This window comes from Leucopleurus acutus (genome assembly GCF_964270905.1).
Source record: "Leucopleurus acutus genome assembly, chromosome: 3".
Classification (NCBI taxonomy): domain Eukaryota; kingdom Metazoa; phylum Chordata; class Mammalia; order Artiodactyla; family Delphinidae; genus Leucopleurus; species Leucopleurus acutus.
Genome location: NC_139145.1, coordinates 149475263 through 149719055, shown reverse-complemented (window position 1 = coordinate 149719055; position 243793 = coordinate 149475263). Strand labels below are relative to the sequence as shown.

Below are 243793 nucleotides of genomic sequence, written 5' to 3'. Positions count from 1 at the left end.
AGAAAAACAAATATTGTGTATTAATGCATATATTTGGAACCTAGAAAAATGGTACAGATGAACTGGTTTGCAAGGCAGAAATAGAAACACAGATGTAGAGAACATATGGACACCAAGGGGGGAAAGTGGTGGTGGTGGGGTGGGGGTGGTGGTGGGATGAATTGGGAGATTGGGATTGACATGTATACCCTAATATGTATAAAATGGATAACTAATAAGGACTTGCTGTATAAAAATGAATAAAATTCAAAAAAAAAAAGAATTGTGACATTCCTAATGTGACAAAATTTGAGAATTTGACAGAGAAAGATGACTGCAACACAATTAGTGAGCAGTTAGTAGCTGTCACAGTCTGTGCTGGGAAGGCAAGTGCCCAGCACACTCAGAGCTGGTAGGAGTGGCCCGAGTCCCACAGGAAGACCCTGCCCCACAGCTGGCTGGCCCAGACTCTCTGCCCAGGATGTGGAATACGACCAAGATTACAGTTCAATCTGACTGGCCTCTTGAAAACAGAGTTACTGTGGGAGTTTCATCCCACTTCATCGACTGGAAAGACGAGAAAGCTGGTGTGCAGAGCAGAAGCAGCAAAGAACACTCGGAAAAGACTACATGGGCTTCAGGAACCAAGACCCAACAGCATCTCTGACTTACACCTTCAAACACACACAATCCCTCTTTTTGGCTTAAGATATTGCAACCCAGAGTTCTAATGGATGCACCTATTACATGTTTTCAAGCCAAAAAAAAAAGAGAAAAAAATCACATGACTACTTTAGGAAGATTCCCGGGCAGCATGAGAGAAGGGACCAAAAGCAGAGAAAATGGAGTTTAGAATAACGATCCGGGCAACAGAGAATGATGGCGCAGAGACAATGGAAACAGAAGAAGGGGGCAGGTGCTGTGACAGCTACTAACTGCTCACTAATTGTGATGCAGTCATCTTTCTCTGTCAAAATCTCAGAGGAGGGAAGGGAGGGAGAACACGAACACTCTGGTCCCTTCTCTGAGTTCCATTATATCCTCCTGGTGGCCAGGTAGTTTGATAAGGATAGGGTTTCTCTTCTCCCATAAAAGACTGATATACTCCTACGTACTTTTTTTCCCATCTGTTTAGAATTAACTCTTGAAGGGTTTATTTAAAAATGTTTCCAATATTTTATTGTATAAACTTCCAAACATAGCAAACTTTAAGGAATTTTGTGGATACTCATACTCCCACACACCCAGCTCGAGATCACATCACTGACATTTTGCTAATACTTGCTTTATCACATATCCAGCCATGTCCGTCCCTCTACCCAACCATTAATCCCTCTTACTGTTGGTGCCATTCAAAGTAAAATGCAGACAAGAGAGCATTTCCCCCTAAATAATTTGGTGGCAGTATCATCAACTAGAGTTCAATATTTGCCTAGTTTTCTTTTAATGTACAATTTAAATACAGTGAAACACAGCTTAGATGTACTTTCACTCACCGAGTTTTGGCACACACCCGTACAAGCCAAACGCTGATCAAGATGTAGAATGCTACCATCATTCCAGAACAAGCCCTCGGGCCCCTTTCCCAGCCCAGCCCTGTCCCCATACCTCTACCCTCAGCCCAGAAAAACTACTGCTTTTCATCCTAGGTAGTTTGGCTTGGGCTGTGTCCAACTCTCCCTGAGGCACCGCAGTGCATTCCAGGCCGAGGTCCTCAGGTCAGTCTGAGGGATGAAATGCGGCCCCTCTGCATTCCTTCCCAGCCCAGGAATGGCACGTGCTGTGCCCTTTCAGCGCTGGCGATAAGCAAGCCCTGCATTCGCCTGGCCCCAGCATCTGTGAAGATGATCATTTGGAAAATGACTGGGACTAAAAACAAAAAAAGCCACACAGCCTTCCATAAAACTAATATGCAAATCTAAATTTAAAAGAAAAAAAACAAACAACTATTAACAAAAGCTGGACTGGCTAAGCAAAACTGGATTCTTCTAAAAGAAAGCCAAAAGCTTACTGTGTATATTTCCATATGGTTATACACTTCATATCCTTAAACTGCTAAAGGCAGACGGTGTAATAGGAGGATTAAAAACAAAAGAATTTAAAAGAACCTGGGCCTGAACCACAAAAGAGACCAAGATATCTGTGTTTTTAAAGATACAGAACCATCACTCTAACAAATTACTTTCCTGTTCAATATATAAATGACATTTCACCACTTATTTTATATTACCAGTGGCCAGCTTGGTTGTCAACATTCTCCTGTGTAAGCCCTTGGACGATCCCTGGTTTCACTGGAGCCCACGGCACAAACAGGGTCTTGCGTCTCCCATCCCCATTTAATATTTTTAAGGGCGAGAGAGTGTATGTGTGTTTGGGGGAGGTTGCTGGAAGGGTCAACGTGGAAGGCTGTGTCACTACAGGCCCTGTCCCTGCAGTGGTCCTGCCCCAGGGCGGGCTCCACCAATGCTCTAGAGCCCAGGGGGGCACAAGCACAGCCGAGGAGCCTCTCCTCCTGTTGAGCAACGTTGACCACAACCATTGGAGGGGCTGGGAAATCAGGCTGGAGTCCAGGCTCCCTCTGCCCCTCGACTCACCTTCCAGGACAGGAGGTGACACGAAGGCAGGCGAGCCAGGAGTCTGTTCTCAACCGGAACCACCTCTCCCCACAGTCTTGTTTCACACTGGATGGAAAATGCCCCACTCTTCCCCTCCCCTGCCCTCCGGTCCCTCCCCGACCCTCACCTGGAAACCAAGGAACAAGTAAAACCTGGAGAGAGAGACAGCCGAGTCATCCCAAGTCCAAGAGCTGGTTAACAAATGCGGAAAACAGGACTGGAGTCTGCGAGCCTGTAGAGCCAGAACTGCTAAATACTTGGGAGTTTAATACAAGTATCAAAGAACTGACACATCCGCAGGGAGTGGGGCAGCAGTGAGGGCTTATAAAGTTCCAGGGATGGCTCAGAGTCAGCTCTGCCGCACAGGAGGCTGGGCCTGGCCGACAGCAGGGGAAGGGCAAGCAGAGCAGGGCTATGGAGAGGGAGAGGGCCACGGGCAGGAAAGGGCAGAGGAGGGAGGAACTTCCCAACCACCACAAGTCACAGGTCTCAATCTAGTAAACGCTAAACTGGTGAATGAGGAACAAAATCCTACTCGTACACACCATCACAGCCAGGCCAGCGTGCTTATCCTCTCCGGGAGGAAAAGCGAAGGCTTCTCTCTTCCATGGTTTAACTGAACTCAGATCCCTTCCAGCCACAAAATAACAGAATCATCATTTTACACATCCCCACAAAAGCAAAGAGGCAGTGATATTTAATTCCAGGGATTAAAAAAACCTTTTCCCTTTACTTACCCTGTAGGGCTCCTACCCTGTTTGATTTTTCATCACAGGATTTTTATCTCCTCCTGAAATTCCAAATCTGTATTTGGTTATTGGTTTCCCACCCACCCACCAACCAATCGACCACCCACAGACACACACACACTGACTAAATGAAAGTAATTATTCCAACCACACCAAATACAGTATTGTAAATTGTGCTTTAATTTCTGCAATCGGATATGATGCAGTGAAATACAAGTATAAACTCTCATTGTACATCCAGAAAATAAAAAGCACATTTATACAGATTTAGCCCAACAGCTTATTCCCTTTTTTAAAAAACGTTTTGAATGTAATTAAAGCTAATTTATCTTCAGTGTAAAAACTTGGAGGTATAAACAAACTCAAGATATTACATACAGGAAGTTAATGTACATTTCCAAACGTGCACAGTGCAGCATTTCAGACAAAGTAAATGGTCTCATTTCAGCTTGTACTGTTAAGCATAATCCACATCTCAATCTTGAATAAAAATGTCACAATATATAAACCCACTGAGAATCCTGTACACAAATACGGCTTTATAGAAATCTGATTTCAAATATAAATACATAAACTGTCATGACCTTACATGTTACAACAGCTTATTTTTCTATCGTAATTTTATAAAAAAAAAAATCATAGAAAAATATTTCAATGCACATTCAACCACTATGACAGGGGCCGTGACCTTGTGCCTTTAAACCATACCTTATGGAGTGTAAAGCATCACACCAGGCATTTTTGGAATGAAAATTACTAAGATCTTAAGACTGAAGAGGCTACTGTATAAATATTCCCATTATAATATGGTAACAAAACTAGTTAGCTCCATAGTGTACCTGGGAGGCAGTGGGGCAGGGAAGGGAGGTTAGTGCTAGTTTAAGAAGGCCCACAGAACGTACAAGAAGGTAGCCAACGAACTAGGGTCATTTTAAAATCCCCACTGCAAGCCCAACACTGACCTTACTAGTGAGACTCTTAAGGCAACCAAGACTGGGCATGTGTTTGGCCCCAGATGCATGAATCCTCCCCTCCCCTCCATCTCCACTGTCATGGCGTGGGGAGGACTGCAAAGCAATTTCTTGTGTGTACGAAAGACGATTCAGTGCAAACCGAGAAACTCCTCTTTGTCAATAGTTTCAAAATTTCTTATTGCCCTTAAGCAACTGAAAGTTTTTCTAAACAGGCAATATTCAAATTGGGATCTACACTGGAGAACGAATGGATATAAAAGGCAAACTTTCGATAGGAAACATTCTAATGCGAGATAATTTCTTTCCCCTTCCTTTTGTGGAATTGAACGGGGTTCCATGGAGAATGAAAAAACTGGTCCTTACAAAGTGTACTTTCCTGCATTTAAAAAATATATATCATTTAGACAGCAGATCCAGGAAGGTTACCAGGCATAGTCAAGTTTCTTCTATGGCTTTTTAAATCGCTGAGGTACTATGTGATCACCATCACTTCTGATATTTCTGCTTGACCGCTTCCCTATGAAAGCTACGCTCAACAGCGATCCTACTCATCAGTCTATAAGGTAACAGAATCTGGGGAAACCGTCCTGAGGACGGCGGGCACAGACGCTTGACGCCCCGGCGTGCTATTAGGAAAAGGCAAAGCAACTGCTTTCAAACACTGCGCGCCTCCAGAAAAATGGAAGCTCTTCTGGGCAAACCAAAGGGAGTCCCCCAGTTTGCCCAACAGGTTTAGCAGCAAGATCCCGGGACCATGTGCACCAAGGTGGGCAGCGTGCAGGGGCAGTGGCGAGTGGTACAGAGCAGGCGGGGGACCCGGGGCTGCCGGCCCCCGAGCCAGTCCCCCGTCCCACATAAAGTGACACAGCCTGAGGATGCTCGGAAACGTCAGGACGGTGACACGCGTGGCAAGAGGACGCAGAAAGGAAAGATGCTAAGGTTTGGAAGTGAAGGCCATACATCTAAACGCCTCTGTTTGAATCTCTCAACTCGCCACACACACACACCAGGTAAAGCTGGACTTGTTCCGAGCCGAGATGGGCTAGAGAGACACTTACTACTCCCGACGACTGGATAAATCACGCTGGCACAGCAAAGATCTGAAGACAGTATGGAGTCCAAGTACATCTTACCAAGGCCCTTTCTAAGTAGTAAACCAGCTACCGCAGGGTCTGTATGATACTAATGCAGAAGACACTGGCCACAGTTGTATTATGGGTCAAGCAGTAACTCCTTTCCACTAATAATACTAGAGCTATGGTTTTAATTGCATAGTCTTTCAGAATCATGGGGGGTGGGGTGGGAAATGAGGACCAGCTCTTTTCCTGAAGGCCCAGGCTTCCTCCCAGCAGTCAGCTTCAGCGTGACGGCCCGATGCAGACAGCAGACGTGTCTGGCTCCTGCCTCAGCCTGTGACACTCCTCTCTTACCTCCACTGAGCAGACCAGTCACACATCCCCTAGATCCACAAACTCATCTTCTCGCTTGGCCAAGTCTTCTTCATCTCCCAGAGCTTTCCACCCGCTGGTGGGCAGGACTGGCTTGGAGGAATGGCGCTGCAGCAGCGCAAAAGGGAACAAGGAGGACAGGCGGGCCGAGGTCCTCAGCAGCGAGGCGGCCTCTGCCTGGAGGGCCTCCTGGCTGTGGTGTCTCTCCTCAATTTTCTCCTGTAGGCGCTGGACTTCCTCCATCGTCTCCAAGAGTTTGCTCAGGGTGGCCACTCTGCCACCACCCAGGATTTGGGCCTCTGGAATCCACCGCAAGTAGCGCTGGGCCCACACTTTGATCTCTGGCCCCTCGATGTGAGGCAGCAGTAGCCCGTGGTAGTTGGGGGGCTTGCTGCGCCAGCTGTCGTAGAACTCTCGGAAGTTGTCCTGCAGCTCCTCAGAGGAATTAATCAGTTTGCTAATTCTCTTGCCCAGAAGGTTTTTAATTAAATGATCTGTTTCTTCCCTGAAAAATCCTCTTTTGGGAGATGATTTAGATTGGGTGAGTGGCAAAGAAAGTTGTCGTTGATGCTTTGAGAGAAAACACAAATAAAAATCTCTGGTTAGCTGGACAGCACGGTGACAGCTGCTCCCATCAAGGCAGAATCCTGCTTTAACAGAAGTCATGAGATATCAGAACTGCCCTGTGAACGTAAGTTCATTGCAACGCTATCACACGCAGAGAGAAAGCAGCGGCGGGCGGGGGATTCTTGTTTATGCCACAATGCACGCGTCAGATGCACACTGGGTGTATAAACAAATGGGTGAAACCAGGTGCAGGGCGTTAAGTACTTGTGAAGGACAAGCTTAAGTTAAGATAGGCTGATGATGATTTAGGGGAGTTTGGGGATGAGGCCTATTCATTTTTGAAAGGAGCAATACGTTTCTTCTTTGAGAAATTTACAGTGTTCGCTTTCACAACAGTCTGAACACCACCTGTGAGGAAGTGCTGCCGACCACCTGAAGAGCCTGTCGCTCCACTGAAATAATCTGTAGGCTTAACTTGTAGGCTACTGGGCATCCAGTGGGACGTCAAGCCTAAGTCAAAAAGATTCTGGACTGAGACAGACGGGAGCAAAAGAAACCTGAGGACTGGCTAAGCAGGCTGGATGCGCCTCTCTGATGGGCTGCACGGAGTAGAAAACGTGGGAGCATTTACACTTTTGCCCTCCTCGGTAACTCCACCTGCAGCCAAAGCAAGGTGTTGCGTTTGGGGATGCGCTGCGAAAGGGTTGTGAAGATGGTAAAGACGGTTACGAGGGACCCCTGGTGCCCCAAGGAGAAGGTAAAAATCTGAGGAGAAGCTGTTTCTCTCCAACTCTTCTGCCCCTGAGGTATCCATTTGAAATCAGAATAGATAGAAGTTTCATTCTGGGGCTAGCCTCCTAACTCTCTAACATGCTCCTGCCAGTGGTTCTTCCTTATAAAAAGTATTTCCTTATTATGGAATGTAGAACAACAATAAAAATACAAAGTGGAAAGCAAAACCATTCACAATACCCCAAGTCAGAGATGACCAGGATTTTTGACTTTCCATCTGGGGGCAGGAGAGCCGAAGGCCAGGAGTCGGGGGCCGGCCTCTTCTCTCCAGTGATCCAGGTGAGTCAGGGATCAGGGGAAGCAGGTGGAACCTAACAGCCACAGAGTGTTCATTGCCTGCCGGGTTCTGTGCTCAGCGCTTAACGTGCAACCACTTACCCAGTTCTCAAAGTCACTATTACTGCCCCCATTTTACAGATGAGAAAACTAAGGCACAGAGGTTAAGTAACTGCAAAGGCCCCAGCTACCAAGTGCCAGACGTGGTTTCACGACCACAGTCTGGCTCCAGAGCCTGGACTCTTAACAGAGCTCTCCTTGTCTTGCAAGCCCCTCTCTGAAGCCCTAAGTGAACGGAGCGTTCCAGACAGGCCAGGTGTGAACAGCACTGTGCCCCCAGAGCCTGGTCAAGGCCTAGGGCTGAGGCTGGGACCCCACACCTGAGTGGACCCCGTGGTCACGAGTGGCAATTCCCAGGGCAGTGCATCGTGCTGGCCGGCCACGGCTCTTTGGTCTCTACAGAACTACTCCAAGGTCACCTGTCCACTCAACAAGAGGCCCCGCGCCTGACGCCCAGATGCCTCACCAAACGGCTTCACAGGTCCTCGTTGGCCCAGCGCCAGCTCTGCATTAGCTAGTACGAGCTGAGATGCCCCAACCCTGCAGCTTAAGTCTCTCCCACTGGCCAGCTCCTGGAACCTAGGTCCTCTGCTCCCATCTACAAGAAGGGACACTTAGAACAACGGGGCCTGGGCAGAGAAATGGACTCTAGTCTTACCGAGTGGAGCTTTTATTTCCTCCCTTCCGTCTCTGAGTCTCTGAGGGCCTGGGGCAGCTCTGCAATCCTGACCAGGCGGGAAGTGTGTGTGCAGCCACCAGGGGGCACAGCACGCTGACAAAAACTGACCTCCGGCCAAACCGTTCTGGAGCGCAGGGCAGTTCTGGCCCAACAGACAGGAAAGAGGTTGAGCCAGGAGGGCAAACACCCAGCCTGGGCCTGAGGACCCTTGAAGGGCGAAGCATCAGCTCTAAGTTATCCAGCAGCTGTGCCTTCTGCGAGTGCTGGCTTTGGCTCACCTGGGTCCCCAAGCCCCTTTAGAACGGAGCCAGCTCCCACAGCAGGACGGGCTGGGCTCCCAGGAGCCCCGTGGGATGGCGGGATCAGAAGGATGGCGGTGGAGAAGGCAGTGACGCGCACCGACTTGTGACTGGCCACCACTGGCCACCCCGCTCTCCCTTTCATGGGGTCGGGGGGCTGGCAGGGGGTCCAGGTCAGGAGACTGAACGGGAAATGCCATGTAAATCACGCCTCACCCAGGGAGCGTCGGGGTTAATAACTAGTAGGGTCAGGAACAAACATCTAAAGGGAGGCCCAAATAATTTGATGCCTGTCGTTTTCAGCCCAGGTCTACAAACAACAGCCCGCGGGCCCAATCTGGCCTGGTGCCTGCTTTTGTAAATACTGGAACACAGCCAGGCCTGTCTGCTTACGGGGCGTCTGTGGCTGTTTTCGAGCTCCAACAGCATGCGGGAAGTTGTGCCAGAGACTTTGTGGCCCCTGACAGAACACGTTAGTCGCAAACACCATTGTTAGCGTGAAGAGAGGCCTGGCTATTAAAGATGTGAACCGGTACAGACGGCACAGTAGAGCCCACACCGTGATCGCCGTCCCCTCTACTCTACCAACCGCACGCGGGCAGGGGCGAGATGCTCGATTCCACGCAGCAGCCCCGGCGACACTCAGCTCATGGCTACGTCTCATCAGGACAGACGCCGGCCTGCTGAAGGCAAAGGATTCTCAGGGGCCCTGACAGTCTGCCCGTCACGATCTCGACTGCAGACTGTGTCCGTGTAACTCTCATCCTTACAGACATGGGGATCTCTGCGCAGACGAAGGGGGTTAGACATGTGCACATCTTACTTTGAAATGCGTTCCTTTCCGCTGGCCTTTGTCCAGTTTTGGCTTTTCCACGTAAAGAGGGTTTTTGAGCAACGTCTGGGCTTTGGGTTCGAACTGCACAGACCAATCCCACACGGTGAGGAGATTCAAAGGCTTGCTTTGTGCACCCTGGCCTTCCCGGCCCTGCCAAAACAAGCACAGGTCACGGCGCTTCCAGCGGGGCTGAGGAAAGCAAACACGGCGCTGGAGACGGGCCCCAGGAGGGCGCGCCCCGCCTGCCCTGAGAGCCAGCCTTCCAGGGGCTGCCCACTGCACTAACGGCTCTGTGGGGAGGGGCAGGACACGCTGCTCCCAGCGGGCCGCGTGCCAGCCGCGGTCTCCCAGGACAGCACCCTTGTGAGGTCACTCCTAGTTTTCCAATTCACCTTTGGGGAAACTGAGGCTCAGAAAATGGAAGTGACCGCCTGAGGCCGCGAAGCTGGTGAGCAGCGAGGCTGTGCGAGTGGAGCCTGGTAAAATCCCACTGGAGGGCCAGCTCCAGCAAACCCCGAGGCCCCCAGAGGGCCGGCCAGAGCAGCGACGGCGCAGACCTGAGGCCCTGGGAGCGCGGCCTCAAGGGAGACTGAAGACGCTGAAGACGGAAAGTGAGAGCCTAGCTTCCCTGCTCCGCCACAGCTCTCTTCAGAGTCACTCCAGGCATCGGGCGAGTGGAAGAGAAGGCATCTGACCTGTTCACAAAGACAACTTTTAATCTGCTTCATTCCTGGCTCTGACACTTGCTCCCGGCTCCAATATGTACCATGTGACCCGGGGCGAGTAACTCACTGTCTCAGTGCCTCAGCTCCTCAGGGATAATAATAATTCAGACCCACAGGGTGCTTGAGGACTAAATATCAGTACCCGGAAAGCACTCAGAACAGGGCCCAGCATATAATCACTGTTACAAAATTATCATTTTTATCATCAATCTTCTTGCACCCTACCTGTGAGACATGGCTTCTTCAATACACAGGTTCCTAAGAGGGACTCTTACCATGTTTGTATCTTTTTGATGAGGCGAATTGAAGAAGAAGGTGCTAAAGATAGGTATGTACAGGCTATCCGACAAAACGGTCAGGTACGTCTCCGTGAACTCAAACGCTGGGGGATGCTGGTGCACCAGCTGCCAGACACAGTCTAAGAAGAGCAGGAACACGGGAACCTACGTGAAAACGAGATACACGTGACTGAGGGGCACCGGCGGTCCTGGGTTCAGGGCAGCCACCTCGACAGCTGGGGAATAACCTCTCCCGGGCACTATATTCTCTGGGAAACGCATTCCAGGCGATTCACATTCTCAACTCCATCCCATTCCCAGCGATAAATATGGTCAACTGAAACCACACACCCGTGGATTAACATCAGGACTTGGCAGGACCTCTCTGCGTGAAAGACATTCCTGAGATGATGTAAAAATCTCCTTGTCAATCAGCACTGACAGAGGAGCACTTGCAACTTATCCCGGTAACAGGGAACACTAGCTCTGAATCTCAACAAATGAAATGCTGTTCCCCACAGAAGAATTCCACTCTTCTCATTAGTAGCACTGTGTTACAAAGAAATACTACTCAATTACTTCAAATACTGTGGATACTCCCTTCTCCACACCCCTGACAATGAGGGCGCAGAAGAGAAAGAGGACGGGAGAGAAGGCAGAAGCAGCAAAAATGAGTTTCTAACATTTTACACAAATGCACTTTTTTAAGCGATGGCCTCTTTTATTGGCTTCAGAGGCAAGCCCTATAATAGCAGAGATGAGAGTTTTCGAGAGTGCCTTGTCATCCCCATCTGCTCCTCGTCCAATCACCAGTGACCCTGTCAGGTGGACAGGACAGGCCACGTCACAGTCTCTCCCTTCCCGAGCTTGGCCAAGGTCTCACACACAGCTCCTGAGAGGCGGGAGCTGGGAAGCCAGCTCTTTTTTTTTTTTGCAGTACGCAGGCCTCTCACTGCTGCGGCCTCTCCCGTTGCAGAGCACAGGCTCCGGACGCGCAGGCTCAGCGGCCATGGCTCACGGGCCCAGCCGCTCCGCGGCATGCGGGATCTTCCCAGGCTGGGGCACGAACCCGTGTCCCCTGCATCAGGCAGGCAGACTCTCAACCACTGCACCACCAGGGAAGCCCGGAAGCCAGCTCTTGAATCAAAGTCCAGTGCCGTGTCAATTACATCACAAAGTAGACCACCCAGTTTTCTATCAAAACTCCAGTATGTCAGTGTTGAGATGAAAAGAAAGGTCTACATGGGCAACTTTATTTCACACCTCATTTTATGTTCAAGAGCATACTTAAATAGAGCGTAAAATGTTTGGACCTCATTGTACAGTCAGGGAAATGGGCTCACAAAGTACGGGTGACTCCTCCCAGCACTGGGTAAACAGACCTGATCTGCTCTCGGGCTCTTGCTCCACTAGACACGGTGCCTGTCAGTCCCCCTTTTCTCAAGATATACAAACTATACGAGATATACAAAAGCACACTCTTCCCCACACAGTATCAGCTCTTTCTGCCCGTCATGTTATTTGAGTCCCATTAACCTTTCAAATTAGTATCTCAGAAACGCAAGGTCCCTTTCAAGACTGAAAGATGGTGATGTCCATTCAGCCCAATGGGACACGGATGAGTACAGAACAGTCCTGAAAGAAACTGCAGGCCTAGTGAGAGGGGGCTGGGTCTCCCAGGACACACCAAGCCCTTATGGGCAAGAGCCACGTCTCTGTTTCCACAGCCGCTGTGTCAAGCTGTCCAGCACCGCAGACAGACGTGCTTATTACCTGGGGTAAGAAAAACCACCAGTCGCCCTGCTAGCATACATTACCTCTGCAGGTGATCTAATTAAAGTTCACCTGTTTTCATTTTTCTTTCCACAGTCGTTAATAATGCAGCCAAAGGAGTTTGCACCGCTGTAACCTAGACAAGTACACCCCAACCTGGGGGGCTCATTTTCACTAACTGAACTGTAACACTAACTCTCCAGTGCTTGAATTCGGAGGCCCAGACCTGCAGCTACCATGGCGAAGGCCCTGGTACTGGATAGCATTCACATAACCCTGTGCTTTACTTTGAAAGGGTTTACTGCAAGGAAAATTTACTTTGCGTTACTATGTATTTTCTGTAGGAAACTTGTACCCTAAATGTTCATTTTTTTTTTTTTGCAAAGACTAAATTAACAGAAACTGTGGGAGTCTCTCTCACTGAGTTCATTTTTATTTAAGTTTTACAAATCAGTATTACTTCCACCATGAAATGTAATAGCCCCCTGGGGTACACAATTTAGAAGAGAAGACTCTGAACACACCTGTTAATAAACACCCCTCTCCCCTGGGAAGAGTTTCAATAGTGTTTCAAGCATTGAAAGGCATCTAGCAGTGCACTGACCTCAGCCTTCCTGACAAGCCCCTAAAAGGCGAGCACTTTGCAGGCAGGAGCCCTCGGTCGGAAGACAGATGAATGAAGAGACGGGGCTCTGCTTCCCCATGGCTGCCGGGTCTGTGATGGGGACACTCACCTCCTCCTTGTCACTCTGACGTAGATGGTTGCAGCGGTCCAGGAAGCAGTGTCCGCCCACGATCCACTCCTTCTGGACAAGGCTCTGGAAACCGAACCTGGTTCGACAGTGGGGGTCCATCATCACTTGCACCAGAGAGGAAACGAGGCAGCAGAGGTCGGAAGCGTTCTCCTCTGGGGTGGAGGGAGGCCCAGCAGCAGCGCGGAGAGGAAGGAGGGTACCAAGTGTTAAAGAGCTGCAGAGGGCTCGCACAGGCACAGGTAACAGCAGGGGCCTCAACACCAGCGCCTCCCACTGAGGGTCAAGCTCTAATTCTCCAAAGGCCAGGGCCAGTGGGGAAAAAACAGTAATGTTTTCAGATCGAGAGACAAATAGCTTCTAGCCTGGCTGGCACTGGTTCCAGCACACACTGGCACTAAAGATGGACTGGTTACTGATGAATAAATGCAGCATGGCAAACCCACTGTCAGAATGCGGGGTCCAAATGTGCTACACGATGAGGGCACAATCAGATACATCATGGCACTCGCTGGGCTCCACAGACCAAGTTCAAAACCCTTCCAGCTGGTGTGTCAGGGTCTCCATCACTGAACTCATTGTTCCAAGGCAAAACTGCTTCTCAGCCACCTTTCCTCCACTACCTTTGCTTCGGAGAAAGGGTAGCATTCCTGGATTGCACCAAAATGCTCTGATTCTCACCTCTACGGCTCTTTCCATTTCTGTCTGGGAGCACAGAGGGGCCCGCTTCTTTCTGCCTAGCCTAGAGGAGAAACTCTCCACAGTAAGTATAAGCCATGTGCCCACCCCTGGAGTGCACGGAACAAAACCCACACGATGAAAATTCTGCTCATATCCCGGTTCACCATAAATGACTCATAGCAAATAAAAACATACATCGTGCATTTGTCTTAGAGTTTTAAGGTCCTAAAAGTCAAGGTCTACATCCCTGTGGTTTCTACTTTACACAAGAAGTGCAACTCAAGGTGCTATTTTAAAATGTCCACGAGGACAATGGTGCTGGTAGCAGTGGGTTTAGAGAAAATTCAGAACGAATTCTACGTAGGGAGGTGTTTGCACTGTTAAACTCTCCTCCTGACCCCGGGGTCACGAAGCACTACAGAGCCACGCTTACACTGTGCTCCTACTTCTCCTCCAGGAAACAAGCCTAAACAATGGGAACACATGGGTTCAGAAGAAGCAGATTTTTATATTTGTCTTTCTTGTGCTATCACCTTCCAAAACAAGTTTCATTTTTTAAGAGAATCTTCCTTCTTGCGTATGAAGGGTGTTAACAGTACACCTGCGAGTCCTAGGAAGAGCAGCTAGAGAATGAGACTTCAGAGGTACAACTCAGCAGTCCTTCGGGGAGTGAGAAGAGCTCAGCCTCACCCGCTAAAGATCCCCATTTCATTTTATGCAACTCTGGGATTGGTGCGGTCTGGCCCTGGGTGCTTGCACCTCTCAGCCCCCCAATCTTTATCCCTCCTTTTCACCAGTTACTCAGTACTCTGTTCTGCCATTGTTAATTAGATCTTTTTCAATAACACCCTTAGGCCTGCTCTCTCAAACTTCTAGAAGGCAGAGGCATACAGCTCTGTACATGGGAGGTGCTCAGTGCATGTATTAAAATTTAAGTCAGAAGGTACAGAAATCACAGGTGGACACATTTCCAGTCTGCTCACAGAAGCTAAATTCTAGCAGTCATGGAGAGTGTCAGAAAAATGATAAAAGCCCGAGGGGATGAAAGCATGAGACAGTCTACTTAATGTAAAGCATGGGGCTATAAGAAACTTTAAATATTCAAAACAGCAGATAATATTTGAGCTCAGATCTAACCAATTCCACCAACAATCTTTGTTGCATGAGGTTTACACTTCTTTTACACATGCTGGGTGTGTATATCCTGTCCACACGTACAGGAAGTTAAGTCCACGGAACAAAAGGGAATCGTGGTCCACACCAATCGTGGTGGCAACTGCACGAAGTTGTCAGACACAAAGATGTAAAAATAACAATTAAACCATCCATGGGTCTCTTCATACAAAAACGATCATCCAAAGATTTTAACTTTGAGTTAATATAAAACAAAACCTCGAAATATGAGGAAATGTGAGCTTTGGTAAAGATACCAAACAATTCCTTCTTGGGCTGCGAATAGGTCTGCCGAGTTCCAAGTGAAAGAATTTATTTTTAAACTATAACAATGAACTCCAAAGCAGAGCACTCCAAGGTCAGGGTAAAAAGAATGGGAAGGATTTCTACACCAGCTCGCTCCTTCTACAAGACAATTCCACTTACATAAATCTCTATATACAGAAACAGAATCCCAAGTAAAGGAAAAAGGAAACCACCCTTTGTGCTTTAAATATATTACCTAAAAGAAGAACGTTCATGTTTTGCGCTTCTAGACATTCTATAATCTCTATTGCTTTTTTCAGGCAGCGTCTACATAGGAGAGAGGCAAGAAAAACAGATATTAGTTCCTGAGCTTAGTATCATGAACAATAAGAAATTTAGAGGCATCTGACATGATCTTCAGTTTTCTATCTCATTTACTGTTTCATGCTGAAGATCTCCAAAAAGAAACAAATTATCATTCATGCTATTCAGATACTGCAAGACACTCATCTGCTTATTAGAAACTTAAAATTTTCAGAAGGGATTTCCAAAATGGATGTAAAAATGTTGCTACGTGATTCCTAAACTAGAAATACTTATTGCAAATTCGTATGAGTGTGTTGGTGAGTCCCAGTAAGACCCAGAAACGCCCACATCTGGAGGCTGTGCTGCAGGTCCATTTTGTTAACTCAAGGTCATGGGCTAAATGTGTTGGTGTGGCTGGAAAGGCCCAGTGTGCCCTGAAACCCCTTTGTCTCTCTCGACGCAGCTCCGTTTGAGACTGTTGCCGCTGCCAGCAGCTCTGCCTTCTGCACTGGTAACCCTGCAGCAGTGGCGCCTCCCTGGGCTCTTCACCGGCGTAGGGACACTCACCTCTACCCAGCCCATGGAAGGAAAGGTCCTTTTATTTTATAACATTCATCACAATACTTGCAATTATATATTCAAATTAAGGACATGCAGCAGGCTCCTCAAAACCTATTTGTTAAAAAGTTTTTGGAGGCCTGAGGCTCCTTTGCACAAACTCCCAGGCAGATGTGAGAGAAGATGCCGAGCTAGGTGGAAGGAGGAGTTTTCTATTCGGAGCTGTTCTCTCCCCTGCTCTCACCCTGTCATCATTTCTGTTTTGCGCCTCCCTTTGCCCTCTCCTCTACTTAAGGGCAAAAGACAGAAGCTATTCAAAATGGGAAGTAGGAAAGGGAATAAAATTCTGTTTTCTCGGAATCTCTACTTAACTCCGAAATGAAAAATAACTAATTGGCATTAATGACAGTAAAAAAAATTTTAATAGGTAAGAGACATATAAGATACAGAATTCTTCTAAAAAGGTATTCAGTAAAAACTCAGCATCGGGGGAATTCCCTGGAGGTCTAGTGGTTAGGACTCCGCACTTTCACTGCAAGGGTGTGGGTTCCATCCCTGGTCTCGGCCAAAAACAAAAACAAACCCAGAAACTCAGCATCCCTCCCCTTCTCAATCCCCAGATTCCTCCCTGGGGGTGAGTGCTGCTGCTCAATTAGAACGCTGGGTTGCCACGTCCCCTTTTTTGTAGGCTTCCCATCCCTAGTCTATAGTCTAGGGAGCAGATCTCTGTATGGGCAGGTAGCATGTCTGTAAATTCTTATCAGATGTGCACAGAAATAATAAATAATGAATGTAAAATCCAGCTGAGCCCTGAACAGAATATGTGATCTAAGAATATTTAACCGTGAAATAGAAAACAGTTAAATTATTTGTCAGGTTGCTTTACTACTTTTTTTAAATTTCTGGCTGCCTTGGGTCTTCGTTGCTGAGCGTGGGCTTTCTCCAATTGCGGTGAGCGGGGGCTACTCTTTGTTGCGGTGCGCGGGCTTCTCACTGCGGTGGCTTCTCTTGTTGCAGAGCACGGGCTCTAGGCGCGCGGGCTTCAGTAGTTGTGGCTCATGGGCTCTAGAGTGCAGGCTCAGTAGTTGTGGCGCATGGGCTTAGTTGCTCCGCGGCATGTGGGATCTTCTCGAACCCGTGTCCCCTGCATTTGGCAGGTGGATTCTTAACCACTGTGCCACCAGGGAAGTCCTGCTCTACTACTTTGGCTTAGAGAACTGTGTAATTCATGAGCAAAACAACGCCTTGAAATACCTGATTATGTCAAGCCAGCTGCTACTTTCCAGCAGGGAAAACCATTTTATATCTGTGTCCCAAAATTCGGTACTATTATCTGAAAAAAGGAAAAAGAGTAAAGAAGTCAGGCACTGTTTGCTGCTGTGCCTCTGCTGTAAAACCTGTGCTGTTCAGAGGCGCGGCCCCAGACTAGGCTGAGAATCCAGCATTTCAAACCTTCAGCTGAAATTGTTTTTGAATTGTAAACCCCTGGAATGGTGTGGTAGTCAAAAATAGACTTTCATTGCTCAAGTAAAAAGTGCCCTACAATCTGTATACTAAGCCACAGTCCACCCTGTAACTCAACAAGGAGAGTAACATGCTTTAGGCAGACAGAGTTGACATCCAGGCTGCTGCTCTTAGAAGAGGAAGATGCAACAGGCCACGTCCTAATGCCAAGGAGGCCTGAGGGAAGAGCTGGCTTCTGCTGGAATCCTAAACACACACGTTTACCTTGCACGCCAGACACAATCCCCCCGACCCACCTTGATACAGAAGCCCTGCATTTTACAGAAGTCTACTGCATGTCCGAGTTGCAAACTCAAATCACTGAGAAGGCAGATACCCCTGCAAAGTACTGGATGGCGAAAACAGAAGCGGAGAATCACAGTCCTGGATCAACTAGTGCAATTTCTTACTTCTCCGCCAGGTGCCTGCTTTTTATAAACCTATTTTATAACACATAGCACAGTGTGTTCTAATCAGAGGTACACACTTGTTTCCCTTGGTGTCATATTCATCTTTATCTCCAATGCCTAGCATAGTTAGTGTGTATAATGGAAATTCAACAAATGTTGACTGACTGAATGAATAAATCCTAAATCAGACCACTAGGCTAAAAAGTCAAAGTTAGGAAAAGCTACCTGTAAGTGTGACAAATCTCAGAGGGTAAACACTCATTCAAGAGTGAAGCGAATCAACAGGTGACTGACTTTGATTAAATCTGATTCAAGTTCTGAACTGTTCACACTGGGTAGCCTGGGCAGGGAAGTGGTGGTGGCTAGGATGGGCATATTTCATTTTCTACTTTGCACATTTCAGATTAACTGAATGTTTTTTACACTGTAAAAAAAATATATATATATATATGCTCAATCGGAAAATAAATAAATAAAATATTTCCACTTGGTGAGGGAGGAGTCCATTTAATAAGCCACTAAGGAAAACAAACAGAGGATTCACTTTACAAAATAGCCGGTGAATACAGGTATTGCACAGTTCTACAACTTTTACGGGAGAAGCTCAACGCTCACCACTGGGGAAGGAAGAGAGGAGGACGGTGGCTCTGTGTTCACCGCCCCGAGAAGTGGCAGTGGGGCAAGAGCCTGGAGCAAAATGGTGGCAGCAAGTGTACCGAGGGCAGCTGGCCCCATGGTGACTGGCCCCTCCGCTCCGTGACACCAGCCCTCACGGCCGGGAACCTCTGTGTACAGCCATGAGGAACCCAGGGGAATGGCACCGACTTTCACCTGATCCACGCGGCATGTCTTTCCCCATCTGACAGAAAGTTTTTGCTAGGCATTCTTCTCACCTATCAGAAACAGCTGTTTAAATTTAGAGTAGGCCGTCTGGATTTCCTGCAGGGATAGGAAGTTGCTTGAGAGGTCTTCAGTTTTAACAATTTCATAGGGTGGCCTGTGGATGGTCTTATAAATCCTAGGTAACAAAAAGTAACAAGAGATTAGAAGAGCAGGCATGAGTTAGAAAGAGTTCGTTTTTCCTGAGCACTTCCTGGGCGCCCAGGTCTGTGTGAAGAGCTCCCACTGAATCCTCCCCAACGAGGCAACTACTGCCCGCTGCCGCTCCCAGCCAGCAGAGGTGGGGATGCAGGAACAATGGGCAGAGCCACCCGGCCCAAGATTACAAAGTTTATCACCTGAAAGAGCCAGGATTTGAACCAAGGCAATTTAACTCCAAAGTCTACTCCTTTTCTGTTTTTAAATTCATCCAGTTTCGTTTTTTTTTTAACTTTTAATTTTGAAAATTTTCAAACATGCAGAAAAGCAGAAAAGAGTAACACAGTGACATATACCTTGACCTAGATTTGACAGCTGTCAACATTACAGAAATCATGCCACTTCCCCCAAATGCTTCAGCGTGCATCTCTAAAAACAATGCAGCTGAAGTGCTTCATGATTATGTTACGCTCACTCCTTTCAAATTAAAGACGACCACTCTAAACTGTATCCCCAGCACTAAGTGCTTTATCAGCAGGTAAACTGAAATGGACCAACTACCAAGAACTGTTCCCTGCTTCTCGGAAGACAAAAGCTGAGCTAACTAAACGATAACAAAATGTACAACAGTACCAACCCATCCAAGAAGTTCTTTTGGATTTGTAAAACGCCATCATCCTGTTCTTTGGGCAGTGCTGACATTTTCAAAAGGGCACATCCGCTGTGGCAGGACCAACACCATATCTGCAAAGGGGAATAAAGGTTTTCCAGATGTAACGTAAACCACCTAACAGAGGACAGGTAAGCTTAGCATTTGAATTCATACAGGGAAATGTACACCTTCAATATGAAATAGCTGAATATATTCAACTTTGTTATGCCAAGGAATAAATGTGTTATACTCATAATGAAAAAGGCTGATTTAGTCTTAAAGACAACAACAGAAACTCAGGTCTAGGTGGTCACACTCAGACTCGCTTATAGCCTAACATTACCTTTTGACTTGGCTTTAGTGCTGGGAACCTGGATGATGATGATAAAAACAACATCATCATCATCATCATTATTATTAGGATTATTAGGATAGAAACTATCACTGGAGTGCAGCTCATTATCTCAGGATTTTACATGAATTAAGTCATTTAATTCTCACAGTCACACTCTGAGACAGGTATAAGTATTATCCCCACTAACGACAAGAAACTGAGGCTTGGAGAGACCGAATAACTTCCCCAAGGTGCACAGACAGTGCAGCAGTGACTTCTCAAGGCCGTGCTCCACTTGGATGGCCAAAAGGGGGCAGCTCCCACCATTAGAGAAAGTCCACGCAAGAAAGCATGGGAAGTTGGTTATTCAACATACATTGTTAAGAGACTTGTACATGCAAGGCACTGAATTAGGTTGTGAGAGGATGGAAAGAGGGCTAAGGTACTTCGTCTATCTTCAAGGTGCTTATATCCTAAAAGGGGAAATAAATTTGCAAATATAATAGGAAGTAGAATGTGGCAAACCACAGGAGAAGGGAATTTCAATGAACAACAAAGGGACGGCAACAGAGAAAGAAATCATATGAATGCCCGTAAGTGACTGATTCAAGTGTTTAGGCATTTTTCTGGATACAGTGGGAGTTTCATTTGTTTGCTCTGCTGTATAGGAACACAAGGAGATTAGAACTGACTTGGGGGCAAAGTAACCTGCCAGGAGAGCCTGTAATGGAGAAGAGGGGAAGATTGGTTGGGGCCGGGGAGTACGGCTGTGGATTTTGTGCCCCGTATAAAGGTCTGGTTAAGGGTTCAACGGTGGCGAAAGCCCAGCACTGCTCTGCTGACCAAGCCTTCAGGCCCTGGCTCAAAGGCAGACCAGGAGGATTTCAGCTGCCCAGAGAGGCCCCCTCTTGCCAGTCATCTGCACCATAGAGACCACACACTGGTGTGCCAGCAGCATCCTGGGCTGGAGATCAGAGATCAGCAAACCCAGGCGATATTCTGCACTACGCTTAGAAAGTCAGAAAGAGGAACCGGTTTGGGGTTTCAGGGGAAGATGATGAATCAGTATTGGGTATGCTGGGTGCCTAGTGCCCACAGGACATCTGTGTGAAGATACTGAGGAGACTCCCAAGATGAGGATTATGACTTAGGAGAAGAAGGCAGGACTGCAGCTCTGGACACAGGAGCTGCCTGCCAGCTTCAGTGGAAGAGACGTGAGCCCACCCCGGAGCGAGGCCACAGGGACGCAGAACTGCTTCAGGAGCTGCCCAAAGAGCACCGACTCTGTAAGCTCCTAACGAGACGGAAGTGTTGGAACAGTGAGACAAATCAGCGGGCCCCTTGCTTCCCTCTTACCCCCTTTTCCAACGTCACGCCCAGGCACTCCTGCCCCCCCCGGTGGGTGCAGCTCACTCTGAGATGGGGGGGACACTCTTAGCCATGACTCGTGACACGTTCTAGGAAGTTAAGTGTTCTTAAGCCTTTTTATCTCCTCTCCTGGGGCAGAAAGAATCTGCTCTTGGTGACATTCAACCACAGCTCATTTCCTATTTGGGGCTCAACTGTCACCTCCCAGCTGAGGCACAAAGGGACAATTCCCTTACATTCGCTGTTTGAAACAGTAAATAGAAAACAAGCAAAATTCTTGGTCAGAGAGAGACTTCTCACAGGAATTTCGCAAAAGACATATGTCTTCTCCTATTGTAATATGTACAATTTCTGCCTGAGAAAGAGCCACAGCGTTCTTAGTAAGAATGACTTGACAACACACAAGAATCAGTGTGATAATCCTGTTTATTTGGTAGATCATTTTTTTTTCATTATTTGGTAGATCTTTTTTTTTTTGGTCTTTTTAAATTGAAGTATAGCTGATGTACCATATAAGTTACAGGTGTACGATATAGTGAGTCACAATTTTTAAAGCTTATACTCCATTTATAGTTACTATAAAACGTTGGCTATATTACCCATGGTGTTCAATATACCCTTGCAGCTTATTTTATACCTAATAGCTTGTACATTATTTGGTACATCTTAAGGTGTCTCTCTTAATAGAGCCAAAGAGCTTTAGGGGAGCCTCTACAATTGGAGGCTAGAAAGCAGCGTAAGAAAGAAGGAAAGGAACCACTAAGGAGGTAAGAGGACCAAGACAGCATCGTGTTTCCAAAGCCAAGATAGGAATTTAAAAGGCAAAAAAGGTGGGGGGGTTCACCCAGAACTACAGTGACTGACGGTGTGGAGAACGGGGGCCACCCAGGCTCAGTGACTCTGAGCGTCAACAGCAGAGTGGGGGCGGGCAGAAGCCCTGCTGCAAGAGGAAAGGGGGTAGAGGCAAGCAGAGAGAATCAGTACAGTCCTGAAGTACAGGCAGTGCAGGCAAGGAGAACAAGCCCGCGCTCAACTGTTAAGGAAGGGCTTCTTCAGGTGAGGGAGACTTGAGAATGCCTTCAAGAGAGCAGAATCTCTGGAGATACACGCGGAAGGGGCAGAGCGACGGAAGACAAATCCAGGGCAGAGGAGATCAAGAGCCCGGGCAGAGGTCTGGGTCGGAGATGAAGGAGCACAGAGAGACCACAGGAGGAGGAGGAGGGAGGTCTTGTCGCTCGCTCTCCAAGACCCCTCGGGACTAAGGGAAAGGTGGTCGATGACAGTAAGAGAGTTAAGGGTGGGATCGCCAACTTAAAGAGAATGAAAAAATGGCTACCCTGGCCCCAGGGAAGAACGACACAGGAACCAGAGGGAGTCACTGACAGGCTGCTGAGCAGAACAGGGGCCCAAGTGAAGCAAGGTAACAGTTTTCACGTATCCCATTAAAACGCTCTGCTGTTTGGTCTGAACAATCTGTAGCAATGTTCACTAGCCCCGCAGCAAAAGCATAAATACTCAGGACTGGAGTACAGCAGAGGGTCCAGGAGGCCACAGTCTCTAGAATGGCAGCAAGGGCATGACTGAAATCACAAATGATGCAGGTCTTCCCCGAACACGAGTTAAGTGGAGGCAGGAAAGACCAGACTAGATGAAAAGTCAGGGTGAAAAAGCAGAGATACGGAAATGTTCTCAGACTAGCGATAATGGCTGTACAACATTGTGAACATATTCACTGTCACCAGTGGTAAATTTTACGTGATGTGTATTGAGAGCTGTGCTCCCTGAGTGAATGTGTAAACTCCATTTTGTGTAATATTTTTCCACTGTCCATGCATCACAAGCTCCACTATGACTTTCAGGACACATAATTAAGGCTGATCTAATAAAATGAGAACGCCTTCCTACAGTTTCTATCAAAGTTCTGTTGCCGACTCCTCAGGACAGGTCTTCTCAGGACAGTTTCTACTTCTCAGCCCCAAGGCCTGGCTAGAACAGAGAGTAGTGAAATTTCATATAATGCTGGATGGAGAAGCAGCCTATTCCCAAGTGTGTAGACAATTCATCTTGGTTTCTTCCCACAGAGCATACCCCTTCTCCTAGAGTCATCTATGAAAGGTTGACGGATGAAGACCCTCATGTTTATTCTTCTAAAACATTCTCAAAATGTTGTCTACAGATCCCAAGACCCTCCCTTACAGGTGGTCTGAGAATATTACTAAGATATAATTTGTCTTTTTCACTGTGTTGACATTGGCACTGATAGTGTTACAACTGCTGGTGCCTTGGTACCAACCAAGGTATTGCTACCAACAGCACTGGTCGCCACTGTATTCTTCACTGCCACAAACTTGAAGAAAAATAATTGTTTCACTTCAGAATGTCCATAATGAAGAACTAAACATTATGAATTATATTAATCTTGATCATTACATTTAATATTTAATACTAATATTTTTTATATTCTGTGTGATGGAGTGGAAACAAAGCATGGAAGTGTCTGTCTCAGGGAAAAGCACCTATGAGACTGACTCGAGAGCTGAGCTACCTGCTGTATTCTTGTAACTGAAAGAGTGAATGAGAGACAAACTACGGGTGTTCAGACTTTGGTATCTGGCAGACACTCATTTTTTAGGAAAAAAAAAAACAAGAATGACGTGAGCCTATCCCCTTAAGGAAAACAACTGACAATTTGTTGCCAATGATAAAAGTTGAACTTTCAAGCAAAAATTAGAATTTTGTAAAACTAGTCTCTGCCTTTTTAGCTGGACAAATTCCCAATATTTAAAGACTTTCCTGATGAGACAGGGATGATATTAACAAACGTGATTTTTATCTAAGAAAGCATGTCAATATTTGGATGACCTGGGACTTCCCTGGTGGCGCAGTGGTTAAGAATCTGCCTGCCAATGCAGGGGACACAGGTTCGAGCCCTGGTCCGGGAAGATCCCACACGCCGCGGAGCAACTAAGCCCGTGTGCCACAACTACTGAGCCTGTGCTCTAGAGCCCGTGAGCCACAACAACTGAGCCCACGTACCACAACTACTGAAGCCCGCGCGCCTAGAGCCCGTGCTCAGCAACAAGAGAAGCCACTGCAATGAGAAGCCTGCGCACTGTAACAAAGAGTAGCCCCCGCTCACCGCAACTAGAGAAAGCCCGTGCGCAGCAACGAAGACCCAACGCAGCCAAAAATAAAAATAAATAAATAAATTTATTTTTTTTAAAAAATTTGTATGACCTGTATAACCTAGTGAGCTAATACTTTCTAAACGACCAATGTATTATGTTTTTAAATCATGCATGTTTTAAGACCCATTCAAAGTACAAGACAGACCAATGGATTTTAATTTGGCAGTGAATGAAAAGTTCATTGACTATGTTTTCAGATTCCTTATTGCAATTAATCTTTATGAAACCACCACTTAGCAATTTTTCTGTATACTGTCAAAGAATAATATTTTCATATTCTCTGAAAAGGCTATTAAATACTCCTCCCTTTCCCAAATACACATCTGTGTGAGGCTGGATTTTCTTCATGTACTTCAACCACACCCTAATATACCACAACAGACTGAAGGAAGTGAGAAGATGTGAGAATGTAGCTGTCTTCTATTTTCAAAAATGTAAAACAGTACTATTCTATTTTTTTGTTTTGGACAATATAGTTATTTTTCACAGAAATTTTTATGTTAACATGTGATGAGTTTTTTACTAAAATAAACATTAAGCAGTTTTTCAGTTTTAATTTCTAATATGGCAAATATCAACAGATACAACCACATAAACAAAAACTCTTTGAGACCCTCAATGCTTTTTAAGAGTGTAAAGAGTCCTGAGACCAGAAAGTTTGAGAACCACTGCTGTAAGTCAAAGGTGGCACACTGGTGGCACGTGAACCAACTCTGGCCCAAAGACATGTTTTTTAAACATCTGAATCAGTTGTGAACAGCTGCACACATTTAGAGATCGGGAAAACTCACATAAAAATCCATGTCTCTGATTTCTCCTGCGAAGTCTGGACATCTGGCAAGACCAGGCCCGTATTCCCACATGGCACAAACGGGCCGGCAGAGAAGAGCAGCCAGCCCTTCATCCAGGCAGAGGGTCTCTGCTTCATTGCAAGGACCACACTCATTACCCACCTGGCCTGCATACACTTCTGGGCATGTGACCCCTGCTTAGACATCTCACCTCCCATTACAGGAGTGACCTTTTTGGTGAACCAGCCATGTGCATAGCACAGCATTTGTCTGTAACTCTCATTCTGTACTCAATTCCCTGCAGGCTTGGCAACTCCCAACTGCCAATCAGAAACTGGAATAACTGCCAGGGTCTTGCTTTCTCTGATCAGTGACACACTAAATATGGCTCCCATCCCAGTCTATTCTGTGAAAACTAAGCAAGCTCTGCATGTTGTCTCTGGGAGGAAACTCGGCCACGCCCATTCAAGACTAATGGTGTGGGCCAAAAGGAACCTTAAGCTCTACTACCCTTACGGGGTCGGCTCAGCCTCAAAACAATGTAGGTGTTAAATTAGGCTGGCTTTCAACACCAGACTGGCCTGTAATCCCCCAAAAGCTCTTTAAAGATGTCTCTGCTAAGAACTCCAGTGCATCTGTGAAAACTTTAGAACTCTGACCCCAGGAACCTCATTATCAAAGAGGCTCCTCTAGGGAGTCCCTAAGATATTTTTAGATTGCTCTTGGACTGAGGACAAACTCTTTAATACCAAAGCCAAGGGCTTTAAGTAGGATAATCTGCCAGGATGGGCCAATGAGCAAGCCATGCATTTAGGGTTTCCAGATGCACTTACTGGTATGCCATGACCATGGAAGCGTGGCACGTCCTCCTCAGGAAGAGGGGTGGGGACAACAAAGTATGCTGGCAACCTAGAAGAAAGAGATGTCATCGGTTTTAGTGCTGGAGTTAATTCATTAAATATGAAAGCTCAACGTCAATGAACACAGGAAGTTAAGCAGAGTGTCATGACATGGACCACATTTCCCTCTTAAGAAGAACCAGTGCAGATGAACCGTCTCTGTCGAAATCAATCAGGAATCTAAATCCTAGCTCTGCCTCTGATTCTGTGTAACCCTAGGTAAGTTGCCCCACCTCTCTGGATCTGTTTCCTCATGAATAAAATCACCATGGCAATGTACTCATCAAAATCCAGATTGCAGGAAACTATCAGTCAAGTGGCCTGGTTTCTTCAAATAAACTGCAAGAAAAAGCTAATAGTGTGAGACTCTATAGATTAAGAAGTTTAAGAAACCTATCAGTTTTCAAGATATCAATCTCATCGAATCTTTTTTTTTTGGCTGCGTTGGGTCTTCGTTGCTGCACGTGGGCTTTCTCTACTTGTGGCGAGCAAGGGGTACTCTTCGTTGCAGTGGGCAGGCTTCTTATTGTGGTGGCTTCTCTTGTTGTGGAGCACAGGTTCTAGGCACGCAGGCTTCAGTAGCTGCGGCACATGGGCCCTAGAGCACGCGGGCTTCAGTAGTTACAGCGCATGGGCTCAGTAGTTGTGGCTCGCGGGCTCTAGAGCACAGGCTCAGCAGTTGTGGCACACGGGCTTAGTTGCTCCACGACATGTGGGACCTTTCCAGACCAGGATTGAACTTGTGTCCCCTGCATTGGCAGGTGGATTCTTAACCACTGAGCCATCAGGGAAGTCCCTCACTGAATCTTGATTAATGATAAAACAGATAAAACGATGAAAAATAAATTGTTTTGAGAATTTATAAAACAATGGGAAAAATCTCAACACTTGACTGGGTACTGAATGATATTAAGGAATCAAATGTTAAATGTGAAAGGTGTGATAATGCTTTTATGTTTATAAAAAGAGTCCTTCATTCTTAGAGATGTAAAACTTAAATATTTACGAATGAAATGTGATGAGCTCTAGGATTTATTTCAAAATAGTTGGGCAGGACGGGGGAGGGGGAGGGTTGGAGGAGGTAGAGGCACAGAGACTAGCCATGAGTTAGTAACTGTTGAAGCTGGGTGACAGGTTAACGGAATTCATCAAATTCTCTTTTCTTTTATACTGCTTGAAATTTTCCACTTAAAAAAAAAAATCTTACAGGTAATTAAAAGGAACAAAGCTCCCATAATATTGTGATGTAAAACCAGGTTTGGGAACAACTGGTCAAGGCTAAGATACCTCAGACCATTAAAACGTAGAAGAATTATTTGGCTTTAGAGGTTCCGAAGTGCTTGGAATATTTTCTTTCACGTCCGCTTGAGTGGGTGGGCTTACTATCCCTTCTTCAGGTGCTGTCACTGAAGCAAAAACCTCTTCACAGATCAATGACTCTCAAACTCAGGCTGCCTGTTAAAATCACACAGGAAGATTTAAAAATTCCCAGTGTCCAGGCTCCACCGCAGAACTATGAAATATCAGAGGTGTCAAAGCTCTCCAGGTGTGTAATCAGGATGACAGCTGTTGTTCTAGAAGGTCCTGCTAGTCAAAGTGTACAGCAGCATTACCGGGACACTTAGAAAGAGAGCAGCCCCGGCCTACAGGATCAGAATCTGCACTTTCACAAGCTCCCCAGGGGACTGGGCTGCACAGTCAACCATGAGAAGCAGCGCCTTAGATGGCAACTTACAAACAGACAAGTGTTTCCCAGCCCTCACAGGAGAGTCGCCCGTGGGCTTTGTGTAAACCAGATTCTCAGCTCCTTCCCCAGAGGCTCATTCGACAAAGTTGGGATGGGGCCACACTGCTTTAAAAAATTTCCATGACTTCCTCTACTAGTGTGGTTGAACATTTCACAAGTTAATTGTGCCTCATAAACAGTGTTTCACCAACGGGGAAAAAAATGTCAGAACCCAGTGTACTAGCTTGTGTACCATGCAGTCACTGAAGAAAGGAGGCTGCAAAGAGAGGGACAGCTCTGCACCAGTGGGGAGGTTTGTGATGTCCCCTCCTGTCCCAGTGAACTCAAGGTGGTTCTACGGAGGCTCTGCTGGGAGACTCCCGATGTCTACAAGCAACTGACCCTCCCACCTGGGACAGCACTCATTTTAGTCACCAGGAGGAGTTTTGAATACAAAGTAAACAGCCTCTCCAAATATAAGCTGACCTTATTCAAGGAAGGTTGTACGATCCCCTTAGGCGCCACCTCAGTTAGGGTGAGGGAACCCCCAGAGCGACACCACCAGAGCAGCAGTGTCTTCCTGTGGCTGCATCAATTCCTAGGTTCCCCTGTGTTACACAGTCCCGACAGGGCTGAGGACCTTCTTATACCTTCACAGGGAGGTGGCATGAAGAAAGCCTTTTCAGGAGAAGGCAAAGTAGACACTCAGTTTCTTATTCTTATCCAAACTGGCCGAGGTCTTCTCTTACCACTGGGGCTTTCATTAATTTATTCACTGTTCCCAATTTATTGAGTGGGTCTTATAAGTCAGGCACTACACTTGGTACTGAGGATATAAAGATGAACCAAAACAGTGTCCTTGATTCCCCAGGACTGATGGGCTGCAGAAACAAACATTAACCAAATGGTGATACAGATAAGAATAAACTCACGATTGGAAGAGGTGCTAAGGAGAGAGGCACACAGTGCAATGAAAGCTCTCACGGGAGACCTCATCTAGTCTTGGGAAGACTCCCTAAAAGAGACACCTGGGCAGAGATCTGACCGATGAAGTGGAGGTAACTCACTAGTAAAGCTGGACGCAAAAGGAGCATCCTAGACAGACTGCACAGGCAAGGCCCACAGGAGGGACTCAGGGTGGCTGGAGGGGTACACGCAAAGCTGGCGAGTTAGGCATGAGGCAAGCCATGAAGGGCCTGTTCGAAGTTTTATCCTCTCTACCATGAACAGCAAGGAGCCAATGAAGCAGGGGAAGAATGGATGCCGCGGGCCAGAGTGGGTGGGGGAGACCATGCAGGCAGCTACCACAGTGCCAGGTGAGAAACAAAGCACAGCTTTCCTGTATCATCCCTGTGGGGCAGAAGCGCAGGGGCGAGTGCATGGCTGGGGCAGTCCAGGGGGAGTGAGTCTGCACCGAGTGCTCTGAGCAGCAAAATCTCGCTGAGGCTCCATTCTCCCCCCTGACCACTAATTAGAACCCCCTGACACCCCACTCCACCCACCTTCTCTACCTGGTATATTTCTGATGTGCTGCCACCTATGCAAATACCAATGAATTTAATCAGTATGTGGCAGGATCCTGGGAATGGGCATGCCTTCTATCAGTGTCAACATCACATTACAAAATATCACCTCCTAGGAGCAGGGCTTTCTGACCTCCTCCTGACTGAGCGCTTGTTCTCCCTTTCCAAGCTTTGTGACTATAAAGAGGGGAGGAGGGGCAGCGTGGGCATGGGGGGTGTGATCCGACACCTGCCCTGCAGGCCCCTCCCCACTGTCACCCTAGTTTGTGCTGTAACGAGAGGGCTAACCTTATAAGTGTCTGAGACTGATCAAAATCAAAACTGATCTACTGGGGCTTCCCTGGTGGCGGAGTGGTTGAGAGTCCGCCTGCCGATGCAGGGCACACGGGTTCGTGCCCCGGTCCAGGAGGATCCCACATGCTGCGGAGCGGCTGGGCCCGTGAGCCATGGCCACTGGGCCTGCGCATCCAGAGCCTGTGCTCCGCAACGGGAGAGGCCGCAACAGTGAGAGGGCCGCGTACCGCAAAAAAACCAAAAAAACCCCAAAAAAACCCCAAAAAACTGATCTACTGAAAAGGCCCCTCGGAACCATAAGTACAAAATGCTCTAGGAAAATACTAATTTTCTGAAACTGTCAGCAGGGTGTTGAGGATTATGTTCCAAAACAGTAAGATTCAAGTTTCAAAAAAAGGATCACACAGAGTCATCCTTTAAAAATGTAGGTGAGATCACATCACGCCTCTGCTCAAACTCCTCCGCACTGCACTATAAATTCTGAAACCCTCCCTGCCCATCAGCACCCAGCCGGCCGTCTCCTCCCTGATCACACCTCCTACTGCTCTGTCCCCTGCTCACTCCTCTCCAACCCCTGGGCTCCTTGCTGTTCCTCACACAAGCCAAACAAGATTCCACCTCAGGGCCTTTGCACCTGCTGTTCCCTCTGCCTGACCAACCCTCCTGCCAACATCTCCAGCACGCCCCAGTCCCTGGCCTGATCTATTTTTCTCCATAGCACTTATTACCTCTTAATACACTATAATTACTCACTTATTCTATCATCATTTTCCTCCTCTAGAACGAAAGCTTCATGAGGGCAGGGATTTTTAGGCTCTATCTTCAGTAGCCAGGACACTGTCAGGCACATAGGAGACCCTCAGAAATGTTTATTGAGGGACTTCCCTGGTGGCGCAGTGGTTAGGAATCTGCCTGCCAAAGCAGGGGACACGGATTCGAGCCCTGGTCCAGGAAGATCCCACCTGCCGCAGAGCAACTAAGCCTGTGCACCACAACTGCTGAGCCTGTGTTCTGGAGCCCGTGAGCCACGACTACTGAGCCCACGTGCCACGACTACTGAGCCCACGTGCCACAACTACTGAGCCCGTGCGCCTAGAGCCCGTGCTCCACAACAAGAGAAGCCACTGCAATGAGAAGCCCGCGCACCGTGACAAAGCGTGGCCCCCGCTCACCGCAACTAGAGGGGGCCCGTGCGTAGCAACGAGGACCCAATGCGGCCAAAAATAAATAAATAAATAAATTTATATTAAAAAAATGTTTATTGAATGAATAAATAAAACGCTTGATAAAAGGAAAGCAAATATGATATAAATTCAGAAATGCCTCTAAAAGTTTTACATTTAGATTACAGATATAATAATGGGAAGGAAAAGACAAATTCACTTCTGAATGTTTTAAGGGATACTTTAAGGGTTTCTTAAAAAAGCACAGTATCAATGTGGAGAAAGTGGAACCCTCATAACGTTGCTGATGGGAGTGTAAAAATGGTTCAGTGGCTATGGAAAACAGTCTGACAGTTCCTCAAAAAGTTAAACGCAGAGTTACTATATGACCCACCAATTCCACCCCTAGGAATATACCCAAGAGAACTGAAAATACACGTCCATATGAAACCTTGTATACTAATGTTTGTAGCAGCATATTCATAGTAGCCAAAACGTGAAAAGAAGCCAGTGTCCATCAACTGATGAATGGATAAATAAAATATGGTATACCCATATCCTGGGATATTATTCAGCAGTAATAAAACAATGAAATCCTGATACATGCTAAACATGGATGAGCCTTGACAACATTATGTTAAGTGAACAAAGACAGGCACAAAGACCACGTATTATACGGTTCCATTTATGTGAAATGCCAAGAATAGGCAAATCTATAGAGACAGAAAGTAGTTAGTGGTTGTCTAGGGCTGGGGCAGTGGGGAGCGGGGGAATGGGGAGTGACTACTAAGGGGTAAGGGGTTATTTGGGGGATGACGAAGATATTCTAAAATTGACCGCAGTGATGGTTGCACAACCCTGTGTATGTGCTAAAAAACACTACACACTTCAAACAGGTGAATCGTATGGCATGTGAATTAAATCTCAACAAAGCTGTTCAAAAAGCAAAGCACAACACTGAGAGCTTACCTTTCACAGACTTTATAGCCTTCATTGACACTCACTGCTTTGTACTTCATGTTGCCTTTGGTCCGCTCCAGCTCCCAACACCAGTCCTGAAGTGTGTCAAACATTACGGCATGGTTCTTGGGGTCAGTAGCTAACAAAACAAATTGAGAAAGACAGTAAAATCTTGTCGGGAAGCCCTGGTATTTTAATGGTGTGAAAGTTGCTCCTCGGGCCCCAACTTCCTCCACTAAGCCCATTTTTATCCCCACAGAACGAACTCACTGCTTCATCCTAACCTTGTTCCTTTTTTCTGTCATTCATCCAAAATTATGAGTGAGGCTCTGTCTTTTGTGCTGGGCGAAAGCAGCTGTTCTTGTTCCATTCCGTGCAAAAGTAATTTATAGCTCCATTTTCAGTCATCTGACCATGAGATAATTTATATAACATAAAAAGATCCTGTGCAGCACTAAAAGACAGGCTTGGCACAAATGCTAAAATAATAAAATATTTTTAGCCCTACCAATGTGTGCATAAGATGGCAAACTCATTTGAACAGCATGCCAGATTGCTGAGTGTGAAGCCTCCTTCAGTGTGAAGATGCACTGCCCAAAGAGGCGTTTTCAGTGTGACACCTGGTTTCTGAGGGCTAGAAACAAATCAGACAGCTATGGTGAAGGTCAGGGCCTGCAAGCCAAGGGCCACATCACAGTGACGGGGACTTCTGTCCCTAACCTTGCTGCTACCTACTAGGAGGAAGTGCCCAGTAGCACTACTCTTGCAGCCCAGCAGGTGTGTCCTTGGTCCTCTCCCAAGCCACAGAACAGCTTGATGGGGGTGACAGGTGCCAAACACGCTTGGGTATTTCTTTTTTTTTTTTTTTGTGGTACGCGGGCCTCTCAGCGTTGTGGCCTCTCCGGTTGCGGAGCACAGGCTCCGGACGCGCAGGCTCAGCGGCCATGGCTCATGGGCCCAGCCGCTCCGCGGCATGTGGGATCCTCCCGGACCGGGGCACGAACCCGTGTCCCCTGCATCGGCAGACGGACTCTCAACCACTGCGCCACCAGGGAAGCCCAACCCCTGGGTATTTACACAAATCAGTTCATTCAAGCCTGTGCACATTTTAAATAAACAAGCCTTGGGACCTCCCTGGTGGTCCAGTGGTAAAGAATCCACTTTCCAATGCAGGGGACATGGGTTTGATCCCTGGTCGGGAAACTAAGATCCCACATGCCACAGGGCAACTAAGCCTGCGCGCCACAACTACTGAGCTCGCACGCCTCAACGAGAGAGGCCACGTGCCACAAACTACAGAGCCCACACGCTCTGGAGCCTGCATGCCACAACTAGAGAGAGAAAACCTGCGTGCCACAACTAGAGAGAAGCCCGTGTGCCGCAATGAAGACCCGACACAGCCAAAAAAATAAACAAATTTTTAAAATAAACAAAAATATCAAAAAAAAAAAATCAAGCCTTCCTGGAAAAACAAAGTGTTTAATAAAACTCCCACCTAATCCTTTTAATACAAACAGATGATAGTACAAAGGATGATAAGACAAATAATGATTAAAAAACAACAGTTAAGGGGCTTCCCTGGTGGCGCAGTGGTTGAGAGCCCGCCTGCCGATGCAGAAGACGCGGGTTCGTGCCCCAGTCCGGGAAGATCCCACGTGCTGCGGAGCGGCTGGGCCCGTGAGCCATGGCCACTGAGCCTGTGCTCCGCAACCAGAGAGGCCACAACAGTGAGAGGCCCGCGTACCACAAAAAAACAACAACAACAACAACAACAGTTAAGCTTACATAGCACTTAGTACACCAGGCACTATCCTGAGCATATTACATATAATAACTCAATCCTCACAACCCTACAGGGTAGGTAATATTATTTCCTCCATTTTACAGATATGGCACAGAAAGGCCAATTAACTTGCCCAAGGTCACAGAGCTAGGCAATGGCAGAAATGGAATTCAAACCCAGGCAGCAGTAAAGTAAATTTCCATAAAGTAATAAATGTAAATATTAATAAATTCCCCCATGGACATAAGTAGTAACAATACTCCTAGGACCTTTTAGCCAAAGTACATTTGTGAATTATTAAGCCTGAGTAAAATGAAAGATGTTCAGACTGCAAAGCACCCACCTCTAGAAACCCCTACTCAATCAAAAAGCAAATTGATCAACTCGCATCTATCAGTTATAACCTTTACTCATCAAAAAAAATGGAGGGTGGAAGGAGAAAAGAAGGCTAGAATTCAGATAGAATAGAAGATGCTACATATCCTGGGCTTTCTGGCACAAAAAGCCACCACAAGGTAATGAGCTCTGTAGTTGTGGCGCGCGGGCTTAGTTGCCCCGCAGCATGTGGGATCTTACTGCCAGGGTCAGTCAAGGTAAGGGTTTTGGCACACAGATCAACACATGCTGGGAAGCCGAGAAACCGTCCTGTGCTGGGTCCAGACCAAGCATCAGGATATAAGGAAGTGGCAGAATTCCTAAAAATACAGTATGATTTTCAAATGTAGACCCAATAAATGTTTATGTAAATTATAGCAATCAACAAAGAAGTCATATTTTGTGTATCTCATATTGTAACAAGCTGTTGTCAGCCAGCACCCAGCTAATCAGCACTTATACATATGGCTACAGTGAAAAGATCATTCACAAAGATGAACTCACTGAATTACGGAACAAATTTTGTGTTGGCCTGATAGTAGTGCTAAGTATATTTTACGTCAGTGGAGCTCTCTGAGCATAATCTGTCCTGAGTAAGCAGTTACACTCTCAATTAACCCTCATTTAATGACTGCGCCCTGTGTGCCATGCATTTAACAATTTGTAATTTTCACAACACTTCAAGGGAAGCATTAACAACACTATTTTTTGACATGAGAAAACAGAGGCCCAAGAGTTAAGTGCCATCCCCAGGATCACACAGCTACTAGGCAGCTAGACGAGGATTTGAACTCAGGTGGGACAGACCTGGAAATTCACACCTCTTCTACTAGACCACCATAGTCCCCCAAATGCAAGCTACTCTCTCAGATACCTGCATCTCTGCACACGCCAGTCCTGCTGCCTCAAATACTCCTGTCTGCCTACCGGCCACTCCACATCCTTCACCAGCAGTTCAGGACCAGCCTTCGCCCTCTGACAGCCCTCCCTGCCCCAGCGTGGTCGTTCCCTCCCACCACAGGACACATCACTCTGTTTGACTTAAAGCTCTTAGAGGGCAGGGATTTAGTCCTGTTCATATCCCCAGGGTGTGTGGCCCACAGCAAGCGTTCGACAAACATTTACCAAATAAGCAGCTAGTGACAAAGCTACTCTGCACTCCAGAAGGCATGATACACGCAGTTCAACTAACACGCCACCTCCCCGATGAAAGGCACATGGCACTCAGGACCAGTAAACATCAGCTTCACGTTAAGAGTGAGGGGCAGATAGGAAGGTAATGCACAACATGATAAATATAATTAACACTCTTGTACGTTATACACAAAAGCTGTTAGAGTAAATCCTAAGAGTTCTCATCACAAGGAAAAAAACTTTTTCTATTTCTTTAATATTATATTTATATGAGATGATGGATGTTCACTAAACTTACTGTGGCCATCATTTCAAGATGTATGTGAATAGAATTACTATGCTGTACACCTTACACTTATACAGGAATGTGTCAATTATATCGCAATAAAACGGGAAGAAAAAATAAAAATACTGTTAATAATTTGGAATTAAAAGAAAAGAGGAATGGACAGAGCAAGTGGACAGATGGAGGAGGAGAGATCCAGAGAAGGAAGAAGACAGACATCTGTGGAAACACTGTACAAAGCTAGGCATTATTAATAGCTAATTCAGATGACCACAGTTTCTTACTTGAAAGACTGCTCTCTTTTTCAGGGAATCGAATGGAAAACATTTGGAATTTTAAGTTTTCTAACCAAACTACTTTTCTGATGTGCTCTCTTAGGTACAACTGTTCCATTCCCCATCCCCCAAACATTTGCTATAAGGCATGTTCTGGTTGTTTAAAAACTTTCTAGAATGCAAGACATTTTTTAGGGTCTCATGAAATGAAACCAAGTGTATTAAAGTGAAAAACAGAATCCAGGGGCAGACAGAGTGATTTTAAACTTGTCTCAGTTTTGCTTCTCTATAGCCTCACATTCCCAATCATAATATATTGATTTTCTTTCATAAGCAACAAACAAATAATCCCTCACAAAAAGCAAACAAACCTAAAAGATAAGTTAAAGAAACAAAGGTCACAGGAAAGAAATAGAAACCTTTTTTTAAAAGAAATCTGAATGACTCACCCAAGCAAGAGGCGACCCACTGCTAGAGAAGAGGGGAACAAAACCCATGGATGGGTTTTCTCCCAGAAGTTGCAGGTAGGAACTGGAAGGGGCCTGCCTACCTGCGGATGAAAGCTTACCTGTGTGGTTTTGTGCTGCAGTCGCGTAGGAAAACAGAAACAATCGTTTCAGCAGTTTAGGGGCCTGGGTATGATGGATTATGCCACTGACAATCTGGAAAAGAACCAAGCGATGGATACAGTCATGCTTTTGGCAGATAAACACTGAGAGACAAGATCCAAGTTGTCTAGGTCTCCGTAATGCTAACGGGCTCCGATGAGCCGCATGCTAACTAACTCTCATTGAGGTCTGTATCTGTGATGTGATCTCTTGAAATAATGCCAAGTAAACAGAACACTAACCATTTTGTCAGGTTTTCAAGAGCTTTGAGTTTCTAGGGCAATTTTTAAAACACAGTCTAATTTCTCAAAAACAAAGCACTAAAAAAACTTAAGTCCCATTTTCAGATACTCCAAAAATCTGACATGTCAAAGATATATAGCTGACCAGATAATAACCAATCTGCTTAGCTATTCTGTTCTACTTGCTGTGGCCTTAAGGATCTTCTTCTAGAAGATAAGGCAATCAATCCCTCATGCTTTTTGTTTGAAGTTCCAAACAAAAGTATGTTCGGATAGATGACTAAAATCATCATTCAAAATAAAGTTTCTGGCTTCTCAGGGAATTTCCAAGTCTACACCACTCTTTTTCCTGTTCAGAACAGATACTGGAGTCATGTTTATTATTCTAACTGATCTACCGCACTACCTGAAAGAAAACTAAGAGTATACCTGAAAAGAAGGCTTAACTCATTGCAGCCAAAGACAACAGATAAACTGGTCTCTCCCTAGATTTCCCCCTGATGTATCTACCATGACAGTGGCAAGTCTGAGACCTTCAATACCTTAAGAGAAATCTTGGAAGCTACAATAACCATTGTGACCAGTTTGCCCAGTTACACGTCTCAATTTGCTGCAGCAACCTGATTAAAGTAAGGGACCAAAAGCACAGGCTCATTTGGTGACTCACTTTGCCCATGACCGTGTACCTCCCCCTCCTTCCACACGTAACCACGACCTCCCAGATGTCCACTCCTTCATGCTGGGAGCTGGGGGTCACTGCTGCTGCCTTCGGGAAAGGCTGTCAGAGGTGGGGAAAGGGGGTTGCTTCTAGCTGCTCCATCCTCCCCTTCCCCTGACGGCCTTCTGGTCCTGGTTTACCACCTCCCACCCTCTGCAGCCTCTGGGAATGAACACATTAGGAACTGAAGGATTAAACGCAGCCATGTGCCAAGATAATATAGTCCTGCTCTACCAAATTCTCTCTCAATTCTAATCAAAGCACATGCGAGTATAACCAATGTCAACTTTACAGAATGAAAGGCTCCCCTCAACCTTTGTGCAATGGAAGCAAGAACTGAAGTGGGGAAAACCTGATGGGAAATAAAACCTAAAAACACATGCGACTAGTTACCCTTTTGACTTCCTCTTCTTTTGTGTACCTCAGACAAAAGTGGAATACCCGGAGGTCTTTGCAGTGGATGATGAGTTTCTCAGGGTATTTCTTCAGCTGTCCAAAGAGAGTCTTTTTTTTCTCATCAAACACTACACATCAACAATGAAATCAAGAAGGGAAATCATGTTATAAGACAACAATTAAATGCTAAAGAAACAAGGTAGACTATTAACTTCCAAGGGCGCCTCTCAAAAGTGAGAGGAAAGGCACCAGCTTCTAAGTAACTGTCAGCAGGGGCCCTGTTCTCTGGAACAGCCAGGGTTCCTCACTCCTCCCCAGGAAGCACAGACCCAAATGGACTGGCCACTGTTGGCAGAACTGACTCCTGCAGAAAACCCAGCTCTGAAAGCTGAGATTACGAAAGATGGGAGATCACTAGGGAACTGCTTTTGGGACAGTCAACTCCCAGGTTTATAGCTAGGGCCCCTCCTGACACCCTCCTCCCTTTCCCAGAGTTTGCACCACGCAGCACCTCTTGGTGCTGGGAACACCATAAATGGCTACTGAATGATTTCTGACAAAGCCCTGACTACAAAAACAGAGAAGTGGAGCCCAGAGAGGCTTCGTTTAGTCAGAAGAAAAGACACCCGAGTGTGGTATGACAGACCTTTATCAGGTGAGCCTTTAAAGTGAGATCTGCACAGCTAACATTGACATATGATCAATATCTATCATGTAATAGCACGGTGGAGTATTAGAAACAACAGGTTCCATGTTCAAGTCCAAGCTCCTCCAGCTAAGCTACCCCAAATAAGCCACTTCGCATCTCAATTTTATCATCCATAAAACTGATTTAAATAAGATAAATATGTGAAGAAATTTCAGTAAACTATAAAGGACCAAAAAAAAAAACCTCATCATTATCAGCTATACTTTCAAAGGCTGGCAACACCCCAGGGGAAAACATACTCACCTCCATAAATCTGATCAACACAGTGGAGGGTAATGTCATTTTCTCCTATAACCTTATTCTTAAACTGCGTTTCCTAAAAAATTCAAAAGGAAACAACTGTGATTCCTTGCTATGCACTGTGACATTTACAGGTAAAGCAAACCACCATCCTCCACGTGCATATAAAGAAAAATGGGGAGTGGGTGGGGGAAATGGGTGAAGGTGGTCAAAAGGTACAAATTCAATTATAAAACAAGTCCTGGAGATGTAATGTACAGCATGGTGACTAGAGTTAATAATACTGCATTGTACATTTGAAAGTTGCTAAGAGGGTAGATCTTAAAAGTTCTCATCACAAGAAAAAAATTGTTTAACTATGTGATGTGATGGATGTTAACTAAACATATTGTGATGATCATTTCACAATATTTACATACACCAAATTCATCACGTTGTACATCTTAAACTAATACAACGTTAAATGTCAATTATATCTCAGTAAAGCTAGAAAAAATAAATGAAAAGGTATACATCCTACACAAACAAACAGGGAAATGTAGTCACATCCCTAGGAAAGGGACGATGGAGTGAAGTGTGTGAGAAATGCTGTGCAACACTTGTTTTCAAACCCAGGCAGGACATGCCATTGCCGGCTGCTCCCAGGCCAACCCACCAGGCCGCATGCACAACACCCTGAGAGATGCTGGCAGGTGGCGCATAGGTTCAGATTTCTCCACACAAACGTAGACAGGTGAGTGACAGAGCTACGAGAAGGCAGGAAGAAAACCCCAGGCGATTCAAGCTCTGTAAATGCTGCCTCTGTACAGGACTAGGAACCAGGCTGCTACAGCAACAGCTGCACAGAAGCCCACGCTGTCAGGTGGCAGGGTGCTGGCGTGGCCGGGCCAGCCGGTTCCCATTACCACCAGCGCACCCTGAGGGGTGCGGGTGTTCCCTCCTCACTCCACTGCTCACTCTTCCTAAGGAGGACAAGTCTTACAAGCACAGAGCAAACACGAAGTAAACCCAAACTCAGTGCTGCATTCAGCACCAGTGTCATAACTGAATTCAGTTCCTAAATTTGAGGAAGAGTTCAGTACAGAGAAAACATGGGGAACTAGTATATTTGGGGAGATGTGATTCCCATGAGTGATAGGTACTGTGCTGAAATACAGAAGAAAATTAAAAGCTGACGGCGTCAACCTACGAGGTCAAACGCAAGCCAGCGTGACGTGAGGCACTGGTGGGAAACTGCAGGGTGGTCCTCCCGCCGAAAGGAGATCCCAAAGGAGAGAGATCCCAAAGGAGATCCCAAAGGAGATCCCAAAGAGAGAGAGAAAGACTCTGGCCTTTGTGTTTACGTGCATTAGGGGCAAGTTATTGAGAAGCTGGGAGAAAAGACAATGGGGCCACCAATGCAGTGCTCCCACAAACTCAACCAAGTGCAGCTCACACATACATCATTATCCAATGCAGATTCGTCATCGCCCAAGAAAGCAATCTTGAAGTCTGTGCAGACAAGCCTCCCATAGATTCCACGCTGACAGGAGTCTTCCTGGACACACTTCAGTACTGTGCTGGCTTCACAGAGCAGCTGTTCACCTGATCAAAACCAAAACAAGTCCTCCTTAGAGTCCTCAGGCAACATGCAGAACGCAAACAGTACAAGCTTCCCGGCTCTATTCCTGTAAGACAAACACACACTACAACACAGCACACGGGAGCTGCAAAACCTAGGGGAGAAGATGAAGCAGAGTGGGGACTGCGGAGAAGTGAAATCACAATGACTCAGATACACTTTTACATGGGGCACTTCTCTATCTTCTCACTGTGAATAATGGACGTGTCCAAACAGGTAGAAATGATCTCGGCTACACTTACAAACACAGATCTTAGTGCTTTCATCACCTGGACCCAAGCAGAAGTTCTGGAGAAGCGGTACCCAAGTGAGCAAAGCCAGAAGGGCTGGCCAGTGAGCTCTGGTACGTAGCTCTGGAGCCCCCCTTCCTGTGAGGGTGGGCCATTCCTCACCCCGGAACTGCAGAAAGAGGGCGGGTGTCTCCCTGGCCCGGGGCCCTAAGGCAGCTTCCTCAGGCACAGAGGGTGCAGCACGACTGCACTCATTCTGGCTCCACGGACAAGGATGGGAGGAAAAGGGAGGTCAGAGGTTTATGGGAAAAAAACCTGTTTCCTCTCTTTCTTAGTTGAGAGTATTTCCTCTCAGTGTGTCACCTTTCCTGCTCTATCTGCAGACGCCCAGCAGCATGAGAGCTGTATTTCCTGGTGATAGAGAGTACTTCTCACTATAGTCAAAAAGATGAGGATTTAGGGATAGGCAGGAAGTGGAGAGGCTCATGAGGGCTGGATGCCTGCGTTAAGGGCAGGAAAAAAAGACGGATACAGGGGAAATGAAAAACTAAGTGTAAAATTAAAAAAAAAAAAAAGAAGAAGACTAAGTGTAAATACTTTGTGACAAGAAGGAAAAAGGAATTTTCTTCTCATCCAACAGGTAACCATCTTCTCCTTAGAATCTCCCTCTGGATACTTCCTTCAATGTCTTTAAATTTACCATTTGGCTCAAAATTCATTTATTCTAACTTTGAATATGAAAACAAAGAAGAATTCCAGACACTGAGATTATCAGGGGACACATATTATATTTAATCTTGTTTTTTTTCTCTCTTCCAAGGGGTTAATTACAATGGAAATACAAGAAGATGGCTCTGTCACCAGGTCAGCCTCTACAGAGACCACCGGGCTTGAAGAAAACAGTGAAGTCAGGGCCTCATTAGGGTTTAAAATAGTCCCAGAAAAAGTTTCAGCTGAATCCGAGGTAGAAGACACGTGAGCAAGGCTTCCTGTGCTTTCAACTCCTGGTGTAAAACAACTTTAATGGTGAGCCTCTCCCAAGACCAGGCAAGCCATATGGGTCCATGGTCAGGCAATGGAGACCAGAAGTTGGCACACAGGGGCTAAAACGACATCCAGGAGAGGCTCTGCAAGCATGGCGACCTGCACCACACTTGTCAGTTTGTACGTTCAAAGTCTCAGGTCCTGGGAGGCACGAGCTGGAAAAGATCATAGTCTAGTCTAGGAAACCTGGGCTGCACACCTGAAAGAGGCCGTCAGGAATCCAGGGGAATGGAGAAGGTACATAACACTAAGCTAAAGACAAAAGTAAATTTCAGAATCTACAATATAACCCAAGAAGAGGAAATACAAGAGGATATATGGATTGAGGTTTAGGCCATTATTATAGGGAAAAGCCTTTGAAACTTAAAAACATTTTTTAAAAAGTCAGAGATTCTGATATGTTTACCAAATAAGGTGGATCAGTCAGAAACTTGTACATATTCATATCCTGTCAATAAAATGGAATAAAATTAAAAGAACCAGAATGAGGACTCAATTGTTTTGGGAAACGTATCTAAAAATACTTATGAAAAAAGCTATTTGGGACTGGAAAAAAGAAAGCAGCAAAACAATCGAACGCACAACTCGCTGGATAGCCCCATATATGGAGGCTACACCACCAAGAAGTTTGTTTCTGAATTCAGAAATGATTAAAACTTGGCTTAAGCTACAGAGTCACTCTCCTCCATCAGAAAGAAAGAAAGAGAGAAAGAGAGAGAAAGAAAGAGAGAGGGAAGAGAGAGAGAGAGGGAAGAGAGAGAGAAAGAGAAAGAAAGAAAGAAAGGAGGGAGGGAGGGAGGGAGGGAGGGAGGGAGAAAGGAAGGAAGGAAGGAAGAAATCCAAGCAATCCAGGCTCCTTGGTGATGACCAAAGAGCAAAGCCCTGGCAGCCCCAGTGTTTGATTAAACCCCAGCAGGGGTTGGGTGTAGGGATCTGCAGGGGACCAGGATCTTCCTGACTGGGGACCAGAATACTGGATGGGGCCAAGTAAGGCACCCTGAAAAAAGACCTCATTTGCTTACAAAAGAGGTGAGAATTTCCCATGTTTATTTTCATCAGCTATGGGGAAGGGGAAACAAAAATTCTTTGTAGCTGTTGGAATACTCAGTCCCAGGTACGCAGTTACTGAACTAAAGACATTGATATTTTTGTCCAACTCATTACTGTCACACACTGTCTGGATGAAAACAAAGGAGTTTATATATAGTGCTACTAGGGATGACACAATTTATCACTGGCTTTGAATTGCACATGAGGTAAGATGCTAAGATGAGTGTTACCTGGCAACAAGTGAAGAGTTACTTCCTTCTCTGTTACTTCCTTTTCGTTTGTGTGAATTTCCTAAAAGAGAAGAGAAAGGGGTAATATTTTTGTTTAAAGGGCTCAAAATGAATAACATAAAGCCACACTTCCATAATACACACTAGAACATCATATTCACTCAGGAGCTTTTTGTTTATGTGAAAAGCTAAGTTTTGTTTTGTTTTTTAATTGAAGTATAGGTGATTTTTACAGTGTTGTGTTAAGTTTTTTTTTTAAGTATTTTTAACTAAAGGAAGTCAGAAAATTTCAACAAGCTGGTTCAATGTATTACACTAATTATTTAGAATTGACAACTATCAGTTGTCCCAAGTGGAGGGACAGGGATGGGCACTCCCCATATAAAGGAACGAAAGTCACAGAGCAAAGGAAAGCAGCTTAAGCAGAGTCAGAAAGAGAATAGAAGACAGTCCACAGAATGATTCCCCTTTTTCTCCAGTGAGAATCAAGGATCGAAAACAAAGGAAGATTGTTGTGTGCTTTTGAGAGAAAATGAACCTGCGTAAAGGGCTTGAAGGTAAGAAGAGGAAACTACTGGACTAGCCAAAAGGTTTGTTCGGTTTTTTTCTAGAAGATGGCTCTAGTAGCACTTAGTTGTCTTTAACTTCATTTGAAATAATTCTGCTAGATTGTATGTGACAGCTGTCATATCAGCGTGCATTTAAAAAGACTTACCAAAATTGGTGAATTTTTGTGTAGCCATTTTAATATTGAAGATGGAAGAAAAAAGCAACATTTTCAGCATATTATGCTTTATTATTTCAAGAAAGGTAAAAGCGCAACTGAAATGCAAAAAAAGATTTGTGCAGAGTATGGAGAAGGTGCTGTGACTGATCAAACGTGTCAAAAGTGGTTTGTGAAGTTTCGTGCTGGAAATTTCTTGCTGGACGATGCTCCATGGTCAGGTAGACCAGTTGAAGTTGACAGCGATCAAATTAAGACATTAATTGAAAACAATCAATGTTATACCACGCGGGAGATAGCCAACATACTCAAAATACCCAAATCAAGCATTGAAAATCATTTGCACCAGCTTGGTTATGTTAATCACTTTGATTGTGTGGGTTCCACGTAAGTTAAGCAGAAAAATACCTTCTTGACCGTATTTCTGCATGCGATTCTCTACTTGAATGTAATGAAAATGTTCTGTTTTTAAAACAAATTGTGACGGGCGATGAAAAGTGGATACTGTACAATAATGTGGAACTGAAGAGATCGTGGGGTAAGCAAAATGAACCACCAACAACCACACCAAAGGCTGGTCTTCAACCAAAGAAGGTGATGTTGGGAGTTCCCTGGTGGTGCAGTGGTTAAGAATCCGCCTGCCGATGCAGGGTACACGGGTTCCAGCTTTGGTCCGGGAAGATCCCACATGCCGCAGAGCAACTAAGCCCGTGCGTCACAACTACTGAGCCTGTGCTCTATGAGCCCGTGCACCTAGACCCTGTGCTCCACAACAAGAGAAGCCACCGCAGTGAGAACCCCGCGCACCGCCACAAAGAGTAGCCCCCGCTCACCGCAGCTAGAGAAAGCCCGCGCGCAGCAATGAAGACCCAATGCAGCCCAAAATAAAAATAATAATAGTAATTTAAAAAACAACAAAGAAGGTGATGTGTATATGGTGGAACTGGAAGGGAGTCCTTTATGATGAGCTCCTTCTGGAAAACCAAACAATTAATTCCAACAAGTACTGCTCCCAGTTAGATCAACTGAAAGCAGCACTTGATGAAAAGCGTCCAGAATTACTCAACAGAAAACACATCATCTTCCATCAGGATAACGCAAGACTGCATGTTTCTTTGATGACCAGGCAAAAACTGTTACAGCTTGGCTGGGAAGTTCTGATTCATCTGCCGTATTCACCAGACATTGCACCTTCGAATGTCCACTTATTTTGGCCTTTATAAAATTCTCTTAGTGGAAAAAATTTCAATTCCCTGGAAGACTGTAAAAGGCAACTGGAACAGTTCTTTGCTCAAAAAAATAAAAGGTTTTGGGAAGATGGAATTATGAAGTTGCCTGAAAAATGGCAGAAGGTAGTGGAACAAAGGGTGAATACGTTATTCAATAAAGTTCTTTGTGAAAATGAAAAGTAAGTCTTTTAGTTTTACTTAAAAACCAAAGGCACTTTTTGGCCCACCCAATATGAATGCATCAAGTCAATAGCGAGCCATCTACTCTGCAGCATACCAGGGCTCAGTAAAGGAGGCCGGGAACATATTTCCTCATTCTAAGTTACCTAAAACCATACGGCAGTGCAATGGGATGCAATCACTTCTAATAAGGAATCAAGGCCAGGTTCTGTGTCACTGTTTCTCAATAAAAATATCTTCAAATGCTTCTATGCTGGGTTCAGTGTTTATCAGATATTCAAAGATAATTAGCAATGCTTAATGAATTAATGGACCAAAACAACAATCATAAATGGCTGTTAACTTTAAGACGTTCAACAGGGGTTACATCTTTATGTAGATTTTCATTACTTTCATAAACAAATTTATCCCCATACTAGAATATTCATGTTATACATTCTTCTGTTAGCACCTATAATATTATTTTTTAAGTACCCATGTGCATGCTTATCTCCCTCTCTAGGACAGTGTTTCTCCAACTAGGGCTTGTACCTATTAGTGGGTTGTAAATCAATTTCATGGGTCAAAATCAAATTTTTCCATAATAAGAATAAAAAATATCATAAAGTAAAACACTGGAAAAAGAATGACTGTTAACATAACAAAAAGAGAGGCATGTTGGGCCCCCTAATCAACCCACCACACCATCTATGAAGAAATCTTGCCAAAATATCTGATCTCAATCTGCTTGAGCTGCTATATCAACCTACCAATTTACAGGTTGAATACCGGGACAGAGAAACATGTTAAATGACACCATGGAGGTGCAACCAATCAAATCCTGACTGTGGGAAATTCTACAACACACAACCAGCTCTGTCAACAAATAAAAATGGAACATTTTTGGTTTGTTTTGGGTAGAAGTGTCTGGTTGGCATGAGTTTTCTGAATTTGTTGATTCAGACTGAAGCAGGGCACTAGGAGAAACCTGGGTACGTCTGAGGCAGGGACAGCGCGTCCTGAGGCTAAGGAACAAGAGCAAAGTCACGGTGTCCTCACAGAACGTGTTTTGCGTGTGGTCTGTTTTGGAGACGACTATGATTTCCACCCCAGGAGATGCCAATAAATCAAGCCTCTCTGAGGCAGCGTTCTCAAAGCTGTGCAGCGTCAGATCACCTGGGGAGCCTGCAGACACTCAGGCCCCAACGCAAGCCCGAGGAATCAGAGCGCGGGGCATGCAGCTCAGCCTCAGGTTTTGTAGAAGCTCCCCAGATGACCCTGATGCATTGCTCTAGGTTACACGAGAGGGACTGTTTTTGCATATGTAAATGCTATGAGTGTTTTGGTAACTTAGAAATTCTCATTGAGAGTTTTCATCATCTGTCATTGACAAAGAACTGAATTAAAGCACAAGTATTTTTGACAGGTTTATCATCTTTCTCTGAGGAAAGCAAAGCTATTCATTAAATTCAATCAGCTGTTAGAAAACTCTAGCAATCATCGTTAGCGCTTGGAACTGAAGCCAGCACGGAGAAGACGACCCTATTGTTACGTCCGAGGAAGTATCATCTTCCGATAATAAAGATGTTATACTACCCCAAACTACCTACATACATCAATTCTTGAAATGGTTAGTGATATTCTTTGTTTACATTCCATAAACAAGACAATTAGGAGACATCTTTTAGAACTCTGTCCTACCCCAAACGCCCCTTCCCCAGACAACTGTCCCCTGTGCCCCACCTCCAGGAGAGAGTCACCGCCTCCCCATTACCTGCGTGGGCTAACAGACAGCAGTACCAGCAAACGGCTAATCGTTTTATCTCCCCATTAATTTGGCTGAAGGGCCAAGAGAAGCTAATCAAACTGGCTGCTTCAACTACAGACCTGCAGATTTGGCCACAAATATGGAGCCACAGAGAAAGCTGTTCTGCCAAGAATGAGACACGTGAAGAAGATACGTGGAGATAAAAGCCCAACCCAGACACACAAGCAGTCACAGCCTGGACTCCATGGCTTTCCAGGCTCTAGCAAGGCCCACCCTCGCCTCTGGCCCACAGTTCCATGAACCACACCTGTATCTTTATAAATGGATTCCCTCGTTAGCAAAAACTACCTACAGTGGTTCTGCTGATTGTCACCAACGGCATCAACTTAGACCAACTGCACTAACAACTGAAAAACCACAGATGACAGAATCACGTCATGCAGCATGTCAACGTGCAATATATCCGGGGCCGCACGATTAGGAATGAATGTCAGAGCCACCAATCTCACGAGTAAGACTGGCAGGGGAGAAGGGATGCGGGAGCTGCACTGCCTGCTTCGTGAGCCTGAGTATTCGCGCCCAGGAAGGAGGCAGGGTCCCTGGTGGCCTTCCCTCACTAGAAATGGCAAAGGAAGACTCCCACAGACCTGCTCTCCATTCTAAAACACTGTCACAACATGGCATGTTCTCAAAGGGATGAAAATGAATCCACCAGAAGCATTTCCTGGGAGAAAAAAAGGAAATGACTGGAGACATTTTCCCCACTCACCCTCGTCTTTGTAAAATGCCCCAGAAGCTTAGTACACATTTTTCATTTTAAAAGTAGGGACTCCTCTTCTCTAGAATGATGTTAAATACGTTCTGATGTTGGCAACAAGCTGCTGACCAAAAATTGATCTGTGAAAAGGGAAAACCCACCAAGCAGCTAAGTCATGGAGGAGTCACATATCTCACGAAGCATGTGGGAATTTCAACACTGGCTAGGGTGACAGAAAAACCACCAAGATTCCTAACAGTGCTCGACTTCCTACTAAAGCTGCCACTATTCATCAGACTTCCTTCAGCTGCAGAGAGGGAAAGGAGAGGTCAGAATAATGCAGTAAGATATACACTGCTGCTGACAAGCCAGCCTCCAAAAATAATCTAACCATCCAGTGCATGTGAGCCCCTGCCTCGAATGCCATGAAACAGATCACAAGACTTTACTTATCCAAAACACAGATCGTGCAGCAACCTCATTTGGAACACTGCTGAAAATCACAAAGTGAAAAAGACTTCTGAGCAGTAAAGACAGGTGTGTCCAAGTTTGTGCACAGCAATCAAAGCCCTCCCCAAGCTGTCGTCCCAGCTTCCACTTCGACCAGATGCTTTTAACTATAATAAGAGCCAGCATTTATTAAGCTCTATGATGTGCCAGGTAAGTATACTTATTATTATATTATTATGCAGGTAAGTATACTTATTATTATACCTCATTAATCCTCACAACAACTCTAGGACTGGCGTTATCTCCATTTTACAGGTGAAGAAACTTAGGCTTAAAGAGGTTCAAGAACTTCCCTTTTATAGGAAAATAAGTCACTAACCAAGGGTTCGGCCCAAGCCCCGACTAACTCCAGAGCCCACATTCCTCGCTGCTGTGTCCTAGTTCCAATAAACATGGTATCCAGTTTCCTACCACAAAAGAAAAAAAGTCATCACAGCCATTGCGTATAACAGAAAACCAGTCTCCTGTTACAAAACTGATTAGAACAAATCAGAAACATTCCCTTAAGAAAACTGTACTCCACTGTACAAGGATTTGCCTCATACAGGACAAAAGCATGTGAAAGCTAACACCAGCTACACTCCTGAGAATCTGCTGAGAAGCTGCAAAGCAGCCTGGTCGTTTCCATTCCACTGGTTCTCAAAAACTAGTTTCTTACCAAGTTCACATTCAGAATGCGCACATCTCGAAAGTGTGATGGACCTAGGGCCCCTCAGCAAAGGCACAAAAAGGGAAGGGCCCTGCCAGATGATCACTGACCTGGAGAAGAATGGAGCGGGGGTCTCTACAATGAAGCTCTCGTAGGCCAAAATGCTTATAAATGTTCACATCAACCCTTCACTGCTTACAAGGGCTCTGAGTCAAAAACTGAAGTTGTTATTCTCGGTTTAATTTTATCCAGCCAGAAGGGCAAATTCCAAGAGGCAACATAACATCCCTAAAGGTTCCAAAACACAATTTCCTTCTATCACATCTGGCACCAAGTGCTAAAAAGACATAACACAAACATTTTATTTCCTCCAAGTCGCTCCACTGGTCTAAAATGGACACTTAATACTCTGTTTTCTCCGCTAAAACAGAAAATCTGAGGGGAGAAATTCATTTGCATCTACATATTAGGTGGGAATCCATGTGTATCTTAGAACAAAATTTACCTTTTTTTAAAGCAGAGAGTTGTATTTTTAACACAGCCTAGTACTGACAATTTAAGTTTTGTCTTTCCCCTGGCTTCTCCAAACTTCTCTCTGTGCATGTACTGAAAACAAATAATACAGACTTGAGGCCACAGTCCAAACCCAGCTCTGGTACCTACAGACATGAACTTGGGCTTGCCATTTAACCTGAGCTTTGGTTTCCTCCTGTGTGAATGGAAACAATACCACCTCAGTATGAGGATATGAAGAGAAACAGGTGTAAACACCTGGCATACATATTCAGTAAATGGGAGTTGTTACAATTGTTGGACCCAGCAGAATCTATGCTTCTTGATTCCTTTCTTTTTTCTCCTCCCTTCTTTTGATGACTAAACAAAGAATTCCAACATTCTACTTAAGAGTTGCAATGATTCAAGACTCTGAGTACAATAATTTCTGCTTCTCTCTCAACCCTGTTTCCCACATAAAACTAAATTGACACCACTCAGGAGGCTTCTTCTTTTATTGTGGATCAGAAACTCCTGCAATTCGCAACATCCAGGTTGGTCCTAATTCCATTAGACTTGGACTGCACAGTAATACCTGAAGTCGTAGAAAAAGAAACGGCACTTTTCTGTTAATAGGATTTGTTTTCTACAATGACTTAGGTCCTGTCCTTTGCTGTCTTTTCTTCTGCAATAGAAAGTACTTTGAACCCACTATAAGACCAAAACAGTAGGGCTTCCCTGGTGGCGCAGTGGTTGAGAGTCCGCCTGCTGATGCAGGGGACACGGGTTCATGCCCCGGTCCGGGAACATCCCACATGTCACGGAGCGGCTGGGCCCGTGAGCCATGGCCGCTGGGCCTGCGCGTCCGGAGCCTGTGCTCCGCAACGGGAGAGGCCACAACAGTGAGAGGCCCGCGTAACGCAAAAAAAAAAAAAAAAAAAAAAGACCAAAAGAGTAAACTAATGGCTTTCTTAAGAGAACACCGCATCTGAGGAAGGGACTGCTCAGGCATGCCGACAATCCCGACTGCTGAATTTATTCAAAGTAGATTAAGCTGGGAATTCCCTGGCGGTCCAGTGGTTAAGACTCGAGCTTTCACTGCCATAGGCCTGGGTTCAATCCCTGGTCAGGGAGCTAAGATCCCACAAGCTGCGGGGCGTGGCCAAAAAAACAACCAAACAAAGTAGATTACGCTACTGAAAGATGGCAACAAATTGTGAATAAAAACCTATACAAGCACTTGCGCACTGGAAGAAAGGAGTCATGCTGCAGGCAATCATCACTAATATCTAACCTGTCTCTGGTTAACACTTCAAAACAAGTATAAATGTTCACTATCAATTCTTACAAGATAATCAACTCAGGAAAAAAAATAAGCACCATCGCCACTACCATCAACCACCCTCCACCCCCCAAATCAAAACATACACCAGTCCTGAGAAGAGAAATAACCTAGAGGACTCCAGTAAGTCAGGGTATGCAAAGAGGAATCATAAAGAAACCCTCCCCTCAAAAAATGTGAATTTTTTCCTTTACTTTGGGAAGCGACCTGTATGGGTGGTAGAGAGAAGGTAGGGAGCACAGGATGTAGGGTACTCATCAGCTATGTCCCACAGTTCCTTTCCTCCGTATTTTTACAGTAGCTTTTTGAACTCCACAAGAAAAACACAGAAAGAACAAATACGGAAATAATATTTCAAAGTTTTTGTTGTTGATCCGGGGAGAACAAGCATAGTTGAATGGAGAAGAGGGGAAAGGGTTAACAGTAAGGTACAGCCCACGTCTGGATGCACTGAATCTGGACATGGATCTTTTTTTTTTTTTTTTTTTTTTGCGGTACGCGGGCCTCTCACTATTGTGGCCTCTCCCGTTGCGGAGCACAGGCTCCGGAGACGCAGGCTCAGCGGCCATGGCTCACGGGCCCAGCCGCTCCGTGGCATGTGGGATCTTCCCGGAGCGGGGCACGAACCCACGTCCCCTGCATCGGCAGGCGGACTCTCAACCACTGCGCCACCAGGGAAGCCCTGGACATGGATCTTAAAGAGGGTTACAGGACATGATGAGATTCCCACGTGTATGTCCTACTCCTGACCATGCTGAGTTCTCAATGTGTATAAGCTGTTGTCTTCATGGGCAAATTTACTGGATGAGTGATTAAACGCTGTCCAACCTGACCTTTACAATTGGATGAGTAAATACAATCTCTTCGTCCGCCTGCCGATGCAGGGGACACGGGTTCGCGCCCCGGTCCGGGAAGACGCCACATGCCGCGGAGCGGCTGGGCCCGTGAGCCATGGCCACTGAGCCTGCGCGTTCAGAGCCTGTGCTCTGCAGCAGGAGAGGCCACAGCAGTGAGAGGCCCGCGTACCACAAAAAAAAAAAAAATAAATACAATCTCTTCCTTACTGACATCACAGATTACTACATCATGACTCAGGGGTCGCTTACAGACTGCAGAAATCACAAGTGTCCACGCTATGAATGCCAAAGTGGCTACTTTCAAGGGCCAACGCTTACTGAGGCTGAGAGGTGAATAATGATGACACATTTCTAGAACCTTTGGGGCAGGCATCGTTGAAAGGGCTTTATTCTTATCAACTCAGTTAATTCTCACAGCAAGCCTTGGAGCAGGGCTCTTATAGCCACTGTTACCTCCAACTCTGCAGACAAAGCAGACACCCAGCTAGAATGTGGTGGAAGCAGAGGTCAAACCTGGTAGCTGGCTCAGCCTGTGTTCTTACATGATGCCACACTACCTCTTCTGTGGAATGAAGAAAAAAAGGAAAACAGGACAGAAAGATCAGTGAATGTATCTGCTAGACCCACCTGAAACCAGGTCAAAGCAAGCATCAATAAAAGAGCCCAGGGAAAGCCTAAAATTGTTTTGGAGAGGCAAACAGAGGCTGAAACGACAGAAGCAAAAAAACAAAATACATGTACCCCCCAGGAGTAATGGCCGCTACGTGGGAAAGAACTCGGGGGCTTCCTCAACACCGGCTGAGAGTTCACCTCCTATGACTCACTCCACTGGGTCCTCCAAGGCCTTAGTCTCTGGGTGTCACCCCAACCAACCCTCGAGAGTTCAGCAGGAATCTTCGATGTACCACACTCCAGGGAAGGCTCCAACCGCAAATAACACTGCTATGTACAGTCTGGGCTACCCGGTGCTTCCCCCTTCAAGAGCATGTCATCCTAAGAGCCCCCCTTACACCTCCTTCTCCTTCACCCTCAGTACCCAGCCCTTCACCACCAAATCCGATCAGTACCACCCATTACATATGCCCACAACCCATGCTCCTCTCTTACCTCCACAGCACCACCCTGGTCCAAGCTACCATCATCTCCCACCCGGACCACTGCAACAGCTTTGCACCTGCTCGACCTGCATCTGCCTCTTTCTTATGCATTCTCCACCTAAAGCGGCAATGCTCCTTTCACCGCACGGTCTGCTCTGCATTACTGGTGGCAGGAGGGCAACAACCTGACAAAGCCTGCAAGGAGGCCCTGCACAGCCTGGTCCCCACCTCCTTGTCCGCCCTGCTCTCCCACCAACCTCCTCCTCAGTCTGCATGTTGGCCACACTGGTCTTCCTTCAGCCTCTCGTACCTGCCAAGCCCCTTCCTATCTGAAGTCCAAGTTCCTTCTGCTTGGAATGCGTCTCCTTTCCCTCCTTGCCCTGTGAATTTTAAGTATCCATTGGACCTCAGGACAAGGGTCATTTCCTCTGGGGAGCCCTCTCTGTTTCCACGTTCTTACAGCCCTGTGTATCTCTCCCTCCTAGCACTTGTCATAATTGCAATTTCACATTTATTTATGTAATTATTTAAGTCTATCTCCCCACCAATCTATAAACTCTTTGAGGGCAGGTCCTCTGTCTGGTTTTTTGCTTGCCATATTGTCCCAGAATCCAATACAGGCCTTGCAAACAGTAAGTGCTCAGAAGATTTCGTTGAGTAATTTAATTAATAATGGCTTTAGGTAATGAGAGGTTTTTAAAAACACTCCAGCAGGAACCAGAGAGACACATGGGAGGGAGATTAAGAGACAATATCTAGGCTTGGGCTTTGACGTGGGTGGCATCACCAAATGCTCTCATCATACTGTAAAGAACATTCCATTAAAGGCTGTCATGTACGTGGTATTAATCCAGAAAGACTAGAAGTCATGAAGCCTGTCCAGTAAGAACTACAGGAGAGCAGGTGCCGTGGATGGGCCTGGCATCATCCCAGGATCTCCCAGGATATTCAACCAGCATCCAGGGACAGCTGCCTCTGCACTAGCCCTGTTCTCTGGAGCAGCGGGAGCTTCTGAAACTGTCACCTGGTTTCGGGGAAGGGCCCAGAGTCCCCCTTAACCCTTTGCTCCTTCTATCCCACTACCCTTCAACTCTGATCCTCCCTGCCCAGCTGCCTCATCAGCAAATGGTCACAACTGTACTTCCAGAGCTGTGACACGTGGGACAAAAGTCCTTACTGACCCCAATTAAGTATCATGCTCAATGTGTAAGAAAAGAGGGCTAGAAAAGTACAGTTCTTTAACAATCAAGCAGAACGGGTTCCACTAGTTATGCTGACAGACTTTTCCCTGCAAGAGGCCTGAAAAGGAACTCATTTGAAAATGATGCAAATTTTCAACAAATGGGGCGTTAAACACCATCCCTGTGGTTTGTGCAGCGCCCCTTGCTACTCCATCTGAGTGTGGACAGAGCTTGCTATTATGGCACAAAAGAACAGCAGAGACTGCTGGCACTGGTCAAAGAACATCCAAGTCTTCAAAACTAGGGTATCTCAGTGGCCTGAATTCAGTTAGAACAGTGGCATGAACATAAATGGAGGGTAGTTCTGCCAGAGTGCGAGGATCAAGGTTGGGGTTTTGGGGTTAATTCCTATTTCAACATTTACCCCAATGCTATGGCTACTTTTTTATGTTTGTTTCTTTTAGCTTAAAAAGAGGATAAAGGGCATGAACAGCAAGTCTTCCAGTTTCCGCACATTTTACCCCACAGGTCAAAAGGACCTACATCTGTTCCTGCTGCCGCGGTTGAGTATCAACAATTCCCAGGACACGCAGCTGCCACTGCCCTCACATCTAAGAAACTCGCCCCGTGCGGAGCCAGGAGCACTCCTATTCTGGCCACGTCTGTGCCAGACGAGACGTGAGAACTGCCACCCATTCTCCAGCAAGCCTGTGGCCCAAAGGAGACACACCCACTGCGACCCTCCTCATACAGGTGGCCCAGCAATTACGAGGTGTCCATCTGATCTCCTCTCGGAACTACGTCTCTGAGAAGGCGTGGCCCAAAGCACAGGGTTCCCATGAGCCTGTGCAGCGAAAGCAGTGAGTCAACACTCGAGCTGTATGTCTGGTTACTCAGAGGTGCAAGATGACCAACTGCCAATAGATACCAATTCATCTCAACAGCTCCTGAGTAACCTAACTACCAAATGCCCGGTGTAAAAAGATGAAGAACTGACTTCTGCCCTTAAGATGTTCAGACAGACAAAAAAATAATAACTGGAAAACTGGGTATTCAGTGCAATAAACATTAGACACCTGCAGAAGGTTATCTCTACGCATCATCTCACTTAATCCTTACAACTCTTAACTGCCGTTACTGTTCCCATTTTAGAGATGGGGAAAATGAGGTTGACCAAGGTTAAGTGAAGCGAGACTTGAGCCTGGGTTTGCCTGTCTAGAGCCATGCCCTTCACTACAATAAGCCTGCTCCTGTCCGCCGACCACATCCTCCCCAAGGACACCGTTTCCTCTCCCTGGCCTTTCAGACACTCTTTCACTGACCGAACTGTCATTTCTTAGGCACCTGCTGTACCAGCACAGCAAAAGCAGATGTGAACACAAGGCACAGCCCTGACCTCCTCAGAGTACATGGGAGTCTGACCACAGCACAAGCAACAGTAATGACTCGTGTACACTGCTACGCTGTGCAGGAGGCCACAACAGCAACACAGCAGACACACCTAACCGCATTCGGAGGGGGTCAGCAAAGACTGCTACCCTCAGGAAGTGTCATTTAGAGCCCTGAAAATCAGCAGAAATGCGTCTGGGCCAAACGACCGACACTCTGGCTGGCTGCTCTTCCTCATCTCCTTTCTGGGCAGGGTCCACAGGACCTCTGTTCCTTGGAGAAGCTCTCCCACAACATATGCTGACAACCCTCCTCCCTTCAAATGTATCTTTACTCCAGATCTCTCTTCAGAGCTCCAGATCTGGACCCCAAACAGCCTCCCGGCCTCATGTACCGTAATGTCCCTCAGATCCTCCAAATTCACATTTCTAAGTCAGCTCATCATTTTCCCCCGCCCCTCGCCGAACCTGCTGTCCTCTGGACTCTGGCCCTACCGTACACCCAGCAGTCATTCTCAGCTATCCCCTGCCTCTCATGATCCTGTCTGCTCTGCTTCCTTAACAGTTCCAGAGTCCGTCCACGCCCGTCCTTCCCTGCTGCTGCTCTTCCTTCCAGCCGCCAGCACGCACCTTGCGCACCCCTACGATCAGAGTCTTGCTCCCGCCATCCAGCCCCCGGCGCAGCCGCTGGACCCCACAGTCCGCTCTCCCCTGTCCCGTCTACCCAATTCGTCCAGTCCACTGTCCACATAGTTCAAGTCCTCTGCAAAGCTTTCTCGGGCCTTCCCTGGTGGTCCAGCAGTTAAGACTCTGCACTCCCAGTGCAGGGGGCTCAGGTTCAATCCCTGGTCAGGGAACTAGATCCTGAATGCCATAACTAACAGCCCACATGCCATAACTAAAAGATCCCGTGTGCCGCAACTAAGAGCCAGCTAAATAAATAAATAAATAAGTAGGGCTTCCCTGGTGGCGCAGTGATTAAGAATTCACCTGCCAATGCCAGGGACACAGGTTCGAGCCCTGGTCCAGGAAGACCCCACATGCCACGGAGCAACTAAGCATGTGCACCACAACTGCTGAGCCTGCACTCTAGAGCCCACGAGCCACAGCTACTGAGCCCGTGCGCCTAGAGCCCATGCTCCGCAACAAAGAGAAGCCACGGCAATGAGAAGCCCGCGCACCGCAACAAAGAGCAGCCCCCGCTCACCGCAACTAGAGAAAGCCCACGCGCAGCACCAAGACCCAACGCAGCCAAAAATAAATAAATAAAATAAATAAAAATTACTACCTAAGTATGTGATTAGTAGCAGGTATTACTGACCTTTCCCACACCTCTCCGTTAGCTGGCTTCCTGAAACACATTCTAGTCTCACGAATAGGGCAGGGGCACATTCAAAGACAGACTTTAAATCGGAAGCCTTATCACTGAGGATAGAGACTAGAGACTAAGTGAATCTATCTACTGTCCTGGTCCAGGAAGCTGGAGAAATCAAAATAAGATTTGTTCCCTGGAGCTGATTCCCAGGGCTGCTGGTTCCCCGCTCCTGGCCAGGGGGCTCCGCTCCCTTCCGAGCCAGCCTGATCAGGTACCAGCTTTGCCACTGACCACAGCTCCACTCTACTAACCTTACACTGCCTTGGCAGTTGGATACAAGCAACAACTACTCTGACAATAAAGCACGTCAGCAGCACCTGAAGCCAGGGGAGCAGACATGCAGTAAGAGGCGAACTAACGATCTCTGTCTGGACTCAAGGTTCCAAGACCACAGATGTGGGGCAGGGTTGGGACCTAGTCCTTAAGGACTCTGCTGTTTACTCATCATGCAAATCAGTTCTCAGCCACAATACATGTTCACTCCGCAGGGCGAGCTGGGAACTCTCAAGAGCCCTTCAGACTAAGCATCTGTTATCCGCAAAAATATATGTCTAACTTCAACACGGAAATATATAATTTGCTGGAGGTTTTCCTATGTCCTGTTTCACATGTTCTACGTCATTTATTTTGACAACAGTCCTGTAAGGAATTCTCATCCCCACTTTACAGATAAGGCCAGTGAAGCTCCAAGAGGGTAAACAATGTGCCTGGGCTCACAGGGCTGAACAGGTGACGAAGCCAGAACTCAGGGCTTCTGACACCAAGTTCAGTCCTGATTCCTAAACTGTGTTTTGTAAAAGCTTTATTAACACATAACTCGGGCTTCCCTGGTGGCGCAGTGGTTGAGAGTCCGCCTGCCGATGCAGGGGACGTGGGTTCGTGCCCCGGTCCGGGAAGATCCCACGTGCCGCAGAGCGGCTGGGCCTGTGAGCCTTGGCCGCCGAACCCGTGCGTCCGGAGCCTGGCTCCGCCACGGGAGAGGCCACAGCGGTGAGAGGCCTGCGTACTGCAAAAAAAAAAAAAAATATATATATATATATATCATCAAGTGTCCCTTCAACTGTAACAAGTCTCCAGGACAGGGAAATAGGCAACAACCTCAGACAGCACCCTTACCCCAAGAGCTAAGCAATACTTACTCATTCTTGTAAAACATAAAATACAGTATGTGTGTGTGAAAAAAAAAAACTTACTCATGTGTCATTCTAAGTCCTTTCTCTCATATTTAGATTTACTGCTTTTTTCCCCTACCTCAGATTTTTTCTTTTTGAAGGAAGAAAGTAACTGCTCACCAAGATCCAAACTAAAGCCCTCACCTTTTTGACAGCTCATCATTTGCTGAACAGCAGTGCGAGGATTACGCATGCTTCTTAGCAAGGATCACTCTTACCAGGCATTCCCCAGGCCTTTAAATAATCCAAACACTTTAGCACATTCTCCCTAGTAAGAACCTCAGGCTAGAGAGTAAATGGCAAGACCCATCGCAGCAGTGTCAGCCTCAGAACCCACAGATCTGACCGCAACAAAAAGCCGGCTTAATTCCCACAGAGAGGGTCTGCTCGCTTGTTGGAACGGAAGCTGCCTAAGGAAGCAAAGAGCAGCTGGAGACACATCATGGGGAACAGCTGGGCTTCAGGTGTCCACACGGGTCACCAGTTTACCAAACTAAGCGCCACAGTGACAGCGAAAAGGGGTATTTTTAGGCAAAGCATCTCAGGCCAAAGCAGACTCTTGGAGCACAAAGACCAAGAGTAGAGTCAGCAATCACACTGAAGTTCCTCACCTAGTTCTCAACCTCAACTCCCCCAAATCACTCTGCAGGAGAAAGAAAAACGACCTCTGAGTAAATGGAGTCCACAGTAATGTATTTTGTTTTTGTTTCTTTGTACTTCTTTGTGGCACATACCACAATCAGTGCCCACTCTCCTCCATCCACCACTCCAGCCAGAATGCTAGCTCCTTGCAAACTCATCTCTGCATCATTGTCTGGTAAACTGCATCATGGACTTTAACTCTTTGTTCTTTCCTGTAGCCAGGCCCTTGGTCATGTGACTTTGCAGGGACTTGTTTTGGTTAACATTTGCCATCTTCAATGACAGGGATGTAAACAAAAATTAAAAGTGATATATTTGGAATTTATAACCCTAGGTAAGTATAAAAGAAAGTTAAATAAATGTTCAAATGTTGTATTCTAAAAAAAAACAAACAAAAAATGACCTCTGAGTGAAGCTCCCACCAGCTACCCTCTGAGGCCCTCTCCAGGGACAGCCCTGGGCCACAGTCCATTCAGCCCTCTCTGAAGCCAGCCTGATCCACAAGGCCACACTGAGTGGCCAGCACTACAGCCCTGCCCTCAAGGAGCTTACAGCTCTGTTGGGGAAATACGAGCCACAGACACAGAACAATTATACACAAAGGAGTAGAGAATAAACACTCAAATGGCATCACCAAAACCCAGAGCTACAGACAGCCTGTATCACGGCTAAAAGGAGGACGGCAGCTAGTTACGAGCAAAGACTTGAGAATGCAAAGAGGCTGAAGTAACAAGAGCCTTCGGTACTGCCTGGTCTGGGGCTTTTCACACTGTACCTCTCATACTCTCTCTCTTCTGGTCTTTCTCTATTTTGGGGTTTCCTTTATGATTTCATTTGAAATAGCAGTTCTCCACAGGGGCTGAAGGAAGAGATCATGGTTAACAGAAAGAACACAGGTCCCTGCTGTAGGTCCCCGCTCCCACCCTGACACACACACACCCCTCCCCACCCCTGGGGCCTGTCTCAATCTCCAGAGCAGCGCGGGGACAGTGCGTTTTGAAAAAGTTGTTCAAGAACCGCGCTGTTTAAAAAAAAAAGTTCCTTGCACAAAATATGTTTAAAAACACTTGCCTATGGGCTTCCCTGGTGGCGCAGTGGTTGAGAGTCCGCCTGCCGATGCAGGGGACACGGGTTCGTGTCCCGGTCCGGGAAGATCCCACATGCCGCGGAGCGCCTGGGCCCGGGAGCCATGGCCGCTGAGCCTGCGCGTCCGGAGCCTGTGCTCCGCAACGGGAGAGGCCACAACAGGGAGAGGCCCGCGTACCGCAAAAAAAAAAAAAAACACTTGCCTAATCCAACTCTATAAATCAGGAAATGAGACCCAAAGAGGTTGAAGGGGCTCCCTCAGGGACACACAGAAAAGAAACAGCGAGAGCCCAGGGCTCCCAAATCCAAGCTACGTATCTTTCAACAAACCAGAAGCAGTCAGAACCTGGGGTTAGCCTGGAAAGTGCGTTAAGATTTGGACCAGTGGAAGGGGCAGGGGGCATGGAGGACTCTTAACAGGAAAATGACACGTGAAGGCTGCGTCCAAAAGGAGCCTGGCCGTGATGGGAGGAGTGTCTCAGGGAGGGGGATGCAGAAGGGAGCAGTGGCAGGTGGAGAGACCAGGTAAGCAGCTGTGGTCGGTGGTCCCGGGCATGAGAGGAGATGCTAGCAGGAAGAGTGTCAATGGAAATGAAGAGACCACCACAGAGGCCCCTCTCAAAGGGCACCCTGGGGACTGCAACTGGTTTGGACCACACGTGACTGGGGAAGGAGGGGGCCACTGGCAGCAGCTAGGAAGGTGGGAAGTGGAGCTGAACTGGAGTTTCAGGCCCAGGACCTAGCATGCTGCCCAAACCCCAGGTCCTCCTGGAAGCCCTTGAGACAAGGGAAGATACTGTTACAGGAGGACAGAGAGGGAATCCATGAAACAACTCACTGGAAAAGAAATCGGTGCCGGAGGGGAAATGGAAAGGGCGCCCACTGTGGGTATAGCAGGGTCCAACAAGAGGGACAGCACCCCTGGCTCCAGACACAAGCCTCTGAGAGTGCAAGCAAAGAACAATGCTCGAAGGGAACGTAGGTCAAGTCTTGCCGTTATCGGGACCTGCTCTGGTGGCCCAAGAAACAAACACATGAATGAAGACACACAGCTGCAGCTTCTGGGGTGAAGAGTAATAGCAGCTACAGCAGTTAACGTTTCATAAGTGTTTAGTAAATGCCGAGTTGTGCTGACTTAGCAACTCTCCACGGATTGTCTCACTCAAGACTAATGTCACTTGTATGGGTTAGATACTATTACTTTCATTCCCATCTCACAGGTCAGGAAACTGAGGCTCAGAGAAGTTACATATCCAGCTTAAATCCACACAGCAAGGGGCAAAGCTCTAATTCCAAAGCCATGCTGCTAACCCGCATATCACACTGAAAGTGAAGAGGGCAGCGCTGGAATGTGCACAGCGCTAGAGGAAAGGTGTCAGGGAGCAGTCACGGGGCTGTCAGAGTCTTATCACTGAAGCTAACTGATGGGACCAACAGCAGCTGCAGAAACACATGGCGCTGCCTTCTGCGCGTCCCCTCCTGGTCCCCCTCCAGAGCTGCTATGTAAATACCAGGTCAGCTGAGGAGCTGGCAGGGAGCTAAAAGCCTTGGCGCAGTAGCTTTTCCATCATCTTGGAGCAAGAGGAACTGGGGCAAATGAGAAGCTGCCTACAGGCTCACCGAGAGCCAGACGGACGTGCAAAGCAGCATCTGCAGAAAGTAGGGAACAACAGGCGTGTCCCGGTGGTGCCCCTGGATTCTACTCTTCAGGACCTGCCTCACTTGCACCTCCGCGGGCACCTTATACAAGGGGAGAGGACAGATGGTCTGACCACCTGGTCCCCACGCACCTGTAAGCCTTTCAAGTTGTGCCTCCTACCTGCCCACTGCACCCTCCCCCACCTCCCCAGAGCGGAGCCCACGTCAACGCTGCCCTTTCCAAGTCCCACGCAACCTTCCAATGAGGCCAGATGCTGCGGAGAGGCAGCAGTGGGCCCTCCTCCGTGCCCGAGAGCGTCGTGTGCTCCCGCTCAGCAACAGGCAGCACCTACCTCTGCACGTCACGGCCATCTGTCGACCTGCCATCTCTCCAGCAGAATGTCAGCCTCCGGAGTGCACAGACTGCCGATTTTATTTTTCACGCCTAATTCTAACACGGTGCTTAGCAAATGGTAGTGACACACTCAGTAATTCTTCTGATTCAAGTTCTTGTTAATAATAATAAAAGCACCTAGCAGTTGTTGAGTATCTGCCACGTATCACATCCCAAGCTGGGTGTACATGGTATTTCTTCTCATGCTCAAAATAAGCCTGCCGGGAAGCTGGGCATCCAGCGTCACAGGTGAGGAAAGGGAGGCTCGGAGAGGTGAAGTCACACTGGGAAGTGGGTCTCAAGGAATTAAAGCAAAACACGAATTCAATTTTATATACGGAGAAAAGGTAGGAACACAGTGAGATTTTTCATCTAAAAAACTGGGATCATTCCCTTCAAATGTATTCTCAGAAATCTTAAAAAACTCTCTCAGCAAAAACAAAAGGAAAAAAACCCCAGCAGCTCAGGACCACTGCCTAAAACAGGGGTTGGCAATCTGTCACAAGGGAAAGGTAGACTTCAAAATATTTCACCACTGTGGCCGGCGCTTTCATACACAGGCCCTGCTTTTCTCGTGGTTGAAGCCATTCTCTCCCCCCAAAGCAAAGAAGTGACAGTTTAGATGCCACCTCTGAAAGGCTGCCCACCAGCCAGGTCTACAAGGAATGACGAAGGGGCACAGGAGGGAAAAGCGTTTACATATGTAATCAAAACAGCACAGTCTGGCAACTGCCTTTGATGTAGGTAAAGAGAATTATTACTCCCAGAGGTAATTTGATTTTATTTACTCGTATCTTAAGTAAGTCATTGACCAGATGTGATGGACAAAGTCTGGCCTATGATAGAGAGGCTCAGAAATGAGGGAAGAGAAAAAATAAGTCCACAGAAAGAATCTAGCAAAATGTCAAAGGCCAAATGTTAACAATGAAAAAAGTCAACTGCTAAATGTTCTCATTAGGTTTGGAATTTAAAACATAATCAAATCATTCTCAAACGTATAAAAGAACAAAGAGAAGAAGAAAAGAAACTGTCGGAGATAGTGAAAAATACTCTAAGGAAGAGTTACCACCGTGAACTTTCCCGGCATGATATCATGGCAACAACCGCAACAACTAAATATTCCCCTGTCATTAATACCTTAGCTGGGAAAGATCCTGTATTCTAAGATTGACGATTAAGTACTTTCTGAAACCATCCAGATGGCTCCTGAGTAACAGTAACAATGAGCCCACATCTCCTGAAGGCTACCCAGGCGCCAAGCACTCCACTGAGGGCTCTGTGTGCACAGTCGCAGTTCAGACTCATAAATGTTCACATACACCTACCAGATAAGATGGGTATTATTATTCCCACTGTTCGGGTAGAAATATGACCAAGGCTTAAAGGACTGGCCTCACACACAGCTAGCTAGGGAGAGCAAAGACAAGTGCTTGCTCTCCTTGGAGGGTGACACCCCAGGTATGTAGAGGGGATAAAGGAAAGGGGGAAGCCCTGCGGCCCTTCCGGTTCTCGGGCAGCTTCGCTCCCTCCTGGAGTCCCTCTCCCATTTCTACCTCCTCTCTTCTGCCTTCCAAAGCAGCAGAATATTAGAGGTTAGCAGAATTATTCCAGTTCAATCCTACCTCCTAATCTACCTCAAGAAGTTTATTGTAAGTGATTCATTAAACTGCAAACCCACTGTTCTCCAAATAAAGCACATAAGAAGTCACAAGCTTAACTTGATGAGAAACTGAGGGAGGCTTCCTGCTGGAAAAACGACTCGACGTTTCTGCTCTGCTGACGTGAATCAGCGGTACCACCTTCAAACACAACAACCGCAGGGCAGGCTATAAATTTTTACACATATTATGAGTGCTACCATATAAGACACAAAGCCTAGACAACTAAAAAATGGAAATAACTGCTTTGGTTAGGGTAGCACAATTACGGGTAGTTTTATTTTTCTAACTTCCAAAGTCTGCAACATTGTCTTTATAATAAAAATAAGGTATACATCTTTTATAGTGAGAAAAAAATTTTCTGACCCCCTAAAATTGAGTTCTCTCTAAAGCACACTGTGACATAGAATGGCTTCACGTGGAAGCAGTCAAAGGATATCAAACATTCTGTTGAGGATGTTCAGAGAAGGATCTAGAACTTTAAATTTCTAAGCATGCGTTCCCCACAGCCTAGGATTTTGACAGCAGTGCTGGTTTTAGCTTCAGAGACGGAAGCAGGGCGCAGAGAGAGGCTGGCTAAGACGGGGGCTGTCTGTGTGGCAGCTGCTTGATGGGTTGCAGGAAGTGCTGCTTGACAATAGCCTCATGACATCTTTGGTGCTCTATCTGCAGAAGCTGTGTGGTGTTGGATGGGACCCAGGGAGATGCCGCAGGAAGCACATGCAGGAGAGAAAAAGCGGAAGATTTGGACAGATCGTCAGGCTCAAGCCACAGCTAAGAAAGTGGTCATTTTAGGAAGAACTTTGAATGTCCTTTAATGGCCTGTTAAATCACTATGGATGACCTCTGAGCTGAAGGAGAAAATTCTGCCATTAAAAAATTAGTTTGGAATGGAGAAAAAGTTATACAGTCTTAAAGTAATGGTCTAGGTTTTGCTTTAAAAGGTATTTTTTATGGCTAGGACTGAGGAAGGAGGTCTGTTTTAGGCTAAGCCAATCTCCTCTCGTCATCGATCCATCAAAGTCATCAAAATTAGCGGTCCAATACCAGAGGGTTCCACCAAAAAATCATCTCAATCATTTCATCTGTTTTGGATCCCCAACATCTTAGAATAGTGCCTGGTACTAGTAGGTGCTGAATAAATATCTGTTGAACAAATTAACCGTATCGCCAACGAGCCCCATATCTGCTCACAATCCCCTGGTGGAGAACCTAAAAAAGCCAAGAAAGAAACCGCTGCTAGAGAACACGAATGAGAAAGCACTCCAGCGTGCAAACGCCAGGCATGCCTGTAAGCATGTTTCACTGATGATATCCCTGCACTCACAAATAGAGGGATAAGAGAATGGCCCTGGAGTCCGAAGGCCCTAGTTTACATTGTGGCAGCAACCTTCGCCAGCTGTGACCCTGAGTAAGGTGCTTAACCTCTCTGGGTCTCACTTTCCACATCTAGACACAAAAAGAGAGGTAATGGTAGTATCTGCCACATAAGACAGATGAAGATGAAATGAGATAAGCAGTTTCTGGGACACAGAAGTGCCTAATGAATACCAGTGAATTCTTGGTTTGTTTATTTTGATATATACCTGCAGTCCTATCTCTGGGAAGAATTCAGGATCGTGGGTTCACTTCTCCCCACCAAAAGAAATCGCCTTAAATGAGGAAGAGGCAATCGAATGCATTCTTTTCCCTGAGGGATCAATAAGAAGGGAAAAAAATCGGCTCTTAAATCTGGGTTTTTTGGACCCTTCTCAATCTTCATGTCTCTTCTTGCCTTTTCTCCCCCATCTATATAAAACCTTTCCTGAACTGCTGTGGGTCTGGCTTAGCCACAGGCACTGCTGGCCTCCAGAGACAGCTCTTAACTGTGTTCTACAATAACACTGTACCCCGGGCAGGGCAATTAACCCCGCTGGGCCTCATTCACATCGACATAACAGAGGAAGAGTTCAGGGGTGGAGTGGATCATCTTTAAATTCTCTTCCAAGTCTGAAAATCCACAACTAAGTAATTAATAACTATTATTAGTGCATTCAAGTCAAGCACTGACCTAAACTCAACTAGAAAGTACATCTTAACCATATTTGGAATACCACACAAACACGGGCAGAAGTACAGCAAACTCTAAAAGCTGAATTTTTCCTGGTCTTAGTTTCAGAGAACAACACACAAGTACCCTGAGGCTTTTATTTGGCTCCCTTATCACAATGGAACCGGCTCTTATTAAATCAGAACTTTCTCTTAGGATCACCTAAGGGTCCTTTATTTACAAGCTGCCAGGTACAGACACTAAGCATTTCTAACCACTATGAATTACCAAACCCGTGCTTACAATTTCCAGGTAACTGAGCAGAAAACTGACAGTCTTAAAGAATCAGAATTGTCATTCGGCAGCAGAGAAGGTGACTAACTAGAAAACCATTTAAAAACCACACTACTGGGGTTTCCCTGGTGGCGCAGTGGTTAGGAGTCCGCCTGCCAATGCAGGGGACATGGGTTCGAGCCCCAGTCCGGGAAGATCCCACATGCCACAGAGCAACTGGGCCTGTGCACCACAACTACTGAGCCTGCGCTCTAGGGCCTGCGAGCCACAACTACTGAGTCCACACGCCACAACTGCTGAGGCCCGCACGCCTAGAGCCCATGCTCCGCAACAAACGAGGCCACCGCAATGAGAAGCCTGCACACCGCAACGAAGAGCAGCCCCCGCTCGCTGCAACCAGAGAAAGCCTGTGCACAGCAACAAAGACCCAACACAGCCAAAATAAACAAACAAACAAATAAATACATTTATTAAAAAAAAACCACAATACTTTCTTGGGCTCTTCACGCTACCTAACATCTCCCCATCACACTGTCTGTCTCTGTTGAGGAAAAGGGGTCTAATTTAAAATGAAGTTATAGGTTAACAATGGGCATAGAAAAACATTTACAATATACATTTCTGGTGAAATGGGCAGATTACAAAATAATGTGATCAGCAATACTAGTCCCGTTTTGGTAGAAAACATATGCATACATCTACACACGTATCTGACAGGACACACTCCAAGTCGTTAATAAGCTTATAATTTTTCTGTAAAAAATTTGTTTGCTTATCTATATTGTCCTATTTTTCTACAATGACCACTTCGACTTCTGAAATAATAATAATTCAAACAGGTGTTTTATTTAATAAGAAAAGTGGATCTGGCACCCAAACTATAACCAAACACCTCCCTGAAGCAGAGCTCAGCATCCAGGGTTCCCCTGCACAGAGGCATCTTGTGTCTAAGGCTAAGCTGGGGTGGAGGTGTTGAGATGTTTTTAAGTACCAGCCATCGGGTACCACCAAGATAGGCCCAGCTCTCTCCCTCCTGTTTACCTCAGCCTCCAGAACCATCAGCTTCCCATTTACGCAATTTACTGATCTGCAACCCTCTGGGCAGAGTTCACAAAACATGACCAAAGATCCTAAATTACAGTTCAGGATTTTAACTTTCACATTCACTGATTTGGGAGAATCAATGACAGAAGAGCCAAGTTACTGTGGCAGAGATCCAGTTTTAACAGGTGAAGTTAACTCCCACCCCTCATTTTAGGCTGTCCAATGCCAATCCTTTCTGATCACAAGACAAAAAAAGTAAGCCATCATGTTTATAAGCATCATCTTCAAATACTTTATCCAGTTAAGCCTTGTTTTTAATAGAAAGTGCTGGCTCTTGATAGCCTCTTTGGCATACAGAATGCAGCTGCTGATAAATCTTCTAAGATCCGATCAGCCTAGAACAAGTTCATCACCAGGCACAGGTATCATAAGGCACTTTGCACCGTGAAGGCGTGAAGGGTGTTCTGGAAGCTTAGTGATCTACCAGCAAAAAGGTGTGTGAGAAATTGCGACTTCCCAGCTAACAAAAACAAAGAGCATACGAAGAAGACAGTGATAGGAAAACACACGTGACAAGCAGTAAAGATGAGGGCAGCATGAGGGAAAGGAATAGAAACAGCAGAATGACAGTCTTCAGAAAAGTGTTCTGAAGGATTCCTCCTCCCGAGTCAAGAGAAGGTTACCAGACCCAGTGCTCTCAGAGGCACATAGGCTATACCTTGAAGCTGCTCACATGCATCTCCCATAACGTAATAGCTAGCAAAAGCTATACTGTACTTAACAGCAAATTGTCTCCTTACTCCCTCAATCCCTTATCTTCTAAAAACCATCCATGATTTAGGTCAGAGCCTTATCCTGTCACAAAATATTTTTTGAGACAGATTTCAACAAAGAAGCATAGTGTCTACACAGCACTATTTTCTTGCAAGAAAACAAAACTGCCAACTATACGGATCTGAAAAATGTGACCACTTCAGGCTTATTTTGGGGCTGAACCACTCCCCTTCCCTAATTAACCCTCAAAGGAAACATATCAGGAGCTGTGGGCAAAGAGGGTAAACATGTCTAATTACAACATGTGCTCTTGGTGGATAAAAAATTTGAACATTCTTGAACTCTGGCCACATTTCAGAAGACCTTCCACTTGTAGTTTAGTCTCCCTAAAGAGGAAAGGTTAAAAGATCAGTTGTGTTTCAACCAGGTCTCCATCAAAAAAGACACAAAGAGAAACTGACCACATTTCTTACCCTCCATCCTACAGGAGAGCCTGCTGAATATGCAAGATGACCCTGACTCCTTATCAAGCACTTACAGAGGAAGTGGTTTTTATTTAAAAATCAGGACTAAAAATAAGACCCATTTCAAGAGTACTCTCCACTGGAAAAAAAGACACACATTTGAATTTAAAGATATATATGCAAAGGCTTCAGGCCACAGGTGGTCTTAGAGAAGCAGTCCTTGATCAAGCCCTCTCATCCACAGCCCACCTGCCTTTGCTCTACAGAGGTGTGAAGACGGCCGAAGAGTTTGCTGATGCTTCTGCACATTGCTGTTTAAAGTGCTGAGAGAGGAGCAGGAAAAAACCTTCAGAAATTCAAAATGAAAATGCATCTAATTAGGCATTTGGATTGGGAGCTATAGCTCAAGAAGCTCTCAGCAAGGCCTACAGGTTGTAACCTCTCTCACCTCCTCTCCTAGGACTCTCCCCCTCCTCCCCTGGATTCTGCAGGGCTGGTTTCCGTGATGGCCCTCCAACACTCCAGACTCTTCCCTCAGATCCCAAGCAACCTTCAAAGCTTTGCTCAAATGCCACTGCGCAAGGAGAAGGAGGTCTTTTCTTTTCCCATGATACTTTCAACTTCTAATATACCATATAATTTACTTACACCTATTTTATTCATTGTTTACCCCTCTCTCCCTCAGATAAGCTCCGGGAGAACGGGGACCTTTGTTTTGTTCATTGATGTATACCCCCAAGCAGTTTTAGAACAGTGCCTGGCACTGAGTAGGAGCTCAAAAAATATTTTCTGAATGAATGAACTTGACAGTAAAACTCCAGGAGGAAAGCAGGAGGGGAGTCGAAAGGGTGATGGTGAGGGGGTGAAATAAAAGGGGGAAAAAGCGACAGAGGGGAATTTACAAGGAAGAGGTAGAGGCTGACTGAGGCCGGGACCGACCCACACTTTCTCCCTGCAGTGCTGACGGGAAGCGAGAGGCAGTGCACGGTATCCCGCCAGCGGCATCAAATAGCACTCTTAGAAGCAAGCAGCTGAGATAAGCAAGCTCTACAGACTCACTGAGAAATTCCAAGGGCAGGGCAGACCCGCCCGGACTGCAGGCTCTGGGCAGGTCCCCAAGGGGGTCCAGACGTCCCTGCTCTTCCCCTCTCTCGGTGCCCCAAACCCAGCTCCCCTCCACTGTAGCCAGGAGCGTGCCGGGCCGCAGTACCTTCCCGGCTCGGGCCCCTTCACCTGGTCGCCAGCAAGCCGGGCCCTGCACTCGAGCACCTGCCTGCCCGCGTCGGGGATCCTCAGCCGGGCCCGCCGGGAAGCCCAGCGCGCCCCTGGGGGCCTCACTCCGCTCGGCTTCCCTCCGGCACCCGGGCAGGAAGCGCCCGCGGCTCTTCCTGCGACGGGTAAGGGGCTGCAGGCGCCCCTCGCCCCTGCCGCTCCAGTAAGACGCCCCGCCCGCGCGGCGCCCCCTCACCTCGGGGCGCACGTACGACACGAAGGAGGGCTTGGGCGCCTTGGTGCCGCCGCCACCGCCGACTACACCTTTCCCCAGCATACCGCCGCCCTGGGAAGCAGCGACGCGCGCGAGCAGAGGCGGCCGCTCGCAGCGGCCACCAGCACTGGCGGCCGGGGCTCCGCCCATCCCCAGGGCAGCGGCGGCCGCGGCACCGCCCGCATCCGGCTCCTCCGCTGACACCGCTCGCCCCGCCCAGGCACGCGGGCCCCACCCACTCCGCGCGCAGGCCCATGCAGTCGGGAACCCGCGGCCGGAGGCCACGCCTCCTCCGCTGGCGACAGGCCGGTCTGCCTGGCGGCTACTAGCCTTCCGAGATAGGCTCCATTCCACCGTTTGCGGCAAAGCCCGCCCCCATGCGTTCTATGATTGGCCAGAAGCCTCTGCCGGCCGAGCCCTACGTCAAGTCCCTTCTTGAATGAACCTGGACAGATGTTTCTTCTGACCAATCCAGAGAGCGTTCTCTCCGGACTCCCCGGCGATTGGATAGCAAAAATGTCTCCTGCAGTCACTAAGTTGTGAGCATTGGTTCACTGCCGTCGTTCTCTTCTTTTTCCTTGCCGTTTTGGAATAAAACTTCCGAAAGTGTAGTGTATCGAATCTCACCGATTGAATGAGTGAGTTTCAAACCCCCATCAATGATGTTCGGGCTTACTATTTTAAGTGCAGACAAAAATGAGATAAACCAAGTGCTAGGCACTTAGGAATGGGTTTGAATGATCCTAAAAGGCCTTGTCGACCTCATTTTCTGAAACTTTTTTGTTTTTAATCTTTCCGTTTCTAACAGAATATCAAAAGGCCTTAAGAGATTTCTTTTATTCACCCTCCCAAGTTATCGATAAAACCCTCATTTTTAGTGAAGATTGCAAAGAAAATTCATTTAAATTCGACATTTGGTACCAAGCATTATGTTAGACACAGATGAATAATACAGTTTCAGCTCTCAAGAAACTCAGTCTAGTGGAAAAAACTAATAATAAATATTTGCAGTTAACTTTCTCCGTGTCAGACCCTGGTAAGCATTAGTCTCGTCAATGGCTAATGCCCTTTACCCTCTTCATCTCCATGACCGCCCCCTCCCCCCTCCCGCGCACCAAAGCCAGGCCAAATAAACATAAAATCTGAGTGAAAACGAATGTGCTTACTTTTTTTTTCATCTCTCAAGCTTTTCTATATTTATTTTAATAGATCTTTGTTGGAGTATAATTGCTTCACAATACCGTGTTAGTTTCTGTTGCACAACAAAGCGAATCAGCCATATGCATACACATGTCCCCATATCCCCGAATGTGCTTACTTTTGAAAACATAGGTCAGGACAAGTCCTGTGGTCTCATTAAAACCTGATTGCCATCCTTCAGCCTATCCAGTACAGCATGGCTGGAGCTACCAGAGTTGCACTATCCCAGTCCTCAAGAAGAGCAGAAGCAAGTAATTTGCCCCCGTCTCACAACAGGTCACTGACAGAGCTGGGATTCCAGCCCAGGTGTGTCTGATTCCTAAGCCCAAGATCCGAACATTATTATAATTACACAGATTAGGAAGGAGCACGATAAAAGAGCGGTCAATTCTATTTAGGAAGGCTAAGTCAGGCTTCATAAAGAAAGACGCTCCTTAGGGAGGTGTCCGGAACGAAGTTATTTGTGGGGACTAATAGTAGCACTTTATATTTCACAGCAGTTTTTACTTTTCAAAGTGAAACGGCAGGGCAGATTTTTACAGTCTGAACAAATCTTTACATTCTGACTTTTCAGTTTTCCATGATCTTGCACTGACCATAGTCAGTATGTTGGCATGGGTGCCTGTGGCCAGGGCTTGCTTCCTGGACATGCAACTAGTGCAGTCACACAGGCCCGCACCTAGAAGGGCTTGGGGCTTAATGCTCTGTGGTCGCGGTCTTCAAATTCTGAATCATTTAATCTTCAAATTTGTGTTTTTTAAGTGAGGTGTGATGGGACGATGGAACAAGCCCAGGGGTCTTGAAGCCTCAGCTCCTGCACAGTCCTCTTGGGTGCCCACCCTGTCCTGGCACCCTGGCCCTCCCCAGCCAAACCTAAGTCTCCTGCTTACCTCTGTCGGGGCGGCAACCTGGCCTCATCATCAGAGGGGGAGTAGTGAGCGGGAGGTCTTGGGTTCTGCCATCGCCATCCACCCCTCCCCCCCACGGGTGCCTGGACACTGAAAAGGAGATGATCAGGGTCAGGCACAGCCCCCCAACCCCTTCCCATGTCTCTGGGTGGGGTAAGCAGGCATCCCTGCCCTAGGTTGGCAGCTCCATAACTATGCCCTATTTGTGTTCTTGGGCAAGTTACTTCATCCCTCTGTGCCTGTGATTCTGTCTGGGATGATAACAACAACAATAATAACGATGTCAATGTGGCTGAGGACTATTATGAAGATTAAACGAGGTAATCCAGGCGATGCCTGGTAGGCAGCAAGAACTAAACAGATGCTGGCTGACAGTACAATCCCACCAAGCAGGACATAATTTACCCCCTTTCCAGGACTGTGGAAGGAGAAGAAAAGTGACTTCTGATGATGCTCTGTGGCACCTTGTTAAACAAAGGGGTTTTGTTTGTGTCCTTGTTTGTTTTTGTTTTTAACCTTTGGCCCAATCCTTGGACTAGAGATAATGGCTTTTATTTTTAATCCACCACATCAAATTTTCCTGAAATCATCCTGCCGTGTAATAATTACTTTATCCTGCTCTGCAGCATCCAGTGGCTCTGCAACGTGACGACTCTGGAAACTTGATGCAGCCACTGCGTCCATACAGTTTCAGAAATCATAGCCAGCAAGTGAGGAACGGTGTTAGAGATGCAGGGTGGGGCTTCCCTGGTGGCGCAGTGGTTGAGAGTCCGCCTGCCGATACAGAGGGCGCGGGTTCGTGCCCCGGTCCGGGAAGATCCCACATGCCGCGGAGCGGCTGGGCCCGTGAGCCATGGCCGCTGAGCCTGCGCGTCCGGAGCCTGTGTTCCGCAACGGGAGAGGCCACAACGGTGAGAGGCCCGCGTACCGCAAAAAAAAAAAAAGACGGAGGGTGGCTGCTGCTTCCGGGGGCGGGGGCGTTTTCTGCTCACTGATGAAAACCCGCACTTTCTTTAAGGAGCAGGAAGGGGGTGAGGACAGAGAATAAGCTAACATCCGTTTCCATCTCGCTCTTAAGGTTCTCCAGCTATCAGCATATTTTTCACTTGATCTTTAGGGTGTGGATCAAATCTCCTTGGGAGAGTCCCTCCCAACTGACTGAAAAATCCCTGTCATGCTGAGGTCAAATAATTCTCCATCTATTAATAACCGCAGATGGTGGCCCCTAGACCTTCAAATATTTTAATTTACACATATTAGTTTAAGGTCACTCCTTTCTCCTAATGCTGCCCTGAGCTCTCTTGGAGAATTATAAACAGGAACAAATCTTAGCTCACAAAGAAATGAGTGCCAGACCAAAGACAGTGCCGTTGCTTCCCACAAACTGAAGCCAAGTGTGTACTCCCACAAGGGGGGAACATTTTTCCTCCGGCAGGTAGTTAAGCCTGGATATTTGCATTTCCTTCTCCTGGGAGTCACTTGAAGCAGCCTACTTGTGTGTGTTATTCATCTTTATCTGATAGGTACCAGGAGCATAGTAGGGATTCAATAAATATTTGCACCTGAGTGAAAGGGTATTCGCTGAAAAGCAGCCTGGCCAGCAATTGATTAGTAAGAAGGGGAAGCAAGAATTCAAACTCTAGCATCCGGGTTAGAGCCTGCACTTTTAAAATCGCTTGGATACAAACTAAGATCTGATTTTTTTTTAAAGATTTATTTGTTTGTTTGTTTGGCTGCATCGGGTCTTAGTTGCGGCACGTGGGATCTTCGTTGAGGCACACGGGATCTTTCGTTGCAGCACACGGGCTTCTCTCTAGTTGTGGTGCGCAGGTTTTCTCTTCTCTAGTTGTGGTGCACAGGCTCCAGAGCACGTTGGCTCTGTAGTTTGCGGCACGCAGTCTCTCTAGTTGAGGCACGCAGGCTCAGTAGTTGTGGCACGTGGGCTTAGTTGTCCCATGGCATATGGGATCTTAGTGCCCTGACCGGGGATCGAATCCGTGTCGCCTGCATTGGAAGGCCAATTCTTTACCACTGGACCACCAGGGAAGTCCCAGACTTGATTTTTTAAAAAATAAAAACGAATGAATGAGTGAATAAATAAATAAAAGTCGAGGACTAAAATGCACGTGTTATTTAATGGCCACTTGCCAAATTCCAATTTTAGCAAATGGCGAAGACTTGCCTTCTTCTTTCACTGAAAATAGAAAATTCCTTAACCTCTTGCTGCATCCATGCGTCTTCCAACCCTCCCCTGAAGATGGTGAGGAATAGATCTGGATTAAGAAGCATTTGCATCGTTCTCTACCTTGTGGTGCAATAAAATGAGGGCCTGCTGGGGAGACCCAGTGATTGTGAACAAGGGCTTCCTGGTGATTTTTTTTCTTTCACAAACACACAGCCTAAACTGGCCACATGGTAGGGGGCCTGATGAACCTACTCTATGAACTGTATTCTGTCTTCTTCAAAATGAGACAGGCTGGGACCTGGCACCCTTTACTGCAGTGCTTGCACCTGGACAAGCATCTCCTCGTGGATCTGAATACAAAGAAACATTAAGGGACTAAAAACAGCTACACGCATGGGCAGTTGGGGCATATTTTGAACAACATACAAAAAGGTCAAAACCCAACTGCCACTTCTGAGGTGGCAGAGCAAAAGCAGGGCTCTGCGCATGCACTCTACACACACCACCACCAACGGGGTGGGCAGACCACCCACGCTACCCCTCTGGCTGCCCACCCACCCATCGCTACCCTCACCCCGTCTACAGGCCAGCTCGCCCCGCACTCGGGGGCAAGCAAGAGGACGTGCCACTTGCTCTCGCTCTCTCGTCTGGCCTCGTATCAACTTCTATTGCTTAAAGAGTCCAAGAACCTGGGTTGGTAACAAATACACAAGTTAACAGTCTGATTCATTTATTTATTTATTATTATTTTTTTAACATCTTTTTTGGAGTTATAATTGCTTTACAGTGGTGTGTTAGTTTCTGCTTTATAACAAAGTGAATCAGCTATACGTATACATATACATATAACCCCATATCTCCTCCCTGTTGCGTCTCCCTCCCTCCCACCCTCCCTATCCCACCCCTCTAGGTGGACACAGAGCACCGAGCTGATCTCCCTGTGCTATGCGGCTACTTCCCACTAGCTATCTATTTTACATTTGGTAGTGTATATATGTCCATGCCACTCTCTCACTTTGTCCCAGCTTGCCCTTCCCCCTCCCCGTGTCCTCAAGTTCATGCTCTAGTAGGTCTGCGTCTTTATTCCTGGCCTGCCCCGAGGTTCTTCAGAATCTTTTTTTTTTTTTTAGATTCCGTATATATGTGTTAGCATACAGTATTTGTTTTCCTCTTTCTGACTTACTTCACTCTGTATGACAGACTCTAGGTCCATCCACCTCACTACAAATAACTCAGTTTCATTTCTTTTTATGGCTGAGTAATATTCCATTGTATATATGTGCCACCTCTTCTTTATCCATTCATCTGTCGATGGACACTTAGGTTGTTTCCATGACCTGGCTATTGTAAATAGAGCTGCAATGAACACTGTGGTACATGACTCTTTTTGAATTATGGTTTTCTCAGGATATATGCCCAGTAGTGGGATTACTGGGTCATATGGTAGTTCTATTTTTAGTTTTTTAAGGAACCTCCATACTGTTCTCCATAGTGGCTGTATCAATTTACATTCCCACGAACAGTGCAAGAGGTTTCCCTTTTCTCCACACCCTCTCCAGCATTTATTGTTTGTAGATTTTTTTTTTAATTTTTTTTTTTAGACTTTAATTAATTTATTTATTTTTGCTGTGTTGCGTCTTCATTTCTGTGCGAGGGCTTTCTCTAGTTGTGGCAAGTGGGGGCCACTCTTCATCGCGGTGCGCGGGCCTCTCACAATCGCGGCCTCTCTTGTTGCAGAGCACAGGCTCCAGACGCGCAGGCTCAGTAGTTGTGGCTCACGGGCCTAGTTGCTCCACGGCATGTGGGATCCTCCCAGACCAGGGCTTGAACCCGTGTCCCCTGCATTAGCAGGCAGATTCTCAACCACTGCGCCACCAGGGAAGCCCGTAGATTTTTTGATTATGGCCATCCTGACCGGTGTGAGGTGATATCTCATTGTAGTTTTGATTGGCATTTCTCTAATGATTAATGATGTTGAGCATTCTTTCATGTGTTTGTTGGCAATCTGTATATCTTCTTTGGAGAAATGTCTGTTTAGGTCTTCTGCCCATTTTTTGGGTTGTTTGTTTTTTTGATATTGAACTGCATGAGCTGCTTGTATATTTTGGAGATTAAGCCTTTGTCAGTTACTTCATTTGCAAATATTTTCTCCCATTCTGAGGGTTGTCTTTTCATCTTGTTTTTGGTTTCCTTTGCTATGCAAAAGCTTTTAAGCTTCATTAGGTCCCATTTGTTTATTTATGCTTTTATTTCCATTTCTCTAGGAGGTGGGTCAAAAAGGATCTTGCTGGGGCTTCCCTGGTGGTGCAGTGGTTGGGAGTCCGCCTGCTGATGCAGGGGACGCAGGTTCGGGGAGATCCCACATGCTGTGGAGCGGCTGGGCCCGTGAGCTGTGGCCACTGGGCCTGCGCATCCGGAGCCTGTGCTACACAATGGGAGAAGCCACAGCAGTGAGAGGCCCGTGTACCGCAAAAAAAAAAAAAAAAAAGGATCTTGCTGTGATTTATGTCATAGAGTGTTCTGCCTGTGTTTTCCTCTAAGAGTTTTATAGTGTCTGGCCTTACATTTAGGTCTTTAATCCTCATTTATTCATTAAATAAAGGTTTACTGATGGTCTGTCGTGACTTGTCTCCCAGCCTCTCCCAATAAGACTGGAAGTTCTTGAAAGCAGGGATGGTCTCCTCTATAACTCCTGGGCAAGAAGAAGGGCAATTGTGCAATAGCCATCAAGAATTGTGTTAGGAATCTCACTTCTAAAAATGTACCGTGAAGAGTCACACATGTGAAATGCCATCTATCCAAGCTTACTCACTGCAGCAATTTTTGTAACAGCAGAAGATTGGGGAAAATCCTAAATATTCATCAGTAGAGTTAGGTTGAATAAATTATGGTACAGCCATAGAATGGGACACTATGCATCTGTAAGAAAGAATGAGAAAGTTCTCTAGGTAGAAGCTGTAAAGTTGAGTGGTTAAAAGCAAATATTCTGATGAAAAAGAATATATATATATATGCATAACTGAATCACTTTGCTGTACAGTAGAAATTAACACAACAATGTAAATCAACTCTACTCCAATAAAATTAATTTTTTTTAAAAAAGCAAATATTCTGGAGTCAGACTGCCTGGGTTTAAGTCCTGCCTCCCCCAGTTACTAGATGCATGACCTGTAGGCATTTATCTTCTTGGACCTCAATTTTCTTGCCTATAAAAATGAGGATGGGCTTCCCTGGTGGCGCAGTGGTTAAGAATCCGCCTGCCAATGCAGGGGACATGGGTTTGAGCCCTGGTCCGGGAAGATCCCACGTCACGAAGCAACTAAGCCCGTGCACCACGACTACTGAGTCTGCGCTCTAGAGCCCGCGTGCCACAACTACTGAAGCCAGCACACCCAGAGCCTGTGCTCTGCAACAAGAGAAGCCACTGCGATGAGAGGCCCACGCACTGCAAGGAAGAGTAGCCCCCGTTTGCCGCAACTAGAGAAAGCCTACGGACAGAAACAAAGACCCAATGCAGCCAAAAATAAATTTAAAAAAAATGAAGGTGATGAAGATTATAGTGGCACCTGTAGATGATGTATCATAGGCATGTTGTGATGATTAAATGAGTTAATAAATATAAAGTGTTTAGAGAGTTGGTACGTAAGGTATGAATGCACATTCAGTGATCAAAGCAAGGTGCCCTAACGTATACAGAGTAGGCTACCTTTTGTGTAAAAAAGAATGGAAATAAAGACTACATATACCCAGCTCTTTATGTTTCCATAGAACATCTTTGGATAGATACAAAAGGAACTATGGCATTAGTGGTTCTGGAAGGGGAAAGTGGGCATTTGGAGGAAAGACTGAAAGAAGAGTTTTTACTGTACACTCCTTTTATCTTTGGATTTTGAACCATGAGAATTATTACCTAGTGCAACAATAAATAAATTAAAACATATATATGTGTGTGTGCATATATATATGTATATATATGCGCACACACACAGAACTATCTCATGTAATTTTTTTAAAATGAAAGTCCATAACATAAAATTAGCCATTTTAAAGTGAACAATTAAAACACATTGAATTTTAATTTAAAAATAAGAGTTTTTAATAAGACCTTGCCATTTTCTGTCTCTGTTGGCTTGGCATTGGTCTCCAAATCCAGCAAGGTCTGCTTCCAGTGCCACCACATTTTGACATCTTCCTTGGAGACTGCTGACACCAGTCTAGACGTCTTCTGAATTTCTAAGCACCTGGAATCTGTATGCTGCTTTGACTTGAATATGTCCTGGAGTCAGTGCAATGGGTCCGCGTCTTTGTCTTCTTCCCTAGATCTGTGTCAGGAGCTTGTTGCAGTCAGAGGTGGTCCCCATGCTTCTCCATATTCCCTGCAGTGCTATCCTTGGTGCTTTGACGAGATTATTGGATGGATGGACGGATGGACGGATGGATGGAAGAGGCTTCAGGAGCTGGCTGAACCCTGGCAGCCTCTGGACAAGGAAACTGTGCCCTCTACAGGACTATTTTAAAAGTGGTGATGAGGCAGGTGTTCTCAGCGCAGGGTGGGGAGTTAACGTCAGCTGGGGAGCTGGGGCACGGGCTGAAGGGAAATGACCTAGGAAGAGGCAGAGCCTCCCAACTCGCTGTCCTCCTCCACCGATGTACTCATTTTCCGAATCCACGACCGCATGAAACATGCAGTAGAAACTCGGCTAAGGTCAGCGGCTGGACCACCCCCAGAGGCTGTAGAAAGACTCCCAGAGCTGGAAAAATTTCATTTTGAAGAGTCATGGGGTTCGGGGGTGGGGAGGAGTTGTCACAAAACCCAGAGAGGGCTTCCCTGGTGGCGCAGTGGTTGAGGGTCCGCCTGCCGATGCAGGGGACACTGGTTCGTGCCCCGGTCCGGGAAGGTCCCACATGCCGCGGAGCAGCTGGGCCCGTGAGCCATGGCCGCTGAGCCTGCGCGTCTGGAGCCTGTGCTCCGCAACGGGAGAGGCCACAGCAGTGAGAGGCCCGCGTACCACAAAAAACAAAACAAAAAAACAAAATCCAGAGAAATGAAACCACCTGCCCGAGGTCACACTGCTGGTCAGTGCCGCCCTGGGACTGACTTCTGTCACGCAGGCTGATTTCTGAACATGAGTTCTGACGCAGGCGACTTAATCTGGTTATTACTGGCCTTTATCTTTGCCACTTCAAGTCCGTCTCAGAGCCCCGTTCCATGTTTCTCCCCTGCTCTCTGGCCTGAGTTGAAGCTCCGGGTGCACAAAGCCCCAGGCAGGCCTGGGGTGGGGCAGGGCAGGCTGCCCATCTCCTGACCTGGTCCCATTGCATGGCCTGTGTGTCCCTGAGCACGGAAGGTGCCTGGTTCAGAGGGTGTCAGCTTGGGGCTGCAGTCACTCCATCCTGCCCCTGCGTGGGTGGCTGGCACGGCGATTCCTCAGAGATGAAGCTAAGTCCTCATCCCTGGGATGGTCTGTGCCCTATCCTCGAATGGGGGTGCCCGTTTCCTCTGCTGGGCAGCCTCCCAGCAGCACCTTGGCTCTCTCTTCTAATTACTTTTTAGGTCTCACTTGGGAGCCATGGAAAACTGTGGTCATTTCCAACCCTCTTGGGAGACTAGAAGAGCCAAGCGGCTTCTGCAAGCTCTCCAGCACCTGGAGAGGCCATGCCACCATTTCAACTACCCCATTCCCTGGGGTCAGGGGAAGGGAGAGCATCGGCAGGGCTTCCACACGCCAGAAGTCCCATGCAGGGTGGCTGGACCCAGGCCCACTCTTCTCTCAGGTCCCCTGAATGATAGGGTAACTGGGGCAGGGGGTGGGCTGGGGGTAAGTGCAGGGACACTTTGCGCGCTCACTCTGCCCTTTCACTCCCAAGCTAGTCTCTTCCCAGCTCAGAGCTCTGGTCTGTGTGTGTGTGTGTGTGTGTGTGTGTGTGTGTGTGTGTGTGGTGTCTGGAGTGGGAGGGAGGAAGCAGCAAGCAGAAAAACCTGTTATTTTGGTTGGCTTTTCGTTTCAAATTTCTCTTGACTCATTCCAGGATAGTAGAAATCAAGATCTGGCATCTGATTCAGGGATGATCTCCAGGAGAGAACAATGAAAAAAGCCTGTCGGTGTCTCAAAGGCTGGATATCACAAAATCAAAAGTGTGTTATTCCTTCTTGAATTTTAACTGAGATCAAAGTATCAAGTTTAGATCTTAGAATTTCTGCTACTTCAGAGCTGGTTGGGGAGAAACGAGGGACCTGGCATCCAGGCTGTTTATTCTCTAATTTGAAGGGAGATGGCACTGAGAGAATCTTCTCTCCCTTCCAAGTTTTGCTTGGGGCTGAATCTGGTTTGAAAATCTGGTTGAACAGTGGGAAGACACCTCTATTCCACAGAGGAGGGCATTTGGAACCTCATGATCTCAGAGGGAAGAAGGAAGCTGTTGCTGTCCTAAGGGCCGGGAGAACCTTCTCAAATAAGAACAGGCAAGCATGCTTCCTCAATGGGTTATTTGAGCTTGGCTCAAAGTGCAACCAGGCCTCTTTTGAGCTTGGCTAACCTATCCGCACTCACTGAAAACCTGAAAGACTTATTGTTCAGGTGCCGTGAAAGGACACAGAGGGTGTGAAAGGCCCACTGTTTTCTGTTGGAAATAGTCATCTGTCCCAAGGTTAAAATGTAATCAAAATTGTTTTTAAAAAATCCTTTTTGTCCAAAGGCAACAAGAAAATAGCGTAAGGAATGGAAATGGCTGAGCTTCAAAGAAACATCTCAATATTTTTTAGAGTCAATTTTCTGCTTGAGTACTGTTAATAATCGGCCATTTCCCCATTTCCCCATTTCCCTCCAGAACACTGGAGTCTATTCACCATTCATTCACCTGGTCTCTGGAAGAGAATATGAGGGCAGCCAAGCAAAGCACCAAGCGAGGCAATCTCAGACTTTGCAAATATCTGACGCAGGTTTAAGAAGCCTGAAAAGAAGTTTTACAGCTCAGCTGAACGGGGGACCCAGAAAGAGAGGGGGAAAAAAGCAACTCATTCTCTCACCTCATGTGAGACAACATCAAGTAAAGACAACATACAAAGAGAAACTTAATTTGGAACAACTTATGTGCTCAGAAAAATAGTCAATTCATTTTTAGAAAGAAGCTCTCTGCTCTGCCTTTTTCCTGGTTTGCTCATATTACCAGGGTGACACCTTCTGCATCCCAAAGGAAGGGCTCTGTCCCTCTCGGTCATAGAAGGAGCCCCTCATAAGCCTATGAAGGTGACCTCAAAGGAAGCGGGACATGCACTACATGGAGAGGTGAGAGCAAGCGCTTTGCTCCACTGGTGACAGGGCAGGTCCTGGTATGGGGAGTGACGGGAGAGGAGGCTTGAGGGACAGGCCGGAGGTATAGTTTATGGACCCAATGCCATGCTAAGGACTTCAGCATTCATCCTTAGGCGTGTGGAGCTAATGGGGGGGGGGGGCGGTTTACACCATTTTTTTTCTTTTTAAAGAATTATTATGTAGTAATTATTTAAGAATTATTAAGTAATCATTTCCTATTACATAGTAAAAGTTACAGAAATATAGAGAGTAGCAAATCTCCTAATCAAATAGAAATAAACCCCCCAAACTGAACAGACCATAATCATGCTTCACAGGGATAACCACTGGAAACATTTTGGGGAAGAACGGCCTATATATACGTGCTTTCCTATTAAAACAAAAAGGGATCATTCTTCACACATGGTTTTATAGTCTGATTTTTTTCATTAAACATTATAAAGTAACTTTCTTTATGTGTTAGGCTCCTACATAGTTATTTTCAGCTTTTTTCCTGACCTAACATTCTTTTTTTTTTTTTTTTTTTTTTTTTTTTTTTTTTTGCGATACGCGGGCCTCTCACTGTTGTGGCCTCTCCCGTTGCGGAGCAAAGGCTCCAGACGTGCAGGCTCAGCGGCCATGGCTCACGGGCCCAGCCGCTCCGTGGCATGTGGGATCTTCCCGGACCGGGGCACGAACCCGTGCCCGCTGCATCGGCAGGCAGACTCCGGCTGTGCCACCAGGGAAGCCCCCTGACCTAACATTCTTGAGGGAACTAACACTGTCTCATGAGTATCATGAGTAGCAGGGGTTGAATGAGTGGTTTTAAAAATAAATTTATTTATTTTTATTTTTGGCTGCGTTGGGTCTTCGTTGCTGCGCGCAGGCTTTCTTTAGTTGCAGTGAGCGGGGACTACTCTTCGTTACGGTGCGCGGGCTTCTCATTGCGGTGGCTTCTCTTGTTGCAGAGCACGGGTTCTAGGCGCGTGGGCTTCAGTAGCTGTGGCACGTGGGCTTCAGTACTTGTGGCTTGCGGGCTCTAGAGCGCAAGCTTAGTAGTTGTGGCGCATGGGCTTAATTGCTCTGTGGCATGTGGAATCTTCCTGGACCAGGGTTCAAACCTGTGTCCCCTGCATTGGCAGGTGGATTCCTAACCACTGCGCCACCAGGAAGCCCTGAATGAGTGGTTTTCAAGGAGGGGGCACTCCTCTTTAGAATCACTGGTCTAGGGACTTCCCTGGTGGTGCAGTGGTTAAGAATCTACCTGCCAATGCAGGGGACACGGGTTTGATCTGATCCCTGGTCTGGGAAGATCCCATGTGCCGCAGAGCAACTGAACCCGTGCGTCACAACTACTGAAGCCCGTGCACTTAGAGCCTGTGCTCCGCAGCGAGAGAGGCCACTGCAGTGAGAAGCCCATGCACCGCAGCAAAGAGGAGTCCCCGCTTGAGGCAACTGGAGAAAGCCCGCGTGCAGCAACGAAGATCCAACGCAGGCAAAAATAAATAAAAAAAAAAAAAAAAAAAAAAAGAATCACTGGTCTATAACATCACTTAGATGATTGAGCTGTATTTCATTAAAATACTTATTGGACATTTTGTTTCTAATCTTACCCACTTGCCAATAATGCTTCTGTAAATATATTTGAATTTATAGTTTTCTATACTTATCTGGTTAGGTTTAATTCTTTTTTTTCGTGAAAGAAGTGGAAAATTCTATTCGAGCCAAATTTGAGGATAGTAAACCACGAACAGCATCTCAGAAAACTCCGAGAACTGTTCCCTAGATTTAATACTTTAAGATAACTTCTTTTTTTTTGTTTGTTTTGTTTTAAGAAGATGTTGGGGGTAGTTTATTAATTTATTTATTTTTGCTCTGTTGGGTCTTCATTCCTGTGCGAGGGCTTTCTCTAGTTGTGGCAAGCGGGGGCCACTCTTCATCGCGGTGTGCAGGCTTCTCACTATCGCGGCCTCTCTTGTTGCGGAGCACAGGCTCCAGACGCACAGGCTCAGTAGTTGTGGCTCACGGGCCTAGTTGCTCCGTGGCATGTGGGATCCTCCCAGACCAGGGCTCGAACCCGTGTCCCCTGCATTAGCAGGCAGATTCTCAACCACTGTGCCACCAGGGAAGCCCCAAGATAACTTCTTTGCAGTTCAGTTGCTGGGTCAAAATCTCTCTCTGTATATTTGCATTTAAAAAAAAGATAATTCTGATGTTGACTGAGCTGGTGCCCTTGCCTTTGCCTTTGAGATCTTGGTATTACTTGATATTTTCAATCTTTATAACCTTTGTCAATCTGGTTGACAAAAGCTTATTACTTTTTAAAAATTTCTATTTATTTGATTACTAGTAAGGTTGAAATTTTGTTTTCATATGACTATTGGCTATTTATATTTCTTTTGAGAATATATATTTCTTAAGAATTGTCCAGCCATGTACATTGCCCACTTATCCTTTTAAAGGAAGATAATATCTTATAATTTATTACCAAGGTATTCCATATTCATTGTCAAATCATCTAAATCAGTGGAAAAAGTCACTCAAGATCTCATAATCCAGAGATAACCAATGTTAATAGTTTAAAAAAATGTTTTTATTTTATATTGGAGAATAGCAGATTTACAATATTGTATTAGTTTCAGGTGTACAGCAAAGTGATTCAGTTATACATATACCCAATGTAATAGTTTTGAGTTAGGACTTTTTCTGTGTGTGTGTGTATGTGTGTGTCTGCATATGTGGATGCATGTATCACAAATGTGGACTTTTTTGTTTGTTTTTGTTTTTTTTGCGGTACGTGGGCCTCTCACTGTTGTGGCCTCTCCCGTTGTGGAGCACAGGCTCCGGATGCGCAGGCTCAGCGGCCATGGCTCACGGGCCCAGACGCTCCGCGGCATGTGGGATCTTCCCGGACCGGGGCACGAACCCGTGTCCCCTGCATCGGCAGGCGGACTCTCAACCACTGCGCCACCAGGGAAACCCCAAATGTGGACTTAAAAAAAAAATCAATTTATTTATTTTTAGCTATGTGTGTCTTCCTTGCTGGGTGCGGGCTTTCTCTAGTTGTGGCAAGCAGGGGCTACTCTTTGTTGCGGTGCATGGGCTTCTCATTGCAGTGGCTTCTCTTGTTGTGGAGCATGGTCTCTAGGCGCACAGGCTTCAGTAGTTGTGGCACGTGGGCTTCAGTAGTTGTGGCTCGTGGGCTCTAGAGCGCAGGCTCAGTAGTTGTGGCGCACGGGCTTAGTTGCTCCACAACATGTGGGGTCTTCCTGGACCAGGGCTCGACAACGTGTCCCGGGCATTGGTAGGGGGATTCTTAATCACTGTGCCACCAGGGAAGCCCACAAATGTGGACTTTTATACAGATATTGGTTTTACATATATGATTTATGAAAATCTCAGTATGTCAATAAACACACAGCTACATCATTATTTGTAATGATCCACTACACAGATGTCCCATTTTTCTAATTCTTGACAATTCAAGTAGTAAATCTTTATTCCTGTGTCCAATTCTTTTCTTAGTGGAATCAGATTCAAATGATTTGAACAGGTATTTCCCTGGTGGCACAGTGGTTGGGAATCCACCTGCCAATGCAGGTGACACAGGTTCGATCCCTGGTCCGGGAAGATCCCACATGCCGCGGGGCAACTGGGCCCGTGTGCCACAACTACTGAGCCCACGTGCTGCAGCTACTGAAGCCCACGTGCCTAGAGCCCGTGCTCCACAGCAGGAGAGGCCACTGCAATCAGAAGCCCACGCACTGCAATGAAGAGTAGCCCCGCTCACGGCAACTAGAGAAAGTCTGCATGCAGCAACAAAGACCCAATGCTGCCAAAAATAAAAAATATAAGTTTATTTAAAAAATGATTTGAACATATTTATTAATATCAACTCTGATATATTATAATGGTTTCCCCAGTTATTTGTCTTTAAATTTTATAGTTTTATATTTTTAGTACTAAAATTCACATATTTTCATATTGAACCAGCCTTGCATTCCCAAGATAGACTCCACTTGGTTGTGGTGATTATTCTTTATATGTATTGCTAGATTTGATTTGATAAATCTTCTGTTAAGGATTCTTCAGTCTAATTTCATCAGGTATATTGGTCTGAGTTTCTTTGAACTGTTTCTACCTAGTTTTGGTATCAGGGTAATGTTGGCCTCATAAAGTAAGTCGGGGTTGAGCTCCAGAAAAAAAAAATTACTGTAATTATTATCGTATTATTCATAAATAACTTTATGGGGTCACTTGCCCTAGCTCCTTCCTCTCCCCAATCTGCCCAGTGTGTTCAGTTCCCCAGGACTCCCTTTTTCAATCCTCTGGCCAGAAACCTGCAGCTTTAGTTATTGAATTCTACCAGACACTTCTACGGCTGTATTCATGTCCAAGGCTAAGCAGTGAGTTTACTGCTGGAGGGGGGAAGATGGCAAAATTGTCAGTTTGATATACTTCAGTTCTGGTCTTCTCCAATATGCCTGCTACTAACTATGGTTCAGGGTCCTCAAATTGCTGTTCTATGCATTTTATCCAGTTTTTATAGTTGAATTCCAAGGAAGAGACGGGGAGGAGGGTGTTTACTTCATCTTATCAGTACCTGGAACTCATAAATTTGGTTTCAATAAATAATTTAGTTGTATCCCCCCTCCCACTTCACCATATACTAAGCCATCTCCTTTTTTATCTTTTGATATGCACTATTTCATAAAAAGGAAAAAATTAAGAACACATAATTAAGAATTTTGCCATCTGAAATCTTCTCCCTCCTTCTCTTAATCCAACCAAAGAGCAGACAGGAAGACAGGCAGGCTGCTCCAATGTTACTGTGAGATTTTTAGGAGACAGGTTTTAATCTCTGCTCTGAAATAAAGGATTCCTTTGAGGCTGTAGCTTGCTCCAATTTCAGGCCTCCTTCCTGACATTTCTCTTGAAACAGTCAATGAAGGAAGTGCATCAAGTGTTTCTTTACGACTGTCCTTTACATTAGGTGTGGGAGACATCATGTATCCTAGTATATAGGAGAGAAACACATGATTACAGAATCAAAGAATTTTGGAACTGACAGTAATTTTAGAGATGGTCTGCCCCTCAGTTTAACATATGTGGTTGCACATGCAGATTGGAAGAGTCCATAGGTAAAAACTCCACGATCTGAAATATAATAAAACCAAATGCCCACAGGGCCAGCCTGGTAGACAAAATAGGGAACAGTAGAGGCTTTGGTAAACTGTCCAGAACAGGCTTTGTCTTAAATTTATCCTCTAGAGGGAGTAGCCATTACTCTCATCATAGGAACACATGCTCTATGTCATCAGATCTTCCAGTTTTTCAAGAGAAGTCAAATTGGGATTTTCATGTGAAATCTTTACTATTGGCTCAAAGTTTCTAATAGTCTTTGGGCCAAATGAGACACAGCTATATCCTGGGTATAGTATATTAGATGTCATTTTTGACTCCTGGCTCAGGTAAAAGTTTTCCTCCTTTTTTCCTATCCTTACTTAAGCATTGACCTTTGAAAGAGCTATAGCTTTGTAGGTTCTTTAGAATTACAAGGAGAAAAAAAGGCTAATGGGCAGGTCTTTGGAGTGGACCAAAATTGGGATACTTAAGATCTATTTGTACATTACGTCTTAAGCATTAAAATTCTGCAGAAAGAGGTTTGACTAAAGCAAAAATTAACACTTTGTAAATCAACTATACTTCAATTAAAAAAAAAATTTTTTTAAGGGACAAATCTATAGGAGGTACATAGCATAAAGGTTAAAAGTTCAGGATTTGAAGTCAACAGGACTCTCCAAGTACACAGCTTTCTGATGACCGGACACATTCAAGAAGAGATATTCAAATGATCTTTATCATAGCAACAGCAAAGTACTTAATCTCAAAACCCTGGTTTTCTCATGTGTAACGAATACCTATCACCTAGTGATATCCCAAGGATGAAACCACATGTACCATTTTAGCACAGTGATGTGGAGCTGCTTGAAGTTCTTTTGAGGAGCAATGACATGATCAAATTGGTGCTTTAGGAAAAATATTCTGGGGGCTGTAGGTTGAATAGTGTAGATACTGGAGGCAGAAAGAAAAAAGGCAAGACTGGAGTTTGGACTGAGAGAAAGGATTTGGAAATAAACATAACAAAAGGAGTACCTGATGATACTTGGAAGGTGGATGAGATTATCAATAGCATGTACATATAAGATGCCAATGATAGAACCATGGAAAGTGCTACAGCTGACCCTTGAACAACATAAGGGGTCGGCAACAACTTCTCTGTAAGTAACCCCGTTCATTTTACTGTTGCAGTTAATATTTTTAAAAATGCCATTTCTTCAATTGTTCGGTTTTTTCCTATAGCTATTCATATTAGAAGGTACTTATAATCCTTTCTCTCTCCCATATCATCTTCTGTCCCTCCTGCTCTGTGGTTCCAACTACATGCCATAATTTTGAACAAATTCACTATCTTGGTCACTATTTTTTGAATATCACATTAAAATTAATGCCCAGAACTGAACACCAGATTCCAGATATGGTGTGACTAATGCCTAGTGTAGGAGGACTGTGTATCTCTCAATTTTGGATATCACTAAGACAAAGGATACAAGGATGTGCCTTCGCTGTTAAAAGGCTTGCAGGGCTTCCCTGGTGGCGCAGTGGTTGAGAGTCCGCCTGCCGATGCAGGGGACACGGTTTCGTGCCCTGGTCCGGGAAGATTGCACATGCCGCGGAGCAGCTGGGCCCGTGAGCCATGGCCGCTGAGCCTGCGTGTCTGGAGCCTGTGTTCCGCAACGGGAAAGGCCACAACAGTGAGAGGCCCGCGTACCGCAAAAAAAAAAAAGCCTTCCAGTGCTCACTAAAATTAGTTGTGATTGGTAATGCAGGTTTTAACTTCCTTCCAGCCCTCCACATTATGCATTAGCAAAAGGCAGGCCTTCTGTTTTTGTCTACAGTATAATGCATACTATATCACACTGAAGTACAATTTGCTCTTTTTAAACAGCTTATGGCAAAGCTCAAGGTAAATTACAACACTCTGGACTTCTTCCCATCAGGAACCTGTCGTACTGCATTATCCTGTATTTACTTAATATAGGGCCTATATTGATCCAAGCCCTAGTTATGTTCTCTGCCATTTTCCCTTTCTACTTGTGAACTCTCTTAACATTAACATATTTTATGAGTGATTAATTAGCTGGGATCAACTTAACTGCCTTTTCGTACTTTCATGCAACAGATTACTTACTTTAAAAAAAAATATTTCACATTAGGTTACTGATTAAACAGTCCTTTCCAAACTGAAGACCCTTTGTCTCTAGTACCAGTATCTTACTATATTAAAGTGAATAAGAGTAGCTCTGTATTTAACATGGAACCAGTTTAAGCATTGTTCAAAAATATTACTCAAAGTTTTAAGTTAGTTACAGAATTGTTTCCTCTTTGCAGATTTTATTTTACATCTACTATTATTACACTAAGCAAGATAAAGGAAGACTAACGGAACGTAGTGCCTGTGACTGCTGGGACGTGGGTGGTGTGGGGAGAGTAGTGTGAGTACACACGTTACGGAGCTGTGTGCTGCTCATGTGCTTTTTGGCCATTTGACTCTGCACTTGGGGTTGGTCTGTACTTATGTCGTAATGATTTCACGCCTGCCTGTGACATTTTTATCAAATGTGTGAATAAAGATTACTATGAAAATAAAAAAGATAAAGGAGGACTAAAATTAACTAGACTATAGCTTACTAAAATTACCTCAACAACTAATCAATAAAATTGCTTAGGGAATAGGGATATGATGATTCGCTAAATACTGCAATAAACTTATTGCCATATTGTATAGCTGATCATAAAATACCTTTAATACTAAACTTAAAATATAATTCTGAACTGTAAAGCATGTTTATTAAAGCATGATCCATGTACAACTTGCATCAGAACCACCTATAATTGAAGAAAAAAATTGATTTGGGATGATCCTACAGTGCTTGTTAAAAATGCAGTTTCCCTATGTGTACTGATACAGAACAACCTCCAAGACTCCAAGATACATTAAATGAGAAAAGGCAAGGTTCAGAACAATGTACGCAGTATCCAGCCATTTGTATAAAGACAAAGGGGAGCACATGTTGATGTTGACATGTGCACAGACCACGTGTGGAAGGATATACAAATGGATAACACTGCCTCTGGAAAGGGGAACCACATAATGGGAAAACATGGGGAGGTAGAAGGTATTTTATGCTGTAAACCCCTTTACAATTTTTGACTTTTGTAACATGTTATGAACAATCTATTCAAACAACTAAGAGAAAGTCCATCTTAGAATGCACATTCTCAGGCTTATTCTGGCCCTCCTTAGAATTTCTGGAATTAGGGTTTAGGAATCTTAATTTCTAGAATGGTCCCCACATGACTCTCATGAACAAATTTGAGATCACTGCTATGAATATTATCTATGACACTAAAATTTGCCCTTTATTGGGAAAAAATTTTTAAGTTAGCTCTGCCAAATTCAGTACAAAAGATGGTGAATCCATTAAAGTAACTGTTTATAACTTAAATTCACAACATATACTGACAACATAATATCATGACCATGCAAAAGATTTGATGCTTTGTCAATAAGCAAAAAAAATGATTTAAAATACTGTTGACTTAAAATAATCAGAGATCCTTTCTTATGCTGTTTATGCAAGTTTCCTTTTCCTTTTTTTGGGTGAAGTAGAAAAGGATAGCTTTATTTCTTTGCCAGGCAAAGGGGGACACAGTGGGCTTCTGACCTTGAAGAAAACTACATTTCTCTGTTCGAATCTGCCCTTTGGAACTCAGGGAAGGTCATGGAGGCTGGAGTCTTGACTACAGAAAATGGGGGACAAAGGGGCCTCCATGCCCGGGAGCCCTATAGGGCCTCACTCCGTTTCACTCCACCCTTTTCATTGATACTCCTCAATCTTGAGGACAGATATTGGACAAGAAAGGGAACAATCATTTTGGATAGAGATGAAGTTTTCATTTTTAATACTAGCTTATTTAAAGAAATAGAAGAAACAATAGTGGTGAAGACAAAAATCTAATTTGTAATGCATCACGTAATTGGGGGATGGTTGAATTAATTTGTTTTATCTGGATTATCATTACTGAAACATAAGCATGCACTATAACAAGGAGAGCTAGTTTGAGATGCAGAGAAAACTGATAAGTAAATTAGTTGCCGAAACAACTGGTTCAAGAACGCATTAGCATGATAACCAATGCTTCTTTTGACCAAAGCAGAAGAGATACTAACAAATACTCAAGTCAGCTTTATTTCATATAAGATGGTTAATGTGAATCTAGCTACAGCTGTAAAAACCATTAAGCCATGCAAAAAATAAATAATACTGAAATAATTATCTTCGTAAAAAAAATTTAAGTGTCACCACTTGTATATCTGGATGAAGACACCTGCAACTAAATGCAAAAATTTGGAACTTAGGCTGAGAGCATTTTTAGAACATAATTAATTGCAAGATGAAGGGAGCAGGCTGGCAAAGTGCTGAGCATAAACTTTGATACCTGACTTTCAATTTCAACTCTGTCACTAAATTGATGTACTAACTTTAATTAGCCACTCTGGGCTTTAGTTTCCTCACCTAAAAAATAAGAAATACAGCACCGGGGCTTCCCTGGTGGCGCAGTGGTTGGGAGTCCGCCTGCCGATGCAGGGGACGCGGGTTCGTGCCCCGGTCTGGGAAGATCCCACATGCCGCGGAGCGGCTGGGCCCGTGAGCCATGGCCGCTGAGCCTGCGCATCTGGAGCCTGTGCTCCGCAACGGGAGAGGCCGCAACAGTGAGAGGCCCGCATACCGCAAAAAAAAAAAAAAAAAAAAAAAAAAAAAAGAAATACAGCACCTTCACTTATTCTTAATTTGTTATGATAGTTTTAAACAGGAAAACGTGTGAAAGACCTAGCATGGTGTCTGTCATTAGTGAGTGATATATGTCAGTTCTTTTCTTCTCTCTTAAGCAAGAAAACTGTGAGAAACAAAATTCCAAATTTTTTTTACTGGGTGACTAAAATGAGACCCGGAAAGGTTAAAAAAAAAAAAAAGAAAAGAGAAGATGCTTGCTTGAGTTACAAAGATAGTATGTGACAAAATTTGGGAGAAAAAACAGAGTCTCCTGTTCTACTTCCCCAGCGGTTGTCTCCTACAGTCTCCTGGTCCTCTAAGAGCCTGGGGGAAGATTCTGACCCAAGAAAGAAATTGAACGAATATGGTATTGAATTACACAATTTTCTGGAAATTATGTGCCCAGGAAACATCATTTGTCAGAAATAACAAGATGTAAGTAGCCAATAAATTTGAATATGGTTTTACTGAAGCATACGTCATTTCAAAGCAGAAGTATTTATGTCAATTCTAACATATAATACAGTTAAGTCATTATATGAATTTAAGTTTTTATTTGTGTATTTCACTGTAGTGCTGTGACAAAATGACATTTGTGTACCAGAGCATACATATATCCACAGTAAGATGTAACTTTTCATTACACCACTGCTAGAATATTTAGCTTTTTGTAGGACACATAAGCAGGTAAGATGGCCACACCAAATAATTTTCTGTTTTTTTTTTCCTTAGATAACCTTAATTTTTTAAAATCAGTAATACTCTATCAACCTCACTGTTAATAGAACTGTAAATTATCTGGGTGATGGGGTGTGGGGACGGGGGGAGGGATAATTCAACTATTATTATACTGTAATAGTCGCTAGAGTAATCTCACACACACCAATAATGAACTGTCTTCATAATTAAGGGCTAGTTACTGTTGTTAGTTGCACACTGATACAGTTCCTTTTGAAAATATTGGTTAGCCCACTTATATATGAAAAATGCCCTTTCCACTTATGCAGAAGAAAAAAATATTCAGAAAGTTATTTTTGGCCTTGCTATGTCAAAAAGTCAACTGTACAAAGATCTACGTGTCAAACCTAAAATTATAATTTTAAAAGTATTAAAAACAAAAATGTCATGCATTTTTATTATCAATTATGCAGAGGCTTTAAAACTGTCGCAAGACCATATAGTATATATTAGCTTTTATACTGCTAATGCACAACTAACAGCAAACTTGATTAGATTAACAGAAATCTGTCTTAATTACACCTTTATATATCACACTAGAGAGACAAATGCCACAAGATCTGCAGAAACATTGAGTTCTGAGCACTTAAATGGCAGGATAACTTTTTTGTGTTGTAATCTATCACATAAAGAATAACAAAAGGAGGAAATTCTGCAGTCTCACGTTACAAAAAAACGTACTGCTGTAAAATATTAAGAGAGGGTAAAGGATATCTGTAACACAAAGTAACAACTAGTATCAAACAGCAAACAAAACCTCTAAATAAAAATATCAAAATACACATAGCAACTGAGCACAAATACTGCATTAAATATAGTAAAGATTTAATAGGACTAGTTAATAAAAGACACAAATATAGGGGGAGCTAGGGCAACCAGTAAATAAAACCAAAAATAATGGGAAAAAAAATCAGAACAATTGTTTTTCCCCTAGTTGGAGCACAATTTTGGGGGGGTGTCTTTCCATTCATATAATACCTAACACTGTACATTAAAAGATTTTAATATCATAGAAAAACTTGGTTCTTCCATGAAATTCTTTAAATTCTTGATAATTTTTTCAAAGTAGACATCATTATGAATGAAAAACAGCCAACAAATGGGCACCTGTTGCCTTTTAACACTGCAGATTTTACAGAAACTTTTTAAAAGTTATCATAATCCTTTTTGTCTTTTTTCCCCTCAGCTTCAAATCCATCAACTCCATCACTATCCCTTCTTCGCTTCCTGTTGTTGTGGATGTTAAAACGTTGGCTCATTTGGGGTAGTGGATCCATGCCCAGAACTTTGTGTATCTGGCGGAATGCAAGGAGTCTCAATGCAAACTACAACAACAAAAAGAGTCAGAATTTAGTTAATTTAAAAAACCAGTATTAATTCTTATTAGGTTTATAGCCCCAAATGACAATATAAAAAAGCATGTTTAATGAAAGAAACATCTTGAACGATATTAAATTTCACAAATGAAATACTCCATATGTTCTGATGTTTTTATTTTCAGGCTTTAATGTGTACATGCTGTTTTGTTTTTTAAAGCATAAGTTAAAAAAATAATTCTTAAAAAAAATTAGTATAATGTTCATTAAAAAAATCCTAAAACAATATACAACAAAAGAAAAAGTGTCTCACTTATTGAATGAACATCTCTTTGGTTCATATTCACTCATCTTCCTACTTTTCCTGTGGATGCCCATGCACACAGGCTCAGGCATGGGGTACACGTGTGCGCGCACACACACACCTCCCCCCAGGTTTACAAAATGAGGATTATACTTCTACAACTTGTTACTTCATGAACTAAAAAAAAGATTTTTCACTATGTGGCTATGTATACATAGGAATATGTTAGGCATCAATGTCACAAGACCTATGTGTCACAAGATATTTGAGACATAATTCCCCAGTTTTCTGGGGGATATATACCCTTTAAACTAATATAAGGAAATTTTACAGTCATTTGATCAAATGGCAATTTTCACTACATAGTTAAACTTTCAATATAACTGTTTAGACTATTTCTTGAGATATAATTCACATATAAAATTTGTCCTCTTAAAGTGTACAATTCAGTGAGTTTTTTTTAGTATACTTACAAAGTTTTTCAACCATAACCTCTCTCTAGTTCCAGAACATTTTCATCACCACCTCTCACCCGTAAAAAAACCCCATGTCCCAACAGCAGTCATTCCTCAATTCCTCTACCCTGAGGCCCTCACAACCACTACTTTTCTATCTTGATAGATTTGTCTACTATGGACATTTCATATAAATGAAATCATACAATATGACTTTTTGTGTCTGGCTTCTTTTACTTACATTAAGGTTTTCAAGATTCATCTACATTATACTATGTATCAGCACTTCATTCCTTTTAATGGCTGAGTAATTTTCCACTGTATGAATATACCGCATTTGTTTATCCACCTATCCATCAACTGATATACACTTGGGATGTTTCCACTTTTTGGCAATTATGCACAATGCTTCTACGAATATTTGTGCATAAATTTTTTTTTTATTTTTTGTGCATAACTTTTTAATGAACATATATTTGCAGTCCTTTGAATATACTTAGGAGTCAAACTGCTGAGTCATATGGTAACTCTATGTTTAACTTATTGAGGAAGTGCCAAACTGTTTTCCACAGTGGCTGCTATTCAGACTATTTTTAATCCCTGTTTATCTTCTTCAGCTGAGATACAGTTATTGACTACAATCATCCAAGTGAGAATTTACTGTTCTAAAACTTTTTTCCAGATTAGATGATTCTAGTTCCTTAGAAGTCTCCTCATACATTGATTGGCTTTTCAAACCTTCAAAAGTCCCCAAATCACCTTGGTTGGAACTTGATACAGCATTCTGTGTAAGCCTGCAGTTCTGGATCTTTGGCAGTACTGGGTACTTCTCTATCTCATCTAAGTTATAAGGCTGTTAACTTTCTGAAGTGAAACTAGGAATATTTATCATAACAGAATACTGATTCTTTATTTAGAGATACTTACAAAAGGTCCTTCCCAAAGATAAACAGAATAATGTTTTCTTCTGTATTAAAAGAAAATATCCAAAGATATCTGGTGTATAATAATGAATAGTAATACATTTCTACCACAGACATATTGCTACTGATCATCAGCTTTTTCTAATACTAGGAGTTTCTAAATAGAAGAGTACTCCAGTAAGGAAAACTAAAATAGCATCTGAGGATGGAGTGCACACTGTAAGCTCTTGTTCTGCATGTGATTGATACATATTCCTAAATTCTAACAAGAAGAGAGATTTCTACTGTGTAACTGTAAATTATTTAGCAGCTAACAAAATTTGAGGATACTGAAATTATTCCCATAAAAAGTCATCTTGGAATTTTTAAACAATATCAAAGGAGACAAGGTTTACTTAATTCCTTTTTTGAGGGGGCAGATTAACCTTATTCTCCTCTTCGTACACTTCTGGACTCAAAAAAAGAAAGCAATAGCAATTTCAGACTGATTGAAATATTAACTTATTTAATCTTCCCAACAATCCTATTTGAGACAGACACTGCTCTTATCCCTTACAGATGAGCGGGCAGAGCTGCTATTCAAACTCAGAGAGTCTTGACTTCAGGGCCCACACTTTTAATTACCACATTCGCTGGCTTTTTCAGTGGCAGGAAAGGCTAAATCATAACAAAAATTTCCATAAACCATACAACATATCACTTCTGTACATACAGAGAACATAAATAGCTTCTCTACTGACCTTGATATACAACGTAATACCAAGATTTAGAGACACTGAAAATACTGCTGTATTTTTATATTTATATAATACACTTAAAGAGACACGCACATAGTTAAAATAATAAACTTGAAGATTACATTGATGAAATCTAGTTTAAATTATATCCTCTCTAAGGGTTTACTTACAGTGATTTTTTCTAAAGGACAATTATAAAAAACCAAAACTTTAAGGGCAGTGATAGAACAAAGCTTTGGGATTGGGAACACACTGGTACCTGTGCACTGGATGTGATGTCTTCACGCTGCTGGTCAGTCATTGTTGCCAAGGTATCAAAGGGATCCTTCTCACAAGGATCCAGAAGTCCAGGACTACCTACAGCAATCACCGTAGGGAGAAAAAAGCATTACCATCATCCATTTGTAAAATAAAGAAGAGTTCTCATTCAACCATCAAACACAAAAACAAACATTAAAAATGAAGTAAAACTTACCTTTAAGAATAATCCCTGAAGAAATGCACTCAAACACTCTTCTCAGTGCATCTCCAGGACTCTGAGGACTAGAAGCACTACTGATTGCTTTCTCTACTAGTAACTCCATAGCCTAAAAACAAAAAAATAAAAATATGCTTAACAGCTTACAGCCCAAAGGAATTATTCATTTTCAAATACCAGAATGACAAACTACCTGCAAAACTGTCAATAAAAAATTTAAAGATTGAAAAGGTTACATAGACCGAGTCACAAAATTAGAAAAAAATTACATATAGTATAAAAACACTCAAAATTAAATAATAAGTAATGAAAACAAAAATAAGACTATATAATTGACATCTTAAAAATATTTTATAATTTATGCTAAATGAAAAATAGATTAATAGGTTTTTGGTTATTTTTAGTTGTTATCCTTTCCTATTAAAATATGACAGTCCTTAAAATTCTTTCGATATTTAGGACTCACATACATATGTTCTTTAACACCTACATACTGATGATACTAAGTCGTTAGAGCAAGACAGTATTCTACTAAGAAGACTTTTGTTTTCTTTACGAACAATTATCTAATTTTCATTTACCATACAACTGTACTTCTATTATCCTTAAGGAAAACACAACTTATGCTTTCACTGTAAATTACATTTGAGAGACTCAAAATCTAAACCAATGAATAAAAGAAAAAAGTACAGATTTAGATCCAGAAAGTGTTTTGAAGGGTCTATTAGAAAAATTTGTTTCCACTTAGAGTTTAAAAATTGAGATATAATGTACCACTCAGTGGTTTTTAGTACATTTACAAAGTTGTTCAACCATAACCACTCTCTAATTCCAGAACATTTTCATCACCCCCCCAAAAAAACTCCATACCTATTAGCAGTCATTCTCCATCCTCCCTTTCTTCCATCCCCTGGCAACCACTAAACCACTTTCTATTTCTATAGATTTGCCTCTTCTAGATACTTCATACAAAGAACCATATGTGACTTTTTGTATCTGGTTGGTTTCTTTCACTTAGCATAATGTTTAAGGTTTGTCCAAGTTGTAGCCTTTACTTAAATTATAAATAAAACCACCAATAACACTTCAAAGAAATTAAATAGATTGCAACTAGAATGAAATCCTTAAAATGATACTGAAACTGAAAATACCTTAGGGAGAATCCATTTTTAGCTATATACTTAAAAAACTCATAAATTTAATCAGAGGTAAAAGCTACATCCACCTATTCACCCCGAGGCCATTACTAAGATCTCTGAAGTAAGAGATCTGGACATTTGGAGGCTTCAGTCCCAAACAAATTAGGAATAAATTGTAAGAGAGATGTGAATTAAAAGAGATAGTGCACATTAAGAGCTATAAAAAATGATAGCTGGAAGCAAGAAGTTAAAAAAATCTGAGAATAATGAATGTTAATAATGATAAATGTAAATTACAACAAAAAAATTAAGATGGTTCAGTTTATTCAACTGAAGAATGCAGTAAGATGTTCAAGACAATTTTTAAGGATTTTCATTTTAAAATTTTAGTATTTTAAGGAATCAGCTTCACTTATCTAGACAACTCTATGAATGTAGAATAAACACCTTTCCTTTCCAGACAAGTCAAGTATTATTTCAAGATGTCCAAAAGACTGAAATCTTTGAAGATTAAAGGACTTTCAAGTGTCATTTATTCTGGATTTTTAAAAATTCTACTTTATTTAGATTTTTGGCTTCATCAGGTCTTAGTTGCGGCAGGCGGGGTTGAGGCACATGGGGTCTTTCGTCTGGGTGCAGGCTCTTCATTGTGGCGTGCGGGTTTTCCTCTAGTTGTGGAGCACAGGCTCCAGGGCAGGCAGCTCCAGAGTGCGTGGGCTCTGTAGTCTGCGGCACGCGGGCTCTCTCGTTGAGGTGCACGAGCTCAGTAGTTGTGGTGCTGGGCTTAGTTGCCCCGTGGCATGTGGGACCCTAGTTCCCCAACCAGGGGTCAAACCTGCATCCCCTGCATTGGAAGGTGGATTCTTTACCACAGGACCACCAGGGAAGTCCCCCAGATGTCATTTATTTTGAACCCCTCTGCCTAACCTAAGTGGCCAGTATGTAGAAAATACTCAATAGGACTTCCCTGGTGGCACAGTGGTTAAGAATCCGCCTGCCAATGCAGGGGACACAGGTTCGAGCCCTGGTCCGGGAAGATCTCACAGGCCACGGAGCAACTAAGCCCATGTGCCACAACTACTGAGTCTGTGCTCTAGAGCCCGCGAGCCACAACTACTGAGCCTGCGTGCCACAACTACTGAAGCCCGCATGCCTAGAGCCTGTGCTCTGCAACAAGAGAAGCCAATGCAATGAGAAGCCTGTGCACAGCAACGAAGTAAGTAAATAAATAAATAAAACACTCAATAAATGTTTATGAAACAGAATACTTTTGGAAAGAAATATGAAAATAATCCTGCTAATAAAAGAAATCAAGGCTTATAATTAACAAGTTACTAAAATACAAAATTGATGTCCTAATATATGCAACTTTCCCAAAATACTTCTAATTTATAATAAGTACTTTTAGAGAATGTTAAGAGAAAAATAGTATTAAATAATCAGCTATAATATAGCTATGTCAAGATATAAAATGTTACAAGTAATTCAAAGCTTTTTCAAAATCTGCTTACTGACTGACCTTAGAAGTGGGAATTTGTAATTTAAACTTATATATTAAGGTAGAAACTAACTAAAAACCAAGAAAGAAATGAATGATTTATGGAATACAGAAAGTCCATATATTTAATCACACAATAAAACTAAGTCAACTATCTGCCTTGACATCATTTGCTCTGAAGGAAGCAATTTAAAAATGTTAATTTTCTATAGAACATGGTTGTTCTCCAAGCAGAGGTCTACAGTTAAGAAAGCAACAAAAGTAGAACACAAGAGGTTTATATACTCTGAAATGTACGCATTCAAAAGCAAAAGGACAGAAAACTAGGGCACCTAACAGGCACCCGTGAGGGACCACAGACACCTAAGGGAATGGGAGGAACCCCCGGCAATTGGTTGCTTCAATTATATTTTTATTTTTCCTAATATGTTTTTTTATCTTCCTGATTTTGTTTTTTATTCTTTGTTATTGTATTGCTCCTTTCTTTCTTTCTTTCTTTCTTCCTCCCTCCCTCCCTTTCTTTCTTTCTTTTTTTTTTTTGGCGTGCTACACAGCTTGTGGGATCTTGGTTCTCAGGCTGGAGGTCAGGCCCGAGCTCCAAACCGCTGGACTAACAGAGAACCTCAGACCCCAGGGAATATTAATCCGAGTGAGGCCTCCCAGAGGTACTCATCTCAGCAGGAAGACCCCGCTCTATCCAATGGCCTGCAAACTCTAATGCTGGACACCTCAGGCCAAATAACTAGTAAGACAGGAATACAGCCCAACCCATCAAAAACAAAAAAAACCCAAAAAACGAAACGAAAAAAAGATATGTTACAGATGAAGGAGCAAGGTAAAAACCTACAAGACCAAATAAATAAAGACGAAATAGGCAACCTATCTGAAAAAGAATTCAGAGTAATGACAGTAAAGATGACCCAAAATCTCGGAAAAAGAATGGAGAAAATACAAGAAACATTTAACAAGGATCTAGAAGAACTAAAGAGCAAACAAACAGTGATGAAAAACACAATAAATGAAATGTAAAATACTCTAAAAGGAATAGCAGAATAACTGAGGCAGAAGAACGGATAAGTGAGCTGGAAGATAAAATGGTGGAAATAACTGTGAGGGAGCAGAATAAAGAAAGAAGAATGAAAGGAATTGAGGACAGTCTCAGAGAACTCTGGGACAACATTAAACACACCAACATTTGAATTACAGGGGTCCCAAAGAAGAGAAAAAGAAAAGGTCTGAGAAAATATTTGAAGAGATTATAGTCAAAAACTTCCCTAACATGGGAAAGGAAATAGTCAATCAAGTCCAGGAAGGACAGAGGGTCCCATACAGGATAAGCCCAAAGAGAAACATGCCTAGACACATTAATCAAACTATCAAAAATTAAATACAAAGAAAAAATATTAAAAGCAGCAAGGGAGGGCTTCCCTGGTGGTGCAGTGGTTGAGAGTCCGCCTGCCGATGCAGGGGACACGGGTTCGTGCCCCGGTCTGGGAAGATCCCACATGCTGTGGAGCGGCTGGGCCCGTGAGCCATGGCCGCTGAGCCTGCGCATCCAGAGCCTGTGCTCCACAACAGGAGAGGCCACAACAGTGAGAGGCCCATGTACCACAAAAAAAAAAAAAAAAAAAAAGAAATGAAAAAGGAGAGATCACAACTGACACTGCAGAAATACAAAAGATCGTTAAGACACTACTACAAGCAACTATATGCCAATAAAATGGACAACCTGAAAGAAATGGACAAATTCTTGGAAAAGTACAACCTTCCAAGACTGAACCAGGAAGAATTAGAAAACATAAACCGGCCAATCACAGGTAATGAAATTGAAACTGTAATTAAAAATCTTCCAACAAACAAAAGTCCAGGACCAGATGGCTTCACAGGCAAACGCTATCAAACATTTATAGAAGAGTTAACACCTATCCTTCTCAAGCTCTTCCAAAAAATTACAGAGGGAGGATCACTCCCTAAACTCAGTCTACGAGGTCACCACCACCCTGATATCAAAACCAGACAAAGAGGTCACAAAAAAAGAAAATTATAGACCAAAATCACTGATGAACACAGACGTGAAAATCCTCAACAAATACTAGCAAACAGAATCCAGCAACACATTAAAAGGATCATACACCATGATCAAGTGGGATTTATCCCAGGGATGCAAGGAAACTTCAATATAGGGAAAACAATCAATGTGATACACCATATTAACAAAATAAGGAATAAAAACCATATGATCATCTCAACAGATTCAGAAAAAGGTTTTGACAAAATTCAACACCCATTTATGATGAAAACTCTCCAGAAAGTGGGCACAGAGGGAACCTACCTCAACATAATAAAGGCCATATACTACAAACCCACAGTAAACATTGTTATCAATGGTGAAAACCTGTAAGTATTTCCTCTAAGATCAGGAACAAGACAATGATGTCCACTCTCACCACTCTTATTCAATATAGTATTGGAAGTCCTAGCCACAGCAATCAGAGAAGAAAAAGAAATAAAAGGAATACAAACTGGAAAAGAAGAAGTAAAACTGTCAGTTTGCCGATGACATGACACTATACATAGAAAATCCTAAAGATGCCACTAGAAAACTACTAGAACTAATCAATGAATTTGGTAAGGTTGCAGGATACAAAAGTAATGCAGAGCAATCTCTTGAATTCTTATACACTAACAACGAAAGATCAGAAAGAGAAATTAAGGAAACAATCCCATTTACCATCGCAACAAAAAGAATAAAATACCTAGGTATAAACCTACTTAAGGAGGCAAAAGACCTGTACTCAAAAAACTATAAAACACTGATGAAAGAAATCAAAGATAACATGAATTGATGGAGAGATATTCCATGCTCCTGGACAGGAAGAACCTATATTGTGGAAATGACTATACTACCCAAAACAACCTACAGGTTCAATGTAATCCCTATCAAACTACCAATAGCATTTTTCACAGAACTAGAATAAGAAATTTTACAATTTGCATGGAAACACAAGAGAACCCGAAGAGTCAAAGCAATCTTGAGAAACAAAAACGGAGATGGAGGAATCAGGCTTCCCGACTTCAGACTATACTACAAAGCTACAGTAATCAAGACAGTGTGGTACTGACACAAAAACAGAAATCTAAATCAATGGAACAAGATAGAAAGCCCAGAGATAAACCCACGCACATATGGTCACCTTATCTTTGATAAAGGAGGCAAGAATATACAGTGGAGAAAAGACAGCCTCTTCAATAAGTGGTGCTGGGAAAACTGGACAGGTACATGTAAAAGTATGAAATTAGAACACTCCCTAGCACCATACACAAAAATAAACTCAAAATGGATTAAAGACCTCAATATAAGTCCAGACACTATCAAACTCTTAGAGGAAAACATAGGCAGAACACTCTATGACATAAATCACAGCAAGATCCTTTTTGACTCACCTCCTAGAGAAATGGAAACAAAAACAAAAATAAACAAACGGGACCTAATGAAACTTAAAAGCTTTTGTACAGCAAAGGAAACCATAAACAAGATGAAAAGACAATCGTCAGAATGGGAGAAAACAGTTGCAAATGAAGCAACTGACAAAGGATTAATCTCCAAAATATATAAACAGCTCATGCAGCTCAATATCACAAAAACAAACAACCCAGTTCAAAAATGGGCAGAAGACCTAAACAGACATTTCTACAAAGAAGACATACAGATGGCCAACAAACGCATGAAAAGATGCTCAACATCACTAATCATTAGAGAAATGCAAATCAAAAGTACAATGAGGTATCACCTAACACCAGTCAGAATGGCCATCATCAAAAAATCTACAAACAATAAATGCTGGAGAGGGTGTGGAGAAAAGGGAACCCTCTTGCACTGCTGGTGGGAATGTAAATTGATACAGTCACTATGGAGAACAGTATGGAGGTTCCTTAAAAAACTAAAAGTAGAACTACCATACAGCCCAGCAATCCCACTACTGGGCATATACCCTGAGAAAACCATAATTCAAAAAGAGTCATGTAGCACAATGTTCACTGCAGCTCTATTTACAATAGCCAGGACATGGAACCAACCTAAATGTCCATCAACAGATGACTGGATAAAGAATGTGGCACACATATACAATGGAATATTACTCAGCCATAAAAAGAAATGAAATTGAGTCATTTGTAGTGAGGTGGATGGACCTCGAGTCTGTCATACAGAGTGAAGTAAGTCAGAAAGAGAAAAACAAATGCCGTATGCTAACACATATATATGGAATCTAAAAAAAATAGTTATGAAGAACCTAGGGGCAGGACAGGAATAAAGACGCAGATGTGGAGAATGCACTTGAGGACATGGGGAGGGGGAAGGGTAAGATGGTACGAAGTGAGAGAGTGGCATGGACTTATATACTACCAAATGTAAAAGAGACAGCTAGTGGGAAGCAGCCGCATAGCATAGGGAAATCAGCTCGGTACTCTGTGACCACCTAGAGGGGTGGGATAGGGAGGGTGGGAGGGAGACGCAAGAGGGAGGAGATACGGGGATACACGTAGATGTATAACTGATTCACTTTGTTATAAAGCAGAAACTAACACACCACTGTAAAGCAATTATACTCCAATAAAGATGTTAAAAACAACAACAACCTACATGCACCACAATGTTCACTGCAGCTCTATTTACAATAGCCAGAACATGGAAACAACCTAAATGTCCATCAACAGATGACTGGATAAAGAATGTGGCACATACATACAATGGAATATTACTCAGCCATAAAAAGAAAAGAAATTGAGTTACTTGTAGTGAGGTGGATGGACCTAGAATCTGTCATACAGAGTGAAGTAAGCCAGAAAGAGAAAAACAAACGCTGTATGCTAATGCATATATATGGAATTTTAAAAAGCAGTACTGATGAACCTAGTGGCAGGGCAGGAATAAAGACGCAGACGTAGAGAACAGACTTGAGGGCACAGGGTGGTGAAGGGGAAGCTGGGATGAAGTGAGAGAGTAGCCCTGACGTATATACACTACCAAATGTAAAATGGATGACTAGTGGGAAGCTGCTGCACAGAACAGGGAGATCAGTTTGGTGCTTTGTGATGACCTAGAGGGATGGGATAGGGAGGGTGGGAGGGAGGCTAAAGAGGGAGAGGATATGGGGATATACGTATACATATAGTTGATTCACATTATTGTACAGTAGAAACTAACACAACATTGTAAAGCATTTATACTCCAAAAAAGATGTGGAAAAAAAGAAACAAGTAGAAGGACAACATCAAAGATGAACAGAATCAAATTAAGAAAATGATTATTTAGGTTGCAATGTGAAGCATCTTGGTGGCTGAAGTTATTTAAAGAAAAAAGGTCTCTTAAATATTACCTATTAAATGATGTGAAACCTAGGATTATAATATTTGCTTAAAAAAACATTCATGTGTATATATTTTTCTTTCCCATCTTTAATAGTAGTAAGAAGAACAATGCTTAGTAAGGGGCAGGCACCATGCTAAGCACTTTTAAATAAATGATTTCATTTAATTTCTCATAACTAGATGCCACTATACCACAATTTTAAAGATTAAAAAAACAGAAAACCTTAAAGAGGTTAAAAGGTCATACAACTAGAAGCTTAAGGGGCTAGGATTTAAACCCAGGTCTTACTGACTCAAACCTGGTTTTTTGTTTTTTTTTTTTTTAAAGACAACTGTATTTCAATAAATATCCTTTACAATTGATCCAGACAGATAACACTACTAGTTTCCTTGGATAGTAGTTTCTAGTTCTGATAGAGGTAAAGGGCTATGAAAAAATAAATACTTTGGGAGATTATGGTAACACAGGTACTTTCATTTGGTGGCAGTGTATACCTGTAAAACCTTCTTTAAAAAAAAAAAAAAAAATCACACAGTTGGCAAGTTCAAAACCACATACTAATGAACCCAGTAATGTCAGTACTAAAGATTTACAATAGGGCTCTTACACTTAATGAAAACACAAAAAATATTCAGTGAAGCTGTTTATCTGCAATGCACTGGAAACAATCTAAATATCAAACCCTAGGAAGTTTGGTCAACTAATTGTAATAGTAGTGAAGTTAGCCTCTTCATCATTATATAACTAACACTTACTGAGTGAGTGCTTATTAGATGCTAAACACTGTTCTAAGCCTTTACATACATTAACCAATTTTAATCATCACAATCATCTCTTGGTGGTAGATACAACTATTATTCCAATTTTACAGATAAAAATGTTTATGCTACTAAAATAGGATTTTATGAATACCATTACAAGCACTTGTCTGTATAAAAGCCATTTCTGTATTCCAGTGGACACAGGTGAAGGTTGATACATGCATGACAAACTTCCGACTCCTAAGTCCATGTGTAGGATGTTATATCTTTGCACATGCACAGCACTTTATTTCATACTCATACACATGTTGATGCACAGCACTTTATTTCATACTCAACAATTCTTAATAAAAACTGTCAAGCCTTTTTTTTTTAAAAAAATTTATGTATTTTTGGCCACATTGGGTGTTTGTTGCTGCACGTGGCCTTTCTCTAGTTGCGGCGAGCAGGGGCTACTCTTCATTGCAGCGCACGGGCTTCTCTTGTTGTTGAGCACAGGCTCTAGGCACGCGGGCTTCAGTAGTTGTGGCACACAGGTTTAGTTGCTCCACGGCATGTGGGATCTTCCCGGACCAGGGATTGAACCCATGTACCCTGCGATGGCAGGCGGATTCTTAACCAGTGAGCCACCAGGGAAGTCCTTTTTAAAAAAAATTTTCTGTTTATTTGGCTATGCTGGGTCTTAGTTGAGGCATGCAGGATCTTTTAAGTTGTGGCATGTGGGCTCCTAGTTGCAGTATGTGGGATCTAGTTCCCTAAGCAGGGATCAAACCTGGGCCCCCTGCATTGGGAGCACAGAGTCTTAGCCACTGGACCACCAGGGAAGTCCCAGAACTGTCAAGTCTTCTTAAAAAAAGTTTACTAACAGCTTTTGGTGATTTGGGGATGTGTATTTACTCAAGTAGATGGTTTCTGTTATGGGGTAGCTAAGTGCTGAGTTATTATTTTTAAGCTAAAGTGAGTGAGATGATACAGTCCAAGTACAACTTGCTGATTCTCCTGCAAGCTAAAAGAATGTTAGTTATTTGCCCTGTTATGTCAGTGTTCTATCACTTAAAACATCTTTTATTCAGACAAGTGCTTGTAATGGTATTTACCAAGTTGAAGACTCTTTGTGGAAGACAGGAAAGGAAGAGTAGAAAAATTCCAATTATCCACATCTAATTATATCTAATAATAAATAGACATCTAACATGCAGATAAAAGAAAAAAATAAATAATGTAAGATCTTCCAAAGGAGTAAGATGCAGGGGAAAATTAGTATCAAAGGTGGCTGTGAATTCTCAACACAAGTGTCCCAAAGAGGCTTCACATACCCAAAACCCTCTGTTGGTTCAGGGAAAGAGAATTTGTTCTTGAAAGGAAATGGTAAATAGGTTTAGGAAACAAACAGAGCAGATTCTGCATAAGCAAAGCCTCTAGGAAGCCATCCTGGGTTTGAAACCTGAAGCATAAAGGTGTGCCAATGGAATCCACCTCACAGACTATCACAGCACATTCAATCAGGACACAGGAGAGACAAAGCCCATGTCTGGGAATTCCCTGGTGGTCCAGTGGTTAGGACTCAGTGCGTTCACTGCTGGGGCCTGGGTTCAATCCCTGGTTGGGGAACTAAGATCCCGCAAGTCATGTAACGTGGCCAAAAAAAAGCCCAAGGTTTACATGTAGCCAAACCCTACTCCTTTCCATAAGCAATCCTCAAAGCAGAGCTCATGGGGGAAGAAAAAGGAGAAGTATTTTAAAAGGTGTGGATACATTCAAAGACAGTTCTTGTTTGGTTGTCTCAGCATAAAAGGATGATTTTGTAATGGAACTGACAATGCTAAGCACTAACGAGATGAAAAAACTGAAACAAACCACACACAACATCTGTGCATTTGGGAGGAACACAGCATGAAAAATAGAGTTGAAAAATCTATTCTTGGGACTTCCCTGCTGGTGCGGTGGTTAAGAATCCGCCTGCCAATGCAAGGGACATGGGTGTGAGTCCTGGTCCAGAAAGATCCCACGTGCCAAGGAGCAACTAAGCCCGTGCGCCACAACTACTGAGCCCACGTGCCACAACTACTGAAGCCCTCATGCCTAGAGCCCATGCTCCGCAACAAGAGAAGCCACCACAATGAGAAGCCCGTGCACTGTAACTAGAGAAAGAATATCCCCCGCCTGCCACAACTAGAGAAAGCCTGCGTGCAGCAACAAAGATCCAACCCAGCCATGTGGACTTCGAGCAACAATAGTATGTCACTGCTTGTAACAAGTAGTATCACTTGTTACAACAAATGTATCACTCTGGTGCAAATATTGAGGGGGAGGCTATGTATGTATAGTGGAGGAGGGTAGGTGAGAACTCTGTACTTTCTGCTCAGTTTTGCTGTGAACCAAAAAGTGCTTTAAAAAATATCTATTAAAATATAATCTATTCTGGAAGAATCTTAATTTAAGGAAATGAAGATATAACCTGCTAACATTCTGAGTAATCGAGAACTTGATAAATACAAAAAGTCAATAAAAGAGCTCAAGGTTGAGATGAAAAGGAAGACTGCAGAGCTAATTAAGCAAACTGAAATGCAAAATAACATTATTATAGAATAATGAATTATAAATAGCAAAGAAGATTAGGACATAGTTGGAAACTAAATTACTGCCAAAGAGACAATAATAGGGGACAAAAGAGGAAAGAGAACAAAGATTAAAACAATCACAAAGATAACAGATACGTAGGACAATGGCAATGCAATATAAGGATAATTGGTGCCCCTGAAAATAGAGAATCATATTAATAATTTGTCAAATCTGCAGGGCAAAAAGGACAAAGTTTTCAATGAAATGCTGATATTGAACAACAGATTCCAAGACATAATTTGGTTAAGTTACTAAAATTCAAGGATAAAGAATTTTTCAGCAGCCTGTAGAAAAAGTAAAGGCAAAAAAATTAGGCTGGACTTAGATTTAGTAATACTCAGTGCTGGAAGATAATGGAGCAACACCAATAAATGGAGGAGGAAAAATTGTGACCTAACAATATATTTCTCAATAAAGTAATGGTAACTGGCAAAGATTCTCAAACATGAAAGAAATTTTAAAAACTTAGAACACTTTTTGATAAAAACTATATGATGATATAATGCAGTCAATCAAGAAATAAAAAGAGGAAGCCCCAGTAAAAGATCTAACGGTTGGCATCAAACCATTCAGATACAGAAAATTGAACAAAGGGAATATGACTACAGAAGGTAAATGTAGTTATTTTTAAACCTTCAAGGTTTAAAAAAGCATTAAGTGTAAACTTTCCTTGTTTTCTAAGTGGAATCAGCATACATTAAGACATAAATCAAGAAACAGGTTTTAATACATTCTTAAAGGAACGAATGAAAAAAAGAAAATATAACAAAAAACGCAAAAGAGGACGTGAGGAGTACGAAGAAGTGATAATTTTCTCAGCTTTTATAGATGAGAGGTTAACAAACATTACCTAAAATGGTTAAACAAATAGATGAAAATACCACAAAAAACTGTAAATAGGGCAACAACTAATTGTATAAATAATCAGAGGGAAACCCATTCACACATAAAAAAGAACAAGAAAAGGATAAGAATTATGGGAAAGGGCAGAAGAAAACAAAGGAAACAAACAGAATCATACCAGACAAATGTTAATATAAAAAGCTAGAGTTTAGGAGGCTGGGGGTACAGACAAAATAAGTGAAGGGGATTTAGAGGTACAAACTTCCAGCTTTAAGGTAAGTCAGTCAGAGGGGAGGTAAGTGCACATAGGGAATATGGTCAATAATACTGTAATAACTTTGGTAACAAATCATAACTGGTCATTATTTCAGTAATCATTTCATAATGTATAAAAATATCAAATCACTATGTTGTACACCTGAAACTAATATAATTTGTAAGTTAGTTATAATTCTTTTTTTTAAAGCTAGAGTTTTTTTTTTTTTTGCGGTATGTGGGCCTCTCACTGTTGTGGCCTCTTCTGTTGCGGAGCACAGGCTCTGGACGCGCAGGCTCAACGGCCCAGCCACTCCGCGGCATGTGGGATCTTCCTGGACCGGGGCACGAACCTGTGTCGCCTGCATCGGCAGGCGGACTCTCAACCACTGCGCCACCAGGGAAGCCCAAAGCTAGAGTTTTGATATTAATAAATGGACAAGGCTTATTAACTAATAGCAGAAAGTATTAATTAAATGGCCTTTATAATGGCAAAAGGTTCAAATTCACAATTACGACATAGTTGTATTAAATGTCTATGTCCAAAATACTACTGCAACAAAACAATGAAGAACTGTAGAAAACACAACAAAATACCAGACTTTAATTTATCTTTGTCAGTCCATGGACAGATAAAGTAGACAAAAAATATGAAGCAAAGGAGATAGAATGTATGAACAGAATTGATGAAGTTGAACTAAGGGATATATATTAAATGCTATACCTTGCTGAGAACACATTTTTTAAGTGCCCACACTTCACAAAAACTGTACATATGAGACCACAAAGAAAACTTTAAATTTCCAAAGTTGCAAATAGTAGAATATATTTATTGCATTATTTTTATATGCTATAAAAACTAGAAGTTATTTACAAAAGCAACTCTTCTTCAGTCATGTAGAATTTAAAAATTCCCTCAAAACTACTCCTGGCTTAAAGACAATATTAAAATGAATTTCGGACTGCATAGAAAAAAAAGAAAAAATATTATACACACACACACACACACATATATATATATACATGTATATATGGCCAAAACCTATGTCCAGCCTTAAACTACAGCTTTAAAACCTCTATAATTAAAGAGTGAGTGAATGAAACAAGTATCCAACTCATGAAGTTTGTAAAAGAACAAAAATAAACCCAAGGAAAATAGAAAATTAGAGATGAAGTAAAAAATTAATGAATTACTTAAGAAGGAAAATGGCAGATCTGGCAGCTAAATCCAAGGAGCTGGCTCTTTGAGGGGAGGAAAAAAATAATAAATTGGATAAACTACTGCCTAAAGAATATAATACTAGGAGAGATTTTTAAATGTCAAAATACTGACATTTTGGTGTGCTTTAACCTACTAAAATACTTGTGTATTTTATGTTATATGTACATGATTTCAAAGATCGGCCAGCAGCTTTGTTTGCCCTCCCTGATTCTCCCATCATTACCCTGTCATGGCCTATCTTCCCTCAGTTTCTTTCACCTGTGCATCCTCTCTTCCACTCAGTTCTTAGATCTCTGCACCCTCAAAGGAGAGAGGGTCCCTTGAAGTTTATGGCTCTGATAAAGAGGAAAAGTTAGGTGTAGGCAAAGGGCCATCTGTAGTGTTGGACTTCCAAACTCCAAGAGTAGCCCAGGAGTGGCCTGAGAGTTCAGTCTCGAAAGTACTGAAGCTTAGACTTACTACAACAGAAATAGCCTCAAGGGCACCTGGGTTGAAGGGACTGAACTTGAAGGAATCAGGAAGTAAAATGATAATGCTTATATTTTTGAACATTTAAAAAATTTAAAGTTATATAATGCTCATAAATTTTTATATTTAAAATCTATTAAGAATTCAGTGAATTCTCATCACAAATAAATACTGAACACCCATTTGCTATTTTGTTCCTATATAGCAACTGCTATTACTGGCTAGTCTAATCAAAGAATTAAAATAAAAAAGATGCTACAGGTATTTTTAAAAGTCTAAAAATCTGAGTTATCTGGCTGAATTGGTCAATTTTTCTAGGAAAAGATAAGTTGCCAAAAATTACCCCAAGAGAAAGAAAAACTAAACAAACCAATTAATCACAATAAAAGAAACCAAGAAAGCGTGACCCCTTTTATAAGTGACTGATGATGTCACATGAATTTTATAAATTATCAAAAAACAGTTTTTTAAAAAACTATATATATATATATATATATTTATTTATTTATTTATTTATTTTTTGGCTGTGCTGGGTCTTAGTTGAGGCACGTGGGCTTTCTAGTTGAGGCATGCAAGCTCAGTAGTTGTGGCTCATGGGCTTAGTTGTCCTGCGGCATGTGGGATCTTAGTTCCCTGACCAGAGATTGAACCTGTGTCCCCTGCATTGTAAGGCGGATTCTTTACCACTGGATCACCAGGGAAGTCCCAAAAAACATACAGTTTTGATGCTACTAAAAACTGTTTCAGAGTTTAGAGAAAGAACGAAAGCTTCTAAGTTATTCTTATAGAGTTAGTGTATTATTGATCCTAAATCTAACAAAGAAGACAAAAATAAAACCACAAAAATTTCCTTTATGTCACTGCAAAATTCCTAAATAGACTATCAGCAAACAGAACTTAATAGTTCATTGAGATTATTCTCAAATATAGGAGAATCCATCTCTGGAATGCAAAGGTAGCTCAATATCAGTAGATATATTTGTAAATATACAATATTAACAGGGTGAAGGAGAAAAACTATACATTCATGTCAAGAAACCTTGAAAAATTATCGATAAAGTTCAATTTACATTCCTGATTCAAAATTACTTAGTAAGCTAAGAGAGGGTTGACATTTCTAACATTACAAAGAAATAAGGATCTCAAATAAAAGGCTATACCACCATGCTTAACAGACTTTACATACTAGAAACATTTCCAAAGCAATTAAAACATAACATGCACGTAAAGTATTATTTCTTTTATTCCATAATTATTCTAGGAGTATCAACCAACTAAATTAGGAAAGAGATTGGTAGATAAGATTCCAAGCCAAGAGAATCACATGAAAAAAATTACTACAAATAAAGGAATGCAGTCAGGTGGTGGGTTACAAAATTAATATATTTAATATATATAAACAATAACCAGAAAATGGTATTTTAAAAAACTCTAAAAGATAAATGCCTAGGTACAAACAACTATGCTCAGAACCCATTCAAATCTAAATAAGTGTGTAACATTCATTCCAATAAGTAGGACATCCCATAAAGAAGAGTCAGTATTATAAAAGTGATGACATTCCACCAATTATTAATTCAATACAGTGCTACTTAAAAATCATCAAGAGAACCGGAGAAACTGAACAAAACAGTAGTCAAGTTCTTTCAGAAAAAGAAGTATGAGAAAAGCACCACCCCCCACAAAATCTTCTGTGTAAGATGGTGTTTATAATGAATAGCAGAGAATGAAGAGGGAAGACTTCTGATGAAGAGGACTATCAGCATTTTAAAACACACTAGGAAGCTTTAAAAATTAAAAGAGTTTGGTACTAGAAAAGACCGAGCAATGAAAGAGGGCTGCAGAAGTAGGCCTGCAAAAAAGGAACTTTGGTTTGTGACAGGGTTTCTCTTCCTCAGTGCTACTGATAACCAGTTTTGACAACCAAAGTTATCCCCAAACATTGCCAAATGTCCCCTAGAGGGCAAAACTGATGGTGGCTGAGAACCACTGGTTTATGATAATGGTGATATTTCAAAGTGGGGGTTGGGAGAACAAACATCACTACTAAATAAAATGTTAAATGGTACTGGAATAATTGGTAATTGGTCTGGAAAAACATATAGCTGGATCCACCTTTAATCCATGTATGATTTTTAAATTAATTTTTAATTATACAAGTAATAAAATATATATTTCATCCTAGTAAAATCCAAACATTACAGATCTCTACCAATCTCACTACTCACTACTGAGAGATAACCACTGTTGTAATATGAAATACATCCTTCCAGGAGGTTTGCTATGTATTACGACTAAAGAACTAAATAAACAAGCAAGCAATCATCTGTAGAAAATATCATATGATGGGGGGAAAAAAAAGCTCTAGAAGAAAGCATGTGTGAATAATTTATAACCTAAAATATGAAAGAATCTTATAAGCAGAAATAAAACCGTTAAGTCATAAAACATGAATGGATTAAAATTTGCAAAGATTTTAAAGCTTTTATAAAACAGCAAAAATTAAGTTGAAAAGCAGATGAACAACTGGAAAAACTTATTTTTTAATACAGATAAGAGTTAATTTCTTATAGAGTTATAAATTGAGAAAACGAATAATAAAGGAACTGGCAGTTAAGAGAAAAAGAATTACAAATGCCAATAATCGCATAAAGAAATCTAAATAAAAAATGAGACACCGTTTTTTTACCTATCATGTTAGAGAAGCGTGATGATATCCCAAAGTTAGCGAGGGTGTGAAGGAAATGATCAGTTCAACAATTTTTGGAAGTTTTAAATGATCTACCTTTCCGGTAACAATCAACACATGTCCTTTGACCTTGGAATTCTATAGCAATTGACCCTAGCCATTTATCACATGTATATAATACTCATAAAAGCCTGATAACAATACAATGAAAATTTAATAGCAAAAGACTGCAAACAATGCAACTGTCCATTAAATGGATACCAGTTAAATAAAATACTGCATGTCCATACAAAGGCAACACCATATAGTCAATACAGCTCTCAAAGAGCTCCAAGATGCATTTTGTTGAGAAAGATGCAAACAATGTAAACAGCATGACCCACTCCAGTGTTAAAAAAAAGAATTAAGATAACCCTGGCTATTCAACTCTCTCTAACCCAACTCTGGAATCAGTAGTTTCAGTTATATTTCTGAATGAATTCCTCTCTATCTGAATTCTTGTAGGAACCCAAACGGTTCAATATCAAAGGGATTTATGTACATAAATAATAATAGGAACATACATGGGACTTCCTTGGTGGTGCAGTGGTTAAAACTCCATGCTCCCAATGCTGGGGGCCTGGGTTCGATCCCTGGTCAGGGAACTAGATCCCACATACATGTTGCAACTAAGAGTTCACACGCCACAATTAAGGAGTCCACGTGACGCAACTAAGGAGCTGGTGTGCTGCAACTAAGGAGCCGGCAAGCCCCAACTAAGGAGCCCGCTTGCCACAACTAAGACCCAGCACAACCAAACAAATAAATATTTTTTTAAAAAAGGAACATACGCGATATATATGCATGCATTTTTTCCCCTAGGAAAAAAATCACAACAAACTGTGTCAAGATGGCTTGCCTTTAAATGACGAGAAGGCTTTCATTTCTACTTCATGCCTTTCTGCATTATTCGAATTTCCTAATTTTATGCATTTTTGAATAATGTATATTTCTAAATCTTAAAAATTCCTTTTACATTATTTTGTTAAAATGTCAACAAAACCTTGCATAGGTAGATTAATAGCTCATTTTTAGTTTTCTTTGTACCTTTATGTATGTACAACTCATAATTGGTCCTATTTTAAAGAAAGTAATAAACACTGTGAGAAGAGTTAAAAAAAAAAGAGAGGAAAATACAGAAAGAAAATCAAGTGGAATGCTCAGAAAATTAAGACCCCAGGATTTCTCACTAGAAGAAAAAAACTACATTTAGGAAATGAAAAGAAAGTTGATAATTAGATGTAAGATGAGTCTATTAAAAAACTGCATAAATATTTCCTATATGTTTATTTTTCACACCATACAATTACATATTACTCACCCAGCTTGGAAAATCAGACCAAGTTGGAACTCGCTGACAGAGGTCCCGAAGAATACGTATGATAATCACACAGGACTGCAGACCATTAGCTCTAGCCTTGAGAGCAACACAAAAACCAACTGAATTAATCTTAGAAATACTGAAAGTATCCCTTGATGAAAAAAAAGTTAAAATACCACTGTTCAATGGAAGCTCAGATAAAAATGAAACAAAAATAACCACGCTTAAAATTGGATTCAATGAGCTGCCATTTACAGCAATATTTTATGCCAGGGTTAGTATTTAAAAGCTGATATTTTAGGTCAAAGTAAACAGATTATACAAGAATAATTGTTCTTGATCCCCTGTGAACCTTGACCTGTGTTCATTTAAAACAGTAAACTTCAAAAAAAAGTCTGCCTACATTAGAAATAAAAGAAAAAGTAAAGAGCTAAAAAGTTTGTCTAGGGACTGAAAGATTAAGGAAATCTGTTTGGTTTCCTTTCTGTGCCTTTGCATAACTGCAAAGTCACTAAACCAAACAGCTGCTTCCTCACCTTTCATTCCCTACACTTATTAACTTAGAGAAAGAGGGGGGGAAAATCTTAAAACTATACACAAAGCTTTAAACACATATTCCATTATTTAAAGCAAAGTTAATCTGCAGCCTTATGGAATATAATATATGTACACAAACTTGTGATGTTCCTAAACAAGTCAACTTTAAATATAGCCACTAAAAATAAAAATAAAAAAACCCAAACTACAAAACACCCCCAAAACCTGAGTTTATTGTCAAATTAATAGTAACTGCAATATGCAGATCTTCACACCCAGCTTTCTATGTTAACATTTTCTGATATTTAATTTAAAATAGTATTGCTTGGGCAATCTTTTGAAATGTTTAAACACAGTTAAACATGTTGTACTGAACTACTCTCTCATAAGGCTACAAGAAAAAAGTAAAATGATGTTCCGAACCTGGAACCACTTAGCGTGGCGTAGAGCAGCCAGAGCGTCAAGGCATTTTTGCCTGTCCAAGACGTCCGGTGGGTCTTTCACCATACCCGAGGTTACATCTAAAATGGATTGAATTGGCAAAATGCAGTGAGGAATGGGTGTTTGACCAGGTGAGCAAGACACTTCCTTAAAGTAGCATCAGTGTCACATGAGCCATTTGAGAGTCTGTCAACACTTTAAAGTACCCAGGGAGTTATTTTCAACAAATTCACATAATCTAATATGAAGATCAAGATGAGAATTAAACTCTTTATTTTAGAAATATAATAAATAATTTCTGCAAATATAAACCCTACCCACCAAAATAAAATCAAAAGGAAGGATTACTGGACACAGCGCACCAGCACAAAGACGACAAGACAAAAGGGAACACAAAAATCCACCTTAATAAATGAGAATGTACAATAAACTATTGAGTTTGTTCAGTATTTTAAATGGTCATAGGTTATTCTGGGGCAAATATGTCAAAGAACTAACAATAAATATGGGATGATCAATGAAGTAATAATCATAGAAAAAAATAAAGAGCCAAAAATAGGCATTTCTAAGAGTTCAATGACTTCTCTTCCACAAGAGAATTTTAGCTTTAAGAATTAAGGGAATATGAAATGCCCTTTAAAATTCAAAGTTCCCATGAAGTAATTCAAAGAATAATTGGAGAGAAACAATGAGTAAAGTAGAAAAGGGCAATAGGAACTAGCATGGTTAAATAGAATAAGTATAGAAATAGAACAGATGCAGTAAGCAGAATGGTTTGATGATATATCTGTAGAATCTTTTAAGTTGCAAGTCAGTTATAATAACTGATTTTAATCAGATTATTGTGTTAAAACATAAATGAGCTATATAAAACTTAAGAAAATCTGAACCTAAATCAGGACAAGAAGTTAACTTTTCATTCATAAAAGGCCAGCTTTACGTTCATCTAAACCATATCTGTAAACTGTGTATAAAAGCTGCTAATCAAATTTGCTAATCAAACTATTCATAGGTATAAGTCAATCTAATTCACAACTCTTGGTGATTTTAAAATATTTTCTAAATATAGGAAAATTACATACCAGGCAAGTAAGCTACTGAAAACAGTCTTCTAGATAAAAAGCACCAAAATTATGGGACATTTAGGATATAATTTTATAAATCATTGAGGGCACCAAATGAGTATGTGGGACAAAAGATGAAATATACGATAAAAGAAAACATGAAGATGATTTTACTTTAAGAGTACTATTGCAACGCTGGGCAAATTATTTGTCTATTTTTATATGAGCGTTCAGAAATCTTAAAAGATATCTGTCCTTATTTTGAGTAGATGACATATTAAAAAGCATATTTAAAAAGTAATAAAGAATTCCATCCCTTGTCTGGGCTTTTTATTCTTAGTTCCTACTCCTTACATAATCAGATGGCACAAATTTTCAGAATACATATTAGAAGGGAATTTTACAGATAATCAAAGAACACTGTGTCGCATTCTGAAAATGAACACTGAAAGAGTAATGTGGGTACTAAAAAGAAAAGTATCAAGTCAGAAATAGTAGTAATTTTTAAAAACTAATAAACAATCTCAAAACCTGAAAAACCAACTACTGAATCCAGAAATATAATGAACATAAGAAATGGGCTATTCTGAGAGAAGGAAAAGGAACACAGGAAAGCACAGCTAATTAAAGAAGTAAAAAAAAGCAAGAAACAACAACAACAAAAAACCACTCCCCAAAGCAAGGTTACAGAACATGCTGAAGAACCCTTTCCATGTCCCTTATTTATTTACATTATCTGCTAAAGCTAAAATGCAAATAGGTGATAATGTGCAATCTCTTTCTAAAAGTTTCTGAATTTTTAATGTTAATTCATGTTTTAATTTCCTCCAATACGGAAGAAAAGTCTTCCTTTTGCACACAAGCATTCATAACTTTGGAAATTTAAATTAATGATACAATTTCAAAGATGCCAAGACACCTATTGCAATTTAAAAACAACTTAAGAGCTATAAGTAGGAAATTTCTGTCAAATTTAGAGTGTGGATTTTTGCACCCATTCTATATTTCAAGTGGATTAACCCCTTAGATATATTGTACTAAGATCATACTTTCTTCCTAATACCCAGTTAACAAAACAAAACCAGTTAATTTATTTAAAAGAAAGCAAATTCTTACCCTACAAAAGTGTGTTTCATAAATTTTAAGGGGTTAATCACCAGTTAGAAGACATGCTGTGTCCACACTATTTTATGATTAAAAGTTAATGGGAATATATTAATTTAAATTAACATGGTTATGTAAAATATGTAATCCACCCAACAATTTAAAAACTAGTGTGAACACTGCTCAATTCTAGGAGAGACAAAGACAAAACAAACAAAACAGCCACACAAAGGACAATAAATGCCAGACTCTGCATCCAAAATCCCTCCTTAATCAAATGGCAGGTGTGACACTGAGCTTTTGAAAACCTTGGTCAAAAATCCTTCCGATGTCTTGGCAGCAACCCCTGACAGGAATCAATTCCCTCTGCTAGAAGGCTTTGGACCGGGCCTGATAAGCTAAAGGTGGAAAAAAACACACACAATACTTGACTTGCTACAGAAGAGACGCTGTAGCAAGGGTTAGAGCATTTTGTACATTTCAAGCTTCAAGTCAATTAAATGTTTACTTAATGTTTAACTGTCAAACACAGTAACATAAAATAGATCTGTAATGTGTTTAACAGTTATTTGGGCAATTTAATCATCTCCTTTAAATAATTTTTGGTATCAAACAGGACCATTACGCATTAAGAGGCTACCACAACTATGCGCAAGTCGCCAGTCTCACGATTTACAAGTGCTCTTCCGGCAAAGCCTTCCTTACCCCTGTACTAACTCCCCAAAGCAAGCTATAGGCTTTAAATGATTTTAAGACACAGAGCATTCAGAGCTGCAGTGAGAGAGAATACATACCGTTATTCTGCAGCAATCTTCATAATGAAGCTAAAGACATGATTTACTGCAGTTATCTGCAGCAAAGAACACTATCAATGTTTCTACACTTTTTGCACATCCAACTTTTCAGCTCAGTGTCTTGAAGTAAAATCTTTCAATTTTGGACTGACCACTTCTCTCACCATAATATTTATGAAATTCAGAACAATAACTCAAGTCTGGGTCAGACAAAAATATAATTTTGTTTCCTTTAGAAGGGATAGATTATTAAAGACTACTACAAATATGATACTATTAACTTTAGACTTTTGCAACAAAATAAAATTACTTGATACTGCACCAATTTAAGCAAGCCTAAATATGACTGGACAAGATGTGCTCTGAAATAAAGTTAAATGGTTATATGAGTATAATTTCATATGAAATACAGCAACTATTATTTATAATGTAATCTCGAAGATTTCTTTTTCAAATCCTAAGAGTCATATGCTGCATATGAATTGACCAGATTGACTCAGACACTGTTTTTCCAGCAATATCCACAGCCAGACCTTGAGTGGGAACTCATGCTCATATAAAAGATCCTCTACACAAACCCATTTTTAAGATGCAAAGCTTACACAACATACAAGTCCTGATATATCGTGTATATATAATGTATGCAAAGTTAGACATGTCTCCCAATGATCGCATTTTTAGTAAAAATTATCTTTTCCTGGGTTGTGGAAAGCCCAGTGCCTTAAAAAAAATTGCTTTGCTGTAAGAAAACAAATTTAAAGGGACAGTAATTGAGAGCCTACTTATGCTATTAGACAAATTAATTTTAAGTATTCTTTTCTCCTCTATCTGTATCACAAAGAAATATTAGTGTAGACTATAACTCCATATCAACAAATTAAGATGTACAAAAACAACATGAAAGGAAACAAAGTAAATTTTATCTGACCCATAAAACAACAGAACCAACATACGGCAGACACTGACCATGCTTTTTGGCTTAAAAGCTTTTGAAGCTTTGAAAATGTTACACAATAGTCCCTAAAGCAACATTGCTGGCACCAGCAGGATTTCATATTCTACAATTGTAAAGTAAGTTTAAAAACCCTGAATTGTGCTATAACTCACTAGCTATGCCAACACCATTTAGTTTTCAATATCTCTAGTATAATAGTGGGGTCAGATGCCCAAATCTACGTGCATTAGGATGCTCTGCATTTATGAAAACGCTTCAAACCAAAGAGCAACCTCAGAGAACCAGAAATATTTACCTCAGGACAAGCCAAATCCATGATTACATACATAACAATGCCTCTTAAACTGTGTTATGAATATTTAACCAATTTTATTTATGGAACTCTCTTGTCTTTTTTTAAGACAAGAACAAGAACTTAACAGAAGTTAAATTTGTGGCCCCTCACTAGCAACATTTCTTTAATTTGTTCATGGGTCAACTATGCTGGTAAGAATAATTTTGAACTTTTTTTTTTTTCCAGAAATCTGAGGTTAGCAAGAAAAGAAAAAAAAAATCAAGAAAATCAATAATACCATGAGTGTTTTATATAAAAGTACATTGCTAAAAAGACATTAATAAAAGATCTGGGAAATGATCTTAAGCAAAACTGGTTGCTATATACGTCAAATCTATCAAATTCATATGTAATGCCAGCATGTTGCCTTCTAGGGCTTAATGCCATCTTAAAGAGTAGGTAAATGGGAAAAAAAAAGTTAATAAAAAGTAGAATGTTTAATGGCTTTCCAACCTCCTTCCCTCATGTTCTCTTCTCGAATAATTGGAGACGTCAGGGTGATAGTGACTTGCATTTTGGGTTCCACACATGAGTTCAAAATTATTGCCGCTTCAGAAATTGCACATTTTATGTCATACTTCTCAGGACTTATAACCTATGTAATGAAGAGTACAGGAAATTAGATGGACCTTTTAACATTATCAAACAAAGCAGTTTCACTATGTCGCTTTCATTTTCTCACTACCTTAACCATTTTATAAGGACTAGATCATATATTACTCCCCCAAGAAGCCTTGTAATACATGCAAATATTATAAATCTCTTGCTCCTCTTTCCTTTTAGAATTTTGTTGAACTAATATTTACCATTACTTGTATCATATGAGTTATTTGTATGTGTGTATGTCTCTCTTAGATGATGAGTTCTTGGATAAAAGAAACACTGCCCTATTTATTACCATACCTTCCTAATAGCATCTTAGGTAGTTAAGTACTTGCAGAATATGAATGAGACTAAAATAGATATCTGAAACTAACAGGAGCCATAATTCAAACATTCCCAGTGTACCTTGTCTGTGAACTCAACAGATCTACATTTTATCAGGGAGCAGAAAGTCCTGATCAACAGAAGAAAAACCAGGATTCACTGCAATTCAGTACACATGAAATAAGTCTCAGTATATATGAACAAATGAAGACTCCACAGAAATTACACGGATTGTTTACAGCATAGTATCTAGGTTCAAATCCTAGCTCTGCTACTTTACTAATGATATGAAGATGGGCAAATTATTTAACTCCCCTTTACCTGTTTTTATAAAATAGGGACAGTAATTTTATCTAACCTATAGGATTGTTGGAAGAATAAATGAATTAACTATATAAAGCACTTAAAACAGTGCCTGGTACATAGTAAGAATTATATAAACATTAACTATGACAATGATGATGATGATAATAAATTCTATTTCTCTTGCTTATCCACTTGTACAATAAGTACATAGAATGATTTGGAAAGAGTATGCTGCTTTTAGTGTAATTGTTAATTATTTAGTTAGGATATAGTATTTTCTGCTTTGTAGTTTTTTGGGGCTGTGTTGGGTCTTCATTGCTGCGCGCGGGCTTTCTCTAGTTGCGGCGAGTGGGGGCTATTCTTCCTTGTGGTGTGAGGGCTTCTCACTGCTGTGGCTTCTCTTGCTGCAGAGCACAGGCTCCAGGCGCGTGGGCTTCAGTAGTTGCAACATGCGGGCTCAGAAGTCGTGGCTTGCGGACTCTAGAGCGCAGGCTGAGTAGTTGTGGCGCACGGGCTTAGTTGCTCTGCAGCATATGGGATCTTCCCAGACCAGGGCTCGAACCCATGTCCCCTGCACTGGCAGGTGGATTCTTAACCACCACGCCACCAGGGAAGCCCCCCTGCTTTGTAGATTTACTAAACACCACAATTTAGGATCAAGATGTTTCTCACAAATTATATAATTTTTTCAAAGTCCTCAAACCTCTTCTGAGTCTCCTCCCCTTCATTGCTCTAGCAGCGTCAACAAAGGGTAACAAGTAGACACACAATGACAATTCTCTTGGCTCCTAATACTTAAAAAGACTAATCTACAGTAAGAAACTTCACATCTGGAACAATGGTAATATAAAGCAAACAACAGTAAGTGCCACAGTCGTCAGAGCTCAAGTTTTTTTTTTTTTTTTGCCGTACGCGGGCCGCTCACTGTTGTGGCCTCTCCCGTTGCGGAGCACAGGCTCTGGACGCGCAGGCTCAGCGGCCATGGCTCACGGGCCCAGCCCCTCCACGGCCTGTGGGATCTTCCCGGACCAGGGCACGAACCTGTGTCCCCTGCATCGGCAGGCGGACTCTCAACCACTGTGCCACCAGGGAAGCCCAGAGCTCAAGTTTAATAGCATGCTTCACTATCCCTTTTGGTATCGGTTGCTCTGCTGTGGTCAGGTACTATTTATTCTGACATTACTGTGGAATACATCTTACCAATGAAATGTCAATTCTTGGATTTCAAATATCTAAGTAAGTTTTATACATTAAGTTATTCAAGAAATCTTCATTTTAAATCCCAGTCTGTGATTCTGACAAAACACTATATAAAAATTTTAAAAATTCAAACTTAAAAAAGTTTTTTTTGTAGGACCAAAAGGGGATATTCTACTAATTGTGCATTGCCACAATTTGCTGAAGAGAGACAGTGAGAGCTAAGACCTATGACTATAACACGTAGAAAACTGAAAGTAATCATAATAAAACTGGGGAAATTCAAATCAGAAAGAGTCTCTATTTTAGTTACTATACTTTATTAAAAACATATATTCAACTAAATAGGCAAGAAGTTCATGAATTCTAAAAATTTAAGCTTGCTTTACATACATGGGCTTTGTTTAAAAAACAAAACAAAAAACCCCCATTTTTTCCCTAAAGTCTCATCTCTTAATGATTCAACTCTTGGAAAAAAGAACAGGAAGAGGACATGTGCTGCAATTTTATATTTTAAAATAAATTAGCAAGATGGCTTCATGCCAAAGAGGAGCACTATAAAACCTAAAAAGACAAAGTAGAAAACAGTTCTACCAATTTGTACAATCAGGAAAAAATTCAATTCGGAAAGTCAAACCAAAACTTTAAAGGCAGGCTTAAGATTAAGCTGAAGCACAGTTAGTCCTGCCAAAAACTTTTGAACCAGACAAGGGGTAAAAATGAACATTTCCATAATACTTACAGCAAGCTGCTTGGGTAGGTTTTCTGCAATACGGCTTAATAATGTCTTCGAAGGTTTCTCTGAGCACAGCAAAACAAGGTTGACATTTCTATCTCCTCGGAGAAGTAATCCTTTTGCCAATACTCCCACTCGCAAAACTCCTTTTAAAGCTCTGCAGTGAAATCAAGTTATATTATGACATTTCCCTTCTCAACCAGAACCACGATAATCTCTCAACACACAATAGTAAGTGAAATAACTTTTACACCGTTAAAATTCTCAATCAACTACAGTATAAAAACATTCAATATTTTTAGAAGTATCCTTCACTTAGATAAGAAATATGGATAAATTAATAAATCAAGAGATAAGTTCTCACAAGGACAACTGCAACGCGAAGGCCATTTAACACTTTTCTGCGTCTCACTTTACAAATTAGAACAAAAGTCATGTTCAATATATACAAAGATATTTCCAAATGATTAAGGGGAAAATGAAAAGTTATAGATCATAATGCAAACTTGATATGAAAGATGTTGCTAAAGCTTGAGCTTATTCACTTATGGGTCAATGTGTTAAGGAAAAATAAGCTGCTAAAACAAAGAGTAAACAGATGCAACAGATAAATAAAAACTGAAGAGCAGCTAAATGCAATTGAAAACTATAAAGGCTGCTTTGAAAACAGACTTGAAATAGTTTTATATGAATTTAAATAAAATGAGTAAAATTACAAGGTTGGAGACTGTATGAAATTCTGTTATTTTTCATTTCAGCAAAAAACAGCTGAATACATTAAATATCTAACACAAGCATAACACATGTAGACTGACAACAGAGAATTTTCAGTCTTTGTAACTTTTATTTCAAGTATAAGAAGTCCACATAAGGGAAACCAAAATTAAACAAAAGTAAAAAACTCTGAAAACACACCTGTCTTTACCTCCCTCTTTCTTATCATCTCCCTCTTTGCTCTTGCTCTTCTCATGCTCAGACAAGCTGTCTGAAACAAGTTTTAAAGCACGTTCAGTGATAGAAACAATTTTCTGAACTGCCTGTAATTCCTCTTCAGTTGGATAAATGGTTGCATGTTTTGTCATTACATAACGATCATCAGATGAGTCAGGACGACGTAAGGGCTGGAGAAGACAAAAAAGATAACTTCATTAAAAAAAAATGCTTCCCAAGCAAAAGTAAATTATTATTTTTCAACTATACATGTTTGTGACATCTTTTCAATAAAAAAGTCAATTATGCAAAATGTCCATTTAAAGCCATCTTCTCCCTTCTTTCCACCTCAGTAAAAACAAACATGTAAACTATGGAAAGTTACACTATCAAGAATGAGTATGCATCTATGTATATATGCATGCTTTGCCTCAAAACAAGTAAAATTATAATACACACCATCTAAGGTTATAAAAATACTTTCTACTCAACTTTAACAACCAGCGATTCTGAAATGTTTTGCTTTTAATAAAACAAGTTTCACAAATACTTATTCTATGGAAAGACAAATGAGAAAGAATAGTTTAAGAGCAGGAATTTGTTGCTGTTTCCTTCTAAGTGCCCTCTAGAAAACAGAACAAAGAATAAAAACATCTTGTTTTCTGCAGTCTGAACTTATATGAAATATTCCTCATAACCCAGGTATGTCTTCTTTTTTTTTGCGGTACGTGGGCCTCTCACTGTTGTGGCCTCTCCCATTGCGGAGCACAGGCTCCGGACACGCAGGCTCAGCGGCCATGGCTCATGGGCCCAGCCGCTCCGCGGCATGTGGGATCTTCCTGGACCGGGGCACGAACCCGTGTCCCCTGCATCGGCAGGCGGACTCTCAACCACTGCGCCACCAAGGAAGCCCAGTATGTCTTCTTTTATCTAGCTTCCACAGAACACAAACTCTCAAGATGCAGCTCTTGCCTACAGTTCTCCTAATACATCCACTGTGTGCTCATCTTGGACCATTTACTTACCCCTTGTCCTGCACTTAATTTAGAAGTAGTGGTAGGTTTTTTTTCATAATTTGAAAAAGGAAAAAAGACTCTAAACCACTGGTAACGGGAAGATAAGAATAATTCTGAAAGCAAAGCAACTGCCTTCAAAATTAGTTGTTCTTGACAATCTAAAGAACAAAGGCAAGAAAATCTCTTATGTGAAAGAAGAGTTGGCAAAAGAAGCTCTGCTCCCTTAACTCATAGTGAAAGTAAGAAAGATGCATGGAAATTCTATGAAGTCCTCATAAATAAGGACACAAGTTGAGAACCTGTAATAAAAGGAGGGAAAATTCTAAATCAGATGAAAAACTTATATTGGGACTTGGATATTATTAGGTCTAAAAATTAGCTCCCCAAACTGTTATCTTCCAATGCTGAGCCAGTCTTACACTTTCACCCCATATGTAAACAAAGTGGACACTCACTGCAGGCCCCTGTGGCTGAGGAGGCATGCCTGGTCGGACTCCCAGGAGGCCTAGTGGACCTGGGGGACCATGAGGATAGCCTCCGTCAGGCATTCGGCGGCGATCATCCCAATGATGCTGTTCTTCCTCCATTCTTCTCCAGTACATGTCCTCTTCATAACGTCTGAAACATAGAGAATGATACTATAAGTCTATAAGAAAAATACAACCCAAGAATTTAAATCAATAATGATATAAAAAGCAATTTAAAAAATAGCCCAAATCAGTCTAGCTTACATCTCTTTTCTCCTACTGTATCTGATTACCTTTATTTGCTTTAGCAGTAAATGGAAGTGAATCCCAGTGAAAAGAGAATAAGTAAACAAAAATAAAAGCAAAACAAAATTTCACAGCCTGAAGACAGGGTTGAAAGAACAAGCACCAGAAACCTCAGAGTTCCTTCTAACCTCTCCCTCTTTACAGGAGACTGTAAACTTAAATGCCTACCTAATGTGACCAGACCAACAATGTGTGTGAGTGAAAGACTCAAAGCATACATTCAGAAATTTTCTTCATGTCTCCAAAGAAATGTGCTCTCTCCTATTTTTTTCTAAGAGAGAACTTCTGAAGACTACCTTTAATTTCCTCAACTGATACAGGCAGAGAGACAAAGACACTTCTCTATAATGAGGAAAAACAACTGAGATAAATGGCAACTCACACCGTGTTTCACTTTTGGGGACATGTTAAGGGTGACAGGAACTATGGTAAAGAAGAAAGCACATGCTCTGAGCCACAGCACAGCTATTAATTATTGCCATAAGGGAATACAGATGGTAATACATGGTAAGTGTTGGTTCATGTTGGTATCCAAAAAATACCATGTGTACCAAATGAAACACCCACAGACTGAACTTGGACTGTGGGCAGCTAGTGTGTAGCCTGTGTGTAGCCTCTGTTTTAATAGTCAACATTTTCAGAATCTAATTTCTTTTTTACCATGTCACTCTCTCCTTCTCAGTTCTATCTTCGCTTTCAGCTTCAAACTAGGATACCAATAACTCCCAAGGTAGGCCTGTCTTTATAGCAAAGTTTTGTAACAACTAAGTTTTTACCAGACAAATTTGTTTAACACAAAACATAAGAAAGAAGTATGTTTCTCAAGTAGCACTGTAGAAACCACCAATTTCTTCAGTCAGGAATAAGCAGTGCTTTTTAGGTCATCCCACTAAGGACAGGAAGAACCATACTTCTATGTTATTTAGGTCTTGAGCTTGAAGGCTCTGGAAAACCATGTTCATTCCAGTACTGAATACTTTGTTATTACTAAAGCTGTTTATGTTAAATAAGGGCAGGGACCTTTATCCATTGTTTACCAATTCGTACTTGGTGTCTAACACACTACGTGCTACTTCCTGGCAAACTGTAAGTGCTTAATAAATATCTGATATAACAATAAAAGAGGAAGTAACTGTGTAATCTAGGTATAGAGAAAAATTTCCAGTGTATTACAAAGGCAGAAACTTCATAAAGAATAAGAAAAATAGATTTAGATACCTAAATAAAAATCGATACATACATAACAACAAAGATTATTTAAAGGTAACATGTTAATAATGTGTTAATAGCTATAAGAAGTATCTGTACAAATCAACAACAGGTAAGTTAAACGAATAAACAGGCAATTCACCACAGAAGAAATGTAAGTGGTTAAGCATGAAATAAAAATTTAATTTGCCTGCAATACAAACAATTCAAGTTGAAACAAAACTGTCTTTCATGTTTCACTCTCTCATTGGCAGAGATTTTAGTAAGTTATAGAAGCAGTTCTCAAAGTGTGGTCCAGGGACCCTAGGTGGTTCCTGAGACACCTTCAGGGGGATCCATGACATCAAAATTACTTTCATAATAATAACAAGACATTTGCCTTCTCCATTCTCATTCTCTTATGAGTGTACACTGGAGTTATCCAGAGGCAAAATGTGTTATCACAACCTGTTGAGCAGAGAAGTAGATAGAAAAATCAGGCTACCTTAAGCTAGACATTAAAGAGATTTGAAAAAATATAAAAGAATGTCATTCTCATTATTCTGGGGGAGAAATATAGTTATTTTATAGTTAGCATATTATATTTATCCACATTAATAAATATGGTTGATCTAATACTATAATTATCAATATTTAACTACATTTTAACAAACATAAAGTCATTTAAAAATTAATTCATAAATATTTAAACTTCTCAGTTTTCATTTCTAATACAGTAAATGTTGACAGCTATAACCCATATACACAAAAGCTCTTTGGAGTTTTGTAATTATTGAGTATAAAAGGTCCTGAGACCAAAAAGTTTGAGAACCAGTTAAACTATCCAGTACAGGCAAAATGTATGGGTATCTGCCAAACATTTTCGTTTCTGAGATTTTATTATTAGCAACTAATCATGATTTATGCAATAATATAGCCTCAAGGATGGTCAATGTAATAATTATAATAGGGAAATACTGTAAAAAACCTAAATATCTAACAATATGTAATTGGTTATACGGAAAATTTTACATCTGCACAAGAGAATACTATGTAGCCATGGAAAATAAGATAAAATAATTCTAGCTTACTTTTTAAAAGAGTTGGTATGTAAATGAAAAAAGTAGGTTATAAAATACACATATATTACACTTGTTTATATTTATCTTAATTATATTTTAAAACTTGTACACAAATCCTCATAGCAGTAGTATTCATGATAGCCCAAAAGTGGAGATGACACAAATGTCCATCAACTGATGAATAAACAAAATATGATACATACACATAATGGAATATTATTCACCTATAAAAAAGAAGTGCTGATACATGCTATAACATGCATGAACCTTGAAAACGTTATGCTAAGTGAAAGTAGCCAGACACAAAAGACAACATATTTTGTGATTCCATTTATATGAAATCTCCAGAATAGGTGAATCTATTGAGACAAAGTTTATTAGTGGTTGCCTAGGGGGTAGAGGGAGGAGTTGTGGGGGGGAATAAGGATTGACTGCTAATGGGTTTGTGGTTTCTCTTGCAGGTCATGAAAATGTTCTAAAATTGATTGTGGTAATGACTGCACAACTCTGCAAATATAATAAAAACCAGTTAATTGTTACCATTTAAAGATATGCCAATTACATCAGTAAAACGAAACATTTACATATCTCTTGAACATGTTTCTCATTTCTCCTTCCCTGGAGCCTCTAAAGTTTTTATAATAGATGTTTCCTGAGATACAAAAACAAAAACACCCCAAAACGCACACGTTATTAATGTCTAGAAGCTACTAAATCTGATATTCTGGATATTTTTATCATGTAACCAAATGTTCTATTTTGCTTGTTTTAAACTGAGGCACTTATTTATAGTATTAAACTATTTATGTATTTAAATATATATAAGATACCATTCCAACTTAATTCCTAATACCAAGGACACAGTCAAATATTAGAATAGCCAATAACTTAGTTTTAATGCATTTCTCTCCTAGACCTAAGATCTTCCTGAGAAGTGAAAACTAAAAGTATATTAAATAGGGACATCCCTGGTGGTCCAGTAGTAAAGAATCCACCTTACAATGCAGGGTACGCAGGTTCGATCCTTGATCAGGGAACTACGATCCCACATGCTGCGGGGCAATTAAGCCTGCACACCACAACTACTGAGCTCACGCGCCTCAGCTACTGAGCTCGCGTGCCTCAACTAGAGAGCCTGCGTGCCGCAAACTACAGAGCCCACACATGCTCTGGAACCCGCGTGCCACAACTACAGAGCCCGTGTGCCCTGGAGCCTGTGTGTCACAACTAGAGAAGAGAAAACCCACATGCCACAACTAGAGAGAAGCCTGTGTGCCACAACGAAGATCCCGCGTGCCACAACGAAGATCCTGCACGCCTCAATGAAGATCCTGTGTGCCACAACTAAGACCTGACAAAGCCAAAAATAAATAAATAAATAAAATAATAAATAAATCTAAAAAAAGTATATTAAATAAATCTGGATTGCTCTGAATGGATGTCACATACTCAGAATAGCTACGTTTTTTAGAAAGGCTAAACCACTTATCGTGCTATTAAAGATACTAACCTCATTTCCATTCTCCAGCGTTCCTCTTCTTCTCTTCTTCGCCAATACTCCTCTTTCTGCATTTGCTTCCTCATTTTCTCTTCTTGAATCTTTCTTGCTCGAATACTGGGTTTTACTTCTACTTGCAGATCTGGATTTACTTTTTTCTGTTAATACAGACAAGATATTTGAAAAACCAGCAACCCCTCCAACAACCTACTACACGTATCTTTAAATCATACAATCCCACATATTCTTTCATCGTAGGGGCTTTTATTTGCAAATTTCCTATTTTAAGAGTAAATGCAGTAAAATAAGTTGAATCAGAGGAAAAATTCAGAATACATTCATAAACATTCTTCTTTCCTTCCCACTCCCAAAATTCTTAGTTGTTAAAGTTTAAAGTTATACATTTAGTATGTAAAACGTACATAACTTAGTGCTAACCAATAAAAGAAATCCTTAGAAGACTGATAGATATTAATTTTCCTTTGTTTGTAAGTAAATGATTCTAGATACCTGAGTGTGGGGTCAAGAAGTTTCTTTTCATATAAATGTATTGCCCTTTAACAGACTATTATTTTAACTTTCACTTCTGTGTTTAGAAAACATGAATCTAGTGCATTAGCCCAACCTAATTAAAAACTTTGAATACACTATTTAGATTTAACTTATCACTTGAAGTGTTTTCAATGAAGAATTCCTCATCTCATAATTCATTTTAGTGGGGATTCTGCCAAGATAAAGGAAAAGAATGGAGACCTGACACTTCTTTCAAACACTTCCTGTGATGCAATTGTCTTTACATGATTACTTGATCCAAATAATGTTATAGCTTTATTTTGCCACTACAAGTAATGAAATATGATATCATTTTTTCCTAAGTATAACAAACTAGTCAATAAAGACTAAACATCTGACTCTATGTGAGACATTACATGCCAATTCTGGAGTGGGAGTTCATGACTTAGTTATATTTAGAGGCCTTGTTTTTGAATCTAGAATATTCCAAGACATATAAAAAGGGAAAACAGCTGAAATTTTACTCACTTTATATTGAAGTCTGTGTCTTCGCCCTTTTAAGTGCATCTCCTTAGCATTGGGATCATTAAAGCTGCACTCGCACAATTTGCAATGGAATCGAATTACTTTTCCTTCATCATTTCGTACCTTGATGTGGAAAAAAAAAAATTCAAGAATCACAACAGGAATGTTACAGTTGAAGATTTCAATTATAAACCCTCATGGGTTGTAAATAACTTTTAGAATTTGAAGTGAGAAAAAAACAGGGCTATGTCTATACTTTTTAAAAAGGATAATCTACAGAAATGAACTAAAGGTTAGAATTTTTAACTGTAGCATGCAAGACGTGTTAGCATGTATTTGGCTCTTGTAATTAACTTTTAATACTTGTGTCTATATATAAACATTTAGATTTAAATGCAATTAGATACCTTAAATTCTATAATAAATATTTACTCAATACTTGCTACTGGCCAGGTACTGTTCTTGGAAATGGAGATAAAGATGATGAAAGGCATTATTCACATTTATTTCTATAAAGCCCAAGACTTTATACATGTAACTTTATAGAAAACCAGTATCAATTTTTTTCTAACTGCACAACCAGTTAGGAAGACAAGTAGGCTAGAATGTTATTAAGAAGTCTACAGTGAATTCTAAGTTCAAACGGTGCAAGTTTTAAAAATTGGTTCTGAACCCAATTCTCTGAAGTTTAAGATTATTTTACCCAACATCACTGGCAATTAAGGTGTTCTGGCTGTACATTTTTTTTTTTTTTTTTAGACAACCAAGTCTTACTCTTTTAAGAGCTATAACTTTAATTAGTTAATTTATTTTTAAAGAAGTTTATTAACCTTTAAATGTCCTTTTTTTTTGGCTGCGCTATGCACGGCATTGTGGAATCTTAGTTCCCCAACCAGGGATCAAACCCATGCCTTCAGCAGGGGAAGCATGAAGCCTCCATCACTGGACCACCAGGGAATTCCCAAGAGGTATAACTTTAAATTAAAATTGTATATGAACTACTTTCAAACTGCATAGCCCAATTTTCCACCCTGTAAACAAAGAACTCAATATGTAATTTTTCTTGATGCGGAAAAGGATGAAGGAACAAATAAATACTTGCTAAAAATCTACTGTAGGCTAGGCACTGTGCTAGGTACTTTATTTCATCTAAGCTTCGTAACTTTGCTAGGAGATAACCAAATTTTATAGATGTAGACACTGAAGCTCAGAGAACTTGTTCTCTACAATTGTTCTACAATACAGCAAAAGTAAAGAGTAGGGCTACAACTCTGTATGTTAGTCTTTCTGCTAACAGCAAATATTTATCAAGCCCCTCTGACGTTCCCTCATCCTCCATTTATTGAGTTACTTAGTCTGTAAAACAGGAATAGTTTTCTAATCAGCTTGGGAAATCAAATAAACAGTATCTGTTAAATCAGCAACCTTAATTTTACACATGAAACTGACTGTTCGGAAGGAAATATTTGCTGTCTTTGTCATTTCTGCTGCTCACAATTTTTATTACTTTTTCTGTTCAGAAGAACAGTAGAAGGGTTATATTAAAAGAATGCCTGCCAAATAGATGGAAAGTTACTTCACACCACAGTGATGGCTGTCAGCAGGGAAAGAGAAAAGTTAACAAAAAAATTGTGATGTCACTTAGGCAAGCTTAAAAAAAAACCTTCAACGAAGATGCCTTTGATATTCCTTTTTAAATAATCTAAACCTAAAATATAATTCAATATAATTATACATGTAAAGCATGCTTGTAACAAAGACACACGTCTTCCCTTTATCTGATCTCACAGCAGTAGTATTCTCAAATCAATACCTCCTCCACATAATCATGGCCCACCGGCTGCACATCACTCTGCAAAGCAGCAAGGGACGCAGGTGTGACTGGTTCTGACACTGTGTCTGGCTTTACTTCCGGGATCTGTACAGCAGTGACAGGAGTGCTTTTAGCACATTCGGTTCCTTTTAAGTCTTCTGTTTTATTTCCTGTTGATTGCAGCTTATTACCACCTAGAAGAGCATAAAAGAATTATAGTGATTTAAATTTTCTTTTTGTATAATGTATGGCTTGATACAACAAGAACTTTAGATAAAGTTCTGATCTTTTCTACCAATTGTCAAACTCCTGCCTGACACAGAGCAGGTCAGAAGTTTCAAAAGCCACGTAAACCACTTGGCTTTTTTATCTTATTAATTAAATACATGTCTGAATTTTCTTTCCCCTTCTCTACGTCCCAATATCCAGTGGTGCTCTCTGTCCCCACCATGGCTCTTATGGGATGGAACGGGGCACTGTCCTAAGTTCTAGTAATATAATAAGAATAAGACAGTGTGGCTGTCTTTGAGGTGCCAACAATTTAAGGGAATACATAAGTCATTAGAGTACAATGTGGCAAGTGCTGTTATAAGTATTAATAGTATTGTGGGAATGTAAAGGAAAGGAGCCACAACCCTTTAAACTGACCCAGTTAAGAATGGCTTTACCAAGGGTGTGACACTTGAGCTGGGCTTTGAAAGAAGAGCAATGAGTATGAACTGTCAGGCAGAAAAAAAGAGAATGATGTCTAAACAGAAACAGTGGTATGTACAAGAAAAGCACAAAAACATGGCATTAAAAAGACTATGGGGCTTCCCTGGTGGCGCAGTGGTTGAGAGTCCGCCTGCCAATGCAGGGGACGCGGGTTTGTGCCCCGGTCCGGGAAGATCCCACATGCCGCGGAGCGGCTGGGCCCGTGAGCCATGGCCGCTGAGCCTGTGCTCCGCAACGGGAGAGGCCACAACAGTGAGAGGCCCGCGTACCACAAAAATACCCAAAAAACCAAGGCAGTGGCTCTGAAGAGGAAACAACACTTTTTGGAGAAATACTGTAGTGACAGAAACAAAAGGACTAGATAAACGACTGGAAGAGGCAATAAATAAGAAGAAATGATGTCAGTGAAGTTCTCCATGTGAAAAAGCAGCAGTTTTATGAGATTATTTCATGGTACTCTTGTGATGAGATAAAAAGTTAGAATGAGACACTAGTAGGCATCAACAGAACCATACAGATAGTGACCAGTAAATACCTAAAATACGGCTCTAGAACTCAGGTGGGGGTTTTGAATTGGCCCAACTGATTTTAACTCACTGCATACACAGTGGAATAGATGAGACCACTCATGAATACTAGGTAAGTGAGATGAGGGCCAAAATCAGAATCTTAGGAACACCACCAGTTAATGAACATGAAGGCAGGAGAACCAATAAAGATACCCGAGGAAGAGGTGAGTGGACATGGAATAGAGACAGAGACATATCTTAAGCTTTAAGGTATAGCAGTCAACTGTGTCAAATGTTAGAGAGGTCAAAAGCATGAAACAGAAAACTGGCCACTCAATCGATCAGGCAAGTAGGTCTTTGGTGACTCCTGAAAGCAGTTTCAGAAAAGCACAGAGTCGAAACACTGTAAGAGACTGAGGACTGGATAGTAAGTAGAGAAAATAAGAATTAGGTTAGCAGCCTGAGAAATGGGAAAATATATACATATATTTTTTTAAGATTATGAAAGACACAGGTATACCTGCTGGCTGAAGAAAAGGGAACTGAAAAAATTTCAAGAAAAAAATACAGATATATGATTGAATAAGGTCCCAGGAAAGGAGAAGACTGATACAACAGCAAAAGTAGAAGGGTTAGTCCTGGAATGGAAGAGAAACATCACTTTAACAGAGTTAGAAGGAACACAGAGAATCTTCAGTACTTGCCAACAAAGTTTATTTTGGGTGTAGATGTTTTCTTGGCAGCCATATTTGCAGGCACTGCTGATACTTTAGCGTTGGCTGTGCTATTAAGAGACGAGTTTCCTGTAGTTGTAAGACCTTTCACTGAAGAAGTTGCAATTGATGAAGTATTCACAGTACAATTGCTTGCTGCAATGCTTGAAGGAGAGGCAGTTGGTTTTGAAGCAGACACGGCTGTTGAAGAAGTAGCTTGGCTAACAACGTTTGGTTCTGTTGAAGGAATGGGTTTGCCAAGTTTTGTGTGTAATTTAACCACCTACAAAATAAAAGCATATTTATTTGTCAGGAAACTCAGAGAATGTAAAAGTTTTTAAAAAAGTTTGTCTAAAAGACACTATAAAATGAAAATCTTAACTATATTTTTCTTTTTTGTATTTTTTGTTATACATTTTTAGATAAAAACTTATTACTTTCAAAATAATCTCCGTGAAGCAGATATGGATACATATTCCATCTACCACCAGGTAAGGAAATGACTTGGCCACATGCTTACCAACCTAGTTGTAAGCATGACAAAAGGCAGAAAACAATCACATGACTCAATTTCCAGTTGGTGGAAAAAAACGATCTAGTTAAATTTAAAGAAGAAAGGTCTCCAGTCTTTCCTTCCTTAAGCAAAGAGTATTTGATGTCACCTTTATATACATGTAAGCAAGGTGTATAATGCACTCAAAGTTTTCAAATTTTGAAGCCACCTTTACTTTAAACCCCCCACTGAAAAAGGAGAAGAAAACAGAGTAAGACATAAGGGTGTGTGGGAAAAAAACACCTACTTTCTGATGCTTAGCACCACGAATGTGGGCAGCATACGCATCTGCTCCTGTACAAGACACATCACAGAGCTCACAACGTAGCTGATTTTGAGTCCCACGAGTGGAGTTGTTGCTGCTGCTGGTATTCTGTGAGGCTTTCAATGCAGCTTCTTTTTTTTTATGTTTCTGCCCTTCTAAATGTTCTTTGTAAGTCTGTTTCAAACAAAAAGAATAAATTTTGCTTCACTAATTGTCTATCTGCATCATTTGAAATTATTCAATTCTCAAATCTCTAATACTCATTAAAAAATCAGCGCTACACATTTTTTAAACGCAACTGAACAACAGCATGTGGTTTCCCTACATATATATCAGTGGTTCTCTGTACCTTGTTTTCCAAGAATACATTTACCTAACACTTTCTTTTATTTTTCAAACACAGAATGCATTTTCACATAGGATCTGTGTTAGAATCCATGCCACCCTAAACAAAAGCCTATTTAAAATATTTAACAGCCAAAATTTTATCTCTTTCGAAGGAAAAATAGTATTATTGTAATACTAGCCATCAAAATAGTGAAATTATACATTAAAAATTGTCTTCAGGGCTTCCCTGGTGGTGCAGTGGTTAAGAATCCACATGCTAATGCAGGGGACATGGGTTCGAGCCCTGGTCTGGGAAGATCCCACATGCTGCAGAGCAACTAAGCCCGTGCGCCACAACAACTGGGCCTGCGCTCTAGAGCCCACGAGCCACAACTACTGAGCCCGTGCGCCTAGAGCCTGTGCTCCGCAACAAGAGAAGCCACCGCAATGAGAAGCCCACGCACTGCAACCAAGAGTATCCCCTGCTCGCTACAACCAGAGAAAAGCCGGCACGCAGCAACAAAGACCCAATGCAGCCAAAAATAAAAAACAAAACAAAACAAAAAACCATTAAAAAAAAATCATCTTCAATGTAGATGACTGAAGAAGGTAGCTTTATTAAAATGAGAGGAGGTCAATAAGGACTGCTGGGTAGTTTGTTTTTTCTTGAGTGGGGCTAGATAGTTACTCTTTCCTGTATTATTTAAAAAATTGTTTTAATACAGACATATGATTAGCATAAAATTATATATACAGCATAGAATCTCAGAGCTTGATGAGACTTTGGAGATTAACTAAAACAACAATTTTCTAAATTTTAAACAAGAGAATCCTTCCTCAAAATGAAATCTTGTGCACAAGTAAGGAAAGTTACTGTTTTTGAAACAAAAGAGGAAGGCATAAGACCTAGCCATCTGATTCTCCTCTCACTATCTGCGGCAGTCTAAAGTGGCTCTGTGAAGCAGTCTGAACCTCAATTATTTAGGACAAGTCCTTATTACAGAACTGAGGAAACAAAAGCCCAAAGAAGTTAAGGTCTCCAAGTTGCCCAGGGCCACAAGTTAGTTGCAGAGAGGACTGGAACCATGGTCCCTTATATACCAACTTATTCTCCCTCCTTATGTCTACACTAGACTCTAACTCACTCTACCTCACCACCTCAATGGTATTTTTCTCTAAGGCTCGTTAATCCCTTATGGCACTGCCTCTGACTTGCAGAAGTACCCTTGGCCTGTTCTTGTGTAACCATCCAGCTCCCCCAGATCAATGGTCAGCCTTATATATATACTCATTCTAAATGCTGCAATTAACCTATCACGCTACAGCCATGGTCTATCCTTTTACATGGTACCACATATTCAACAAGTCTCTTATGGTTTGCATTTGCCACTCTTAGCATCATTACCTTTAAAACAGTCACTACTGAGTAAGATACACTCCTCAAATCCTAAAACCAACATTCTTGTTCCCGTTCAGGTTTAATCTTGGGTTGCTGCAAACATTCCCCACCTGTCTCCTCTCCCCCAACCAAGTAATCACAATGAACCTGTTTCCTATCATACTGAAAATAGGAAAAAAGAAGGTTTTATGTTACTAGCCACATATATTAAAATATTCCCTAATTTGGTGTAACTCAGCAAATGCTGGTAACTGAAAATACCCTACAAATTCTGTTTTGAAAAGTAGACAGAACTAATCTAGTAAATTAAAAAGAAGGTACACAGGTTGGGCAAGGGTGGGAGTGGATATAACTGGAAGAAACTACTAAAGAGTCAAAATCTGATCTTTTCAAATACTATGCCTTTTGTCCACCTTATCAAAGTTTTTATCAAAAGTTTATCAAAGTTTTATACGAAAACTAGATACCCTTAAATAAAGTATTAACAAATAAAGTTGGGAAGGGAGCTGAACTCACTAGATTTTATAAATAGACTCTTCCCTAAATCACTTATTTTAAGTTTACCAACAGGAAAAAACCCAAAAAACAAAAAACCCAACCACTGAAGACTCATGGTAAAGCATACAACATAAGTACCTGTGGTCCAGCACAGCTGATCTTACAAACATCACAATAGTGAATCTGGGGTGGTTTGGGAGGCTGTTTTGGTTTCAGTTGTTTATTTTGGAATGGTGCTTTTTTAGTGAAGGTGGTCCCTGTCCAAGCAGCTGTTGCAGCAGCTGCTGCCGCCGCCGCCGCCGCCTGCTTCTGTTGCTGCTGCTGTTGTTGGTAGTAGGAGGATGCAGCTGAATAGACGGCTGCTTCGTAACCTGAATAAGATGTACCTTACAGATAAAATCAAACAAAGGTTATATTACATAATTATAAAAGGCCAAGATAAATGCTGTGAATGTAAATCCAATAAATGCTGCTAATAAAGGTAGGTTTTCATGTGCCTATTTACAAAACCTGGGGAAAAAAAATCTCACTTATCTTCCTTTTAATGTAAGTCAACCAACATAGTATTTACACAATACGTGCCAGGTGTCATGGAGATATGAAGTAAGAATAAGACTTGGACACTGCTTTCAAGAAGGCTTATAGTTCCGTTGGAGGGAAGTGATAGGCTTGATAAACTTATGTGGTTATAGAACCTATTATTAGTATTTCCCCAAGCAGAATTCCTCTGAATAATTTGGGAAGTGCTGGATTTGAGGAAGAGTCTGAACTAGGATACTAGAAAGGAAAAAAGAAGAAAGTCATGAAAGTAAGATTTTACATGCTTGGTGGCTTAGAGGATAAAATATGTGAAAGAAGAGGAAAACACACAAAGATGACACCAAGATTGTGAATCCCAGGGACTGACTGATGGGTTGTGCAACCAATAAAAGCAAGGAGCTGATAGAAGCTGGTCTGGAGAGGCAAGGTGAATAAAGCTTAGCAGAAGTCCATAATATGGAGTTGGAGTTCAGATGAACATCTAGGACGACAAAGAAAAGATTTTGAAATAAAGAACCAAATACACTGGTTCTCATCTTCCAAAAGGTGAAAAAGCACTGAATTTTCTGGTTAAATGTATGGATTCTATCCATTTCCATTGTTCAAAGTCTCTGATGAGTAACACATTAGACTAGTTATTGATATAATATATACATGGTGTAATGTTATGATTATGTTATCACAAAACTGGAAAACTTACTGCTTCCTAAACTAAGATCTCTGGAAATTTGCTGGACTCCCTAATTACCATCCTTTCCCCTAAAGTGGAAATGAGTGGGCCAAGAGTTAAGGCTCAAGAGAGAGATTCCTAGTTGCCATGATGGCACAGGAGAACGACTTAAAGGAAAACTGAACTTTTTGGTATCTCAAATGCAGGCTGCTATACTGAGGAGTAAAGACTTATGACACATTGACTCCAATATATATTACACACACAGGGGAGAAAATAAGAATTGGAAAGGTGAAGGTTAAGATGCATGGGAAATCAGAATCATAGGAATCTGAAAGCGGACAGATTGAGAGAGAGAGAGAGAGAGAGAGAGAGAGAGAGAGAGAGAAAGTAGTTGGGCAACTTTTATGAAAAACCTTCATAGACTTTTATGTCAGGTTATTAAATTATATAAATGCTTACGAAGATATAAAGAAAGAAAATGTGGTAACGAAGAAAACACCTAAAAATGAAAGTAGAAAGAAGCAGGTAAACACATCAATAATAAGCATATGAACAGAGTTCTAAAAATTAGAAAACACTTGGTATAATTGGTTAAAAGAAAAATTCTATAAAAATCAATAAATTCTTTGTCAGTCCTACCAGTGGCCTCTATTACTGAAGTTTGTGATAAAAGAATATAATTAAGCTCACAGCCAAATACTTTCACATTTATAGTCGGAAACATGTACAGTTTAAATTTCGCTCTTTAAACACCACCATAAAATTGTCTGATTTTTAAAATAACAAAGCTACTTGTGGATTATTACTGGTTAGGACCATAATTTCTATATAAAATCTTTATTAATATAAAATTTCCAAATGACTAGTTGTGTGTAGGAACTGTAAACATGCCACTTAAAATATAACTTCAGGAATTATGTATCAAGAAAATAAAAAGGAGAATAAGGGCAGCAGCATCCTACAATGCTGGATGACCAGGACTTCTAGGGTTTTTTTTTGTTCCTTTGGCAGCACCTCACGGCTTGCGGGATCTTAGTTCCCCAACCAGGGATTGAACCCAGGCCTACAGCAGTGAGAGCGCTGAGTACTAACCATTGGAAACGCCAGGGAATTCCCTAGGTTTAAAATTGAGAATTCACAATATGGGAGGCAGTGTTCCAGACACAGTGAAGTCTCACAACAGAACTATAAGTTAGGTATTGCAGGTATTACTATACTTACTTTAGAGATGAAAAAACTGAGGCTAAGAGATCGTAAGGTCCTCTGTGTTATTTAAACAACAAAAATCACTAGGTTAAGCATAATATTTACAAAATAACCTCCTTCATTTGTACACATGTAGTCTAAAACTAATAAAAAGGTAAGCTTAATTATAGCTTACTACTTAGCTTTTTAAAAAAAAAAATCAAAGCATAAACTGAAAGGTAGGCTGAAGGTTCTGGAATTCTGCTAAGGAACACCTTTAAATCTCCTGTAACTACTAGGAAACAAACGTACATTTCTTATAAAGCACTATGGGAAAATAAATATAAGGATGTGTCTCTAAATTAAGTAAAAGCTCAATTTGGAAATGCTAAAACAGTTTCACTTAAAAAGCACCTTTATTATAAATACCTGTCAATTAGAAAGTTGCATAATTATAGCAGTTAAAATATAATTTTTAAAGGTATGGTATCAGAAACAAAAACTATCACTTCAACAGTAAATGCATCATACTACAAGTCATCATTTCGTAGGTACCAATACTCTAGAACTCATTTTTAATGAGATAAGAAGAATAGCTGACTTAAGTTGTAGCTGATATAAAATTGCAGATACAGAATTCAGAAGCCCTAATAATGATCTCTCTGGATGGCAATTTCACATTGTGTATCACATGTTCCTTAAAAAGTGTATATACTCTGATGTAACAGTTCCAAATCTAGGAATTTATCCTAGGGAAACAACTGGCAAACACACAAATCTTTACATAAAAGGATGTTTACCTAGTGTCGTTTCTAGCTTTTCCTTAATATGAAACTAAGTGTCCCCAAAAAGAACCTTTAAAATGTGGTACATGCATACAATAAGACAGTATTAGTCATTAAAAACTATGTTTTTCTAAGCATAGATCTTGGTTTCTAAATACCAATGCCATACAGAAACCAAGGCGCTCCTTTGTGAAATGGCTAATTGTGAGTCTAGGGCAGGAAAGGCTCAAAGTTTGTTGTGGTTTTGCATTTTATTTATTCCTTAATACACTGTCTTGTTCTGCGCAGGATTTAGGGTGATATGGGCAATTTCAGTTCTTATCTCTTGATGTTTTGTTGCATCTTGGCTGTTAGAAGCCTAGCTACTGAATTTTAAAAATATTTTTTTATTTCTCAGAGGTTTTTTATCTCTTACCCTATGTCAAATGCTATGCTGGATGCTAGGGATACAATGGTGAATCAGGCAGAATAACATCTTACTGTGCCAGAAAGGAAAGAAGTGCTCAAAGACAAATGATGCCAAATTCAAAACACTCAGAGTTGGTTTGAAAAGGATCCCACTGGCCAAATTTGGGACACTGTGTGCCTCAGAAAGAAAAATGAAAGCAATGGATACTAAATTGAATAAAAAAGGAGCCCACAGTAATACTAAAAAAGAAGGGGTGAGGGGACTCCTTTTTAGGGAAGAATGTCTAAGAATCCAAATCCTTTTACATTGATTCTTAGTAAAAGGATTTTGCATTCACCATTGGAGAACCTGATTCAGTTACTGAGATTTTCATAGGATCTAACACCTTAGAGAGAAAGGTAGTTGAGCAATAGGCCCACAGATTACTTGGTTAATTATAAAATGGAAAAAGGTAACTTTACAATGGAAAGATCTGGTAGTCACCACTTTAATCAGTGATTATACTTGGCACCATCAATAAGGAATAAACTGACATTTATTTTGTGCACCTGATGTGCTGAAATGTAATGCTCACATAGGTAGTTTAATTAACTAAAAAGCTGCCAGAATCTAAACATAAAAGAAATCAGGTAAATCTAGATTGTGGGATGTTCTACAAGACTGGTCGGAACTCTTCAAAAACATCAAGGTCATGAAAGACAAGATAAAAACAGGGGTTATTCTACATTAAAGGAAACTGAAACTAACAACCAAATACAACCCATAATCCTTGGCTGGACCCTAAATTTAAAACAAAGCACAAACACAAATACATTAACCACAGAGAAAGCCCAGCCATAAAAGACATTTGTGGACAACTGGAGAAAATTTATTAGATAATATCCATGTCCAATTCCTTATCTGAATTATGGCTATATAAAAGAATGCCCCTATTCTTAGGAAATACATGTGGAAGAATTCTAGGCAAAGCACCATGTTGCCTGCAACTTATAAAACACTGCTGAACCATTTGAAAATATGTTTAAAGAGAGGCGAGATAAAGCAAATGTAATAAAATAATACTTGGTGAGTCTAGGTAAATGTTGTGCGGGCATTTGTTGTACTATAATATTTTTTCACTTTTCTGCAGAATTAAAATTTTCTAAAATTGGGGAAAAAACATGAAACCAAGGAATGGTATATTTCTATACTTAGAAAGAACATTCACAATGAGGAAAGGAGTTTACACTACAGTAGATACAAGACAAATTCATTTTTATAAAGAAACCATGTTTATATATGCATAGTCCCAAGGAAGAAAGTCTAGAAGGACATGCACTAAAATGTTAATGGTAATTAATGTCTAGGGGTAGATGTCTAGTAATTTAATTTTTTCTCCTTTTTTAATCCATACTTTCAAGGTTTAAAATGATGTATTACTTACATAATAAAGCAGTAAATAAAAATAATTATCTTCATTCTGTGTAAGGTATATTCAAGCAACTGAGAGAGACAAACACTGAGACAGAGAAAAGATAGTGGGAGAAGGAGCACAGTCAAGAGAGAAACAAGGAGTAGGAAAGGATACTATCGTATTCCTTATTTTGTTAAAGCTAATGTGGATTTTTTTTTTTAGTGTCCAAACAGATTTCATTGAAATAACTCCATTTACAGTTATAACTAGCTAATCAGAGAAAGGCAGAAAAGTTGTATCTGGGCAATCCCGAATAACAACATCTCCTCATGCCAGTTCATTTCCACATGGCTGTCTTAATTAACTTATAAATGTGTTCCCATTGCTCCCCTTCTTGAGATCTCCTCTTTAGCACCCTGTCTGCCCACAGGATAAACACAGACACCACAGCAGACCCTACAAAACTTTCCACACTGACATTTCCAGCCTCAGCTCCTGATAGTTACCCCATGTATCCTGTATTCCAGCCACAATAACTGTTGATCCCAAATACATCATGCCTGCCTGATTTCTATCCCTAGCACCAAGCACAGGATTTGACATAGGGTAAGAGATAAAAAAATCTCTAAAAAATAAAAAAATAGTTTAGAAATTCAGTAGCTAGGCTACCACAAAAACATCAAGAGGTAAGAAATGCAACGGCCTATGTCACCTTAAATCCTCCATGGAACAAGACAGCATATTAAGGAATAAATAAAATGCAAAACAACAACAAACCATACAGTAATACAAGGCTAAGTGTCTTCAAAAAAGCCATGTGTGACTTTCATCACTGCAACACTACAAAGTACCTCAGCTGGAAATTAGGAAGAGCAGTGGGCACAGCAAGAAGGTTTTAGTAATTATTCTTCTCCAGGGAAAATATATGATTATTTAAGGAAAATAAATCTGCTCTGTCCTTCCAAGAGATGTGTTATATAACCATCATCTTATGGATGTTTATAAAGGCCCCCAATATTTTCAAGGTTACTTATTCCTGAGGATAAATATGAAGATATAGCTTCTTGAGAGCTGGAAAAAACAATATAAAGAATCTGTCAGTGGTTATTTCCTGAAGTTAACTTTGAACTTTCAAACTCATTTGGAAAAGTCAGACAGGAAATGACCCTGTAGAATACTAGGTGTTATTTTATCTAATTAATAAAAAACAAACAAACAAACCAAAAAAACCCTTACAACTTCGATTATGGTTCATTTGTCACATTATGCACATATATTTGTATTAACGCCTATCAATTAATCCAATTCTTGCTACTGGGAGTAAGATCATTCCATAGAAAATCAAGATAGTTTCTTGGTGAGTCTCTTTTTAATTTGGTTACTCATTTAAACACAGTTTATCAGCCTTACCAGAATAAGTAACTGCCGTGGTACTATAAGTAGCACTCTGGGTATAGGACGGCACCACAGTAGCTGCAGCTGCTACTGGCTGTACGGTGGAGGATACAGGATAAATGGAGAAAGTAGTGGTAGCTGGACTTGGTGTGGCTGGTTTTATGGCTGTCACTTGTCGAGTTTGCTGGGCTTGTGTATACTGAGTTGCACCTTGGCTATAACCTGCTTTAGGGGCTAAATTGGGAAAGAGACATCAGAAAATTAGAAGGGTGAACCACTATAGTTACTGTACCAATATCCTAGAAAAAAAAATGTAAACATCATTAACTGTAAATTTTATGTTAGCAATTTCTTCTTGATAAAATTCTTATCACCAACTTAATAAAATATAGCATCTGTATAAATTTACTATCCCTCCACATATGCTTTTTACATATTTCCGAAATGACATTGTTCAAAATTTCCCACTAACTAAAACACCAGCACTATTTAAAACATGTTAGCAATAAACAAAGTTTTTAGAAAAGGGTATGTGTGTGTATTTGGGCTAGTCAGTCTACTTGAGAGTTATGCTTAATATTGGGAACAGAATAGAGAGAGCCTCAAAGTATAATTTAAGTCACAGTGAAGTTTTCAATGTTTAATTACATGGAACTTGTTCATATACTATTCATGGCATTTTACTGATTTTATCCATAGTGAACTTCAATCTAATTACAACCCACAAGGTGCTACTGACTTAATTCTTCAAATGTCAATAGCATGAGTGCAGCTGTTCTTAAATGGCTACCATTAAGGTCTCTGCTAAACTTTCCACTGCCCTTGAACATATTAAAACAAATGTATACTTTAAGAATCTATGAGACTTATTATCACTAAATTAATAATTAATCTGTTATTAATAATCAGTAAAGCATACAAATGTAATTTTCTGAGAAAGGCCCAAATATCAGGGGCCAAACTCATTTCATGCCTAGTTAAGTAAAGGTATTTGAAATAAATAGCACTTAAGAGTTTATAAAACTTTTCCTACAAATAGCATGAAGTTTGATCCACACAACATATAGAAGAGTACAACATTTTACCAAAAAACCCTGATGTCCAGGAGCTAAATGATTCACAGAAGTCACATGGTCAATGTCAGAGTTCAGACTACACCAAGGTCTTCTGACTCTTAGATCACTTTAGTACTCTTAAGCACAATCTATTTAACCTTGGTAACTAATCAGGAAGTTCATTATAGTTCACTGTACCCACAAATCATTAGAAAAGAGACGATAAGAAAAGTCAGGGTCATTATAATGCAAAATATTTTTAAACCACTTTTAAGGGACTCATAAAATCAATCTTAGAACTAAAAGTACCCTAGAAAGATCTGAGTCAGGACTTCCCTGGTGGCACAGTGGTTAAGAATCCACCTGCTGGGCTTCCCTGGTGGCGCAGTGGTTGAAAGTCCACCTGCCGATGCAGGGGATGCGGGTTCATGCCCCGGTCTGGGAGGATCCCACTTGCCGCGGAGTGGCTGGGCCCGTGAGCCGTGGCCGCTGGGCCTGCACACCCGAAGCCTGTGCTCCACAACGGGAGAGGCCACAACAGTGAGAGGCCCGTGTACAGCAAAAAAAAAAAAAGAATCCACTTGCTAATGTAGGGTACATGGGTTTGAGCCCTGGGCTGGGAAGATCCCACATGCTGCGGAGCAACTGAGCCTGTGCACCACAACTACTGAGCCTGAGCTCTAGATCCCGCGAGCCACAACTACTGAGGCTGTGAGCCACAACTACTGAAGCCCATGCGCCTAGAGCCCACGCTCCGCAACAAGAGAAGCTACCACAATGAGAAACCTGTGCACCAAAATGAAGAGCAGCCCCCGCTCGCCACAACTAGAGAAAGCCCGTGCACAGCAATGAAGACCCAATGCAGCCAAAAAATAATAAAATAAATAGTAATAAAAAAGTATTACTCAAAAATAAATCAGGGCTTCCCTGGTGGCGCAGTGGTTGAGAGTCCGCCTGCTGATGCAGGGGACACAGGTTCGTGCCCCAGTCCGGGAAGATCCCACATGCCACGGAGCGGCTGGGCCCGTGAGCCATGGCCGCTGAGCCTGCGCGTCCGAAGCCTGTGCTCCGCAACGGGAGAGGCCACAACAGTGAGAGGTCCGCATACCGCAAAAAAAAAAAAAAAAAAAATTAAAGTAAAGGAGTTGCTATTTTTCAGAACTAAGAGAGCTTTGCTTTAAAAGTTCTCAATTAAAATCTCTATGAAAAAAACCCATCTTTTAAAGACTACAAATATGTAGGCTTCTTTGCAAACAAAATACTTCCTGCATTCAAACCATTAATACATACTGTAATATCAATGGCTGGTAACGGAACCAACTGTCATTACAGATCAGAGAAAGATGAGTTAAAAGTATGGGTCCACAAGAATTCCCTGGCAGTCGGAGTGGTTAAGACTCCGAGCTTTCACTGCTGAGGGCCCGGATTCAGTCCCTGGTTGGGGAACTATTAATCCCACAAGCTGCACGGCATGGCCAAAAAAAAAAGGGTCCACAAAATGGAAACCATACTAGGGCCTCCACTACTTACAAAGGCAGTCAGCAGTTATGTCTGGGCATTTCAGACGAGAAGAAGGTGGCCAGAAGTTATTGCCACAACTTCTTTTGTACAGCTTATTTCAACAGGAAAAGAACTATAATCTGAAGAACAGATATGAAATACACTTTCAGGAAGGAAGGACATGATTATGAATTGCCTCCAAGATCTTCTCTCTTTGGGACTCAAAGGCATTCTTGTGGAGAAAGAGAAGGACATGGTTAGAACCTGCCCCTCAAGGTAATATAACACAATGAGTTTAGATGGATTCAAAAGCATATTTTCGTTAAAAAACACCTTGAATAATATGTTTCAATAGTGTACAATGAAAGGGCATATGTTAATAAAACCCACCTGTCTGATAGTAGGTCTCAGCAACAGAAGGCTGAGGCTGGGCGGCAGCAGCTACAGCAGCTGCAGTTGCTGTTGGTTGTTGGTAGTACTGCTTACTATCATAAGCTACAGCAGGAGCTGTGGATCTTACATATGAGTACGAGTCCTAAAGAAAGAGAATGAAAGAAAATCTTGCTATGAGTGAAGTGGCAGACGGAAAAAAACCTTCATCTTTACTATATTAAAAACGCAGTAAAAGAAAACAAAAGCCTAAATATGTATGAACAGAGACAGAAGATTCAAATTCAATACAAAGGGCATTCATTTTGGACTTCATCAAATAAGGTCAAAACCATTTTAAGCAGTATGCTTAACTTTTACAATCGGAAAAATCATCAAAATTTTAAAATAAGCATTATTTTTTTTAAAAATTAATTTTATTAAAAAATTGCTTGGCGGATCTGCCTTAAAGATGGATGCCACAGTAAAGAACACCTGGGTGTTCTAAGCTTTGTGACTGTTCCAGCTTTCTTTTCATTCTTCCTTATTTACTACTATTCATTAACATAATGATGAGTAGGAGCTTCCAGGTGGAGGAAAGGGGAACAGAGGTTCCAAGGGAAAGGAACGCTAAATATAAATCTCCAAGGCAACGAAGATCACGGAGAGCTGGGTGAATTCTGGCACTGCATATAATGAGGAGAACTGGGGAGGTACACCTGATGTATGCAGGAGGAAAGGCAGAAAGAGTTGGCAGGGCCCAGAAAATGATGGGCTTCATACATCCTATCAAAACCAATAAAATTTATTATATTCTGTCTCTGGACATAATGAAAACAATCACACATGTTAAAGTAATCCTGAGTTTAGTAACCTGCTAAATATTAATAGCAAATACTAATATTGCTGATTCATGTCAGTTTCTTAGTTAACAAAATAAATCCCCGTATTTTAGAAAGAATATTTAAAAACCAGGCAAAGTCCAGAAGGACCAAAGCTTAAAAAACAGATCCTAAAAGCAAACAAACAAAAAATGGGATAAAGGATTAGGGCCAAATTTAATTAAATAAGCAGGTAGTAATTTAGTGTCATATCAGACATAAAGAGAATTATATTACCATAAACAGACTTAGATCTTTATGTCCCTATAAACCTAACAAGAAGCAATTAGATGAATTAAGAGCAGGATCAATTTCTATTACAAACTAAGAAAGAACACCTTGAGGGAAGAATGTACATTTAGGCAATAGAATTTCCACCCTTGATAAGTTTCAAGAAGACACTATGTAATTTGTCCTATTCAGCTGAGGCTCATGGTTCTCAAAATAGGAGACACAGGGGTGTCCCAAGTGGATAAATAATGCCATAGTACCAACAAGAGGCAGAAGACCCTAAAATAAATAAATAAAAATTTTAAAAAAGGGGCAGAAGACCCTATATGTCTTAATTTTTCTCAAAAACTTGTAATGAAATTAAAATACTTAACCAGTAATTAATGTATCTTTTTTTTTTGGCCACGCCATGTGGCATGTGCAACCTTAGTTCCCTGACCAGGGATCGAACCTGCGCCCCCTGCAGTGGAAGCGCAGAATCTTAACCACTGGACTGCCAGGGAAGTCCCAATTACTATATTTTTTTAATTAAAGAAAACATATATATAGAGTGGAGTGCAATGCACTGGGGGATTATTAATATAAAACTCACTGCAAGGAAACTTAATGCTTGGAGTATACCCCCAAATTATAGGAATACACACTCACTTTTCTGCATCATTAGAGGTATATTTTGGAAGACCCAAATTTGAGAAGCATTGGCTTGGACATTACATTAAATACTGAAGCCACTGAACCTATATGTTAAGGCTAATGAAAGTAGTTTTCTTACCTGGTAGTTTTGTGTAGTAGCTGGGGGCGGTGGTGGGGGTGCTTCTTGTTGCCTCTGTGTATAACCATAGTCAGTTGCTGTGTGTGCAGTGGGGTACCCTCCATATGCAGCAGCTGTTGCAGCAGCTGCAACAGCTACTGGAGCAGGCCTGGCAACTGCAACTGTGGCGGCTGCTGGTGCATAGGCAGCAGTAACTGTGTGAGCAGCTACTGGAGCCTGATGGACAGTGTAGCTAGCAACCGTAGTTGGATGAGAGTAGGCTACACCCGAAGCTGGCTGCTGGCTATATCGTGGAGTAGAAGAATAAACATAATACAATTTAATTTTTAAAATCTAGGAGTTTAATCAACTTAAATCAAAAGCACATTTCCCAATAATTTAATCATGGACTACAAAAGAATAGGTATTTGAGCTTAATAAACCACCTAACCAACACCCTATTTGTTATTGTTGCATAATTTTCATTCCTTAATCTGAATAAATTAGATGGTCACACATATGTTTCAGATCAAAGATCATATCACAAAGCAGGGAGGACAAACTGGGATAAGAAGTATTAGGAAGAAAGAAAAAACTGATCAACCTAGGAACTTAAAAAAGTATTTGTTATATGTATAGTTCTTTATTATGTACTATAGTTAAAAAAAAAATCTCTACAAGGAAATCATATCAAGAAAAATATTGTATTCTAACTCCAATTATGGAAAACATTTAAGGTAGAAACTATTACCGAGATGACTTAAATACTTCTGATGCTGTAAGGCAGTGGTCCTCAGCTAGGGGAGATTTTGCCCTCCAGGAGATATCTGGCCATGTCTGGAGATATTTTTGATGGTTAAACTGCGGAGGAGGTGGTGATGTGTGCTACTGGTATTTAGTGGGTAGAGGCCAGTGATGCTGTTACATAAAGGACAGTTATCCACAACAAAGAATTATCCAAAGAATGTCAACAGTGCTGAGGTTGAGAAATCCTGCTCTAAGGTACAGAATTTACAATGGAATATCTATTATTTTAGATAAATTTTCCAGGTTTCAGGCAGCAATTCATTACACACATTTCTTTTTCTCTTAAAAAGTAGCACATGTTGCAAAAGGAGACCTAAGTCAGATGCTTTGCAATCATAACATTTAAACCTCAGAGAGACAAAAAGTTTCTAAAACTGTAAATCAAATCAATCTTCAGCTAAAGTTAAAATAGCATTTACTTTAATTTTTAAATTGAGAGCCTATATCACATAAAACCAGGCCCACAAATGTTAGCAAATGAAAACGTTTTTGTTGTTTTAGGTTCTCTTGAGTAAGTAATACATTCACGATCACACTTGCTAAATCTATATTACCAAGGCAGAAAAATGCCTTCTTGAAAAAAGGAGAGCCCCAACAGTTATTTACCTGACCATAAGTTTGTTTTTTTTTTTTTTGGCGTTACGCGGGCCTCTCACTGTTGTGGCCTCTCCCGTTGCGGAGCACAGGCTCCGGACGCGCAGGCTCAGCGGCCATGGCTCACGAGCCCAGCTGCTCCGCGGCATGCGGGATCTTCCCAGACCGGGGCACGAACCCGTGTCCCCTGCATCGGCAGGCGGACTCTCAACCACTGCGCCACCAGGGAAGCCCTGACCATAAGTTTTAATATGAGCCAACAGTTAAGAATAGCTAAGAAAAAAATACCTGACGTAAGCTGAAGCTGCACTAATAAACTAGAGTGTTTGATTCATGGGTTATAGTACAGGGTATTCTTCACTGGTATGCACAATACCAAAAAAAAATATGCCACAGAATTAAAATCTGGGGCCATCATATTTTAACTGTATTATGGAAAACACTGATAATTAGGATGTGTTCAAAGGGAATCAATATGAAGTTTATAAGTATGGGTATTATTTCACATAAAAGTAGAGGACCTAGGGACATTCAGTCTAGAAAAAGTGACCTTGGAAGATATGATAGCTGCCTTCTAATAGAAGAGACTTACTCCATGCTGCTCCAGAGAACAGAACTAGAACCAATGGATGGAAGGGTGGCAGATTTCAGCCCAATATGAAAAAGAAAAAAAAACAAAAACTTAGAACAGAGTCCAAAGAAACTCTTATAATTTCTATTTGGATGAGGTTTTCCACATTTTGATACTAAAATTAGCTAACATTTCCTACATATATGCCAATTATAAGACAGGAAAAGGGAAGTTTAAACGGTAATAGTGGGAAATTGGTTGGGCATTGACATTTTCAATGGATAATTCCACGTCCTTAAGAAAAATTCCAATAACATATACTTCTTCAAAATTCCTAGAACTGAGAAAAAGAATTATGTTTAAAATATAAATACACCAGTTCTGCAAAACTTGTATTTAACATTTACTGATAAGATTTCCCACGTAGAGGCTACATGGTTATGTAAAATTCAGACAGTCCTGAATTCCTATACTGTTTCCATTCATCCCACTGCTCTTTATCGAGTATCTGTTCACATTTCATGGTCCCCAAGACATGTCCTATAGGACAAAAAACAAAAGTTGGAGTAGAATAGGAAAGTCAAGTACACTAGGCAGGCAATTTGACTTAAACTGCCACTGATCTTTTTTTTTTTTTTTTTTTTTTTTGCGGTACGTGGGCCTCTCACTGTTGTGGCCTCTCCCGTTGCGGAGCACAGGCTCCGGACGTGCAGGCTCAGCAGCCATGGCTCACGGGCCCAGCCGCTCCGTGGCATGTGGGATCTTCCCGGACCAGGGCACGAACCCGCGTCCCCTGCATTGGCAGGCGGACTCTCAACCACTGCGCCACCAGGGAAGCCTGCCACTGATCTTTAAAAGTCCATGCGACTCAGGAAGGGATGACCTTGTGCTCTGGTTTATGCTTATTGCCCCAGCATAATTATTAATAGTATTCTCACTCTCCTATGTGTCTCAGTTTGAACAATAAATTTTATAGTCACCCTTCCCAGGAATCATATAAAAAGATGCCAGTGCATTTAGCAATTACCATAGACATCCCTAGGGCTGTCTAACCTAACTTGCTTTGTAGAGCCAGGTCCCTAACCATCATCTGGGCTGGAACAACATGCTCCACCAAAGCATCATGAAGAATGATGATCCAGTCCCAGTTCCCAGGGGGTCAAGGGCTAGGGCAGCTGACTACTATTCAGAATAAAGATTCTCTGATTTGTTATCTTAGACCCATCTGGGAAATTCTCTTCCAATTTCAAATACCTTTAGGAAAACTGCCTTTCACATGACATAGATGACTACACTGGACTATAGCCGTTCAATTAAGTATCAAGTAGCTAAGTCTAAATAAGTAAATTAATTTTTAAAAATTCAGGTCAAGTTCAAATTAGTTTACATAAAACTTAGTCTTAAGTTGAAACAGTTCAAATCAAGGTTTTTGCCTAGTCTGGGGTGTGAGAATAAAAGGTGTTAAATTATATCCCTACATAAAATGTAAGACTTTTAACTGTCTTTAAATGATTTCTTAAATAGGGAATTCCCTGGCGGTCCAGTGGTTAGGACTCCGTGCTCTCACTGCCAAGGGCCTCAGTTCAACCCCTGGTTGTGGAACTAAAATCCCACAAGCCGTGTGGCCAAAAATAAATATATATTTTTTAACTTAAATAGAACAGGACATAAAATCCCAAATCTTGTGCCATTAAAAATAATTTGTGAAATATGAGAAGATTTTCATTTACTAAGCATCCAGTAGAGCAGAAGCTTTTACTTAGATGGTAATATCCTTTTGTGAATAAATTAAATCATATCAGCTTCAGTCAGTTTTAAACTGGGACAAATTAAATAATAAATTATGAAACAAATATATAAACAACATGGGTAAGAAAGTTTAAGAAACAATCAGACAGGGACTTCCCTGGTGGTGCAGTGGTTCAGAGTCCGCCTGCCGATGCAGGGAACACGGGTTCGTGCCCCGGTCTGGGAAGATCCCACATGCCGCAGAGCGGCTAAGCCCGTGAGCCATGGCCGCTGAGCCTGCGCATCCGGAGCCTGTGCTCCGCAACGGGAGAGACCACAACAGTGAGAGGCCCGCATACCACAAAAAAGAATCCACCTGCCAATGCAGGGGACACGGGTTTGAGCCCTGGTCCGGGAAGATCCCACATGCCACGGAGCAACTAAGCCAGTGCGCCACAACTACTGAGCCTGCACTCTAGAGCCCGCAAGCCACAAATACTGAGCCCACATGCTGCAACAAGAGAAGCCACCGCAATGAGAAGCCTGTGTACCGCAATGAAGAGCAGCCCCCCGCTTGCCACAACTAGAGAAAGCCCGTGCGCAGCAACGAAGACGCAATGCCACCAAAAATAAACAAACAAACAAACAAACAAAAGATACCAAAAAGAAAAAGAAACAATCAGACATAAAATGGAAGGGTATTTCTCTTGGCGGTGGGAGGCGGGGGGGAGAGTATTTAGGAAATTATTAATATTGAAGAGTAAAAACATCCTTCATATTTCTGAACTTAAGCTGGAGGTTAATGGTCTGCTCCCTACTTGCTTACCAAAAAGTGAGGCCAGCCAGAAGCCTTACCGAAATAAACAGCCAGCTAAAATCACCAGATGTTTAAAGAAAACCTACTATAAACTGCAAAAGAAATAAGAATGAACCCATGGGAAATGGATATCTCAAAGCAACAGATAAGAATTTTAAAAATCTCTAATGTGTATCCATAAAACAAGAATTTTACACTAGTTAGAAGATAAAGTTGAAGGACATGGACAAGATAAAGACAAAAGAAAAGAGAATGGATAAATATAGCAGGTCTAATATTCCAACAAAAAGGAATTCTAGAGTAAAGAAAAAAAGCAGATGGAAGAAATTAAGAAATTTCCCACTATTGAAGGGAGGCCCGTATTTTCAAATTCAAATATCTACGGAGTATAAAACAGAAATGAAAGAACAACACTGAGAGACATATATTGATAGCATTTCATAACACAAGACAAAAAAAAAGATCCTTTAAATCTCCGAGAGAGAAGAAAAACAGATCACCTACATACAAGTAAATGAAAATCAGACTTACTGATAACACCAGTGGCTGGAGGACAATAGGGTAATATCTTCAAAATTCAAGGGAAAATGATTATCAATGTAGAATTCTGCACCCAGTTAAACTATTAACACAGAATAATGGTTCTGACATTCAAGGTATGAAGGAGTTTACCTCCCACATGCCTTTTCTTAGGAAGCTACATGAAAAATGTACTTCAGCAAAAAATGAAACAAGAAAGATATCATGGGATCCTACACACAGTGGATTCAAACTCAGGAGACAGATAAAAGCCCAGGTCGGCAGCTATGCAGCAGGCCCAGAAAGGCAGTAAGTTTATGAGACTGAAATCAAAGGAAGGACAGAAGCCTCCAGGAGAAGGATGTCTAGGAAAACAGCTGACTGGACAATAGACAGCAGACCAAAAGCCCGGGAAAATCTCATGATATAATCAAGGCACCAAGAAGATTTGTGTGAAAAAAGGGTAATGAAAGACTTCAGGAAATATGAAACTGCTCAAGAAAAGTCATGATCTCAGTTGAGCAATTAGTAGGGTGTAAAAAAGGAAAAATCTGTTTGAAATTGACCCTGCAAAAATTCTCTATTAAGTGATACAGGGTTGTAAAAATGGAATACATGAGGAATTCTAATCCTAGAACAGTACTTGGCTCCAGAGTAAACAGTTTTCTGCTTTAAGGTTTTAGAATCAACCTAAATCACGGAAGATAAACTATGATTACAGAACACAATGTAAGTGTTATCACAAGGAAAACGAGAGCTGAGTTGGGGGATGGGGTGGAGAGAGAGGGAAAGTAAAGCACAAGGGTTTCAAGATTCTTAGAGAGTACCAAGATACTGTCTACCTTTGATGGAACTAGAATTGGTGTGTATTGTTTGAAGCAACAGAAATAGTCATTATCACTGAATCTGGGAGGAGAAATGAGAAGCATGAGAGAGTATGTATGAAATCCTAACCATGATTGTAAGAAATCAAACTATAATGCATAAAGTTGATAAATTAAGACATAAAAAAGCAGCATACTATTTAGTGATATGGAGGTTAGAAATAAAACCAAAATGCGTTAAAGGTGGGGAACTGGGAGGCAGGGAGAAGGAAACTAAGGGACTGTTGTTTTCATTAAGCCCTTCTGTACTATTTTTAATTAATTAATGCATTACTCTGGGAGTAATGAAAGATAAGCAGAAAGATATCAGAATAGAATTCTCAAGCTGGCAACTTCAATGACCAAAAAACCAACCCCGAATTTAAATACTCCTTTTTAGTTATCCCAACACAACTCTAATATCTACATTTCTGGCCTCAACCCTAATCTATATCCAACTTCAGGCCCATCTCTAAGTGCTTTTGAATTCCATTAATATGACCTGGCTTCATACTACACTACTAAATTTATAGTCACTACTGAAATTAAAATAACTTATGTGTACAAATGGCTCATCCGCATAAGCGGCATCCTACACCTCCGTTAGTTTCTATACAACAGTGGTTCTCAAAATGTGATCCAAGGACCGCTGAGGGTCCCTAAGACCGTTTCAGAGGGCTCAGGAGGTTGGTTCTCCCTTTTCAATTACAGATTGCCTTCATATATTTTAATCCAAACAATTTACTGCAACAGACAATGCAGAAGCAGGTATGAGAATCCAACCATCTTAATTGAGATATTAAAAAGATTTGTAGAGGGGGCTTCCCTGGTGGCGCAGTGGTTGAGTCCGCCTGCCGATGCAGGGGACACGGGTTTGTGCCCCGGTCCGGGAAGATCCCACATGCCAGGGAGCGGCTAGGCACGTAAGCTGTGGCCGCTGAGCCTGCACGTCCAGAGCCTGTGCGTCCGGAGCCTGTGCTCCACAACGGGAGAGGCCACAACAGTAAGAGGCCCGCGTACCACAAAAACAAAACAAACAAAAAAAAACCATTTGTAGAAATGTTAAACAATGCTTCTCATCTTACTACTTTTTCAGTGGTTGGAATATAGTTATTTTTCATAAAGATATTTCTGGTTAGCATGTAGTGGTATTTTTACTATTTTAAAACAATTTAATAAATATTTTTAAAATTTCTAAAATAGTAAATATTATATAATCTGCATAAGCAAAAGCTTTTGGGGGTTTTTAATAATTAGAGGTTAGAAGGGTCCCCAAACCAAAAAGTTTGAGAACCACCATTTTACGATACAGAACATTAACTTAGAGTCTGTAATGGTATTCACCATTCATTTTCCTGCTCTTTACTTACTGCCCCTTTAAGCAAAATGTTTCCTTCTATCTTATGACATGGAAACAGTACTTGTTCTCTGGTAAAATGAGCACTGAAAAAGTGGCCAGAGCCCCAAGTATGCTGCCTACAGCTGTGTAACAGTCTTATCTAGGGCTCCAAATCTCCTCCCAGTTTACCTGGTGTGCTGCTGTACAAATATTTTCTATGTTAGCAGAGACATCAAAGGCATAGGGAAGTAATGGCTTAGAATTTTGGAACTCCCACACAAAACTAACAGAAGGTGAATTAGGAAAAAGCTCACTTCCCCCTTTAAGGGAGAACTGGAAGGAAACTTTCCTGTCTCAGCCTTGGCTCCAAGTAAAAGAGAGAAGCCTCTCCTGATAATTCTTAACAAAAAGCCAGCACTCCTCTACTTTGGGCTCTGGAATTCACATTAGCTGACCAGGAAAACTAACTACTTGGTTTGGCGTTTATTTATTTATTTATTTCCTTCCAGGTACCACAAAATGCTCATTCCTCTCTAATGCTACCATGTTCCAAAAAAGAGGAGATCTCAATCAAAAATCACAAACAAAACCCATAAGGAAACAAGATACTAGGAGCAAGAGTTTGGGGGAAAAAAAAAAAAAAGACTACAAGTATTAGTACTGGATACGAAATATAAAATAAGTACACTTAAAGAGACTATAAAAACCAAGACCAAGAACTAAGAGTTCAATCAAAAACAACCAGATGAATTAAAAAAAAAAACCCAGAATTTCCAGAAATGAAATACAGTATATAAAAATTATAATCAGAAACTCAGAAAGGCATTATGTAACTGATTAGACATAGCTGGCAAAAAAAAAATCTATAAAAATTACTCAGAAGGCACACAAAGAGATGAAAGATATTAAAGAGGTTAAAAGACCAAGAGAAAAGAATAAAAAATGGTAACTTACAACTCACTGGAGTTGCAAATGAAGAAAAAGGGAGAGAGGAAACATCTAAATAGAATGTCTGATATAACAATCCTCAGATCCAGGAGCCCCCAACTAACCCTAAGTAGGATTAAATAAGGAGTTCTCACCAAGACGCATCTGAGTGAAACTGTAAACACCAAAGAGAGAGAAGCACGAGTAGCTTGAGGGAAAAAAATCCCTAGAAACTAAGTGATGACTTCTCAAGAATGAGAAGGGTGAAATGAAGATATTTTGAGATTAAAAAAGAGAGAAAAACCAAAAAAACATTGTTATCAGTAGACCCACATTAAAGGACATTCTCAAAGATTTACTTTAGGAAGAATGAAAATGATCTCAGAGGGAATGAATATTAAATAATAACAAAAAAAGTGGTAAATACGAAGGCAAATTTAAATACTCACTAGCTATATAAAACAATAATTTTGTTCAACAACAGTTGTGGGGTTAAGAACATCTGAAATATAGTACAACAAAAGCACAAAAATCAGGAGTGGACTGACCAAAGTTAAAACATTTTAAGTCCTGGTATTGTTTAGGAGAATAAAGGTGATGATTAACTTTAGACTAAGTGAAATATGCTAAATTTCTAAAGGAACCACTATAGGACAAATGCGGAATGTTTCATTTCTGAAAGGCCATGAGGGAAACAAGTCTCAGGCAAGAAAATGTAGGCAGCTCCTGTCACTTACATTATTAAATGTGCTTTTACTCCCCTGGAAAACATACTTTGTATGTGTTTGTTTCAATTTTGCATAAAATGGTAAAGTAACTGATAAAACTTTTTTTCTGTCTTTCTCTTGGCACACAAAACAAAATTTAACCTTTCCATTAGTCCAAATTTAATGCTCAACATTGCTGGACTTTTCTAGGTCAAATTATGGCGTTTTACGTATCTACAAAATCACTGACAAATTTATCTTTACATTTAGTATTTTATAATGTTGAGAATGATGCAAAATTAAACTTTCTCATGGAATAATCCCAAAGACAAACCACCTTTAAATATTCCCTAAACTTGTTATTGTAATGTCATGCTCCCATTAACCTTCACAGTGCTATTAAAACAATAACTGCATCATTGTAGAATTTTAGAAGAAATTTAAATTCAGGCTCTATTTTCTTCTTAAAAACTAGAACAAATAAAATAACTAATCCTAAAATTTCTACCAACTCTTTAGATGGGTAGACTACAAGGGAGGGAGGGTGGTTAAATAACATATGAAAACCGCTGACAGTTTTCTTGACATCTTTTAACTCTCAACATACCAGGAGAAATATCATTTGGGTCCATTGGACCTCTTACATTTTCTGTATTTTTGAGGTCATTTGACAATTTACATAAGAATAAGGAATAATGAAAATACTATTAGAAAATTTTAAATACAGAGTACAATAAACCCAAATTTTTATTCCACATATACACAAAATGCACCATGTTCTCTGAACATAACTGCTCATCAACTTTCATGCATGAACATGGAACATGTCCATCCCATAAATGCTAATTCCACATTTCAAATATTTTTCTAATAAGTTCTAACCTACCATTACTTTGGGTTCATCTTCCTGCATTTGAATTGTCAAAATGCAATGCTTAAAAAAGTTTTGAAATGTTTTATGGCTCATATTTTGTTGAAGAGAGATGGTCATCTACTTTGCTCCATAACTGTGAAACATCATCAGTTTTTTCCTTTGGAATGATCTAAAGAATTTTTAAAATTTTACACCATCTATTTCCTTCCAACTACCTTTGTATACATATCTGCCTTAAGCATCTGTCCACTAATGAACCATATCGAGTAAATTTTGGTTCACAAACATCACAAAACATGAAAGATTTCTGCCACATATACTTTTAGCAAAATGGGATGTTCTGGAACTTGTCACAGAATATTACATAATGAAGTTCTTCCTGTTAACTAGATGAGAATACCTTACTTTCCTTTTTTATCCTTATAAATATATTTTTCACTCACTGATTCTTCAGTTTGAAAAAAATCATCTAGGACATTGTATCTATAGACTCTTAGGCTGAGATTTTGCTTATACAATTAATTTCACCATTATCATTTGTCTGGAGTGGTGCTATTTTTGTATTTATCTTATTTAGCTAAGAGCTGTCAAATATCGTCTTGTGTTAACTTTCTTCCCTTTGCCAGTATGAACAGAGAATTAGTAATTCTGACTCCTCAACTGTGTTGAAGGAAAACTAAAAGCCAACTATTAAAGACAGCATCTCTCCTTTCTTTCATACCTTCTTGAAAGACAATGCAATACTTTAGACAATGCAACATCCTCCAATTATTTCACTATTTTACTATCCTTTTAGGTCAGTGGTCCCCAACGTTTTTGGCACCAGGGACTGGTTTCGTGGAAGACAATTTTTCCAAGGACGGGAGGGGGTGGTTCAGGCACAGTATCTTTTCCCAGAAATAAAAAATGAATTAAAAATTTTATTTTCATTTAATCCATCTTCAAAAACAGTGCTTCCAAATACTTTAAGCCCATTTAACCTCTAGAACACTCAAGAATTTATCTGTGGATAAACAACTGTATAGCACAGGGAACTATATTCAATATCCTGGGATAAACCATAATGGAAAAGAATGTATACATGTGTATAATTGAGCCGCTTTGCTATACAGCAGAAATTCACACAACACTGTAAATCAACTACACGTCAACAACAGCAACAAAAAAATTTATTTGAATACTAAATTCGACTACAAGACCTATCTTATGCGAAATTTTATGCTTGTCTTTCTGTAGCTCCAAACGATCAGATTCTAGTTTTTCTATACTGGCTGCCCATGAAAATTATACCAAAGATCTTGCTAACTATCAATCCTTTATCCAGCCTCTCTAAAACCCTAACATTGCTGATTACTCCATCTTCTTTTGGTTTTTATGAACACTACATTCTCCCAGCTCTCTGCCCACCCCGACCCTGTCTCAGTATTTGCTTCTTTCTTTGGCCCTACTTTAAACACAGATGTCCCCCAAGTTTGTAACCATGGCTTTGTTCTATTTTTTTTCCCACTCATTCAAAAAACGTTTACTAAATGTTTGACTGTACTTTCTCTGGTTTCATCCATGCTCACACCTATAATGGTGGATCACCACCATATGGATGATATTCGGATTTACACTACGACCCTTATCCCTCTTCTGAGCTCCATTTCCAAATGTCTACTCAATATAATATTAACATTGATGGAGATATATGTATGCAGGGGCTATTCTGAGCACTTTACAAATTTTATCTCATTGAATTCTCAAATCACAATGGAGACTGTAGAGGCCCCCAGGGATGCTGATAGTGTTGTTTTTTTGATTGGGTGCTGGTTATACAGGTGTGTCCAGCTTATGACATTTCATCAAGCTATATTCTTATTATATGTGCAGTTCTTTTTATATATACCATACTTCGACGGAGAATTTTTTTAAAATTTCAATCCTATGAGGTAATTATTAGTATTATCTCTAATTTATAGAGGAAGAAACTCAAGTACCAAAGGACTGTTTGCCCAATGTCACATGACAAATAGTAGAGGGATCCTGGATTCAGCTCAGCTAGCCTGACTTCAGAACCCACCAACTATCAACCATATCAAGAATTTAATTTAGGTAATTCCCTGGCAGTCCAGTGGTTAGGACTCAGCGCTTTCACAGCCGAGGGCTAGGGTTCAATCCCTGGTCTGGGAACTAAGATCCCACATGCCACACAGCGCAGCCAGCGGGGAGGAGTGGGGGGTGGATTTAATTCATTCCTATCTTGGCTCAACACATTTTGTCTAAAATGACCTTCCCTCCATTTTCAGAATTAAAGACCATGAAGCCTACCTCAAACTCCATAGTCAGAATCCTCCAATTCCCCATTTTAGTATTTCATTAAAACTCAGTTATGATCGCTATCATGGCATAGTTACCCGGAGGTATACCTGCCCCTACCCTCATCCCCCAGGAGTGTAAACTCCTTGAAAGCAGGGACTATGCATACTGTAAGTTACTCCCTATGAACGTATTTTAATGTATATATTACATGAGGAGACTAATACTAAAACAACAAAAAAGCCCAGTGTTCTTTGCTTCATTAATTCGCCCTCTGTAAGGATGAATTAAGAGCTGCACTGCACACAGCTTTCACAAAACACTAAGAAATGTTATACTCGGAACAACGAACCTAATTCTGATAGAGTGATGCCAAGGACAATGTTGTTGGCGCACTCCTCACCTTTAATCTCATTCTAGTAATTCTAACATACTTTGTCAATTACTACATTTATAAGCCCAAGGACTGTCTTCTGATTATCCTGATGGTGTACTTCTGAATAATAATTTGGTTGATTTGCTTTTTTTTGACAAATACCTCTACTTAAACAGCTATATATTCTAATCCAACTGCCCATAAGCATACATCTATTTCTGGGCTATTTTAAGCCAATGATCTATTTGTCTATCCCTCTACCAATACCACATTTTCCTGTTTAATAACATCTTTTGGTCCCCGCTAATACAAGACCTTCCTTATGATCTTACAAGACTGTCATGACTACTTTTGGACAAATACTCTCTTCACTATCAACATGAGAACTCCTTTATCAAGTTACCCCAAAAAGCCTGTTGTGATTTTTATTGCAATTACATTAAACATATAGACTACTTAGGAGAAAATTGATAACTTGATAGTATTGATTTTTTTCACTGCATGAACACAGCCCATCTTCAATTATTTGTCTTCTTTTATGCCCTTTATAGCCTACTGTATTTTTTTCTTAAAGTGTTTTGTATATCTCATTAGTTTTATTTCTACTCAATAGATTCTGTGGCTATATAAAAAGGACTTATTTGAAATTTGATAATCTAATTAATTCAACATTGCTGAAACAGGAGTGATCTTAGATCCAGAAAATTTGAACTCTTATTATTTCTCATATTAGTCTGTTGATTATAATCATGTTGCTTGCAAACAATTAAAAACTTGGAGGTCCCTATTAAACTGACACTGAAACTGAGGCCTCCAATTGATACTCAAGTACCTACTTTTAAAACATTTGAGATTATGAAGCTCTATGTATTAAGTGTATGATAGCCATCAACTATGGAGAGCTTTTAAAACCCTTTTAGTATTATTATACAAATCTCTATAGAAAACTAGCATTGGTAAAATGCCTACTGAAAATCAAGCACTAGGCTAGGAAGGTTTATATTTAATAACTTCACCTCAAAGCAAGTTAGTTGAGGAAACTGAGTTGTAGAAAGATTAGGTGACTTGCATAAGTGTCTAAAGAGATAGAGCTGAGATTCAAATCCAAAGCCTTTTCATTATAGTATACTGTGAGGCACGTTATAAAAACACAGTCAAGCATACACCTTAAGCATTCTATACAGGGCTAGTCTCCCTCATCCTACTCTTAAGGCTATTAATAACATATACAGGATATATATCATCATTGTAAAAGCACTAATCCTTTTGGAAAGAAAATTTTCATTATTTCAAATTCATTCATGCAATATGAATCCTAAGATCTCTGATTCAACAGTGGAGGAGCTGATATAATTAGCAGTTGCAGTAATTTTTTTTTTGGTAGAGCCAGTAAATTTCCATCACTAAGATCGGTTTCAAAAACCTGTTCACCTGGTTTTCTCACCATCTCAGTTAGTGATTACTTCTTTCTACCTTACTAGTGTTACTTTTATTCTTTCCTTCAAGATACAATATTCTTAACTCTACATTCAAATAAAAAGCAAAAAAGAGGAGGAAAATTCACTGGCCAATCAACCTACCCAAGTTATCTTAGTGATGTGAAAAGATACTTATCCTTTAGGAACAGATGTCCTAAAGACATCTCAAGAATCACTAGATGAGATGCCTTCTTTTGACTAACAGATACTTAATTTAAGCTAATGTCCAGACAACAGTCGAAATCCACTTAAACATTTATTATTTAACAACATTTGCTGAGATCCTAAGAATATGGGGGCAATTATTTTGTACCTTTATACAATCATTACTCTATAAAGTTTTTGAACTCAATTAATTCTAGATATTAAAAGGGTAAAAAAATGTTGGCGAATGATTATTTTAAATAGCTAACTTTATTGAAGGTAGAGTAACATTCAGATACCAATGATACACTAAGAGCTATAGATAGAACAAAGAAAATTAGTTTAAGCACAAGCTAAACATTTAGGTTATGCAGGTTAACAGACAAGCGTCTTGAGTAGATAGAAAGGTGACAAGAAAGATACGACCAAGGCTTTTCTAAAGAATACAAGAAACTAGCTGTTTAAAACTCTCCAAGAAAAAGTTATGTCCTATTCATAGTGGGATATAATGGGATTACTTTAGTTTATATTACATATACATAGCATATTTGTTTATGCCAGAAATCCCCTTCAAAAACTGAAGAACTCCTATGAGAACTTCTGTAAAACTGCCAATGAAGGAGACAAAAAAACTCATTCGATCCTATGATAGTTAATTAGAAAGTTTTTTCCACTGAGAATTATCTTTCTCACATTCTTTGCTACCGTAAGTTCTTACAACTGTTGAAATCATTTTTTTCAAAATTTATTATAAAATTAATGTCTGTCTAAAAGTTTTTAAGTATATCTTCTCAAACAAAAAAGGTACTCTACTGAAGTAGGTACCTATCTAACCAAGTTCCCTTTCTGCCATGAAGCCATTCCTGTTTTTTCATCATGCTTGAGATCTGCCTTGTCCTACACACCCCAAATTAACATTCTACCAGAAATATATACTTATAAACACAATAATTAATACTTAAAACCTTTCTGATTTTGTCACTGCCAAGGGGAAAAAAGCACATGAAAGTTAAGAAAAGATTACATTTGCAATAGTGGCAAATGGCACCAATAGGTTTATTTACTGGCCTTAAAAAAATACAGAAGCAGGAAGAAAAGCAATCAGTAGCTGATGGAACGTGTAGCACAAAGACTGAATAAATGCTTACCACAAAAATATTTAATATGTATTATACAAAAGAAAAACCTGGTTTATCTAAAGGTTATTAGTAGTAGAACTTATAAGAGATCTTTACAACATCTCTTAAAGAACTTTGATACTTAGTATGCCATTATAAATCTCAAATATTAACAAGCAAAAAGAAAGTCTAAATTTAAAATAAATTTAATCAAATACCTCACATAGTGGTAACCAAGAAAACTAAGAACCGGAATTAAATCTAGACTTAGAATAGTTACTCTCAGTTATCTGCACTCAACGACAGGTGAAGCAACTATTCACATAATCTACAGGTAAATGTTTAAGATCTCCTTAAGTTTACATCCTTCAAAAAAAATTCTTTTTTGCAAAGTAAGCCTTGGTCTTCCACGTCTCAAAGTTACATTTTAATGATTTCCAGACAGGAAGAAAGATGAGCACCATCACTGCATTTTTTGCATACGCTTTTATTATTAATGCTATTTGTTCATCTTCCTTGAACCAAGGTATGAGCATTACTGGACCTGATTTCTTTCCATTAAAAACAAACAATTCTATATAGTATGTTATATACAAGGACAGAGCATCTTAACAATTAGTTTTGCCAATACATGCATAAATAAGTAATGTCAAAAGACTAGTCTTTTCTCATTAGACACACATATTAACAAGCAATTTAATACTTTGGATTGCTGTTACAGTTTACTGAAACTTTGTAAGATTCAAAGCCAAAGAAAAACTAGGTACAGAAATTCTGTAATAGCTTTCTATACTGGGATAAAATACATACATGCAAATATTTGATCAAAAAATGATTATCTTTAAATTGGCATTTCCTCCCCTCATTTCTATCTATAGGTTTGCATTCGAAAAAATATTTCAAAACTGCCACAAAGAACAAACCCACTACATTTTCAGTAAACAGTTAATAATCCAACAAATCTATCACTCTGCCCACAGTAACAGAAAAATACTGTGTAAAACAATTAAAACTTAAATGGTTAAATACAGCCTTGTGTAGGACACACAGTACTTGGTAGCAGTAGATTTACAGCACAGTGCTGATTAGCTGTATCTTGTTTCCCAGAAAAAGAAAATGGCTTGATTTTTCTCTCCACGAAAATTATTTGCTCTTTATTAAAGTGGCTGGGACTTTGTTAGCTGTTTAATTATCACAATTTGTAAGTAAAGAATTTTTTAAAAGTTTGAAAAGCCCCAAGATCACGCCCCAATAATTTGTCATCTCAGTTCTTTTTCTGGAAATAAGCTTCAAAGTAAAAGAGACTTGTAAAAAAATGCCACATGTGTTCAACGCATTTGACAATTAGTAGAATATTAATTTCATCAATAAAACACATTTACACATTTTAATATCTCTTAAAAATCAATGGGGTCTTAAGCATTGAGTCATATTTTAACTGGTGGTGATTTTTTCAGTGATACATAAAATAATGATACCCTTCCTTTATAATAAATGCTATCTTATAATTCCATGAAATATGGCAACTCTGTTCCTCAGAATTACACGTTTTAACCAAAAAAGATAGCCCAATTTTACAGATGAGGAAAATGAAAGACCAAATAAGAGATGTCCCCAACGTCATTAAAATCCGGAGCAAAAAAGACTGGAACCCAGGTCTTCTGGTTCCCAGTGATGTCCTTTCCTTTAGACAACCCGCCGCCTGAAGTGAATGAGGTGAGAAAACTACCTGGGTTTATTAACCAATAGCTAATTTACCTAGTACACAGATATCTAATATAATCTCTCTCTATAAAAAGCTGATCACTTAGGAGCCCTGAACGCTTACGGCCTGAGTCTAAAGAGACTGTCTCAGACTGACTCAAAAGTAACAACAACAGAATCTAGTGTTTTTCTTTCTTTTGATAAGATATATAACGAACTACAGAAACTTCAGAAATTAGAGCTTCCCTTAAGTAAGAGATTTCATAGGGTGCATTTCACGGCACCTCACTCGCACTTTTCATTTCCCTGGAGGGGAAAGACCCGCCAAGGGAAATTACTGGCCCACCTGGAGCCTAAACGCAACAGCCAGAACAAAGCTGTGGACTCATTTATCAGCACTAGAAACTTCGCACATCTCTTCCAGCCTACCAGCTACACAATTCACAGGTGGTTGGTGTGTTCACCTCTCTCCTTGAAGGGAGAACTAAAGGAACCAAACGAATGCGATGACACCCACAGTCTGTTTGCGGGGATCGGGTGGAAGGCCAGGGGAGACCACGGGACGCAGGAGAAGGCACCCAAGAAAACAACACGTTATCTGGGCTCGGGGGGCCGGAGCACCGGGCGAGGACCGGTGCCCGGGCGGCGGCGCGACTCCGCACTCCCCGAAAGGTGCCCTCGCCCACCGTCTCTTTCCCCAAGTGGGAGGGATATCGGAGGTGGGGACCGGCCCGGCGGGGGCGGGGACCGGAGGCACCGCGGGGGCCGCGGCCTCGGCTCCCTCCCTCCCAGCCCGGCGGGGGTGGCGGCTCGGCTCCGAGGCCGCGGGAGGCCATTTTAGCTGCGGGGCCGCCAAAGGCCCGGGAGGCCCTCCGCCTCACCGTCTCCCGCTCCCGCCCCCACCGGGGCCGCTGCCCGCCCCGGGCCGGGCGAGGCCGCGGGGCTCGGCCTGCCGCCGGCCGGCGCTCGGAGGGGGGGGGCACGGGGGGGCGGCGGGCGTGTGGGCGTCGTGTCGGCGGGATCCGGGCGGAGGGGCGAGCAGGGGGAGAGGAGGGAGAGGGCGGGGAGCCGTTACCTATACTGGGCCGCAGCCGCCGCCGCCGCCGCCCCGCTGTGGGTGAATCCAAAGTAGTTGCCGGTCGCCATTTTGGCATCTTCCCCCAGCCGGCTGGGCACTGCGACGGGCACGGAGAGTCGGGTCCCATGGCGGGAGGAGAGGCGCGGAGGAGCAGAGACGCCGAGGGAGGGAAGGGGAGAGAGAGAGAGGCTCCGTGAGAAGCCGCCCTCGCCGGGCCGGGCCGCGGCCGCGCCGCCTCCCCCTCCCGCCTCGCACTCCCTCACTCACTCGCACGCCCGGGTGGCGGCCGCCGCCTCCTCCCCAGAGCCTGCCCCAACCCCCCGCGCCTCCCCGCCGCCCCGGGCCGGGGAAGGGGCCACGCGGGGACCCCGACGGGGCACATTATACTCACCATAGGTGAAAGAAACTACAGGGCATATGGGAATCATGGGCTCGGGCTGCTGCTGCTGAACTCTGAACTCTCACCCGCTGCCTCCCTCCTCTGCCCCGCTCCTCCTCAGCGGAGAACAGACCGCCGCCTCCCGCCGCACTGCGCAGGCGCCCCCGCGCTCGGCACCCTGGGAGCTGTAGTCCCGCCGCCTTCGCGGCTCCGACGGGCGCGTGCCGGGCCTCGGCCGAGGCGGGCCTGGGGCGCCCTCCGGGGAAGGCGGGCTTGGTCTCCTCCGCGGTGGTGGCGAAGGCGAGACGAGCCGCGCCGGCCGGGAGAGGGAGTCGGGGAGAGTGACCCGAGAGAGTGACGTCTACCAGCCTTTTCTTCTTACTTTTCACTTCTTTCACTTTTGCGTGTCCATTTGTTCTCTCCCTTTTGCCCTTCTCCATCGTGCACTTTTCACCAGGACTTGAGCTGGACTAATTTGGATTTTTCCTTATTTCTCGCATTCCCTGTTCTTGTCCTTAGCCTTTAAAGTGGAGAAGGAAAGACGGGGAGAAGAGAAAGAGAAAAAGAACGGCAGGTGTGCTATTGCGTTGGATACCCCTTCCGAGCACTTCTCTTCTGGTCCCTTCTCCCACCCGCACCCACTGCTTGATTCCTACAGCGTGTACGGAGCCCTCACAAAACGTCAGGCCCTCTTCTGGGTGCTGGAGATAGAGCAGTGAGCAAAACGAAGTCCCTGTTCACACGGAATTTACCTTCTGGGAAAGGGGAGGGTGGGCGGCAGGAGGTTCAGACAACAGCCAAATAAATACGATGTCGGCTGGTGATTGCAGCTTGAAGAATAAAGCGTGGTAAAGAAGTTAGAGAGCGAGAGAGGTGCTACTTTATGTACGGCGTGGTTAGTGCAGCCAACGGGTAGAGTTGTGAAGGAGGTGAGGGGGCAAACCTAGTTGACAGTCGGGGGGGAAAAGACAGAAAATGGAGGGTCCTAAGGCAGGCGTGCTCAAGAGCAGCGAGGGAGTTAGGCTGGCTGGAGTCGAGTGACGGGGAGTCCAGATCACAGAAGTCCTTGGTAAGAGTGGTGAATCTTTCATGGTAAGGACAGAAGGATACTCTCCCCACCGTGCAGCCGTGTCTTTGTTCCCTCTGCTTTCTCACTGTTTTGTCTTTACTTTCCCTGTGCATTTTCAACCATTCTCTTTCCTCCTGCAGTTCCTCTTCTGACTATTTCTCCCACCTTACATCTTTCCCGCCTTCCATCAGTGCCTAAGTGATCCATTTCACCTCTTCCTCACCTCGTCCACAGCCATCCCCCAGACCCTCTGCTACTCGCCTCTCTGTATTGGATCTGAGCTGGATATGAGCATTAAAAAGAAACACCAAGGGTGAATCAGAGCTGACTCACTAAGTTTAGGGCCTTATCCCACCTTCTCATGCCAGAGCAGAGACAGTACCTCAGTTCTTATTTGTGCCAACCCTGCTCCCCCATACCTCCTAGAAAGGTACAGTTTCTAAAATCCTGTCTGAATTATCCTCTTATTCATTTCAAAAGAGAGAAAGTGTAGACTATTTGAGAAAAATCAATGTCATTGTTTTTCAGAATACCGATGTTTCTCCAGGCAAAAGTTATTTGTGCTCCAAGTGTGTTGCTAGGAAAAAAAAAATCTACACATAAGATATTAGAACTGCATTTTAAAGGTAATTTGCCTTGAACTTCACGGAGCAATCAAGCCTTCAAGGCGCTGACTGTAACTGCTTTGATAAATTTGCACTGTTGGTTACTGGGCTATTTGACTAAAACTGGAGGAGAAAAGTCAGGTGTTAATCACCCGCCCAAGAAGATTCTTTTCTGGCCAATTTTGTGCTTGGTTGCTTGGCAGGTATTTAGAGGATGGAAGAGGACTGGGCTGCAGGCACACCCCAATGAGCAGTCAGGTAACTAGAAAGAGGGAGGCATGCCTCTTCTCTTTGGTAACTGTTCCCAGATCTAAGGGTAGGTGTGGCAGCAGGAATGGCCTCAACCTGCCCCTGATTTGGGATTATTTAAGGAAGGAGTTTTGGACAGGGCTTGGAATCAAGAAAACTTGGGTCCTTTTCCTGGGCATTTCGTAGTGGAATGACCTGGGTACATTATTTAACCTTTCTGAACCTGTATGACAGGAATAACAATAACGCTCATGGGATTGTGGTGGGGATTAAATGAGGTAGCATTTCTGTAAAACAACAGTCATTCATACTTCAGCCAGAGTGATGAGTTCAAAATGAAAATCTGATCAAACGCTTCTGTGCTTCTCCCTCTTAGCATAAAGCAAAACTTCCATGTGGTCTACAAGCCCTGTGTAGTTTGTCCTCCCCACCTTTTCAGCATCTTCCTCTTTATTCTCTCCATTCCAGCTTCCTTGGCCTCCTATTTACCATGCTCTGTCCCACCCCAGGGCTTTGCATGTTCTCTCTGCCTAGAATGTTCTTCCCTCCTCTCTTCACCTAGTTGACCCTTGTGCTTCAAGATCTCCACTCAGGACTTCCCTGGTGGCACAGTGGTTAAGAATCCACTTGCCAATGCAGGGGACACGGGTTCGAGCCCTGGTCCTGGAAGATCCCACATGCCGCGGAGCACGTAAACCCATGTGCCACAACTACTGAAGCCTGTGCGCCTAGAGCCTCTGCAACAAGAGAAGCCACTGCAATGAAAAGCCTGCGCACTGCAATGAAGAGTAGCCTCTGCTCTCCGCAACTAGAGAAAGCCCGTGAGCAGCAACGAAGACCCAACACAGCCATAAATAAGTAAATTTATTTTTAAAGAAAGATCTCCACTCAGTCAACTCCTCAGCCTCAGTCAATTCCCTGACCCCCTGAATGGATCAGACCCTTATTATGCTTCACACTTAGCTGCCTTTGTCACAGTTGCAATCTTACACTTATTGCGTGATTATTCGATTAATATGTACTTCCCCCATCAAGCTGCAGCTTGTTGAAGGCAGGGCGCTAATATTGGGTGCCTGGTGATAAAACTTATTTAATGAATGAACCAGGCTGCGCACAGCTTAATCTTTCTTGGATGACTCAGAAGGCAGTTCAGGAACCTGTAGTACCTGCCTCAGCATCATCAAGAGAAACCTTAATTAGCATCTGAGGCCAAATGAGGAAATGTCAGTTGGCAGACCCAGAATAGGTGGAGCCAGCCTGAGAGGGCCTGCACCTAAACTCACCCAAAATATATCTGTTTGCCTTTCCTCACACCTTGAGTCAAGAACTGGTATCCTGAAAGGCCTTCTTACAATACAAACATGTCAGCCAGAAAGAATAATATATAAGCTACTCTGTACTATGAGGAGTATGGCATAGTGAAAAAGACTGATGCCGGACTCAGCTGGCTTCAGATCTCGGCTCCGTCACTCAGTGCTGTAACTCACTTCTGTCACAACCTCTTTGTGCCTCATTTTTCTCCTCTGTAAATAGAGATGATGAAAGTACTACCTACAGCAGGGGGTTGTTGGTAGAGCTTAACATCATCCTAGATGTGAAGCTCCTAGGTTAGTGCCTGACCACTATAAGCACTTTGTGAGTGTTGGCTATTATTCCAACCACCACCCATTCTTATTACAATCAAAAATGAGCCAAATGCAGGGGACACGGGTTCGAGCCCCGGTCCGGGAAGATCCCACATGCCGCGGAGTGGCTGGGCCCGTGAGCCATGGCCGCTGAGCCTGTGCGTCCGGAGCCTGTGCTCCACAACGGGAGAGGCCACAACAGTGAGAGGCCCGCGTACCACCAAAAAAAAAAAAAAAAAAAATGAGCCAAAGGATGGGAATATTTTTTGTAGAGGGAGGGAGAGACCAAGCCCACAGGACATAAAATGGGAGGTACCTAGATAGTGAAGCATGAAAGGGGAGGTGAGGGACAAGCAGCTGCTGCTTCCTCCTTGGTCCTGGAGCCCAGGGACAGAGCAAGGAGGCCAGGAAGCTCAAGTGGAACCTGTGATTCTCTCCCACGAGAGATAATTACAGTCACTGCACTTGGGACTAATAAATAAAGGTAGGGAAATGAGGCTCAGACTCATCCAGGCATTCTGGAACCTTACCAGCACAGGCAGGTGGTAGGGGGGGAGGGGGTAGCATGTGGAGGACAACAGGGCCAGGCTAGGGAGCTGACCCAGCTGTCCGATTAGTTCCTAAGGGCCAAATGGGGTAGGACAGTGCTCACAGTTCAAAGGAAAATCTCTGACTCTCTTTAGGAAATCCTTATCAGAAGGACCCATTCCAGCTGGTGGGGTGTGAAGGTGAAAGACCAGGAAGCAGGCCCATCTAAATTCTTCCCTCCCCATCCCTTCTCTCCTTCTCTCCCCTCCCTTCCCCTCTGCTCTCCTCCTCTCCCTTGGAGGAATAACTCTGTGGTCTGGGAGACATGCTGAGAGATATTCTTTAGAATCCAGTTGAAGTTTTTTCTTGAGTTTTGGCCAATGGATGTTGGATGGTGGATAGATTGATGGATACATGAAGGCCTTTAAAAGAATTAAGGTGCAAACTGAGAACCGTGATCCAGGATCAGATAGTAGGGTAATCCACAGAGATAACATGTATCCTTGATAAACACAGCGACAGCTGCTGTTGTGAAAGGGAAATTTAGTGCAGAAGATGACGTATTTATCTCAGTAAGAGAGTTTATGATATAGTGGTTTCTTCTAGGGCCAGGTTTTTTTTTTTAATAAATAAATTTATTTATTTTTGCCTGCGTTGGGTCTTCATTGCTGAGCACAGGCTTTCCCTAGTTGCGGTGAGCAGGGGCTACTCTTTGTTGCGGTGTGCAGGCTTCTCATTGCGGTGGCTTCTCTTTTTGTGGAGCACGGGCTCTATGCATGGGCTTCAGTAGTTGTGGCACATGGGCTCAGTAGTTGTGGCTTGCGGGCTCTAGAGCACAGGTTCAGTAGTTGTGGCGCACAGGCTTAGCTGCTCCACAGAATGTGGGATCTTCCCAGACCAGGGCTTGAACCCATGTACCCTGCATTGTCAGGTGGATTCCTAACCACTGTGCCACTAGGGAAGGCCCTAGGACCAGGTTTTACGGGTTCAAATCTTACCTGCACCACTTACTAGTTGTGTAGATCTAGGGCAATTTATATAACCTCTCTGGACCTCAGTTTCTTCAGGAACTAATGACGCCTACTTTACATGATTGTTGTGGGCATTACATGAATGAATACATGTAAAGTATTCCTGGAGCATTACTTGGCACATGGCAAGTGCTCAATGCAATCCTTTGGTTAATACCAGACGGAATAGATATTAAAGGATTTCTTGGCATAGACAGTCAGTCTCTGATTTCTCTCACCCTATTATACTAATTTTTTTCAATTTAATTTTTTGAGATATAATTCACATACCATAAGATTCACCCTTTTAAAATATTCAATTCAGTGGCTTTTTGTAGATTCACAAAATTGTGCAACTCTCACGACTGTCTAATTTCAGAATATTATCATCACCCCAATAATAAATCCTGTACCCATTAGCAGTCACTTCCTATGCTCCTCCTCTGAGTGGCTGGAAACCACAAATCTACTTTCTGTCTTTGTGGATCTGCCTATACTGGACATTTAATATAAATGGACTTATACAATATGTGGAATTTTTAGCTGGCTTCTTTCATTTAGTCTTATGTTTTCAAGTTTCATCTATGTTGTAGCATGCATTAGTACTTCATTACTTTTTATGACAATAATATTCCATTGTTTGGATATACCACATCTTGTTTATCATTCATAAGTTGCTGGATGTTTGGTTTGTTTCCACTATTTGGCTATTAAGAATAATGCTACTAGATTGGTTCAAGATGGCAAAGTAAGGTGACGTGTGCTCAGTTCCTCTTGCGAGGGCACGAGAATCACAACGAACTGCTGAATAATCACTGAGAGGAAGACACTGGAGCTCACCAAAAAAGATACCCCACATCCAAAGACAAAGGAGGAGCCACAATAGACGGTAGGAGGGGGACAATCACAATAAAATCAAACCCTGTAACTGCTGGGTGGGTGACTCACAAACTGGAAAACACTTATCAGTCTTCCCAATCTGGGGGTCTGGCAATGGGAGGAGGAATTCCTAGAGAAGCAGACTTTGAAGGCTAGCGGGATTTGACTGCAGGACTTCGGCAGGACTGGGGGAAACAGAGACTCCATTCTTGGAGGGCACACACAAAGTAGTGTGCACATTGGGACCCAGGGGAAGGAGCAGTGACCCCATAGGAGACTGAACCAGACCTACCTGCCAGTGTTGGAGGGTCTCCTGTAGAGGTGGGGGGTGGCTGTGGCTTACCATGGGGACAAGGACACTGGCATCAGAAGTTCTGGGAAGTACTCCTTGGCATGAGCCCTCCCAGAGTCCGCCATTAGCCTCACCAAAGAGCCTGGTAGGCTCCAGTGCTGGTTTGCCTCGGGCCAAACAACCAACAGGGAGGGAACCCAGCCCCGCCCATCAGCAGACAAGCGGATTAAAGTTTTACTGAGCTCTGCCCACCGGAGCAACACCCAGCTTTACCCACCACCAGTCCCTCCCATCATGAAGCTTGCACAAGTCTCTTAGATAGCCTCATCCACCAAAGGGCAGACAGCAGAAGCAAGAAGAACTACAATCCTGCAGCCTGTGGAAGGAAAACCACATTCACAGAAAGATAGACAAAATGAAAAGGCAGAGAACTTTGTACCAGATGAAGGAACAAGATAAAACCCCAGAAAAACAACTAAATGAAGTGGAGAAAAAGAAAAAAAATTCAGAATAATGATAGTGAAGATGATCCAGGACCTCGGAAAAAGAACGGAGGCAAAGATTGAGAAGAAACAAGAAAAGTTTAACAAAGACCAAGGAGAATTAAAGAACAAAGACCTAGGAGAATTAAAGAACAAACAAACAGAGATGAAAAATACAATACCTGAAATGAAAAATACACTAGAAGGACTGAATAGCAGAATAACTGAGGCAGAAGAATGTGTAAGTGACCTGGAAGACAGAATGGTGGAATTCACTGTTGCAGAACAGAATAAAGAAAAATGACTGTAAAGAAATGAAGACATTAAGAGACCTCTGGGACAACACTAAAAGCAACAGCATCGCATTATAGGGGTCCCAGAAAGAGAAGAGAGAGAGAAAGGACTCGAGAAAATATTTGATATATTACAGTTGCAAACTTCCCTAACATTGGATAGGAAATAGCCACCCAAGTCCAGGAAGCACAGAGAGTCCCGTCCCAGGCAGGATAAACCCAAGGAGAAACATGCCAAGACACAGAGCAATTAAACTGACAAAAATTAAAGGCAAAGAAAAATTATTGAAAGCAGCAAGGGAAAAATAACAAATAACATACAAGGGAACTCCCATAAGGTTAATAGCTGATTTCTCAGCAGAAACTCTACAAGCCAGAAGGGAATGGCACAATATATTTAAACTGATGAAAGGGAAGAACCTACAACAAAGATTACTCTACCCATCAAGGATCTCATTCAGATTCGACTAAGAAATCAAAAGCTTTACAGACAAGCAAAAGCTAAGAGAATTCAGCACCACCAAACCAACTCTACAACAAATGCTAAAGGAACTTCTCTAAGTGGGAAACACAAAAGAAGAAAAGGACCTTCAAAAAAGCCCATAACAATTAAGAAAATGGTAATAGGAACATACATATCGATAATTACCTTAAACGTGAATGGATTAAATGCACCAACCAAAAGACACAGGCTTGCTGAATGGATACAAAAACAAGACCCATATATATGCTGTCTACAAGAGACCCACTTCAGACCTAGGGACACATACAGACTGAAAGTGAGGAGATGGAAAAAGATATTCCATGCAAATGGAAATCAAAAGAAAGCTGGAGTAGCAATACTCATATCACATAAAATAGACTTTAAAAGAAAGAATGTTACAAGAGACAAGGAAGAACACTACATAATGATCAAGGGATCAATCCAAGAAGAAGATATAACAATTATAAACATATATGCACCCAACATAGGAGCACTTCAATACATAAGGCAACTGCTAACAGCTATAAAAGAGGAAATTGACAGTAACACAATAAGAGTGGGAGACTTTAACACCTCACTTACACCAATGGACAGATCATCCACACGGAAAATTAATAAGGAAACACAAGCTTTAAATGACACAACAGACCAGATAGATTTAATTGATATTTATAGGACATTCCATCCCAAAACATCAGATTACACTTTCTTCTCAAGTGCACATGGAACGTTCTCCAGGATAGATCACATCTTGGGTCACAAATCAAGCCTCAGTAAATTTAAGAAAATTGAAATCATACCAAGCATCTTTTCCGACCACAATGCTATAAGATTAGAAATCAGTTACAGGGGAAAAAAACTTAAGAAACACAAACACATGGAGGCTAAACAATATGTTACTAAATAACCAAGAGATCACTGAAGAACTCAAAGAGGAAATCAAAAAATACCTGGAGACAAATGACAACGAAAACACGATGATCCAAAACTTCTGGGATGGAGCAAAAGCAATTCTAAGAGAGAAGTTTATAGCAATACAATCCTACCTCAAGAAACAAGAAAAATCTCAAATAAACAATCTAATCTTACACCTAAAGGAACTAGAGAAAGAAGAACAAACAAAACCCAAAGTTAGTAGAAGGAAAGAAATCATAAATATCAGAGCAGAAATAAATGAAATAGAAACAAAGAAAACAATTGCAAAGATCATAAAACTAAAAGCTGGTTCTTTGAGAAGATAAACAAAATTGATAAACGTTTAGCCAGATTCATCAAGAAAAAGAGGGAGAGGACTCAAATCAATAAAATTAGAAATGAAAGAGTTACAACAGATTCAGGAGAAATACAAACCATCATAAGATACTACTATAAGCAACTCTATGCCAATAAAATGGGCAACCTGGAAGAAATGGACAAATTCTTAGAAAGGTATAACCTTCCAAGACTGAACCAGGAAGAAATAGAAAATATGAACAGACCAATCACAAGTAATGAAATTGAAACTATGATTAAAAATCTTCCAACAGGGCTTCCCTGGTGGCGCAGTGGTTGAGAGTCCACCTGCCGATGCAGGGGACACGGGTTTGTGCCCCGGTCCGGGAAGTTCCCACATGCCGCAGAGCGGCTAGGCCCATGAGCCATGGCTGCTGAGCCTGTGCATCCGGAGCCTGTGCTCTGCAACGGGAGAGGCCACAACAGTGAGAGGCCCATGTACCAAAAAAAAAAAAAAAAAAAAAATCTTCCAACAAACAAAACCCCAGGACCAGAAGGCTTCACAGGTGAACTCCATCAAACATTTAGAGACGAGCTAACACCCATCCTTCTCAAACTCTTCCAAAAAATTGCAGAGGAAGGAACACTCCCAAACTCATTCTATGAGGTCACCATCACCCTGATACCAAAACCAGACAAAGATACTACAAAAAAAGAAAATTACAGACCAATATTACTGATGAATATAGATGCAAAACTCCTTGACAAAATACTAGCAAACAGAATCCAACAACACATTAAAAGGATCATACACCATGATCAAGTGGGATTTAACCCAGGGATGCAAGGATTCTTCAGTATATGCAAATCAATCAATGTGATACACCATACTAACAAATTGAAGAATAAAAACCATATGATCATCTCAGTAGATGCAGAAAAAGCTATTGACGAAACTCAACACCAATTTATGATAAAAACTCTCCAGAAAGTGGGAATAGAGGGAACCTACCTCAACATAATAAAGGCCATATATGACAAACCCACAGCAAACATCATTCTCAATGGTGAGAAACTGAAAGCACTTCCTCTAAGATCAGAAACAAGACAAGGATGTCCACTCTCACCACTCTTATTCAACATAGTTGTGGAAGTCCTACCCACAGCAATCAGAGAAGAAAAAGAAATAAAAGGAATACAAATCGGAAAAGAAGAAGTAAAACTGTCACTGTGTGCGGATGACATGATACTATACATAGAGAATCCTAAAGATGCCACCAGAAAACTACTAGAGCTAATCAATGAATTTGGTAAAGTTGCAGGATACAAAATTAATGCACAGAAATCTCTTGCATTCCTATACACTAACAACGAAAGAGCAGAAAGAGGAATTAAGGAAACAATCCCATTCACCACTGAAACAAAAAGAATAAAATACCTAGGAATAAACCTACCTAAGGAGGTAAAATACCTGTACTCAGAAAACTATAAGACACTGATGAAAGAAATCAAAGATGATACAAACAGATGGAGAGATATACCATGTTCTTGGATTGGAAGAATCAATATTATGAAAATGACTATACTACCCAAAGCAAGCTACAGATTCAATGCAATCCCTATCAAATTACCAGTGACATTTTTTACAGAACTAGAACAAAAAATCTTAAATCTGTATGGAGACACAAAAGACCCCGAATAGCCAAAGTAGTCTTGAGGGAAAAAAATGGAGCTGGAGAGATCAGACTCCCTGACTTCTGACTATACTACAAAGGTACAGTAATCAAAACAATATGGTACTGGCATAAAAACGGAAATATAGATCAATTGAACAGGATAGAAAGCCCAGAGAAAAACCCATGCACCTATGGTCAACCAATCTATGACAAAGGAGGCAAGGATGTACAATGGAGAAAAGACAGTCTCTTCAATAAGTGGTGCTGGGAAAACTGGACAGCTACATTTAAAAGAATGAAATTAGAACACTCCCTAACATAATACACAAAAATAAACTAAAAATGTATTAGAGACCTAAATGTAGGACCAGACACTATAAAACTCTTAGAGGAAAACTTAGGAAGAACACTCTTCGACATAAATCACAGGAAGATCTTTTTTGATCCACCTCCTAGAGTAAGGGAAATAAAAATAAACAATTGGGACATAATGAAATTTAATAGCTTTTGGAAAGCAAAGGAAACTACAAACAAGACGAAAAGACAACCTTCAGAATGGGAGAAAATATTTGCAAATGAATCAACTGACAAAGGATTAATGTCCAAAATTTACAAGCAGCTCATGCAGCTCAATATTAAAAAAACAAACAACCCAATCAAAAAATGGGCAGAAGACCTAAATAGACATTTCTCCAAAGAAGACATACAGATGGCCAAGAAGCACATGAAGAGCTGCTCAACATCACTAATTATTAGAGAAAAGCAAATCAAAACCACAATGATGTATCACCTCACATCAGTTAGAATGGGCATCATCAGAAAATTTACAAACAATAAATGTTGGAGAGGGCGTGGAGAAAAGGAAACCCTCTTGCACTGTTTGTGGGAATGTAAATTGATACAGCCACTATGGAGAACAGTATGGAGATTCCTTAAAAAACTAAAAATAGAATTACCGTATGACCCAGCAATCCCACTACTGGGCATATACCCAGACGAAACCATTATTCAAAAAGACACATGCAGGGCTTCCCCGGTGGTGCAGTGGTTGAGAGTCTGCCTGCCAATGTAGGGGACACAGGTTCGTGCCCTGGTCCGGGAAGATCCCACATGCCGTGGAGCGGCTAGGCCTGTGAGCCATGGCTGCTGAGCCTGCGCGTCTGGAGCCTGTGCTCCGCAACGGGAGAGGCCACAACAGTGAGAGGCCTGCGTAACGCCAAAAAATAAAAAGACACATGCACCCCAATGTTCGTTGCAGCACTATTGACAATAGTCAGATCATGGAAGCAACCTAAATGCCCATCGACAGACGAATGGATAAAGAAGTTGTGGTACATATATACAATGGAATATTACTCAGCCATAAAAAGGAATGAAATTGGGTCATTTGTAGAGATGTGGATGGATCTACAGACTGTCATACAGAGTGAAGTAAGTCAGAAAGTGAAAAACAAATACCGTATATTAACGCATGTATGTGGAATCTAGAAAAATGGTACAGATGAACCAGTTTGCAGGGCAGAAATAGAGACACAGATGTAGAGAACAAACGTATGGACACCAAGGGGGGAAAGTGGGGGTTGGTGGTTGTGTAATGAATTGGGAGATTGGGATTGACATATATACACTAATATGTATAAAATAGATAACTAATAAGGACCTGCTGTATAAAAAAATAAAATTCAAAAAATAAATAAATAAAATAAAAATAAAACAGAAGCAATATTGTAACAAATTCAATAAAGACTTTAAAATGGTCCACATCAAATAAAAAAAAGAAAAAAAAGAATAATGCTACTATGAACATTTATTCATATGTGTCAATTTTTTTAATTTTTATTTTATTTTTTTGTGGTACGCAGGCCTCTCACTGTTGTGGCCTCTCCAGTTGCGGAGCACAGTATCCGGACGCGTAGGCTCAGCGGCCATGGCTCATGGGCCTAGCCGCTCCGTGGCATGTGGGATTATTCACGGTGGGGCACGAAGCCATGTCCCCTGCATCGGCAGGCGGACTCTCAACCACTGCACCACCAGGGAAGCCTCCGTATGCGTCAGTTTGACTGAGCTAAGTGATGCCCAGATAGCTGGTTGAACAGTTTTTTTCTGGGCGTGTCTGTGAGAGTGTCTCTGGAAAAGATTAGCATTTGAATCAGTAGATGCCCTCACCATTGTGGGTGACCACCATCCAATCCATCGAGGCCCTGAATAGAGCAAAAAGGTGGAGGCCGGGCAAATTCACTCTCTGCCGGAGCTGAGACATCCATCTTCCCCTGCCCTCGGACTTGGAGTTCCTGGTTCTTAGGCCTTTTGGCTCCCACAGGGACTTACACTGTTGGTTCTGATTCTCAGGCCTTCGGCCTCAGACTGAATTTCATCACCAGTTTTCCTGGTTCTCCAACTTGCAGATGGCATATCAAGGGACTTCTCAGCCTCCGTGACGGCATGAGCCACTTCCTGTAATATATCTCTTATACATATCACTGTATATCTCATTGGTTCTTTTCTCTGGAGAACCCTGACTAATACAAGTTTTTGTGTATATATATATTTTTTTTCAATTCTCCTGAATGGGATTGCTGGTAAATACCGCCCCCCTTCACCACCACTTTTTAAAAATGTCTAATTCTGTTCCTCTTCACAGCTTCTTGCCCAGAGCCACTTCAGCAGCCCACTAATTGGTCTCTCTTCCTAAGGATCTAACTCTCTCAAACCCATCTTCTTAAAAATTATCAAAGGATATAAAATTTAAAAAATAGTAGTAATAGTAAGAAGAACATCAATGTACATTACAATCATTTATTCTTCATAAAAACCTATGAGAGAAGAACCTGGGGGCAGGACGGGAATAAAGACGCAGACCTACTAGAGAATGGACTTGAGGACACGGGGAGTTGGAAAGGTAAGCTGGGATGAAGTGAGAGTGTGGCATGGACATGTGTACACTACCAAATGTGAAGTCAATAGCTAGTGGGAAGCAGCCGCAAAGCACAGGGAGATCAGCTTGGTGCTTTGTGACCACCTAGAGGGGTGGGATAGGGAGGGTGGGACGGAGGGAGATGCAAGAGGGAAGAGATATGGGGATATACTTATATGTATAGATGATTCACTTTGTTATAAAGCAGAAACTAACACTATTATACTCCAATAAAGGTGTTAAAAAGAAACCTATGAGAAAGAAAGAAACCTATGAGGTAGGGACTATTATGTTTATGCCATTTAGAGATGATAAAACTGAGTTCATGAAGTTAATAAGTGGTAGAGGCAGGATTTACATCTCGGCCAGCGTGATTCCAGAATGCCTAACCTGCATGACATACCACCTCCCTAGAACACCTCTGACCAACATGTCACTACCTTGCTGAAAATGTTACAGAGATTCGTACCTGCCTAAAGTAAGAACATGTCCTATTAGTGTACATGGCTATTTCTCATTTATAAACTACTGGAACACTTATATTATCAGCTCTTTAATTACTTCATCCCAAAGTATGCCATACTTTGTATTTCCTAACACACATCAGACTTGCTATTTCTTACTCAACGTCTTTCTTTCCCCAAGGAAAGAACGTAAGTTCCATAGGGTCAGGAACTTTGTTTTATCTGCCACAAAATTCCCAATGCCTAGAACCATGACAATAACATAGTAGGTCCTAAATAACAGTTTGTGGGATAGATGAGCTTAATCCTGTGTCCTTCATTTCCTGAGAACAATGGTTTTATGATATAAATTTGGTATCTTCCTCCACCCTGTTCCAACTGCCACCCAGCATGGTACCAGGCACATAAGCAAATGCCAACCTATTTTAGTCCTCCCAGCAACCTTGACCCTCTAGCACATGTAATCTGCTGCCAGGTCTCAACACCTAATGCCAGTGTTGTAAGCGTTTCTTTGTGTCAATAACATATTCTTTGGAATCCAAAGAACCTGCAGAAATGAAGGCAGCCACAAGGAATAGCTATTTAGGGGACTGGAGAAGAGTCCGAGCCACACTGTGACCTGGTTTAGAGCTTGATATGATCATTAATGGGAGATGCTGAAGGGCACATTGGTTTAGAGCACACACTCTAGAGCAACACTGCCCTGTAGAAATTTCTTCAAAGATAGAGATGTTCTATATCTGTACTCTCCAATAGGGTAGCCACTAGCCACATGTAGCTGTTGAGCACTTGAAATGTGGCTAGTGGGACAGAAATTAAAATTTTAATTTTCTTTAATTTAAATCTAACTACACATATATGGCTAGTGACTACCATATTGGATAGTACAGTACTAGAGTCAGATGATCTAGGTTCAAATCCTGGCTCCACTGTTTACTGAGTGTATGACTTTGGCCAATTTACTTAAACTCCTTATGCCCTGGTCTCCTTATCTATGAAATAGGAAAAATAATAGTAGTACTAACTTGTAAATTTGATGTGAGGATTAAATGGCTAAATATACACTTTGTACATGGGTCTATCAAGCTAGCACTTGGGTGGCTGGGGAAAGAGGCTGACCCACATCCATAAATGGGTCATCTGTCCCCCTGATTAATAGAGTGCCTCGTCCTCTGGGAACACCCTCTGGTGAGCATTTCCGTGATGTATTAGTTTCCTATTGCTGCTATAACAAATTACCACAGACTTCCTGGCTTAAAACAACACATTTATGCATTATAATGATGTAGTTCAGAAATCTCACTGGGCCGAAATCAAATTGCCAACAGCACCACATTCCTTCTGAAGGCTCGAGAGGAGAATCCATTTCCTTGCCTTTTCCAGCTTCTAGAGGTCACCTACAATCCTGGCTCACGACTCCTTCCTTTGTCTTCAAAGCCACCGGCAGAGTATCTTCACATCTCCCTCTGATTCAGACGCTGCTGTCTTCCTCTTATAAGGACGCTTGTGGTTACATTAAGCCCACCCGGATAATCTAGGATAATCTCTCCATCTCACGATCCTTAACTTAATCACATCTGCAAAGTTCCTTTTGCCATGTAAGAGAACATATATTAGGTTTGAGGGCCATTATTCTGACTGCTGCACATGAGGTATGAACATTTTCACATTCAGTGACCATTCTGGAAGGTCTATCCATGTACCTCTCCTCCGGACCTTCATGTCACATTTTCTAGCCTTGTTCTTTCCCAGTCCCTGATCAGCTGTGAGTGCTTATTAATAAGTATAGATCTGTACTCAGTCTATCTTTACTTACATATGAAGTAGACAATAAAGTGTACAACCCAAATCCTGCCCTCTCAGAGGACTTCTCTTTTCCACCGTATTTCAGGGTCACCCTGAGTGGGACAATAGGGCAACAGTTGTCCAATTTCAGCTGGAACTAGTATACCATGCAGATCAATCAATGATTCAGGTGTTTGACTCTTCCTTATTCGCTTCCTTCTTTAACTGGTCGTGGGGAATTCCCATGGGCTATAAGGATGGCTGGAGGGAGAGAGTGCAAGCTAATGGGAGCAGGTAACATGGGATTCTGGGCCACCAGCTTGTGAGAGTTTATTTGTGCTACTGGACTACTCCAGCCTGGTCTCTTTTATATGCTGCTTCTGTTTCGGAAGACTGCTGTATGGGTTTAGTTTTACGGCTTGGAAGATAAGATAATACCCAGTTCATGACAGACAGTTCTCCTAGTCAGTTGGTGTCCCATGGTCACGTGTTCCATCTTTACCAGGGCCCAGAAGGCTCCCAGGCTAGAAGTAAATTTCTAGATATGGTGTTTAATTGATTCCAATCTGCTATAGATTGTGAAAGCAGCAAAGAAAGAAATTCTGCCAATAAGATTTGTAAGACACCATTGATTATAAGATGCATTCCAAGTTCAGAGATGTCAAAACATGAAAACAAAACAAAACAAAACAAAATCCAAACTATGTGTATACCTTAGAATCATTAATCCACCCTTCCACCGCATACATAAGGAAACAGGTCTGGAGAATTAAGTGACTTTTCCAAGATCACACAGCTCCTTAGTGCCATGTCCAGATATATCTCCTGACTTTCAGCCCAAAGCCAGTTTCATTTCATCATATAAATTTATTATTCATGATTAGTATGAATAATAAACCCCCAACTTTTCAAAATAAATGTTCTAAGTGCCCTTATTTTGCTTTATGTCAGGGATACCAGGAAAAATAGAGGCTAGATCTTTAGGGTTGGCACCCCTCATCCCCACCACCCCTTTGCCCCAGGCAAAACCAAGTAAAATTACAATAAAATTACTCTAAATCCAGTGTTCTCCTCAACTTTCTGATAATAAGAATCACCTAAGGAGTCTTCCAAAAATTTAAATTCTTGGATCCAATTGCAGACCCACTAAATCAGAATCCCAGGACATGTGGTCTGGGAAACGATACGCTGAACAAGTTTCCTCAAGTGATTCTTATCAACAAGGAACTTTGGGGAACACTATGCCCAACCCCTTCATGTTAAGGATGAAGATGATGAAGCCCAAAGAAGTTGAGTAACTTATTGAAGATAGCTCTGTGTCTATTCTTGTGTAAGCACAGGCTGCTTCTGGAGGACCATACCTGTCTTTGGGGAAGGGGCCTGGAGGATTGGCAATCTAAGAGACAGAAGAGACTTTTTTTTTTAACATGCCTGCTTGTGGTGGTTGGAAAAAAAAGTTTTCCCTGTATAGTGAATTAACTTTTCAATTAAAAACCTAGTTCTGAGTTATATCTGATTGGCAGACACCTTGGAAAGGCAGTCATTTGTACCCTGACTTCCCCCACTCCCACCTACCTTGAGTCTGCTTTCCAGCTGCTCATTTCCCTTCCCTCTGCCTACTCCATGCCCCACCTGTGCAGCCCAACGAGGCTGGAGGCCAGGGGCATTCGAAAAACTCCTTCTCTGCCTCAAGGGCCTTGGTGTGAAGTCATCCTCCCCCTGAGATGCAGTGGGAGCTCCAGAGCTCCAGAGGTGGCGAGGCTTGGCTGTCACTCAGCTTGGCTGTCATGTCATTCTCTTACATTTGTACAAAAGAAGAGTATCAGGGCTTCCCTGGTGGTGCAGTGGTTAAGAATCCGACTGCCGATGCAGGAGACACGGGTTCGAGCCCTGGTCCGGAAAGATCCCACATGCTGCGGAGCAACTAAGCCCGTGCGCCACAACTACTGAGCCTGTGCTCTAGAGCCCGCGCAGCCAAAAGTAAATAAAATAAAACAAATTAATTTATTTTAAAAATTTATTTAAAAAAAAAAGAATAGTAACAGCAATGAGAATGAAGGACTGATATGTGTAGCAGCATAGATGGTTCTCAGAAATACAATGCTGAGGGAAAAAAAGCCGTACATAAATAAATACAGAATTTTATGAAGTCACTTACATGAGGTTTTTTTCTTTTTTCCCCCAGTTTTTTTTTTAAAGAATCAATTTTATTTAGTTATTTATTTTTGATTGTGTTGGGTCTTTGAGGCACACAGGCTTTCTGTACTTGTGGCGAGTGGGGGCTATTACTTTTCGTTGCAGTGTGCTGGCTTCTCATTGCGGTGGCCTCTCCTGTTGTGGAGCACGGGCTCCAGGCGCACGGGCTTCAGTAGTTGTGGCACACAGGCTCAGTAGTTGTGGCTCATGGGCTCTAGAGCACAGGCTCAGTAGTTGTGGCACACCAGCTTAGTTGCTCCGCGGCATGTGTGATCGTCCTGAACCAGGGATTGAACCCGTGTCCCCTGCACTGACAGGCGGATTCTTTTTGTGTGTGTGGTACGCGGGCCTCTCACTGTTGTGGCCTCTCACATTGCGGAGCACAGGCTCTGGACACGCAAGCTCAGCGGCCATGGCTCACGGGCCCAGCAGCTCCGCGGTATGTGGGATCTTCCCGGACCGGGGCACGAACCCGTGTACCCTGCATTGGCAGGCGGACTCTCAACCACTGCGCCACCAGGGAAGCCCGACAGGTGGATTCTTAACCACTGCGCCACCAGGGAAGTCCCTCCCCCCAGTTTTATTGAGATATAATTGACATATTGTGCTGTGCAAGTTTAAGGTGTATGAGATGACTGGATACACTTATTGAATAGTGTATATATTGTGAAATGATTACCACAGTAAGGTTACTTAACACAGCCATCACTTCACATAAACATGAAGTTTTTATTAAAAACAGGCAACATTGGGACTTCCCTGGTGGCCTAGTGGTTAGGATTCCAGGCTTTCACTGCCATGGTCCAGGTTCAGTTCCTGGTTGGGCAACATTAATCTCTTGTATGATAAGTCAGGATAGTAAGTGGGAAGTGACTGGGAGGAATATGAGGCAGAGTTCTGTGGACCTGGTAATACTAGGGTCCATCAGAAGAGATGGGTAACTTATGAAAATTTAATTTATAAATTAAGTTACACTTTTCTGTATATATGTTTATTTCAATGTAACGTTTACTTAAAAAAAAATAGTCCCCATAGAGTGGTGGTTCTTCACTTTATCAAACCCAAATGCCCCCCACACTTTTTTTTTTTTTTTTTGCGGTTCGCGGGCCTCTCACTGTTGTAGCCTCTCCCATTGCGGAGCACAGGCTCCGGATGCGCAGGCTCAGCGGCTATGGCTCATGGGCCCAGCCGCTCCACGGCATGTGGGATCTTCCCCGACCGGGGCACGAACCTGCGTCCCCTGCATCGGCAGGCAGACTCTCAACCACTGCGCCACCAGGGAAGCCCCCAAATGCCCCCCTTTCATAACAAATGTTTTGTGACATCCTCTGTACTCTCCTGAAATGAAAGTTGTAGATAATTGTACATACTACATGTATAATTAAAATTTTTTCTTTTTAAAATAAAATTTTAATTTTATAATTAAAATCAACATAGTGCCTTAGTAGAAATATTAAAAAAAAAAGGAGAGGGAAAAACTTTATAATAAAAAAATGTGTATTTCAGTGTGTTGATATTTGGTTAGGACTACTCTGGAAGACACTGAGTACAACAGGGGCTTGCACCTAGTGTGAAAATCTCCATGAATGCAACATTTGCAAGTGCAAATGGCATCAGGTAATGTACTAGTTAATTACTAAGGCACTGGTGATGGAATTTTCTGAAATGGTAAACAATCTGTGCTAACATTTTAAACAGAACACAGTGCAACCATCCTTCCATTTCCACAATAATGACATTCCTTTCAAATCTAGAGCATGTTAAAATGTAAAAATACTTTGTTTTTATATATCAAAGCCAACTTCGATTCTAGGCTTAGATTCTACGCTTATAAACATAATTTGCATGCACACGAATGTCCAATTTGATACTGACATAATCCATTGTCCTATAGGACTGTCCTGTGTATTGCAGGATGTTTAATATCCATGGCCCCTGACCATTAAATGCCAGGGGTGACATTGCAACATCCACAAACTTCCAATATTCCCCCGGGAACAGGGTCACTTTGGTGGAGAACCATCTGTGTAGAGGATAACTTCTAGGCTACAAGCCATTAATGTTCTCATTCATGAAACCCTTGAAGTACCTGCATCAAAGTAATCTGATGGGTATAACAATTTGAATAAACTCTCTCAGGTCTTCAGTCTTCTCTGCTCATTGCCCTGCTGATCCGTCCCAAAATTAGGCTCTCTAAGGTACTTGCTTAATGAAGAATTGGGTGTTCTGTAGTTGATGTCTGAGGTTAAAGTCCAATAAGGAGATGACTAATGTTCCTAAATAAACAGTTGAAAATTATGCCTGTAATTTCAAGCTGTATCCCTCCCTCTGCCCTAAGAGACTCACTCCCTTTATAAATGACTCCTTAGACATTCCAGAGCAGAGAGTCTCCCTGATTTGTCAGCCTGTACAATCAAGAGTGGCATGAATCCATGTTGGACATTCTTGTCCACTGAACACTGAAGACCTTCATCTTCTACTGAAGATTTCATCTTCTGTCATGGAACATAGTAAATATTTGAGTGATTATTATATGCCAGGCTCTATACCAACCTTGTGCTAGGCACTTCACAGGTATCATCTCATAGTCTTACAACAACCTTATGAGGTAGTCCCTGCTATTATTCCTAGGTTTTGATGGGGAAGGAAACTGAGGCACAGAGGTTAAGTAACATTCTTAGGGTCACATAGTTAATCAGCTTAAAAGCCAGGATTTGAACCCATGCATCTGTTTCCAAAGCTGGAGCTCTTAACTTTTATGGTATTCTGCCCCCAACAGGGGAGAATACGTTTTTGCCAAGGACCTGTACCCTGAACATCTAGAAATGGTACAGCTTTCCATTGGCTAAATGCCTTTTGGAATTCAGCCTGTCTGGGGAGAAGTCCAGTGACCTCCTCCCGTATCAATGAGATTATTACATTCAGTTTCAAATAACAGAAAACTGACTGTTGTGAACAATAAGGACATTTGTTGCTTACTCAACATGAAATCCCAGGGCTGGTTAAATGGCTCAGTAATATCGTTAAGCATCCTTGGCCTTACCATCATCAGGGTATTATCTTTGCTTCCTCATGTATGTTATCTCCTGGTTACAAGATGGCTGCTGCTGCACCAACTGCACAAGAGAAAGGAAGGGGCAGAGGAAAAAGGATTTTTTATGGCTTTCTATCCCGACTTTCTTTTGATTCTCATTGGCCATAACTGAGAATCAAACGATTGACATGCCCATTCTTTTTTTTTCTGTCTAGCAAAAACAGTGTTTGTTCAAATTTAATGGAAACAGGGGTCACTATACTTTGCAAGATGGGGAAAAATAAAATTTAAAAAAATTCTTTTCTTTTTTTTAATATAAAACAATATAACCACAATACCAGAATATGGAACTCTACAGTTTATTTCCTATGGGTTACTACAGGTGTCAATTTTCTTCTACTGTGCTAGACATACCCACTCTTAAATCCATTATTGGAAAGGGGGGATGGTATTACAATGATTGCCTTAGACAAATCATTATTCATCCCCTGGGATTCTGTTACGAGAGGTTTCCACCTATTACTAAATAAGGGTTCTGTTAGGAAAGAAAGGGAATTGCTGTTGTATTAGTCATCTAACACAAAATTCCATAGACTGGGTGGTTTAAACAACAGGAAACTGGAGGCTGAAAAGTCCAATATCATGGCCCAGCAGGGTTCATTTCAGGTGAAGACTGTCTTCCTGTTTGGACATGGCCATCATATTGCTGTGTGCCCACGTGGCTTTCCTGAGGTGTATGCTGGGAGATAGAGACAGTGGGAGAGAGGAAAAAGAGCAAGCTCTCTGGTATCTCTTCTTATAAGGGCACTAATCCCATCATGAGGGTCCCACCTCCTGACCTCACTTAACCCTAATTACCTCCCAAAGTTCTCAGCTCCAAATACTATCACATTTGGGGGTTAGGGCTCTGACATGTGAATTTTGGGGGGAAACACATATTCAGCCCATCACACCTGCCAAGTAGGCAACAAACAATACCTGCCATTCCTTCTCTGTGGGATGATTAGGTGGTCCCAGCTTGGGCAGCAGACTGGGGATTATGTTGGTTGCAGGGGACACCAAAATTATGATTATGGTGCTCTCAGTAAAAGTGAAATCATGTGTGTCTAGCCACTCAGCCCAGACACATTCTCACACATGCTCCCTCACAGACCTCTAGAGCGTGAAACAACTAGTCATGGGCTCTGTGCACAGAGTGTGTCGTAGATCATCTCAGCCATCATGGGACAGGCTGAGTGTTGGTGGGGCATTGTTTCTGTCAGAACATGAACTGGTTTATCCCAAAGAGTCCAGAATCTATGGAGATGTACAGTAGCCTATTGGCAGTTTCCTGAATACCCTACACACGCAATCTATGTCTGCCTGTGGCCAGTGTCTCCACCACGAGCAAACTTACAGCTAGCCATACTGCCCAGTTTCTAGGCAAGGCCTGCGGATGGTCATTTCTAGTCTCCTGTGTAAAGGAAGTAAATGTGACAGATTACTATTTCACCATTAGTATTCCTTTGATACCCCAAAAGGTCTTCATTTCCGCCACCTTCACCCCAGATAGCTAGACATGAGCCATCCACTTCTCTGGGGTGTCAAAATTAGGGATCTTTAATTGCAAGCAATAGAAACCAACACTGGATGATACAACTAATAGGGGACTTAAAAAATATATATATATATTTATTTATTTTTATTTTTGGCTGTGTTGGGTCTTTGTTGCTGAGCACGGGCTTTCTCTAATTATGGCAAGTGGGGGCTACTCTTCCTTGTGGTGCGCGGGCTTCTCGTGGCGGTGGCTTCTCTTGTTGTGGAGCATGGGCTCTAGGTGTGCAGGCTTCAGTAGTTGCAGCATGCAGGCTCAGTAGTTGTGGCTCACAGGCTTAGTTGCTCCGTGGCATGTGGGATCTTCCCAGATTAGGGATCAAACCCATGTCGCCTGTATTGGCAGGCGGATTCTTAACCACTGTGCCACCAGGGAGTTAATAGGGGACTTTAGAAGAGGTTTTAGAAAGCTCATATACTTAATAGGAAGGCTGGAAAATCAGGCTTGGAATTGGGCAGGAACAGTAAGCTCTGGAGGATAAGGAAGCAGGAGAGGCAGGAACAGCCTGGATGGACACCACTGCCTAAATAATGAAAACCAACCATTTTCAATTCGGTTCTCTGCAGAACATTCATACTAGAGGCAGGATCAATTTTAGATGGATTGCAAATTTAAATGTGCATGGAAAAATCAATAAAGCCTTTAGAGGAAAACAGAAGATAGCCTCTTTGGGCCAGAGGGGGCAGGGCAGGGTATCAAACACAAGCCTGGTTTGCCAAAAGGAAGACTCCTGGTCTAGACCAGGAATGGGGAGTGGAGACAGAGCCCAGAGGTTTGGAGGGTGGGGCATGCCTGTGGCTTAGGGGTTTGAGAAGCTCAAGTACAGAATATACATGGCAGCCATGGAAGGATTCCAGATCCCTTCTACTGTGGCTCAGGTTTTCCCACTGCACCTCCTTCTTGGTCAAGGCCGGTTCAGCCTGCTGGGAAAGGGTCTCAGGGCCCACAGCTGAGCAGGAACAGGTAGGGGCTCATGCATCTCTTCTCCCAATGAAGGTGCTTAACTAGCTGGGGCAAGGGCTAAGGAGCCAGATTGGGAGTTTAGCAGTGTGGAAATCCAGTGTTCCTGGGGGAGTTCTCAAAGAGAGTGCGGTACACAGCTCTGAGGTCCAGAGGTTGAAATTCAGGGCCACTGGTGACCTCAACAGGGGATAGACCAGTGGAAGCAGAGACCTTGTGCTTTATGTTTCAATTAAAAAACACAACTGTTTAGCACAGGGAACTCTACTCAATACTCTGTAATGACATATATGGGAATAGAATCTAAAAAAGAGTGGATATATGGACGTGTATAACTGACTCACTTTGCTGTACTGCAGAAACTAACACAACATTGTAAATCAACTATACTCCAATAAAAATTTATTAAAAAGGGCTTCCCTGGTGGCCCAGTGGTTAAGAATCCGCTTGCCAATGCAGGAGACATGGGTTTGAGCCCTGGTCCAGGAAAATCCCACATGCCGCAGAGCAACTAAGCCCATTCGCCACAACTACTGAGCCTGCGCTCTAGAGCCCGCGAGCCACAGCTACTGAAGCCTGCATGCCCTAGAGCCTATGCTCTGCAACAACGGAAGCCACCGCAAGGAAAAGCCTGCTCACCACAATGAAGAGTCGCTCCCGCTCACCACAACTAGAGAAAGCCCCCGCTCAGCAACGAAGACCCAACGCAGCCAAAAATAAATAAACGTAAAAAAAATTTTTTTAATGAAAAAATTAATTAAAAAAACCTCAACTATTACTATTGTGCCAGGCCTGTTCTAAGCACTCTACACGTGCCATCTTACTTAATCTTCCTAATAACTCTCATGTAAATTGCTAGTACTCTCCTCATTTTACAGATGAGGAAACAGGATCAGAAAAGTTTAAGGCACTTGCCCCAGGTCACACAGCTCTTTAAAGAGGCAGATCTGGGGTTTAAATGTTGGCAATATGGCTCCAGAGATACATTCTGCACCTTACATTGCCTCTTACATAAGCCAGGCAGATAAACATAGACCTGAAGCTGACTCTCTGAGCAAGTGCTGGGAACCAGAATGCATGAGAAGTCAAGGAGACACAGATACAGGTGGATTTCAAGGATGAGAACCAGAGAGCCAAATGCGATGGCGAGCAGGAGAGAGTGTCAGAGAGTTAGGGTGTGACTGTGTTGAGGTAAATGCTGTACAGCCCTGCACCTCCCTTTTGGAGGGCTCCCAAATGTGATTTTTAGAGGTTCCACGTGGGACTTCTGACACCAGGTTGATAATGAGAATCTTGGGTTCCTTCAGAATTCCACGGTGGAACTTGTCCAGCAAATCCTGCTGCTTTGAGCTGTTTTGCACACACATCGAATTTCTTCAACACTTGCCTCTTATCTTGGTGACGGTGGACATGGTTGTTGCTTGCCTGTAGGACTGTGTACATATTCCTTACCCTGGCCTCCAAAACCCTGCGTTACTCAACAACCCCAAGTCTCAGCTGTAGTCTGCCCAATCTCCCCACTGAGACCCACATAACAAATTCATATTCCAGACTCTTCCACTTTCCTTTCCTGGCATACCCCTTCCCCTTGTCTTTAACCGTTGAAATACCACCAATCCTTCACTGCTTAGCTCAAATTCCATCACCTCCACTTAGTCTTCTGTGTTAATCAGGGTTCTCCAGAGAGCCAGAACCAGAACTAGAACCAGAATATAAAAACAGAATATACATATATAAATTAGCTATAAGGAATTGGCTTACGCAATCGGGAAGATAAGAATTCCCCATACCTGTAGTCAGCAAGCTAGAGGCCCAGGAGAGCTGATGTGTAGCTCCTGGCCAGGTCCGAAGGCTTGGGAACCAGGAGAGCTGATGGTGTAAGTTCTAGTCCAAAAGCTGGCAAGCTCAAGACCCAAGAAGGGCCAGTGTTTCACTTTGGGTCCAAAGGCTGGAAAAAGACTAACGTCCCAGCAAGCTATCAGGCAAGAGGAGTTCCCTTTCCAGGGAGGGTCAATCTTTTTGTTCTGTTCAAGGCCTTCAACTGATTGGATGAACCTCACCCACATTAGGGAAGGCAATCTGCTTTACCCAGTCCATGGATTGAATTGTTACTCTCATCCAAAAACACCATTGCAGACACACCCAGAATAAATTTTGACCAAATGTCTGGGCACCCCATGGCCCAGTTAAATTGACACATACATTAACCAACACACCTTTCTTCATTTTTTAATTTAAACTATGTCCTCCAAGCCCCAAATTGTTACCTGTGGTTACTCTTGAGGGATGGGATTCCAGGAGGCGAAGGGAGAACTCCCATTTTTACTCTTTACTATTTAAAAAGAGGGTTAAAAGTGGTGAACTTTGAATAAATTGCACTTTCTTCTTTTGTTGCTTTTCTATATTACCTTCCATTTGTGCTTTTCCAAATCATCTATACAGTCAGCCCTCTGTATCTGAAAGTTCCAAATCCACAGATTCAATCAACTATAAATAGAAGATATCAAAAACATTTTTTCCAGAAAGTTCCATATCAGGGGCTTCCCTGGTGGCAAAGTGGTTGAGAATCTGCAGGGGACACGGGTTAGAGCCCTGGTCTGGGAGGATCCCACATGCCATGGAGCAACTAGGCCCGTGAGCCACAACTACTGAGCCTGTGTGTCTGGAGCCTGTGCTCCACAACAAGAGAGGCTGCGACAGTGAGAGGCCCACGCACCGCAATGAAGAGTGGCCCCCGCTTGCCACAACTGGAGAAAGCCCTCGCACAGAAACGAAGACCCAACACAGCAAAAATAAATTAATTAATTAATAAAATGATCACCCAAAATTAAAAAAAGAAAGTTCCATATCAGAAAACAATCTGGGACTTCCCTGGTGGCGCAGTGGTTAAGAATCTGCCTTCCAATGCAGGGGACATGGGTTTGATCCCTGGTCCAGGAAGGTCCCACATGCTGCAGCTACTGAAGCCCATGTGCCTAGAGCCCATGCTCTGCAGCAAGAGAAGCCACCGCCATGAGAAGCCCGTGCACTGCAGTGAAGAGTAGCCCCTGCTCGCCACAACTAGAGAATGTCCTTGCACAGCAACGAAGACCAAATGTAGACTCCAAAAATAAATTAAATAAATAAATAAATCTTAAAAAAAAAAAAAGAAAACAATCTGATCAAAAACTAATCAACAGGGGGAGACCTTCAAGATGGCAGAGGAGTCAGACATGGAGATCACCTTCCTCTTCACAAATACATCAGAAGTACATCTACATGCAGAACAACACGTACAGAACATCTACTGAATGCTGGCAGAAGACCTCAGACTTCCCAAAAGGTAAGAAACTCCCCACGTACCTGGGTAGGGCAAAAGAAAAAAGAAAAAACAGACAAAAAACATATGGACGGGACCTGCACCTCTGGGAGGGAGATGTGTGGGAGGAAAAGTGTCCAAAGACTAGGAAGCCCCTTCACTAACCGGGATGGGGAGGGGAAGCTTCGGAACCACAGAGGAGAGTGCAGCAACAGGGGTGCAGAGGGAAAAGCGGAGAGATACCCACATAGAGGATGTGTGGCGACCAGCACTCACCAGCCCAAGATGCTTGTCTGCTCCCCCACCAGGGTGGGGTGGGGCTGGGAGCTGAGCCTTGGGCTTTGGAGGTCAGACCCCAGGGAGAGGGCTGGGGTTGGCTGTGTGAACACAGCCTGAAGGGGGCTAGTGTGCTGCAGCTAGCCGGGAGGGAGTCCGGGAAAATGTCTGGACCTACCAGAGAGGAAAGAAACCATTGTTTTGGGGTGTGCGAGGAGAGAGGCTTCCCGCTCTGTGTGCCCAGAGATGGCAGAGCACTGCCTAAGAAGCTCCAGAGAAGGGTACGAGCCACAGCTATCATCTTGGACCCCAGAGACGGGCACAGACCACTACTGCTGCCGCCGCTGTCACCAAGAACCCTGTGTGCAAGCACAGGTCACTACCCACACCCCCTTGGGACCCTGTGCAGCCCGCCACTGCCAGGGTCCTGTGATCCAGGGCCAACCTCCCTGGTAGAACAGATGGCATGCCTCAGGCTGTTGCAATGTCATGCAGGCCTGCCGCTGCAGGCACACCCTGCATTCCAATTATGACTACCGTACCCCTCCCTCCCCCCAGCCTGAGTGAGCAAGAGAGCCCTAATCAGCCACTGCTTTAACCCCCTCCTGTGTGGGCTGAGAACAGACGCCTGAGGGTGGCCTACATTCAGAGGCGGCGCCAAAACCAAAGCTGAACCCCAGGAGCTGTTCAAACGAAGAAGAGAAAGGGAAATCTCTCCCAGCAGCCTCAGGAGCAGCAGATAAAATCCCCACAGTCGGCTTGATAAACCCTGCATCTGTGCACTACCTGCATAGACAACGGATGTTCCCAAAACTGAGGCAGCGGACTTCGGGAGCAACTGTAGACTTGGGGTTTACTTTCTGCATTTGATTTGTTTTTGGTTTCATGTTTATCTTAGTTTAGTTTTTAGTGCTTGTTTTCATTGGTGGGATTGTTTATTGGTTTGGTTGCTCTCTTCCTTTTTTATTTTTCTCTTTTTGTGACTGTGCATGTGTATGTTTCTTTGTGTGATTTTGTCTGTTCAGTTTTGCTTTTACAATTTGTTTTGGGCTTCTGTCTGTTCATTTTCTTTTTCTTCCTTTTCTTCCATGCAGTGCAGCTGGTAGGGTGTTTGTGCTCCTGTTGGTGTCAGGCCTGAGCATCCGAGGTGGGAGAGCCGAGTCCAGGACATTGGACCACCAGAGACCTCCCAGACCCATGTAATATCAATCGGCGAGAGCTCTCCCTGAGATCTCCATCTCAACACTAAGACTGAGCTCCATACAATGGCCAGCAAGCTCCAGTGTTACATGCCCCATGCCAAACAACTAGCAAGACAGGAACACAACCCCACTCATTAGCAGAGAGGCTGCCTAAAGTCATAGTAAGCTCAGAGACACCCCAAAACACACCACCAGGCATGGCGCTGCCCACTAGAAAAACAAGATCCAGCCCCACCCACCAGAACACAGGCACCAGTTTCTGCCACCAGGAAGCCTACACAAACCACTGAACCAACTTCACCCACTGGGGGAAGACATCAAAAACAATGGGAACTACAAACCTGCAGCCTGCAAACAGGAGACCCCAGACACAGTTAGTTAAACAAGGGAAAATGGAGAAATATGTAGCAGATTAAAGAGCAAGGTAAAAACCCACCAGACCAAACAAATGAAGAGGAAATAGGCAGTCTACCTGAAAAAGAATTTAGAGTAATGATAATAAAGATGAACTAAAATCTCAGAAATAGAATGGAGAAAATTCAAGAAATGTTTAACAAGGACCTAGAAGAACTAAAGAGTAAACAAACAATGATGAACAACACAATAAATGAAATTAAAAATACTCTAGAAGGAATCAATAGCAGAATAACTGAGGCAGAAGAAAGGATAAGTGACCTGGAAGATAAAATGGTGGAAATAACTGCCACAGAACAGAATAAAGAATAAGAATGAAAAGAATAGAGGACAGTGTCAGAACCTCTGGGACAACATTGAACACACCAACATTCAAATTATAGGGGTCCCAGAAGAAGAAGAGAAAAAGAAAGGCTCTGAGAAAATATTTGAAGAGATTATAGTCAAAAACTACCCTAACATGGGAAAGGAAGTAGTCAATCAAGTCCAGAAAGAGCAGAGAGTCCCATACAGGTTAAATCCAAGGAGAAACACGCCAAGACACATATTAATCAAACTATCAAAAATTAACTACAAAGAAAAATATAAAGAAAGCAGCAAGGGAAAAGCAACAAATAACATAAAAGGAAATCCCCATAAGGTTAACAGCTGATCTTCCAGCAGAAACTCTGCAAGCCAGAGGGAGTGGCAAGACATATTTAAAGTGATGAAAGGGAACAAACTACAACCAAGATTACTCTACTTAGCAAGGATCTCATTCAGATTCGACGGAGAAATTAAAACCTTTACAGACAAGCAAAAGTTAAGAGAATTCAGCACCACCAAACCAGCTTTACAACAAATGCTAAAGGAACTTCTCTAGGCAGGAAACACAAGAGAAGGAAAAGACTTACAAAAACAAACCCAAAACAATTAAGAAAATGATAATAGGAACATACATATCAATATGTATTGATATATTGAACATACACATCAAAAAAAGACACAGATTGGCTGAATGGATACAAAAAGAAGACCTGTATATGTGCTGTCTACAAGAGACCCACTTCAGACCTAGGGACACATACAGACTGAAAGTGAGGGGTTGGAAAACGATATATCATGCAAATGGAAATCAAAAAAAAGCTGGAATAGCAATACTCATATCAGACAAAATAGACTTTAAAATGAAGACTATTACAAGAGACAAAGAAGGACACTACATAATGATCAAGGGATCAATCCAAGAAGAATATATAAAAACTGTAAATATTTATGCACCCAACATAGGAGCACCTCAATACATATGGCAAATGCTAACAGCCATAAAAGGGGAAATCCACAGTAACACAATCATAGTAGGGGACTTTAACACCCCACTTTCACCAGTGGACAGATCATCCAAAATGAACATATATAAGGAAACACAAGCTTTGAATGACACATTAACAAAAATGGACTTTATTGATATTTATAGGACATTCCATCCAAAAACAACAGAATACACTTTCTTCTCAAGTGCTCATAGAACATTCTCCAGGATAGATCATGTCTTGGGTCACAAATCAAGCCATGGTAAATTTAAGAAAACTGAAATTGCATCAAGTATCTTTTCCGACAACAATGCCATGAGACTAGATATCAATTACAGGAAAATAAACTGTAAAAAATAGAAACAAATGGATGCTAAACAATATGCTACTAAATAACCAAGATATCACTGAAGAAATCAAAGAGGAAATCAAAAAATACCTAGAAACAAATGACAATGAAAACATGATGACCCAAAACCTGTGGGATGCAGCAAAAGCAGTTCTAAGAGGGAAGTTTATAGCAATACAATCCTACCTCAAGAAACAAGAAAAATCTCAAATAAACAACCTAATCTTACACCTAAAACAATTAGAGAAAGAAGAAGAAAAAGAAGAAGAAAAGAAAAAGAAGAAGAGCAACAAAAACAATAAAAACCCCCAAAGTTAGCAGAAGGAAAGAAATCATAAAGATCAGATCAGAAATAAATGAAAAAGAAATGAAGGGAACAACAGCAATGATAAATAAAACGAAAAGCTGGTTGTTTTAGAAGATAAACAAAATTGATAAATAGGCAGAATCATCAAGAAAAAAAGGGAGAAGCCTCAAATCAACAGAATTAGAAATGAAAAAGGAGAAGTAACAACTGACACTGCAAAAATACAAAGGATCATGAGAGATGACTACAAGCAACTATATGCCAATAAAATGGACAACCTGGAAGAAATGGACAAATTCTTAGAAAAGTACAAGCTTCCAAGACTGAACAGGAAGAAATTGAAAATATGAACTGACCATTCACAAACACTGAAATTGAAACTGTTATTAAAAGTCTTCCAACAAACAAAAGCCCAGGACCAGAGGGCCTCACAGGTGAACTCTAACAAACATTTAGAGAAGAGCTAACACCTATCCTTCTTAAGCTCTTCCAAAATATAGCAGAGGGAGGAACACTCCCAAACTCATTCTACGAGGCCACCATCACCTTGATACCAAAACCAGACAAGGATGTCACAAAGAAAGAAAACTACAGGCCAATATCACTGTTGAACATAGATGCAAAAATCCTCAACAAAATATCAACAAATAGAATCCAGCAGCACATTAAAAGGATCATACACCATGATCAAGTGGAATTTATCCCAGGAATGCAAGGATTCTTCAATATACACAAATCAATCAATGTGATACACCATATTAACAAACTGAGGGATTAAAGCCATATGATTGTCTCAATAGATGCAGAAAAAGTTATTGACAAAATTCAACACCAATTTATGATAAAAACTCTCCAGAAAGTGGGCACAGATGGAACCTACCTCAACATAATGAAGGCCATATACAACAAACTCACAGCAAACATCATTTTCAATGGTGAAAAACTGAAACCATTTCCTCTAAGATCAGGAACAAGAAAAAGGTGCCCCCTATCACCACTATTATTCAACATAGTTTTGGAAGTTTTAGCCATGGCAATCACAGAAGAAAAAGAAATAAAAGGAATCCAAATCGGAAAAGAAAAGTAAAACTGTCACTGTTTGCAGATGACATGATACTACACAGAGAGAATCCTAAAGATGCTGCCAGAATACTTCTAGAGCTAATCAATGAATTTGGTAAAGCAGCAGGGTACAAAATTACTGCACAGAAATCTCTTGCATTCCTATACACTAACAATGAAAAATCTGAAAGAGAAGTTAAGGAAACACTCCCATTTACCACAGCAACAAAAAGAATAAAATGCCTAGGAATAAACCTACCTAAGGAGGCAAAAGACCTGTATGCAGAAAACTATAAGACACTGATGAAAGAAATCAAAGATGACACAAACAGATGGAAAGCAATCTACAGATTCAAAGTAAGCCCTATTAAACTACCAATGGCATTTTTCACAGAACTAGAACAAAAAATTTTACAGTTTGTATGGAAACACACAAGACCCCAAATAGCCAAAGAAATCTTTTTTTTTTTTTGCAGTACACGGGCCTCTCACTGCTGCGGCCTCTCCCGCTGCGGAGCACAGGCTCTGGATGTGCAGGCTCAGCGACCATGGCTCACGGGCCCAGCCGCTCCGTGGCACGTGGGATCTTCCCAGACCGGGGAATGAACCAGCATCCCCTGCATCAGCAGGTGGACTCTCAACAACTGCGCCACCAGGGAAGCCCCCCAAAACAATCTTAAGAAAGAAAAAAGGAGCCGGAGGAATCAGGCTCCCTGACTTCAGACTATAGTACAAAACTACAGTAATCAAGACAATATGGTATTGGCACAAAAACAGAAATCTCGATCAATGGAACAAGATAGAAAGCCCAGAGATAAACCCACTCACATATGGTCACGTTATCTTTGACAAAGGAGGCAAGAATATACAATGAAGAAAAGACAGCCTCTTCAATAAGTGGTGCTGAGAAAACCGGACAGCTACATGTAAAAGGATGAAATTAGAACACTTCCTAACACCATACACAAAAATAAACTCAAAATGGATTAAAGACCTAAATGTAAGGCCAGACACTCTAAAACTCTTAGAGGAAAACATAGGCGGAACATTCTATGACATAAATCACAGTGAGATCCTTTTTGACCCACCTCCTAGAGTAATGGGAGTAAAAACAAAAATAAATAAATGGGACCTAATGAAACCTAATGAAACTTAAAAGTTTTGTGCTTTTGCACAGCAAAGGAAACCATAAACAAGATGAAAAGACAACCCTCAGAATGAGAGAAAATATTTGCAAACGAAGCAATGACAAAGGATTAATCTCCAAAATATACAAGCAGCTCATACACCTCAATATCAAAAAAGGCAAACAACCCAATCCAAAAATGAGTGGAAGAGGTCTCCCTGGTGGTGTAGTGGTTGGGAGTCCGCCTGCCAATGCAGGGGACACGGGTTCAATCCCTGGCCTGGGAAGATCCCTCATGCCACAGAGCAGCTAAGCCAGGGTGCCACATCTACTGAGCCTCTGCTCTAGAGCCCGTGATCCACAACTCCTGAAGTTTGCGTGCCTAGAGCCTGTGTTCCACAACAAGAGAAGCCACCACAATGAGAAGGCTGCACACCACAGCGAAGAGTAGCCCCCACTCGCTGCAACCAGAGAAAGCCTGCATGCAGCAACGAAGACCCAATGCAGACAAAAATAAATAAATAATTAATTAAAAAAAAGAAGTGTGTAGAAGACCTAAATAGACATTCCTCCAAAGAAGATATACAGATTGCCAACAAACACATGAAAGGATGCTCAACATCTCTAATCATTAGAGAAATGCAAATCAAAACCACCATGAGGTATCACCTCACACCAGTCGGAATGGCCATCATCAAAAAATCTATGAACAATAAATGCTGGAGAGGGTGTGAAGAAAAGGGAACCCTCTTGCACTGTTGGTGGAATGTAAATTGATACAGCCACTATGGAGAACAGTATGGAAGTTCTTTAAAAAACTAAAAACAGAACTACCATATGACCCAGCAATCCCACTACTGGGCATATACCCTGAGAAAACCATAATTCAAGAAAAGACATGTACCTCAATGTTCATTGCAGCACTATTTACAATAGCCAGGTTATGGAAGCAACCTAAGTGTCATCGACAGATGACTGGATAAAGAAGATGTGGCACATATATACAATGGAATATTGCTCAGTCATAAAAAGAAATGAAATTGAGTTATTTGTAGCGTGTTGGATGGATCTGGAGTCTGTTGTACAGGGTGAAGTAAGTCAGAAAGAGAAAAACAAATACTGTATGCTAACACATATACATGGAATCTAAAAAAAAATGATTCTGATGAAACTAGGGGCAGATGGGAATAAAGACGCAGACATAGAGAATGGACTTGAGGACACGGGGAGGGAGAGAATGGACTTGAGGACACGGGGAGGGGGAAGGGTAAGCTGGGATGAAGTGAGAGAGTGGCATGGACATATATATACTACCAAATGTAAAATAGATAGCTAGTGGGAAGCAGCTGCATAGCACAGGGAGATCAGCTCGGTGCTTTGTGACCACCTAGAGGGGTGGGATAAGGAGGGTGGGAGGGAGATGCAAGAGGGAGGGCATATGGGGATATATGTATATGTATAGCTGATTCACTTAGTTATACAGCAGAAACTAACACAACATTGTAAAGCAGTTATACCCCAATAAAGATGTAAAAATAAACCAACAAAAACCAAACAAAGAAAAAAACAAATGGAATGAATTGGATAATCAAATTCAATATAATCTTAGCAGGTTGAAAATAAGAGCTAATCAACAGAACCATTTAATTAAACATTTGATCTAATATAAAATAAAAAAATTCCAAAAAGCAAAACTTCAATTTGCTGCACATAGGCAGCTATTTACATAGCATTTACATTGTATCAGGTATTATGAGTAATCTAGAGATAATTTAAAGTATATGGGAGGATGTGCATAGGTTATATGCAAATACTACGCCATTTTGTATAAGGGACTTGAGCATTGGAGGATTTTGGTATCTGTGAGAGTCCTGGGACCAATTCTCGGCAGATACTGAGGGTTGCCTGTATTTTTAAAATAGATTTAATTCCAACTTTTTTTTTTTTTTTAACAGTACGCGGGCCTCTCACCGTTGCGGCCTCTACTGTTGTGGCCTCCCCCGTTGCGGAGCACAGGCTCTGGACGCGCAGGCTCAGTGGCCATGGCTCACGGGCCCAGCCGCTCCGTGGCATGTGGGATCTTCCCGGACCGGGGCACGAACCCGTGTCCCCTGCATCGGCAGGCGGACTCTCAACCACTGCGCCACCAGGGAAGCCTTAATTCCAACTTTTGATACCTGTTGTCGACAATACAGAAGACCGAGGAAGATATTTGTAAACCACACGATGCAGTACACAAAATCCATGACTATTGGAAACTATTCAGGATAAACAACGTTGTTTCTTCAACAGATAAATTCCAAGTGTTATAAAAAGAAGTGGAGGGAAAACCTGTGATTAAAAGAGATTTTAAAAACAACAACCATTTGTAATGTGTGGATATTATTTGGATTCCATTAAAAAAAAACTCCACAAAATGAAAGAAAAATTCACAGCATTTAGGAGACAATTGAAAATTTAAACACTGACATGACATTTGACACTATTTAGGGATTTCCCACTCTTCTTAGCTCACTTTCCTCTAGCCACTGGCCTTCATGATAGTCTTTGAGTGTTTGCTCCAGCCTCAGGATCTTTTTTTTTCTTTTTTATAAATTTATTTATTTCATTTATTTATTTTTGGCTGCATTGGGTCTTCATTGCTGTGGACGGGCTTTCTCTAGTTGTGGTGAGCAGGGGCTACTCTTTGTTGTTGTGCGCAGGCTTCTCATTGCGGTGGCTTCTCTTGTTGCGGAGCACAGACTCTAGGTGCGTGGGCTCAGGTGTTGTGGCTCGTGGGCTCAGTAGTTGTGGCTCGCAGGCTCCAGAGTGCAGCCTCAGCAGCTGTGGCGCATAGGCCCAGCTGCTTCACAGCATGTGGGATCTTCCCGGACCAGAGATCGAACCCGCGTCCCCTGCATTTGCAGGCGGTCTCTCAACCACTGCGCCACCAGGGAAGCCCTTCCTCAGGATCTTTATATTCATTTTTCCTATTCTAGATTGTCCTTCCTTAAAACTTCTAATGGCTTTTATCCCCCCTTGATTTAGGTGTCTACTTAAATGTTAGGATTTCAGAGATGCCTTCTCTCTGCCCTATATAAAGAGCCCTACTTCTTCCCACCATTTACCCTGCTTTTGAGATTTTCATAGCACTTATCACTGATTGAAATTACACATTTATGTGTTTTTCTCTTTATTTTCTGTTTCCTTCCTCTCCTCCTCTCAGGAATGTAAGCTTCATGAGGGCAAGAATTTTGTCTCTTTCACCTTTGTATCTCTAGTGCTTAGCACTGTAGTTGAATACGTATTTTCTGAATGAGTTAGTGAGTGAATCTTCCAGAAGTGGTCTGATACACACCTATCTTCTCTAGAGGATAGGAAAGTGAAAATACTATTTACCAGCCACTTAGTCTACTTAGCATCCCATAGGGCAGGCACAAGCTATGGAGCTCATGTAAATTTCCACATGGGCTCCCACGGATCTTTTTCTCCCAAGAGCCTTGTACCTGGTGCACTGGGACTGACAGCTGGCCCCCAGGACTGTAATCCACATTCAATCAGAGAGCAATGACTTTACCTTAACCTTCTCGGTGGTGTTCTAAAAGGAAAGCAACTCACCCCAACAAGAGCCAATGCATCTCTGAGGAGAGTCCCAAATGATCTTTAGGCCCAGCTGTCTTGCATCTGTCTCCTGGGGAGAGGAGTCTGGTACTAAAATGAAAAAATTAGTCAAGTTTAAGAGCTGTAAATACAGCACAGGGTGGTTCTGTTTTATGGCCTCACAGTGTCTAACTGAGGTTGGAAGAAAGTGTTTCACTTCATCAGCAACTGAGGGGAGCTGTACCTTACCTCTGACCCCAGAGACATGGGCGCTCTCAGGGGGCTGATGGGGGCACCTGGCACAGCAGGAGAGTGGAAACCAAGGCACAAGAGTCACAGTGCCTGTCAGGCGAGGAGTGACTGTTGGAAGGACAGGGGAGCTGCACGGCTAACACTGGGTCTGGGGGTGCCAAAGAAGGGGAGTGAATCAGTCAGGTTTCACTGCAATGATTCTGGTTTTTTTAAAAAATAAATGTATTTATTTATTTATGCCTGCGTTGGGTCTTTGTTGTTGCACGCGGGCTTTTCGCTAGTTGCCGCGAGCGGGGGCTACTTTTCGTTGCGGTGCGCAGGCTTCTCATTGCGGTGGCTTCTCTTGTTGCAGAGCACGGGCTCTAGGCACATGGGCTTCAGTAGCTGTGGCACGTGGGCTCAGTAGTTGTGGCTCGCGGCTCTAGAGCGCAGGCTCAGTAGTTGTGGCGCACGGGCTCTAGTTGCTCCGCGGCATGTGGGATCTTCCCAGACAAGGACTAGAACCCCTGTCCCCTGCATCGGCAGGCGGATTCTCAACGACTGCGCCACCAGGGACGCCCAATGATCCTGTTTAAACAAAGAAACAAACCCAGATTTTGATGGCTTGCAGCAACATCAGCACCACATTCATGTTTCTCACTCTAGGTCTTCAGTTTCAGGCTGGTTGTTCTGCTTCAGCCTGTGGCTTCACGACTCTCATGTCATGGAGGATGACAGAAGTTCAAGAAGTCAAACCATAAGTCAAATCATTATGCTGTACACCTTAAACTTATACAGTGCTGTATGTCAATTATATTTCAATAAAACTGGAAGAAAAAACCAAACCATGCAAGCACATTTATAACCTCTGCTTAGGTGATATCCATGAATATTCCACTGACAAACAAATCACATAGTCAAGCCCCACATCCATGGGGCATGAAAATGTACTGCAGTGGGAGACCCTACAAAGTCAAATGGCAAAGGCTGTGGATGTTTCATTCTACTGCAGGGAGGGAGTAAAGGAGCAGGAACCCAGTCTCCCACAGGGCCCATCAAGGCTGTTTGAAGGCAAAAGTGAGTTACCATGGAGACACCTTGCGCAAGAAGAGTGATATCTCAATGGTAAGGGCATGCAGCGGAAGATTGCTCCTTTGTTACTGTTACTTTGGATTCATAATCCTCGATTTTACCCTCCAGGCTAAATTTCCAGCCTCCTTGATTTTTACCCCCCAGGCTAAATATGAGCCCACAGAAGCTCAAATTACAGGACCATGAACTTCTATCTTCAGCAGGAAGCCACAAGGCTGAGGACTTGAACACACAGAGCTTGCAGCTTGTAAGATAAAGGGCTACGTATCCGTGCAGTCCAATGCAGGAACCAGGCGTGGTGTGGGAAGAGAAGCACCCGGGTCTTCAGGTTTGCTTAAAATTATAGGTAAGATCTTCCTTTCTCTGCATTTATGAGCTTGGTTCTGCAGTGGCTTGTTTTTATATCTAAGAATTATAGCAACACTCAGTGTACCCAACATTGCATGGGAATCAAGGTTCTGCGTAACTGCTATTTCCACGTAATGGAAACTTGCCCCTTCAAGTGCCAAAACAGTGTGTATTTTTATCACTTTTTAAAAATAGAAATTGTTCTAAAATTTATTACCTGTCTTAAAAATCAAATGAGCCCAAACATAATTCAACCCTTTTTTAAAGACTCAGAATATTTCTTTGCCCATTATTGTGCAACACAGCACAATTTCTCCTCCTCTATTTTCTTTTTTGTATTCTTTTTTGTATTCTTTTTTGTATTCAGCTTTCACTTCCTTTTTTGTATCATTTGATTCATTTCTCAAGAAACAAATTCCTCAATTTATTTCCTTGCTTCCAATCTATGGTAGGCAAGGAACCTAGTTATCTAGCTTTATTAGAAACATATGTTGGGGCTTCCCTGGTGGCGCAGTGGTTAAGAATCCGCCTGCCAATGCAGGGACACAGGTTCAAGCCCTGGTCCGGGAAGATCCCACATGTCGCAGAGCAACTAAGCCAGTGAGCCACAACTACTGAGCCCGCATGCCACAACTACTGAAGCCCGTGTGCCTAGAGCCCGTGCTCCACAACAAGAGAAACCACCACAATGAGAAGCCCATGCACTGCAGTGAAGAGTAGCCCCAGATTGCCTCAACTAGAGAAAGCCCGTGCAGAGCAATGAAGACCTAATGCAGCCAAAAATAAATAAATAAAATAAATTTTAAAAAAAGAAACATATGTTAAGACCCATACATGCAAGGGAAGACAGTAGTTGATAAAGATGGCATTTTAAATCAGTAGGGAACAAATGGAAAATTAGCTATTCATTTGGGTAAAAAATAGTAAACTGACCTCCTTAACTCTGTGAACAAAAAAAAAGGAACAAAATAGTGTCATTCATCAACCAGTTATATAAAGGTTAAGTCAAAACCCACTGCAGTGGCCCTCCAGTAATGCATCCTGAGGGGAATTCAGGATGAAAAAACAGGATGAGGCACTCTGTACTTTAGATAAATGGACCCCTAGATAGTTAGACAGGAAGAATTTCAATGACTCCAGATTCTTGTCTCTTCCTATACATAGAAAAGCACTAAAATCATTAGCTTGAGATATGTGTTCTTTGTGAAGAGTAATAATCTTTCGCCAGGCTGTATGCTTGAATGCCCATATTTCCTAGCCAAAAAATGCAGGTATATACTGACTCCTCCCCTACCTCTTTGGAGCAATTCATCAGAGCTGTCTCCCAGACAATAGTCCTCAGTAAGACCCTGAATAAAACTTAAACTCACAGATCTCATGTTGTGCATTTTTCTTTAAGTCGACAACTCCTTTGTAAGTTCCAGATGGATTTTTACATTTATTTCAAAAACAAAGAAACAAAAGTATTTGAACAAACTGTGGAAGAATAAAATATAGAAGAATCTTGAAATAGTGAAGACTTTCTTAACCAAGAAACAAAATGCAGAAGCAAAGAAAAAAAAAGTAACCTCATAAAAATAAAATGTTCTGTATTACCATAGATACACACTCAACTTAAAAGACAAGCAAAAGACTGGAAAGAATAATTGCCACAAATAGAAAAGGCAAAATATTAGTATCCAAAATGTATAAAGAATGCCTACAAATTAATAAGGAAAAGATAACCTAATAGAAATATGGGCAAAGGAAATGAACAGGCAACTCTGTAAAAAGGAAATACAAACGGCCAGCAAACATATAGAAAGATGTTCATTCTCCCCAGTGATAGAATCATATATAGCAAAACAAAACAGAGACATCCTTTTTACCTACCACATTGACAAAAATTAAAAGGATCGATAGTAACCAGTAATGATGAAGATGCGGGGAAACAGGTATTTGCACACATTCTAGCTCAAATGCAAATCATGTACAGCCTTTTTGGAAAGCAAATTGTCAGTATTTATTAAACTTTTAAACGTTTATACATTCCACCTAGAAATCCACTTCCAGGTAGCTAGCCTAGAGGAAAACTTGCACATGTACGCTATGAAACATATACAAGATCCTCCCTGAGGATATTCACTGTGGAAAGATTAGAAACAACTTAAATATCCATGAACAGGGAAATCGTTAAACTCTGGTAAACCCATACTATATGTTGGGGGGACCTCCATTTTTTTCTGGTTTCATATTTCTAATGAAACAGTATTAAATTCGAGTAACACCCCGTCCCTTTATTCACACCTCTCTATGGGAATAGGGGACACGTAGGATTAATGAATTTGGGAGGAAGAACTGGACATGCTCAGCTAAGTCCTTTCCTTTTTCTCTTTTTTGATGACTCTCAGGGACACTGCCTTTTGACCTGTTATCTACTATGTGGCAAGTTCTAGTCCTCCAGGACTAGTTGTGACTGAGTGAGGGAGCCTATCTAATTTGACCCTGTCTAATTGTCGGCTGAAATGCTTTTAGTCAAAGACTTGAATCCATGTCCAGCCCAATGCTTATCAGTGAAAAAGCAGACACCATGGTCTACTGCCTGTTTTTTTAGCTGGTCCTGTTTTGGGGTGGGAATAAAGAACTGTAATATAGTGGCCTTCTAAGAACCCGACCACTTGGAACTTTGGGCAATATAACAGGACTGGCCCTGAGAGCGGAAATCACATGAGGAGAGAGTATGCTCCTGGCAGGGCCGGGGCTGCTGGTGGCAGGCTTTTTTGCTGCTGTAGGAGTGGCAGGGCCGGGCCGGGGTGGAGGGGGGCAGTGCAGGGGGCTGTCCTTGACTGTTTGAAATATGGTTTGAAAAGTGGCCACTTTTTACATCTGCTTTTAGGGCCAAGCAGGAAAGTAACCTCTCTGATTCATTTGGCTTATCTGCAGGTTGAGTTACAGCCCACAGTGTTGACCAATTATATAACCTCTGGCCATGAGCAGCTTTGGACTTTAGAGACTCAAAAACTATGGCTTCCTTATCAGCATGGATGTGTGTGTGTGTGTGTGTGTGTGTGTGTGTGTGTGTGTGTGTGTTTAATAAACATTAAAAAAAAAGCATAACATGCATGCAAAAACGTGCTCAAACCTAAGAGTACCCACTCAGGGAGTGATTACAAACTGAATACTACCCACATCCACCACCAGATCAAGAACAGAAATGTGTTTTATTAATAAACAATAATGTGGGAATTTCCTGGCGGTCCAGTGGTTAGGACTCTGTGTTTTCACTGTGGTGGGCCTGGGTTCAGTCCCTGGCTGGGGAACTAAGATCCCACAGGCCTCGCAGCATGGCCAAAATAATAATAATTTTAAAAAAATAATTTAAAAAATAAACAATAATGCCAGTTTCTTGGGTTGAGGTGGAGAAACAGCTCAATAAAATTATTGTAAGGCCCAAAGGCAAAGAAGGGGATTAAAAGGCCTGTACCTAGGAGTCAGAGAGTCAAGGGGGAATTAGCGTAGGTTTGAAAAATATGCCTTAGGGTGGAACAGTGGAATAATAAAATAAAATAAAGAGATTCCCTTCAGAGAAGGTTGAGGTCAGCGAGCTGCGGCCTCAGTGTGTGGTCCCCAGACCAGCAAGGGCATCGCTGGGAACTTGTTAGAAATGCAAATACTCCGGACCTATTTCATCAAAGCTCCACAGGTAGGGCCCAGCAATCCCTGTGTTAACAAGCCCTCCAGGTGATTCTGATGCCTTCTAAAGGTTTGAGAACTAACTGAGAACATAGGCGAGGTGGAACTGAATGATAAAATGAAGACAAACTTTTCCACAAACTATCATACTTCCATCTATTCTTCTAAGGGCTCATTCATCTTTCCTAAAAGTTATTTACTCTCTCTGAGGCCTACACAGCCTCTCCCCTTTCCCTATTTTTTTAAAAAATTAAAATGTAGTTGACAATATTACATTAGTTTCAGGTGTACTACATAGTGATTTGACATTTGCATGCATTATGAAATGACCACCACAATAAGTCTAGTCACCATCTGTTCCCAAAGCTATTATGGTATCAACCATATTCCTTATGCTCTACATTATTACATCCCCATGGCTTATTTACTATATAACTGGAGGTTTGTACCTCTGGATTCCCCTTTCCCTTTTAAGATGGTATTAAATTCTGAATTCTAAAGCCACCTTGGAGAGTTACTCATTTCCCCCTGATTATCTCCCATATATAAATGAGGTATATATGTTAATAAACTTTTTTTTTCTCTTGTTAATCTGTCTTTTATTACAGGAGTTTCAGCTAAGAACTCAGAAGGGTAGAGGGAAAATTATTTTTCTTCCCCTGGAGTATATAATGCCTTCAAGATTCATCCATGTTGTAGCATGTTTCAGAATTTCCTTCCTTTTGAAGGCTGAATAATATTCCATTGTATGTATATATCACATTTTGCGTATCCATTCACCCATCAATGGACATTAAGGTTGTTTTCACCTTTTGGCTCTTATGTATTGTGCTGCTATGTACTTGGGTGTAAAAATACCTGAGTCCCTGCTTTCCATTCTTTTGGGTTTATACTCAGAAGTGACATTGCTGGATCATATGTAATTCTATTTTTAATTTTTTGAGCAAACTCATGCTGTTTTCCATAGCAGCTGTACCATTTTATATACTCATCAGCAATGCCAAGAGTTCCAATTTTTCCATATCCTCACCAACATTTATTTTCTGTTTTTGTTTGTTTTATAGTAATAGCCAGCCTAATGGGTTTGAAGTGGTAACTCTTTGTAGTTTTGATTTGTATTTCCTGAATGATTAGTGATGTTGAGCATCTTTTCATGTGCTTATTGGCCTTCTATATATCTTCTTTGTAGAAATGTCTATTCTAGTTTGTTAGTCAGGAACTTCCCTGGTGGCACAGTGGTTAAGAATCTGCCTGCCAATGCAGGGGTCACGGGTTTGATCCCTGGTCCAGGAAGATCCCACATGCTGCGGAGCAACTAAGCCCGCAAGCCGCAACTACTGAGCCTGAGCTCTAGAGCCCACAAGCCACAACTACTGAAGCTCTGCGCACCTAGATCCCGTGCTCCGCAACAAGAGAAGCCACCGCAATGAGAAGTCCACTGCAACGAAGAGTAGACCCCACTCACTGCAACTAGAGAAAGCCCATCTGCAGCAACGAGGACCCAACACAGCCAAACATAAAAAGAAGAAAAAAAAAAGCCTGTTAGGGTTCTCTAAAGAAACAAGCAATAGGATATTATAGACAGATATAAGAGGAGATTTATTACTGGAATTGGCTCACGCTCTGTGGAGGCCAAGAAGTCCCATGATCTGCTGTATGCAAGCTAGAGAACCAGGAAATCCAGCGGTTAAAATTGAGTCTGAATCTCAAGACCTGAGAACCAGGAGATTTCATGTCCGATGGCAAAAGAAGACAGACTTCCCAGCCCTCAAAGAATTGGATGATGCCAGCCTACATTGGTAAGGACTGATCTTCTTAATTCAGTCTACTGATTTGAATGCTCATCTCTTCTGAAGAAATCCTCATAGACACACCCAGAAATCGTGTTTACAGGCTATCTGGGTATCCCTTAACCCAGTCAAGCTGAGACATAACTTTAACCATCACAAAGTCCTTTGCCCATTTTTAATTGGGTTGTTTGTTTTTGTTGTTGAGTTGTAGGAGTTCTTTGTATATTCTGAATGTGAATCCCTTGTCAGATATATGATTTGCAATTCCATAGGTTGCCTTTTCACTCTGTTGATAATATCCTTTGATGCACAAATGGTTTTAATTTTGATGAAATCTAATTTATCTATTTTTATTTTTGTTGTTGCCTATGCTTTTGGTGTCATATTTAAGAAGTTATTGCCAAATCCAATGTCATAAAGCTTTTCCGTATTTTTTCTACTAGGAGTGTTATAGTTTAACTCTTACATTTAGGCCATTGCTCCATTTTGAGTTAATTTTTGTATACAGTGTTAGGTAAAATCAAAATTAGGGTGCAGTTTTATTCCCTAATTTTGTTAGGGTGCAATTTTATTCCTTTGCATGTGGATATCCAATTTTTTCCAGAACTATTTGTTGAAAAGATGTTCTTTCCCCATTGAATGGTCTTGATACCCTTGTTGAAAATCACTTGACCATATATTCAAGGGTTTATTTCTGGGCTCTCTATTCTGTGCCCTTGGTCTATATGTCTGTCTTTATGCCATTGCTACACTGTTTTTGATTACTGTACCTTTGTAGTATTTTTTTTTAATTTCAGCTTTATTGAGATATAATTCACATATAAAATTGTAAGATATTTAAATTATATATCGTAGTGATTTGATGTACATATACATTGTGAAAGGATTCTCTCCATCTAGTTAATTAACACATCCATAACCTCACATGTTCGTGTTTTTCTTTTATTCGTGAGAACATTTATGTTCTACTCTCTTGGCAAATTTCAATTATACAATACTATAGTTATACAATAGTGTATTTCAATTATATAATACTATATATCAACCACAGTCACCTGTTTTACATTAGATCCTCAGACCTTATTCATCTTATAGCTGAAAGTTTGTACCCTTTTACCAACCTATCTCTACTTCCTGGCAACCATGTTTCTGTTCTCTGTTTCTATGAATTTGACTTTTTTTTTTAAAGATTCCACATAGAAGTGATATCATGCAGCGTTTATTTTTCTCTGTTTGGCTTACTTTACCTAGCATAATGTCCTCAAGGTCCATCCATGTTGTCACAAATGGCAGGATTTCCTTCGGTCTCATGACTGAATAATATTCCATTGTGTGTGTATGTGTGCATGTGTGAATGGAGATATATATATATATATCCATTCATCTCCTGATGGATACTTCAGTTGTTTCCATATACTGGCTATTATGAATAATGCTGCAGTGAACATGGGAGTGCAGATATCTCTTTGATATCCTGTTTTCATTTCCTTTGGATATATACCAACAAGTGGCATTGCTGAATCATATGATAGTTCTATTTTTAATTTTTGAGGAACCTCCATACTGTTTTCCATAGCAGCTGTACCAATTTACATTCCCAGCAAAGGTGTATAAGGGTTCCCTTTTCTCCACATCCTCACCAACCCTGGTTATTTCTGTCTTTTTGATGATAGCCATCCTAATGTGTCAAGTGATATCTCATTTTGATTTTGATTTGCATTTCCCTGATGATTATGATTTTGAGCACATTATCATGCACCTGTTGGCCATTTGTATGTCTTCTTGGGAAAAATGTATATTCAGTTCCTCTGCCCATTTTTAAATTGAATTTTTGGGGTTTTTTGTTTATAGAGTTGTATGAGTTCTTTATATATTTTGGATATTAATCCTTTATCGATACATGATTTGCAAATATTTTCTCCCATTTGGTAGGTTGCCTTTTCATTTTGTTAATGGTTCCCTTTGCTATGCAGAAGCTTTTTAGATGATGTATTCCCACTTGTTTGTTTTTCTCTTGTTACCTTTACTTTTGGTGTTAAATCCAAAAAAATCATTGCCAGGGAAATGGTGGTCCAGTGTTAGGACTTGGTACTTTACTGCCGTGGTTTGTGTTCAATCCCTGGTGAGGGAACTAAGATTCTGCAAGCCGCGTGGCATGGCCAAAAAAAAAAAATCATTGCCAAGAATGATATCAAAGAGCTCACCCCTGTTTTCTTCCAGAAGTCTTATGGTTTCAGGTCTTATGTTGAAGTCTTCAATCTATTTTGAGTTGATTTTTCTTTGTGGTGTAAGATAGTGGTCCAGTTTCACTCTTTTGTATTTGGCTGTCCAGTTTTCCCAAAAACATTTATTGAGGAGACTGTCCTTTCCTCATTGTATATTCTTGGCTCCTTTGTCGTAAATTAATCGACCATATATATGTGGGTTTATATCTGGAGTCTCTAGTCTGTTCCATTGATCCACGTGTCTATTTTTATGCCAATACCACACTATTTTAATTACTATAGTTTTATAATATAGTTTGAAATCAGGGAGCATTATGCCTACTGTTCTGTTTTACTTTCTCAAGTTTGCTTTGGTTATTCAGGGTCTTTTGCGGTTCCATAAAAATTTTAGGATTGTTTGTGCTATTTATTTATTTGGCTGCATTGGGTCTTTGTTGCTGCTTGCGGGCTTTTCTCTAGTTGCAGCGAGTGGGGGCTACTCTTTGCTGCGGTATGTGGGCCTCTCATTGTGGTGGCTTCTCCTGCTGCAGAGCACGGGCTCTAGGCACACGGGCTTCAGTAGTTGTGGCCCACGGTCTCAGCCACTCCATAGCATGTGGGATCTTCCCAGACCAGGGATTGAACCCGTGTCCCCTGAATTGGCAGGTGGATTCTTAACCACTGCGCCACCAGGGAAGTCCTTAGGATTGTTTGTTCTATGTCTGTGAAAAATGCCATTGGAATTTTGGTAGAGATTGCATTGAATCTGTAGATCACTTCAGGTAGTATGGACATTTTTACGATATTAATTCTTCCAATTCATGAGCATGGAATATCTTTCCATTTATCTATGTCTTCTTCAATTTCTTTCATTAGTGTATTACAGTTTTCAGTGTACTAGTCTTTTACCTCCTTGGTTAAATTTATTCCTCGGTATTTTATTCTTTTTGATGCAATCATAAATGATATTGTTTTCTTAATTTCTCTTTCTGAGAGTTCATTCTTAGGGTAAATAGATTTTTGTGTATTGATTTTGTATCAATTGATTTTGTATCCTGCAACTTTACTGAATTTGTTTATTAGTTCTAACAGTGTTTTTGGTGGAGTCTTTAGGGTTTTCTATATATAATACCATGTCATCTGCAAATAGTGACAGTTTTACTTCTTCTTTTCTTTTTTAGACGCACTGGGAGGCTGTGGGATCTTAGTTCCCCGACCAGGGATCGAACCTGGGCCCCTGCCGTGAAAGCGCCAAGTACTAACCACTGGACTGCCAGGGAATTCCCTTATTTCTTCTTTTCTGATTTGAATGCCTTTTATTTATTTTGCTTGCCTAATTGCTCTGGCTAGGGATTTCAACACTATGTGGAACAGAAGTGGCAAAAGCATGCATTCTTGTTTTGTTCCTGATCTTAGAGAAAAACTTCCATTCTTTCGCTGTTCAGTATGATGTTAGCTCTGGGTTTCAATATATGGCCTTTATTATGTTAGATATTGCATTTTTGAAAGGAGCATCTTTTTTTTTTTTTTTTTTGGTTTTTTTTTTTTTTTGCGATACACGGGCCTCTCACTGTTGTGGCCTCTCCCGTTGCGGAGCACAGGCTCCGGACGTGCAGGCTTATCGGCCATGGCTTACGGGCGCAGCCACTCCGCGGCATGTGGGATCTTCCCGGACCGGGTCACGAACCCGTGTCCCCTGCATCGGCAGGCGGACTCTCAACCACTGCGCCACCAGGGAAGCCCGAAAGGAGCATCTTTTTGCTGTATAACCTTTGATGGGTGTCATTGGACCATGTGATAGGGCATGTTTTTGGTGGGAAACAGAATATAGAGCAGATTACTGTTTAGACAACATCAAGGCCTAGGAGTTAATAACAAATGGACTGTCCTAACCCATGTTAGAGTCTTCCGAGGTCAAAATATAAACTGTTCACAAGACAGATCTACAAAAGAACAGTGGTTGGTATCAAGGTAATGGATTCATGAAGGTAGATGCCAGGAGTGTTCTGATAAATGCCTGACCTCTTCTCCAGGGGGGAAGCAGGAGTCAGTTATGCCCCTGTGGATTTTGGGCCAACAGGGTCACAAGAACAAAAGGCTAGAAAGTGTTCAGGGGAATCTCCATTTCCCTGGCCTTAGATTCTAGAGTACACTCCTGTCCTCCCTGCCACCCTCCATTTGCTTATTCATCCCTGTGAGAAAAGGACTGGTTTACCCAGCTGGTGAGTTAAGGAGAAGGGGCTGGGCACCTTAGCTCAGGCTTTTCACTGCCATCTTCCAAGGTGTCTGCCCTGAGGCCATGCTAGCCTGTGCTCTGCTCTGTAGCAAGCTCTTCAGCCAGAGGACACATTGGGTGTCCAGGGATGCCTGTGACTCAACAAGTCAGTCTATACTCATTCAGGGGTGAAATATTAGCAAGTCCTTCTAGATATGCCCTTAAGCCATATTTTCCAATCAACTTGCTAACAATATGAACATTTTTATTTCTGTCAGTTTTTTTGGTTTATATCTGCTGCGTCCATTGCCTTCTTTCTCCATTGAGCCCAGACTTAGGAAAATGGAATAGTGTGCAGAGTTAAGTAGAACTAAATGGCTCCATATGTATGCACAAAGAAAGATTTATTGCCAGAAGAAATCTTATTGTTAATTAAGAAAATCATGCTGCAAAAGAAGATAGGTACAATATGATCCTGTTTGTTGTCTGTTTGCCTTTTTTAAAAAAAGCTCCACGGCTTATAAATCTCTATATTTGTCTATGTACACTTATATATGTAAATACATTATAGAAAGTTCTGGAAGGACATGCTCCAAATTAATAACAATGGCATCTGTATGTTGTATTGGATGTTTTAAACAAGAGGATATATGTGTATAATTTATAGTTAAAAATAAAAAGAATCTTGGGACTTCCCTGCTGGTCCAGTGGTAAAGAATCAGCCTTCCAATGCAGGGGACACAGGTTCCGATCCCTGGTCCGGGAAGTAGGATCCCACATGCAGCGGGGCAACTAAGCCTGCGTGCCACAACTACTGAGCTCTCGAGCCACAACTGGTGAGCCCACGTGCCACAAACTACTACAGAGCCCACGTGGTCTGGAACCCACACACCACAACTAGAGAGAGAAATCTGCACACCACAACTAGAGAGAGTGCTTGCCACAACTAGAGAGATGCCCGCGCGCCACAACAAAAGATCCCATGTGCCTCAATGATGATCCCGTGTGCCACAACTAAGGCCTGACACAGCCAAATAAATGAATATTTTTTTAAAAAAGGAATATCCTCAAAAAAAAATAAAATAAAAAGAATCTTGCATGTGTGTAGAGGGTCTGGCTGAAGGCCAGCAGCCCCTTTTGAAGGTCCAGAGGCCTTTTTCTATTATTTCCTGGTGAAGAGTTGTCAGATTTTCCCTAATTAGGGTGGTGGGGATGGAGTGGACGTACAAACCAGGTGGAGCCTAGGGGCCACAGGGTGAATGCAAGCTCTGTCCCAGGCCTGGAGTTGAAGCGTGGACACTGGTGGAGCCCGAGGGACAACGCTGAACTTGGGGCTTGATTTTTATCGAGTGCTTTCCGTGACAGGCACTGGTGGCTTGGCCTGGTTCAGTGGAGAGAGCTGGGCTGGGCAAGAACTGTGCTTTTAAGGGGTTGCTACATGTCTGCATTTGTGAAGTATCAAAGCACCCACATGTTTGATGTGTGTAGAATAAAGGGTGAGGGTGCCACTAGAGCTACGATATCTTTACCTGTCAGTCTTGATGCACCTTTGAAGAGGACTCTTCACCTGCAGATCTGTTCCTGAAAAAGCTCTCTGTGCCTGTCGAGTGGTGAAATGCAGATACTAAAACTCCCGAGGTTCTCTTTCCCTCTAAGGTAAAGTGTAGTTTACCTTCGAACCCACCAGGGGGCACACGCATTTCGGTCAAAGATCTGGCTTGGGCTTGGGCGGGAGCTGGGGTGGTGTTGGGGGAGGGGAAGGATAATTACTTCCAAGCTTGCGGAACTCTGCGGCCTCTTCTCGGAGGCCATAGAAATTAACCCTTCAGTTGGCCAGTTGAATTGTCTTTTTGAGTATTGGTTTCTGCCCTAGGACTATTGGCTCTAAACCAGGTGTATAAAGACACTGTGTTAACAAATGTCATTTAACTCTTTTTTTTTTCCCTTTAACTCTTGATTATCTCAACTTTCATTTGAGAGCTCTTGGAGCTAGTTGCTTCTTTCATATGTGTTCACTTTTAAGTCCTCTGCAAATACGGCAAAAATTGAGTGCGGGAGGAGACAACCATTTGTCCTCATTTTTGTCATCAAAAACTAAATCACAAAAAAGACCTATCCTCTTGTAAGCAGAAAGAAAAGAGACAAATGGCACAGAAATTCCTAGCAGCAACATTCCATCTTTTGTTTGTCTGTTTTGTTTGTTTTGTTTTAAGGTTGTGAACAGATGGCCCAGATACATCAAATACACACAAACTCAGAGCTTACTAGAAAAGAGTTAGCTGGGGATTCAGGAGGGCAGGCTGTGCTCAGAACTCACCCCATCTCCCTTGGGCACTACTTCGCCACCTATAGTCCGCCTACACGTACATTTGAACCACCTGGGGGAAGGAGGCTTGTAAAAATGCAGCTTTCTGGGCTGCATCCCAAGCGATTGAATCAGAATCTGGATCTCTGAATCTACATTTTTAAACAAGTTGCCTCGTTGATTTCGTATGAATATACATTACATTTGAGATTAGAGGTAAGCCTCCTGGGGCGAAATAAGAGGGGGAGATGTGACACCCGGGGATATTTCTGTATCAGATTTCAAGGACCTTACCCTGGGGTAAAGGTCACATATCCCAGGAAGCTGCTCCCTGTGGAAAACAAAGTGGCTGGCAGCTTGGCCTGAGGATGCCAGGAAAGGCTGTGAGGCTGTAAGAGCTGGACCGTGCTAGTCATTGGGAAGCATTTGGAAGGAGAAATGGGGATTATTGGACAGTACAGGAAGCTGCTCTGAAGCATTGCTGAGGAATCCCTGTTCTCCAACACTCAGAAGCACCCAGAAATCCCAAGAAATAAAATTCAACCGTATTGGTACCTTCTGCAGAGCACCTGTGAAAGACTTTTCTTGTTCCCAAATGTCTCCCTTACTACAGGAAATCTCACTCAGTTGTGCTTCCTGGAATTTCACCAAGTATAGCTTCATTTGTGTGGGATTTTTGTTTTGTTTTTAAATCTCCTTTTCAAATGCAAATTCCCTTGGGAAAATGAAGCTTCTATTCACACATTGGAGGGAATTTGCTTATTACCTCTTGTTGCCTAATTGTGATCTCTCCACTGAGAAGAAAAGGAAACATTTTTATTGAATTGAGAGGAAAAAGAATTTTAGCACCAGGGAAGCTTAAATGAAGGACAGAAGAGTGGGAATAGGGACATTCTAAACAGGGAAAACTCCAAGAGCTTCTTATGGCCTTGCAGGGCTTCAAGCCCTGTGGTAATCTTGGCCAGAAGAAATAAGAAATAGTGAGTACTTGGAAATGAAATCTTAGCCTGTAATTCTAGAATAGAAGACATAGAACTTTCCGTATGATTCTATGTCACCCTAATTTCTATTTCGCCTCCCTGTACCGGTCTGTAGAATAGATTATGCTGTGACAACAAACGGTCCCCACATCTCAGTGGTTTAACACATTGGAGGCTATTTCTTGCTTATGTTCCCTGTCCACCATCGGCAGAGGGACCCCTAGTTGCTACTGTCACTTATGGATCCAGGCTGGGGACCTCATACCCACACGTGTTTCAAGGTCACTGTGGCAGAGAAAAAAAGAAAATGTGACAAATTGCACATAGGCTCTGCATTGGTCCGGGTTCCCCAGAGAAACAAAGCTAATAGAATGTGTGTGTGTGTGTGTGTGTGTGTGTGTGTGTACAGAGAGAGATAGAGACAGAGACAGACACACAGAGATTTTCCTTAAGGAATTGGTTCACACAATTGCAGGGGCTGGAAAATCCAAAATCTGCAGGGCAGACTGGAGACCCAGGGAAGAGTTAATGTTATAGCTTGAGTCCAAAGGCATTCTGGAGGCGGAATTCCTTTTTTCTTGGGGATCTTAGCCTTTTTCTCTTAAAGCCTTCAGCTGATTGGATGAGGCCAACTCACATTATGAAGGGTAATCTATTTTGCTCAAAGTCTACTTATTTAAATGTTAATCACGCAAAAAAATACTTTCACAGCAACATCTAGACTGGTGTTTGACCAAAAACTGGGGTCCATGGCCCAGCCAAGTTGACACACAAAATTAACCATCACCGACTCTTACCCGTCAGCCAAGACAGGATACCTCTCACTTGTGCTCAAGTATCACTTGTGCCCACGTATATCACATGACCGCAGCTAACTTCAAAGGGGCAGGGAAAGGCAGATCCTATCATCTACCCAGGAGGAGGAGAACCAGAATATCTATATTAGCTCTAATGGTCACCATAATCCTCATTTCATTAAGGGAGTAGAAACCTGATCTAAGCCAACTTGGAGTTCCTCTCTTTTCCTGGGTTCCATCTATGGGGAACTTACATATGCCACCACAGTGGAGAACATCTGAACCTCAGTCATCATCTATTCCAGTTGGCATGTCCTGAGACACTCATCTGGTCTGTAGTTGTCTGCCCACCTCATTCTAGTTTGCAGGACTCCATCAGAGCCAGTGACTTTTTGGCCACATCTGTGCCTCTCTGGAGCAAATGGGAATTATTCTGTACTTTCTGGGCTAAACTAGGTCCCAAGAAACTCTTCGAGGCTGGGGTGTTAGGGCCTATTAGTTGCCCCTCAAAGTCTGCTCTTCTATAGAACACCTATATTTCAGCTGGGCACATGTTTCCCAGAATTCTGTGCACCTTGGTAGAGTCATGAGACTAGATTCTGGCCATTGGGATATAGGCAGAAGAGAATATGTACAACATCTGCCAAGGAGACTTAAAGGGAGACAGTGTGCTGTCTGGGACATGGATGAGATGGCTGTACTACGAGCAGCCATTTTGGAGAATGAGGAGACTTTGAGGATGGAGGTCTCGCAGAGTGAAGCAAAACTTAGGCGTATCATTCCAACCCTCGACCACCTCCCATCAATCTGCTATGTGAAAGACAAAGTAACCTCTTACTTGTTTAAGCTACATTCCTAGGTTTTCCATCCCTTGAAGAACACGAAGTAATGACAGCACAGCAAGAATTTCTTTACATGGCAAGAGGTAGGTCCTTGAGACTGATGAGGCCTCTCTTTCAACTTAATGGCCTAACAGGTAGTGAGTCTGCAGCTCCAGACCCCTCTGACCTGGCAGGTTCCCAACTCTAAAGCCACTGCTCAGAGAGGAGCTCAGGAGCCATCCACTCACCCGCTTGAATCCTTACCTAGTATGTATCCTTCGCAGTCTTATTTGCTGGCTTAGAGGCAAAGTGAAGAGAAAGCAGCCCCCGAACTGTGTATAAGTTGTCATTCACGTCACTCTTTGAACCTGTCCTGGATTTTCATGAAATGACTTGTTGTCTTTGAGTTCCCCTGGAAGTATCCCCGATATGAGGATTTGGGTGCATGGAGTTTATTCAGGAGGTAATTCCAGGAAACTCCAACAGGGGAATGGAGATTTGAGATGGGGAGAGGAAGGGAGTGATAAAGTGTGCATCAGCAAGCAAGTCTCTCCCATGGGCAGCTGGCGCTGACTCCCCGAGGGGACGCTGGGAGTAGAGTGGAACATGCCTCCGAAGGATCCCAAACATCCCTGTTCCTGAGGGGCGAGGAAGGTGAGGGCCATACCCACTCACTCGCTATTCCCCAGCACTCAGGATTGCCCCACGGGCAGCCCAAGCAGCCTCCTGTGGCCAGAAGAGTCTTCAGGTGGGTGTTAGCAGCATGCAGCCCTCAGAGTACAGTGGAACGTGCCCAGGGGAGGTGGGCGGGCACTCGTGTCCACTCCGACTCTCCTCCATCACATTCCCCACTGTGAAGTCACATTATCTCAGAAAGGAAAAAGAGAATCTCTCCTTTAAGAAAGGAATTTACTTCCATTACAGTCAAATGTTCTACCCCTGAGCTGTACCCCCTGCTTGAATTGAAATAACTACTTAGAACTTCTGTTTTTCAGGTTCCATACAGTCAATTGCCCTGGTCAGGACAAGCTGCATAATATGTGGCCTCATGCAAAATAAAAATGCAGAGCTCTTGTTTAAAAATTATTAAGAATGTCAAGGTGGTGATAGCAGAGCCTTCACTGAGCACTGGACCCTTCTGTGCGTGGAAGCCTAGGCAACGATGCATTGGACTCACTGGAGTTTCACAATACTTTGTAAATTGTAGGTTCCTTGGAAGCTCTGTTAGTCCAAGCTCAAAGTTTCTAACTCAGATTTTATTTTCCTCCCCCTGCTTTTTTCCTGGGTTTTATCCTCCCTCTGACTCCTGATGCTTCAAGAAAATTAGAGCTGTTTCTCTCTGAAGTGCCTGAGAGCCTTTCTGTTTTTAAGGTGAAATGGACCCATTCTTGCTTTTGTTTTTGTTTTTTGGCCATGTGGCTTGTGGGACCTTAGTTCCCCGACCAGGGATTGAACCCGGGCCCTCGGCAGTGAGAACGTGGAGTCCTAACCACTGGACCACCAGGGAATTCCCATGAAATGGCCCCATTCTTGGTTGAGCTTGATGCTACATAATTGCAGGAAGTCATGCAACATGGCGAAGGTTGAAGACCGTGTATTTCTTAGTGGCAATGCACTTGTTGACCTAAAACAAATAGACTGCCAGTTATTTTCTCACCAAAAAAAAAAAAAATTTTTTTTTTTTTTTTGAGCAGCAAAGAATTGCAATTTGGGGTCCACAACATGGTGAGCCATGTACAAGTCCTCAGCAAAAATGGGAAGGAGAACTCTTTTATAAAGGGGAAAGGAGGTTGGAGGGCTACAGGAAACAGAGTCCCAGGATTTTCTTTGGCTGGGTTGTGACATTCTCTCACTGGCTGAGCTCTTGCCAGGCAGGAAGAGGAAGTCTTTCTTCCTCCTATCAGGCTCTGCTATCGGCGTAGGGCACGAGAGCTCCCCCTTCTGATATCCCCACTCTACTTATTTGAGGTTTCTCTTTATTAATTTTTTTTTTTTCGGTACGCGGGCCTCTCACCGTTGTGGCCTCTCCCGTTGCGGAGCACAGGCTCCAGACACGCAGGCTCAGCGGCCATGGCTCACGGGCCCAGCCGCTCCGCGGCATGTGGGATCTTCCTGGACCGGGGCACGAACCCATGTCCCCTGCATCGGCAGGCGGACTCTCAACCACTGCGCCACCAGGAAAGCCCTCTTTATTAATTTTTTACACATTCATAGGTTGCTCTTTAGCTCCCCAGCTCCTTTTTTCTTGTCATCTTTGGGTCTTGTTCCCAGTTAAGTGTAGTGTTGTCCACATCAGGCCTACAGCAATCCTGGCCGTGGGCTACTACCTAGTCCACATGGGAAATAATGGTGTCTGGGTTGGGGGGAGTGTTAGAGACACAGAAGGGCTGATACGAGAGAGAGAACATGTAAACTCAGCAGGATTGGGTGATGACTTGAATAGGGAAATCCAGGAGCGTATGGAGAAGGACGCCTGGATTTCCAGCATGAACAGAACATCGCTTCTGTCGTTCACACCTGAGATCCATATTTAATGAATTTCTCCCATGTGTCAGGGACTGGTAGGCCCTTTCAGATACTGAGCTCCTCCCCTCTCATAATTTATCTGGCAAAAGTCACATTAAGTCATTCCTATAAGCTCACTTCTAAATCTGATTTTCCCAAGGGAGCAGGACTCTCCCTGACTTACAGGGACAATGCAAACAAAACAAAACCAAAAACAAAAAATAAAAACCTGAAAACCACAGCATTCCTTATCTACTAAACATGCCAGATAATCACAAACTTAAATGCTAAAAACTCACAGAATAGTGTACCGAAAAGGATAAATTTTACAGTATGAAACTAATATAATGTTATAAAACAATTTTTTAACTGAAGTGTAATTGACCTATGACATTCTATTAGTTTCAGGTATACTACGTAGTGATTTGACATTTGTATACATTACTAAATGATCACTACAGTAAGTATAGTTACCATCGGTCACCATACAAATTTTTTTTTTTTTTTTTTCTTTGCGGCACGCGGGCCTCTCACTGTTGTGGCCTCTCCCGTTGCGGAGCACAGGCTCCGGACACGCAGGCTCAGCGGCCATGGCTCACGGGCCCAGCCGCTCCGCGGCATGTGGGATCTTCCCGGACCGGGGCACGAACCCGTGTCCCCTGCATCGGCAGGCGGATTCTTAACCACTGCGCCACCAGGGAAGCCCCCCATACAAATGTTTTGAAAAAATAAATTTATTTTATTTTTGGCTGCACTGGGTCTTCATTGCTGCACGTGGGCTTTCTCTAGTTGTGGTGAGCGGGGACTATTCTTCATGGTGGTGCATGGGCTTCCCATTGGGGTGGCTTCTCTTGTTGTGGAGCACAGGGTCTAGGCGCGCGGGCTCTAGAGCGCAGGCTCAGTAGTTGTGACACATGGGCTTACTTGCTCTGCGGCATGTGGGATCTTCCCGGACCAGGGCACGAACCCGTGTCCCCTGCATCGGCAGGCGGATTCTTAACCACTGCGCCACCAGGGAAGTCCCCAAATTTTTATATAATTTTTTTCTTGTGATGAGAACTTTTAGGACTTACTTTCTTAGTAACATTCAAATTTGCAATAAAATACTGTTTACTATAGGCCTCGTGGTATACATTACATCCTCATGACTCATTTATTAAAAGAAGTTTTTAAAACTGTAAAACAGGGTTTCTCAATTTCAGTGTTACTGACATTTGAAGCTGCGTTGTGGAGTCTGTCCTCTACATTGCAGGATGTCTAGCAGCATCCCCGGCCTCTACCATTATATGTCAGTAGCACCCACTCCTCCAGATGTGACAACAAGAAATGTCTTCAGACATTGCAAAATGCTCCTTCTGGGGCAAAAATAATGCCCCTGATTTCGAACCACTGCTTTAGAGGAATGCTAAGTTCCTATACTAACTCCTGTGTACCATTATAAGTCTGAGTGCTAAGAAAATATGCTCTTTTGTTTAAGGTTGTTCAGTATGTCATGAACTTCTGTTACATAGAATGTATATCCAACTATATACATTTTTATATTCTAAAGAAAGGGTTTAAAAATTAAAAAACAAAAAACAAAATACAAAAACAGTTAACAGAGGGCTTCCCTGGTGGCACAGTGGTTAAGAATCCTTCTGCCAATGCAGGGGACATGGGTTCGAGCCCTGGTCCAGGAAGATCCCACAAGCTGCGGAGCAACTAAGCCCGTGTGCCACAACTACTGAGCCTGTTCTCTAGAGCCTGCGAGCCACAACTACTGAGCCCACATGCTACAACTACTGAAGCCTGCGCACCTAGAGCCCGGGCTCCACAACGAGAAGCTACCGCAACGAGAAGCCTGCACACCATAAGGAAGAGTAGTCCCTGCTTGCGGCAAGTAGAGAAAGCCCGCGCGCAGCAACGAAGACCCAACGCGGCCAAAAATAAAATAAATAAATAAATTTTTAAAAAAAACAGTTAACAGAGACTAATGGGATTGACGCCTGGGTTAGACATCAGAATCTAGAAGGGAAAAAATGGAATGATGTCAGCAGGGGCGGGAAGCCATTAACGGCGTGCTTTGCCAACTCTGTGTTTGGGATGAGTTGGCCCTAAGCCTAATGGGGTAGGGAGGAGGGACTCAGGTTACTCAGACTGGATCCTGGCAACATTAGAGGGTCATCATCATTATACCAAAGTGTTAAAGGTTTTTCTTTTCTATTGTGATCAAAGGTATTTTTTAAATTGTGTAAAATAAACATGTACCTGATATAAAAAATTAAACTGGGGCTTCCCTGGTGGCACAGTGGTTAAGAATCCGCCTGCCAATGCAGGGGACACAGGTTCGAGCCCTGGTCCAGGAAGATCCCACATGCCGCAGAGCAACTAAGCCCATGCGCCACAACTACTGAAGCTCACGTGCCTAGAGCCTGTGCTCCACAACAAGAGAAGCCACCGCAATGAGGAGCCGGCGCACCGCAGGGAAGACCCAATGCAGCCAAAAATAAATAAATAAATAAACAAACAAATAAATAAAATTATTAAAAAATAAACAAAAAACATTGTTTAAAAATATTAAACTGTAAGAGCAGCAAAAAAGAACTATTTAATATTACAAGCATTTATTATCAGTGGTGAATTATCACCCTTAAAATACAGGGCAGGGTAATAGTAATTTATTTATCCTGTATTTCCTGTAATGTTTTTGCCATCCTCTTCCACATTCAGTTCAGCTTTTGAGTTGGAGGAGTCTAGTACTGAAGGAGCAGAAAGGACTAAGAAATAATCCGATATAAAAGCAATGCTACACCTCTCTGGCCTCGGTAAAGATTCCTCCACTGGAGTAGGTGGAGTAGATGCCCTGGGTGCACGGAGGTTGATGGATTCCCAAGTAAGAGGACCTTGGGCTCCGCAGGGATGTGGGTGGGTGGCAGGAGACACAAACCCTGGGAGCAGAGGGAAATCTGCCTTTCTTCCCAGATTCAGCCCCAGGGATGTGTCAAGGCCCAGAGAGAAAGACATGTTACAAGGTGTGCTACACAGATAGAGGTGTACCTGAGGCAGTTATGTTAAAGATCAGGTTGAGCTGTGAGTGCCCCAAAGTACAGAAACAGCAGTTTAAATGATTTAGAATTCGTTGCCCACCTAACATCTCCCCCTGCCTCTACCTTTCATGGCTCCCTACTCTTTTGTTTTTACGTCATGATACTCACCACAGTAAATATATGTGTATAATTAATCAATCAGGCTTCTCCTAATAAAGTGTAATCTCCTTGAAGGGACTCTATTAATCTCTGAAATTCACTATAATATCCCCAGTGCCTGGCACATGTGACGCAGTCACAGGGGACATATTGAATGGATGAATGTATGAATGAACGAATATGTACCTAAACAAATAAGATGGAAATTCCTCATTTGGGTCTCAGGCATTTAGTTCAGCCTTAAAAGTGTTTGATACACTGAACGTCCTTAAAATCAGTGCTGTGGAACTAGAAAGAAGATTGATGAGTCTTTCCAAAAATAAAAGAAGAAAAGAAGCTTAAGAAACATTTTATTCATGGAACCACAGAGGAGGAAAGGAAGACACATATGGTCCCTTTAAAGTTCTTAAATTTTTTTTTAAGTTGTATCAGGAAAAAAATACCTACCAACCAGCCCTGTTGCAAATTCAGTTGTTTTTTTTTTTTAATTGAATTACAGTTGATTTACAATGTTGTGTTAGTTTCAGATGTACAGCACAGTGAATCAGTTATAGTTTCCTGTACTACATAGTAGGTCCTTGTTTGTTATCTACTTTATATTATATATACTAGTGTGTAGATGTTAATCCCAACCTCCTAATTTATCCCTCCCCTCCTCTTTTCCCTTTGGTAACCATAAGTTTGTTTTCTATGTCTGTGGGTCTATTTCTGTTTTGTAAATAAGTTCATTTGTATCTTTTTTGTTTGTTTTTTTTTAGATTCCACATATAAGCGATATCATATGATATTTGTCTTTGGCTTACTTCACTTAGTATGATAATCTCTAGATCCATCCATGTTCCTGCAAATGGCATTATTTCATTCTTTTTTATGGCTGAGTAATATTCCATTGTATATATATGTACTACATCTTCTTTATCCATTCCTCAATTGGTGGACATTTAGGTTGCTTTCTATCTTGGCTATTGTAAATTGTGCTGCAACGAACATTGTGGTACATGACCTTTTCGAATTATGGTTTTCTCCAGGTATCTGCCCAGGAGTGGGATTGCAGGATCATATGGTAAATCTATTTTTAGTTTTTAAATGAACCTCCATACTGTTCTCCATATGGTTGCACCAATTTACATTCCCACCAGGAATATTCTCTGCTACCCAGAGGCAGCTACTTGGTTTCCATTTTAGGTAGTTACCTCTATGTGTCTAAATAGTCTAAATACTATGCTTACGGTGCTATTTCTTGATTTATCAACTTTAGACATTATCTCTTGCTGTTTTAACATTAAGTAATGGACTTAAATCTCTCTTTTTTGTTCTAATGACTTTAAGCAATACCTTTTTTTTTTCTTTAATTGGGGTATAGTTGCTTTACAATGTTGCGTTAGTTTCTGCTATACAATGAAGTGAATCAGCTATATGTATACATATATCTCCTCCCTCTTGGACCTCCCTGCCACCCGTCCCTTCCCACCCATCTAGGTCACCCCAGAGCGCTGAGTTGAGCTCCCTGCCCTATACAGCAGGTTCCCACTAGCTATCTGTTTTACACATAGTAGTGTATATATGTCAATCCCAACCTCCCAGTTCATCTCCCTCCTCCCCGCCCCGTGTCCACACGTCCGTTCTCTACATCTGTGTCTCTATCTCTGCCCTGTAAATAGGTTCATCTGTACCATTTTTCTAGATTCCACATATATGTGTTAATATCCAACATTTGTTTTTCTCTTTCTGACTTACTTCACTCTGTATGACAGACTCTAGGTCCAACCACCACATCTCTACAAATAACCCAGTATCATTCCTTTTTATGGCTAATATTCCATTGTATATATGCGCCACATCTTCTTTATCCATTCATCTGTCGATGGACACTTAGGTTGCGTCCATGTTCTGGCTATTGTAAATAGTAAGCAATACCTTCTTGACTACTCCCTTTATTAAAACCCCCAAACACTTGCCTTTCCCTTAAACTCTTCTCTCCATGCCCTACTTCCCAATTTCTGACATTGTAATTTTACTTTCCCATTGTCAGGCTGGTAAGGTTTACATTCTGTGTTGTAACCATAATTTGTTCTTACATACCCTATCTAGCTTGAATCTAAAAGGTGAAAATCTCGGCGTGCGGTGGAGCGGGGGGCGGGGGGGGAATGGAAAGGAGTGAGGAGAGAGGTTTAGTAGTTCCCTTGAGACAGGGTCTGACCTGAAGGGGCCACCTGCACAGGAATAAGGGGCTTTTCATTAAAGGGCTTTATTCGAGGACCCAGGAAGTGGGTGGGAGCTGAGTCATCACCTGCCGGGCGGTGGTCATTACCAGCACAGGGGGCTGTGCTTTGAGAACTTCTCTTCCACAGTAGGCAGCACCTTACCTGCAGCCCGATGACTCCGGTCCATCCCTAAACCTTTGTGCAGCCCCTATTTGACTTATCCTATATGGCTCACCCTCATTTCATAACATCCTGGGACATCAATAAGTCCCCCAAAGGAGGCTTAAAACTCATCAGGGGAAACCCCCTGCATTGGCCCTGGAATTTGAGGGAGTGCCCAGGTACCAGCTTCAGACTCCCCGCTCCCCACCTGCTTTAGCCATTGCCCCTCCTCCCCTGGCCTGCAGCTGCCTCCTTGCTGGGAGGCCAGTCTCCATGGCATTTCTACACATTTTATGACCGCTTTTGTCCAGACAACCGTTTCAAGATTGTTTGCAAACATCCTTGGAAGCTAGAGATAATGTCTCTGTCTGGGTTGGAGGACAGTTTTGTTTCCGACCAGTGTAATAAAGTTACTGGCTTCCCCTGGGGCATAGGCGGGGCAGGGCAGGTTCGCTAGTGGTTTCCTTAAAGGGTTGGGAGGTTTCCTCAGCTGTGACGTGGGCAGCATTGGCGGTTTTCTCAGCTCTGTGTGGGCAGCATTCACCCTGGCCAGCTCTGCATCGCGCCCTGAGGTTTGGGGGACAGGCGGATCTGATGCAAACAGGGCTGCCACCGCGCCATGAGTAATAAACTATCTAAAGCTCTTTGGACTGGTTGTTTCCTTGCTGTCTGTGGAATGAGACAAGGCAGTAGACTAGCAGCTGTGCTGGATACAGACCCTCTATGGAGCTGCGGGCTTCCTCCTGGGAGTCAGAGCCTCCCCATTTATCCAAGGGAGAATCTTCCTCTGTTCTCACACCTCCAAAACCTCTTCACAGTGGATGCCTCTGACTGTCATTCAGATGAGGTGTCAGGTTTGGGGGGTGGTAGATTATTTATGTGTGTGCTCAGATTACCTAATTGGAATAGAAACTCTATTTGCGTTTCTATATAGACTGAAGAAAGAATATGGAGAAAGCTTTTTGAGATGTCAGTAGCTTTGTAAATATCGTACAACATTCTACTTTGTAAATTGCAAAGCATAATGCAACCATAAAGAGGGATGTTTTTGCTGATTCCAAATCCCTCCCTCCTGCATGGCTTCTCAGATTTTCACCATAGGGATCAGCAGAACCTTTTACAGATCAGAGGCTAAGTGGTGTTTTTCAGCAGCAGAAAAGACGGGAAAGCAGGGAGTGATGCGCTCCACGGTGAACCTTGGAGGTGGCCTGGTGGATTGGTTCATAGAACACCATTCCACGTGTTCTTGTACACAGGAGCAGGAGAAGCCTACAATTACTAGACTCCTGTGCAGCTAAGGTTCCTCAGACAGGTCACCTGGGTGACATTTCAGGGTGCAAGTGAGACCCTGGCTGAGGGCGAGAGGACTGCATCTTTCGGAAAGCACCACTGTGGACACTTTCGGTTCTTCTGGAACAGCTGTGTTGGGGTTTCTGTTGTTTAATATCTGATGTCATGGGCATGGTTACTGCTCACCCATATAGCATCTTGGTATTAGAAAAAGATACCTATTGCTCCTAAAGCACTTTCATTCCTTCAGTAAAAAAATTGTCATTAGTATACTGAAAAAAATTCTGTAACTATGTATGGTGATGGATGTTAACTAGACTTATTGTGATGATCAGTTGGCAGTACATGCGAACATCGAATCATTATGTTATGCACCTGGAACTAACATAATGTTATACGTCAATTATACCTCAATAAGAAATGCTTAAAAATTGTCATTAGTATACTAATATATTAGAATCAGACACCTGCTGATTTTACCATCTGCTGAAAATTGTAGTAAACAAATCTAAGATGTCTATAATGTGAGTAGCAAGCCCTGGGGATTATAAACAGAATCCCGGTTAGAGATGCTTAGTGGCCTGTGGTGGCAATAGTGAGGTTATTTACAGGGGTGGTTCCCTCTGCCAAGGTGGCTTTTCTCCCTAGGGAGTGGATGTAAGTCTAGCTAATACACTTTAATGAATCCCTTTCTGCATAAACTAGCTAGAGAGGGTTCTTGTCGGCCACTAACACTGATCAAGGCATACACTAAAGACAGAGAACGTACCAGTAGTGAGGAAGGGAAGAAGAAAATCAAAGGAGTCTTTGGGGTCTGTAGGGAGAAGAAGGGCCTCTTAGGAAGAAAACCAAAAATGGAGACGTCAACTTCCACTTAACTGCTAGGAATGCAGTGAATTCCTTGAAAAGAACTCATAATATACACATATAGGAAAGGGTTATCGGTTCAATACAGGAGAAGAAGTGTATTTATTTGAGAAATGAATTCACTAGAGATTTTAAAATCAGCAAAATATCCCTTCTTCAGATGCATCATACTTTGCAATGTACTAGTTGAACGCTTTTGACATTAATAAACATGTGATCCCATCGGTTTACCCCTGTGTTGGAAAGGAAGTAGCTGTCTGATCCACGCCACAAAAGGATATGTGCTGATGAAGCACAGATGCGGAGTCTGGAAGAATGTCCGTTAGAGGGCCCCCTGGGGGTGCGGGTTGGAGATCTGGGGGTGGCTTCTTTCCTCCCTTTACCAGCTTCTCTGCTGGTTTTCCTTCCTGTCGTGAAAAACCTCAATTTAGAAATGTCTGAGCCAGATTGCCTCATCTTCATTTGCTAGCCACCCTCTAAGTCATCTTTTGGTTCTCACACTTCCGGTCAAAACTAGGTGGGGAGAGGGGCTAAGTCCTTGATTTTGTCATTGATCTAAAGACTGTGTCTCCACATACAACAGCATTGGCTACTTGCAGGTGGAAAACTATAAGTCCCTTAGAAGATGATAAATAAATCTTTGCCTTCACTTTCTCCCCCGTTGGATTTCTTATCTCCTCTACCTCTGCACCATGGCTCTTTCTTCCCTTCCCGCCTTTGCCCTCTCCCTCAGTTTGAATTCAGTCCCTCAGCTTCCTCTGGTTCTTTCCTGGGTGGATCCAGGGCTTTGGGCCAGGAGAGTGCTGGGGAAAGGAACAGAGAGGCCTCTACAAGTCCTGCCCTCGGGACTGGAGGGAGGGATCCCAACCACTGACACTTCTGAGCTTAAGGGGGCTTTAGGCTATTACATTAAGAAGCACATCTGCCTCATTTTGTTATTCTGATCTATTTTGTATTCAACCCCAGGAGGAAGAAGGGTAAAGGAGAAAAGTCTTTCCTGCTGCATAAAAAATATCACAGATGCTAAGTGATGATTACAAAAGACAACAAAGCAGGCCAAGAGTATTATGGGGGGCGGGGTGCAGGCTGAGTGCATGTTCAGGGCAGGTGCTCGGGAGATAAAATTACAGAGAAGGAGGTTGTTGGTGCCATGCCCCCAGCCCTGCTCAGTAGGGCTGCGAGGTGTTTCAAGCCAGTGGGAAAGAGAAAGAGTCTGCACTATTTGTCTTAAGGAGACACTTAATTTTCTTCCTTGCTTTGGAAAACGACACCCAGCTCTGCATGTCTGTGGGTGCCTTTTCCATGAAGTGTTACTGGGAGACTCAAAGTAAGGAAAAGAGGTAGATGGGGCTGGTGTAGATTTTGTCTCTTCTGCAGCCATTCCCCCTCCTCTGGTAACAGCCCCGTGATTGTGTGTGGGAGCATCTTTCCCCATTCCCAGTCCATGTGGTGAGCGAGACTCACCCTGACTCGCCCCAGGGCCCCTACTGTAAGCAAGTGGTCACCGTGATTGTAATGGAAGGTCCACGTGACTTGTTAGGATGAGAGTCAACCCCAGGACTTTTGCTATCACTTTCGTGAAAGAGGGGCTTGCTTTCTGCTGGAGACGCTAAATGGCTGGGATATAATTCTGAAGTGGCTCCTGGCTGGTTTGGTGAAAGCTTGCCTGAGAAAGGGGTCAAGTAGAAGACATCCAGTTGTGGGATGAAGAGAGAAAGCTCTGAGGATGTTGTCTGAGCATCTGCAGCCAACTGCAGCTGGAAACTGAGCTACCCCAAGACTTTGTAGTTACGTGCACCTGTAGTTTTCTCCTTACCCCTCTGTTTTCGCCATTCTGCGCTTGGGTTTCTGTCACTTGCAGCCAAAAGAGTCCTACCTAATACAAGTGGCTTCAGAAAGCTCAGGAAAGCGGCTTGTCGAGGTTACTGTGGGGCACAACAAAATGAGTGTTATTGCTGTGCCGTTGCCTCTTGTTGTGCAGCTCTTGCAGAGGATGAAGCTTGCAGGCTTATTTCCAGGTCATATTCGACTCGGAGGACACAACTGCCTCTGAGAAAGATTGCCAGTCAGGATTCGGCCGCCAGAACTCAGCTGAACAATCAACATGTTCAATTCTGTGCCGTTGTACAGCGGTGTTCTCTGAGGACACTCCTGAACAGAAATGAATGTCATAAAGGTCCAACGTGTGTTCGGAAAGCCAGAGGCTCCACTTACACCCATGTGCAAAGGAATAATTGTTCTCAGATCCTCTGGAAGAGACTGCTCTTGGCTCACTGACATGAGCTGATGTGAAAATGTTCCTTGAGTGGAAGGCAGCAGGAAGCAGCTGTGAAGGGGATGGGCAATTAGAAAGGAGAGGCCACTTTAATATTTATTTGTTTGCCCTGCAAACATTAATGGAGTGCCTTCTATTGTTCTAGGGATAGAAACACTAATAAAAGACAAAGTTCATACTCTCAGGAAGGTTGCAGGTGGGTCAGGGAGTCAGGAAAAAAGAAATCGATGGATTAGTAATGTAATTCATGGTACTTTAAATGGAAATAATAGAAGGGTGATGCCAGCTCAGCAGCGTCCTTCTCTTCTTCCTTAGTTCACAGAATCCTGATTTTGTTCTAGGAAGCAAGATGCTCAGGCAGGTGAACCCTTCCCCAGGCTGAGGACGAACCACGTTTCGTCCTAAGCCAGTGATTCTAAAATTTTGGTATGCGTCAGAATCACCGAGGGCATTCAAAACTCAGAATCCTGGACCTCATCCCCAAAGTTTCTGATTCAGCAGGTCTAGGTGAGGCCCTAGAATTTATATTTCTAACAAGTTCCTGGGTGATGCAGATGCTCCTGGCCTGAGGACCACTTATCTAAATCAAACATGATTACTTGGTTCATCTGTTCTGGTGTTTGGTTTACAGTTGGCCACACCACCAAATTCTGGCCAATGAAGTAAAAGAGGAAGGCTACAGAGGACTCCCAGGAAGAATGTTTGCTTCCTCGGGAAAAGTACAGTGGCAGGAGCCCTGCCCTTTGATCCCACTTCGAGTGGAGTTATGTGAGGAGCTGCTGTGCGGAGCTGCTGTTATCATATTGTCACTGTGTGGACGTGGCAGAACGACTTACAGAAATCCTGACCCAGAGCTGTGACATTGTTGAGGAGTTAAGCAAACCCTGTAACCACTCACCTTCAGACTCTTTGTTGTGTGAAGTGATTAAATGCTGTTATTCCTATTTCACTTAGAGCTGGAAGTATCCCAACTGATTCAGAGGCCACCAGTCTGAGCCTGAGTGGGGTGGAGTATCAGGAAAGGCTTCCAAGAGGAAGTGTCTCATTCTTGCTCCCCAGCTCTTCAGGGAGAATGGTTCCCATTTGTGCTTTGGCAAAATGACAGATGATGACACTTTATGGACTCACTTTATAGAGTAACTTTTGAACTAGCTAAACTAGTTTCATGTATAAAATACTGCATGGGAACAGAGAATGAAGAAACCATTAACTACCTGGGTGAAGTTAAGGAAAAATTTGTGTAGGAAGTGATGTTTGGGCCAGGCCACTTGGAGCTGATACTGGGTGGGGGGAAAGTGTTGGGCTAGAGCCTGGTGTATAGTGTGTACCCATACGTTTGTGGGGCTTAACTGATCTTAAGAACACATCATCCGGAGGAAATGGCACAGACGGTAGTCCAAGGGCATGACAGAGTTTGGTGCCTCTGTGTAAGAGCACATACTTTGGTATCATGACCTAGAGGCAGTATGGTTTAGACTGTGCCATGATATAAAAAAAGTTGAACCTGCTGTATAAAAAAATAAATAAAATAAAATTCAAAAACAAAAGTTGAAAAGCAATGGATTAAATTAGAAAGAAAAAAATCAACAATTAGATCAACCAAAAAAAAGAAAAGAGGTGGGGAGGGTAATATCCCAAGCCTCAAAGTCTTCTGAAACCCAACACTCTGAGCCTTCCCTGCCTCAAGAGAGGTACCTGAGGCAGTTCCTCTTTTGGAGTCGGAATTGTTTCATGCCTTACTTCTTACTTTACTATGCCAGTAACTACAATCTAAATACAGCTTGGCCTGGAGTAGAGCACGGTGGGGCAGAGAGGGTGTGAAATGAGCAGGAAATGATAATAGAAGATGATGAGATTTAAACAGATGAGATTGCTTCTAGCTGGAGGTGACCAGTGTAAGGGCTCCATTCACCCACCCAAACACCGCAGCAATGAGGGGAACAGTAGCTCTACACATTGGGTAATTCATTGCTTATTTACATTTTAAAAAGTCCCAGTGGGCTTCCCTGGTGGCGCAGTGGTTGAGATTCCGCCTGCCGATGCAGGGGACGTGGGTTCGTGCCCCGGTCTAGGAAGATCCCACATGCTGCAGAGCGGCTGTGCCCGTGAGCCATGGCCGCTGAGCCTGCGCATCGGGAGCCTGTGCTCCGCAACGGGAGAGGCCACAAGAGTGAGAGGCCCGCGTACCGCAAAAAAAAAAAAAAGTCCCGGTGATGTTTCTTAGAATGAATTGGAGGATGGTTAAACAAGGATGAAGGAATATAGTGTTAGTTTGGGCTGATATGAAGACATGAAGTAAAGTACTTGAGGCAAATGGAAGAAAAATGATTTAAAATTGTTCAAAAATGGACAAGATTTAGCAGCAGATTAGATGTGGGAAGTGACAAAAAAGGAAAAGTCAAAGATGACTTCTAGTTCAGGGGATTAGGTGGATGATGGTCCCAATAACTGTAGTAAGGAACACAAAAGGAGGAGTAGACTTTGGTGGGAGAGAGGAACATAAAGGGTTTTGTTTCCTTTTCTTTGCTGTTCAGTGTGGCACGTGGCATCTCAGTTCCCCGACCAGGGATTAAACCCGGGCCTTGGCAGTGAAATTGCGGAATCCTAACCACTTGGCCGCAAGGGAACACCCTAAGGCTTTTGTTTCTGATGTGCTGAGTTTGGGATGCATGTATCATGGAAAGGTCAGAGGCCAAGAGACAGTGGAAATATAGTCTGGAGATCAGGTGGCAATTCAGGTGGTATAGATTTTGGAGTTTTCAGGATATGGATAGCAGAGAGAAAGAGCATAGGGTGAGAATAGGGCCTGAGACAGAAGCAACGTTTAATGGTGGAAGGTAACAAAGCAACGATAAAAGAACAGGTAGATCTAAAGGAAAAGTGAACATGGTTACCACACAGTTAGGGAGACGAGGGAGGATGTCTGAGCCACACAATCACTCCTTTCAATAGGGCAAACAAATTACATATTGGAGATGGCTGACCTAATGGTAATAGTGTGCTATTCTTCATAACACATTAGCTGATACTCTTGACAGTGATAAGGAGTGTCGTTGAGCAGGTGATGAATTTGCAGCATTTTACCTACTCATGTGCCTGGTGAGTCCTTACAATCAGTGACTTGAACTTGCAAGATAACTGGATAGGCTGGGTTTGGGACCAAGGTCCAGAATGAAGTCACCAGTTGCATGAAACTTCCCCTTCTTTGCCGAAATGTCACAAAACCCCTCTTCCCCTGAGTATCACAGGACAATTTGCAACCAGGTTCTTAAGTTGTATCTATGTTAAAAGAAATCGTGTCACATCATCCCTGCTGTTTTCTTCTCCCAGACCCATAACCTCAGTCTAATCCTGAGAAGACATCGGTCAGACCCAAATTCAGAACCATTCTACCAAATACCTGGGACTCGGACACTGTCAAAAGCAAGAAAAACAAGCAAAGAAAGAAAGAAAGACTGAGGAACTGTTACAGACTGGAGGAGACTAAGGGGACATAGATGATGCAAAATGGGATCCTGGATTGGATCCTGGAACGGAAGAAATGATTTAGTAGGAAACCATGAACATCCAAATAAACGGTAATTGAATTAATAGTACTGTACCAATGTTAATTTCTTATTTTTGAGACCTGTACCACAGTATGTAAGATGTTAACACTGAGAAAGCGAAAAGAAAACCCATAATTTGATATATTAAAATAATTAAGATACGGGGGTCACCCAGGTTCTGGTACTAGTCCTTTTTTTTTTTTTTTGCAGTACGCGGGCCTCTCACTGCTGTGGCCTCTCCCGTTGCGGAGCACAGGCTCCGGACGTGCAGGCTCAGCAGCCATGGCTCACGGGCCCAACTGCTCCGCGGCATGTGGGATCTTCCCGGACTGGGGCACGAACCCGTGCCCCTTGCATCGGCAGGCGGACTCTCAACCACTGCGCCACCAGGGAAGCCCTGGTACTAGTCCTTTGATCTTATCTCGCGCCGTCTTTCCTTTGGTGCACTCTACCACAGCCACCGTGGCCTTCTTCCAGTTCTCAGGACACGCTGACCTGGCCCTACAGCAGCGTCCTAGTGCTTGTCATTTCCTTTGACTTGGAACGCTTCCTCTGCTTCTTTGCACGGCTGGCTCCTCTCCTCCAAGTCCCAGCTTAATGTCACCTTCAGCTTAATGTCCTCAAGGAAGGAGAGATCTCCTTGGACCACCTGTTCCATTAATCTCTGTCACGGCACTTTATGCATTTTTCTTCATTGCCCTAATCACAATCTATAAGGTATTGATTTGTTACTGGTTTACTCCCCTCCAGAATGTTTGCTTCATGAGGGGAGAGACCTTGTCTGTCTTGCTGTCTGTTACCTTCCCTGCCCCTAGCATGGTGCCTTTCCTGTAATAGCTGTTCAATAAATACTTGTTAAATGAATGCTGAAGGATACTTTTCCAAGAGTTAAAAACCTGACTCTCATAAAACATATAGTGAGCTTGTGTCAAATATTTATTTAACTCACTCAGTGAAGGAAGCAGCAAAATAACAAAACTGGTCCAAGGAAAACTCTAAGAACAGAGGTTTTTATAGTCAGGAGGCGTGCTGAGATAAGTTAGCTTGGTTAGAGGTAAATCTCGTTAATATCCTACGGGGCAATAAACTGTTATCTTTGGGGTTGTCTTTTCTACTGAATAGGAATCATTTGTATCTCTAACAGAAGAAAACCTATAAATTAACAGGTAACTTCACGGAATCTGGACCTTAATAATAATAATTAACAAGTCAAACAAAAATACATTCTTTTTTTTTACACTATTTTTTTTTTTTTTTTGGCCTCGTGGCAGGCAGGATGTTAATTCCCTGACCAGGGATCGAACCCGTGTCCCTGCAGAGGAAGCGCCGAGTCTTAACCATTGGACCTCCGGGAAAGTCCCAAAGGTACATTCTTTAGAGAAATACTGCTTAGGTAGGTCAGTTAGGCAACACTCCAGCATGACATTGAAAAGATATGCAATTATCTTTTTTCCTTAATTCTAAGTTTTGGACAATGTAAAAAAAACCCCACCAAATGAATGAACAGATGTTGCAATTGAAAGGGGGAGGGCTCAGTCAGTTGGACAGCAAGGAACTAAACATCTGTTTCATCATATCCTCCCGCAAGCCATCATCATTTGATCTACATCCATTTTAAGAGTCAGCCAGTGTTTCACATTCTCTGTGAAGTCTGCCTAAAGTTTTCTCTCATCCCCTGTCAGGCAAACTAAGGTACTCAATCCTTGCTATTAAGACGGTGGTTGTTATCGAGGCCCTAGATTTTTTTCCTATGACGCATTTAGCCCTGGTTTATGCCAAGACACCCTGCTCCCGTTGTAATCCTGGTTTCCCAGCTCGTACTTTTGTTTTGTGGATATACATGAGACGCTTTCTGGGGAGTCCCAGAAATAATTGAGGTGGGGTAGAGAGCAGACTTTGAAGGTGGGAGTCCCATCCCTGCCATCAACAGGTGAGGGCTGGGCAGGGGTCAGGACAATGTAAGCAGAAATGTAAAGATAACCTCGTTCATATCCCACCCAATGAAACCAGCTGCACACTGGTTAGACAAGTATCAGAGCTGTTTCCTCACAGCTCTCTCGGTCCCATGAAATGCTACTCTGTGAAACAGGTCCAGAGCCTAGCCTCACACGTGTATCTTTCTCTGGTTTTAAAATTGACTTTATGGGGGGGGTGGTCTAACAATTTTAGGGACCAAAGTCCTGAGCATTGAACCAGGGACTATCAACTCCAAGGCAAATAATGACTCAACGTAAGCTGAAAACAGTCCCCTTAGTAGCTCAGAAGGGACCTTTTGGCAAGTGGCATCTTGCCAGGAAATTGACTCAAAACAAATCTCTAGCAGCCCAGAGGTGCTGGAGGAGAGTTTCAGAGACAGTCAGCACGGAGACGACTGTGCAACAGCTTATAGGAACTGCCTCACTCACACTTTGATGTTCATCCTCTGCAGAGCTCTGCTCATCTCTGTGGCTTCACAACAGCACACAGGAAGCAAAGCCAGTTACATCAGGAGGAGACCTTGGAGACCTGCTATTGCATCTCTTTCATTGTACAGGTAAGGAAACCAAGGCACAGAGAGAGTAAAGGATTTGCCGAAAGCTACACAGCAGAGAACTGTGAACAGAACCTGGATCTTTTGTTTCATAGTTAAAGTATTTCCAATCCATGGTATCTTATATATTGTTTAGGTAGAAGGTGTGGCGACCACATGCATTTGCTTTCTTGCTCATACATCTCTATTCCTGGTGCAGAGCTCAAGCATCGAGCAACAGACAGTGGGAGGAGATAGACGTGGCCCCCGTGTATGGGAACAGCATGTGACAGTGTGTCAGCACAGACATAATTTAAAGCAGTGCCATGGCAACCAGCATTCACTCTGGCCCCAGACAGCACTGTGCGCTCCGGAGCGTAATTGAAAATGGCTTCTCACGTGCTGAGAGGAGCGCGTGCTCAAGGTTCTGTTTCTCCTGCAGTGAGTGACTCTAAAATAGACCAAGTGCTGAGTTCAGAAACAGGACCCGTCCAGCTTCTTTACCAAGGGTTGGGGGGTTTCTCACAGAAGAAATAAACTCAGCAGCCTTGGGAATCCCCAGGAAACACTGTGTCTGGCAGTATGGTTTTGTTTCCTTTTAGAGACTATTTCAAAGTGTGTTCCTGGAACAACAATGTTCCAAAGACATGCCCTAGATGATGAGGGACAGGTAAAGGGGAGGGATACCCCCGCTGGTATCTTCCTTACACACTGAAGGTTCTGCTGCTCCCCCCCCCCAAAAAAAAATCATGAACCAGAGCAGCAGACCAGGAGAGGTCTGGACTGAGTTAAACTTCACCAGTACGATTGATTATATAGGCCATAGTGCTGAGATGCTGCCACCTCCTTCTTGATTTTAACTTGAGTGCTCATGTAATCTGTCAGTGGAACTCCTGAATTAGGTCATTTGGCATCCCCCAATATATGATCTCCCTTCTTTTTCTGAGTTTCTAATTGGGCACATTGGAATAAAGACTTCCAGCTTCGCTGACACGTAAACATGGCCCTGTGACCCGTTCTGACTATGGCTCTGTGAGTGGAGGTGTGGCTTTCCAGGTCCCTCATCCTGGGACCTGCCCCTCTTCTCTTTGGCTGGTTTTCCATTGCAGTGGTGACAAGCCACGTGGGCCATGAGGATGAGGGCAACCCCACAAGAATGGCGGAGCAATCAGACATACTCTAATGATAATTCAAAAAGCTACTTAAAAAAAAAAATAAGTGGGAGGTAGCCAATGTGCTAGGTAGGTGAAGCTTGGTTCTGGGCAAAGCTCTTGAACCTGAACTGCCCTGCCAGCCCTCTCTCTATATATGTACTTAAATTCTTTCTGTGTTAGCAGCGGAACCAATATCCTATAACGCCCTTACCAAAACTGCCAATGCTCGTGCTAAAAGTATTATTTAGGATGCTTTGGGCTATAAGTATCGCTAACATCCAGTCTTGCTGAAAAGTAGCTTAAGAACATAGGAATTTAAAAAATGATGTCGGGGCTTCCCTGGTGGCGCAGTGGTTGAGAGTCCGCCTGCCGATGCAGGGGACACGGGTTCGTGCCCCGGTCTGGGAGGATCCCACATGCCGCGGAGCGGCTGGGCCCGTGAGCCATGGCCGCTGAGCCTGCGCGTCCGGAGCCTGTGCTCCGCAACGGGAGAGGCCACGACAGTGAGAGGCCCGCGTACCGCAAAAAAAAAAAAAAAAAAATGATGTCATTTCACAAGAAATCCTGAGGTAGGGAGTTCCCAGGGTTGGTTCATTGTTAGGTTGCTGTTGACAAACTGCTGCTATGACAAATTATCACACACTTGGTGGCTTAAAGCAACCAAATTTATTCTCTTACAGCTCTGGAGGCCAGACGTCTGAAATCAGTTTCACTGGATTAAGGTCAGTTGGCAGGGCTGGTTTTTTTCTGGAGGCTTTAGGGGAGAATCTGTTTCCTTATCTTCCTTAGCTTCTGGAGGCCTTCTGCTTTCCTCAGCTCATGGCCCCTTCCTTGAACCACTCCACCTCTTGCTTTCTATTTCTGTACTCAAATCTCCCTCTGCGTTCCTCTTCTGCGGACCCTTGTGATTACCTTTAGGACCCGCCCAGATAATTCAGGATAACCTCTTCATCTCAAGATCCGTAACTTAATCATGCCTGCAAAGTCCTTTTCCTTACGTAAGGTAAGATTTACAAGTTCTAGGGATCAGATCATGGATATCTTCAAGGTATCCTATTTGAACACTCAGTCTGCCACAGTTGTTAAGCACCCAGGCTCTTCTCATTTTCCTGCTCTGCCATTCTCAGTGTTTTGGTGCTATCTCCCTTCATGGTTTTAAAATCACTTTGGGTTCCAAGCATCACATCCTCACCAGGCCTTGTCTCCAGCAGCAAGGCAGGGGTCTTCCCATCCTGCCTCTTCCGTTATTAAGGAGGACCTGCTTTCTCAGAGTTTCTCAGCAGAAGCCACAGCAGGTCCCAAGACTAGGTCACCTGCCTGTGATCTAGCTGCAAATGAGCCTGACAATTTGCTGGCCTGGCACGTTTAACATCTACAGCAGGACATGGGTGCTGCTTCCAAGAGGGAGAATAACAGCTGGGGAGGCAACTACTCACTCTTGAAGGTCCTGCACGAGTTTCCACAAGCGTGAGCATCACCAAAGAGCCCTTGTCTCTGGACAGCCATGAAAAGCACATGCGCCGAGAAGATAATCACGTTTACTGTATTTACAAAAGAATATTCTATTTAACCGTCAACCATGAATGGAAGAAAAGATGTTTAATATTGGTGTGTGTGTGTGTGTGTGTGTGTGTGTGTGTGTGCGCATATATGCAAAGCACAAACATAATGTCTAACAATTTTGGTCACTAAACACAAGGAGAATGTGTGACAATCAAGTTGTCCTTTTATTGATTCAGCCAGCATTTGAATCACCTTCTCTGTGCCAGACTTCTCCTCAAGGGCTGAAGTTACAAATATGAATAAGAAAAGATCCCTGGTGTCAAGGAGGTCCTGGATCATTGTGAGAGAGACAGACAATCTAAGTGAAGGAATAGCACAGCTCTGATGGAGACAGAAGACGCTGGGGTGACGCACAATGATGATTTGTGGAACCCAAGTGTTGTCAAACTTCAAGAAGTATGGAAGCAGGAAATGAAGTATCAGGAACCAGGACTGGCGGGTCATTTCTCACTTTCCCATTTCATGGTTTCTTCCCTCCATGCCTTCTTTCCCTTTCTCTTTCTCTGTCCAGCTGCCTTACAACTAATGTGCCCCCCTACAGTGGGCTGTCCCACTATAGTGTGGTGAGGTCATACTATACTATAGATGCTACAGCCAAAGCAGGAGGCTTGAAAGGCACCCACAGGTACCTCTCAGAGATGATGAAAGGGAAAGAGGAAGTGGAGGACAGGCAGAGACAGGGGTTGTAATCTCGCTCCACTTCTTTGAGCCTGGAAAAGAGTGAAAAAAGACCTTGCTGGGTTTGGAGGAGGAAGGAGCCGCCCACTGCTCTCTCTAGGGGGCACCAGCAGGGCTGCCATGTGGAGGCTCAGGGCCAGTGTAGAGATGGGGGCTGGCACAAAGCCAGAGCCTGTGGTTTTTTTGGATCCAGTAGGAAAAGTTCCTGCCCAGAAATAACAGAGACTGGAGAGTGTGTGTGGGATTTTCTCTTACCCTCAGCACGTCTCTACCTCCACCCTGGCCTCACTTCAGGAAGGAGGAGGTTGCAGTACTGTTGCTGCTAGCAGGCCACTGTTATTTCTGGAGCTTGTGTACAAGTTTCACTTCCAGAACCAATTACAAGGCAAATGCTTTTAGTAGGAATTAGTCTTTTGTGGGTAGACATTTCAGGTTGCAAAGGCCCTGAATCTTTAGGAAAGCTGACCTTTGTCATTGGAGAAGGTGAGAGGGGTAGAAATGGGGACACCATCTTAGCTGTGATTAGCTGGCATTTCTCCCAAAAGCTAACATGTATTTCACCTCAACTTCATTAAAAATGATGTTGGTAAGAATACTTGGGTAGAGTAGATGAGAAAACTTATTTTGTTTTAACATGGAAACATTGCCCCCTTTCTCGGCTGTCAGGAGCATCTCAGGCCCGCCTTACCCGGGAGGGAATTCACAGGGTCTCCTTTCCCCTTCAGGGAGGGAAGGTGAAGCCCTGTGTTTTTAAAAACTGGCTTCTCCCTGCCCTGCGGGGAGAAGCGCTGTTCCTTGCTGTTGTTTAGGATCTTTATTTGAAAGGGTTAGGGAGGTCGTTCCTGCTGGGGTGTTAAAGGCAATTTTGAAGAGAATGAAAGAAAGAAAGAAGGAAAGAAAGAAAGAAAGGAAGGAAGGAAGGAAGAAAGGAAGAAAGGGAGAGAGAGGGGGAGGAAGGAAAGAAGGAAATATAAAGAAAGAATGTCTCTATGTGTATAACTGAGTCACTTTGTCGTACAGCAGAGATTGGCCCAACATCGTAAATCAACTATACTTCAATTTAAAAAAAATTTTAAAAAGAAGGAAAGAAAGGAAGAGAGAAAGAAAAAAGAAAATAAGATGTTCGGGGGCAGAGCTGGGGATTCGGAGGAGAAAATTTGGAGGTAGTGGTGAGAGGAGTGGCTGCTAAGAGGTGTCACGTGAGGGGCCCCCAGAAAAGGGCCATTTGGAGGCTGTTCTTGAGTTCAAGTCTTGCCAGCCTTCCATGTAGCTCATACAGTTTTCACCACACATTCTGGCTTCCTTTATTTTCTATAACAACTTAATTCTAAGTGCCTAATCCTCTGGGGCTTCACACTTAATACCCCGCTGCTTCTACTGGCGCCTGCCATTGTTTTGATTATTTATTTAAATCTGCATCTGCAGGACTTTTTTTGTTTTTGTTTTTTTTTGCCGTACGCGGGCGTCTCACTGTTGCGGCCTCTCCCGTTCCGGAGCACAGGCTCCGGACGCACAGGCTCAGCGGCCATGGCTCACGGGCCCAGCCGCTCCGCGGCATGTGGGATCTTCCCAGACCGGGGCACGAACCCGTGTCCCCTGCATCGGCAGGCGGACTCTCAACCACTGCGCCACCAGGGAAGCCCCTGCAGGACTTTTGATGGTGGCAGCGAAGGCCTGTGTGATCTTCAAGGCCTCTGTCTGGTAGGTGTCTGCCCAGACTGTCCCTCTAACATGCAGGTTCATGCAGGTTGCCCCTGGGATGCTCCTCGTTTCTGTCCACTTGGTTCCTTCAAGTCCCAGGGCCTTTTCTATGCTATTCTGTGAAGGAATAGGAATCCCCCGACACAGGAGCTTCCTCTCTGCAGCATTCAGGACACAGAGCCTCAGTCTCTGGGCCTCAGGGACATCTGTCCAGTGACAACTGCTTGTCCCTCCTTTCCCCCAGCATGAAGCAAATTTTTTCTGGTGTGGAGCGTCCCCTTCTCCCCCAAACCCACTTCCAAACATTCAGTACCACCACGGGCTTTAGGCTTTCAGAAGCCACTGTCAGGAAGAAGTCTGTCTGTCTCTCATTCTCTATAGCTTTCCATCCTCTCATATCCCTGCCAGATGGCCATGGGCATGAAATAAATTATCTGCTGGAAATGGGGAAGGGGCAAAAGAGAAAAATATGTGGAAAAATTAGTTAAGGCTTCAAAGTATTATTCTGCACACATGGAGGTGGGAACCTCATGTCCTCATCCCAGGACTAAACCAGTTGGAACCTCTGGAGTCAGAATCACCTATTCCTGAGTTGTACTTTTTCTCAAGCTGGTTCTGAGCACCATTTAATGTGTTCAAATCACGCGGGGGTCTTGTTCAGTTGGGTGATGGGACCTGAGATTCTGCATTTTTAACAAATACTGCTGGTGGTCGGAGGACCACACTTTGAGTGGCCAAGTGCTAGCGTGGAGTGCTAGTATGTGAGTCTGTGTGGCTCCTCTGTGACACTCCTCAAGTCCTTGGCGGCGGTGGTTTGCTTGCACTGGGATTGGACATTGCTACACCCTCATGGATACCGTGCTCTGTGGACTGGGCTTTACCGACTGGTCATCTAGACCCGCTCTGCCTCCTTGCTTCACCCTCCCCTCCCCTCCCCCACGCCCTACTCCCACCCTCACTGCTACCCCTGCGCTGCCTTTAGGGCCAACTCTACTGCTACACCCTGGTCTTCCTCACTCTGTGGGCCTCCTCTGACTGTAGATAAATAACTGAACAGCTCCAGAGAATCTTTAAATGTGCTAACACGATAAAGTCCTTCTTCTTTCTGGGAGAAAAGGGGAAGTGAAACTTGAGCACGCAAGTAAAGGTGAGTCAGGAGTTCTTTTTTTCTCTCTAGGTCCACTGTCAGTGGGAAAAAAATTACAACTTTCTACACTAGCCTTGGTTTTGAAAGAAGAACTGAGCCTGTAGAGACTCCTGCCCCATTCTGATAGGTGGAGGGAAAAGAGAACTGACCCCATACATGCTTGCATGGCCTGTGTTTGTCCCTCAAGTCCTTGGGGAGCAGTGGGGAGAGTTATAGAATATAAGTGGTGAGATTCTTTTCTGCAGCCACGGGGAACTTGTGGTGTTCAAAGTAGCATGGCTTTAATCTCTGTTACTTAATAATAAGAAAGCAAGTCTAAAGTAGAGGGATAGGAAAAGACTGACTTGTGGGGCTCTCCAGACATGGAGAATAATCAATTGCATTGAAAGATCTAATGGTTGGAGTGAAGCCAGCAGTGGCCAGTGGACTATAATGCCAGTGGATCCAGAAAGAAACCCCTGACATATGGTTGCTGAACCGTGGTCCTGGACCAGAGTGAGAACCCCTAAGGCCTGAGGGGCGGGGTAACCATTAAAGTCACCAGCCCTGTGGCCAGACAAACAAAGAGAGCATTTCTCAGAGCCGTGGCACCCAGACTAGGGTCTTCAGAAATCTCCATCAGTATCACCAGGGGAAATTTGATAACAGCGACCTCAGTGCCTACCTTA

General features: G+C 42.3%; 2 protein-coding genes across 5 annotated transcripts; both read right to left on the bottom strand.

Moving 5' to 3' along the window:
- Nucleotides 1-3537: 3537 nt before the first annotated feature.
- Nucleotides 3538-68842, bottom strand: MTMR12 (myotubularin related protein 12). Its single transcript, XM_082836175.1, has 16 exons — nt 68747-68842; nt 42556-42616; nt 39822-39964; nt 38384-38456; nt 37429-37559; nt 36036-36129; nt 31624-31753; nt 25883-25958; nt 19354-19460; nt 18572-18696; nt 17020-17098; nt 15158-15228; nt 12784-12956; nt 10274-10441; nt 9262-9423; nt 3538-6335 (listed from the first exon to the last, which is right to left on the bottom strand). The coding sequence occupies exons 1-16, from the start codon at nt 68825-68827 to the stop codon at nt 5766-5768; spliced, it is 2244 nt and encodes a 747-aa protein (XP_082692301.1). The 5' UTR covers nt 68828-68842; the 3' UTR covers nt 3538-5765.
- Nucleotides 68843-90719: 21877 nt separating this feature from the next.
- ZFR (zinc finger RNA binding protein) lies at nt 90720-165724 on the bottom strand. Of its 4 annotated transcripts, XM_082836171.1 has the most exons (20): nt 165639-165724; nt 165245-165344; nt 147327-147609; nt 145464-145608; nt 142534-142752; nt 136277-136524; nt 133897-134088; nt 133088-133379; nt 131161-131354; nt 129351-129470; nt 128322-128467; nt 124224-124386; nt 122738-122943; nt 121829-121979; nt 119110-119251; nt 114388-114485; nt 113428-113523; nt 95197-95308; nt 94981-95078; nt 90720-92311 (listed from the first exon to the last, which is right to left on the bottom strand). In XM_082836171.1, the coding sequence occupies exons 1-20, from the start codon at nt 165673-165675 to the stop codon at nt 92132-92134; spliced, it is 3222 nt and encodes a 1073-aa protein (XP_082692297.1). In that variant the 5' UTR covers nt 165676-165724; the 3' UTR covers nt 90720-92131. The 4 variants fall into 4 exon arrangements, with proteins under 4 accessions (XP_082692297.1, XP_082692299.1, XP_082692298.1 ...); XM_082836173.1 differs by lacking the exon at nt 133897-134088; XM_082836172.1 differs by lacking the exons at nt 165245-165344; nt 165639-165724 and adding an exon at nt 149299-150066.
- Between the last annotated feature and the right edge of the window lie 78069 nt (nt 165725-243793).

Bases quoted from the DNA above. Each gene is read 5' to 3' on its own strand.
- MTMR12 (XM_082836175.1), bottom strand. From the start codon at position 68,827: ATGCTGGGGAAAGGTGTAGTCGGCGGTGGCGGCGGCACCAAGGCGCCC. The intron at 36,130-37,428 runs GTAACTAGTCGC...GTTCTTTTCCAG, and splicing joins AAGAAGAGGAAGTCAAAAGG to ATTGTCAGTGGCATAATCCA. The intron at 18,697-19,353 runs GTTGGTACTGTT...TTTGTTACCTAG, and splicing joins CAAAAGAACTTCTTGGATGG to GATTTATAAGACCATCCACA.
- ZFR (XM_082836171.1), bottom strand. From the start codon at position 165,675: ATGATTCCCATATGCCCTGTAGTTTCTTTCACCTATG. The intron at 129,471-131,160 runs GTATTGATTTGA...TTCCACATCAAG, and splicing joins GCCATGATTATGTGGAGGAG to GTACGAAATGATGAAGGAAA. The intron at 124,387-128,321 runs GTTAGTATCTTT...TCTATGTTTCAG, and splicing joins CGCTGGAGAATGGAAATGAG to ACGTTATGAAGAGGACATGT.